At 40.8% G+C, this 259,150-nt stretch overlaps 1 protein-coding gene and 1 long non-coding RNA gene across 20 annotated transcripts; both read right to left on the bottom strand.

Moving 5' to 3' along the window:
- Window positions 1-100,654: 100,654 nt before the first annotated feature.
- Window positions 100,655-104,248, bottom strand: LOC309338302. The gene is made up of 2 exons (XR_014154854.1): window positions 104,087-104,248; window positions 100,655-104,004 (listed from the first exon to the last, which is right to left on the bottom strand). It is a non-coding gene; the product is annotated as an uncharacterized lncRNA (long non-coding RNA).
- Window positions 104,249-104,257: 9 nt separating this feature from the next.
- EYA4 (EYA transcriptional coactivator and phosphatase 4) lies at window positions 104,258-229,046 on the bottom strand. 19 transcript variants are annotated; one of them, XM_081855301.1, is made up of 20 exons: window positions 227,909-228,310; window positions 213,495-213,593; window positions 174,197-174,246; window positions 156,118-156,242; window positions 149,260-149,328; window positions 142,700-142,795; window positions 139,068-139,134; window positions 137,046-137,188; window positions 136,789-136,932; window positions 135,223-135,302; window positions 134,890-135,055; window positions 122,589-122,725; window positions 121,798-121,881; window positions 118,937-119,026; window positions 112,284-112,342; window positions 112,030-112,190; window positions 110,034-110,148; window positions 109,153-109,274; window positions 108,124-108,224; window positions 104,258-106,207 (listed from the first exon to the last, which is right to left on the bottom strand). In XM_081855301.1, the coding sequence occupies exons 2-20, from the start codon at window positions 213,525-213,527 to the stop codon at window positions 106,127-106,129; spliced, it is 1,923 nt and encodes a 640-aa protein (XP_081711427.1). In that variant the 5' UTR covers window positions 213,528-213,593; window positions 227,909-228,310; the 3' UTR covers window positions 104,258-106,126. The 19 variants fall into 19 exon arrangements, with proteins under 19 accessions (XP_081711427.1, XP_081711426.1, XP_081711425.1 ...); XM_081855300.1 differs by lacking the exon at window positions 108,124-108,224 and adding an exon at window positions 107,987-108,087; XM_081855299.1 differs by having other exon boundaries at window positions 134,872-135,055; window positions 227,909-228,308.
- Between the last annotated feature and the right edge of the window lie 30,104 nt (window positions 229,047-259,150).

Here is a 259,150-nt window from a genome sequence, read left to right as displayed (position 1 = left end):
TTAAAAAAATTGCATAAGGAGTTGCCTTTAAACCAAAGTGACATGTCAAGTAACAACTTCCTTCTTCCAATATCTATATACTGGATTTATGGTTATATTTATCTGGCTCTTTTATATGCCTGGAAAAGATGTGTATAAGATCCACTTCCTGGGGGATGGCATTTGAATAAACAAATAGGGCTCAATCCAGTTCACTGTGAGTGCAGCATGCACTCACACACAAAGGGATCCCCACAGGACAGGAATGTGGACTCTGTGGCCTTGCAGATGTTGCTGGATTACAGCTCCCATCATTCCTGACCACTGGCTATACTGGCTGGGGCTGATGGGACAGAAGTATAGTGTCCTGATCAAGGGAGGTAATAGTTCCACTCTATTCTGCCTTGGTCAGACCACACTTGGAGTCCTGTGTTCAATTCTGGGCAACACAATTTAAGAAGGATGTTGACAAGCTGGAACGTGTGCAGAGAAGATGATCAAGGGTCTGGAAACCAAGCCTGATGAGGAATGGTTGAGGGGGTTTGGTATGTCTAACCTGATAAAGAGGAGACTGAGAGGAGATATGAGAGACATATCAAATGTGGGGTAACAGAAGATGGAACAAGCTTGTTTTCTCCTGCTCCAGAGGTTAGGATCTGAACCAATGGGATCAAGTTGCAAAGGGAGAGTCTGGCTTAACATCAGGAAGAACTTTCTGATTGTAAGAACTGTTTGACAGTGGATCAGACTCTCTTGGGAGCCTGTGAACTCTCCTTCACTGGAAGTTTTTAAGCTGAGGTTGCTTGGCCATCTGTCATGTATGATCTAGTTGAGGAGGCTGGATCTGCTGCCCTTGTGCATCCTGCTGCCTGAGGCAGCCACCTCACCCTGCCACCCCTACCTTAGCACATCATCTCAGTCCTGTCTATTCCCTTCTCATGGCACCAGTGATAAAAGGCCATTGTGCAGAACAGGAGGCCATATTTTTAGGTTTATTTTGGCAGGGTACACCTAAAAGAATCTGCTATACCAGCCACATCCCCTTTTCTCTTTTGCTCTGCATCTGTGTCCTGTATCTGCAGAAGCTGAAGTTCTTGGATGTTATTTGGCCCTCAGCTTACGCTTTTCTGGTCACAAGATTGGATCCAGGGACTGAACCTTTTCACATGCTGTATTTGAATCTTGCCAATTGTACGACGTGGAACTGGATTCAGAGAATTAATCCCCCCCCCCCCCCGAAGAAAGATGTGATAATGATTAAGTGATAATAGAGAGTGCCCAAAGAACTCCCAAGAGGTGATGGTCTTCATCACACTTCATATAAACTAGATCCAGTGTTGTTTCTGAGGTTTGGTGAGCATACCAACAGAGGAGCCAGCTATACTTTGGCTGCTTCAGGAGACCCAGTTCAATGGAGACCTCAGCATTTTAAAGTATGCTAAAGGTTGTTGCATGATATTGATCCTCCTCCTTAATAATGAGCAACAAAACTGTCTTACCTCTTTATCTGCATGTGCTTCATTCAGCCATTGAAAACACCAAAGAGCCAAGAGTGAAACTGAACCCCTTGCCATTTCAGTGCAAGCTAACACCCTCCACGCTCCCCTTAGGCTCCAACCCTAGGCAGGCTTACCTGAGAGTAAGTCCTATTAAAATTAATGAGTCTTTCTTCTGAGTCAACACGTCTACAAGTGTTAGCTTCATGTGATGCAGTCTGTTTGTGTTTTCACTGTACTTTTAACTAAACAGACTGTCAGCATTTCGGGCTTAATTAATTATTAGGAATTGTTACTTTAGACCATCCCTTCTTCCAGCCGCCCCCCTTTAAATTACTAATCATCAGGTCTGAGATTTATGGTCTTTCTTATTTTACGTGCCTGATTGTTGTTTGTGCAGGTGGACCTCTAAATGGCCGTTTTCCTCAGCCAAGATTTATGATCCAAGTGATTGATACCAGGAACTTGTACGAGGAGCCTCCCTCAGTTTGAGGATGACCAAAATATCAGGTAGACAGTCGCTCATGTCATTGAACATGAGCAGGCTGAAGTGATGGCACACAAAATGAAAGTTTCTTACCCAGAACTCTAGTGGACAGTGCAGGGTTAAGAGACAATGGAGTTCCTGGATACTTTCATACATGGCTGTTTAAGCTGAGATAAAGGCTTACAAGAGTCTGGATTCAAAGTAAAAGTTAACAACAGAGGTTTCTACCACTGGGGGCCCATGCCCTAAATCCTTTTAAGTACCAGTAGCATGTAATGGAGGAGGATGTAGCGTTGAAAATTCAAAAGCAGAAAATATGGAATGTCTTGAGCTGTCTCAAAACATGAATTTAGCATTATTTCACAACAACCCAGATTCATTACTGGTCAATATTCTGAAAGAGTCTGCCTGGACAAATTGCTAACATTCAGTTTATGCATCTTGAATGACCTTTTAAAACAAAATAATAATACAGTGTTTTTTAACTCTATGATTGCTAGGTGTGTGTGTGTGTGTGTGTTTGTGGTTAAAAAAGGTACACATTTACTTTAAAATGTCCAGTTCAATGTGCACATGACTTGAATCCAAATGTGGTAGAAGTGCCACTGGTATAAGCTAAAGTTTTAAAATTGCAGTGAGAATGCCAGCATTTTGCCAGCACTAGAATATCCAAGCAGCCATGGATTCAGTGAGTTGGCAGGTCCAGTTCAGAACTGCATTAATTAGTGATTCCATAGCCTGACCTTTGCACACTACTGCAATCTTGCTAATGTCACATCTGAAATTGATTACAATATTACATACCATATAATACATCTGGTTTTACAGTTGGGCCACAACTAGGTTTCTCCACAACAAAGAATATGGCCTTATATCATGTGAAAGAATAGCCACACTGAGCTGTAGGCAATCTTAAAAATGCCCGGTGCAGATAAAAGGTTTGACATGCTTTCCACACAGAGTCACAGTGATGTAATCAGAGCACAGCAGAGGCTGCAAGTTTCTTAAGTGTAATGCTGAATCTGGCCTTAGTGATGAGAAATGCATCAGTATAGCTCCGTCGGTAGAGCATGAGACTCTTAATCTCAGGGTCGTGGGTTTGAACCCCATGTTGGGCAAAAGATGCCTGCATTGCAGGGGGTTAAGTGGCCCTTGTGGTCCTTTCCAACTCCACAATTCTATGAAATATTTATAAAATGTTTTACCACACTAAATGTTGCAATTCCTTCTTCCAAATATTCAGAAATGCCTTAGAGTGTGTTTGGGGCAGGGGGCGACTCCAGTGTTTCACGACAACTTATAACCCAAAGATTAAAAGTGTTTTGATTCCGAATCTCTCTTTACATGCTGTTTCTACGTTGGCTAATCCTTTACATTTTTGTGGTTTACGAGGATGATGAAACCCGTTGATAAGAAATCATTTGTTGGGTTTCCTTCCCAGCAATTAGACTTGGATATAGTTCTGAAAGATGATTTCAGTTTCTTAGAGACAAACCCGGGTTCTGTCACCAGCTAAGGCAGAATGCCTCCCCTTAAATCAGTTGAGGACTACTACTTGGGGCCTGGCTGGATTGCTACCAAGTACATTCGCAGGAGGCGCATAAGAACACAAGAGACCTCCTGGTTCAGCGCAAAGGCCTAAAGTCTAGCATCCTGTTTCCCACACTGACCAGACAGATGCTTCTGGAAACTCACAAGCAGGGTCTGAAGACAATAGCTCTTCCCAGCTGTTGCTCCCCAGTAACTGCTGTTCACACATGAAGCAGCCACCTTGCTGAAGCTAAGCAGAACTGGGCCTGGTCAGTATCCAGATGGGAGATTGCCTGGGAACCCTATGGATGCTGCCTTGAATCCCAAGAAAGGGAAAAATGCAAGAGATAGAAATGTAAAAAATGAACACATAACATGGCGGTTCCTTCCCTGTAAGTATCCTTATCAGCCATTGATGATACACCTAGCCTCCATGAATACGTTAATCCCCTTTTAAAACTATCTAAACTAGTAGCCATCAACACATCTTGTAGCTAGGAATCCCAGACATTAAGTATGTGTGTTGTGGGAAGAATGCTGCATTTGGTCCATTCTGAATCTACTCCCAAACAATTTACTGGGTGAACCTGCTACATTCTAGTATTAAGTAGAGGCGAGAGGATTTTACTTGTTCCATTATTTTTCAGTAGATCCACTTGGTCTTGTCTTCTGCTGCTTATGTATGAACTCGCTACGACCTGAGTTAATGAGAAATTAAATTTTATTCTTGATGAGGCTTGGGGGCCAGCACAGAATAGTAACTAACTCTTCCAGCCACGCCACACCTCTGAGTCTGGGAGCTGGCCTCCTGGGTCATAACTCTTCCTCATAAAGAGGCCACAAGCCAGGTATTTGGCTGATAATGCATACATTGCACACACTGCTTCAAGTCTCACTCATCATGAATTCTTGCTAGGCAAATCCGGTCTGGAATAAGAACACATGCAGTTTCCTGCAGGATTCATTTTCTTTGGCATATTTGCACACACACTGCCCTCAAACGTTACCAATGTTCATGTGTGCATTGATAAAACACAGCAACCTTTCCCCACCCCCCATATCAATGTGATTGTGTGAAGAACTTTCTGACAGTAAGAGCTGTCTGACAATGGAACGGACTCCCTCAGAAGTCATTGGAGGCTTTTAAGGAGGCATAGCAACCTGACATGGAGGGTTTAGTTGAGATTCCTGCATTGCAAGGGGGTTGGACTCCGTGACCCTGAGGGTCCTGTCCAACTTCCCTTCCAACTCTACAATTCTAGGCTCCTAATATATATTTTTTGGACACTGTTTGCAGTCTACCTAGTGCAGTGTTAGGATTTCACAATGGCCTACATCACAAGATGCCTGTTGGTCTCCCATAAGCAGGATATGTGTTCTGTTGCCTTCTCCTGCTCACGATCTCCAGTGACCGGTATTCAGAGGCATACAGGAGACAATATAGCTATCATAACTAGTAGCTATTTATAGCCTTTTTTTGTAGGATTGTATCAATTCACACAACTATACATCAGCAAAGCACTGCACGCAAAGAAGCTGGAGGCAGCGGTATGTGTGATCACATGATATTGTGTATGTGGTGGTTTTTATATTTGGAATATTTAGCAATATATACATGTACAATGTTTATGAGATGGGTATGCAAATAGAAATGAGCTAAAGGAAATGAGCTAAAGGAAATGGTAGCAAGCTGTGTGCACAGAGATTTCTGCACACTATTCAGATTCATAATTCAGGTGATGGATTCTTAATGGATTGGGATTATGTTGGAAACAAGACAGAAGACCCTTCTGATATGCAGATGAAAACAAGTGAGTCAGGGTACATCCCTCTACCTAAATTATTGCCTAGGTAAATTTGGAGGTCCAAAAACTGGGCAAACAACTGGATCAGGAGATTTTCAGAAGCATCCCTATGTGGATTTCCATAGGCTATCTAAACTTGCAAAAGTTCTTCATTCTATGCTTGAATCATAAGCCAGCATCATTCTGGCAACTTTCAAAATGCCAAAGCAATATAAATACCCTCAGGACGAAAAAAAGCCATTGTTAGTTAGAACCAGGTTAGTTAGAATACTAAGGAAGATTTAAGCTAAAAAGGCTTTAACTGAGGCAATGCAAAAAGAAAAGAAAAAAGCCAGGGCTGGTAACATTATAGCAGAAAATAGCAAATGACCTTAGTAAAGTACTCAGAAGTCCCTTGGCTCCCCAGGAAGGAAAATAAAGCACTATTTAAAAGTTTCCTGTAATCCTTCCGCTTGTGGATGACACTGGAGTCTCAAAGGAGATCTGTCATAGGTTAGACTAACCGTTAGAGTGTTTTCTTACACCTTGGTTATAGCTGGACCTCCCCTACAAAATGACTAATTCTGGTACTTTCTCCTGCATTTTAACAACTAATGCAATTCTACAGTACAATTCAGAGTTTGTGTACATGTTTCATTTTTAGTAGTAACTTATATGCTTATGTTTAAGTCTCCTCTACGCAATGGCTGCTCAACATGCTTCTTTAAAGTGAAGGTAAAGGAGAGTCAGTCAGTCTCCAGCATAGTGTGTTGGTAAAAACTGCAAGCTAAGATTAATTTAACCTTGAGAGAGTGATACTGAGATTGGTGATGGTACCTTGAGAGGTGGCTGAACCTTTGCCAGAAAGATGGGCAAAGTCATGCCAAAGTAATCTTTCAGTCCACCAATTTTATTCAAAAATTTTATTTAAAATGGTGGCTGGCATCCAAATGTTGACAAAAACTGCTTCCCCTCTCATGCCGAGTTTTGCAACAATATCTCGAGAGGTGTCTGAATTCACAGAGAATAGATGGGCAGACAGATCTACAAACCACTCTCCAAAATACATTGTTGTGAGTTTGCGAGGAGGCAGGCTGTATACCTGAATCCCTTCTAATTCCTGGATCCAACAAGTGCTGGGATAACCAGACAAGTTTCTTGGTAATGGCCCCCAAACTATGGGTGCTTAAGGGAAAAAAAGAAAGTGGCTTTGTGCCAGAAGAAAAATGAGTGCCCCATCTTCCCTCAACTGTCTGTTAGTTAGAAAGACAAAGATCAGAGCTGAGCTAGAAGCAGGAGGCTGCAGGCTGGGCAGCAAGGAAACAGCCAGGCCTGATCTCTTGTGGAATCCCAGTCTGTGGCCTTGAGAGAAGCAATACCCTCTTGGGCTTTTAATGCTGTAAACCTCTCCATCGTAGGCTCAGGTTGTATGTATAGGTAAATAAACCACATCTCATAAAAACCCCCACAATCTCTGCTGTCCCTCATCCTGAGGAAACCAAACCCTGGATAAGTACTTGAAACCCCTGGAATATCACATCACTTGAAGACTGGGGTGGTGTGCAACACTTTATTCATGGTAATTTGCTTGTGCAAAATTTATGTGGAAGTTATGTGATATCCAATTTTTGTTGAGCATTAGTTCTAATTTCTTTTGCGAGGAGATTTAATTCAGAGCGATAAACATTTATCCTGATTAGCTTGCATGGTAGTCATGGGCATAGCCACGATTTTTCTTAGGGGGGATTGACTTTGTTAGAAGGGGAGGACTTTTGTTGGGGGGGGGGGAATAACCGACATGATTAGTCAGTTAGTCAAGTATTTCTATTGTTTTAGTTGATCTAGCTGCTCCCCTGCCCCCTGCTCCCCTTGGCTATGCCCATGATGGTGGTTATATGTCTTCCTGTTCATCAGTCATTTATTCCACATCTTTCAGTGCATTTCCCCGATCACTTTACTAGCTGCAAATAGTCATTTACCATTAACCCCCCCCCCACAAAGCTTTACTCCACTGTGCAAACCTAAATTTCCTGGATGTGATTGTACCCTCCCACAAAATAGTGACAGTCTGGAGGTGATTCTGTTACATGGAGTTTTGAAGGGGGTTTCTTCTTTACTCCCTTCACTGGAGAAATCAGAAAAAGTCACAAGAAAAGAAAAGAAAAGAAAAGGAAAGGAAAGGAAAGGAAAGGAAAGGAAAGGAAAGGAAAGGAAAGGAAAGGAAAGGAAAGAAAAGAGAAAAGAAAAGACGATTCTCCTGAGAAGGAAGTAAAAGTTTGAACCTGGTGACTGTCTGGTTCTTTCAGTGGCACAGACAGAGGTTCCAACAGTTTGGATCTGATTAGAGCCTTTATAACGTTAGCTTTTGCTGTAAATTCTCTGCAAGTAAACATTTCAGAAAGGGAGTGTATTGGAACTTGTGGCAAGAAGTTTTTATTTCACGACCTGGGAATTCTTAGTTCATTGTGCTTAAAGGAAACAATTCAAAAGTCCATCGGGGAATTTTTAAAAATATTTTATAACTGTGGCATTCCCCACCCACATTTTTCAACAGTAAGCATTCTTTAAAAAGAGGTTTTATCCAGAAGCTGAAACTTTCTAAGCTGTCCTCCTGGTGTTCTTGAGGAACCAGCTATTGATAGAATGCTGTAGATATTATTTTCTGAGTAAACTTGATGGAGGTAAGTAGGATGGCACACAACGACTGCCCAGTGCTCCCCCCCAGGGGGTACTCAAGAGTAAGTAGTACTGGCGCCTCTTTTTTGTTGTTAAAAAGTGTGGAAGTTACTGTAAGAACTTCATGGTGAGTACCAACACCTATTTTTCTGGGGGGGGGGGGGAGCACTGCGCCTGTTTACTATGCACCTTTTGTAAACTTTTGAAAGAGCCTCTGTTATCATATATGGGGGTATCAATGGGTACAATCCCACTCTCTCTACTAACAGATATTCAGGCTGCTCCAACGTCACGTCTGCATGCATTCTTAAGGAATGCAATTTTTAAAATCTGTAGCCTTCACATGTCCTGTTACAATACTTAGTTTCTGTCATTGTTAAACGTGTTTTTACTCTGTGGTATCTACAAGTTTCCTCGCTGATTAATATAGTTTTAGTTCCATTTTACACGCGCTTAATGCTGGTTTCATATTTGTTGTTGACTCTTCATTGCTGAGCATGTTTTAATGGATCTCTCCCCGCCCCCATGTCTTGGTAGGATGTCCAGAGAGCAGTCGCTACCAAGCATCTAGTAAATAAAGACAACAAATAGATAAATGCTTGCTTTGCATGCCGTGCCTCTTCCATGTTAAAAAATCTACTGAGGATGCCCTGACCAAGGGTCACCACCAAATCATGGATTTGGCTGTTATGGCCACCAGCTATTGATAGACCTGTCCTCTATGAACCAAGCAGTTTTTAAGCAGAGGCTGGATGGACACCTGGAACAGATGTTCTCACAGTAGATTTCATGCATTGGCAGAAGGCTAGACTAGATGATCCTTGAAGTGCCTTTCAAGTCTTTGATCTTAACTGCTTGCATCTTAACTGCTTGCATAGGGTGCATGTGTCATGTTTACAACAGGGTAGGCAGTGACTGGATGCAGGATCCTGCTTACTTACATGAATAAATATCTCCACTGCTAGATCCAAGCAGATTAATTTTATTCCCGCCTTAAATCTACTTCTGCTGACTGTTCATTTATGACGTTTGTTAAAAAGCCCAATTTACCGAAACAAACAGAACAACCTTGAAAACTTGAACATAATACAGTGGTACCTCGGGTTACATATGCTTCAGGTTACAGACTCCGCTAACCCAGAAATAGTGCTTCAGGTTAAGAACTTTGCTTCAGGATACGAACAGAAATCGTGCTCTGGCAGCGAAGCAGCAGCAGGAGGCCCCATTAGCTAAAGTGGTGCTTCAGGTTAAGAACAGTTTCAGGTTAAGAACGGACCTCCGGAACGAATTAAGTACTTAACCCGAGGTACCACTGTAGCTGGAAGGAAATATAGTGCATGCAACATTCTATGATTTGGCACCTTGGTGTTTCACAGAGAAATAAAAGCCTCTAGAAGTTAACTATTGAGAAGAGCAGTTCCAAGGCCAAATTTGTACACAACATCAAAGGAGAATCACTCATTACAAACAATTGAACAACTGATGCACAGGGCCTCTGCGTGCAAGAAAATGATCAAAGTGTTACTCTACAAATGATGATTTAAGACTGATGTCCATCAGCACGTTTGACGATGCACTCTAGCCTTCTCACTTGTCTCAGGTTCTACACATCTCATTTCAAAACAATCTCACAACCACTGCTCACGTCCCTAAACCCTCAGCATGAAACTCGCTCCCCCTCTTGCCTATAAAGAAGCAAAACAGGTATTTCGATGGTGCCAAATTTAATGTAATGGTTTTGAACCTGGTTCAGCAGTGTCTGGGAATCAATTACATGGACATGCTTACTTTGGCTGTGCTGATTTAATGAAAGTTTCTGAGCTGATACAATGGAGTAGATAGGCACTTAGCTAGATATAAGCAAGAGTGAAATTGATATAAGCAACGTTGACTTTACAAGGGAAGAAAGAACTTCAGCTATTTGAAGACATGCCCATTTGGTTTCCTAAATTGGCTGCTTGCTTTATTGATTCATCAGGATTTTTAATCTGTCCCATCACCAAAGACTCAGTATAACTGTTTTTCTTAAATGTGGATGTAATGCAATTTTAATATTTAAAGCACTGTGTGCATTGGTGGTGGTGTATAAGAAGCAGTACGACTTATAGCAGCAGCAAATAATCATAATAATGATCATTTATCTAAAACATTTCTAAACTTGCAATTCAAAGTTTCCAAGGCGGTTTACAATAATTAATAAAAGGCAGTGCTAAAAGCATCACAGCAGGAACAAAAAACATATAAAGAGGTTAAAAGCCTTGGAGAATTTAAAAAGTCTGCTGGCTGACTAAAATTCATCATGATCATAATTATCATCATCATCATCATCTCAGCAATTTTTTTTACATGCTCCAGGATTTCAGACAGCTGACATTCATAGGATTACTGTTTCGAAGGTGGTCTTCCTAAAAAAAAGCTCAACAACTTTCAGGGAGTTCTGGCAACCCTATGGGGCCAGAATGGCAGAGTTGGAAGGGACCCGAGGATCATCTAATCGAACCCCCTGTAATGCAGGAATCTCAACTAAATCATCCATGTCAGATGGCCATCCAACCTTGGTTGATAAACCTCCAGGGAGAGTCCACCACCTCCCGAGGGAGACCATTCCACTGTTGAACAGCTTTTACTGTCAGAAAGTTCTGCATGGTGTTTAGTCAGAATCTCCTTTCTTGTAACTCGAATCCATTGGTTTGGGTCCTAACCTACAGAGCAGGAGAAAACAAGTTTGCTCCATCTTCCATGTTACCAGCTCTTTAGATATTTGAAGATGTCTCTTGTATCTCCTCTCAGTCTCCTCTTTGTCAGGCTTAACCATTCCTCATTAGGCTTGGTTTTCAGACCCTTAATCATCTTGGTTGCCCTCCTCTGCAGACGTTCTAGCTTGTCAATAGCCTTCTTAAATTGTGGTGCCCAGAACTGGAGACAGTATTCCAGGTGGGATTGAACCTGGGATCATCTGCATGAAAAGCAAATGCTCTACTCTTCCCCATATGATTCCCCTTTGTAAGGGGCAGAATTTTACAAGTGAAACAAGCTTGGGAACTCGTGTCAGCTTTTCTTGTTCTAAATTTTCAGTTGTGTCTTGCACTGGCTTTATTCTAATTAATCTCCCTTTCCCACTTGTTTTTAAGGTAGAGCTTAACAGTTCCCAATCCTATTACTTAAAAGTATGTCCCATTGCATTAAACAAGACTTACTCCCAGGTAAACGAGATAAAGATTACAGCCTAAATTGTTAAATCGCTTACTTCAAGTCTGCATTATTTAGGAAGATATGTTTAAAAATCTGTGTACCTTAATTTCTTTTTGAAAAAACCACACACCCATTTAACCAATACAATTTAAGGTCAATCTGTGTGCAGTTCTCTCACTGAATTCATTGCCAGTTTGAGTTCATCATGATCAGATTTTCAAAGAGGCCATTAATCAGAAATAGTTAGCTGCACCCATAATGGTCCAGCCACACGTATTTATTTGCACAAGAGTTTCCAGGCAAAGTATATGCAAACTCTATTTTGGTTAGATTTAAATATAGCTTTTACTTCCAGAGGTCCATTACTTTTGTTTTCAGAAAATCCCAAATGTTTTACAAAGCAGTGCCGTCCACATTACCTTTCAAGAAGAGCACAGTTCTCCACCACTGAAAAAGAAACAGTAAAAAATTACTTTGTTTGAGAGGGGGGAGGGAATACCTCCATTGTTTTTTCCTCTAGAATAAACACAATGTTTAAAAAGAAGCAGCAAAATGGCTCTGGGATGCATTATAGAAGTGTCAGGGGGGTGGGAGAGAAGTTCAATGATGGATGAGCCATCATTTGAGTGTTTTCTTTCTTTTCCTAACTCAATTACAGGGTACAGTTCAGTTTCCCCTTTATTTTAGGAATAGAGATAAGGTAGGAAGTTTCCCAAGGCAAAATGTTTAAAGATATCTAGTTGGTATAATAAAATGCTCACTGTGGAAACCACTCATTATAACTTTCACAGAAACGAGTTCAATTCATTGACTCTGATGCAACTGCTTATTCATTTGGAAAGGCACTGCATTGATTAAAAGCCTCCAGAGGATATTTATGGACAGTTTTCTGCCCTTTGCTCATTTTGAACAAGACATTTGAACACCCTTCAGACATTGTTGGACTCCAACTTCCATTAGCCCCAGTCAACATGGCCAACAGGGAGGGATGTTGGGCAGAGACTGATATGAGCGAGACAGGTCTTGTTGCAGCTGGGGCAGATGAAGGCGTCCAATTTTGCTGCTACAGAAGCACCATGGAATGTCTTCTTTCATCGCTTCTCCTAGTGATCAGCCCTCCTCTGGTCACTGCTGTGGATACATGACCTGACTGTGTCTCTAGGCACTGTGGTCATCTGCAAGGGATTCCCACATGGTGGGGCTAATGTCGCCAGCCTTCATGTTATGCTTGCAGAAATCTTTGCAGTGCAGAATTGGTCTGCCAATGGGCCTGGTGCTTGAACCTAGCTCCCCATAGAGCATGTCCTCGGGGATTCTGCCATCTTCCATTCTGTGGACGTTGCTGAGACAAGAATGTGAACATGGTGGGAATGCGGACTTGGGAGAATGCATTTTTCTTTGACCCTCTGTCCTGCCACGTCATGCCCAAAATCTTCCTGATGCAGCACATGTGGAAGGCATTGAGGCTTCGCTCCTGACAGTTGTAATGGGCATAGCTGTCAGCTTTTCTCTTTTCTTGTGAGGAATCCTGTTCGGAATAGGGGAATTTCCCTTTAAAAAAGGGAAATGTTGACAGCTATGGTAATGGGGATGAACACAGAATGTGCTGAAATCCTAATAATTCATTCTACACTACACTTTATATGGTGATTTAACCTCATTGCTGGTTCCCATGATTATGATTATGATTATCATTATTAATTGACTTTATATACCGCCCTATACCCTGAGGTCTCAGGGCAGTTCACAGAAAAGATCACAACATATATAATCAGAATAAAAACAACAACCCACTAACACGCCCCCCCCAAAAGAGACACATTTTAAAAGGGTACAGGATGTCAAACAGATCAACCAAAGGCCTGGTTAAAAAGGAACATTTTTGCCTAGCGTCTAAAGGTGTATAATGAAGGCACCAAGCAAACTTCCCTGGGGAGAGCATTCCACAGATGAGGAGCCACTGCAGAGAAGGCCCATTTATGTTGCCACCCTCTGGACCTCTCGAGAAGATGATTTCAGTGTCCGGGTAGGTTCATATGTAAAGAGGCGGTTCTTGAGGTATTGTGGTCCTTAGCCATTGCTCTGTCCCCACTGCATAGACAAACGTGGGTGAGCATTACTTAGTTGGCTTAGTTGGACTAGAGTGAGATAGTACGTATGTTTATTCTGGAACAATTTCCATTCTGTTCAATGAGGGCTATGCCCTAGAAAGCATACACAGTTGATGCAGTTTAACGTGGCTCCTGCTTCTCCTGCCATTGTTGACACGGACTCTTCAATTAATAATATCCTGAATCGGTTTCCTCTCACCTGCCCTTAACCTCACCATTTCCTTTAAACACACACACAATCTGCATCCATAAACTTTAATAAAACAGATCGATGATGACTTAAGTGCAATTGTGTGAATTTTTAACTTTTTAAAAAATGTAGCGATTGACTCTTTCATGATAAACTGGAGAATCCAGTTACAATAGTAAGCTCCTGTATGGAAGCCACCATAGATGGATACCATGTAAAAAGCAGGTGACCCAAGAACAGAAGGTGTACCACTGAGCTATGGCGTTTCCCATAGTGGAAGGTAGAGGGCCCAGTTCAGATGAGGGGAGATCCTCCCAGTCTTTGCCATTTGCTTGTGGCAATGAGCACACCCACACCAGTTATTTGCACGAGGGGGAAAGCTTCCATTGGTAACTATGGAACCACAGTAAGGGCCACAGGGTTAAATTTCCCATAACTGTAGCCCAGTCTGGATCTTGCCACCTGCCATCTAAACAAACAAACAAACAAACAAACAAACAAACAAACAAACAAACAAACACATAGTCACACAATTGCTAAAACTTGGCTCTAAGTGCTAGCTTACTGGAACCTATTTTTAAAAAAATAGTTGAAAGTGGGAGGAAGCCAGGTAAGTGAAATAGGGGTGTTGCACATGGTGGTAACTAATTTCTAGGAAGGGCTTTTTTTAGCTAGAACTCACCCAAACTCAGTTCCAGCACCTCTCAGGTGGGCTCCATTGCTATTATAAGAGAACAAGAGAGGTGTTCATGGTGAGTTTTTCCTAGAAAAATAGCACTGAGTGCAGGCTTTGTGGATGAGCTTTATTCTTTTTCTCTTGAGCAGGTAGAGAATACGTTTTTACCTGTTTATTATTTATTTATTTCATAAAATTTATGCACCGCTTGATTGTTAAAAACTCCTCAAAGTGGTTTTCTTCTCAAGTTGTACTATGTGGGATAACCCTTCCTGGGTTCTGTCCAGATCCTCAGGACCAATTAGTCAAGTATCCTATCAGATAAATAACTGTCTCCCAAAACCTTTATAGTGGCAAACCCAAATAAATCTGAGACACACTTTCGCTAAGCGCTTCAGCAGACAGCTGCCTAATGAATTGGCCTTCAGACCTCCAATGAAGTTATATCACATCAAGTCTACAGAGATGAAAGGCTGGCTAAAAAAACCACACATTTTATAGCGAAACCAATTTGATACCACCTGTTTACTGCTTGATAATGAAATGTGTACTATATTAAGTAATATATTCCAGTACTCCTGCCTACATCCAAATAGTATGTTTCAGTAGAATGGGAATGAATTTGCTCTCCAAACTTGTCCTCTGGAAATAAATGTTGATGAAGGATATTCAATTATTCTCGACATTTCCCCAATATTCAATGAATTTTTGCTATTGGTATTTGACATCAAATTATATTATATATATATATTTTCTTGGTATTTAATATTTGATATGATATTTGTCGACTGACGTTCAAGGGCATTTGTTATTTGACTGCACTGGGTTGCTGGGCTCCAATCTTATTGCCTACAGGATTTCCTATTTGACAGTGTCAAAATAAAAAACAACTCAGATGCCTAACTTTGCCATAACATTTCTAATTCAAAATTAAGATTTCATATTGAATTTCCATTTTGGGTCAGAGCAGCCCCTAACCTTCTGCTGCCATGGCTCTGCAAAGCCGCACAGCCACTGTTTCATCCACAGTCTGGCCCCTCATGTCAGCAACACCAGAAGGTGTTGTGGGCAGATGTGGGGTCAGTCCTTGAGCCAGCTCTAAGCTGGTGCCAGTTGAGAAAGCCCTGCGCTCTGAACTCCCCATTTCAGTGCTTCCCACTGGGCTCCACCGGTGGGGATACAGCTGGTGGCTCCCCTGCTTGCCTGTTTTGTGGGCAGAAGGGGGAGATGTGGACTGACAGAGTGCCACTTGCATAGTTGGCAGAAGTGACCCTAGGGATGTCTCTGTTCAATTCAAACCCCCACACCCTGGCAGAACTTGGGCTGGAATGCAGCCTAAATTTGCCAGAAAAATCTAAATTCTGTAACACCTTAAATTTTTGCAAGGCTGAAAAAAATAATTAATTTAATTAATTTAAAATTAATTTTCTTATAGCTCAGAATATTTATGTCACTGACCAATACATGGGCCCTTCAGTATTTTATTTGCATGAAGGGGAAAGCTTCCAAAACTGCAAAACTGGACACCTTCATCTTCCCCAGCTGCAACAAAACTTGTCTCTCTCATATCAATCTCTGTCCTTCATCCCTCCCTGTTGGCCATGCCGACTGCGGTTAATGGAAGTTGGAGTCCAGCAATGTCTGAAGGGTGTTCTACATGCCTTGCTCAAAATGAGCAAAGGGCAGAAAACTGTCCATAAATTCCTTTCGGAGGCTTTTAATCAATGCAGTGCCTTTCCAAATGAATAAGCAGTTGCTTCAGAGTCAATGAATTGAACTCGTTTTTGCGCAATCTATAATCTGTTTTAGAATGACATTTTAACAAAAAAGCTTGGGCTGTGGTGGGTTAGGGAAGCACTTTACGCTGGTGTATTTGTGGCTTTAATGTCCTGATCCCCACAGCCCCAAAATCCCATCTTAGTTTTACCCCCACTGGGATCCATCCAGATGCCTACTCAAATACCTGATGGCGCCAGAGGAAATTCTCTTGTAACAGATACCCTACAGTGTAAAACCAATATTTTGTTTCCAAGGTTATCTCCCTGTTTGCCCTGCCTCACCAACCTACTCCTTGGCCAAGCCAAAACATTCCCAGTTATTATCAATCCTAATAGGGGGATGTTTCAAAGAGCCGAGTTTAGTGAGTGCTATAACTCACATATTTCTCCATTTGTAATCCATTTCCCTAATATCCTATGTTCTAAACATAAATCAGAAAGGAAAATTGTGGTGAGACTTATATTGATATGTTATTTAAGGCTGAATTGAGACTGGACGCCTGTTCTCATTCGTTTCACAGAATGTGAGGAATAAAATTCCCATGGAGGCTGCTGCAAGCGTTCTCCATTTTATTTAGTCGTCATCAGGTAGCTGTGAGAACTTTCCATCAGTGTTCTATACATGTACTCTGTACATCTGTCTTCTGAGGGGAGCAAGTCATTCAGTAGGGTAAATGGCTTTAGCTGAGACATCTTAAAACTATGGGGTGAGTAAGTATAGGTACAAATGACTGGGTGGGGGGGGGGAGAGAAGGACAAGCATGATTACTAGTAACTGATCCCAGAGAGAAGCAGAGAGTCAAGTATTGGTGGGGAAAAGTAAAAAGTGGGCAAAGGCAGCAAAAATAAATGGCCATCACCCCTCTCTAGACATAAACCTGACAGACGCCAAGTCAGTCCTCACTTTTTCACATCATTAGCCAGTCTGCTTCCAAGACTCAGCACTTAAGAGTAAATCACACAATGGGGCCAAGGAGCTCAAAGAATTGTGCTTTGTGTTTTGTCATCTAACATCACCTGCCCTACGAGAGGGAATCTCAGAAGGCAGCTTCTGCTCCAGTGGAGCTGATGATTTTATTTTGAGTGTATGATTCTTGGTGTATCTGTTGTAATTTAGAAATGTTGTAAGCCACTTTGAGGGGACTAGTAGAAAACTGGGATATGCTTACAGTATAATCCTAACTGGGTCTACTCAGAAGTGAGTCCTATTAAATTCAGAGGGGCTTACTCCCAGCTAAGGGAGGTTAAGACTGCAACCTTATTTACAAGACAGGCAGAGATATTGTCCCTTGGACAAAACTGCAAGTAAATTAAAGGTCTTTGATTTAAGGTGCTTTGGGCTGAGGGCAAATATCCAGAGTGCCTGACACCCATTCGGCCATCAATTATATGTCTCTCATTCCACTAAATATACTTGTCAGCAGTGCTAAAAAAATGTTTAAGGATACTCTCATTTTCCTAATATTGAAATACTGCCCCTCAGTGAGGCCAAACTTAGATTCACAAAATGTTCAGGGTTATGCGTCCCCCTGTGTCCCCCCGGGGAAAAAGCACTGCTTGCCGGGCAGACACTCAAGTAGCAAGAGGCAAATTGGCCAGTTTGTTTTTCTTATTTTTTCCAATCTTAAATTCAGTTATCCACATTTCCATACAAGTAGGATTAAAAATAATAATAATCCTCAGCATTATAGTGTGAATTTCTCCTAATACCGTATTGGCCCGAATATAAGCTGCACCTGAATATAAGCCGCACCTGTAGGAGGAGAAAAAAGAAAAAGAAAAAAAAAAACCCGAATATAAACCACTCCATTCCTCGCTGCTCCTGCTCCATCCCTCTCCGGCCTTGGGGGAGAGGATGGGGGACTATGCACAGGGTGGGCACCACTTTGCTGCACTCCTGGCACTGTTTGCCCCATGTTCCTGGCTGCATACCGTAAAGTCGCGAATATAAGCCGCACTTTAACTTTTCATGGTCGGAATTTGGTAAAAAAAATGAGGCTTACTGTATATTCAGGGCAATATGGTATACACATTTTTGTATGCAATTGTCCTTAATATACTCAAGTTCTCAAAGCATTTTTGCCTAGTATAATGCATTTGTATTTGTTTTTCTGACTAATATCTGCATTTTTATGAAAACCTGGCCCTAAAATATGCATTTTTGTACAAGTTACTTGGCTGGAGAGCAGCACTGCAAAATTTGGAGAAGGGTAAATCAGGTCAGTTCACCTTTAAATGTGAACCAAACTAATTCCCCTCTACACTCCCATGATGTGGGAAGGTATACTTTATTGCAACGAGCTCCTCAAGAGGTACAGTTACATATACAAAGCAAAAACGAAAAAGCTTCACTGCTCTTAACAGAAAGCTAACAATTAAACACCTTATCTCTCCAGCCAGAGGATATTAAAAGTTTCCCTTAATTGCTTTAGCAACATAAAACATTATTCTCTCTCTGTAAGGACAAGACACACACACAGAGAAGGGGCTTGAAATTAAGCTTGGGCAATAATTAGCTCAGGAAATAAGAGCTGGGCATTGAGGTTGCAATTGTTCTATCATAGTCTTATTTTTTTGAAAGTGTAAGGGAGTTGTTTATAATAACCAGCTTAGATTTCCAAACTGGTGGTTTAGCCATTCATCAGAGGTTCACGTGAAAAGGGGAAGGGTAGGGTGATTCTCTATGATCCTTCCCCCACCCTGTCTGTGGACCGTTCTGGAGGGTGACAGAGCATAGCCGTGTGTTGGGTTTGACATTATTAGGTTATCCTGAGAATAAATCACTCTGAAGAGCCTTAAAGGGTAAATAATTGAACACAGATTAACGCTGACAAGTGAGGAGGAGGTATATTGTGACTGTAGCCCAGAGGCCACCAACATATAAAAGAGGCAAAAGTCTTCTCTCAACTTGTTCTCTGGCCAGTTAGCATCACAAGTGGATTTATATTTGTTGTTCTTAAACCTTAATTCAACCCAGAAAAGGACTCGGTTTATACTAATAAGGCACTCTTGTAATTGTAAACTCCACCGAAAAAGAGATACGGCTTCCTAAGGAAATTACTAAACAGTCAGTTTAGAATGGGTAGAAGCAACTCATCAATCCCATTCTCTCTCCTCAAGCATTTGGATAATTTGTTGAGCTCATTGTCACAGATAACCACTTTTTTAAAAAGTGTTGCCTTAATTTGTGACTATTAGCAATGTCTGCCACTGAGCAAATATAGATATTATGATAAAATTAACCCACCCCAATCAGATCTGTGCGATTGTACAGGAATAGTTTAGCTTCCCCCCAATCCTTCACGCGACATGTTTCTAAATTTCACAGTTTTGCTCTGGAATGATTCATCCACAATAGCTGTCAAACTTCTATTAGTATATGAGAGCTAAACTACCAACACATTTAAAAAAGTGTGGTTCTTTTTATCTTTGGTTTTCAATTTATTTTGCATGTCCCACTTTGAGAAGATCCCCCTCCCCTTGATTTAATGGTATAGAGAAGATGATTTTTTAATAAATAAATAAATAAATACAAGTGTTCATTGAATTCCATTGGCTTTGCTCCTAACATAGGGTGATTTGTACAACAACCAAATGCAACACCTAAACAGGGATCCAGGCCTGATTTCCCCTAGGGTGGTTTCATTTTGATGGCTTTAAAAAATACCGGTAACACCATTGCTCTTGACATTTTAAAGACAAATTGTTTCCAGAGAATGCACAAAAAGGATGGATGGTGTCCAGCGCTAGTCAGATTGAAATTAATGGACTTAAATGATTCCATTGCTTTTAATAGGTCTACTCTTAGTTGGATAGCACCCAAAGCATTTAATGGAAATCCAGACCTCATAGACCTCAATCTTATCAGTTTTTTACAATGGGCGTTTAGCCTTCCATTAGAAGGCTAACCTTAGCCTAACTTTAACATTAGATAATGGAAACTGAAAAAAGAAAATTTCGATCCATGTGTAAATGAAAACTATAAATTTATATCCGCGTAAGATCATCTTAAAGCTGGCCTTCTAATAGAAAGTATGCATATGCATTTATTCATTAAACAAGACCTCTGTAGTTATCAGGATTGCTAGCTGTTTGTTTTCTTTTGCTGCTGCCAAGTAGGTTCCGTTAAGACAAAACAGATCATTACCCACTGTGGTCACTGACACAGTGGCGTAGCGTGGGTTGTCAGCACCCGGGGCAAGGCAAGTAATTTGCGCCCCCTAACCCGTGGATTTGCCCTTACCCCAGATGTTGCGCCCGGTGCGGCCGGCCCCCCCTGCACCCCCCACGCTACGCCACTGCACTGACAAGATACAACGCAAAGAAGATGCCATGCCAGAGATGTACAAATGTTGCTTGAGAAACTTCACTCTAGGTTTTACTTAGTTAAATTAGGCCACCTTGGTCTTCATTCTCAATATTTCAAGTAAACCAAAGAGGGAGAAGATACTTGTTGTGTGCCCCAAACTAATGGGTTTAAGGTGTTGTCATTAAACAAAAAATCAGTCAAAACTTTAACCTCATACAAGTAACATAAGTATCATGAAGTATGCTTTCTGTTCCAAAACTTGCAGTAATAATAATAATAATAATAATAATAATAATAATAATAATATATTATTATTTATACCCTGCCTGGGCAGTTTTCAACAAAGGGTTAAAAATACATTAAAACATCAGTCATTAAAAGCTTCCCTAAACAGGGCTGCCTTCAGATGACTTCTAAACGTCAGATAGTTGTTTATTTTCTTGACATCTGATGGGAGGGCGTTCCACAGGGTGGGTGCCCTGTAACTTTGCTTCTCGCAATGAGGGAACTGCCAGAAGGCCCTCAGAACTGGACTTCAGGTTCCGGGTTGAACGATGGGGGTGGAGACGCTCCTTCAGGTATACTGGGCCGAGATCGTTTAGTTTTGCAAACCAAACTACTCTAGAACAAGCTTTTCTATTCTAGGATAGCTTGGTGATCTGCATAATCTCACCAAAGAATAAGGAGGATTTTACTACAATCAGGTGTGAATGTGTGGGAGACTGTGACAGAATAATAACCTGTATGAACTTTCCCAAGCAAGAGAATTAGATATGCCTCAGCCCCACTGAAATAAATGCTTCATGTGAATTGACCTATTAGGAAAGTGACCAACACCTTAATCCCATTACTTGGTTTCAACTGGGCATAAACACAACTAGATTTCAGAGTGACTGTATTCCCTTGCTGGTCTAGTCCCTCTTACTTGTCTGTTGAATGTGTTGCTCAAAGGCTTGCTTGCAGAGGACTAGTTGCCAACATCTGACCATTAATGATATCAGCAGCAACATCCCTTTGTATTATTTATTTATACTACAAAATTAAAAGTAATTGGATGGTTCTGCATTGCTATTATATTTGTGATTTCATTTCTAATTCTGCTGTGATTCGAAAGAAAGGTGCTAAGTAGCTTTTTGGCTTAGGAAGATACGTACGAGCTTCTGCTCCTGGATTTCTGTCAACGGCTATATTGCCATTTTTACACTGGTTGTGGGATGCTCTCTTTGAAAACTAATGCTCAGCACTGCATTTCCTTCTTATCCTCAGGGTTCATATAAAAACCTGCCTCATAGTTTAATTTAAAGCAGAGCAATGCACTATCACTCAAATGTTAAACTAGTTAAATGGACATTCTTTTATCTCTTTAGGACTCTCCCGCCACCCTACAAACTTATGTCTGCTCTTTGAACTTTTGAAAAGCTGCAGCAACCTGGGTCAAGTTGACTGGGTCAGTCTCGCTTTCCAACAGAGTAAACACTGGAGGAACATAAAAAAAAAAGAACATTGAATTGTTATTCCCAATGGGCCAACTTATAGACCCAACCAGCTCAAGATATACTATGTGTGATGGAGGAGTACACACGTGAACCCTTCCCACTGTGTGCAAGAGGTAATGTATGTTATGAGTCAGGCTTCCTCAACCTCGGCCCTCCAGATGTTTTGAGACTACAATTCCCTGACCACTGGTCCTGCTAGCTAGGGATCATGGGAGTTGTAGGCCAAAAACATCTGGAGGGCTGAGGTTGAAGAAGCCTAATATGAGTGCTACATTCCTTTGCAAAAAAAAAAAAAAGAATTCCTTTGGGAATTATAGGGACAGAACTACCTAAACTGTATAGAAACTTATTCATATATGCTACTACAGCGGCAAGAATGTTATTTGCCCCCAAATGGAAAGGAGCAGAAGTCCTAACAAAGGAAGGATGGATACAAAAACTTATGGAATATGAGCAAATGGCAAAACTTACTGGAAGAATAAGAAATCAAGATAGCAAACTTTTTATAAAAGAATGGAAATGGTTTATTGAATAGTTACAGATAAATTGTAAACAGATAAAAACACTGGCAGGATTCTTGTAATAACCTGCAGTTTCATAAGCGCATGTAATTAAAGAGGATTAATAAATGAGCAAATTAGGTTAATTTGGATATGCAGAAGATATTAAAAATAAATTTAAGGAACCGCAGAAAGAGGGGGAAAGAAATCAAGTTTTGAAATGTCAAAATGATGGTATAATTAGTGAAATGTATAAAATCAGTGAAATCTATAAACTTGGAAAGTACAAACTTGCAAAATTTGTGTGTACTATTGTGACATATGGCTGCTGCTTGATGATTCCACTAGCGCATACACATTTTTTATTGCAGCCCAAAGACCCGCAAAAACAATTTTGAAAGCAAAATACAGCAGAGATACAGGAAAATGGTACATATCCTGAAAGTCTGACTAGCTGATGATAGGAAGCAATCCAAACCCAAGATCTACCAGGATCGGGAAAGTTTCAAATAGTTTTTTCTCTGGTTGAGCCTGAGCTCAGTCAGGGCTTTGCAGGCTGAAGTCCCTCCTGGTTTAGCCAGAGATAGACCACTGTCATATGCAGAATGTGGCTGCCTATTTAATGTATGATATAGCAAGAGTAGATCATATCACCCCACCCTCTGGGCACCAGCTACCTGTGAGAACAAGTCAAGGTCTTAATACTAGTGTACAAAGCCCTAAAGGATTTAAATGACTTCAGACCCATGTACTAGAAAGATCACATTCTACAGTACAAGCCACCCTCAAATCTTCAGTCTGAGGGAGAGGCTTCTCATGGTTTCCCCAGCAGGAATAATACAAAGACATGGCATTCTCAGTGGTGGCATCTCAGTTATGGAACTCGATCCCAAGGGGAATCAAACAGTCCCCCTCCTTCCCTTCATTCAGAAAACATGTGAATAATAGTTTTTAAAAAATCCAAGCTTTTGCCTGATACTGTAGTTTTATGAAGCTTTTATACTGCTGATTTTAGACCAAATTTGGATTACTAGCAGCCTGGCGCCAAGAACCAAAAAGATAGAAATCTGCCCAAAAACCTGCTCCGACCATAACGCTGTAAAGATGGAGATGAAATTAACAACAACTGGATCCTTCAGATGGAGAATGAATGACACCCTATTTAAAGATGAAGAGATTTATAAAAAGGCCCAAAAAACATTGAAAGATTATTTTGAGATAAATTTGAGAACAGAAGTGGAGAAAAGAACAATCTAGGACGCTAGTAAAGCTGTCATGCGAGGTTTCCTAATTCAACAGAACTCTATAAAAAGGAAAAGACAAAATGAGAGGAAAGAAAAATTTTTAGGAAAAATGAGAGAAGGAGAAAAGAAATTGAGGTCCAAACCAAAGTCCCAAGAGATCTTGAGAGAGATAAAGTATTATCAGACGCAATACATGGAATTGATGAATCAAGAAATAGAATGGAAAATAAAGCAAATGAGACAAAAAACATTTGAATCTGCAGATAAATGTGGGAAACTTTTGTCATGGCAATTAAAAAAGAGGCAGAAACTGAATACAGTGACCAGCTTAGAGATGGAGGGAAAGACCATCTACAAACCCAATGAGATAAGTAATTGTTTTCAAAGCTTTTTTAGGAAATTATATGCACAAGGGCCAGTAAATGAACAGGAAATTGAAGAATTTCTTAGAAACTATGGATTACCAAAAATTTCAGAACAGAATAAAAGGATCTTGAATGAGAAAATAACAGAACAAGAGATAGAGGGTGCCATCCAGAATATGCAACTGGGAAAATCACCAGGACCAGACGGCTTGACCGCCAGTTACTACAAGAAGCTGAAGGATTGGTTAATACAACCTCTAAAGGAAGTTTGCAATGAAATTATGGAGGGGAAAAAGGCACCTGAATCGTGGAAAGAAGCTTTCATCTCACTTATACCGAAATCAGAGACTGAAAAAAACCAGGTTAAAAACTACCGCCCTATATCTTTACTCAATGTGGATTATAAAATTTTTGCAGACATTTTGGCAAAAAGACTGAAGCGAGTGTTACTAGGGGAGATTCATAAGGACCAAACTGGCTTTCTCCCAGGGAGACACATGTCAGACAATGTGAGGAACATTATTGATATTTTGGAGCTGTTAGAAGTTGACATTAATAGAAAGGCTGTTGTGATTTTTGTGGATGCGGAGAAAGCCTTTGACAACATTTGTTGGAGCTTTATGAAAAAGAATCTCCAAGGGATGGGGGTAGGCCAAGGTTTTGAAAACGGTATAGGTGCAATATATTCGGAACAAAAAGCAAAGTTAATTGTAAATAATGTGGTAATGGAAGAAATACCTATAGAAAAAGGTACACGACAGGGTTGCCCAATATCTCCTCTACTTTTTATATCAGTCCTGGAGGTTTTGCTAAATATGATTAGAAAGGACCAGTTGGTTAAAGGAGTTCAGGTCGGAGCCAGACATTATAAACTAAGAGCATTTGCAGATGACCTAGTTTTGACTTTACAACAGCCAGACATTAGTACCAAAAGAGTGTTGGAATTAATTGAAATATTTGGTCAAGTAGCAGGATTAAAATTGAATAAACAGAAAACAAAGGTTTTGGAGAAAAATTTAACAATGGAAGAAAGAGAGAGGTTTCAGAGTGAAACAGGTTTGGAAATAACGAAAAAAGTGAAATACCTGGGGGTAAATTTAACATCTAAGAATCTGAATTTATTTAAAGACAATTATGAAAAATGTTGGTCAGAAGTAAAGAAAGATTTAGAAACATGGTCAAGGTTGAAATTGTCCTTGTTAGGTCGAATTGCTACTATTAAGATGAATGTATTGCCTAGAATGCTTTTTTTGTTTCAGAACTTACAAATTCTGGACAAGATGGATTGTTTCAAGAGGTGGCAGAAATATATATCAAAATTTGTCTGGCAGGGCAAAAAGCCCAGAATTAAGTTTAAGATTTTAACTGATGCAAAGGATAGAGGGGGATTTGCCCTGCCGGACTTAAGATTATACTACGAAGCAGCAGCTTTCTGCTGGCTGAAAGACTGGCTACTTCTTGAGACCACAGACATCTTAGATTTGGAAGGATATGATAATTGTTTTGGTTGGCATGCATACTTATGGTATAACAAGGCAATGGTGTACAAAGGCTTTAAAAATCATACTGTTAGAAAAGCATTATATAATGTTTGGAGCAGATACAAAGATCTACTGGAAACTAAAACTCCCAGGTGGTTGTCACCAATGGAAGCCAAGGGGGTGAAAAAACTTAATATGGATTCTAAATGGCCAAAATATTGTGAAATCTTAGAATATGAAGGTGAAAGGGTAAAGCTTCAGAGTTACGAAAAACTAAAGTCCAAAGTTCGAGATTGGCTGCATTACTATCAGATAAATGAGACATTTAAAGAGGACAGGAAAATAGGATTTCAGAAGGAGAGGTCAAAGTTAGAAACGGAACTGTTAGAACCCAATACTAAGAATCTGTCAAGAATGTATAATTTGCTGCTTAAATGGAATACACAGGAGGAAACAGTGAAATCAGCTATGATTAAATGGGCACAGGATATCGGTCATGACATTATGTTTGCTGACTGGGAACAGTTGTGGACCACTGGTGTTAAGTTCACGGCATGTAATGCCTTAAAAGAAAATATAATGAAAATGATCTACAGGTGGTACATGACCCCAGTCAAGCTTGCAAAAATTTACCATTTGCCCAATAATAAATGTTGGAAATGTAATGAGAACGAAGGTACCTTTTATCACCTATGGTGGACCTGCCCGAGGGTGAAAGCATTCTGGGAAATGATCTATAATGAAATTAAGAAAGTCCTTAAATGGACATTTACTAAGAAACCAGAGGCTTTTCTCCTGGGCATGGTTGGCCAATTGGTGCCAAAGAAGGATAGGACTTTCTTTATGTATGCTACTACTGCAGCAAGAATTCTTCTGGCAAAGTATTGGAAGATGCAAGAACTACCTACTCTTGAAGAATGGCAGACAAAGGTGATTGACTTCATGGGACTGGCAGAGATGACCGGCAGAATTCGTGACCAGGGGAAAGAGGCAGTGGAAGAAGACTGGAAGAAATTTAAAATATATCTTAAAAACTGTTGTAAAATTGAGGAGTGTTAAGATGTCAAGGGGTAAGAAGCAGAGAATTACAGCTGTAATTAACAAATTTATGGGAATTTAATGAAGGGAACTAAATGGATAAATTGACTAAAGGGTTGCAAAAAAAATTTTAAAATAAGGATGCAGCGAAAGGGAGGTAAGGGGAAGTCGATTGAAAGAAGTTACAAGAAAATAAGATAATGAATTTATTTATGTTTGATTTGATTTGTTTATGTTTGTTTGTATGTTGTGATGTGTTTGTTTTTTAATTATGTGTTTTAAAAACTGAATAAAAATTATTATTAAAAAAAATATATACTGCTGATTTTAACTCTGGTCTGTAATAGATTGTAGCAGTGTTTTGAATGGTTTTATGTGCTTGATAAGCCTCCTTGAGCTCCCCTTGGTGAGGAAGGGTAGGCTATCGATCTGAAATAATAAATAAGTAATATTGCCACTGAGCCCATTTCACAGAAGGCAATTCCAATGTAACTTCTTTGAAGTCCATAAGTTGATATAAACTCACAGGTAAATGTTTTTCAAGAGTCTCTCGGGAGGTGGGAACGACCGTGCGGCTCTGCAGAGCCCTGCCATTTTGCAATAATAGGATAGTTTTGATTAAGATCAAGCCAAGGCACAGGTCACAGCAAGGGAACACTGGCCTTTGACAGAAGGGAGTTGACAAGTGATGAAGTCAGGAATGTGCTGATGTCCTTGAGCTGAAGCGAGGGGGCAAAGTGTGGGAAGCTGCAGAGCATCAAGATGAACTCTCTGGTGGGTTAATTAATTAGGGTGGGATGCCTGCACATTAAGAGGAGGAAAGGGGCTTGGATTGCCCTGAATCTAAATCTTGAGGAGCAGCTACAAAGGATTCTGGAGTGGCAGGAAGCATGGAAGTGTTGGGCACTGCTTAAACTGGCTGTGATCCAAAGGAGCGATGTCAAATATTAGTGAAAACAGGCTCCAGCTGCTGTGTGCAAGAGTGCTTCCCTTTGGAGCCTGCAGTTACCATTCTAATACTTCCTAGGTGAAATTTCACTCATGTACAAATTACATCATGGCATAACCACTGGTGGGCACCAAGGGGATGTATTTGAGCCAGGCAAGTGGGACTTCTTGGCTGGTTGAGGGAAGGACCGTAGCTCAGTGGTAGATCCTCGGCTTTGTATGCAGGAGGTGTCTGATTCAATCCTTGGCATCTGCAGGTAGGGCTGGAAATGCCTGCAAACAGAAACCCTGGGGAGCTATTGACAGTAGACAATACTGAGCTAGAATATGCTCAATATTGAGTGCTAAGTCTGAAGCACAATTGTGCCACCAGGACAGAATGTTGGGGCAGAAGAGAAGCCCTACACCAGCAGAAAAAGTAGGCTTCCCAAATGCAACAGTGTTGGCACACTTTGAAGTCAGTGGATGAATACACATCACCATCTAAAGAGGGCCTGCCCATGTAAGACCATTTAGTCCAGAGTCTGAAATTTCTTCAGTGCACCACTGCTGATGCAAGCAAGCTATCTGCACTGTGGCAAATTGGTATAGTTCAGCTGCACCTTGGTTACACACCAACCAAGCCAGAAGATCCTCTACACTGCAAACAAAAACAGCTACAGAATGAGTAAAATTCAGTACACACGCCACCACCCTGCTGCCCCAGGTTCAAATTCCAAACATTTGGGAAATGGGAAAAAATTATTCTCTTTAAATATTTTAAGGGAGTTGTACAAGCAGCATACTCAGGATGTACTTACTCATTAAAATCTTGCACTGTTTCCTGTAGCTTCCTGCCTTTTCTTCCTGGAAGGTTAGATAGGGTGAAAGGAGAAGAAAGCCAGGAATGACCGAAGGGGTAATAATTACAGCCATCATATCAGAAGAAAGCTCAGAGAAGTTCTGGTCTTCCTTGGATTTCCTAGGAATTTTATAGTATTTGTCAAAAATATCTCTGTAACTCTCATTCTTTTACAGGGCTTTCATCCTCCTAATTCTGCTGACTGTAGTGCTCCATCCTTTGCAATTGATACTTGGCTGCTCTGTTATGAAGCAGCAATTCTAGCAAGATTTAGGGTATTTAGGTCCTTAGTAAGACTTAGGTCCTGTTTATTAAACATTTGTTCAGATTTGGTTTGCAGGGAGATTAGGCAACATTGGCTTCCTAATAAGCATTTATTCTGAATTATTTGTGGGGAGGTTAGATGATGTTGTGTCAAATATCTCACACTTTCCAGTGTATTTTCCGGTCACTTTTCTTATTGCAAAAAGTCTGATCTTTTGAGGAGGTAGCTTTGTTGCACTAGACCTCCCAATCAACTCTAGTTGTGCAACCAGAATTGACTAGTATGAGATTAAATCCCACAAATTGTGATAGTCTGGAAGTGCCCGATAATATGCTGATTGCAGCAGTGTAGTGGCAAATTCAGGGTGCAGCCTCTCTATGTCCTCTCACAGCCACTGTCCCTTCTAAGATATAATAATGATAATAGATCCATTGTAATGATCAATGCTGATCTTCATGTGTTGCCTTACAGCTAGATCTACTACTTTCTGTACACATACATGGGCAAATGATTTGGAGTGTATGTGTGTCCAATATTTTCTTTCAGAGTGACTTAAGTTGTGTTTTTCTTGAAGTTCCATTATACGCAGCAGAACTTGCACACTTCTGTTTTCAGTGTTTCAAAATATTTACACTGGAGCATACAGAATCACAATTTCTCAGAGTTTTTGCTGCACACCTTCCCCAGAGTGACCCTAGTAGCCAATCCTCAGTGGCTGACCCACCTTCTTTCACTCTTATTGGCTCCAATCATCACAAAGGGTGAGAAGATGCCTTACTAGTGGCTAAAAAGTTTCCCTTCCATGCTGATTGGACAGCTCTAAGACACTGGAGACAGGGTCCCTGCTAGGAAACTGCTGCAGAAATAGTAATGGTTCTTCAAGCCAGTGCCAGATTTACGTATAAGCTAAACAACCTATAGCTTAGGGCCCCACTCTCTTGGGGGCCCCCCAAAAAAATCAAAGGGGAAAAAAACCTGGATGTACATTTCCAAAATATAAGAGAAAAAAACAAATAAAAGCTACATACAGCAACAGTCTTTTGTGTTGTGTAGGCTCCTATGATGTAAGTAATGGGCTCTGCCTGCTAGCCGGCTCTCTAAAATATCACTGGTTTGCTCATTTCTATATACAGGGTGCCTACATTCTGCGTATGCAAATGGCTTTAGATAATAGCTGTCAACGTTATCCTTTTTTAAAGGGAAATTCCCTTATTCCGAATAGGATTGCTTGCAAGAAAAGGGAAAAGTTGACAGCTATGCTTTAGATACCTATTAGGTCCATAAATTACAATATAGCATATATTCAACACTCAAAAACAGCGACAATTTGTTGTTGACAAAGGACACCTGGACATATGAAGGGTCCCATTACCTTCAGTAGCTTAGGGCCTCATCAAACCTAAATTCAGCCCTGCTTCAAGCTCCTGCAACCCTCTGGTTGACTGACTGTGCTATCCCAATTCATTACTGCAAAACTGGGGAAAGGGGATTGATTACATACCCATAATAGCTTGAAACAGTTATGCCAGGGTTTTAAGAACATGAAAAGAGCTCTGCTGGGGGCCAAAGACGTATCTCATTCCCACAGTGACCAACCAGATGCCTATGGGCAGCCCAGAAGCAGGACCCAACTGCAACTTTCCCCACTTGTACTCCCTGGCAAGTAGGATTCAGTATCATATACTGCTTCTGATGCTGGACGTAATATATAGCCATCACAAACTAGTAGCCATTGACAGCCTTCTTTTATTTTGACAAAGTTTTGTTCAAATGGAACCATTTGTGTAAGCTTATTTTTAGCTCTGGAATAGCACGTTACTGATACTGTATTTTATTTTCAGGGTTCTGAACTAGAGAAAGGCCATTCCCTGTCCTGCTTTTCAGGGTATGTGACCTATTCTTGAGCCAGACTTGCTTACTGAAAGAAAGATAACAGACTTGATGAAGTTCAGAAATACAAATGTGGCCAGCAGCATAAACAAGTTTATCATGTTTTCTGAGGAGGAGCAGAGAGAGTCTGTAAACAACTGCCATTCATATTTATTTGTCATTCCTTCCCATAAAATGTTAAGACGCAAAAATAGTTTTAAAAGATTCAACATCTTCTTTTGCTCGCTTGACTTCCACCCACCCCACCCCATTTACAACCATTTTTAATGCTTTCTAATCAGGAGCTGTCTGTCTGCTTATTAGCAAATATGGCACAATTCATCAAGGTTTGCTGGTTTATTTCAGAACTGCCAAAACCATGCAAGTATAACAAGCCTCAATTGCATGCAACTTCCTACATTTAATTCATCTTTTTAATGAAGATTTAGGACAATGTTTTTACATGTCCTTTGGGAGGTGAAGTTTATGCATGCAAAACCAATGCAAATTCAGTGCACTTTTTATATCTTTCTGGGGAAGTCATCAAAGCTTTACCATATACTGTGAGATTTGAGATATTTTCCTGTCTTTCTTTCTTTCTTTCTTTCTTTCTTTCTTTCTTTCTTTCTAAAACCCTCTTTTGTATCAAACAAACATAACAACTGTTTGCTCTGACATGGTTAAAACTTAAAAATGTCTCCCTTTTCATTTCTATCTGGCTTTAGCAATCTTCGTATGTCCACACAAATACTGCAAGAGAGGACTAACAGTCACTTCCAAGGCTTTAATGCAGTATGGCTTCCTCCAAAGAATTCTGGGAACTGTGGCTTGTTAAGAGTGTGAGAGTTGTTGCGAGACCTCTGTTCCCCTCACAGTGCTCAGAGTGGCTTAACAGCCGGTCCCTCTTCCCAGAGAACTCTATATTCTTAGGGAAGTACATTTTGACACTACAGCATACCGTCCAACATTTTTTCCACTGAAACCAGGACACTCCATTTTTGTTCCTGAGCTTTCACACATGTGCAAGAGCATGAAACCAAAAGATGCTTGTGCATATCAGCTCCCATGACAACATGGATAAAGGTGTGTGTAGGTGTAGAAACCATAAAAGACAAAATTTACATTGCTATTTCTGGTCTCACCCACCAGTGGCGCAAGGTTGTCTAAAAGAGAATGCAGCCTTTTGACTGGAAAAGGTTCCTGCCCTCTACATTAGGGCTTTTTTTCATGTGGCCGCAGTGTGATGCCTACAGTTCACCAGTATGACAGAGTTGGGCTTCAGTAACTCCTACCGTGTTCAGTGGGGGTATATTCCTAGGTACATGTGCATTGGATCACAGTTGTAGCCACTATATGGCATCGTATTTAAGGTACTACTCCCTTCCCCTTGATTACATCCGTTTGTCTGGGTTACGAAAACTGTACTATTTATTTGATTTCCGCTCCTGCCTACCGATGCCCCCTCTTTAAGCCCTTGAAGCTTCCAGCTTCTGAAGACAATTTTATTTCCATTTCCAGAAGTTACTGACCAGCAAAGGCAGCTAGAGGTCTCACTAGAACAAACCGAAGAGCAAACTGCTCTCGCTTTTTAAAAGCAGCCAGCAAGGATCCTGCCAAAACTGCAGTCGCAGCCTTCCTGTGCTTCAGTTCCTTGGACTTTCGAAAAGCTGCTCTCGGTTGAGCTCCAAGAAAAACATCGCAGAGATAACACCGACTGTAATGTTCAACATGCTGAAAGTTAAGTAATGCTCTCCCACTTACGTGTCTGATTTGCCCTGTCAAAAAGATCTGATTTGAACATGACCCAGTATTATGCATAACACACACTGAAGTTGTGTCTGTTTGCACGTGACTGAGGCAGGCCACAGCACTACAGTGGACGAGAGGCAACCTAGCAGTGTTACAACTCCCATCTCCCATCATCCCTAGCTAGCAGAACCAGTGGTCAGGGATGATGGGAGCTGTAGTCCAACAACAGCTGGGGAACCAAAGTTTGAGAAACACTGCTCAGATCCTGTGTGCTCTGAGACTATGCCAGAGGTCACCAGCCTTTTTGATCCAGAGAGCCAGAAAACTGTCATGGGCATCACACACACCGCAACCTATTCTATTGGCTGCAGCACAATGCTACTTCACACCTAATTTCAGCAGGGAGGCTGAAGAACCCTCTTGGAGCAGGCCAAAGGCTTGTCTAGTCCAGCATTTTGTTCTCACAGTGGTTCACGATTCCCCTAAGAAGCCTGCAAGCAAAATCTGTATGCAATAGCACTCTTCCCAACTAGTATTCAGAGGTAAACTGTCTCCAATATTCGAGGTAGAATAATAAATCCCTGTGTTCTGTATTTGTATTTCTCAGAAGCACTGCACTGATATTCTCTTGGGAAACAAAGAAACTCAGCCCCCTTCTACATTAGTCATTTTTCTCTGGAATTCACATCATTATAAAAATCCAGATGATATGACTGAGGCACCATTGCAGCTCAGTATTTTCCCTGCTGAGCTCCTCAATTTGGCTTTTGGCAATTTTTCAGACTTCCAATGCAACCGCAGTGCTTTCCTTGTGGACCAGCCAAGCGCTATTGATTCACCTAGCAAGAATTTGATATTGTTATTCTATTACAGCATTGCCATGATGGGCTTTGGAGATGCAATTTATTTGACAAGGTTAAGATTCACAAGAATTTCAAGAACCATATTGTAAGGAAAGCAGTGTTTAATGTCTGGATAAAATATAAAGACTTATTAGAAAACAAGACCCCAAGGTGGTTATCACCTATGGAAGCTAAGGCTGTGAAAAGACCCAATATGGAGGTCGAATGGGAAATATTAGAAAGAGATGGAGACAATTGGAGATTGCAGAGTTTGAAGAAACTAAAAGATAAAGTGCAAGATTGGTTACATTACGCTCAGATTAAAGAGGCTTTTAAATTGGATAAAAAGTTAGGATTCCAGGTGGAAAAATCAAAATTGGAAACAGAACTGTTAGAACCTAAGACTAAATTACTTTCAAGAATGTATAACTTGCTGCTAAGGTGGAATACACAGGATGAAACGGTTAAATCAGCTATGATAAAGTGGGCACAGGATATTGGGTATAATATCATGTTTGCTGACTGGGAAAAGTTATGGACCACAGGTATGAAGTTTACGGCATGTAATGCCTTGAAAGAAAACATTATGAAAATGATATATAGGTGGTACATGACCCCAGTCAAGCTAGCAAAAATATATCACCTGTCAGATAATAAGTGTTGGAAATGTAAGGAAACTGAAGGAACGTTCTTTCACCTCTGGTGGACTTGTCCCAGGGTTAAGGCCTTCTGGGAAATGATATATAATGAGCTGAAAAAGGTATTTAAGTATACCTTCCCTAAGAAACCAGAGGCCCTCCTTTTGGGCATTGTTGGCCAGAGGGTGTTAAAGAATGATCGAACATTATTTATGTATGCAACAACAGCAGCAAGGATACTTGTCGCCAAATATTGGAAAACTCAAGATTTGCCCACGCTGGAAGAATGGCAGATGCAACTGATGGACTACATGGAGCTAGCAGAAATGACCGGCAGAATCCGAGACCTGGGAGAGGAAGTAGTGGAAGAGGACTGGAATAAATTTAAGGACTACCTACAAAAACACTGTAAACTATATGAGTGCTAAGAAGGATGAGAGATTTGAAAATAACAGGGCACCATAAAGTTAGGTGAAAAGATTATGAGAATGAGTGAATTTTATGAGAAAAATAAATTTTGAATAAATATTATGTCAAAATTAGGTATTTAAGACCTAGATAAAAATATTCAAAGTTAGGGACAAAATACTGGAAATGTGTACAATAAGAATGGAAATAAGGTGATAAGTTGCTGACTAAAGTTTTATAAATTTGGAACGCAGGAGCGGGAGATGTGAGGAAGTCCAAAAATGAAGAAAAGATGGTTATTACAAGATGTTAAATTTTATGTTTGTTTCTTTTTTGTTTGTTTTCTGTTTATTCTGTTTTTTCTCTTCACTGTATTAATAAAACTCTTAATAATTAAAAAAAAGAGAGATGCAATTTATTTGTCAGCTTTGTGCAGCTGGCTTTTGGATATGTGAAAAAGAATAATGGAGCTCGTATGTCCACAAGGCTATCAGTCTAGAGGGCAACTTCACATGCAGGAAGGGATTGATGCTGTTGCCACAACCCAGAGAAGGAAGTCCACATGTGGAATCAAGTTTCTTGCTCAAGCAGCAGATGCAATGCAGAGAGGTGTGAAATTGCATCATGATGCTGAACTGGCTACTGTGTCAATGCGTCTTTCAGTGGGGGTGTCTATTCGTATCTGGCTTTCATACAAAAAATTGCACCCCCTTAGAGTTGGATCAAGAGTACTGAGATGCTCGGTTTGGGGAAAGGAGTGCAGAAGGTCTTTGCACAGGAGCTCAGACTCTACCTCAGAATCCTTTGTTTTCTTCTAAAGTATTGATGTCCACGGAATTACTGGAAATCCAAATGTGTGGTGTTTCAGGCTCAAATGAACCCACGAGTCTAGCCAATTTAGCCTGCATAAGTTCAACCTGGCAAACCTCATCTCTAAATACTCTTCTGTTCTTGCACTTTGGAACACAACTGGAACACACTGTCCTAAATTTATTTACTCCAAAGGAAGTGCCATTCATTTCAATGGAGCTTCCATGTCTGGATGCTTAGGGTTGCCCCCTAAGTCTTTCCCATGGCTTCTGTCTGGGTAGTAATATATTCCTAAAGCAAAATGTATAGAACACTCACATAATCTTTTCAGATCCCAAAGTAAATGTTTTCACATAGCTGTGGACTGAATCCAAGCCAACGTCTATAAGATGACATTTCTGGAAGCATTTGCATCTTTACATTATATTTAGTTTACACAATATGCTACACAACTGGAGGAAACAGCCCTGCAAGCCAGCCCAGCATTTGACCTCTTACAGAGCTGCCTTTGAGAAACAGCTATTCCATTCACCTCCCCCTGCACTAGCACCTTTTACATCAGACAATTTCAAAAACTGGGAACAACTTTGAAGTCTGTGACCGTTCTCATATAGTTTACTTAAAAACATCACAACGCAAGTGAAACACTTTATTCATGCACTGCTTCACCCCATCCCCCCCTCCTCTCCAGTTTTCAGCACTTGAGCACAGGCTTGGATGACTTGCCTTGCTATATATCCCCTCCCCTGTACCTTTATCAGAAACAAGACTGATTTATGGTACAATTTGCTTGGGAATCTAAGTGTCAGTTCAGCACATCAGAGTTCTGAACAGGTTTGAATCAGGTTAGCTTCATTGGGTTGAGAACTGAGGCATATGTTGTGTCCTCCTCACCACTTTCCTTGACAAGCATCAGGCTGTTGATTTTAGCACCATGTCTCTTTCAAGAATTTACCATGTATGGTGGACAAGCCCAGTGATTGAGGGCTTTTGGAAGAAGGCTTTTCATGAGCTCCAACTGATTACATGGCAGCCGGTGACCCCAGATCCATTTATGCACTATTGTCTAGTTTTAATGACGGAGGCAAAAAATACTTTACAAATTTATTGGTTTCCTTTTCTGTTGTGGCTACCCTATGGTGGTAGCCTCAATTGGAAATTAGTAGCAACCAATCTGATGGAAGAGTGGTATTCTCAGATTTGGTTGGTGGCCCTTATGGAAAAACTTACTTGCCAATTGTGGGAAAGGAACACCACAAAGAGAATGTATGTTTTATGTGAAATGTTTTTGTTTTATTAAGTATTTTTTGGTCAAAGAGCATGACTGGTTTCTTACATCGGCTCATGGAATGATATTACAGGCTGATTGTGTTAATTTCTTCTTCTCTTTATGCTTGGCTAGTTGATTACTTCTATGATGCTTGTCTGATTGTTTCATTTAAGTGTTTGTTTGTTTGTTTGTTTGTGTGTTATGGATTGTATATTTGTGGGAGATTTTCTGTTGTCTACTTGTTTTGCTCTTGTGTTTGCTGTAACCAAAAGGTGTACGTGCTCCTAGTTTTTATTGCTTCTATGCTTCTTTTTCTCTGACATGGAAAGACTTAATAAACTGTTGAAGAGGCAGCAGAAGAAGATCCAGCCAAAGTTATGTACATTGTTGAGCTTAACTGGTTTCTAGAAGAGACCACAGCCATTTTCAGATACCGTACTTGTTACCTGCAGTACATTGCCTATTTTGAAATGCATCTCTACATTTTCATTTGAGTTCCATCTTGCACATTTAACGAAGCCCAAATTTGATGTAGATGCAACAGCACATCCCAGTTGTGCACAGATAGGAAAGGACTGAATCTCAGTGGAAGGACACATGCATGGGGAAAATTCCAGGTTTAATCCTTGCTAAATCCAATTAAACCAACAAAAAAGGATTAGGCAGAAGGAAATGTGAAAGACCGATTCCTAAAGACGTTGGAGAGATGCCACAGGATAAGATGCACACAGAATAAGTTCGCTTCCTCCATTCTATGTTATATCCTTTGCTAATATTTCTCTGTGTGTGCTGCTTAACCTTCTCCCTGACTTTTCAGAAGCAAACTAACGGTAAAGCTAGCAGGCCATACAAGTTTATGCACCGTTTATTGTTCCTTGAGCAAAGTGGGAAATGAAAAGCTTCCCATCACAAAATGCTTCAGTGCAAGGAAATGCCTAACCAGAAGATAAAATAACTGACCTGTATGAAATGAAAACAAATAAAAAGCCAATTTGTCAAATAGCAGCATTTTAAATGCACACACCAAGTCTTGGGACTTGTATGGGAAACTGAGAATACAAAGCAGTTTGGATCAGCGTCAAAAAGATTCCAGGCAATACTCTCAAGGAATGACACATTTCAAGAGAATTTGTAACCAGAAGAACACTGTGATAAATTGTAATCACAGCAGGATCCAGCTTGGTGGGAGGTGCCCAATACACAGACATCATTTATAGGTTTCCAGTATGACCTACGTCTAAAAGACATTTTAATGATAACAAGGGAAAGTAGATGGATTGTCTGTGCAGAGTGTTGAAGGCCCTGCTTGTTGTCATCCTCAGCTCCTATAAAGACCAGAGATTTTCAGAGGTATTCATCCGTCTCGCTATCAGCCCACAATACCAAAAGGACGGAACTATCTCAGATAAAGCATGCCAGAGAGAGACATTCACGCCTCAGCATTTCCTGTGGGAGTCTGACCCAAATAAAGCCATATTAATAAATATAAATTCTGGACCATTATCGCCTCCAGAAATGACTGTGCAAGGAAGTTTTACCCTTCGGTTCATATATCCTCCAGAGGTTTTCTTCGGGAGTTCAAACATTCTTCACGGCAACTGGTCAGAGTGTCAGGCCTTCCCACGGGGACAATTGTGTTTAAATTACATTAAAGACTCAAAGGCTCAGATAGATATCTAAAGCAAGGAGTATAATTTGTTAAATATTTTAACTAATATGCAATCTGGGAGTCCCATGTACACAGAGACTTTGAAAATGCTTGACAAATAGAGGCAAGCTGGGAGTATTTGCTGTTGTGTCCCCATTTTCTTATTTAGTTTTGAAGTACTAAGGAATATGAGTAAAAAAATAACATAGCCTGATCAAAACATTTTTGGAGTAGAGGGTGCAATGGCTTTGGAATGGGATGTGCAGAACAACACAGAGTTCTTCTTCTTCGTCTTCTTCTTCTTCATTCAGGCCATTTGAATACACAAAGTTGTACTTTCTGATTTTTAAGAATGAACTAGGCAAGGTCTATTCATAAGAGAAGAAGACATGGACGAAGACACCTGTGTGCATGTTCTAATGAAAATATATTCTGATTTCTCTATTCTTGCGATCTGTGATAATCAAAAAGAGATGTGTCCTTTTCCTTAGGAAAAAAAGAGCAAACATACATGACCTTGAGCAAGAATATTTTCCATTAGCATGAATCCTATTGAAGGGAATGACCTTGATCCAAAGTTCAGAAAGTATACTACAGTACACACAAGCAGCTACTGGGATTTGTTTCTCCTTTAAGGTCGGCCTGGGTGGTTGTTTCTTACAACCACACTCCTATCATAATGTTTTTAATGCCAAGTGTATGTGCAGAATTGCAACGAAAATGTACTAGAGATGAGTTACCTTCTCAGCTTCTTGTGAAAAACTTGAAGATTCCTGTTCTTGATCTTCTTTTATTAAAAAAATAACTTTGGCATGACTATAACCTTATTCAGGTCACATTAGCCATTTCCCTTGGGGGCACCGTCTAATTGCTTCTCAACTGACCCTCCACTTTGTCCCAACAACTTTGCCCCAGAGGTCACTTTGCTAATCCATTATTTTTGTAGTAGAAAAAAGTGCTTCCTAAGAGTAAGCTTTTGTTCCTATTGGTGCTCAAGTGAGAGTTGATTAAAAGGGAAGGATCTGTAGACAACCTACTCCAGTCTTACTTAAGGAAACCCAACTTTTATAATATGTACAGACAGGATTTAGATATTGGAAAATAAATATAAAATAAAATGTGCATATGTCTTCACTGTCTTCTTTTGAAGAAGACAACGGTTGGAGAATCCAGGCCTATGTACCATCAGGCGTCCATGGCCCTCCTGCCCACCCCCCACTCCCGCATCTCCAGATCCCTATCAAGTGAGCATGCACTGTAGAGAGTTCAAACCCAATAGGACTAGCAGAAGGAAAGAGCACAACACTTTTTCTGCTGGTGCATCCACCCACTGACACTGCTTTGTAAAGCCATTTGTCTCCTCAGAGTGCTCTGTGACTCAGCAGAATCCTCGCTGAGAAAGAAACTGCAGGGCTTCATTTCTGCATCACACAAGTTGAAGAAGTGTGGAATTTGAAGGACAGCTGCATTTCAACTTGTGCAATGAAAATTGTTATGTACTAAGTTGAATAGGATCCAAAATGCAGCAGTCTGATTGGTCCTAGAACAATAGGATTCAGAATGCAGCAGTCTGATTGGGCCACAGGAACCACCCAATCCAACTCCGGGTGGAAGTGAATCTGCAACATGATTGACCTACAGGAGAATCCCAGAATTAGCCAATCACGTGGGGCCCATTGTGTAAATAATGTATATAAAGCAGACATTTCAGGGGAACTTCCATTCCTCACTACTCTGAGCTGAATAAAGAGCATGAAATCCACATTCGACTCCAAGTATATTTCAAAAATGCAAACCTTGCTGAATTACTTCCCCCTCTCAATCTGCAGTTTATCCAAGGAAGCATTCCGTCATTTCCTAATTTGTGTCCTAGCAATGTCAGGGTGTGGTTTTTTTGAGGGGGGGGGGCGGTTTGCAGGAGAGTTTCCCCTTCCATTTTCTCAGTCATTCCTATTCCTTCTATGAATGCCTTGTACACAACACATCTTCAGGGAAATGTTTGCAGCCTGACGTTCAGAATCATAGCATTAAATGCAGAAGGCCCCCTCAAAATCACAATAGTGCTTTGCCTGTCCCAGGTAAGTGCTGCCATTGTATTTCATTGCAATTTCTAAAAATAAAATAAAATAAAAATTCACCACAAGATGGTAACAAAGAAAATAGTGGTCTGCACTGATGTGACAAGCACTTTGCCTGAATTCTCCTGGAAATTCTCCATGGAAAAAGGGCTTTGCCTTTGGAGGTCAAGTCAAGCAGTTGGAAGGTTACAGCACCTGCCGTGGCTGTATAGACCAATATGGGAGAGATATGTTCTGTTGCAGCTGGGGCAGATGAAGGCGTCCGGTTGTGCTGCTGCAGATGCACCAGGGCATATTGTCTCCCTGTGCTTCTGCCAGTGCTCATTCCTCCTCTGTTCACTGCTATGGATACACAACCTGACCGTCTCCAGATCCCCATTGCTTCTTGAATGGATGTATACACTGTCTTCAGCTGAAGGCCTAAGAAAGCCACAGGGTGAAGAATATGCCAAAGAAAATTGGAGCAAGAATACAGCCCTGTTTCATACTGCTCTTTATAGGGAAGGCATCTGAGGATGAGCCGTCCTATTGGACAGTGCCACACATGTTCTTGTGGAAGGACACAATAATCTTGTGAAGCTTGTGGAGCAGTGAGAAGAGTCCTTTTCGGCCAATGAGGTCAAAGGTATTTGTCAGGTCTATGAGTGCAATGGGGAAATTAGGCAAGTACTTAATTCATCAATGGCATTTCAAAGTGCTTAATTTTATCTGGACTGGTCCTGTTTTAAAAAATGGAATGGCCCTGTTGTTGGAGGAAAGTTGTTTTGTTTTGTTTTGTTTGCAGGAAGTTGTATTGCTCATTGTCAAGTGATCACAGAGCACTTACTAATGGACAGGGGTGACATTTGCAAAACCACAATAGACAGGCTAGTTGGGGATGGTAAAATAACATTTTTCTATTTTTTTTTAAGATTTAAATTTCCCCAGTAGCAGCACATTGTGCTATGAATTCCAGGAAAATACAATGTTCTCATAACGGAAATGCAACCTGGAGGAAAGATACCTGAATTCTTCTTTGGATATAACAAATAAGCAATTATTGGGCATTTATTGTGCTAAAATGATGGTGTGGAAAAGTGCTGAGGTGGTAGAGGAAACGAGGGAGAAGCTCCAATTTCTTTGAGGGAGGAAGTCCCCACCCGCCTTCTTGTGAACAAGCAAAGAGGCAGGAGAATGCAGCTAAAGCAAACAACTAAACAGGGTCCTAGGTTGTACATGCTGACAAGAGGCTAGGCACTGGGATGAAAATGTTTCATCCCAAGTATCCAATATCTGTCCCAATGGACATCTAGTAGGAGGAAGGAGGAAGCATGAGGTTAAGAATTCAGAAAGATTGGACAGATAGTCAAAGAGCCCGGCTAGATTAGATAGGCTGCAATTCGTTTACCAAGAGCAAGTCCCTGGGGAGTTTCACAATCACAAACATCCTACAAGCATTAGAGAGTTTCAACTGTTTAGAAGCCAGTGATAATTGGTAGAACGATGTGTTATTTTATATGCATTTATAGTGATAGCAAACCAACCATTAGAATGCCTGTGTTTGGGCAAGACTTTGGTTCCTAGACTTTTGTACAGCACCTACAGCCTTTTAGACTTTGGTACCACGTTGCTGCTGCTTCTTCATCATTAACGCCAGTATTCAGATCCTTCCTGGATATTAAAACTGTCCTCACAAATGAACAATCTGAAACAGAGGTGAAGATAGGAGGCAATGAATATAAATATATTCCCGTGTACAAGGAGCCATTTGGGGTGTGGGGAGGATAAACGAGGTATTACGTCAAAGCAGATGGTGATGATTTCAATGTGCACATGGCTTTTTTGCATAAATGTGTTCCAGGAGCGGGCCATTTAAATGGCCAGGGTGTGGACCCAAGAAAGCCTTCCTGATCCATTGGCTCCACCCCCTAACCCAGCCCATGTCCAAGCCTGCAGCCCCATTTGCCAATTCTGGGTGCAGGCTAGCATCCTGTTCCTAGAATCATAGAATCATAGAATCATAGAGTTGGAAGAGACCACAAGGGCCATCGAGTCCAACCCCCTGCCAAGCAGGAAATACCATCAGAGCACTCCTGACATATGGTTGTCAAGCCTCTGCTTAAAGACCTCCAAAGAAGGAGACTCCACCACACTCCTTGGCAGCAAATTCCACTGTTGAACAGCTCTTACTGTCAGGAAGTTCTTCCTAATGTTTAGGTGGAATCTTCTTTCTTGTAGTTTGGATCCATTGCTCCGTGTCCGCTTCTCTGGAGCAGCAGAAAACAACCTTTCTCCCTCCTCTATGTGACATCCTTTTATATATTTGAACATGGCTATCATATCACCCCCTAACCTCCTCTTCTCCAGGCTAAACATGCCCAGCTCCCTTAGCCGTTCCTCATAAGGCATCGTTTCCAGGCCTTTGACCATTTTGAATGCCCTCCTCTGGACACGTTCCAGTTTGTCAGTGTCCTTCTTGAACTGTGGTGCCCAGAACTGGACACAGTACTCCAGGTGAGGTCTGACCAGAGCAGAATACAGTGGCACTATTACTTCCCTTGATCTAGATGCTATACTCCTATTGATGCAGCCCAGAATTGCATTGGCTTTTTTAGCTGCCGCGTCACACTGTTGGCTCATGTCAAGTTTGTGGTCAACCAAGACTCCTAGATCCTTTTCACATGTACTGCTCTCAAGCCAGGTGTCACCCATCTTGTATTTGTGCCTCTCATTTTTTTTGCCCAAGTGCAATACTTTACATTTCTCCCTGTTAAAATTCATCTTGTTTGTTTTGGCCCAGTTCTCTAATCTGTCAAGGTCGTTTTGAAGTGTGATCCTGTCCTCTGGGGTGTTTGCCACCCCTCCCAGTTTGGTGTCATCTGCAAATTTGATCAGGATGCCCTTGAGTCCATCATCCAAGTCATTGAAAAAGACCGGGCCCAAGACAGAACCCTGTGGCACCCCACTAGTCACTCTTCTCCAGGATGAAGAGGAACCATTGATGAGCACCCTTTGGGTTTGGTCAGTCAGCCAGTTACAAATCCACTGAGTGGTAGCATAGTCAAGACCGCATTTTACCAGCTTCTTTACAAGAATATCATGGGGCACCTTGTCAAATGCCTTGCTGAAATCAAGGTAGGCTACATCCACTGCATTCCCTTCATCTACCAGGGTTGTAATTCTGTCAAAAAACGAGATCAGGTTAGTCTGACATGACTTATTTTTCAGAAATCCATGCTGTCTATTGGTGATCACAGCATTCCTTTCTAGGTGCTCACAGACTGTTTGCTTAATGATCTGCTCCAGAATCTTCCCTGGTATTGATGTCAGACTGACTGGGCGATAATTATTTGGGTCCCTTTTGAAAATAGGGACAACATTTGCCCTCCTCCAGTCTGCCGGGACTTCGCCTGTTCTTCCACACCACCCATTATGCCCACACCACCTATCCGTAGAGGAAGCTGAACCCGGGATTCCCACGCCGGGGTCTGAGAGGGGTCTCCACCATCCTGCAATGCTGCAGGACCAAAAGGGGTGAGCAGACTTGCAATACAACAGCAAGAATACATGTCAATTCATCATTACAATAAACTGTCTGATTCCAGTTCATTTCAAAACATAATATGGTTGTCCAAAATAACTGCAAAATCAAAACAAAAAATCACTTTAATTTCAGAGCACTTTAAAATTTGTGGCAATAATCAACCGACCATATTATTATTATTATTATTATTATTATTATTATTATTATTATTTAAATTTGTCTATTGCCTTTCATCCAAAGATGCCAGGGCAGTTCACAACAGAAATCTCATATCTCAGTGGATGGATAAATGAAGTGATTCACAAGGACCAGGCAGGCTTTCTCCCAGGTAGACATTTGTTTGCAAACACAAGAAACATTATTGACATTTTGGAACTCCTGCAGACAAATATCAACACAAAAGCAGTTCTGATATTTATAGATGTGGAGAAGGCCTTTGATAACATTTCTTGGAAGTTTATGAAGAAAAATTTGGAAGGAATGGGAGTGGGGCGGGGGTTTCAGAATGGGATAGAGGCAATTTATTCGGAACAGAAGGCAAAATTGATAGTGAACAATGTGGTAACGGAAGAGTTTAATATTGAAAAAGGAACACGACAAGGTTGTCCTATCTCCCCTTTGCTATTTATATCGGTCCTGGAAGTGCTCTTAAATATGATTAGAGGTGACCGGTTGGTGGAGGGCATTCAGGTCGGAGCGAAACAGTATAAACTTAAAGCATTTGCAGATGACCTAGTATTGACGTTACAGGAGCCAGAGCCTAGTACCAAAAGGGCACTGCAACTGATCCAGGAGTTTGGTCGGGTGGCGGGATTCAAACTTAATAAGCAAAAAACTAAGGTTTTGGAAAAAAACTTGACCCCTTCAGAATCAGAAAGGTTTCAGAAAGAGACAGAATTAAATGTGGTTAAGAAAGTAAAATACCTAGGGGTAAACATAACAGCCAAGAACATGAACTTATTTAAAGATAATTATGAGAAATGTTGGTCTGAAATTAAAAGGGATCTAGAAATTTGGTCAAGATTGAAGCTTTCCTTGTCAGGACGCATTGCTGCTATTAAGATGAATGTATTGCCAAAAATGCTGTTTTTGTTTCAAACTCTACAGATTGTGGACAAAATGGGGTGTTTTGAGAGGTGGCAGAGAGATATTTCTAAATTTGTCTGGCAGGGCAAAAAGCCCAGAATTAAGTTTAAGATATTAACTGATGCTAAAGAAAGAGGGGGCTTTGACCTGCCAGACTTAAAGCTGTATTACGAATCAGCAGCTTTCTGCTGGTTGAAGGACTGGCTGCTTCTTGAAAACACGGATGTTTTAGATTTGGAAGGATTTAACAATGCTTTTGGATGGCATGCATATTTGTGGTACGACAAGGTTAAAATACATAAGGCCTTTAAGAATCATGTTGTCAGAAAAGCATTGTTCAATGTCTGGATAAAATATAAAGACTTATTGGAAAACAAGACCCCAAGGTGGCTATAACCAATGGAGGCTAAGGCCCCGAAAAGACTCAATATGGAGGCCAAATGGCCGAAATATTGGGAAATAATAGAAAAAGATGGAGATAATTGGAAGCTGCAGAGTATGGAGAAAATAAAAGATAAAGTGCGAGATTGGCTACATTATGCTCAGATTAAAGAAGTTTTTAAGTTGGATAAAAAGATAGGATTCCAGGTGGAAAAATCAAAGTTAGAAACAGAACTGTTAGAATCCAGCTCTAAGACACTTTCAAGAATGTATAACTTGCTGCTAAAATGGAATACACAGGATGAAACGGTTAAAACAGCTATGATAAAATGGGCACAGGACATAGGGCATAACATTACGTTTGCTGACTGGGAAAAGTTATGGACCACCGGTATGAAGGTTACGGCATGTAATGCCTTGAAAGAAAATATTATGAAAATGATATACAGGTGGTACATGACCCCAGTCAAGCTTGCAAAGATATACCATTTGTCTGATAACAAATGTTGGAAGTGTAAAGAAGCTGAAGGAACATTCTTTCACCTCTGGTGGTCCTGTCCTAGAGTGAAGACCTTCTAGGAAATGATATATAATGAGCTTAAAAAGGTATTTAAGTATACCTTCCCTAAGAAACCAGAGGCCTTCCTTTTGGGCATTGTCGGCCAGAGTGTGCAAAAGAAGGACCGAACTTTTTTTATGTATGCCACAACAGCAGCAAGGATACTCATCGCTAAAGGCTGGAAAACCCAAGATTTGCCCACACTGGAAGAATGGCAGATGCAACTGATGGACTATATGGAACTGGCAGAAATGACGGGCAGAATCCGTGACCTCGGAGAGGAACTGGTGGAGGAGGAGTGGAAGAAATTTAAGGACTATTTACAAAAATACTGTAAATTGTACGAATGTTAAGAAAGATGTAAGATTCGTAACAATATGGCTCCAATAAATTAGTAACAAGGAATATAAATTTAAATGTAATTGAAAGATAAGACAAATTTTGGATAAAAAATATCCTAGAATTAACTTTTAAAGAATAAGAGTTATTTAAACTCTAAAATTTGAGACTCAATATTGGACAATTATATAATATAAATTGAACTAAGTAAATAATTTGCTAGAAAAATTTATGTGTTTAGAGTGCAGGAACAAGAGATGTGAGGAAGTCCAAAGATGAGAATGCAATGTGGTTAATGAAAAAGAACATGTTTTTATGTATGTTGTTGTTTATTGTTTAAAAATTTAATAAAAATTATTATATATAAAAAAAGAAACACTCAGAGAAATGCCACAGCTGATGACCTCAAGGTGCTCCCTCAAAAAATTTCCCAAGTTCTGTTTTTTTTATGTATAATTTTTTATTAATTTTTCTGTTTTACAATTTCAAATACTCATTGTACATCCTTAAGATATCAATGACTTTCCTTCTTCTCTTTCCATGATTCATTTTACATATCATAATTCCCTGCATATTTTACAAAAACTATACCATTCAGTAGTACATTACTGCATCCATAAAAACTTATTTAATGTACACTGTTGAATTTATCTTAATGCTGCCAGCGTTTTCAGCTGTACACAATTATTTCCCATATATTCAATAAACATTTTCCAATCTTCTTTAAACATTATGTTCTTCTTGTTCTCTTATTCTATATGTTAAGTTTGCAAGTTGTGCATATTCTGTCAATTTAAGTTGCCATTCTTCTTTGGTTGGGACCTTGCTCGTTTTCCATTTTGGGGCTAACAAAACATGGGCTACAGTAGTAGCATACAAATCCCCCCCCCTTTTTTATACCTGGGAATTTCAGTCTGAATTATCCCCAACAGAAAGGACTCTGGTGGGGGGGGGAAGTACTTTTAAACATTTTTTTCCCAATTAATTATGGATCATTTCCCAATACTCTTTCACCCTTTTACAAGTCCACCACATATAAAATGTTCCCAAGTTCTGGCTCTGTCTCCTATAGTCCCTCAGCCATGCACCTTCTGACCAGTCAGGTTTCTTAGTCAGGTCTTTTGTCCTCATCTGCAATCACCATCTGGATGGTGCCTGCAATTGCTTGCAATTGCTTATGCTTACAATTTGCATTGTGGGATGAGGGAGGGATTCCTTTGCAACAAAATGGCATTGACCATACTTTCCTGCCTTGAGCACCATGGCACTGCAGCTGGTTTTTGTTTTATTTTTTTTAAAGAAAACACCCGGAAATTTTAGCACAGATCTTCTGAATGTTGTCTCCTTCAGCCCAACTGCACCTGGCTGCTTTCCTGCAGAGGAATTTACACCCACTTCAGAGCACAGACATGACCAGGATTCAACACAACTGTTCAACATATAGAATTATGTGCAATTAGACAAAAGAACTGCACACTTGAAGGCATGTTCAAAGATCTGTGAGATTATAATCTTGTACATGTCTTCTTTAAGTAAATTGAAAAGTCCCTTTAAACCTTGTGTCCTTAATTTTTCTTCTTCATGCATTAGCTGTTGAGTTGTCACATAGCTTTGTTCATAGAACTATGTCTGTTCAAGTTCTTCATGTAAAAAATACAAGATGTGAAACCTAGCACAAATATATACATGTAAAAGGCACATTAAGTAATCAGGGAAAAATGCAACTCTGCCCATGTATTCTTTCAAAAGAGATATAAATATTTACAAATGACAGAGTTAAATCCAACTTGTGGAAATGATATGTATGCAGGAACTGGAAGAGGAATTGCTGAATTCCAGACAGCATGAGAATGACATATCAGATTCTTTCTGATGGAAATCTTACACAGTTTTAAAACCGTAGGGCAGGGGCAGCAGATGAAATCTGGTTGATTGTCGACTAGCAAGAAGTTCTTGCTCTTAATGGCTTAACAACAATGACCAAAGGTCCTCCTTTTCCTTACAAATTAAGACACTGATATCAAGGATGCTTGAAAAAGCAAGTGTAGATTTTCCTTTTAAAGGAGATGTGTGGGAAGTCCAGTTCTGGTACTGAAAACAAATTCCCAGGCTCAACATATGCTCAAACCACCTCCTTCTGTGGGCTGCAGCTCAGGGGCAGAACATTGGCCTTGCATGCAGCATGTCCCAGGTTCAATTCCTGCCTGCTCCAGGTAAGGCTAGGATAGACCCATGCCTGAGACCTTGGAGAGTCACTGCCAGTCAGTGTAGACAATACTGAACTAGATAGGCCACTTCAGTACAAGGCAGCTTCCTTTCTTCTATGGCTGCTTTCCCAAGACCCTATTTTGTACCTGGCTCTGGTGGGTGGACCTCTGGGTCCTAGTGGAAAACAAAGCAGAACCTGCAGCTCAAAAGTCTGCTAGTGCCTGCAGAAGGAAGCCTAAATTATAATTTGCACAGTGGTTTTATATTCATGCTTTACGCGCAGGAGAAATTCTTCCTGGAAGTATAATAGTACTGCCTTTAAGGGCCCATCTGCAGCACAGGCAATAAAACTCAGCTATTAATTAATTATTAAGAGCTCAGGCGATCCAAAAATTTGGCTGTATTGTTAGTGCATGATTCACAGTTCATGATCCTTTGTTTCTACGTTCCAAAGAACTCAGTTGCTGCTCCTCCTTTCCAGCTTCTCTTCTTCCTGCACTCACATACTCCTGCGCCAAGAATAAAAAAAAGGTCATTCTTCACTTAAGGGTGGAACATGGCCAGTTCATAGTCAGCAGCACTGAGCAACCGCCAGGCCATTCTCTCTCTCTGCTGTTTTCAGTGGACTTGCGATGAGGCCAGACTAGTGTAGCTGGGCCAGGATTGGAGTGATATGCTCAAACCATCTTGACCCAGTGAGCAACCTGGCCGCTGAATTCTGCACCAGCTGAAGTTTCTGAACTGTCTTCAGAGGTAGCCCCTTGTATATGCAGCGATCTAACCTAGAGGTTACCAGAGCATAGACAACAGGAATTAGGCTATCCCTGTTCATATAGGGGTGCAGCTGGGCCACCACCAAAACTGATGGAAGGGACTCTGTGCCACTGAGGCCATCTGAGTCTCACGTGACAGCAATGGGTCCAGAAGTACCCCCAAGCTACGTACCTGCTTCTTCACAGGGAATTTAACCCCATCATGAGTAGGCCACCACCCATCCATCTGTTCTCATTCTAATCTGGATTGAGCTGCAGTTGAGCTTCAGTTTGATGGCTCTCTTAATAGCAGTTAACAGCAGGAAGCTATGGGACTAATTGGACATTAAGCAGGATGAGCTCTCCAAAACTTTTGTAGGCACAGTGATGAAAACAGGTTCCAGTGCCATCATGAGCACAATACCATCATGCTCCAATACCATCATGAACACAAATCAGAATGAACATGCAATAAAAAGGCTACCTGGAGGTAGCCCTCAAAATCAGCTGGTTGAGGCAACTGCTTCATTCTGCCAATGGTAGGCCAAGCCTGGAATCTGAAAATGTTCTTCTTAATCATCCCTATTACTGTACTCTTAGGGTTCAAGAAACTGTTCAGAATAACATAGGCAAATATGTCTTTGCCCTATTAAACTTACAGTCTGTTTCAACAGTGCAGAGACAGAAGCAAGAGTCCAGGGGAGATGAGATGGAAGAGAAGGACAACTTTCAGAGATTAGACACCCTGAAAGTTGTTGAGCCAGAAGTTGTCGAGCGATTTTTCGATTGACTTGCCTAAGATCCAGGACAAAGCACCACCTTTCATAATTCCCCCCCAGATGTCAATTCCACCTTTGAGATCCCAGCAATGTCCAGGAAAATCTGGATGCATGGCAGCCCTAGATTAAACATCTGGTTCTCAGAAGTGCTTCTTTTTTTTTTTGGGGAGGTTTGCTGGACAGTTAGGAAACTTCACATTATAGGTTTCACAAAAATTCTTCATTTAAAATAAAAACAAACCGATTAAAAGGCAAATACAAAACAAAGGCACAATAATCTAAGCAGGCCCATATCATACTTGAATGACACATCTTCCTTAACACACATGCACAACTATGTTTATGGTAGAACACACAAGAAGGTCTATCTGAAATTTAAAAAAATACCTGACTGCTCCAAGATTACTGACCTAAAGAAAAATGTTGTGGTTGGGCGGGTTGCACCTCTAACCTCCAACCCTTCAACAACAAATGGCCAACTTCTAAGTTAGAGCTTTGACATACTCCCCTTATGCATCTTTCCTAAAGATTTATTTCCTCTGAGGGACTTCATAAAAGACAAAATATTTCTCCTTTCTTTTTGTTTAGTGTTGTTTTATCAAATTTCCTGGCATTTCCTAGATATAATGGAAACCTCCTCCTAGGCTTGCAGTTGCTTTCTTCTTTTGTAGCCTCTTCCTGCAAAACATTCCTTTACCCCATGGGATGGTCACATACATGAACTCAGAGTCTGCATTTTGCTTTGCAGGTTCTCACATGAGCTTTCCGATACAACAAGGATGCATACAGGGCACTTCCAGCTGACTAGTTTTCTGAGCATCCATGTTGATTTGTTTACAGGGAGGTTAGACTAGGGCTGTGTCCACATTGCCAGCTTAAAATCCAGCTAAGTCATTATTTTTCTCAACTTCGATCGAAGTCGCTTTCGGCAAAAACATAGCAAATTGCTATATTTCATCCGAAATAACAGGATATATATACAGTGGTACCTCAGGTTACAGACGCTTCAGGTTACAGATGCTTCAGGTTACAGACGCTTCAGGTTACAGACTCCGCCAAACCAGAAATAGTACCTCAGGTTAAGAACTTTGCTTCAGGATGAGAACAGAAATTGTGCGGTGACAGCAGGAGCCCCATTAGCTAAAGTGGTACTTCAGGTTAAGAACAGTTTCAGGTTAAGAACTGACCTCCAGAACGAATTAAGTTCTTAACCTGAGGTACCACTGTACATGGCAGATATAGATTGGGGTTAACATCATGTGTACACCACTTCCAAAACCAGTGGTGGGAGCCCACTGGGTGTGGAGCAAATGGGAGTTGAAAATAGTAAGTCTGGAAGTGCCATGACAGTTATATATTGTATTCATTTTAAAAAAAGAAATCTCCTGTCTCAATTGTATTTTACACATATCCATCAAATCCCCATAAGGCAAACTGGGTAATCTTTGGTCAGTGACTCTCTCTACCTAATCTACCACACAGCGTTGTTGTGGCAATAAAATGGAGAAAAGGAGAGCTACATACAGTACCTTGACCTTCTTGGAGGAAAGCTGATATATAAAGTGTAGCAAGGCTGCAATCCTATACACATTTACCTGGAAGTCCCATTGGAATCAAGCCAAGCCTTATGAGGAACGGTTGAAGGAGCTAGGTATGTTTAGCCTGGAAAAGAGACTGAGAGGGGATAAGATAGCCATCTTCAAATACATAAAGGTCTGTCACATGGAAGATGGAGCAAGCTTGTTTTCTCCTGCTCTGGAAGGTAGCACTCAAACCAATGGCTTCAAGTTACAAGAAAGGAGATTCCGACTAAACACACGAAAAAACTTTCTGGCAGTAAGAGCTGTTTGACAGTGGAACAGTCTCCCTTGGGAGGTGGTGGACTCTCCTTCCTTGGAGGTTTTTAAGCAGAAGTTGGATGGTCATCTATCTTGGATGCTCTAGTTTAGATTCCTGCATTGCAGAGGGTTGGAGTAGTTGACCCTTGAGGTCCCTTCCAACTCTAAGAGTCTGCAATTCTATGAGCTAAATAAAGCATTCAGGTTTTCTTACTATTTAGAATCTTACCATTCTGTTGTTAAATCAAGATGACTTCTATCAGTCAGCAAAGTACTGCTGCACAATAAACCCCTTCATTAAAAATATGACGTAACAAACAAAACACCCCACAAAGAAATATAACCTTCAATTCCTGCAACAACAGTGATGTCAAATAATTTGGTGCAATTGGGAGATTGTTCTCAGTGGCCCTGAATCAGTGCTCCCCACCAACAGCTCCCCCCTCCCTGAGATGAAAGAGCATGCCACCAATTATATGATATACAGTGATATCCATGGCTGATGGATAAGGTTGGGAAATGGAAGCCTAATTCAGCACACATATCATCCCAAGCTGGATCAAGACAAAAGAAGCATCATTAGCTGTGGTGTTGACACACTGATTGCTTCTGCCCCATTGTCTCTGGCCAAACATATTGGTGTAAGGAACGCCAACTGAAAAAATTGCAATATATATTTGTCCAAGAGTAATGGGGGAACTGTGGGTGTATGTACCTTCAACTCTATGGATTTTTGTTTTTTTAAAAAAACGAGTCTGTGCCATTATTTCCATGCTGCTCAAATATTGTTTATGAATGCCAAGGCAATACTTTACAGGAGGAACATAGCACAGCTTGCTTAGCACTACATAGTGCAAGATGAAAAGAAAAAGATTGTTTTTCAGGGGTTTCATTTCTCAATTGCCAGTTGCTAATTCTTGAAGTTCCTTGCTGCTCTGAATGGATTTCAAAACAAATCAACAGACACATGAGAGACCCGGATTATTTTTGGCTAGTGTTGAATAAATGAATAGCCCCAAATGTTTCTGACATTGTGCCAAGTATCTATGTGCATGAAGCTTAAGAGCAGTGTTTTTCAAGAAACCTTGAAGTCTGGCTGAGATTTATGGTTCTGATACTGTCATCCATTACTGTATTCAAAGGAGCTGCCTGCATAAAGGTTGGTAGAGGGCAGTCAAACCTTTTGCACCGCTCAAAATTATATCATTAGGTGTCTGCCTATGGGCTGACTTGTTCTCAAGCCCTTAAAGCTAAACACAGCTGAGATCTAAATCCCATGACAAATGAAGGAAATGTGCAAGGATCATGAATAACACATGGCAAATGGAATTTCTAAACATCACTCTGCCATGCAGTATAGTACACCTGATAAATGACTGTCTGTTATAATGCTATTGAAAAGACACTGGAGGCAGGCCTCATGTACGACAGGAAAACCCTTAACATAAAAGTGTAATGCACATTTTAAAGCTGGCACTGATGCTCCACTGCCCTACTTCCCCCAGTCATGTAAGGATGGCATTCTTGAATACTGTATGTACATTATCATAAGGCTGGGAAAGTTTTGGGGAAAGTATACATAATACTAATAATAAAAAGGTCACCCAAATCAAATGTTGCATCAAAAACAATCAAATTTTCTATCTGAAAAAACTGTGCAAAATATGAGTTTATTTTGCACAGTTTAATTTGTTGTACTACCCACAGAATTGTGTAAGGCCCCCTCCTGGATCCCTGGTTTACTTGATGTCTTCTCAGAGGTTCAGAGACATCCAATAATAATAAAATGATGAGCCAAGAAAGCAAAATAAGGCACTCAAAAACTACTACCGGTGCCACATAATACTCATTCCACATTTCTCCCAAGTTGCAAAGGGCGGTTTGCCAAGCTCTTCGCATTGTGAGGTGATGCCAGCTACAAAATTGCCTGGATTTGCTAGACTCTTGCATGGAAGTTTGAACTCAGGAGCCCAGTGGACATACTTTAAGAGGTTGCAGAGTTGTCTATATATTTTATTTTTGGCTGGTTTCTGGTTTTGTCCACTCACCACAGCCCCTTAACAGGAAGTACCTATGTTAAACACATCTCTGTCGATTCCAAGATGAAAGAAACATTCAAGAATTACAAGAAAGCTCCTCTCCCTCTCCCCCTCTCTTCTCTTGCCATGGGTTTCTTGCCGAGGGTCCTCTCTTTGTTCGTTTTGTCTTTCAATGTGTATTTGCTATCAGGAAGATAAGGTCTTGGAAGCAGAATCTTCCCAGCTGTTGCAACCGGGCCTTATTGAAGAGCAGCAGCAGCAGCAGCAGCAGCAGCAGCAGGCTCCTGTCCGTAGACAGCAGAACGATCCAGAGCACCCGCAGGCATGGCAGGGTCAGGAGAGAGCATATGTTCTCTGTACACAGTAGCAGGAGTCCAATAGACAGCAATTAGCACCAGCCGAATGAAGATGAACGGTCATATACGTAACCTTCATAAAAATGTCACGGAAAGGGGAAAATCCTACACCATATGAATCCAAGTGATGTGTCCTCCTTGGTAGAAAGGAAAAGGCTGTGGCATGCCTTCTCCCTTGCTCGTTCTTGCTACCAGGAATGTCAAAGCAGCCTTTTTATTACAAAGCCCTTTCTTTCCCTAAGGATTTATAGTCATACGCAGGTTGCAACTCAAGTCATATGTAATGTCTGGGCAGCGCAGAGAGTGAGGTCGGCTCAACTTTTTTTAAAAAAAGCATTTTCATCCTTCCCTCACCCAAATTGGGTCTCAGAGCAGGAACAGATCAATAAAAACTAAGACCTTCCCCGCCCCTAGGATTACAACAAAAAAGACATGCAGCAAAATGAAAAAAAGGATGAGAGAGAGGAGGAAAAGAACAAACTTGGCATTTTGGGTTTAGTATGCCAATCAGTGGGATTGGTATCAGTCCTTGTTTCATTATTAAATCATGTCTAGGAAAACCATTTTCCAAAATATATGGAAAGATTCTCGCCAGGTAGCTCCTGAATTACAAGTGCTATGTGGACTGTGGTAGCATGATCCTGCATATCTAGTACTAGGACACAGAAAATAAAACCATCTCTGTCCCCTTTCTTCTCACTGCAATCCTCAATTGTGTCCCACCACCACAATCACTTCCCTTTTTTCTAAACAAAAAAAGCCTTTAATAGATAGGCACACCAAGTAAAAATAAATAAAACTAGGAACTTTCTATTTGTAGCAATTAAGTTTGTAGTAAAGTATTTGTAACAGCTATATTTTTTGAGAGCTTCTGATAAGGCAGGAGTGGCATACACTTGGCAGCTTTTGGGGAGATGGCTTTCCTAGACATAATTTAATAACGAAACAAAGACTGATACCAATCCCTTTGTTAGGATTACTTAGGATATGAGCTGGGCCAAATGGAGGCTGTTTGAGTAGAGAATTTACTTTATTTTTTTGTTAGATGCCAGGATGGTTGTTCTAAGGAAATTGAACTTTCCTGAGAAGTTAAATAAGTTTTTGTGGTATTGTTAAGCTAGAGGACAAATATAACAAGATACATTTTTAAAAAAATATAATACATTTATTAATTTGATTTATTATATTTCTATGCTGCTTTTCATTCACGTGAATTGCAAAGCAGCTTGCAAAAAATAAATAGCAATAATGAAATGGAATGTCACGAATACAATACAAATCATAGAGAATATTTTTTTTAAGAAACCGTATTTTTTATTAAAGATTTCTTGGTTTACAAAACTATGTGTAATGTCTCTTTTTTCAAGTTACATTTTCTACAGATCAGTTTCATTTGTTGAGACAGTGTTACATTAGGAAGAAAAGGGGGGAAGAGGTGGAGGGGGGCATGTGTCAGCTTCGCTTGTGTTCCTTTGGTGGTGAGAGAGGTTGGGGTTGGCCTAGGGTGTGGTTGTTTGTGATTGGCTGTGCTGAACTTTGTTTTCGTGTGTGAGTGGGGTGGGTGGGTGTTTTTGAATCAGGTTAGCCATATTGATTCGTATGCTGTTGGTGGATTTTTGTCATTATCTTGTTGGGCTGTGTATGTGATAAAGGGGAGCCATACCAGGGTGAAGATGTCTTCTTCCATTTGTCCCCATGTCACTTTCAGTTTATTGGTTAGTTTTTCTAATAAGGCTGTTTCCCCTACTATTTGATACCATTGGTCCATGCTTACTCCTGACAGGTCTTACAAGATACATTTTCAATTATGTGGCAAAAAGTATTTTGTATATATATGTTGAGAACCATGTTCAAATGCCTCCTGTGAAATATGCTACTATTTGGAATTATTAGAAACTTTTCAGTTTCAAGTGAAAATGTCATAAGGATCTTAGGGAGAACTTGATATTTATCAACATAGTAATATCAATAATAATAGTCTTTCCTAGGGTTTGTGAATGCAGCAACCAAAATTTGTTTTAGTGTGCATGTTTTTAATTTCAGTTTTCATGCAATGGTATTGTTTCCTATTCATTTTTTTTTTTTTTTTTTTGGTATGCTATTGAACTTTACGTTAGTGGTTAAATAAATAAAAAGATTTATAAATGAGCAGTCAGGAATAAGCATAGGAGCCCATAATATCCTCAGGCTAACAAAGCAAAAATTCAATTTTGTTGGGGGGAGGGGAGAGGAAACCCTCTCCTTAAGAAATTAAAACACTATTATCTTTTCAAAGACAGCTTATAGCTGCACAGACATATGCCTTGCAATGCCATCCTATCTTCCTGCTAACTTGCTAGGGTGCTGACAGCGTTCTGCCTGCAGAATGCATTTAACCCTGAAGGCCCTCTTAAAAGGGCATGGCGTATTTCTTCACAAAACTTCATGCTCCTAGAAAGCGAAGAGAAATATGTGACTGCAAAAATAGCATTTGAACATGTTACCTTTGCAGAGCAATGAATCGCCTTTGGACAGAGGGAAACTGACCCCCCTCTCCTCTCTTATCCATCTCCTCACCCCTACCTCCAAGAACATCTGGTTTTGAAATATTAACTCATAAGGACTATTGACTTAAGATGATTAAATGAGGCAACTGTTTTCCATCAATAGTCCTAAAATCCTTTTTATTATCTTCCCCATGTCAGACTTTGATAAGGAGCAAGAAAGATGAAGCTATTTATATTGCGGACGACTGCTACCAAAAGTATTTAAAACCAGCTACGCAGCTAAGTCAAGAGTGTGCGTCTAAATCAGCCAAAATGAAAGACTTCGCTTTCAAAGAAGTTATTAAAACTGACAAAACCAGTTTTGACCTTACAATCTTTTCAGCGTCAAAATCATTCTTCCTTTTATTATAAGGAGACACTCGAACCATTCTCTGTAAAGGTTGGTTGGAAATTTGCTTCAGAGCAAACATGCATTTTTTTGTCTTCATTTTGGATGAATGTAGGCAATTATTTAAGAGTAGCAGTTTAGCATGGAGTGAATAGAACCAACTTCTTGAATTGGTCAGCTGCCTGTGCAACTATCCCTCTAAGGCAATAAAGAGTGCTGCTTCTGCTGCAATGGATTAACATGGGGACCTTTCTGCATATCTTACCAAGAGCCTATCTACCATCCCCTTGCTTCCCCAGATTTCTAACTGAGCACAAGGACAGCGTAAGATTATTTTCGGCACTTTTCTAGAAAAGCAGCTGATACGATGGGAAAATAGTACCTGAGCTGCTTTCTTTAAAATCAGTTTTTATTAACGATTTTCTTTTGTTACAAAACAAACAAATAAACGGGGAGGTGTACATATAGCACCCCTACTTTCAAGCCAGTCTTTTGAGTTACTGGTGGAGGATTGCAGGAGCAACATTAGGAGGCAGAGTCACAGCAAGGGTCCTGCTTACTGGGAGGGAAAATAGCCTCTTCGATTGTGGGGAGCCAGGGGTGCCAACTTGAATAAAATATAGGGGATGGGGGTGGCAGGTAAGCCTTGTCCCACATAATAAATCACAAGACATAGCACACAAATGCCATTTGAATGGCAATTTGAATGGCCCACAAATATTTTATTGGGGGGTGCAGTGGCGTAGCTAGCTGCTCAGGTGCCTGGTACGGGGGCGTGTCCTGCAGCTGGGGGCCGGGCAATCGGTCCATTGGGGCCGGGCGATCCTCTCTGCTGCTTGGAGCCTCTTCGCCACTTCCCCCTCAGCTGTAGGGCAGCTGATGGAGAGGCAGTAGGCAGACACAAGTCCCACGCTGTCGTTTCAGACAGCATGGAACCTGCAGGCGCCTAAGCCACCATGTCACTCCTAAAAAGTTCTGCGAGCCCAATTTTTTTTTTAAATCATTTTTTCACCTCCTCTCAGTAATGACACCCGGGGTGGGCTACACCCCCTTCACCCCCTTCCTCTGCCACTGGGGGGTGGGTGGTTGAAGACCCCTTGGCCACTAGGAGTTGGCTCCTTTGCTGGGAGGAGAAAGCTTGAGCAGAGCCAGACAGGAACTTCTGCCAGTGCACCTGCACAGCCTCAGGGCAGATGTATGGTACACCCCCTAGGGATGAATGTCAATTTCAGCTCTCCATGTTTCTAAAAAAAAAATATAGTATTTTTTTAAAAAAATCCTCATGAGAATTCACCAGCATTTTACTGCACATTTCTCCAAGTAAACACATGTTTGTATGCATTTAGTGTGATCCATCAGGGCTGTTCTTTATGTTTTTATCCAAGCACAATGTTAATAACAGTGGGGATCACAGGTGAAATGTTGACCTCATTGGAGAGAGGAAAGAAGCAGGGAAATAGCCAGAAAGATGCAAAGCACCACTTGGTCCTATCTAGCCCTAGACACTTGCTGCCACTTCTGTATGGAGCAAACGACACTCCAACATTAAGTGCCTTATGGACAGTTTAGCAAACCAAGTTCTATAAGTAAAAGCCAACCGTAATATTAGAAATGGTGTTTATTTTATAGCCTAGAAACTGCATCTTAAATGTTAGTGCAGGTTTATATGACAGTTCTATTTAATATAAAATAGACCTATTACAGAGAAAACCCTTTTTGCCTGTTTTTATCTGTGTTTAAATGGCACAGCCAGCCCTGCAACTCTTCAAATAAGACATTTTAAAAACCTTATTTATATTACAGCCATAACAAACTCGCAACTAGAAAATTATAATGGGCACAAACAGCTAATAAAAATGAGATTGTTGAGAAATACTTCTTAATAGCAGCTTACGAGGGATCCTGATAAAGCAGAGCCGAGGCTCTCTCTGCTTGGAAAAGGGCCACTGCTTCCAAGCAGAGCCATTTGGCAGAAGGCACTGCTCTCTACCTTTCCAATCCCTGCGTGACCAACTTTCTCCAGGGCTGCTGAAGAACAGGTTTTGGGGGAAATGTCTTCCCTGCTGTTCTTTAAAGTGCCTTGCTGCCTCCAAGTCATTGCTGGGTTGGCGGACGTTTTCTTTTCCTAATATCAACAGGAACAACTTCAAAATGAAACCAACAGACAGTGGGAAACCATGAACCAATTGACCATGGGACATGGGTGGATGGGATAAAGGAGCTAGAAAATCTCAGGCAGCTGCAGGGATATAAGAAGCAGACAGGTACCTCTGTGGGACTGCTGGTCCATGCAATGCTCTTTCTGACAGGCTATAGTACTGCATTACAGTGGTACCTCGTGTTACAAACACTTTGGGTTACAGACTCCGCTAACCCAGAAGTAATACCTCGGGTTAAGAATTTTACCTCAGGATGAGAACAGAAATCTCATGGTGGCGGCGTGGCAGGCCCCATTAGCTAAAGTGGTGCCTTAGGTTAAGAACTGTTTCAGGTTAAGAACAGACCTCCGGAATAAATTAAGTTCATAACCAGAGGTACCACTGTATTGTGGGTTTGCCTGCGTAGCTCCTTCCAGCATTTTCTGTAAGGAGGTTGTATCTAGCATTTGAACCTGGGACCTTATGTGTTCTAGAACTGTGCTCCCTAAGTCCTGTCTGGGTCCCAATGGCATTACAAGCATTCAGTTACATCTCTTTCTTAGAGACATGAAGGTCCTGAAAAACAAAGAGAAAAGTTTGGAGGACGTGATTAGTTTTCTTGAATTTTTTTTTTTAAGTAACTGAAGAAAAGAGAACTGGGAGGGTCAGGCCTCATATCTCCAGACTTTCTTCTTGCTGTGGTTTGTGGTTAGCAAGCTGTGCTGCAGAATGGGTGTTACAGAGTCTAGCCTTTTTTCTTCCACCCACTTTGCACTCTGTCATAAACGTTGCTCACCAAGCTATGAACAGAACTTGAAACCCCCTTTGCGGTTCCTCATACAAGTGCTCTTTCTTGTGTAGATAACCAGAGGGGTGCTGGCCTTTCTTGGCTTCCTGTCGTGGGTCTCACTGTTTCTTGAGCACTTGGCCCACACCCTTAGAAAAAATGTTTGTATTCATGCTGTAAGGCAGGGGTCGGCAAGGCTTACCAGGCCAGATCACTCCCGTGGAGATCCTCCGTGGGCCGGACCGGCGCAGCGCGATGCCAGAAATTGCTTCTGCACATGCCCAGACACCGAAAATCACACCTGCACAGAAGCGATTTTCAGCGTCTGGGCATGTGCAGAAGCGATTTCCGGCATGGCAGACATGCATAGATGCAATTTCCGGAGCCACGGAAGAGTTTCTGTGCCACGCAGTGCTGGTTTATCATGGCGTGTGGGGACTCATCAAGCAGGCAGCTCAGTTTGGTTCGGGGGCGGCTCATGGGCCAGTTAAGCAACCCTCATGGACTGCTTTCAGCCCATGGACCTTAGGTTGCCGACCTCTGCTGTGAGGCGACTTGTGTAATGTGCAGGCTGGCAACATGGGGTCATTTTGCCATTGTCATACATGGCTTGGTTCTGAGTGGCTAATGAGGGGAAATCGCCTGTGCACAATGGCACGACTGGTGATCATGGCAGCGTTGCTATGGATGCTGTGAAACTGCTGTGTTGCATATGGACTTGCAGCTAACTGAGCTCCATTCTAATCTGCTTCTTTTGCCTGACCTTTCTTGACTCCTGTGTCTGGCCTAGTAATATTGGGGAAGCAGTGCAGAACAACTTAGAGGGACAAATGGCATGTGGATGCTCCAATCTAAGTCAATCACCAATGAATTATCATTGTGCCAATGACACCAGCAAAGAGACCACCACGCTGAAGGGGTCTTTCCTTTATTTTATCCACTCCCACCCCCAAAACAAGATGTATATAACTGGAACAGAAATCTGTTATGCTTCCAAATTTATCCCACAAACTTGGGTGTGTGCATGTGCGAGTGCAGGCATTGTTTTATAAAATTGTTTTATGTAAAGTCCTATTGTTAGTATAGTAAGCACTAAATAACTTTGAGCCAGACCTGAGGGGTTGCCTTTCTCCAGACATTTCTGTCCCTACCCATGGAGAGTGGCTGGAGTGGTGCTTTTCACTGTGCCTCATGCAATTCATCTGGCAGCTTCTATGAAAGTAGCATTTTGTGTGTGATTGCACCAGTTCTGTAGAATGCTTTGCCAGTGCATTCTGCCTCTGGGTTTGTATTCATAAAAATTTACTTTGCAACATTTACTTTCTATATGTGGGGTGGTGGGATAAGACAGGTGATTTATTGTCTGCACAAGGAATCATGTCTTGGGTTTGAATATGATGCATTATCATCCACTGCCCCCCCCTTTTTTTGCTTTTTGGCATCTGGCAAACTGAGAAAGAGAGCTATTAACAGGATATGCTGAACAATCCTATGTATGTCAACTCAGAGGAAAGTTCTGCTGAGTTAATTGGGACTTTCTCCTGTGTAATTATGCATAGAATTTCAGCCTGCACTCAGTTTCATAGGCAGATTGGTTACCTCTGTGCACCACCACTTTCCTTTCTGTGAAATGGGTTGTTCAAACTGATTTGTTACACTAGCAAACGCCATGGCTCTGTTTTACAGTGATCTGCTGCACGTTTCACTTCAACAGGCCAAATGGGCACCATACGCCATTGACAGTTGCTACATTCTTTCTTTATGGAACTAATAATCATAGCATTGCAGAGCTGGAAGGGACCATGAGGATCATCTAGTCCAACCCTTCAATCTCTTGCTCAACCTGGGACTTGAACCCATGATCCTGAGATTAAGAGTATCACACTGTGAATATGCTGTACAGTATAGTTTGTTGCTGAGGATGCATAGGATCTCAACTACTTTACCCAAACCCATTTTAGTGGCTGCTGCTGGACCCCCGAGGACTGCCCTGTTAGGTTTGCCCCAACTGACAGTGAATTTGACCATTTCCCATAAGCTGGAAATAGATTGGAGCTATTAACATGTTTTTTAAGCTATGCTAATGAGATTTGCCTTTAGTTGCATAGTTGCCCTTCTTAACATGAGTGCCTTAATAGAGTAAAATGTTTATCCTGGTAAGACATCAAAGGCAGTGATTTTAGAAATTGGATTTTATATAACGCAGGACCCCCTGAACTTTCTCCGAAGGTTCACTGCATCAGTTATCACTAATCATCTGAGAGTCTGGTGTTCTACCAACGAAAACATAACATGATGAATAATGGAATCCTCCACATTTGAAGTGAAATATGGATTAAAAGTCTGAAAGAAAAGTAAGGTAATGTGTTACAGGGGGCTAGCGTCTGAAATAGCAACAGTGTGTGTTAACCATGTTTGAACTTTAACTTTTTAAAATAAAATTAAAGGGAACAGTACTTAAACTACAGTAAGATCTGCAGATTCAGAAACACATTTAGCTACAATCCACACAGGAGTTTGTGATGCTTAATTAATTCCATTCAGAGCTCAGATGGGGAAACACAAGCAAAGAGTTAAAACGTCACTCTTTTTGAGTTTGCTACAGATCTTGTATTTGCTGACACAAATTAAGAGGTAAGTGGATCACAAGGAAACATTTTCTTCTCTTTGAAGTAAGGTAGAAGCAGGAAGAGGGTCAAGCTAAATTTCCCAGGAGGAAAATTAAGGGCCCCTCCCTGGCTCGCCAAGCCTATATACACCCACACATTCACTGAGCAGAGGTTTTAAAAAGCGAGAGGAAGAAGGTTTTGGAGAAAGAGTATGGGAATGGCCAGGCATACTAGGGGATGTGCACAGGGTAGTGGTGGAGTAGATGTTGTGCAGGCAACCGGTCTAAATATATTAATTCAAATGTGAGCTATAATATACATTGCAAAAGTAGATTCCTTGCCTAGGAATCCTGCAAGGTTGCACCAACAGGTTAAGTAAGTGGCATGATGAGAATAACTGTGCAGGATTGTTTGGTCCAAGTTTTATTCAAAAGTTGTAGCATCTAAACAAATACCTGCATAGGTGCAGCTCCCCCACCTACCCTGACATGTGTCCTCCGAGTACTTACAGCTGATTTGTAGAATCTTTCAAGGCACAAGGCCCATATCACACATTACTTTATAGCATGTGGGTTCTGCATACTCCTACTGTTCCAGAACATTTACTACTATGTGTAGAAGCCAGCAATGATTCCCAGGGTAAATTCTTGATTTGCTTGCTTTCTCCAGTTGTGGATAGTGATTTACTTACACGGCTCCCTTCCCCTCACTGGCAAAGGGGCATAGCTCAGTGGAAGAGAGCATGCTTGGCATGCAGAAGGTCCCAGATTTAATCCCAGGCATTTTGGCTTTAAAAAAAGAATAGTAGCAGGTGGATGAGCATTACCTCCCAACCTGAGAGTGTGAGAGCTGCTGCTGCTCTTCAGAGAGGACAATGCAAGGAAAACAAGACAAGTATGATGGATCAGGTCAATGACTTATCTAGTCCAGCATCCTTTTTTTCACAGTGGCCAACTAGACCCAAGCATAAGAGCACTCTCCCCTCCTGTGCTTTCCAGCAACTAGTATTTGGAAGCGTTTTGGCTTCCAGCTGTGAAGCAGAGCATAGCCACAGTGGCTAATAGCCACAATAGTCCTCTCCATGAATTTGTCTAATCCTCTTTCAAAGTCATCTAGGCTGGTGGCAATCCCTGCCTCCGGTGGACAGCTGCTTCCAGCCAGAGTAAACAATACTGGTCTAGATAGATACATAAGGGAGATGGTCCAATGACTTGATGGTATACAAGGCAGATTCATATGGTGATTGAGAACTCCATTTGTCAAGGTCCTGAGTGGTAATGGATGCCTTGAAAGGTGAGGTCTCTCCCACTGATAAAAGTGCCTCACCACAGCCCTCTCCAGCACTGAGAGGGATCAAAATGACTTGTTACTTCTTAAACTGGGGGAGCTAGTTTCTGCTCCCCAACCCTTATTTCAGTTCAAGGTTTCAGTGCCATTACTGCTGGTGACATCTTAAAAACGACAACAACACCAGGAGATATTTAATATTTAGGACAGGAGGTATTTAATATTTCGGACAGAACAATTTCAATTCAGCGAGCTGCTCATTAAGCCTACAAAATGCAAGAATCCATGGACAATCTCTGCGATGAATTCTTTCTATTTGCTACTATTCTGAGTTCAACCTCTACTGACCAAAAATACTTTCTATGAAAATCTACATGCCATTATCTTTCATTATCTGGCCAAGTTTTCCCTGGTGCCAAAACACCTCTTCCTGAACATTAGAACTGGGGGCATTTTCACTTTCCAGACCATTGTGAACTAGAAAGGGGAATAATGACCATGGGGAAGGGGAACTATAGCTCCCATCATCCCTGACCACTGATCATGCTTGCTAAGACTGATGGGAGATGGAGTCCAACAGGTCAGCAGAGAAAACCTACATTTGTTTCATCACATCCCAATGAACAAGAAAGAAAACATGCTCCTAATTTCAATAGAAAAACAAAAGCAAAGATGAATTTCTTCCATCTTCCTCTAGACATCCTGCCCCCCATCAACTGCAGTCCTTTAAAAATAGCCACTAGCCCTGATGGTCATTTAATAATTGTGAATGAACTATAGCTTTATTGTAGAGGGCTCACCTAGTGATGAATTTCTTTTTACCCCAGGGACGGAGTACAAAGTAGGGAAATTATCGCAGTGATACTTTTAATAACTTCCTGTGGGAATGCAAATGCCATCCGGAGCTGTCTCTGCCAAAGAGTTAAATCATGTAATTTCACAGATTAGACAACATAGGGTTACTAATGAGAAACTGTGTTTCAGTGATAAACTTTTTTTCCCTCTTCAAGAATATTTTGAGAGGCCTGTAACCTTTGGCTGACACCCAAGGAGGCTATTAGTTTAAGCATGGGATGCACCAGTAAATGTTCAACAGTCAGCAGAACCCCTCTCCTTTTCAGAGAGTGGCTTGTAACCTTCTCCGCAAAGGCTTTGAAAACCCAGGAGGAGTCGATAGGAGGGAGAAAACGCACAGAAAATAGGGGTCGGCATTATCAGCTTCCGATAGCTACGTCGCTTCGGCTTCCAATTTCTTTTCAACAACATTGGTTCACCATAGCAGCTCCAGATCCCATTTAAAATGTCATGCTGCCCTCTGTTCTATAAACATGTATCATCCATCACTAAATATTTAGATCTGAATTGTTGGAGCTGAGTTCTGTGCCAGGGGTAGGGGGATTAATTCTTTTCAAGGTCCTCACATGATGGATTTCTTGCTGAAGTAAACATCCGAGAAAGAGCATAGACCGTGGCCATAAAACACAGAAATGCAGTTGAAAGTTTAATGAAGACAACACTGTTTAAAGCGTTTTGTCATACTTTACAGCATACTTTTCATTTGTTAATTTGCATGACTAGTCATAAATAGGTTCCTCCCCCGTTAGACGAAAGTTGCTGTTGGGTTAAAGGCTTCAGGCTTGCTACAGAAAGGCATGTGCCCCCCCCAACACACACACCAGGCTTTGGGGGTTCCCAAACACAATGCATCATGGCCCTTTTGCTATCTCACATCTGCCTAATGAACTGAGATGTTTTACAGACACAGGAAAACCATGTCAGCGTTTACAGAAGAGGTGACACCGGGAAGTTCTTTGAGTGAGTTGCTGGGTTCTCCAGTTAGACCTTTTGAATTAAAAGTGCCTATTTGGAGCGCAGGAGTTCCTCCAAAGAACTCTGAGAACTGTATGTGATCTCTCACTGAACTACAATTCCCAGCACCCATAACAAACTACAGTTCTCATGATTCTTTGAAGAAAGCCATGCGCTATAATGTATGGCATAATCTCACAACCCCCTTTTCCTAATGCTTCTGGAGTGAGGAGGTAGGAGTGGGGAAGATACGTATTAGTCAGAGGGTATTTAATTTGGAAGTAACTTTAGATAACACAGCACAAAGAAATCCAAGACACAGGAAAATACAGATTTATCCATGTAGGGTATGCTTGAGTAGGCAGAGTCTGAAATGTGTGTAAATCACTAAACAATTCTTGTAAGCTATGTCAGAAAGAATTAGTGTGTAAAAGGGTTCTTCCACATTCATTATGTAACATAATGCTGATAAAGACTCTCCAAAATCTTTAACATTAGATAACAAGTTTTGCCTCTAGGTAGTTTTGAAATTTAATGAGACCTTAATCATCATGACAGCCTAAAAGCTAAGGGAGTCTCTAAGGTTACATGTTATTTCAAACATAATGCAATCAAATATTTTTGATAAGATACAAGGAGGCCCACCTAGGAGGAATGTTCTACCATTCCGACTCAAGGTGAAAGTGAAACTAACATAGAACCTTTTTCACATGAGCTTCCACCACACAGTAGAGAAGCCAGTGGAAAGGATGGTGCGCAATGGCTCTAAGTTGTACAGACATAATTTAAATTCCAGCACATATGTTTCCAAATATTGGAAGAATGGGGCGAAGTAAAAGTTGAGTCTTCACAGTGATGGGCAAATCTATTCAATCTGGTTTCTCAGTTTCTCATTTCCCCCCAATATTATGTTCAGCTCCGTGCATAAGTTTCTGATTTTATTTTATTTTTTTAAGTTGTCATGAAAATTAATCAGTGAATTTCTTCTAATAGACTGATGTTTCTTTGCAATTTTGCCTAATATAAACAGTTTTGCAAAGCAGTTTTGTCTAACACAATGCATTTTTTGTTGCTGGCAAGGTAAAAAATAAGTATAAAAGGAGAATTTTCTGGATGGCAAAATCCAGGTTTGGGGCAAGTACGCTTTGGTAAAGGAACCCCAGCAGAAATTTAAAATCACAAAATATGCAGCAAAATAAAGCATGAAAATAGACTGTTAAGCCTTTAAAATAAGCCCTAAGTTGCTTCCAAAGTTCCCCTCTTCCCCTTGCATAGAAAAAGACCACACATTTTTTCAAGTTAAAAATGGTTTACGACTCTCCAAAGGTCAGATTAATATGCTTTTCCATACAGCAGTCAGAAAACACACAGTAAAACTTGGCTTAGTTCCTAAATTATTGGTATAATTTAGGTTCAGACCTCTTTACACACTGAGCTTCTCGGGTAGACTGAGGTGAGCAAAAGGCTTGGCTTGATTACCTTCCTTACAAAGTGAAGCAGAGTGACCTAGCTAAGCCTGGAAGGACAGTTTATTCTGTAGCATTAACCCCTTCATGCATTTATGAGACTTGAGAATGTTAGTTATATGAGGCTGTTTATCCCATTTTAAATGTTAACAATTTTTAACTTGAAACATGCCCAACTGCTGTCTTGCTTGACAGTTAAATCGATGTGCTGTCTTTCATCCTCACAAACTGAGGATATTGGTGGCCTTTCCTGTGGCTAGGGACTCAGCTACACAGATGCAAATAAAACATTGTAAATGTGTTGTAAAGTGCAATATACAAATATGACACTAGATGGCAAAAGTGAGCTATGCAAAATTCAATGTATTTTTCAAACCATTGTTTTAAAAAAGGCATTTTCACAGCATTTATTTCATGTGTTTAGATTCCACCTAGATCAGACATTAGAGTTTTATGCTAAAGTTGTGGTCAGGAACATAGAAGGTATTTCTCTGTTGACCTGGTGTCAAGATTTGACAAGGCTAGAACCAGTAACCTTCTATTCTGCATGCAGCTGTCCCATGTGGCGAGCTATCAGAATTGCAGTTTGGAACATCTTACCGGTGAAGCATGTTGCATCCACATAATACACTCAATGCCATTTTCAACCACTTGAATAGCCATGCCTCCCCCCGTAAAGAATCCTGGGAACTCTAATTTCTTACGGGTGCTGAGACACCCCTCACAGAGAACTCCTCATAATGAACTACAGTTCCCAGGATTCTTGCAGAGAAGGGACACCATGGCTGTTAAAGTGGTATAATAGAGCTTTATACCACTGGTCCCATCACCTCCTGGCAAATAGAAGGGGGAGAAATGGAGGCAGTGAGAGATTTTACTTTCTTGGGCTCCATGATCACTGCAGATGGTGACAGCAGCCACAAAATTAAAAGACACCTGCTTCTTGGGAGAAAAGCAATGACAAACCTAGACAGCATCTTAAAAAGTAGAGACATCACCTTGCCAACAAAGGTCTGTATAGCAAAAGCCATGGTTTTCCCAGTAGTGAAGTATGGAAGTGAAAGCTGGACCATAAAGAAGGCTGATCGCTGAAGAATTGATGCTTTTGAATTATGGTGCTGGAGGAGACTCTTGAGAGTCCCATGGACTGCAAGAAGATCAAACCTATCCATTCTTAAGGAAATCAGCCTTGAGTGCTCACTGGAAGGGCAGATTGTGAAGCTGAGGCTCCAATACTTTGGCCACCTCATGAGAAGAGAAGACTCCCTGGAAAAGACCCTGATGTTGGGAAAGATGGAGGGCACAAGGAGAAGGGGACAACAGAGGACGAGATGGTTGGGCAGTGTTCTCGAAGCTACAAACATGAGTCTGACCAAACTGCGGGAGGCAGTGGAAGACAGAAGTGCCTGGCGTGCTCTGGTTCATGGGGTCACGAAGAGCCTGAAACGACTAAACGACTAAACAACAACAACAAAGAGCTTTAAATGTACGGTGTAGATGTGGCCATACTCTCTGGTTATACCGATTACATCTCTCCAAGCTTCCCATTGGTCTTGTGCTAAAACGTTTCTTGTTTGTGGGACTGGTATCTTAATTGAACAAGATCCATCTGGCTGTGGCTCCCTGGCTCATCTCTGACAGCTGCCATTGTGCTCGGGCAGGTGAACAGCATCAAGACGTCGTAACGTCTAATCCTGGTAGGATTTATAACACAGCCCTGTATGTCCCTAAGAAATCAGAAATAAGTTGTGCTGTGTTCAGTGGAGCTTACTCCCATGTAAGTGTGGCTAGGATTGCAGACTGGAGCATTGTAAAAGCTGGGAGCTTGTTCCACACTCATAAGCAACACATGTGCTAAGGGTGTGTGATTAGGATTCTAAATCATACAGAACAAGCTGCCCTCTTCAGACCTTCACTGCAAACACAGAAAGTGCAGCGGGGCCAGTCAACTGGGATGTGATGGAGGGGACACTTTCCTACCACCCCTTTACACAAGGAATTGTATACCTGAACAGGGCTTTGAACATTTACCATTCTGGCTATGAATGGAAGGTATTGGCTGAGATGATGCAAACGACAACTGTATCTAAAATGGCTACAAAGATGAACACTCATGCCGGGGTAGCTCAGTTGGTTAGAGCGTGGTGCTGATAATGCCAAGGTTGCAATTTACCTGCATTGCAGGGGGTTGGACTAGATGATCCTTAAGATCCCGTCCAACTCTACAGTTCTATGATTCCTATGATTTCCCGGTGCCTCTTGGCTCAGAGTCATAGAAATTGCCCTAGGCTGAATGTGTACGCTGCCGATTCTAGCCCATTGGTTTTGTATACAGCAGTATCTTCTGCACGTGGATTTCAGAGCAAATGTTTTCCCCTAATAGGATTACATGAGGAGGCAAGCCATTATTTTCCCTGTGTGAACAGCCCTAAGGACTTTAGATTATTTAGGTTTAGATAATGAGGGGCCTGCTTTTTATCTTCCTTTCTTTCCAAATATGATAAACAGCGACAGAAAGAAAGAGGGAGAGAGACCGTAACATTTTAAAAAGGATCTTTGATTCTGATTAAGAGTCATAACCATAAACAAAACTTGATAAGTGTTTTACCTAGTAATGGTTGGCTGTGGTACCACTGGTATAACTGCCAATCTTTGAAAGCTTAAAAGATGAAGGCTTAGCCCCCAGCCTCAACTTTTCAGTCCCCCTCCCCACTCCTCCAGCCTGACCCATCCTGAATTAAAACTAGTAAAACCTAGGTGAGGTGTTTTAACAGTTGCATCACATCAGATCATATTCCTGTTCCAGCGTTCCATATATCTGGGGTGCCTCGTATAAAAATGTTGAAGATGACTGTAAGAGTTTTACAAGACATTGCTGCTCATATTCCACAGTGACCAATAAATCCTCAAGGAGATCTTTAATATAAACATTAATAGTTTCCCACATCTTTGTTTAGAGAACAGGCCAAGGATTTCTAAACTTGAAGATCTAACTCTTTCCAGAGAAATGGTTCTACTTATAAGCACCTAATTCTTGACTTTCCTAAAATCTGGCTTATTAGAAAGCTCATCAGGAATTTGCAGGTTATTGCATTTCACTGTCTGGAATTTCTGATTCTCATATACTCCCCATTTACTAATCCCAATTGAATCAATCTAGGTAGAAAGTGCAGGAAACGTTTTATTTTTCTATGCTGTAGGATCTGAATGCCTTGCAGTGTCAAAATATTCACTTGGTCTGCTGTGGGTGTCCTTAACATGCACTAAAGAAACTCAAGAGAGATTATTTATTTTATTTTATTAATTACATTTCTATCCCATCATTCCTCCTAAAGGAGTCCAAAACAGAAAACAACAAAAGCTATGTTTACAGTCAAATATCCTCTCAACCATTAATTCCTCCTCAGTTACTAAAATGTGCAGAATCAAGAACTTCATGCTGCTCTGGCAGGTTATCAGTTCTTAATCATTTATGGGATGGGGATGATATTTGAAGAAGTATGAAGCAAATACATATTTATTTTGCTCTGGGATCAGGTGCTTAAAAAACAGTCTAGTCAAAATAGGGATGAGAGTGTGGTCATGCCACAATATCCAGCAATAACAGCAAAGGGCCATAAATGTAACTTTCTTTAGCAGGCAGCTTATCAAACACAAACCAAACTAAGAATAGAGAAGATAACTTCTGTAGATCTCTGAGGGTGCAGGGCCAAAAAGCAAGTGGGCAGGGGGAGAGGATGAAAGAAAGGAGTTATGGATCCCCTCTCATCTACATTTGAGGGCGGGGGGGGGGGGGGGAGGAATGACAGTTAGCATATAAATGAGCCCAAACGATAGGCAGGAGTCAACTAACAAATCCCATCAGTTTAAGTCCTGAGCAAGATCATCCACTTGCACATTGGGGCTTTTAACCCCTCTCTTCCTTCTGCACCACCCCAAAATTTGCTCTGGGGGTGTTGGGAGAACTTCTAGAACAGCACACAGGGGGAGCAGATGGGATTATTTGATTTGGCAAGCCATATACATTTGCCCTGATGGAACAACTGCCATAGTGTGATGTTTAATTCCTCCCTATCATTTTCTTTATCCTGATGTTGTACTGTCATTGTCCAGCTTTTGTTTTTACAGTGGTACCTCAGGTTACATACGCTTCAGGTTACATACGCTTCAGACTACAAACTCTGCTAACCCAGAAATAGTACCTTGGGTTAAGAACTTTGCTTCAGGATGAGAACAGAAATCGTGCTTCGGCGGCACAGCGGCAGCAGGAGGCCCCATAACTAAAGTGGTGCTTCAGGTTAAGAACAGACCTCCGGAATGAATTAAGTACTTAACCCGAGGTACCACTGTATTTTGATTGCAGCTATTCCTTACTGGTGCTTGGATTTGTTTGTTTGAACCATTAAGAGCTGAATTATGTGGTTCATCATCTGTCACCCACTGCCTTTGTGTGGCTGAGTGGCAGTCTATAAATGTAGGTAGCATAAGTAACTTGGAATCAGGTTACTTAAGAGAACATAATTTCCTATATAGCCTTACCTGTTCACTCAGATCATTAGAAGGGTGGTACATAAATAAACACAATAGACTTGAATACCAAGTGTATATAGACTTGACTACCAAGGTGCAAAGCCATTCAACTAGCTGTGTGACCTTGGGCAAGTCCTAATCTCTCTTCTTAACTTACTTCATGGTTGTCATGGTGGATAACATAAAATGGAATAACCACCCACCCCACACATTCTCCTAAGATTCCCCAATGCTGTAATCCTATACACTCTTTCTTCTGAGTAGACACATGTAGAAATCTTACTGTATGCTCTTTGAAATGACAGCATACAAATGTATACTTTTATTTTAGCCCACACATAGACGAATAAGAGCATTCATCCAATGAAAAAGGAAATACGAGCCCATCTGCACAGGAATTACTACATTGCCATTAGAGTTGCAAAATCACTTCCATGCTCTCACCTTGGACCAGAAGAGCTAGGACAGCAGTTGCCAACTTCAGAAGACATGAAGGTACTTGCTACCTTCAGTGGAGATGACATTAGAGAAAGGGAATTGAAGCCTAGAGATGAAAAGCTGGGAGGAAGGAGTGGGAAGTACTCAAACCATTTGTTTCCAGCCTTTGTAACTTATCCCAACAATATCAATATAAGCTTCAATAAACAAGAGGGGGGAGATTTGAGAGCAACAGAAGCAGACCTCAGAACACTCCAAGCAGCCTTTGGAAGGCACAGTCCACAGAATGAGTCCTGCTACTCCCCAGAGGAGGAGGAGACAAGTGGTGGTGATAGGTGATGCCCTACTGAGGGGAACAGAGGCAGTAGTGTGTGGAAGAAACAAGATGTCTTCCAGGTGCAAAGATTCACGATGTGATGGAGAAGTTGCCAAGTCTTATAAAGCTCACTGACCACTACCCCTTTTTTCTGATTCACATGGTTACCAATAATACTGCCACACATAGCCTGTAACATATAGCAAGGAACTATGAGACACTGGGCAAGGAGCTGAAGTGGCTTGGGGCACAGGTAGTCTTTTCACCACTCCTTCCTGTTAAAAGGAAGAAGAGAGGAAAATATTTGAGGTAAACTACTGGCTGTGCAGGTGGTGTTGTCCAGAAGGATTTGGCTTCTTTGAAGATGGCCTTCACTTCCTTGAGGTAGGACTTCTGGCAAGAGATGGGCTGCATCTCACAGCAGTTGGCAAGAATGTGTTTGCCAAGAGTCTTGAGAATCTGTTCAGGAGAGCTTTAACCTGGATCTTGAGGGGGAGGGAGAAAACAATACGAACGACAAAAGAGCACCTGGCACTGGAGATAATAGCTTCATTGATGCTCAGGAAACCGAGGTGGTGCTCCAGAAACCTGCTAAAGGGCAAGAAACTACTGGAACGTGTACAGAGGAAGGCAACCAAGATGATCAAAGGTCTGGAAACTAAGCCTTATGAGGAGTGCTTGAAGGAACTGGGTATGTTTAGCCTGGAAAAGAGGAGTCTGAGAGGAGATACGGAAAACATCTTTAAATATCTTAAGGGCTGTCACATGGAGGAGAGAGCATGCTTGTTTTCTCCTACTCTGCTGGATAGGATTTGAACCAATGGTTTCAAGATGCAAAAAAGGAGATTCCAAATAAACATTCAGAAAAACTTTATGGCAGTAAGAGCTGTTCAGCAGTGGAAGAGTCTTCCTTGGGAGGTGGTGGACTCTCCTTTCTTGGAGGTTCTGAAGCAGAGGTTGGATGTCCACCTGTCATGGATGCTTTAGCTGAGATTCCTGCATTGCAGGGGGTTGGACTAGATGACCCTTGGGGTCCCTTCCAGCTCTAAGATTCTATGATACTAACAATTCCAATGACTGAAACACAGAAGGTGACTGAAAGGGGGGCGGGGGGCAGCAATTACCAAGCTATCAGCAATGAGAATTAAGAAAAGTTATTCCTTGTGAACTAAATTTTGGTAGGTATTGTTGGCTCCTCAATTTTTAATTACAGTTATTTTATCTACTTTAAAAAGCCCTCCATTTATATTTATGGTTTGCCTCTAAAATAACATACATTTTAAAGGAGTACAGGATTTTTTTAGGGCCTGGAAACAAAAATTAAAATGAAAGACTAAAGAGCCTTTATCAGAGGTAAACTGGCAATCTCTAATGGGACATTTATAATTTAATTGTGTCATGGAGCAACTGTAAATTTCTTCCAGAGCTCATATCCATGTTGTTTTTATAATGAAGATAAAGTAGCACACATACCAACAATCACTTGAAATATGTAGGCTGCAGCTTCTTCCAAAAAGATAGCAAGGACCTATGTCCTGTTTATGGCATTTTCATTTTATTGCACAACCATGTTTGCAGCAGAATTGTGTGATGTGCTTAGCAGCTCATTCTGTAGGCATCCAATAATTCAACATTTACTTATTTATTTTTTGTAATCGGGGTCTAATCTTTTGGAACCAGATCAATAAAAATAAGGAGGGGGAAGAAACTCTACCAAGCTACACATGGATGCCTTATATAAACTTTATGAGGAGCCTGTGCAATGTTTGATGTTTTCCGCGGAGAAGGAAATGTTCTAACCTCCTGCAACAAAGCCACATGTGGGTGGAATTCGTAAAGCCTCTCAACGAATATGGATATCAGAATTAAAAACCTGATTCAACACAAAAACAAAGAAGGCAACATCTTCCTGACTTTCTTATAGCTGCTAAGATTGGGCATTGATTCTGTGGAATGTCTGCTTGCTTGAGCCTGATTCAGCAGAGCTAGGACTTAATAGATCTTTCACTTTAATGGCTAATACCAGGTGTGGAAAACATTAAGCTGCAATGATTAAGTAAAGTCTTGCCTTTCCAACTCTAGCAAATGTTTTCATGAAAATGTTAGAATATTTTTAGGATGTAATGAAGAAAGAAGGGACATAGTTCAATGCTAAAGCACATGCACACTCCCAGGTTCAACCTGCGGCTACTTGTGCTAGGATTGGGAAGGAAACCCCAGAGAGCCACTAACAGCCAATGTGGAACAGGAATGAGGATGGCTAGTGTTGGATTCCATCAGTCTCAGTCTTTGGAGGGCCACAGATTTTCCAGCCTTGGTGTAAACAATCCTGAACTACATGGACTGTGCTCCTTAAAAAGAAGATAGATGTGATATACTTGGACATTCAGAAATCTATTTGTGAAGAACCTCACTGTAGGTTTCTGCATAAATGTATCAAGTCACAGGTAAGAGGGTCTTGGGTAGGATTCATAAATGGTTAAAGAACAGAAGTAAGCAATAGGCTTCCTTGATCTGTACTGGGAGGACTGATGCTATTTAACATTTATAAATGATCCGGAGTCAAGGGTGAAAAGTGAAGCAGCCAAGTTCATAGATGACACCAAGTTACTGAGGATGGTAAACATAAGCAGACTGGGAAGAGCTCCAAAGGGGCCTCTCCAAAAAGGATGAATAGAATGGGAAACAAAATGTAAATGTGGTCCAGTGCAAGCAAGTCTAAAGGGATGCTCTTTGGAGGTTCCTTCCCACAACACATATATGCAATAGTAGGGCCTGAAAGGGGAGAGATGGACCAGGAAGGAGATCTTGGCATTGTGGAAGAGAGATCAAATTATACCATCTAGTTGGGAAAGGTATGTAAAATAACATGGCCAGTGTCATAATGCTTTGATATCTCAGTATCAAAAAGGGATATCATACCTTGGAGATGCCTTTTCCCAGCTTCAGCTGGATCACCAATCACAACCCTTCCATACAAGACTGACTTTGACCCTAGTGGCCATTTACAGATTGGACTACCGTCATGCACCATATCTGGACCTGTCCTTGAAAAGTGCCCAGAAACACCAAGTAGTACAAAAAGATGCTGCCACTTTATTGATGGATGACTGTTGCTTTTACTTCACTGAACTCATTCTGCATGGCCTGTACTGTCAATTTTGTTTCCAGGCTCAATTCAAAGTGCTGGTGTTAACCTTTGAAGCCTGGGGCTTGGGTACTTTGAGGATTCTTCCATATGCTGCTCTTTGTATGGTCTGATCATCATCTGAAGCCCAGTTCAAAGGCACTGCTGATGGCAACTGTGAGCAGGACATTCTCTGTGGCGGGATGCCTTGCCAAGGGAGATGCATCAGGCTCCATCACAAATGGGATGGGCCACTAAGTTTTATGACCTGGTGGCACATTTGCAAGCCTGAGATACTGTTGTGGGCTCCACACCACCGTACAACCAGGCACACATGCAACCTGGTCTGTTGGCAACACTAAAAATGCTTGATTCAAAATATCAAGAAGAGTCCCACCCCTCTCTTCTTCCTGTGAAATAAACATGTTCTCCCATGGCTATAAGAAGGCAAGTAGGCTAAAAATTGCATTTACAGCTCCACTTGGATGGAAATGTTTATACTTTGTTTCTGAAAATATACTGAGCACTTCAATAGTGTAGCACAAAGTTCAGACTCTTCAATGTGAAGAGGGTTGTGTGGGATGGAGGGAGACCCTGGGGTTAGCTCAGAGTGTCCTCCCTGGGAATGCTTGCTAAAATATTTGCTACAATTGGGTGCATCTCAAGGGAAATAAATGGTATTTATTATGAACTCCAGGTCCCCTCAGATAAAGAATGATCTGGCAGAGATGTGATAACATAGAGAGGGCAAACTGCATCAATATGTTCTACCAGAAACAGACTTTCCTATACAACAACCAGTTCATAAATCTATGGAGCATTGAAAAACCAAGATTAACAATAGCTTCAAATGGTATACCAACTGTGGAGGGAGAAAATGGTTTTCGTTCAATTTGATGTCTTTGGTACCCAAAAGAGGATATGTGATCAAGAAGGCAGGTATGCATTTCTGGAGCTCAAGGAAGAAAACCCAAGGACTAGTTAATGCATGGATAACTTCAACACTTGTTAGGTCTGGAGGCACATGAAACCACCACCACTTTGCTGAAGTGCACCTGGGCCTGGTCCATGCCTGGATGGATGGCCACTTAGGAACCAAACATGTGCTGCCTTGAAAATATAATACAAAAAAATTGAAAGTGATGACTTGCATTCATGAATGAAGCACCAGAGACAGAATTTTCACATTAACCACTGTATGCATATTGACATTTCTTTCTCCCTTTTCACTGGAGACCAGTTAAGACATTTGGTTGAGAGTCATCAGGCACTGAGTCATCAAGTGCTACATGATCAAGTGATGATACATTTTTGCCATCCCCAGCTCTAGTTGGGAATGAGGTGATGTAATTGGTATAGACTTCTCAGCCAATCTGTTGAATGGAGGTATAAGAACCCCACTCCTTTTTGCATAGTGTACATTTCTTCTGAATGTACTTCATCTCAATTGTGATGTGGATTTATCGGCAGCATAAAGTCATTTTCAGTGACTAGAAAGCATACGAAAGTTATCCCCACCCAAAACTATTTTCAACTGGCTTGCTAATCACTGGTAAGTCTAGTTTATATTCTCTTCAGAGATGACACACATACTGGATTAAAATTGGGCATTTTCTTTTAAATTTCCTTACTACTGGAATTTAAAAAATATATATTTTGCAACAGAAAATACTTCAGAATAACCTAATCAAGAGCATCAAAATAATACAAAATGACTCTATCATCTATCTTAAAATGAAAATATCTTTTAAAAAAGACCTCAAACCAATGTCATTTTTAGTGCTGTATCTGTACCGATTGATATGTGTATGGCAGAGAAGAGCAGGGAATTGCAGCCCAGGCGAGGGCTTCACAGGGCCGACCCAAAACATTTTGGCACCTGAGGCAAACTATAAAACGGTATTCCCCCACCAGGGAACAAGGAGGGAGTGAAGATCTACATTGGGAACAAGAGAAGGAATCCAAATAAACATTTGAAGTGGGAGTAACAGGCTGTGGTGGGTGGGGGTGGAGAGGTCTTCTCTGAATCATACTGGGTGGTTGCATAGCCCAGGAGAACCCCCCCCCCTTTTATTGAATTTATATACTTCCCTATACCTGGGGTCTCAGGGTGGTTCACAGAATAAAATCAAGATATAAAACCACAAAATACATAATAAAAACAACCCAGTAGCCCCTCCCCACAAAAAAGTACATTTTAAAAGGGCATAGGATGTAAATTGGATCAACCAAGGGCCTGGTTAAAAAGGAACGTTTTTGCCTGGCGCCTAAAGGTGTATAATGAAGGTGCCAGGAGAACTTCACTGGGGAGAGCATTCCACAGACAGGGAGCCACTGCAGAAAAGGCCCGTTCTCGTGTTGCCACCCTCCTGACCTCTCAAGGAGGCACACAAAGGAGGGCCTCAGAAGATGATCTCTGGGTCTGGGGAGGTTCATATGGAAAGAGGCGGTCTTGAGGTATTGTGGACAGCCCTCTCTATTTCCTTCCTAGTGATGGGAGACCAGCAGCGCCTTGTATTCGCTGAGAAGCTGCTGTAGAGGCAGCATGAAGGGACTGCCAGGAAATGGACTGCAGCCATTGCTGCCACTATGGCAGCAGCAAGCGATGCATTCCTTGGAGGCCAGATCTGCTGCCTCTGTGGGTCCTGCTGCCTGAGGTGCTCGTTTCACCTTGCCTCATGGGTCAGCCAGCACTGAAGCTTCATCTGTGGCAGCTCCTAAACTGTGACATTCCCTCTCCACAGAGCTGCACCTAGCATTGTTGTATAGCTTCGACTCTAGCCTAAAGGTGCACCTCTTTCCCCTGGCCTTTGCCCCTGGCATTGTCCTGTTGACTGCGCAGAGCATTCCTTGCTGTGGAAGTGGCTGGGGCAGCCCATGCAGTCATTCAGAGCTGTTCATGTAGACTTGAACAGCTGCATAGAAGTTGCAAAGCTCCAACCTTACGCTACTTCAATAAACATCCTTCTGAAGGGCCCGTAGGCCCCAACACTGCCTTCAAATGCTACAGAGCCACCAGGAGCTGCTGCGAAGGTTAACAATGAAGAGCTCGGCAGCTGCAAACTGTCGTATAACATCTCACTTAAAATGTCCTGCACGCTACTTGGTTGAAACTGTCACCCCTCCAGCAACCACAAACAATGCAAAGAAAGCAGATGTGTTTTCTATTTGGAATTAAACAGTTTATCTCAACCACTGTCATTGTTGCCGAGGGGAAATAAATAAATAGCCATGGTAATGTAAACTGCAATAGGTATGTCCTTGCCAAAATGGTGATTTTTAAGTCCAGAGTCCACTGAGAAACTACGTTTTGGCCACAAAGGTTTCTCTCCCCCCTCACTGCAAAAAAAGGGGGGGTGCTGGCAGCTCATCCTGTAGCAGAGTGGTCAGAAAGAATTTTTGGCTACTCTTGGTGTCCCATAACTCATGTCATTTGCACGTAATGGTCCAGAAAATTTAAGTAAACATCATAAATGTCTTTTGTTATTAAACTTTCCATTCAAGCATTTCGTTGAACTCTTAATGGATAGTAAAGAAGACAAAATGATACATGTGCTCATTTGCCTACATCTGTATGTGAGTCACCAGCCTTGAAATGGAAGGTTGAACCAAAACCTCACCCCAAGTCCTGTGCTGCAAAACTAAAACCAGTACCCAGTGTTAGCTCCTTGTGCACTCTGTGTAGACCAAGGCTCTTCCAAGCTGAGGTTGGTGTGGATGGTCCACGAGCTGGATTTTGCTCTTGTGAACTAGGAAATTTTAATTCTTGTTATTGTGATCCACTTTGAGCTCAACACGGTTGCAGCATCCAAGTATACTAGCAGCCTCAGGAATTCTAAGAACCCCCCCCCCCCATCAATGCAGCTTTGAAATTGGTGGTAAAAATCTGTTCAATTTTGAAAGGTTCAGCCCTTGATTCAAAACGACATCCTATTGTATCCAAACACACATGGAAACCTGCTCCTTGATCTCAGGAACCACCATGCAAATTTGGGTTAAGTATCTTACTGTCCAAATGCTTAGCAAACAGACAAAAAAACTTTCCACAATATGTGGTTGATTCAAAGTTCCAGCAATGCAGCTATTTTCAAGGTAGCTTTAGTGATATAGATGCAAACACTGAAGCCAGTTTTCCAAGTAGTTTCCTTTGATCAGAAAGATGCTATATTCTTATTTGCCAATCACCCCAAACTTTCAGTAATGCATCCTTTTCTGACAGCCAATACCAATATGCATCCCAACCTCCGCAAATCTGCAATGAACCTATGATGAATACATTAAAGAAATATATTGCTTCTAGATTAGAATGATACAGTGAAGGACTATAGTTCCAATGATGGAAACCCATAGCAGTGATGGTGGTATAGAAATCATATAGGTTTGCTGTGTAAATATAAGTAGTTCACGTTAAAGGAGTACCACTGTCATTTGCCACAGCTACAGCCTATTATAAACTTCACTGTCCTTTTCATTCACATCAGCGTAACCTCTCCCCTGCTTCAGCCATGCATCAATGCTAACCAAGTCAAGAATTTCAGAGTCTCCGTCATTTAGGAATCTCTTTTAGACACAACAACCAGATATCTACTGACATTCAGCTTCCATCTTGCCCTGGACTTGGAAGGCAGGCAATTTTTCAAAAGTATACTAAGTACTAACTAAGTCTGTTATTGTTTTAAAAGGAAAGCAAAAAATTATGCAGATGGTCAATCCTGGAAGGCCAGGTGGACTGCATCTGGCAGTGTTTATCAGTTTTAATATTTTGAAACCAGATGTTGGTGCAAAGAATGGCTGTTGGTTGCAGCCATAGGAAGCATTGTTGTAGAAAGTGACTTGCTAACCTTTGGTACGAAACTACACTGTTTTGATCCAGTTAAGATCAGCTATTAATATACAACTGGCTAACCACTGCTGCAAAATGTTTAAAAAATCAGAAACAGATGCTTGATAGTTTTTCTTCTATCAGCCAAAGCATTCCTGATCTTTACATAAAAATGTAAACTTCAAATATTTTATTTGTCTTGTAATGAACTGCTATGGAACAGCTTTAGTAGTCAAAACATTTCACAAGATTATGCACATGCAATTTGTCATCGGTTAATATAGTCCATCTTCCAACCATTCCTCTGGGAAAATGGGCACCAAGGTTCCCATTTGGAAGGATGACAAATGCAAGACCCCAGGATGTACTGAAGAAGCTGGCATGAATCCTCTGTGTTGTACCATCATCTGGGGGGTGAGGGTGGCATTCTGCTATTGCTCAGAGCACATGCTCTAGAGGTAGGGAACAGACTATTGGTGGGACATGCAGCTACTCTTGTCCACCTTAACATTAAGAAGAGCAGTGAGGGTTGTGAGAACACTCTGAGGTAAACAAAGAGCCAACTGTTTCATTATTCCACGGATGGTGGAATATTGTCTTGACTATGTGTGGTCCCTCTTGCTTCCTCTGATTACCCAAACCTCTGTATATCTGTAAAACTCAGTGAATCACTAGTAAACTGGACATGAAATCTTATCGCAAGGATGCTCCATGATACCAGTTCAGCATCAGGATGTTCTTAGTTGATTTTGGTGATGAGAGAGAAGCCAAGGAGACATCAAAGTCCTTATCCACGCCTAAGAAAATCCTGGATCACTTGAGTTGCTCCAACAGAAGCTCTTTTGCTGACATCTCAAAAGAAACATTCACAGACAAGATGGCTACTTTGCAAGTCTACCCAAACACAAATTTGGAAACACTCAAGTTTTGTGCAACAACCTTAATTAGAACCCGACCATCGTAGCAGTCCATAACACCTCCAAGAAGGCAGTTTCTGTTCACAACTGAATTGTTTAATCTTTTGCTCAAGAACATTCCCCCCCTCCTGGCACTGGACAACATATAATCTCTTCTGCTCATGTTCCAGTACATCTGGCATTGTCTCTGCTATTCATCTGGCAGCTGGAGCAAATTAGATTACATTAGTTCCCTTGATGCCGTTGCCCCACTTCTAGAGTATCCCGCCCCCTCCCCCCAAAAAATGCGTTTGTTCTGTACCCTTCTGTCTTCTGCCATTTGCCAATAGTCTATTCACTTTTCCATTGAGCAACCTATGTTTTTATAGGCAGGGCTAAAGAAAATAGATGAAATGACATCTCCATCAAAAGATGACAGATCACTGCAATGCTATTGGTTTATATAGTACACTCACTTGGTACTAATTCAGTTACAAGCACTGGGAAGGACTTAATCGTCAGACTCTTTCTCTGTGTCCAAAAGTGCAACATCCAAAGTTATTCATTCATTCATTCATTCATTCATTCAGCTAGCACAGGGTATATTTCAGAACTGATCACTGTATTTCCAAATATCCATACCCTGTACTGGATCTGGTTCAGGAAAAGTCGTGATTCCCCGTAGAAAAACTTCCATGTATATAGAAAACTAGCACATGATAGAGAAAGTTCCAGCCTGACCCTCTGCTTGATCCGCTGGTTTGCAGTATGCAAAGTGTTTTTGTAATAAAAAAATAAACAAGTTTTTCAACTGGAGTCAAAAACAGTTATAATCCAAGGAGGATTATGTCAGATGATTTTTCTAAATGTTTTCTCTCTATGCTGAGAGAACAGCTGATGCAGTGCACCCAAAAGTGGAATGCATGCAGCGTCAAGGCAAACCTCACCCAGTTCTTGTTCCATGGATAAGAAAGGAAAAAACAACTCAGGTGGTGAAAAGAAGGCCATTTCCCTTTATCATGTACCACACAGGAAGCAAAAATCACCACCCTCCTGCCCAATAATTTGCTATGGAAGTTAATTCATCTAGATTCTAGACAGAATCTCAGAATGAAACTGAAACCCATCAACTTCACCTTCACAAGACAAAGCCAGCTTCAACTTTTTAGTGCAAAGATTTGAAGCAATGGTTATTTATTTAGATTTCCTACCTTCGCCATAAAGTCCCAGGATAGATTACAGCAACAAAAACAGTACAATCAAAAACAAAATGAAACCAACCATACACAACACTCATGCTAATTACTTAAGTAGGTCATGAAAAAAACTTCTCAGCTGTCAAAGGCCAGGGTAAAGAGGTCCGTCTTCGGCCTATGATGAGAGCTGAATAATGATGGCAGTAAGTGCACACCTGTAGGGGGGCAATTCCATAATTTTGGGGACACCACAGAGAATACCCTGTCCTGGGTCATCACTCCTCAAAAGTCTGAGAGTAGTGGAACTACCAACAGGTGGTGGAACCCCCAACAGGGCTTCCTCTGCCAACCTTAATACCCAGTAAGGACTTGAGGGAAAGAGGTTGTCAGACACTTGGGACCCAAGCCATGTCAGGTATTGAACACCATGAAATCATTAACCTTCTCTATTCCACCGGGGCCAGACTAAACATGGCATTGTTCACACAATTCATGCCAGTGGGAACTTTAATTCGGTTTGGTTTCTTTTTAAGCACATGTGGAGGGCCCAGACCAGGTCAGGGCCACCACAGCAGGCCTGAGGGGTTGAGCCCCTCCCTCTCCTACCAGGGTCCTTTCTGAATCAGTGGCCCCACATCAGTAATTTTCACATTACATTTTTCACTTTGAAAAACATTCACAGTTTCTAGTTGCATTAATCATGTCATGTTTAGTTTGACTCTCAGAGAAAGTGGTGATGGGGTTGAGGGAAACCCAAATTTACATAGGGGGAGGTGCAGAGGGATAGCTCTCATGACATACCTTGTTGTCCATTGTAATCAGCTGTTTTGTGGGATAGGGGAGCACAAATTACATTGGGGGAAGGCTGTGTGACCTTCCTCCCGATCATAATTGCAAAATTTGATGTTGAGTGGGCAACAAAGATGACTTAACCATGGGCCATGCGTTGCTCATGCATGACTAAATACTAGGAAATTTCCAGTTAAAAAAAAAAACCAGTTTGGAGAGGTGTTGTTGTTGTTTAGTCGTTTAGTCGTGTCTGACTCTTCGTGACCCCATGGACCAGAGCACGCCAGGCACTCCTGTCTTCCACTGCCTCCTGCAGTTTGGTCAAACTCATGCTGGTAGCTTCGAGGACACTGTCTAATCATCTCGTCTTCTGAGGTGTCACAGGTAGGCAAATAGCTCATAGTACTGATCCCTGATCCTTTTATTTCACCAAAGTGCTGTTGAAAATCTGGGCTGGATTGGCTTGCAATTACCCACCGCCCCCACCCCAAAAAGAAGCAATAAACACAGACAAGGTCACTAATGAACACGGATGTATGAGAAATTTGGTTCATTTGGCATCAAAAGGCATTCAAATATGCACTTTCTGAAACACTATGAGAACCAAAACACAACCATTCTTCAAAATTCACATGTATCCAATTTTGTGATGCAGTTCTCCAACCAATCAGTAAAAAATGCATATATAAAAAGGAAAAGAGTGCATAAAAACCTGTATCTATATCTTTCTAAATAAACAAAAATAACATTCTATCTATCTATCTATCTATCTATCTATCTATCTATGGAAATTGCTTGCCCAAATGTGTATGGTAGTCAAAACTATAAGGTGTTTTGAAGAAAAATTTGCATAAATATGCTGATGAATCATCATGAGGATTTTTGAAATTACTATTGCAGATGGCTGCAGAAATATGGAGAACTGATTTTAAGAACCAAAATTGACAGGTGTCTCCAACCCTACTCAGAAACACGACAGATACCTCCAAACACCTCCACTCTAAGCAAGCTGCCTGTGGCATAAAGCAATGACCACTCCCCGCTTAAAACGGGGGGCGCCCTTTGCGTGGACGTGCGCAGCCCTGGATCTAGAGCGGCCCCATCAGCATAGGCTTGGCTTTGCCTTCCCTCAGGTGGGATACCTGGAGGTCTCCGCCTACCTCAGTCAGTTGTCCAATCCCACCTGGGGGAAGCGTTGCCAAGGAGACCAGGCCAGGTAGGGGAGGGATTACCTGCCCACACAATAGAGGGAGGATCTTACCTGGGAATCCTCACTTGGCTCCAGAGCTTCTCCCACCCTACCCACCCTCAGTTAATGTCTTATTTTGCAGGTTAACTTTTCTTCATAGGTTTTGCAGGTTAACTTTTCTTCACAGGTATGCGGGCGCTGCTACGTTAAGGTCGCTGTTAAAGGGCCGGAAAGGAATTTCCCTGCATTGGCAGGTTTCGCCTTTCCCGTAGCAAAACGTCACAACTTTGGCGGTATCAGGCCTTGGGCGGAATCCTTTAGTCCATCTTCCTCTTTGCGGCGTCAATACCAGGGTTCCCCGTTAAAGGGGTTTCTGAAGGGAGGCTTTGACCGTACGCCGAAAGGTCGTCATTGCTCTCCCCTGCAGCAGCGGCGTAACGGGGGCGGCTATCTCTGCTTGAACATATGTTCTCCAGAACCAGCCCATCCCCCCCACACACACTGGATAACCCTGAAGCTCCCTAGGTCCCCGGCTGGGGACTGGGGAGGGAGAACGCCCAATGCCTGAGCCAAGGTCTACCCACATTTGAAATTTAATAAAGTTGTGGCCAATTTAATCCCATAGCATGTTGTCTTGAGTTGTTATTCCACATGACGGGGGGGGGGGGACCGCGCGGGATCTGGGGACTCCGCCTGTCCACGCAACATAATTTGTAGCACTTTTGCTAACTTTACACATTGCAAAACAACCAGCTGTTCTGGGCTAGATTGATTTCATAGTCTTGGCTGACGAATAATACAACTGTAAATGTTGTGCGAAGATGGTTTTTTAATGTCATCATTTAGCACCCCACATTCATTCACAATTCACTCTCTTAGAAATAAAAAAAGGTCTTATTATTTGCCTTATACACTTTGAAGTGTTGGCACAGTAGAAAGTGAAAATTGGTGGTGGTGGTGAATTCATTCCTTTAGTACACCAAAAGGCAGCATAGAAAACACAGTTCCAAGATTACAATGCCCTCTTGTGTTAGACATAGGGCACTTGACAAATAATTTTTTTTTAAAAAAAGGAAAGAAGCCACATTTATATGGGACTATAAAACAAGCAAACAAAAAAGAGTAAAGTAAACTATCCATTATAAGCAAAACAAGCCTCAAAAGATGTAAGATCTGGTCCTCTAGTCCCCAATATATAGTACCCTAGGGTAGCTTAATATCCAAAATATAGTATCCGTTTGCTCTTTGTGGTTTCTTTCGTTGAATTTTGGTTATTGAAACATTAATATTTGCTCATTTAATATAGGCTCATTTCACGAGTTTTTGTTTACTTACTAGTTAAAATATATCCACCCTACCTTTTAATGCATGTTCTCAGTGTGGTTTACAGACAGCACCTCAAAATGCTAAAACGTTGCTAACAAAATTGCAACGGAAGTACATTTTAAGAATTGCCACCAGCTTCTGAGCAGGAAACAACAAGCACACCAGCGATTATAATTTCACATGAGAAATAAACTAAAAAAGCGCTACCTGTACTTTGTGCACCAGTTGTCCTGGGCAAATGATGTTTTAGGGCATGGATGGGGAATGCTAGATGTTTCTCTCTCTGGCCCACAGGACACTTGCCTCACCACACCCCCTCTCCAGCAGCACCCCTTCTCCCTAGGCCAGGCCCCTTAGCATTCCTTGAATTGCACCCTCAAGCAGTTGCACGTGGCTGGAATGTGCCCTAGACGATGATGCCTCTTGCTTGCCTGCATGGAGGATCGAGAGGCATATAGAAACCAGCCTACTGTACAAAGGTTCCATCTCCATTTGTTGCTGTGCCCATTTTTGCCTCTGGCCCAACCCAACCCTGGGATGTGACCCCTGGAAGGTTACCCAGGAGGGGATGGGGCCCTTGGACTGTAAAGGGTCTCCTATGTCTTTGGTGCTTTATTCCAGGAAGTGGCACCAAGCCCCTGGCCTCCCAGCAGCAGAGTCAGTGCCGCTTCCCTGCAGGGAGAGGGCGAAGAGAGAGGCAGCAGGGAAGTTGGTGCTGTGTGGCTGCCTTGGCAGAGGACTGGACTGATGCACCTGCACAGCATCGTTCTCCCCATTGCTTCACCCCCCTCCCAGTAAGCACCAATTCTGCTGCTGGGAGGCCAGGTGTGTTGGTGCCATCCTCACCAACTGCTTCTGTTTTAGTCTACAATACATACATAAATTGGTTTAGCAGTGATTTCCCCCTCTTCGGTGAATGCAGGGAACTATCATTTGGGGTGGAGTTCTTTAACAGAGCTTCTTGCCAAACTACAGTGTGGTGTTGTGGTTAAGAGCGGTGGACTCGTAATCTGGGGAACCGGGTTCGCTTCCCCGCACCTCCACATGCAGCTGCTGGGTGACCTTGGGCCAGTCACACTTCTCTGTAGTCTCTCAGCCTCACTCACCTCACAGAGTGTTTGTTGTGGGGGAGGAAGGGAAAGGAGAATGTCAGCCGCTTTGAGACTCCTCCTCCTCCTCCTCCTCCTCCTCCTCCTCTTCTCCTCCTCCTTCTTCTTCTACAGTTTCAAGGATTCCTTGGGGCAAGCCATATCAGTTAAACTGCTATTGTTTTAGTTATTATTTGCTTATTTTTGATTTTCCCCCTGTAACTTGACAACATAGCTCAAAGGATCTCCAGAAAGGTTTACAGCATATTTTCCTTTTTCTTCTTTTTTTTGAAAGAGCAGTGAACAGAAGGCACAGATATTACCAGAAGAGGGCAGCATGTCCCTACACAGATCGTTTCTTGCTAGGAAGGTGTTCAGATATTGGTAGCACAAACAAACAAACAAACAAACAAACAAACAAACAAACAAACAAACAAACAACCTCTCTGTACAGAAAGATTTAGAGCAGTCATTTTGCTTTCAAGAAATTTGACCCCACAATTGCAGCCAACTTTATATCAAGCTCTAGAAGGACAACAAGCAAACATGTCAGATAGTAGCACACATTTTTCGGCACCAGCTAAAACTATTTTTGTTTCTCTGAACATGTAAAAGCTGTTATGCGTTATCTGGTTTTAGCTTATTGTTGGTTTTAATTATTATTAATTTTTGAATTTTGAAAATCCTGATCCTATTTTATTGCTTTTATTCGCTTTGTCAACGCTTTGAGGTTTTATCACAATCCAGCAGTATATCAATGTTGTGAAATAAATGACTAAAACAAATTTAGCAAATAGTGGTGATAAGTCAGAAACAAAGTTTTACTTTTTAGTGTTTTCAAGTACCAAAACATCCTCTTTGTGGATGGTTGACCTATGGCCTCAGGCTCAGGCTAGATAAATCACCAGAGGTCTCGTTTGGCCATGCAGGAAATTGAGATTACTCAACCCCCTTCCTTGTGGAGAGATTCTTTTCAGATCTGGACCTTAATCATCAGGCCACTGGCCAGAGAACCTTTAAAAGATGGACATTCAAGAATGGAACACAATGAAATGATGGAGACTGTTTGGAACACCAAACAGGAATGAAATCAAGGCATCCTCCATTTGCTGTATTGACCACCTTTTATCAGAGAGATGTTCAATCACTCCGTGGCAGACTTGGGGCTCTCAAATTTCAGTGGCAGCCTGTGCAATGCTAAAACTCAACGCCCCCTCCACCTCTCTCACTCCATTCTACAACATTGTTATGATGTCTCCTGCAGTGCTGTGCCCAGTGCAGCCGTACTGGTCATGCTACCATAAAACCGCCTCTACAATCACTGCACCTTTAATGGTTACAGAACAGGCAGAATTCAAAATTTCCCCAAACATTGTGATGAAGCAATAGAAGCTTCATTGGTTGGTTTCTGTCTCTTGTGCAGCTGTTACAGTCTCTTTTGCAATGATGGAAATGCAGGAAGTGGCAGATCTTTATGTAAAATAGAAATCTTTGAAGGAACTCTGTGCTCATGGAATTTATTATTTGACAGATCTCGGTTGTTTTCTAGACAAAGACTTGGTGGGGCCACTATGATGCTGTGTAGAAAGAGGGGTAGAATGGCTGACACTATGTAGAATGGCTGACACTAAGGGTTGGGAGGTAAAATGCAAAATCCTGATTAGCAATGTCTCCTGCCAGGTGGTCTTGTGCAAATAATTATATCTGAACCTAATCAACACCACAGAATCCAAGTGCAAAGCAAAGGCCTAGAAAGCTTTATATTTTTTTTTACAAAACCATGCTGATAAAATGGGTTGCTGGGATAAAAAATGATGAGTCTCACCTGCCCAATGCATCACTGCACATTTCAAAGGCACACATCTTTTTTAAAAAAAGGTAAGGGGATTTATTTACAAAAGGATGGCCTTTTAATCTGCAGACTCCTTTATTGCTCCATACTTTTTTTTTTTAAAAAAGTCAGATTTTCTGTGATCTGAAAAAAAGATAGAATAAACATAGCAAAACCACAGAAGGACAATGATTTGATGACAGTATTATGTAGATTAGGCTCCATTAAAAGTGAATAAAGAAAATGTGCCATAGAATGGTACCTTGCATGTGGTCACACCACAACTACCCCATCATATCCAGTACTGTCAACACTAACTGACAGCACTTCCTTGTGTTTTACTGGACAGTACTTTGATTCATGTGGTGTAGTGGTCAAGAGCAGTGGACTCGTAATCTGGGGAACTGGGTTCGCGTCTCCACTCCTCCACATGCAGCTGCTGGGTGACCTTGGGCCAGTCACACTTCTCTGAAGTCTCTCAGCCTCACTCGCCTCACAGAGTGTTTGTTGTGGGGAAAGAAGGGAAAGGAGAATGTTAGCCGCTTTGAGACTCCTGAAGGGGGAGTGATAAAGCGAGATATCAAATCCAAACTCTTCTTCTTCTTCTTCTTCGTTCCCAGGCAAATGCTGCTGAGATGCTGTGGACTGGACTTTTTGTGGGATAACCAGCCCCATATAACCAACATGCTTAAGTCTAATTAATGAATTAAGGGGCTAAGCTGTCCTACCAGGCTTAGCTGAATCCACTTCTCCTCACCTTGGGAGTAACTAGAAACAAAGCCTTTATTCTCCCCTCACTCTACCTGATAAGCTCAACATGGGAAGAGGTTTGAGCTGGTTGCTCCAGCTCAAAATACATGGCTCTCATCAGCCGCTCTTGAGTTCCTCTACCAATAATTTAGGAACTTTCAACACTTTGTAATTAAGTTTTACTGCCTATACAACTTTTCTGAAGCACATGAATCTGCCCTTTGGAGAATTGGTAAGTACAGTGGTACCTCGAGTTACAAACGCTTCAGGTTACAAACTCAGCTAACCTGGAAGAGTTACCTCAAGTTGAGAACTTTGCCCCAGGATGAGAATGGAAATCATGTGCTGGTGGTGCAGCGGCAGCAAGAAGCCCCATTAGCGAAAGTACGTTAAGAACGGACCTCCAGAACGAATTAAGTTCGTAACTAGAGGTACCACTGTAAACCCTTTTTTAATTTACCAAACGTGTGGTCTTTTCCTATACTGGGGGAAGAAGGAAGAGGGAAACTTTGGAAAGAGAGAGAGACATTTAGGAACTCACTTGGAAGGGCACATTTTAAAGGTCCAACGGGCATATTTTGTGACTTTAAATTTCTGCTGGGGTTCTCTCACCAAAAGAGTACTTGCCCTAAACGTGGATCTTGGGGTGTGTGTGTGTGTGTGTGTGTGTGTGTGTATACTTTGCATATAAAAATGTTGGATATATATATATATATATATATATATATATATATATATATATATCCAACATTTTTATATGCAAAGTATGTGCCCTTCACTTATGCCACAGCCCTTTCCCACGTTACCCCAGACAATAAGTACCCCTGGTGTTGCTGTAGCATCACATATAGGGATTGACACTGATTTGCCATCAAAATAATGTGACATTTGAAAGCAGTCCAAGCAAGTGCAAGCTTGGCTCTAGAGAGCTGCTGATAAGTCTTTTTGTCTATGGGTGGCTTATATCCAGAGGCTGTGATCACTCTTGTACTACAGAGTATGGTTCTCACATCAAAAATGACATGGTTTAGAGCTGGAAAAGGTTTAGAAAAGGACAAGTGAAAATGATCAAGAGGCTGGAGTGGAGGAATTCCACTATGAGGAAAGGCACGATGTTGAGGACTTTGCTGGAGGAGGGGGGAGGTAAGGGAGAGATACAATAGAGGAGTATAAAAAGTATGTGAAGTGTGGAGGAAGTGGATAGGGTAAGTATTTCTTTTTCTCATAATGGGGTCATCCAGTGTAGGTGAATGTTGGAAGATTCAGGACAGAGGAAAGTAGGGGCTTCTTCACACAGCCCCTAGTGCAACTGGAAATCACTTCCCCAAGATGAAGTGATGCCCACCAACCTGAATGACTTTAAAGGAGGATTACAGGAGAACGCACAGATTTCTACTGGTCATGGTGTTCGCACAGCCTCTGAACCCTGGTTTCTGGCGATCACAAGCTCATAGAGTGCTATTGCACTCAAGTGCTGCCTGTGGACTTCCCAGAGGTTGGCCACTGTGAGAACAGGATGCTGCTGGACTCTATCCTTCCAGCAGGGCTGTCCTTTTTTTACGCCTTAATTTATATATTTATTTGGAGTCAGAGGAGTTTCTCTGACTACTATCTTCACAGTATACAAACATTTATTCGCTGGAATGTGAAAAGATTGCCACAATCTTGCTTGAGAATGTTTTCCTCCTCCTTTATAAAGGAAGCATTATGTCCGGTCCAATTCGTGGATGAATCATGGCTCCTGGCAAATGCATTGGGCTGGCTGAGACATTCTGAAACACTTCAAATTACTCCATGTTGCTGATCATTACCAGAGCCAATGTCTCCTTGCCAAAGTTTAGCACATTTGTTGTACAAATTTCCCCATGTTTTCTCAGCCGATTGCAAGACCACATACACTGTGCTGAGTTTCAACTTAAGTCACCTCAGATATTCTGGTCTGTAGCCAACAAACTTCTACTCGGAGAAGACCCATTGAAATTGATAGGCCCAAGTTAGTCAATGGGCTTACTCTGAGTAGGACTAACACTGGCCATGACCCTCTGTGCATTAGGCTCTGAGGCAGTCCATGAGAAGACTCCAGGCTCAGCTTTATCAAATAAAAGCAGTTCCTTTAAACTATGTTTTGGTAATATGATTCATCTGTCTCATCTCCTCCACAATAGACATTATCACTCCTTATCATCACTCAAATGAAAACACACCTTCACAACTCTTCCTCATTTCAACCCCTTAGTAGCAATGGGATGACTGAAACTTTGGGTGAATTCATTACATCCTTCATCCCAACTTTGTATATTTTCTTCTGTTTTGACTGTGTGGCCAAACATAATGGTCAAACATAATAATGGCCAAACATAATGGTCAAACATAATAATAACATAATAATAACAATAGTAATAGTAATAATACTGCTTTTTTTGTAAAAATATTAAACTGAAAAATGATAGGAAGATTAAAAATATGCTTCATATCCCTGCTTCAGACATGAACTCAAATCTCTTCTCAGCTATACATGCAAATGTGTGCCTGACTGAAGTTTAAAAATACTGACAGACCTGAAAATACTGAAGTATTCTGAGCTTGGGGTAGAGGAAGAGATACAAACCATTACCTGCTTTAGCTGTTGCTCCTACAAATCACACACCACTCATAGAATCATAGAATTGGAAGGGATCCCGAGGGTCATCTAGTCTTACTCCTTGCAATGCAAAAAATTCAGCAAACTCTACTGCAGATGGCTACCTAATCTCTGCTTAAAAAACCTCCAGTGAAGGAGAATCCACCACATTCTGAAGGAGTCCGTTCCACTGTTGAACTGCTCTGTCAGAAAGTTCATCCTGATGCTTATAGTCAGAATCTCCGTTTTTGTAACTTGAAGCCATTGGTTTGGGTCCTATTCTCCGGAGCAGAAAACAAGCTTCCTCCATCTTCCATGTGACAGCCCTTAAGATATTTGAAGATGGCTCTGTCTCCTCTTTTCCAGGCTCAATGAGAAGCTTGCTGCTAGAGGGGGTGCCCTTCCCCTAGGCAGTGCTCTGTTATCAACCCTCCCCTCCACAAAACAATGTTCAGACCAATAAAAGTGATATGCATCCGCATAATTTTATTTATTTATATTCCGCCCTATACTCGCAGGTCTCGGGGCGGTTTATATGCAGCATGGCCCTGAAAGAAGGTATTTGGAGTTCTTTGAATGTTCAAACTGTGCTATATAAATCATTAGGATCATTTTTACCATCCCACCTGCATATCTTCCCTTTTCCTTGTGACACCAAGTTATCAACAGTGATGTGGCTTCTGGAGATTTCTGCCAGATTCCGCCCTTCATGACATGCCACCCGACCAGTTTCTGAGGGAGCAGGGCAGACCCATCGCTCTTTCTCTGGGCAGACTAGGTCTGTGCCTTTCACAGACGCACAGCAGACTCCCCAAAGGTGAAGTGTTTCCCAGCACAGAAATGTGATGGGAAAAGCTGCACCTCTCCTCTTCCTGCCTGTTCTGCAGCTGTCAAGGCCACGGGAGCTTGGCTGTAAGAAGGTGGCAGCTGTTTTTTTTCTTGTGGGAACTGAACGTATCTGGACCAGGGGCAGAGCAGCAAAACCGAACACTCCCAACTAATTCCAGTTTAGGCCAAGTCCTTGGCTTTCCTTGCGTCTCTTTGCCCTTCCTGGCTTATAAAAACGGCCCAGCCTCTCTCTACATGAAAACATCAGTTAGGTTATGCGTGAGTTACCTCATGATGTAGAACAGGCATGTCCAACTTGAAGTTGACTGTGATCCACAATCCAATATAAAAACTGTAGTGATCTACCACCCAGGGATGGGTGAAAGGTGGGTGGGCACTGGCTACTTCCCCCAAGGGGGCAGGGATGGGTGCAGGGTGGATGGGCATGTGCCAACAGGGCAGGGGTGGGCGCAGGTGCAGTGTCAAAACAGTCACTCCCAATGTCTCCAGCAGAGGGCGGGTGGCGATTGACCAGAATTCATCGCATGATCTACCCGTCGATTGTGTTGGACGCATTGAACATGTCTGATGTAGAAGATTTTTACAACAGCAATTCAAAAACCGAATGTCTGATGTAGAAGATTAATTTTTACAATAGCAATTCAAAAACCGAATGTTAAGCTGGATTTCAGCCTATTATTTGGATGTTTCTTTGCATGCATGCAACTATGATTAGAATTGTCTTTGTATTTAGCGCTGCTCTTTTTCAATGAGTTTTCATTTGTAGTTTGATGCATGCTATTTTTTCAGCCTTTGGTAATATTCCTTTGGAAAGCTGAGGGATAAATACTATTACAGTGGAACCTCGACTTACGTACGGCTCTACTTACGTACAATTCCAATTACGACCTTCAGTAGGTGCTTCGACTGAACTTTCCTCTAGATACAAACAGAGGCCTTGCCAGCAGCCTGGGGCTCGCCTGGCCAGCTGTGGGGCAGTGCTGGGGCCTCCGCCGCCGGGGAGAGGCCTCCGGTTTGCTGGAGCTCACCCCGTCGGCTGCAGAGCACTTGTTTTTGTGACTGTGTGGCACCCAGTTCAGCTACTGGTTGTGTGACTGCATAAATGGATAAAAGCCCCCCCTCCCCCATCCAAACAATGGCTACTGTATCATCAGTGCACATAAGGGGGGGGGGAATGTTAATTTTTTTCACCTACAATACTGTCTTATTTATTTTATAGTACAGTACATTGATTATTGCATTTTATGGATCAATGTCTCATTAGACAGTAAAATCCGTGTTAAATTGCTGTTTTAGGGGGTATTTTTCATCATCTAGAATGGATCAATTCACTTTTCCATTACTTTCTATGGAAAAGTGTGCCTCTACCTGTGTACGTTTCTAGTTATGACTGGACCTCCGGAATGGATTATGGTTGTAAGCAGAGGTTCCATGTACTGACAAATTAATAAAAACAGAAAGTAGTATCATAGTGGTAGCTTGTGTTCCCTCAGGTCACACCATGCAGTCTGTCAACAGTTTCTTTTCAAATGCAAAACAACAACAACACACAGACACACACAAAAAATAAATAAATACACCAAGTAGCAGAAACAAAAAAGGCCCAAACCAGTCCTAGGTAAACTTCCACTTTTTCAATTATTGCTCACTTCTACACATGGGAATAGCGGGGGGGGGGGGGGGGGACGGGACAGGGCACAGGGAGGGGAAGCTGCCCCCCCCAATCAATGGAAATAAATAAAAATACATAGTAAACTGAGGTTCTCCCCCCCCCCAACAAAAGGCCTGCCACCCCAACAAAAATCTTGGCTTATGGCCATGCTTCCACACCTTATTTTTCTAATTCACGAGTCTGTGTTATTTGAAACCAACAACTTTTAACTCAAACTAAGCTGTTTTCCAAATGTTGAAAAAGACTGAAAATTTTCAGCACAGGCAATTTAGATTGCAAAGTAGCAAAGGGTAAAGCCAGCCTGCCAGCCCTGGATTCCAGAGATGGCATATTCTGCCACTAAGTCAGTTGGCTTTTACTGACAGGGCAAATGTCAACACATCCATTTTGTTTCTGACACTCAGTTCTGAGCATTCCCAGTGGGTGAGGACACAACCCTTTGTTTTATTTATAATATCAGCCTGAGTGTCACGATGCGAGCTTACCGCCTGGGTTAAAAATAAAAAAGCAATACTTGGAAAATAAATGACTAGAATGTCATGATAGCTAAGCAGAGTGATTGGGAAATATTTACTATGCCTGCCTTTAAGAATAGTCCTGGTTCAGGAACATTCTGTTAGGCCACAGAGCTGAAGGGGTGCTTATAGAACATCTATGTACAGTACTTCAACTCCCTGCTCATTGGTGCAGTTGCCAAACTGCTCTTATCATCAAGATTTTTCTCCTAAAAGTTCAACTGAAATCCACTCTCCTGTAATGTAAGCCCATTACATCTAGCCTTGGGCAGATTCAGGGCTGTGCAAGTGGTACACACGCAATGGGTGCTGAGCCATCTCAAAGCCCAGGTAAGCGAGGGTTTGGGGAAGGAGGCCTGAGACTCTGACAAGGTGCTAGAGTCCTCCTTCCTCCAGCCTAGTTAGCACTTTCCCAGCTTGAGGAAGGAGGCTGGGGGCTCTAGGACCCTGCCAGAGTCTCTTGCCTCCTTCCCAAAGCCCTGTGCTTCTCTTACCTGACTTTGGGGGGGGGGGTGGCACTGCGAGGACAGAAGTGTGTGTGTGTGACAATTGCTTTTTTTGTATGTACCAGTGTCGGCTAGATGCCAGTGGTGTACACTGCCAAACATTTACCATACACTGATCACACATTTGAATGCATACCATTATGGTGCTCAAGAGCACCCAGCATTCATTTGGTGGGTGCCTTGACTGAGACATGACCGTCTGCCACTGCTGGTGTATTCAGTGGGGCCTCCAGTTGTAGGTGGCTGCTGCCGAAGCAGCAGCAAGCAGGTGAAAATCCCCCCCCCCCCCAGTGGGCACCGCTTGGTGGCGGCAGAGGTAAGATAGAGCAGTAAACAGGGTACATAGCTGTTGAATTGTAGCCCATACCCATGCTGGGTGCTGTTATTTTTTTAATAACAGCGTACAGTGGTACCTCGCAAGACGAATGCCTCGCAAGACGAAAGAGTTTTCCGTTTTTTGAGTCGTTCCGCAAGACGAATTTCCCTATGGGCTTGCTTCGCAAGACGAAACGTCTTGCGAGTTCTTGCAAGTTTGTTTGCTTTTTCTTAAAGCCGCTAAGCCGTTAATAGCCGTGCTTCGCAAGACAAAAAAACCGCAAGACGAAGAGACTCGCGGAACGGATTAATTTCGTCTTGCGAGGCACCACTGTACCTGCACAAGGCTGCTTTAATTGATCCTGACTCACTGCTGCTTGCTAATAAAAGATTTTGTCTGCCCAGGCCTTGAGTTCCGGATAGCTGTCAATAAAAGCAGCAGAGTTGTGAATTGCATTCTGCTATGAATTGCTAGCTCGTGTGTGTACAAGGAAGGCTGTTTTTCTTTTCTTTTTTGGAGGGGGTGGCTTTTCCTAAACCTATGGCACTGCCTGCTTACCACCAGTGTTTTAACTTCCTGAAATTAGTACCATCTGAACATGCCTTGAGAGGAAATACTGTGTGATGGTCTTACCCCATCTTAGTAAGCTTTCTGGTGGGCACATCTTTAGCTCAACTGGGGGGAAAAGGCCTAGTCAGTCCACTCATCACATCTACTCCCCATTCTTCTTAGAACCAACACTGCTGGAGCACACAGATAGGTGATGTTAGCAGCAAGTATTTGGGTGGCAGGTTCAGTGATGTGAGAGTAGAAGCATGTTATTGTTGGCTCAGGTTAAAGGTCAATCTAGTGCAGCAGTCTTGCTTTCAGCAGCCATCAGGAAGACACATTTGGGAATAACCAGAGTGGTAGTAGCCCTACCCTGTTGCTTGCTCTCAGCACCCAGAACTCAGAATACTGCCTATGAACACAGAAGGGGTTTATTTGACCATTGTGGTCAACAGCCATTGATGGACCTATCCTAGGGGGGAGAGACCCCACAGGGGGTTTTCTTTCTAGATTTGTGCTTAGCCTTTCCAGTTGGGATCCCAAGCCAATCTCTTCTCTTAGAACCACACAAAACCTCAGGGGAAACTGTAACCATCTGGATGGCTTTTTCCCAAGTCATGGTCCATGGGTAGAATTGCTCATCTCAATTTTCCTATTTAGCAGGTATGAGGTTAGAACTTTTCCAAGCATGTAGTTGCGCTCTAGGGAGCAGGAATCCCCTTTGTCCTTCGATTCTGCTAAGTGTCCTACTGTGAGGAAGCCCCTCTCATATAAGCCTGCTGGGCTTATAGCCACTGAACGCAGGACAGTGCCTCTCTGTGACTTTATACCTAAAATTAGATTTAAGCCAGTGTTCTGTTGTAAGAGCAACAAAAATAGACCAACTCTTTCAAATACATTCACTCCTTCTAGAAAGAAAGAAAGAAAGAAAGAAAGAAAGAAAGAAAGGAAGGAAGGAAGGAAGGAAGGAAGGAAGGACACAGACAGGAAACTAGGGTCTTTCCCACATAATCATGGAAGTTATGCCAGAAGGGCATTTTCAACAACAACAGTGTGCAATTCTGTCTTCAAGTAACATTGGAATAAATATTTGGAGAAAGCATTACACACACCCCAACTCAGTGCGATAATGCTGCATTTTGAGTTGTGGAGTTCACTTGTAAAATTCTCTCTCCCAAAAGGGTCATCTGGCATCTATGCTTATGTAAAAGGCTTATAATCTCTGGTGTTATTTCTCTCCTGCTATTATTATTTTTTAGCACTACCTTCCATTGCTTATGTGCATGTGCTCTTATTAGTTACTGTAAAGCATTCTGCAGTTTAAATTGAAGGGCAGTATAGGACTGTTTTAAAGATTAATGAAACCCACAACTTTTTTTGGGGGGGGGGGGACACTCACACGCCAGAGTGCCAGTTTTTAACTGTGTTTGTATGTGTGTGAATGTAAAGGAGAAAAAAGAAAAAGAAAGCACCAGGAACAGAGATCTGAAAATCTCCTCCTATATGGCTCCCAGTTCACCCTAGCCATTGTCATTCCCTGTTCCCCATCTCAAAAGCAGTTAGGGGTTATGAAGAGCAGGGCTTTCATGGTGGTGGCACATCAGCTGTGAAATTATTTGCCAAAATTCTTTTTTAAAAAATAATACATTTTTATTGAATATCTTTGTCTCAACAAGTTGTAATTGCATATATCCAAAATTTTGCATTTTACAATGCCCACCCTCCCCTCATCTTCCCTTTCTGGTTTATTCAGTACATGTTGTCTTCTGCATGTTAAACAAATATATTATTTGCCAAAATTCTTGATTGTCCACCTCATTGCTGAAGTTCAAATGGCAACCAATGTAATTTCTGGAGACGTGTTTAATAAGGCATTGCGCTTAACCTTTCTTTTCTTTTTATTGCTACTCCTGTTGTGATCAGTAATGACCTAAAATATGAAATGCCCTCTCCACTAGGAACTTATGCAGATTCAGGTGAGGGGGGGGGAGGGTGTTGGTTGTGGATATGGGTATATTGCAGGGTGCCCTGTGGAACTTGCATGAAGTATAGCCCCTTCCACAAATACCTTAAAATTGAGAATAATCTGGTTATGCACTCTTATCCAGCTAACGCGAGATTTGGGCTCAAGAGGATTTGTGTATATTTCACTGTAAAACAAGTAACACAGTGCAAGTATAGTTTTCTCACATTTTTATTTTTCAGTAGCGGCACCTCTCATGCAAATTCTCTCTCAGGAAAATTGTAAAAAAAAAATGTTTGTGTCTACTTAAGACTCAAAAATATGAACATACCAAGAACCTGCCTCAGGGTGAGACTCTCATAGAAATTATTGTGGTGTTACTGTTTTAATAATAAAAGCACTGTGAAGAAGCACTTGGTTGACTTAAATGGATAGAAAAGAGGCAGGGGTGAACCAACAAACCTGCCTCATTTATTAATATTAGACCATGTGCCCCTCTTTCTATATCTGCCAACACCCAAGGGTCAATTGGGCTGCCTTATTTATGGGTTATTCTGAATTATTGCTTAGGGTTCCAGTGCTTAGTTTTGAAAAGCATATTGTGAAGAGGTATTGCAAATGATGAATAGACTGCAAGAAGCCAAGTAAACAATATTATTGTAACACTACATAAATATGGTCCCTCCCCCAAATTAAACATTAAAATGCCTGATTTCCTTTAACATTGTTAAACATGCAACTTTATTATGTACTACCAATATGATGAATTTAAACTCATTTTGGGGAAATAAATGGTACACCTATCACACTTTATTTTAAAATGGAAAAGGGGGGAGGGGAAACAACCCAGAAAGCAAAGCAAAGAAGAACGAAGAGGTGAAAAGGGGCACTAAAAGAGTGCACTATCCTTACCCTTCAGTTTGAATAGAATGTGACAGGACAAGAGCCACCCAAGAGTTTTCAATTTTGTCTTGTTGGAATCTAGTGTAATACAGATGGCAACACAGGATACAATCTCCCAGAGATGTATTTGGCAAAGTCTCAGTATTTTGAAGCTAATAAATCCAGCTTTCAAGAGGAAATTCTAATAAGTTGCATTTACCAGCTTTTTTGGGGGTGGGAATACTGAATACATTAATTATGTACACTTTTACCATCTGCTAAAACGAGGTATTTTCTGGTCATGCCATGGCAATTTATCTGTGCACCAAAAGTTTTTAAACAAGCAATTTCACCCATAAAATAGCTGTTCTACTTAAGAAGATATAGCTATCTAAGCAAACGGCTTATTAATGTCAAGCTAATGATTTGTTGGTTCATTATTGGAGCAAACGTAACATTAAAAGTTGAAAGGTCAGTCTTTTCACAGGTATACAACTGCTTGGTTCAGGATTGTACCCGATGACCACAAAACCACAGTGAGTCAGGCAGTTCGCAGACGGGTGTAACTGAGGGCAGGGAGAGGAGTTTGAATGTTTGCAAAAAACCAATTTTAAATATAAAAGGCTAAAGGCCTCGTTGCAAAACTGCCTGTGTTACATTACAGCCCAAGGGGTCATTTTCAAAAAATACACACAATCACCAAAGCTGATGTTTGTGGATGTAAGCAAATACTTAAAGCAGCATTGATACAGAGAAAAGCTTTGTGTGGGGGTTCTTCCAAATTACTTAGGCTCAAACTACACACAATGCTTAGCTGCATTATTTCAGGTTTTGTTTAGTTTTTTGAAAACTGCAAGAAAATATATTTGAAGTCAATATATGAGCATTCTTTTACTGATGCCCCAAAGCTTTCCAACTTTTGTGAGCATTTCAAACAAACAGCCACATGGCTTGTCAAAAAGCACTTACCTCCACCACACCTCCCTTCTCCAAAGCCCAGAAACTAGTATTTGGGCAAGGAAAGGGGACAGCAGGTGATCAAGGTCACAGGTGGCACATTTTTTCCTGCTTAGGACTAGGATTAAAAGTGCCTGCACCCCCAGGACAGTGGTAGCAATGGTACCACTCTCAGGTGGTACCATGCTCAAAAAGCAAGCACTCCTTTCTAACTCAGCATGGTACAGTGGAAGAAGTATTGGACTAAGTCTGGGGAGACCCAGGTTCAAATTTTCACTCAGCCATGAAGTTCACTGGGTGACCAGTCACTCTTCAGTTGTGAGGATAAAATGGTGATGGTAGAAGAGGCTATATATATGCTGCCATGAACATCTTGGAGGAAAAGCAGGATTAAAAATTTAATGTTCCCACACCTGAGACGCTGGTGGTGCTGTGGGTTAAACCACAAAGCCTAGGACTTGTTGATCAGAAGGTCGGCGGTTTGAATCCCCACTACGGGGTGAGCTCCCGTTGCTCGGTCCCTGCTTCTGCCAACCTAGCATTTCGAAAGCATGTCAAAGTGCAAGTAGATAATAGGTACCGCTCTGGCGGGAAGGTAAACTGTGTTTCCGTGCGCTGCTCTGGTTCGCCAGAAGCGGCTTAGTCATGCTGGCCACATGACCCGGAAGCTGTACGCTGGCTCCCTCGGCCAATAAAGCGAGATGAGCCCCGCAATCCCAGAGTCGGTCACGACTGGACCTAATGGTCAGGGGTCCCTTTACCTTTACCTTACCTGAGACTAGCCAGGAATGCAAGCCTTTCCAAAAAGATTAAAGTTCCTGCAACCAGTTATTTGGGAGTGTGAGCAGGAGCTGGATTCAGTCCTCCTGATTTCACCTTTCTGGGATTTTAATCTTTAACACCCCCCCCCCCAAAAAAAAGTGTTCTCCTGTGGATCTGGGCAAATATCAACTGTATGAAAAGCACAATTTCATTCAGAAAATGATAGTGTAGCATGGGGATGGTGCAGAAAATGACAACATTTCCACGTGTATTTATTGAGAAATAGTAAAGATATACACATTTTTTACAAGCTTTCAGTATTAATTTACATTTTCTTAAATAATGTTATCCCCAAATAAATCACAACTTACATTACATAGACCCTTGGCTTCAACAGTTCCACAAGGCTGCAATTGCTGGGAGTTCAAATGCAATATTGGCTCATGTCAGTTAAGTTCCCTTCTAAAGACACTAAATATCACATTTATTCAAGCATCTAGACATGGCTCCAAAACACCCCACCCTACCCCAATAAATCTGAAATGAAAATCACATCTAAAACTGCAGTGGGCATAGCTTATATGCCCTCAACATGTGAAAAGATTTAGATTAAGTTCTGATCTATTATTTCAGGAGCATTTAGTTCAAAGTTTGGAGTTTAAACACACAGACATACTGCAGACATACTGCTTAGTTCTTTACAGCATGCTCAAGTTGTTGCTCTTACTTGAGATTTAAAGAAACCCAGTTAAATCCAGCAGTACAGTAAAAACAATTCCTCCAACACAACAGCAGAGCATGGGTAGCTTGTGTGTGTGGTTCTTATCAGTTGTGGGCTACATATGGGCCTCCCAAAACAGGTAATGACTGATATACTACACTATGTGTATTTTTTAGCCAAGGGCCTGTGGGAGGGAGGGAGGCTCTATTGAGCACTGTGGGGATAAATTGTGCTCTATATTTTTGTGCACAATCTGCATATATTGCTTTTTAAAAAAACTTTTCAGTTTAGTGGTTTACTGAATTGAGTCCACCTTTCCCTTATTTCTTTGTATTTACATGCATTCAAATTGTGCTCTATTTCTGTATCTTAAGCACAATATTCAAAGTGCTTAATATTTATGTGCTGTTTCCATTTATATTGGTACAGCAACTGCAAAGGCACACTGTTCACTATTTTAATTGCACAACCTTTTAAAACATGGGATATTTGTGTTCTCTGTGGTAGGGTAAGAGTTAAGAGGACAAGTTTTTTGATTGCATATATATAATGATATAAAACACAACTCACGATGCAAATGACCAAATTTCAATTTGCACAAAACCATGCTTTGGTTGGAATATTCTGGCACGCCTTAAATTCTAGCTTCCCTAGAGATGGGTGAAGCTCCCTCCATTCTCCTCTGAGAAAGTTCACTGATCTTACTGCAGTTCTTTCCCCTTTTATCGAAATTCCTACAGATGTTTTACCTAAATGAGGACATTCAAAATTGCTTCAAATTTCACCTAAGGCAAAATTCAGTGGCAACATTCCATTTTTTTTCATGCAGAGTTTTATCACACAGCAGCTCAGTATTTGACACAGTTTGTTTCTGTATCCAGAATTTTGGCAATTTTGATTCCTTAGTATTCTGCCAGGGCTGAGGAAGAGTCAGTGTTGAAGCCTTCTGCTCCACCCCCCCCCTTTTTGCATTTTGAAGAGTGTTCGTTTGTTCTTTCTCTTTTAAAATAATTGTTATTAAGATTTCCTCCTGTTGACTACTGCCAGCTAGGTCAGAGAATAGGAAAAGGGTGTTTTTCACCAGTTTTTATTGTGACAGTTTCAAGGCTGGTATAGCTGAGGATCAGACCCCTCAGGGAATCTGAAGAACTTTGAATTTCTGTGTGCCCCACCACAAAGTGACCATTTTGGGACAACACTGGAGGCTGGTTACCCAAAACTTGGGCTGTCACTGCAGTGGAGGCCTACAGACCTCACTTCTCTCCAGACACAGAGGCTGGTGTAGAAGGGCCTGCATTGCAAACCTAGCCCCCTCTCCCTCCAGCATCAGCATCATTTATATGAGTTTTTGTGAATCAGAATATTAATGGAAATATTGGGGGCGGGGGGGGGGCCTCAATGAATACAGACCACATCAGCACTGTGTATCTGTTGTCACCACATCATATTGTCAACTACACACTATTTCTGAATGAACAAAATATGCATTAATGGTATTCTATAGTTTTGTCAACATAAGCTGGTTTTCATTCTATGTGTGTCATTGGAATATATCTCTTTAAAAAATGGTTGAAGAAAAAAACTCTGCAAGAAATCTACATTTATAAGATGAATCTAGCTTGATGACAAATTCTGGGAACTCAAAATTCTCCTATTTAGTGACATTTTGGTTGGTCCTAAAAAACACATTCAAACTGCAGATTTTGGAGTTTTCCCTTATGGACCAACATGGCTGCCTTTTTAAAAAAGTATATACGCCAAGTACTTTTCCTTTAAACAAAAAACAAAAAACCTTGAATCAATAGCCTGTAAGTAGTTGCACCAAAGAGACATCTCACTCAGATTTATGCATCTGAGTGCATCAATGCAGAGCAAGGAACTTCATTATCTGATATGATGATGTAAGTATTCCTTTTTGGTATGTCCACAGGGGCAAAATCCAGCACAGATTAGGGCAGGGTGAGCCCACATGGAGCCTTCCAGATATTTTTGACTATATATCCCATCCTTCCTGGCTGTTGTTGCATCAGTGAAAAACACTTTTACACATTAGCCTAAGAAGTCGCAACACTGACCCTCTGTCTGGCTGGTTATGAATATTGTTAATGTAGGACACAGCATAGCAGAGAATCTGAATCTGCAATTCTGTGCACACTTTCCTAGAAATAAGCCACACTCAACACAGTTGGATGTACTCCTGCGTAACCATGCGTGGGATTGTGCTGCATATGTCAATTTCAGGTAGTACAGGTTTTACATTCACATTATAATCTGATTCACTTAACTTAATGCCTGTTCCTCTGCCCTCTTTTTCTGTGCCCTAGGGAGCTAAAATACTGATTTCTGTGCACATCAGTTATTGTAAAGGTTGTGCGTTTACTAAAGAACCTTACAAATGGGAAAACAGGAATGGGGTACATTTCACACGATGATCTGAACTGATTATTTTTATGACATAACTGCATATGTGCCTTTTTATCTTTGAAGCTACAAAACTTGAAGTTTTTTCATCCTCCCAAATAACAGTATATATGTACCCACTGAATAGTGGGATGGCATATGGCTCATCATACACTATTTTAAGGATCTTTTGCACCAAAAGTCGATACTGGAGAACTTGTTATTTGAGATTAATTAAAACACTGGCACTGCAAAGTAGAGAACAAGAGTGTAGGGACAAGTATATATAATTCTCTTTCCTTGAACATTACTAGAAAGAAAACCAGAAACCGAATTATCACACTGAATTATTCTACACCAGTGCTGTTGTTAAAGATAAACTTTTTCAGAAATAAAATGACATAAATTTACTCCAATAATTAGAATCTCAATATAAAAAAAATAGAAAATTAATGTACTTAATTTTCTATTTTTTTTATATTGAGATTCTAATTATTGGAGTAAATTTATGTCATTTTATTTCTGAAAAAGTTTATCTTTAACAACACCCTACACAAATGCAGTTGTGTCTGTAAGAGGGCATCTGAAAACAGTTCCATGGAGCACTGTCTGTATCCAGCTGGCCCTTTGCCATGTATGCATACCATAGTGCAGCAGGCATTAATAAGGGGCTGATCTATAGCTGCCCCAGTATTACCTCTCTCCTTCCCCAGTATTACCTCTCTCCTTCCCAAGCATCCATTCCACAAGCTACATGTCAACAAAAGGTGTAACTGGTAGGCAGAGAGCTAGAAAGCAGAGCATATAATGGCTGGGTAGGTATATGGAAAGCACATCCTGTCCCACCATTGTGAGCAATGGCATGCACACACACACAGTGGCAACACATGCACAGAGTAACTTGCAAGCTGGAGCCATGGAGATGGTAAGAATATAGGACACACACACTGATCTACTGTTGAAAGTAATGGCTAGCATGCGTGATATGTGTGGTAAAGGGCTGACCACAGAGGGGAAAAAGGAAAGAGTTCCATTGAGTGCTATGCTGATCTTTTTCTCCAAGCTTAAAATTAGTTAGAAAATGTTTTAATAAACAACATGCCGGTGGAAATTCCTGGACTGTTGGCTACAACATACCGTGAACAACCTACAGTTGGACTAGTGAACATAGTGTCCCGTCCCCCCAATGTTGCTGCACTATAAGTCTTATTAGCCTCAGCCAACATGGCCAATGGGGAGTCACTTTTGAATTGTACTGTGGCTACCAAGGGCCAGATAACTGATCCCACTACCAGAAGCCCACACAAGGATTTCCACTTGCTCAAAGAGAGTTCCGCACTCTTCTTCCCCTGTACACACTTCCCAAATTGGCTTGGGTGGGTTGGGAGAATCCCCCAGAACAGCACACAAGGAAGGAGAGGGCACATTGTATATTTTTTTGAAGGAATCAACCATATTTTCATGTAACCTATTGGCTAACAATTTGAGACTTGGTAAATGGGAAATAACTTGCTGCTCCTTATATGTACTTCATCAAATCAAGCTCCTTGCAGTGCAAGTACTTGTTTTTTTCCTTTAAAGATGAAAATGGAGAAATGGTTCTCAAGTAATCAGCCATTTTAATTATTAATCCCACAGTGCCCAATATCACTTCAGCCTCTTGACATTCTCTTAAGTTACTTGCCTCCTGCAATCTGTGGAATTATTAAGAAACTAAATAAAAGCACCAGCTGTCAGTTATTATACTTCTCTCACCCCTTACTGCAACAAACTTTTAAGTGCTTTCGATACACACCCTTGTCTTTTGATTATTTGAATTTGAAATTTGGTCATGTCAAAAATTATCACAAAGGTTTATTTCTTTTATCTACATTATTTTAAACCAATGTTACATTGTAACACACAAACAAGATCTTGTCTTTTAAGGCACAACACATCATTATGCACATTCTGTTTGCCAAGCTTATAAAAGAGACAATAATAATTATTATATACCCCCATCCCACACACCTCCAAAACAAAAGAAATTGCATCCACTTCCAAAGTCAGCTGCTAATAAAAGTCACAGTAAATTATTTTCATCAATAATTTACACATATTACAGATCTAGACAGGATTGTCAATGCACAGTTTGAGTACATTCCAATTCAGATTTTTTGGGTTAGGTAGACTAAAGTTTGATTCAAACCTCAGTGCTGAGAATATATCCCATAGTGAGGAATGTTGTTGAATACCACCCTTGTCGATCAGAAAACGCGTGTCATTGCTTTCCCAGTCTGAGTCCATTGCAAAAGCTGTTCACTCTGGCTAGGGCTCATTGGTGTGTACCAGCAACCTTCTTCTATAGTTCTTTAATCGTCAAAAATGTTGTGTGTATAAGACCATGTAGAACATCCTTGTGTAGAATTAAAACTTGTAACTCCACCAATCAGTGATCTCAATTCTTCACAATGGAATTTTCATTCCAAATATTGCTTTTCCTTCTTAAGACCATACATATGTGTAAAAGCCAGAGGCACTGGATCACACATAAAAAATATCAGTGTACTTTGAAATATAAAAAGTATTTGTCAACTATGTGACAGCAGTTACAAATACTCTAATTCCAGCGCTTGGTGTAGAGCCAGGAGGTCCGAGTGACTAGATATTCTCCAGAAAGGCATGTTGTGCTGTGTTAGTTAAGAGGGGGAAAGGTGAGGAGAAATGAACAATATATTTGACAAATCACCCCCCCAAAACCACCATTATTTATATTTGCTTTCATAGAGTTTAAATGAACACCAGAGAATTATCTTGATTTTTCTTAGTAAGACAGCGAAGAAAAAGTCAGACCCAAATAGATATGAACTTACAGTAAGGACCATAGGGTAAACTCAATTTTCTTTCTATTGAGAGTGAAAGAGAAATAACGCTTATCAATTATGAATAGTTAAGAGGTGACAATTTCCAATGGAAAATTATGTATTTCTCCCCTGCAAGGAGATGCACAAAGTTTATGTACAACCGGAAGCTGTACTTTCCATACGTAAAGCTTATGCACTTGTTATTATGTATGCAAGCACACCTTCAGAAGCTACCTGTGGAAAAGCTAGTGATCCAGTTTTTCAGCTGTGGACATTACATGGGAGATGTTTTTTGCCCCACAAGTGAAAGATTTAGTTTTACATTATTATTGTGGACCTACTCGTAGTGACCCCTGTCCAGGGAGCAAAGCCTGGTAGCTCAAGAAGGTGAACAAACTGGGTAAGACAATGTTCTAGGATTTGAAATTGGCCACAACTTTACTGATTCCATAGGCAGGTAGGATTTGGCTTAGGCATTGGTTGGATATCCTTCTCAGCGTCCTGGTGGAGGGCTGAGGCATGACAGGGTCGGTCCTAGGATTAATGGGTCCAGTGCAAGAGTTGTGAAATCAAATCTCGGTAAATAAAACATTGCAAAAATGTTGTGGATACATAATTTGGACTTTAAGGACCTTACTTTCATTATGTTCAGATCTATTTGTGAAGAATTTGCATTCATTTATTCTTCCACAACTGTTCATGCAAGCAACGGGTACAGTTAGAGGAAAGCATGCCAACCATAAAGTAAAGAAACCAATCACCTGGTTTTCTGGAAAAAAAACTACAAGACAATCCCAGCACCTGTACTGCATCTATATGAAGCAACCATTTGGAACCAGCATGTATAAGTTAATAAAACCACTATAGCTAAAGAGCAAAACCCACAGATGCTATCTGATATCAGAATATGTCTCCTTAGATTCCCCAAGTCTAGGATAGTGTGGGCTATTTCTGGTTAGAGCCCAAAATGTATTTAATAAAGTTTATGCCTACATTGCTGTCAATTATTCTGAAATGTGACGAATATTGAAACCTCCAGCTAGGTTGTTTTTTTAAAAGTGCACTTATTATTGAGTTGTCAAATGTTCATATTGCAATTACTTCGCATATAGCAGAGTAAGTTCTTGGTGGTGCTTTTGTCTTCTATAGAACTTCTATGAGTGAAGCTGCCCCTCTATGGAAGGAAGCTAATTACCTTTTATTCATGCTTTTCAGATACATTTTACTTTGTGACAGCTGAATTTGGCATTCCTTCTATTGGTTTTCCACATCTGCCAGATAACCTTTTGCATGCCTTCATCAAATTTCAAAAGCACCCATTTTATTATAAATTACTTGTATCTTATGTACGCTTATTATATCTTAAGCCACTTAGTTCTTTTAAGATCTATAATCAATATCCATTTTGATTTATCTCCAAATCATGCAAGTCATCATAAAGAATATGCTTGAATCCAAATGGTTTAATTTGTAGGTCTTATGTTTCGGGCTTTTGGCATCTAACAACTTCAATTACTTGCCAATGTGCCACACTAACAGAAATGCAAACAGAGAAGCTTGCATCAATATCTACGTATCACACCGACATTTCATGAGACAGGTTACCTTTTTTGCTGCCTGTTCTTCTTCTACACCATCCCCAATTACAACATATACTACTTTTCTGCCAAACCTTTGCATTATTCGTTCAAAGCAACTTTCTTTTCCTGGAAGATAAATGAGATACAGTTGAGAGATATTACCTGGTTAGCTGCATGCTCCTCATCTCGGCCATCTCCAATCACAACATAAGTTATGTTAGTGCCAAACCTGGACACTATACGCTCAAAACAGCTTTCTTTTCCTGAAAAACAATGCACTACTTATTTGAGCTATCAAAAACAGGCATCACAAAGATCTACAAAAGATAGGAGAGTCCTGTAAAAAGCTAGGAGTGTCTAAAACCCACATTTTCACACCAATTTGGGCTTGTGGCCGTTTCTCAGATAAAGCTAAAGGTGTGCGGGGTGGGGGAAATTACTTTGCTTTATCTAATGATAAAGTTTGCTACTGCAAGAAACATTACAGATGAAGGTCACTTTCCTATGGAAAGAACACCATGACTTTGGTTGGAGTGCTGTGGGTGGTGGAAGGAGATGTTGATTGTGTGAGGCTATGGTGTTCAGTACAGTGCTGGGGAAGCACCTGTACAGAATCCATCTTTCTTTTACTAAGCCAGTTGGAGCAATACTCAAGTGGTCCTCAATTGCGGGGCTTTTCTCAGTCTTTGTTTCATAGTAGCTTTCACTTTATTTGTTTATTTATATCTACCTGCTGCTACCATTTGATATGGGACTCCCAAGAAATCTGATATGGCTTTCAAGCATGGACTCTGCTGGAGCCTGACTACCCACACAAATGCAGGAAATTGTCTGGGGACTGAAGATCAAAGCCTTCCATCTCCAGACACAAAAATGAAGATTGCCTACCCATCCCAAGAGGATGGGGATCTCCCAAAATTTAGCTGCCCTCCTCCTGTCAAGGAGCTTTAAACTTCAAAGCCCACAACTCCAATGTTTTCAAGCATAAGTGGATCATTTTCACAATGTTCATGAAACTGATATGCAATTCTGTGCATTACCTGTAACTAAGTATGCCAACTAATGTTGGTCCTCATCAGAATTGAACAAATTGCTTAGTCCAACCAAAAGAGACAAAGTATTGGCAGTAGTAGGGGAAAATTGAGACCCATCCACAAAACAAGGAAAGACTGGGAAGACTAATTTTCTTACCTATTTTAGTTGCACTGTAAATATTTTCAATAGGAAATGCACCTCCTAAACTATACAGCAGGACTTTTGCAAGGGCTGGTATAAGTTGAGTTGTTGTTACCAAAACATTTACACAGTTACTCCTATGAGAAAAGACACAGCATAAATCCATATAATGATAAAAAGTTTCTCTAAAACAAGTTGGTTACATGCCTTATTACTGCAAAACTGTTTCTTTCCGTTATCAGCAAAAGCCTTGCAACCAAAGCTTATTTAGATACTGAAACAACTCTGATAATACTATGATGAAAAATTATTAGTCCCTTTGTCCTATATCTTCACTATCACTTAATTCCCTTCTGTAGAATAGTTTGCAGATCAGAAGAGGGGTGGGGGAATTAGCATACGCTGATGTCATTTTTGTGGCTCATTTGGAAAACTACTGCAACCTTTTGATGGCCCAGCATAGCATACTGGCATCTGTAGGAGTTTTCTCTGCTAAGTCTAACTTCATGTTGATATTTTCATTGAGAAAATATTTTCATTGAGAAAATCTCTGCTCTCCACATGCAGCAGTGTCAATAAAAATAACCCTGTAATTATAACTTGTAATTAATGTAATTGCAAGTGATACAATTAGTGTCGCATATAGTTAGACCTTCAGTGGGAGAACATATGTGCTGCACAGAAAAGGACTAAGGGTTAATCCTCGGCAGCTTCGGATACGGATGGGGGAAAAGTCTTATATAAAAACCTGGAGCAACCCAATATAGACAATTTTTAAGTGAGATAGCTGCCTTCCTAACAGTTCTACTAAAATATCAGCTTGTCTAAAAAATTACTTTTGCCTTGCTTCAGAAAGCTATTTTGCAACTGGCATTTAAAATTAAACACATACTCACCTTGTGCTAATAATTGATAGTGATTTAAGTGCATTTGTTAGCCAGGAGTCAGTGAGAGCTTCAATCTCTGCTCTTAACTGCAGCCATGCATCTCTTTTTGCAGGGCCAAGAAGTCCTGATATACAAAAGAAAATGTACACATTTTAAAAATGTTACTTTATTTTACTCTGGAATGGACCTACCTCCATATAACTATAACTGATACAGGATGGTCTATAACTGTAACATCATAATAAATAAATAGATAAATAAAATTAAATATCCCACCTATGCCATATCTTTCTCTGACTGTAGTCACTGGTATCAGGGCTTTTCTATGGACGCCTCTACACCAAACCAGACAAAAATCACCACCTAAAGTTCTACTCCACCCTCACAACATCAAATCTCAACATCCATTTAAAAACACACAAAATCACCCTACTAACTTAAGACCAGTCAATCCCACACACCTCTCCACCACTACCAACTCATAACCATCCCAAGTAAATCTATACAATCTGAAACCCACCAAGGTAACTATACCTTGAACCTCTTCACAGAGCACTCCTCAGTTTTTCTAACAACCATGTATACCCTGAGGTGCTCATCATATATACAATAAAGAATAGATAGCTACCAACTCCGGCTAGCTTCTCAACCCAGCTGAAGGTCCCCACTATCTGGCATTCACCTGAGCATAGGTGCAGTTCCCTGCTCTTATCCAGGAGTCCCTCCCATATACACCACAAGCAACCGCTAAACTAAAAAGGGTGTTGCCTTCGCAACTTATGTATCCAGACATGAATATCCAAGAAGGTGGGGTGGTCTGCTTGCCTGTGGCAGCAGGCTATTCATATTTAAATGGGGCAGGAAGTTCCCAAACAGTTCAGCATAATTTCCTCCGCTTGGTGGTTCCCTGGTAGATGTTGCTACTCAGCAGATGGTCTCAAGCAACAAAGCAAGTGTTGAGGGTTATCAGAAGCCAGGATGGTCAGGTTATTAAGGGATTAATCTCCACCTGTTTCCATTCTCCTCATTGGCAATAAAATCCAGTGTGCCAAGTCCAGCATCCTTCCTGAAAGCAGCTATTCACATGTAGATCTTCACTGTCACTTAATCCCCTTCTGCAGAATTGTCTGCCGTTTGAAATTATTTGCAGGCAAAGTGTGTAGTGTTGCAGCAATAAGACTCAGCAGAGTAGAGCTAAAGGGGCAAGCCCAGTCTCCTGCACATATATGCATGAGAGAGGCATGTATAGGGCTACATAGTAGAGCCTCAGGTGGTGTATACCACTTTAGACAGCAGGTGTGAAATAAAGGGCTGTAGCTCAGTGGTAGAGTATCTCCCTCACAAATAGAAGGTCCCAAATTCAATCCCCAGAATCTCCAGGTAGGGCTGGGAGAGACTCTTGCCTGAAATACTGGAGAGCTGCTGCCCATCAGTGTAGGCAATACTAAGTCAGATGAACCAACAGTCAGACTTAGTACAAGGCAGCTTCCTATGTTCCTAAAAGATGTGGATGTTCCCCCAACAAACATCTCATGTAAATAGCTCACTCCCTGTACAAATAAGATAAAAAAGCACATTAGAAAAAGGCTAAGAGATGTATGGTGCGGGAAATGCTACAGGAGTTGATAGTTCAGAATGTGTAGTTCAGTTCCAAACTGCAGTAATAAATGCCTTAATGTTATATAGAATTACAGAGTTGGAGGGAGAGCCTTATAAGTCATCTCAGTGCAACTGCCTGCTCAGTACAGGAAATTCAGGATTGGAGCATCCCCAACAGACGGTTGTTCAGTCTTCTGCTTGGAGACTTCCAGTGAAGGACCAACTTCCTTCTCTTTCCTTATTTGTCCAATTTTCTTGTATAAATACAAACCAGCAGATAGCTCAGATTTTTTTCCAACCCCCCCCCCCCCGCCCAACAGTAAGATGAATGGGAGATTATAATTCTCTTTCAGAAGAATTTTAGAGTATAGATGTTACGGACATTTCTAAATAATTAAACTCTTACCTCCTACATTGTTCTTGTAAGTATTATATAATTCTTTTACTCTTCTGTAACGGAATGCCAGCTTCCTCATCCAGTCAACTCCTCCTCTTACACCTGTTGGCAGACAAAGGTTTGCACTACTTGCAGCTGCATGGAAGCCATCAGTTGCAAAACTGTAGGTACTGCAAACACCCAAAATATGCAAAAGTGAATACTTTTTACTTCCTATAAAAATGTGCTTATGTAATTCTTTTTTTAAAAAAGGCATTGCTTACCTTAGGTCTTGTCCATTGTCATCTGACGAAACGTCATCTATATGTACTTGATCACATTCCTGTTGAAAAAGTATTTCTTTAAAAATAACATTTGATACCTTGTTTGCAATATTTACATAATGTGGCAGAGTTCTAAGACATTAAAAGATCTTAATACTGAGTAGTACTTGTACTGCCAGAAGATGGCAGAATATGCACATTTAAGTTCTCACAAGCAAGGCTACTATTCTTTTCACAGAATCCGCCCCAACAATTCCTTCCAAAGTGGGGTGTTCCTGAATTAATTGCTGTACTTGGAATTCTAGACTGCTCTGGTAGCCAACAGCACTTTCAACCCTTCCATATAGTGAAAAGGCTACAACCTTTCTCATTACATCAAGATTTAATGCTCTTTCAGCAATTGCTTCAAAACATGCTTACTGTAATGACAGCTGAAAAAAACTTGTTTTTTTTAAAGGCTGGTGAGGCTACCAGGTTTATTGTACCAGAGACTTGGGGGGGGGGTGTAGAAGTGACTGGTGATACATTTTCAGGGTTTTTTCCTCATTTTCTTTTTTTAATGTTCCATAGGTTTATTAATTCTGAAGGTCACTTATATTAACCCTTTGAGAGAAATAGCCATGTTTCCCATAAATAAAATTCCACAATCTCAAAAGTAGACCAGTTCAGAACAGATTAGGCCTAGTTATACTCAACTGTGTCTGAAATTCTTGTTTATGTATTTTTCAAGCAAATGTTAAAATTTGAATTAAAATATGACTTTTGCAGGGGAGGGGACAGTGAAAATGCTTTGAATCTGCAAAGGGGGAAATTTATGGGGAAGATCGGTAGTACAGAGTTATGGCAGATTTTGTAGAGTTTAGCAATAAAGGTCTCATATTTATGGGTTATATTAAAAATTAACACTTCCTATCAGGAGGGCTGGTGTTCCTAAGATACTCTTTTTCTTCCTACTACAGATTCAGCTCTTCTGGAACTTAAAACAATATGCCCACCAAATGTAGGTATAGGCATGGGAACATCACCATGAAGATGGGTTCTAACTAAGTGAGGAGAAAAGGATCAGCCCCAGCTTGCTTTGTCACTCTTTGGCACCAACTTTATCTGTTTAGTTTGCTGCTGCTAGATTACTGATGGGGCCAGCATGTAACTCCAGTGCTTAAAAGCTTCTACTGGCTGTCCATTTGATCCCAAGACAGGTGTCTGAAATGCCAGTGATTAAGTGGTATAAAGGTAAAGGTAAAGGTAAAGGGACCCCTGACCATTAGGTCCAGTCGTGGCCGACTCTGGGGTTGCGGCGCTCATCTTGCTTTATTGGCCGAGGGAGCCGGTGTACAGCTTCCGGGTCATGTGGCCAGCATGACTAAGCCGCTTCTGGCGAACCAGAGCAGTGCACAGAAACGCCATTTACCTTCCCGCTGGAGCAGTACCTATTTATCTACTTGCACTTTGACATGCTTTCAAACTGCTAGGTTGGCAGGAGCTGGGACCGAGCAACGGGAGCTCACTCCATCACGGGGATTCGAACCACCAACCTTCTGATCGGCAAGTCCTAGGCTCTGTGGTTTAACCCACAGCGCCACCCGCGTACCAGCACCACCCGTATACCATTAAGTGGTATATAAATGCTTTAATTAACGTCCTTTTTCCATTGTGGGAATGTTTGTTTCAGGGATAGGGTCTCTCTGAGAACTGCATAACTGACTTTCTCTTATATTGAATCCTGTAGATTGCTATATCAAGTTTTGATTTGGCAATATGGTCCAGCACCCTCTTGGAAGTTTATATGAAACACAAAAAGGGAATGTATCAATGAAGGCCTCTAACAACATAGAAGACATTTACCACTGATTTGCCCTACTGTTCTTCCCAGGGTTAGGGCGCTCTTTAGAAGGCTCTCTCCCCAACTGAATAGTCTGGCTGTTATGTATTGGTGTAAAGTGTTGAAATGGTTATTAAGATTCATCAGATTTTTCTTCTTCCATCCAAGTCCCAGTTTCCTACCAAACTAGTCCTGCCCTGTTTCTCTTCCCTTAGCATCTGCTTCCTCTATCACCTTTCCTATGTCATCTTTTCTCCTTTTCTCTTTCCCTTGGGCCCTCTTGCCTCTCGCTGTCTAGTTCCATCCCACCCTTCTTTCTCTCTCCATGGACATGGCCCATTACACTAGAAGCTGTACGGAAACCTGTCCTAAGAACAGGTGAATCCTTGTGCAATTAGCATTTTTATGGGTTTCCCCACCCTTCATCTGGCAAAACCCCCACTTTCTCACATCCTTCACTATCACTCAGTTGTGTGTATATAGTACGGTCGGAACTTGGTTTTCGAACAGCCTAGTTCTCAAACATTTTGGCTCCTGAATGCCACAAACCCAGAAGTAACTGTTCCGGTTTGCAAACTATTTTTGGAAGCCGAACTTCTGATGGGGCTTCCGCTTGGCTGCAGAAGCTTCCTGCCAGAAGTCGTACTTTGGTTTCCAAACGTTTTGGAAGTCGGACCGACTTCCGGAATGGATTCCGTTCGACTTCCAAGGTACGGCTGTAGTTATATAAGCTTTTATTCATATCTAAGTGCTCGTAGTCATTTCTAATATTGTTCAGTATCTAATATGTTTGACAAACATTGTTTTGGGGGGTCTTTTTATCTCATTTCCTTCCTGACCTTGTTTTTCTTTTAGTTGAATGGCTTCCCCAAGCACTGCAAAAAAAGCATAATTTGGGTAGGTGAGTGAGCTGCCAATGGTAAACTCACAGGAAAGTTAGCACAATAGTCTTGATGTTTCCCCCACAATACCCTCTTCCCATTAGAGGTATCCTCAATACCTCTTCCCATTAGCATGTGTACACAGGCTCTGCTGGTTGCTGGTGGTTCCTGCTCCTTCCTCTTCAGTCACTCATTCTCATACTCCCATACAATCTGCAGCATCCTTTATCATTTGCAGGGCTAGGAAACTCCAGTGAGGTAGTCAAGATTACAGCACCCACAACTCCTACTTCTCTTAGTTCTAGGAAGGGAGCTAACCTCTGCCTTAACCCTTAACTTACTATCTTTTCTCCAAACCTACATCAGCTCGTTAGGACTGTTTCTGTTGCGGAATCACATAGTTCCTCCACGTTGGTAGCTCCTGCAATATCCCACCCTAGCATTCTCTTTGCTTAATGAGAAGCAGTCATGAGAAGAGTGGTGGAACTGACTTTTTGGCTAGTAATGTCACAAAGGCACCGAAAGCTTTGAGGTGCTTCCCCCTATCTGGTTCTTTGGGATTAAGGCTTTAGAGCAGCTCTGTCCCATGCAAAAGGTTGCAGGATGGTGTTCAATGCTAGTCCTCATCAGAGGATACCTACTGGAAATTAAAAGACATAAATAACTTAGGTTCATTAATTTAAATGGGTCTATTCTGAGTAAGACTGAGCTGAATACAATCCATTGATTCTCCGCATATGGCCTATTATCATTCTATCCCTCTTAGTTTTTCCGGGGTACCTCTCTCACCAACACTAGTGAGGACAGGAGGACATGCAGGCATATGGAACATCAGTATGAAAAATTATTATGTAAGACAGAAGTTGTATAATATATAGTCTTGCTGCTAGAGTACAGTAGTGGAACACTCACTGTTAAAATCCCAGTGATAAATGTGTGACAATTTAATTTTAAAAATAGCAATGAAGGAGTTATTTCTCTGCTCATATGCTTCTTTTTTTCTTGTGTTCTGAAAACCGCTTGAATATCTTGAATATCTTGAAAATCTTGAATATATGATGTGGATCAAAAGTACCAGGGAAATTATTTTCTCTCTCTTTTGCCTTGTTTTTTGTTTGTTTGTTTCTGGAGGAATGCTCTATATCATAGGAGCCAACTCCTAGGGGCTGTGGAGGATTTGGCCCCCACAACAAAATATTTGAGGGGGCTGGGCCCCCACGAAGTTTATGGGCATTCCCATTAAAATGGTGCATGTGCACTGCATCATGTGATCAATTATGTGGGCCAGGGGCTGGGCTTACCTGTGCCCCCACAATATTTTATTCAAGTTGGCACCCCTGCTCTATAGGATTATCACAGGATAAAAAAAGTGGGTTGCCTATTTTTTCACCTTCTGTGGTGCTACGGCTCAACCTTTTAATACATTACTTTGTTACCTACTTCCTGTTATGCATGGCTGAACATTAACAGGAATGTGTTAGATAATAGTTGTTGTGCTCCATGCACATGCTTCCCCCAGACTTATTCTCAACTCAATTATTACCATTTTTGCAAGGTAACAAGAGAAAAATCTACAAAATAAATAAATAAATGCAGTAGTTTGCATCAAGTCCCAGATGAGCCGTCTAGAATTTAGGCTAAATTCCTAAATGTACTTGGACCTGCAGAATTCTACTGAAGTTAGCACTGTACATAGGTCATTCAGTATGTAATCCAAGTGCTTTTAGGACATCAGCCTAAATTAATTCCCTCCCATTCCCAGTGGAAATGAACAGGCTGCTAGCATAACATCAGGGTATTGTTGTTTGATTGTAATAGAGATGGGATAAAAATGGTAAAAAAGCTCTCTGTTAATTTTAATTTTAAGGTAAAATACCTTTCAAAACAGCTACAGAACTGGCTATACTCAAGTCACAGTGGACCACTGGCTGTGCAAGTTCAAAACTAAGAAAGATAAAATATATTTTCCATTACTGTGTGTTTACAAATTCATGTACAATAACTGATTTTGAATGCAGTAACATTAACTTAATTCATGTCTCAGTGCAACAAGTTCCTTGCAGGAATGTTCAGAACTTGACATTTTTACTAAGGAGTGCAAAACCTACGGATGACCCACAAAAATGATCCTTTTGGAATTGTCAGTAATTTAATTATCCAATAAAAACAATGACTCACTGCAGTAAAAACAAAAATCCTATTATGTAGCAGATCTGAGAAGTTACAGTCTTGAGGGTGAACAACAACTCCCATTCACCATTATCTGCTGGAATCAAGAGTAAAATTGGTATGGATTATCTTCCAAGCATACGAGAAATGTCTTCCCTGATAGTAAAAAATGCAGTGTAGGTTGACTATTTTCATGATTTACAATGAGACATATACGAAACTTACTTGCACTTATCAGTACAACTTCTAAATATAACCTATACAAGCAGTTACTTTAAAATATTTTCATACAGCTCATCATAAAACTGCCACAAGCAACAGAATCTTTTAACACTAAAGAAAAGATTTTTTTATTTTGCCTAAAAGGGATTCATATTCTGTAATGTAATCTCTTTGAATAGGTCACTTCTGGCATTTTCCAAGTACTGCATCAACTACATCTTCAAATTATCTTACTAGCAAAGTAACATTTAATGAAATGACAAAAGTTTAAAAAGTGGGCTAACATGGAGTAGGACTTTCATTAATCAGGAGTGACCATTTATATCTCTGAAGAGTCACTCACTATGGGAGGACCCATGTGTTGATAGGTGTCATAAGAATATTCATTCAAAACACAGGTAAATAAAATGATAGTGATACTAATTTATTTTTAAAAATGTCTTCAGTGTGTCACATGACAAGTATCTTCACTTTTTATTTTCAGAGCTTGCCACCTCCTGTTCAGGAAGAATACTGAATTGACTGGTTCACACAACACACTAAACCATACTTTAGTGAGATGTGTGAGCAAGAAGGAGCCGCTGTGACCCTTGGACTCACTTGCTCACCCCTTGCCTTCCTGTATGCATGGGAGAAATCCAAGCAGCATTTTTCCCCGTTTGCCTGAATATCAGCTTGTCCTGCTACCCAGACCAAGGACTGTGGTATAAAACAAACTCTGATCAGTTCCAAAACAAACCAACACAGAAATTCTGTTTAGCTGAACAAGCCAAGTGAAGGTAAAAACTGCCAGAGTTCTTATCCTGGCCATATGGGAGGAAGGGAACATGCAATCCAGAGATTAGCAGCAACAACTTCCTGCTCATGCACATCTCACTAAACCATGGCTTAGTCTAAGATGGAAATTTAGCTATCATACTGCTGTAGAAGACAATTATACTGAAATGTAAGAAATCTGTCCCTGAAACAAGAGATCCATAATAAAGTATAATATTGTCACTTAAAAACTGTAAATTCTTACTAAATCCAGAAGCCACAGCACTGAATAATTGAGAAAGGTATTTCCCTTGAAAAAGTAGTTTGGTAGAAGTTTTCAGAAGAGATAGGGAAGAGAAAAAACAACCACCAAGGATTTAAACACAAACAAAATACTAAGGGGTCCCCTTCACCTTTTTTTTCTTTTTTAAAAGTAGGGTTATTTTTAAATTCACTTAGATAAGCATATTGGGGCCAGTGGAATAATCCAGTTTTTAACTGAGATCTTGAGACACTTAAACCCTCCATTATAGATTGTAAACCTGAAAGTTGCGGTTTTAATTTCTGTATACAGTAGTACCTAATTGTAGTAGGTACTTGGCAATTAATAAATACCACTGTCAGCTATCATTCACTTTCAAACACTTCTGCCAGGCTAACAACAGAAGAAACCCCTGACAAGGGGATATACGCTACAAACCTACTTCTGTAACATTTGATTTCTAGCTACTGATAACTTGCAGTAAACAAGGGGTTAGATGCTAGGATATAGGTAGGCTAATATACATTCTTTAGATACATACCTCTAAGTCATTGAAAAATAAATGTGTATCTGCAAGATTAAAAATCATTTCTTCCATTCGAAGTCCAAGAGTCACTGCCACAGGTGGATCCTTGGGGAGGAAAATGGAAAGAATATGGATTTCCTTAACATGTTATGAGTAGATTAAACTGAACTCTTTAAAGTGGTAATTCTGTCCATTATGTATGTAGAAGCCCTGTAGACTGAAATAGATTTATTTGCATGTAATTATGGCCAGAAATGGTATAATTTACTTTTAGATGCAAATATAAATAAATACACAACAGAAAAAGTCTGCTGTTAATGTATGTTAAGCAGCTCGGAAGCTAATGTCACATGAATTATAAATGCAAACAATCTAGTTAATTAAAATACAATAATTGTACTATAACTATAGATCTTTTATTTTATGTGAAAATGCTGCAAAGAAAAGAAATTAAAGAACCATTAATTTGAGATCTCAATGGTGAAGTAGTGACAGCACTGTCTGGTTTGAAAACATATCTAATTTCTTTTGTAAGACTAAAAACAATTATCAAACAAATTAAATTGCTAACAGAGTGTTCCTATCTAGGGGAAGGATGGGATTGCTTCCAACCTCCCTTGCAGTACTGAAGCACACCACAACTGGAAAAATGCATTAGTATAGCAACAGCTTTGCACTGTTGAGAGCCCACTGCTAGTATAAGGCTGGGGGAGAGGAGGTAGGGAAATGGAAGGGACATGGTAGAATCCTACTCTCACTCAGAGGTCAGAACCCCTATGATGACATGTTATATGTGCAAAAGAGGAGTCAATACAAAGTCACATGTTCTGTTTCAACAAATGGCAACCCAGCACTGCAGGGGTTCTGACCAAGGTAAGAGTTCAGGTTTTGAGGTTCGCCACTGTGAAAGTAAGGGTTAATCATTCCCTCTCCAGCTGCTAGGGTAGAGATGATGCCTCACAAATAGGATTCTTGTCTACAATTCCAAGAAAAGAGATGAGTATATGCAGATAACTCAATCTCTTCTGATCCTGAAGAGTATCTCAAACTCCCTACTATTTGAGGATTTACTGGCCTCTTACCACATGGGAGTTAGCAGGTCCAGTATTTCCTCTCACATGTGGGAAAACAGCTGGCAGAGGAAATGAAATTTTATTAAAGATGGAGAAGAACTGAGTTCTAAACACTGATATTGAGATGTTCCTGATGACTCAAATTTTGCCTTTATTGGAACTCCTGTTACAGCAAGTGCCTGCTTATGTCCAAACCACTTGTGCATTGATGGATTGGTTCTTTTTTTTTAAAAAAAAGTCCAAATTATACACACAAAATGTATAAGTATGGTGCATATGAGAGTCCCATGCTTTACTATATTTCTGCATCACACACACACACCTCTCTAAATATTTTTTTGTGAAATTATATGCATTGTTTTATGCATCTGTATATAACAGTTATTTATTTTATTAATGTATTACATTAGTATCACAACTTTCTTCCACGGAGCACAAGGTGGTAACAATAGGCAACAACGTGCTGAGGGGCAGTGGCTGGCCCAAAGTCATCCAGTGAGCTTTATTACCTGTATACAATAATGTTTATAATAACTGCTATAACAATGCCTGTATATACAAAACAATGTATTGCTTGTATATTTAGTGGGATTGGGGATGGAGAAACGTGGTTATTGTTGATGCCAAAGAGTAAGGTAGGAATTGGGGGAGGGGGGAATCCTAAGAATAACAGTCAATGCTTTATTTTGGGGATCAGATAGAATTTTTCTTGTGGTCATTTAAACATTTATTAAATCAGTTTATTTTGTGCTGAATAATACATGGGGCTGATGTAGGAGCAGATCACTTCAGTGGAAAATTGCAGAAGCTTTTATTTCAAGGTGAGTGCCAATCACACATGAAGCAAATTTCACATGGTTGCAGCTATATGATAAATATGATGCATGAAATGACCCTCAGTTTAAAATAAAGTATGAAAGCAAGTTAGGAAGAAGCCGAGAAACAAGTGTTTTAATTATATTCAGTAGTGAAATTACTGCAAGAGAGGTTGATGCTGCAATTCTGAATGCACTTAGTAAGGAGTTGAGCACAGGGGGACTCTGAGAAAATATGGTTAGAATTGCACTGGAAATCCGAAGCATGGTTCTGCATTATTACCCTCCCCATCCCTGTAAGCCATTTAACCCCCACCCCCCGATGTATTGTTGATTAAAAAAACCAAACAAAACACTTCTTAGTTCATTGGTTCTTGAGAACATGGCACTTAGCCAGAGATTGCCAGCATTGCAAGAGAAGCTAGATCAACTATAACACTTCCCTATATCGAAATACAAATGCCTTCGGTTATGTTAGCAGTGGGCATAAATTGGAGCCAGACAGTCTGTCTGTGGACTTCTGTGCTAGATTGGGCCATCTACTAGTGAATGCCTCTTAGGAGACAAAGTAAAAATATCTCAGGAGAACCAACATACTTAGAATATGTATTTTATCCCTGTGCTGAAACTGTCCTCAAACATTTAATAATATTGAAAGAATTTATCCCTGGCCAATGAGCCACAAAAAACCCAGGTAGCCTTGGCAATAATGGAATCTTGAGTTTCTGGGTGCACAGGCCTGGGGGTGGGGTGGGGAGCGGAAGCAAAATGGATCTGCCGGAAGTCACAGAGAGGAGAAATACCCTATGAAGATACAAGAAGCACCAATACAAGAATATGAAAATGCCACCAAATTCTGTGAGGTTGTTGCAAGGTTCAAAAATCATGATTCACAAGTGGATTAACAGTGGCAATATACAAAAATTGTATCACAACAAAAGCAACTTGTAGGATTAGTGTTTTGAATTTGAATTTATGAGTCACATACCTTTCCATATTTTTGTGCATAAGATCCTGTAAGAAGTGAATGGAAGACAATGATAGTTTCATCCAAATCCCAAACAAATACGCGCTGAAACAGAGGCATTGACAAACATCAGTGGACATAAAACAGTAGGGAAACCAAAGACAAGTTATAATCCCCCAGCAGATAGCACGGAACAGAAATAACTGTAAGAAACCACCAATAAACAGTGGTACCTCGGGTTACATACGCTTCAGGTTACAGACGATTCAGGTTACAGACTCCGCTAACCCAGAAATATTACCTCGGGTTAAGAACTTTGCTTCAGGATGAGAACAGAAATCGTGCTCTGGCGGTGCGGCAGCAGCAGGAGGCCCCATTAGGTAAAGTGATGCTTCAGGTTAAGAACAGTTTCAGGTTAAGAACGGACCTCCGGGACGAATTAAGTACTTAACCCGAGGCACCACTGTATACTGGTTGGAACAAAGAATGGGAAATCTAGACTATGCTGAACTGATCTGTCTGGGTGTAGCAATTTGCACGGATGGGACAAACAGCACCTTCTTAACAGTAAAAAGGAAGTCCTAGAAGATACAGGCTGAAATGTTAACTATTTTATTTTGAAATAAAATAAACACAAGTAAAATAAATATTCTAAATTAGGTAACTTAGTAGGGTATCAGGAAATTTACTGATGCATCTAGGTAGAGCAGGAAAGTGTAGTGTAGCCAGTACAGAGAATGCAGAGCTACATTTAATACAACCATGTCTTAATGTAATTGTTGTTGCTGTTACTGCATTTCTCATGCACATACCTCCAAGTCACTGTCAGGAGGGGGTGATGGGTTATTTTTCCGCCCTCTGCCCCTTGATTTTGACCCAGAACTCCTACACGTCCTTTCATCCAGATCTTTGATTGGTGTTGAAGGGCTCTGTACAGTGTCAAACTCTCCTGCAAACAAAACAATTAATGAAAAGACAATGTTATTTTTAACATCATATAAAAGACTCCTATATGCTTTTTATATTTACCACTGTTCCCCTCCCCAAATTTTTAAAGTGCCTCCAAAGTTCTGAAAATGGGAATTTTGTTTTACCTGTAAATTACTTGTTCTTCCTAGTGAAGACAGGCCCTTCTCAGTGGTAGCTCCTAACTTATGGAACTCCTCCCTAGGGACATGTGATTGGCACCAATGAGTACCAGTATTAAAAAAAAAAGCCTTTAAATCCCACTTCTTCCAATTGGATTTTAGTTATGTTATTTTGGTAGTTGCTGTTTTAAGATTAGTTCTAATCCACTTATTAAAAAAAATCTTTGATTATTTTATGTTAGGGGTAGGGTGATGACTGCCTTACTTTCACTAGAAAGAACAGGAAAGTTATAAACAAGTTAAAAATGAGTCTACTAATGGTGGTAGGGCAGTATATTCATTCAGATGTACAAGAACAGTTCCATTCTATGGTGGTACACATTCTTTCTATGCTCTTCAAAAAATCACCCTCATAGAACATTTTGCGCTACCTGCCTTCTGAAGTTGGCCTCTGTAGAAGGCCAAGTACTTTGTAGAACAAGCCCAAATAACCATTCAAAAAGAGAATTCTCTTTTCTGAGACTTTATGAATAGATGTCAAGGTGAGTTTCTTTAAAGGCATGTGTGGAAGAGGTTCAAGGCAAGCTGCTATGAACACAGAAATCTGTACTGTCAGTGGCGGAGCTTCATGCTCTGGCACGGGGGGGGGGCTGGAGAGCAGGAGGGGCGGGGCTGGTGTGTGTCCCAGGGGTGTGGTGCACCGCCCGCCGGGGCGTGATGCGGGTCCTGGGGGAGTGGCGTGGTGCCCAGCGTAGGTAGGGGGCAGCCATGATGGCACCCCACCGGGATCGCGCTGCTGGGGGCGGTGTGCTCCCCCCCACTCCTCTTCCTCCGCAAGTGTGTACTGTACAGCTGATGAAGTTCCCAGAACCCTATCCTTTTGTGGGTGACTTGAAATTATCATTTTTTAGCTTATAAATCTGAAAGAACGGCAAACCATTAATGAAAGGCCTTTTTGAATCCCAGATTGCATAAATAATAATCCTTCCATGGTAGAAACTGTAGAGAAAACTCTTCCATATTACTAGCACTAGAAAATAAAGATTCAACAGGGTTTATTAACTGTTTATTGAAATTACTGTATCATTCCTTTCTGTGTCCAAAATAAGACAACCACCCCTTTATATCAGTTATAAAATCTGAAAGTTCTCCTGGAAGCCAACAGACACAACAGTGTTGAAATATCAGAACAACTATTTGTGAGCAGTTAAATAGAACATTTCTGGGTGCATTAATGTCCCAGTTGCGCACAGTGACATAGTAAACATGGCAAAGGGTAGAAAGAAAGAAAGCTGAAGATGTTGACTTTGATTGTTTTTTTCCTCTAGTGGCAGAAACAACTAACAGGAATGGACAGGATTTAATCAACATGTTTCAAAGGATGGGGCAGATTAAACAACTTTGGGGTTCATGCTGGTTCTCAGTGCTGCAACTCATGAGCTTAACATACTGAGTAATGTGTAGTGCAACAATGCATGCATGTTTCTGAAAGCCTAGGGTTAGGTTACTTGATAAAAGAGTTCATTATCAGAGCAGAGTGTGGAAACAAACTTGCACACAGATTCCTCTTATCCTGAGGCCTGAAAACGCGAGATAGACACTTGAAATTGGAGAATGGAAACCTGTGCTGATGACAAGTGATGCCATCTCCAAATCCTGCAGAGATGTTTTACAGATGCATGAAAGGATGTGCAACACTTCAGCGCAAGTGTAAAGACAGCAAGAAGACATGTTCCATGTAATGTAAAAGTAAATTGTACATACGATAGATATACAGTGGTGCCCCGCAAGACGAATGCCTCGCAAGACGGAAAACCCGCTAGACGAAAGGGTTTTCCGTTTTGGAGGTGCTTCGCAAAACGAATTTCCTATGGGCTTGCTTCGCAAGACAAAAATGTCTTGCGAGTTCCTGTGGTTTTTTTCCCTCCCCCCCTTTTTCTAAGCCGCTAAGCCGCTTATCTGCTTATCCGCTAAGCCGCTAAAAGCGCTAATAGCGCTAATCCGTCAATGGGCTTGCTTCGCAAGACGAAAAAACCGCTAGACAAAGAGACTCGCGGAACGGGTTAATTTCGTCTTGCGAGGCACCACTGTATCCGTGGGCTGAATGTCAGCTTCACAGCTCAATAGTTTACTGATCTAGGGCTGTATTTAATGTAGAGACTCCACTGGCACAAGGAACTTCCACGTGAACATCAGAACTTACTCTTCTGTCCCTTCCAGGCTACACCCTGCATGCACCCTCAAAACCAGTTCAAGAGGATTTGGGGGACTATCCAGAGCAGATTGGTGGAGCATCCAGGGGGGCGGGGAGAAGTGGAAACAGAAATCCCATTATGTTTTTAAAATTCTGACAAAATTGAAAACTGCCATCATTTTTGCCTAAGTTTTAGAGGAAACATGGGACACGGACACACACACACACACACACACACACACACACACACACAATGGCTTTTTGGTCACAGAAGGTGCTGGAGATCTAACTACAGAAAGACAATTTCTTTCTCATTCCAGGACTATATAAAAATGATCAAAACTGTCTTTGCAAATATAACTTTAAAAATAATTTTTAAAATGCCAAGTTGGATCCAAAGTAAGCTGCAGTGCAATCCTAACCATATATACAGGGATCCCCCCCCCCACACTTATGCAACAGAATGTATCTTTTTACAGTCAGCAGCACACACATTGTGCCTTTCAACACAATCAGTCAGTTCTGATGATCAGCTAACATAAGAACATTAGAACTAGGAAAGGAGCAGATGAGGTGAGGGGAGATGTAGTAATTGAGTGGTGCTTTTGCACCAGAAGGGCGGGGTATAAAAATTGAGATTTTACAGTGCTGCAGCATATAAGCTACACTGCACCATACACTAAACCAGGGATCGGCAAGGCTTATGGGGCATGGGCCAGATCACTCCCGCGGAGATCCTCCATGGGCTATACTGTCTCAGTGTGATGCCAGAAATCGCGTCTGCGCATATCTGTGGTGCCAGAAATCGTTTCTGCACATGCCCAGATGCCGAAAATTGCACCTGCACAGTAGCGATTTTCGGCGCTGTGGACATACGCAGACACTATTTCCAGAACAGCGGAAGAGAGTCCCTTCCCTGCACTGGTTTAGCACAGCATGCAGGGACTCACCAAGCGGGTGGCTCAGTTCGGGGGCGGCTCATGGCCCAGTTAAGCGACACTCATGGGCCGCTTCTGGCCCATGGGCCTTAGGTTGCCGAACTTTGCACTAAACAGTTCAAGAACCTGCCTCTATATGGTGAGGAAAGGGCAGAGTGAGACTCTGAGGCTCAGTTTCATTGGGCAACTAAAGTTTTGGTTGTTACACATGAACCGCATGATTGTGTGACTTGCTCTTTCTTTGCATATTCGAATATACATAAGTAGTCAATCAATAAGATAACTGTTAAAACAATCAAAGTTGTACTTTTCAGTCTTTGCTAAAACATCACACTAGTTGATATGCAAGGAGCAACTTGGTTAAACATGAGTTTGGCAGACATTTCTGATGACTAGACACCAATAACTTATATTTATAGCTACAAAACCTATGATGTCTGCAGTAGCTTTCTATAATTGGTAAACTTTATGGAAAAGCAGTCAGCCATGGCATAAATATTATCAATATGTTATTTAAAGTACTGAAAGGATGGAACTTTCCACATAAGAAAAAAGCTATGGACAGACCAAATACCACAGTCCCAGTTTGTCTACAGGGCAATCACAACTTCTTGCACTATACTATTTAACTAGGCACTATGTCAAACTTCCCCAGGTCGAAACAGCAATAATAATACACACTTGACTTTCCAAATGAAACAAAGCATACCAGAAGGAGGTTATGAGGTAGTCTGTGAACTTTTTCAATGACCCAGAGATATAGTTTTGTGGTTAGAGGCATAATATAAGGCTCTGAAAATCTGTGTGGCTATGATTATGTGGCAGAATCCTGAGAATCTCAACTTTCTTGTTTAGCTCATGCAACTGTGGATGAAAAAACTTCGAAACGAGATGGCAGCTTTTGCTAAACTGAAAACAAATATGCATATGGATTCCGTAGACCAGACGTAGGATTTGATTGTACAGTACCTCTTTATAGGGCTCAGTTCCTATCTTTCTCCACATACTTTCTACTTTCCCCCTAGCCTAACACCTTCTCCAAAGTTTCAAATTCTGCAAAAAACAAACGTCTAATGCAAACAAATGCACAACTATACAATTTCAACGCACAAATCAAAGTGAGCATGAAATATGTCCAATAGGAGTAATTATCAAATGCAGAATTTAGATTTTCTGAATGCAGAATTGCAGATTATACTGCTCCATAAATAGGGCAAGGACTGCAATAATAATAATAATAAACCATTTCCAAAAAGAAATAATAATTTAAGCCACTTGAATGGTATTTAGGGATATAACTTATACAACTTTTCAACTTATGTCACCATTATAAAGGTTTTAAGAAGTAAACATAAACATTTCTAAATAAGATTGCAGCCCACTAATATAAATTTTAATTAATTAACCATATGAGTTTTAGTCAATTTGTAGATTCATCTATAAATTAAATTAGCAAATTGGTAAAATCAATATTTATTGAGCATGAAACATGTTTTCTCCATTTTTAGATGATGCATATATGCTGTAACTTAGAAGAGATGTTCTTCCTGTGTATGAGAAACAGGAAAATGCCTCTTTTAAGATTGTACGTCCTAGACATAGTTTTTATAAAAACAATTAGTTTGACATTTTTTAAAAATCAAATCTGCTTTCTGATTATCAGTTGCAACAGTATGTTGATTAAAGGTTTTTAATTAATCTGACTGATTTAGTAACCAGGTCTGTAAAATGCATCTAGCTTCTTTTGACTAGTAAATATGTACAAGTAGCATTATCCAGCTTGTATGTAGTCAGACTGCCCCAGGAAACGAAATACTTCCATGCATGAATTCAGCATTATAAGTAGTTCTCTGGTTGCTTCATTTATCAGCCCAAACGTATTTAAATATGTAGTTTGTTTAGATATAAATCTCCTTTATTTTCTTATCTATTTATTTATTTAGACACTCTCATGCCACTCTTCAGTTAAAAAAAAAAAAAATCAGAGCAGATGGGATCCAAAGGACCCCAAGGGCTCCTAGTCCTCTGTAACAAAAAACCAGGGAGAAATGTAAGCATGGCAGAGTACAGAGTTGAACATGAGTCTGTGTGGTCTAGGTCCAATATTCCAGCCACTACACTACAGTGGCTTACCATATTGACATATGCGAGTTTATCTATTCATCTATTTGTACAATAACTTCCATTTGCCATGAAAACATAATAATAAGGCAGAAATATATATATTCTATGCTTTTCAAAACAGGGGCTTCTCAAATAGCCCTTGCACCTGAAATATAAGCTTGCCCACTCACTTCCTATTCTCTGTAGTGTTGAAGTGATCAGGCAACACTTGTCACAGTGACACACCCACTCTGAAAATACACCACATGCCTCTATCCTTCTGTACCACTTTAAAAATACACTCATCTAAATGGAATGCAATGTTTTGAATGTGCAAACCATGAACCTTTAGTACAGTTCTCTATCGTGCAATGCAGAACACTGTGAAAACTTTCACACCAGCTTGTTCATTCTTAGTTTCAAAGAATCTGATATAAGAATACAAGTTTTGTCATTAAAATATGTGCTAGAATGTATTTTGTTACAACTAATTCTATCACATACACAGTGAACATAGTTCCTTCTTCTAATATGTCTACTAGGGAGTTTCTATATGTAAGACAAGAAATAAAAAAGAATGGTAATCATTAGTAGCCAAAATTGCAGCTGCTGCGTGTAGTGTTTGTTTATTTCACCTATAAAGAACTATTATGCTCAGAAGAGTGTGCACTATATTATATTTGTGTGAACATGCATGGTCAGTGATCACTATATGCTCATGTAGAAAAAAAAAGACCATTGGTACTTACAGTGAATGGGATTTCTTAGGCCTATTGGAGCTGATGTCAAGGATGGGTCTGTGTTTGTTTTTCAGTTTTTCAAACAAGACTGAGCAAAGCAAGAACGAGGACACAGAGAGTCACAGACTGACTCCTTTTTGGTGCAGGCAAAATAGAAAAATAGACACAAACCCATCCTTTACATCAGCTACAACAGGCCTAAGAGAATACCGTATTTCAAGGTATATTTCAAACAATGAACCTGATGTCTGCTAAATGCTCAGAAACAAGACCTTCTTGGATGCTGGGAAATAAGAGAGGTTCTGGTAGAAAAGTCGTCTCTAGACAGGATAAGTGTGGGTTAAATATTGTGCCAGTTAATTCATACTTTATGTACCCTCCACAACTCCACATTTCTATGTTACCTCTCATTTTATCTTCTCTAGTCTATAAACTGTCCTGCCATTTCTCTCATTCTACTTCTGTTCTTGCCTGGTCTCCACTGACAATTTGCATTCTACTCTCTGAAATAGCCTCTTGGTTTGTCTCAGTTGCTTTTTCACCTTCTTGCTGTCTCTTCTTCTTCCTTTGCATCATCTGATCTAGCTTCATTTATCTTGTGTCTCTTTGTTCACATCTTTCCCCAACCTCCACTGGTTCCTCATCCAACTTCCTTCTGCCATTATCCTAAGCCTGGAGTTTGTGAAATGGCTTTTAGAAGCCTGACACCAACTTTTTTATGGCAAAAGAATTGCAGAGGCAATCATCCATGTACAGTAGTGTTTTAGCCTTTGGAGGGGGCGTTCCTCCCTCAGGCTCCTTTTCACCAGTTTTTTTTGTACTGCTGCAAACCTCAGGACTTTATCAAGCCTGCTGGTATCTCCCTCTTGTGCCTGGCTGGTGCTAATTTTGCTACATAAGCACTTATACCTGAACATCCCAGGACATCCTGTTCCATATGGAAGCCCCATAAGGAAGGCAGCGCTGAGGAATCTCCGTGCATAAATAAGATTGCAGTGTTGGAACAAAGCGTTTCCTTTTCTTAGGCACTGGAGAACGTTTTCAAACAAGCAGAACTTGTACAAAAGAGACTGATTCCATTGAATCTGCAACCAAAACTGGAAGCAGAATATCGTCATTGAACTTCAAGAAATTTGTGAAGAGTTTTTAAATGATTTCTGAGTCAAAGCTGATAGGAGCTTGGGAATATCTGATTTGGGGTGGTTACTGCCTTAGGGAAGATAATGTAAATGTTTCAGATCATTGAAGAAGAGATCAGACATAACTTAGCAATGAGCCTATAGAAAAAAAGGACAGACATTTAAAGAAAACAAAATTTCTTATGAGAAATTACAAATAATAATAATAATAATAATAATAATAATAATAATAATTATTTATATATATATCCCGCCCTCCCCAGCCGAAGCCGGGCTCAGGGCGGCTAACAACACTAAAACAGTGCAACATTATAAAAACATTATAAGAATTAATTAAAATCAAAATTGATGGCAACCATAAACTAAAGTTTTGTAAAGATTGGCAGAGGAGAGAGTCAGGCTGTGCCCTGACCAAAGGCCTGGTGGAACAGCTCTGTCTTGCAGGCCCTGCAGAAAGATGTCAAGTCCTGCAGGGACCTTGTCTCTTGTGACAGAGCGTTCCACCAGGTTGGAGCCGCAGCCGAAAAAGCCCTGGCTCTAGTTGAGGCCAGCCTAACCTCTCTGTGGCCTGGGACCTTCAAGATGTTTTTATTTGAAGACTGTAAGTTCCTCTGTGGGGCATACCAGGAGAGGCGGTCCTGTAGGTACGAGGGTCCTAGGCCGTATAGGGCTTTGAAGGTTAAAACCAGCACCTTAAACCTGATCCTGTACTCCACCGGGAGCCAGTGCAGCTGGTATAGATAGATAGATAGATAGATAGATAGATAGATTCTTTATTGTCATTACACAAGTGCAACATTGCACAAGTGCAACGAAATTGGATGCCATCCCTTAAAAACAACAAAAGCAAAACAACAACAACAACCAAACAAACCACATTCCAGCCACACCCACACCCACACCCATCAAACTCCCAGGTCACACTATCGAGTTACTGCATTTAAGAAGGCCACAGCTCTTGGATAGAAACTATTTTTCAGTCTATTTGTCCTTGACTTGATGTTTCTGTATCTCCTGCCAGAAGGCAGTAGTACAAACAGACTGTGTCCCGGGTGAGATGCATCCTGCAGGATATTGTTTGCTTTCCTAAGACAACGGGAACCGTACAGTTCTTCCAAAGATGGGAGGGGATGACCAATAATCCTCTGGGCTGTGGTTATGACCTTCTGGAGCACCTTCCTCTTCCTAGCTGTACAGCTGGAGAACCAGGCACAAATACAGTATGTGAGAATGCTCTCTATGGAGCCTCGGTAGAAGGACACCAGCAGTCTCTCACTCAGATTGTTCTTCTTTAAAAGTCTGAGGAAATAAATTCTCTGCTGGGCCTTCTTCACCAGAGCAGTGGTATTTGCGCTCCAAGTCATGCCCTGATCGATAGTCACTCCCAAAAACCTGAATTCCGCCACCCTCTCCACCCGTTCCCCGTTGATATACAAGGGCTGAATGTCCGCCTTTTTTTTCCTGTAATCCACCACCAATTCCTTGGTCTTAGCCGTATTAAGAGCCAGATTGTATAGCACCAGATGAATGTGATCTCGCAGCGAAGACCCCGTAAGGAGTCTCGCTGCGGCATTCTGCACCCGCTGGAGTTTCTGGGTCAGTCTCAAGGGCAGCCCCACGTAGAGCGAGTTACAATAATCCAGTCTGGAGGTGACCGTCGCGTGGATCACAGTGGCTAGGTCAGGGCAAGAGAGGTAAGGAGCCAACTGCTTAGCTTGGCAGAGATGAAAAAATGCTGCCTTTGTTATAACTGCAATCTGCGCCTCCATGGAGAGGGAGGTATCGAAGATTACACCCAAACTCTTAACGGACGGTGCTGGCACTAATTGCAACCCCGCAAGAGATGGGAGTTGCCCCCTCAATCCCATATCGTCCCGTCCCAGCCAGAGGACCTCTGTCTTCGAAGGATTTAACTTCAACCATCTCCCACGTAACCATTCAGCCACAGCTTCCAAGCATCTGATCAGTGTGTCTGGGGCCGAGTCAGGATGGCCATCCATCAACAGATAGAGTTGGGTGTCATCAGCATACTGATGGCAGCCCAGCCCAAAACTCCGGACAAGCTGGGCGATATGGTTGCTATATATAGGTTTTACATAGCAATACAGAAGTTTCCAAACTAAGGTAGAGTGCTGTTCAAAGGTAATACTGAAAAAGTGGACATGTCAGTCCAAGGATATAAAATCTACAGAAAGAACTAGGAAAGGTGTATTGAGTATGTGTTGTTCTATACATAAAGGGCAAGAGTCCAACATACTAGGAAAGTTCCAAGGGATATACTTATTTACAGAAACAATGTGGGTTGAAATGCCAAACCCAAAATGCAATTTAGTACTGGGAACATATCATCATCTTTCACCAAAACTCTGAGGATGATTTTGAGATGAAGAAAGAAATCAAGGAGGTAGCCAAGCGAGAAAATGTTGAAATAATGAGCAACTGGAAATATAACAGGAATGGAATGTAGCAGGAAAGACACAAATCCAAGAAGGAGCAAGCATATTTGACAAAAGCCTACAAAAGGCAATAAGCATTTTAAAAGTGAAAGTGTTGTCTAAATCAGAACTAAACTCTAGCAAAAAAAAAACCCCAATAATTGATTTTAAGTCTACTTAGGAGCTTTCGGTGAAAGGCTATGTATGCTTATTTGAGAAAAAGTTCCACTGCATTCAGTGGGTCTCACTGACAGTTAAGTACGCATGGAATTGCAGCCCAAGTATATACATGCTGTTGGATCATCCCCAATCTATATACTGTATTTGTTGACATCTCTATATACCGTATTTGTTGACATCCTCAAAGAAAAGAGAAGGCTTTCCAGTTCAGAAGCCATGGTGATTCTTAATCATCAATGCTTGTTCTTCTATATATTTTACAACTAATATTAAAAGTGCTTTCAACTAATTTAGAGATTATGGGTTAATTCAGAGCTTTGCAGACTTTTCATGTTGGTGGCACACGTTTTAGACATGCATCATTTCGTGACACAGTAATTCAGTTTTACTAGCAAACCGGAGGTTAAACTAACCCCTTTCCAGCCCCAGGAGGAGTTTGAGAAGCATTTGCGCAACCCACCTACACACTGCAACACACAGTTTGGAAAGCTCTGGGTTAATGGTTCTTTGATTTCCTTTCCGGATCCATTATGAAAAACTGGGGTAACACTGACATCTTCTACTGCTTCAGTGAGGCAACTAGACAGGATTAAAATGTTATGTAATCCAAAACCTGACACTTTATAGCTTTACAGTGGTGCCCTGCAAGACGAATGCCTCGCAAGACGAAAAGCCCGCTAGACGAAAGGGTTTTCCGTTTTGGAGGCGCTTCGCAAAACGAATTTCCCCATGGGCTTGCTTTGCAAGACGAAATGTCTTGCGAGTTTTTCCGACTTTTTTCCCCTTCCCCCCCCCTTTTTCTAAGCCGCTAAGCCGCTTATCTGCTTATCCGCTAAGCTGATAAGCCGCTAAAAGCCGCTAAGCCGCTAATAGCGCTAATCCGCTAAGCCGTCAATGGGCTTGCTTCGCAAGACGAAAAAACCGCAAGACGAAGAGACTCGCGGAACGGATTCTTTTCGTCTTGCGAGGCACCACTGTATACTGATAGCAATAAAATTGATCAGCTTTAAGATTAAGAACTCTGTTTCCCCACTGTAATGTTGCTTTCTTAGCTAGCATGGGAACAATGAGGGTGATTTTTAAAGAAAACATTAAAAATATAGGGCTGGGTCTAACTAAGTAGTTCTGCTAGCACCAGGACTTCCATCTGCACAATGGAGCTTCCCCTCCCTCACCTTGCATGTCCACCTCAAATTTCTGGTTATTCCTTCCCTTGCTGGGGAGGATGAGAAGATTAGCAACTAGCCTCTGTGTGACCTACTCTGGAAGCTCACTGCTGAAATTACTGTCTACCTAGGTGGGGCATGTTTTAGTAAGGAAAATGTTTTCTTTTGTAACTGTCCTAATGATCCAGTTCCTCTGAACCCCAATAAAGCTACCCTTAAGGCATAGTTTTTGTATATGTTTTTCTATAACTTTTCACCCCACATGTTTTTAGACTGTTATCCAGTTTAAGGTTTCAGGGAATTAACTGCTGGTGGGAAACAGCACAAAGAACCCACAGCTAGGATCATGTAACACAGTGCTAGTTAAGCCCAATACCAAAATATCAAGTCCCCCCCCCCCCGCCACCTTTCTGAGATTATAAATAAATAAATGAAGGGAGATGGTGACAGTCCTTTAAAATAATTTTCATGTAGGCTGGAAATGACTACTGGGAAAAAGTCTAAGGACCTTTCTTAGACTACTTCCTGCATCATCACCATTTTCCCACTAAAGAGGATATTGCAGCTGTTCATACACTGCAGCAACTCTAACAATGCAAGGAGTTTCGGCAAGTGTGAGGACTCAAGGTCCAAGAGACAATCTGTTTGGGAGGTTAGTCACACATTTGTAAAGTATGCTTAACTTGGCCACTTTTATTTTGGAAAAATTTTCCTCTCTCCTGGGTACCTTTTGACCCTGAAAGTGCTCTTTCCTGAAGTCAGCACCTTCAGGACAAACAGCAGTCAGGTGAAGATTATTTTCAGCCCAAAAAATGGCATGAGGCTTCAATGAAGACCAGGAACACATTCTGCATTAGACTCCCATTGCTAGTCCCCAGAATAAATGCTGCAGTTACATCACGTGTAATGTGGCTCTCAAATGCTAGTTCTCTAAGCTCTTGTGATTATTTCCTTTTCTTTCCAGTAAGGATTTTTATATCAATACTTTCAAATTTCTATACTTACTTTTCTAAACTCTTAATGGCTAACTACTAACGGTTTCTAAGTAAAATTTACCTATGTCATATTTGAAATTCTGAACAACACTGGATGAAACAAAAAAAACCATTCACCTGGATGAAGATCTGTACCTGGTTGACTAGTGAGCCCAGGGAGAGATTCCTGGAGCTGGTACGTTGATGATGAAGAAGAGGTACCATCTGTGGTGTTGTTTGAGGTCATATATGTTCCATATGTTGATGTTGAATAATACTGTGGATATTGGTTTTGGCCAAAAGCTGTATATGATGGATAATCCTAGAATGATAGAAACAATGTTTTAAATTCTAGCAAGACTTTCTAAGCATTCCCATCTAAAATACAGCAATGTGAAATAAATTCTTGTCCAGTCCATTCAAAATACTTAAAATTGCTAAGTCAAACAAAATATAGTTTGATGTTTATAGAAATAGTCATAATCATACCTGTTGTGAACTACTGAAGTTTGTAGAATTTGAGACTGAATTGTTTGCATAAATAGTAGAGGATGGTGTAAAACTAGAACCTAGAGTTAAAAGAATAATTCTGTATAAGAGATAAGTAATACATTATGCACAATGAAGACAAATCAAAAGTAAAAAATCTGAAGGTTTCATATATAAATATAAAGAATATGTAAGTGAAATATGCAAATATTAACTACTCTGATATTTCATTGAAGAGATCATTATTTATAACTATAAACCATAAGCAATGCCATCTTCTGCTTTAAGAATCTAGTTGCCAAAGCTTTAATTCTATGCTATGATTTCCATATAGAACAATCCAGCTTCACAGAAGCACTAATGAAGAAATCTATGCACTCAAATTTCACTCTGTAGATCAGTGAGTCCTTGTTCTCTTTCAACAGCTTCTTTTCTTCTTTTTCCTGTCACTTTTCCTCCTGGAATCCAGTTCCAATGACACACTAATGAAATATGGTGGATGGCTTGGAAAAGAAGGTTGGGGGGAGCAGGGATAAGGACACTAATCTTGAATATAGAACTTGATTCAGACTTGTTCTTACTTAGACAGCAACAGAACTTGAGCTAGTTATCACTGAAGTCAGGGTGATGTCAGTGGATCCACTCCAAGCATAATTAAGAATGGATCAAACTTATAGTTCATAGGACTAAAAGGTCTATGAAGTGATAAAAATCTAAGAAAACATACAATTAATACACACTTACCCAATAACTGTCAACTTTGGTAGCAGCAGGTTCCCGGTCCCCTTACTTGATTTTTATTTTTATTGCAATTGTAAGAGGCTGCAGCTGGCAACCCATGCACTTTACTAATGTGCTAAAACAGAAAAGAGGGTACAGAAAGTCCTTCTGTATCCCTTCATTTTGTTAGGTATTTTAGGGGCAGAACAGATTTTTTAGAATTCCTGCACCCTAGGTATCACCGTTTTCCTTTATCAACATAACTAGGAACAAACAAGATGGGAAGAAGGGCCACAAGATTGTTCCAAATGTAGAATCCAACACAATCTAAATGCTTAGAACATGTATATGCTCAATAATTTAATGTCCTCTCAGAGATCTCCCAATTTCAGAACTGAATGCCAAATACAATAGACAACAGGATATGCTGGCATCTAGAGATATGCCCAAAGGATCATTTCAAATGCAGCTGGCTTAGTTAGGATTGTTGTCTATATCATTCTCAAGAAGGTATTTTCAGTTTAAAAGTAAAGCACCAGTGTATTAAATGTTGTCATCAGATAATTTACGAGTAACTTTGTTAACATGGTACATGAGGCTGTTATTCACAAATATTAAAAGTGAGTTATGATAAAGAATTTGAAAATAATCAACAAAATTATCTTGGCAGAATTTCAGATTATCATTCATTTAAACAACAGACAGCTATTGTAACTGTAATGAAAGAGTTTATCAGGTGACATGAAGTTTCACTCAAGATACTTATCACATAAATAAGAAATACATAGATTCTGAATTGGTTCAAAGGTAACACTAAAGAGCAAAGAAGGACAATAGGTGACTGACCTGGCATTTGGTATGAATATGGTGTCTGGCCTGGCTGTGGTGTGGAGAACCCTGGGCTGTAACTAAGGCACCCGGACTGCAAGGGTGATTGCGTTTGTGAAAGTCCACTTTCTGTCTTGATGCCTGGCAACATTACACCCAAATCTGCATAAGAAATTAATTTTCATCTGATTCTTATAGATGGGGGGAAAGCACAGCAGTTCCATGATGTCAAAAATATTTGGAATAAGAATAAAGTACAACTTGAGGTCAAATACCGTAAGTGGGTAAACTGTAAGGTTGCCCAGTCTGTGAATAGGCTGTATACACTGCTGGCTGCTGCATTCCTGAATACTGGGTCTGACTGGCATAGGCAGACATTGTCTGTGCTGCTGGAGTAGAAAGAATATGTGGATAGGGCCTAGAAAACAGGGGGGGGGGAATATCATCACAAATGACAATATATACATATCAAGTTTATTCAAGCAAATAGACAATCCCAAATATTCTCATTCCTCCTCCTCACAATTATTCATGAAGGCAAACTGGAAGAAAGTCTGAACCAGCAGAATCAATATGAACCTTGAAAGGCACACAGAGCTGAGAGAGAAAGTAGGAAAGACTGTCATTCTTTAAACTTTCCTCTTCAAGTCTATGTACATTTCAGGGAAGCCCAAACCATGAATAAAAGTGAAAATCTGAACCATGTGATTCTATGTCTATTAGAATGTGGGATTTCTATGTGACCACAAATATTAAATTTCCTTTTTTCTTAAAAGTCTCTTTTTAAAAAACACACCACTGGATCTAGTCTGAGCATTTATTTTATGCACAGTGAATGAGGGGACAGTGAAGATAGCAGAAATGATGCTCATAAACCCAAAGTCCACTCCCAATCTCAACATATATCTAGATAAGAGGTACAGTATAAGCTGAATAGGTACAATAGCTTATACTGTAGCTTATACTTATCAGTCTACCACATATGAGCATGTAATAAAAGAATGACCTCAATTTCAAGTCATCACAGAGTGGGACTATACAAAGCATCACTGAAAATACTTGAAGCATTTAACTAATAATGCACATCACACAAAACCACCCACTTTTTTTTTCTTAAAAGGAATTACAAACATATTTCAAAATGCACACTTTATACTGAATGGTTAAAAATTAAAATGAAATTTAATTAACATGAATACACAGAAAAGCTGATTTAAATGAAACATACCCTTTAAAATCCATGGCTAAATATGTTATTAATTTCATTTATTTTTCATTTCAGCTTTCTTTTTTAAACTACTTTCACATTGTTGGCACACGTTTTTCCTACATAAAATGCAACATATTACACTTTAAGTAATAGACTATTAAAATAAAGCTAAACTGTAATGACTTTATATGTCATATCATATCATACCATATCATAGTTAAATTGTTCTTTTCCACACTAAAGCCAACACTGCAAATAAAAAATTAACTATCATTATTAATTTAAGCTACTATGGGTTGCACACGATAGTGTCCTTCACACAGACACAACTTTTTGATCCAGCAGAGGCTTCTGCCAGTGGAACAGAGAGGAAGGCAATTTTCACCAATTCTCCTCCTTAAGTTCCTGGTCTGCTCCAATGAGTCTGCTAACCTTCTCAAGTAGATTTTACGGAATGTGAGAGCTGCAGGAAGGAGGGGAAATCAGAGAATATTGCCTACCTATTCTATTAATAGAAGCCTCTGCCATATCAAAAAGTCTTCTGTCAGAGCAAGAGACACTACTGATACAGCCCTATAAAGCCACATTGACTGTTACAAAATTATTCTGGGCTAAAATAATTGTGGCTTATAGGTTGAAACCTACTTTACAGCTATACTTTATGAAGCAAGCAATAGTTATTCATTGCAGAGATACATTGAAAATATGTTTAAAGCCGGCATGTTCAAAGTCCGTTTCGGGGGCTTAATCGAGCCCACTGGTCATCCTAAAAAAAGCTCAACATCTTCAATCTTCAAAAAAGGTTAACAACTTTGGTCGGCCTCACGGCCCTTCACTTCATCAAATCTGGCCCTCTTTGAAAAAAGTTTGGACACCACTAGTTTAGAGGAATCTTATATATTGATTCCCGTTGCTAAAGAAGTTACAAACAAGTAAATTCCTTTGGTATCCATTGAACTGAATGACCACTCAGATTACATAAAATGCATTTTATATAAAACAAAACAGTTACATTTAATACTCTTTAAATAAATGACCTAAAATAAATGATATGCAGTAATATGTAAGAAGGTGCATGCTCACTAACTTGGAAGAATATAGCTGGGGCGAATACTGATGTGATGATCTTGGACTGTAGCCACTACTTGTTATTACTGCAAAAAACCAAGAGTACAGAATGTTCAATGTATGAGAATATTTGGAGCCAACAAAGTACCATATTTTTCTGCCCACGCCAGAACCCAAATCCAAGCCAATCACGGCAGAGGCTGAGCCCAAACCCGTGAATTCTCTAACCATGTATAAGAGAACCCCCAATTTTTGGCCAATTTTTTTATAGCAAAAAAAAAAATGTCTTATACACAGAAAAATACAGTATTTTATAAACAGTATAAAAACTGTTGAATCAAAGTATGACTGCTCTGATCAAAGTTGCTATGAACCAGACAACATTTAAACAGCTATGTTCTATATTTTTAGCTAGAAACCTAACACGAATAAAAGCCACTGAGTATGATGAACAATATTCTGCTTGATTCAGGATACATACCCATTGTCTGCACCAAAGCCTACTTACACCTGTAAGCAATAAAGTTGTGGCCTATTTGAACCCAAAACTTTGTCCTGTCTCTCTATTCATCTCCCTATTCTGAGCCCCAACCAGCCACAAGCTCCCTGTGCCTAGGCACACAATTTGCAATATTGGGAAATACTTCATGAAACTAGCATTTTCTAATAAAAATATAAATCCTTATACAAAACTGTAGGAACAATAGAAGTCTATTGTCCATGCTATTCTGACAAACTCTGGAGATGTCTGGGGTTAGGTTCGGCTTCATGTCTTACTACATTACCATGTGAACTTAAACCATACCACACCTACACATAAAGCATGGTTTTGTACACTTGGCACAGCAGAACCAGAGGCAATAATTTATTTTCCTTCATGGACTGAGTTGCGATTGTTTACCATACTGGGCCAGTCATTCTAGTGTAGAGACTCCATGCCCATAGTAGATTCTGTGCTTCCAAGGGATTCAATAAAGAGAGGATGGGAAGCCATGTTATGCATGCAGTGCTAAATGATGAATGGAACTGCCATCTCCACCACAGTGAATGAGGAAACTTGCTTACATGGGAAGGAAGTCTGTGTGAACAGGGATGCCAGCACAGTTCTAGATGCAAAGCAATAACTTTGGGGCAACTGTTCATATGAAAGGAGTTTTGATTTGATTTAAAAAAAAGGGGGGGGGAGGCTAGATAAATAGGGTCATAATACAAAGCTTGCACAAGAGATTTTTATTAATGAAGCAGAATTTTTTAACAGCTGAGTCCCAGGCCACGTATCATGATCTACTTCTCAAACTTAGCTGATTTTCAAAAGCTATGCAGGACAAAGCAGAGGACTGTAGTCCAAAGTAAAGTCAGTTTAGAACAAACAAAAAAAGAAAACCATTAGGTTCAACTGATTTCACATTTCTTTGGAACCTGGGCTTATGTTGATACTATTGCACGATGAATACATCTGATTATCTCCATTTATAAAAGCGTAATGTTACAAACATAGGAGGGCTGCCACCAGGACTTGCTTTATTTCCACACACCCCATAGATGTAGCACATCTATTTAATTTTACACAGAAACAATCAAGTGGTCTAGTACAGTAGCCATCAACTAACTACGTGCCTATACAAAGAGCAGCTGTATATTTCTAGGCAAGTTTAAATTATGACAATCATATCCTATTAAAAATCTTTCAAGAGTACTGCCTAGCCTGGACTGAATCCAAACATTTTGAAGTTTCTTTCCTCTAACCATCTGTCTTGACTAAGACAGATGTGTTCCAAATATATGTATTCTAAAATTTTGAACCAGTGCCTTCACAGCAAATCCATACTAGGCAAATATACAGAGTGTCTTTATTAGGCCATCTGCTGTTCATTCACTTTTGAAAAAGATTAAAGCAGTACATGAAGTAGCTCTGGAATTTCTTTCGTCTAATCGATCATAATTGTACTTCAAAGTTTACCCTTCTTCAATATGTAATAATGGTACTAGCAAACAGCCTTCAGAATTGCACAAACATGGAATAGCTCCTCACTATTTTGTGAAACAGACTATGGGCAGGATCCAAAGAACTGGACAACTATTTCTAGGTGCCTAAGGGAGCTTTGGGCTTCAGATTCTTGAAGAGCATGGACCCATTATTTCACAAGACAGCATGGGACCCTGTTGATCAAAGCAAAAATAAATAAATAAAATAAAATCCCAATAGCACATGAAGGGCTCTGAGCTCCCTAATGCACTTCTTTGGAAACCTGGCTACATCAACAAGCTCATTAGCTGAATTAAAAATTTCCATCTCAATATAATGGAACCTGGAAATTGCTCCTTACCATGAATTTCTGTTTGAAGAGAGGACTGGAGGACATTTCACAAATAGAATGACTCCTCCCACTGGACCAGATAGGAAGGACCTTTCAAGTCTTTTGCTTCCTCTTCCAGGGGGAGGATCCATTCCACCCTCAAGATCTAACTGGTAGATCTAATAATGGATCCTCTGCCTCACAATGTAAGCATAGCCATAGTGACCATGCCCTGTACAAATAACAACAACAACAACAGACACAACAGACACAGACAGCATTTGGAAATTATGTAATACCACACTTACTAGCTAGGACAACAAAAACATATGAATCCATACTCCGTAAGACTAAGAGAATGTAGAACAGAAAAACTATGCGTTTACTGAATGAGGAATTGGTATGGAAACAGTGCTCACTGTAGAGGCCTGGTCTGGAACCTAACCCATGGTGTTACTTGGATGGTAGATACCATCACCTGCAGTATCTTGGCTAGGCCATCAGGTCTTCTGAGGAATTTGTTACTAGATGAATCACTGATTTTGACCATTCTCTCTTGAGACAGGGACAGCGTTTCATTTTGTGTGTGTCCATTTTTGTGCTGAGAAGTTGCTGTGAGAGCTGCAGCTAACTCACTGTTTTTTATTTACTAGAAAACTGAGTGAAAGGAGCTCTTTCTTGATGCTGTTGTACTACATTTTGCCAGAGATGGCAACAACAGAGACTGATGAGTTATGGATCATTAGTAGCATTTGCTGGGCCTCATGCAGTGCAGCTATTTAGACAGAAGGGAAAGCAGAGGAAGGCAAAGTCAGTGGGGAACTTATCGCCTTAGTCTGCCTTGAGAGCCAGAAGGGGCAGCAGGCCTATTTGAAACCACATTATTTGCATCGGGTGGAGACTCTTGGAACCCCAGGAATTCTCTCTCCCACAGAAGCAGAGTTAAAAATGGTCTTTGGTTTTGAGGCTGGCCTGGATCACTCCACCTTTCCAGATAGCTCCTTGTCTTGTCTGACATTCAGATGTCTCAGTTGCTCTCTGTTGTCATGGGCATGTTGCTGCTGCTGCAAACAGTCTCCCCTCTTTGCTCACTAGGGTACATAAGGGATCCTCAAGGAATCATTGCCCTCCTGCTACCAACACAGCACCATTCAATATTAGCACCCTGAACTCTGCTACCTAAGTTTTAACCAAAGATTGGTTATTCCACGAACCATGACTTTTAACTACTTTATCAGGATAGTTAAAAGATAACTTAATTGTTATTAAGGAATTTTGATTATGCATCCTTATTTTGATAAGAGTAACTGACAAAAACTGACTTTACAAGACAATGAGTGTATTATGCCTTTACCTGACCCAGTAAACGTGTCAAGAGATCCATCTCCACTTGTTGTTGCTGTTGATTCACTACTGTTCATAGGTTCTGTTTTGACTGCAAGAAGAGACACTACATAGAAAAATAAGCAAACATGAGATTTTACTTCAAAAATTTACACACAAGTTACCATGCAAACTATAGCAAAAATCTGCATGAGTGGATCAAAAAATATATACAAATGTGGAAACTGTTTAATATGATTCTGAGAATAATCTACTACAACACAACTGTAGCTTTAAAAAACCATGCACTTGCTCTCTTTTTCAAAAAGAAAAAGAAGGAAAAGCCAATATTTATCCATATATGCTTTAATATAAATCCAGTCTAGATTCCACCCATGAAGGACCATGGATTAAAAGCAAACACAAATATTTTGGGCAAGTAAAACAATATTATTGCATTCTTATTATTTTTTTATATTATTTATTGAATTTATATTCCATCCTATACCCGCAGGCCCCAGCTCTTTATTTAGTGTCTTTTCAAATTTCTCTGAATAAATACACTGGCACATCAGCAGATCTATTCTTACCAAGAGGAAGATTATTCTAACTAATATAATGAGATAGGATCTTTTCAAACTATGTTTTGTGCAATGAATACATGATCATTATCCATTTGTTGTGCAAAATCCAAATGCTTTCTCTCAACATGCATATTTCTGTGGGAGGCAAATCAATTTTTCAAATGAAATATTTTGCCACTGAAAAAATAGACTTCTTTCTACTAGCTGCTCTTGTCAACTGTGATTGCTGCTTGCCTATCAAATCATCATGGAAACCTACTGGATGATGCCTGTGACATTTTGATGTAGTTTAACAATGTGTTTCCAGCTGTATTGCTTTATATTACTTATAGTTTCATGGTATGCTTCATTATCTCTCTGTACAGCAGTTTTGATCTTTTAAGAGTATACATTTAATTTTTTAAAAATATGCTTTCTAAAGCAAATAAATGATCTGCTTTATTTTTAACTATTCAGGCTGCAATCCTATATGCTGTTACTTGGGAGTAAGTCAATAGGCTTCCTTATTATCAGACATGTGTAAAATTGTGCTGTTATTGAGACTCAGAGGATGACATCCAATGTTGTGTGAAAAGATTTCTGCTTGAGTGATGGGACTTCTTTCCCTGTTTCTTATTGCATCCAACCTCACCCCACAATCTGCTGTGAAAGGTCTCTCAACCTTCCAGAACAGATTTTGGGCAGCATGGCAGGCAGCAGCAGGAAATCTATCCTGCCAACAGAGCCGTCCCACTAGTGGACAGACACCATTGAATTAAACCCAACTGATTGATTTTATGATGAGAGCTGCCCAAATGCAGAATGAGGCAAGGTGTAAATGTATGACATCAATCTCTGTGCCTTTGGTAAGTGGTGGCCTTCTACACTGCCATGACATTTTGAAACGTTTTAGTTTTTTAAAGTATTTTCTTTAGAGGTTAAGTGACTTAGCAAAGTTTTACACTAGCATGAGGGCACATACACCTATAAAAAAGACCCACAGGGCTATCCCCAACTCCCTGCCAAATGCAACACTTATTTGTGGACCTTCTCTTATTTAGTTATTTGAACACTTTGCATTCTTCCTCTCCAGATCATGGGAACCTATTGCTCTGATATATACGGTATATTTAAAGCAATAGGAATAAATTGTTATTTCTCCATATCCCCTGTAAGACTTATCCCACCCCCTCAGCCCATTTCTATTATATAGGAGCATGCAGTTGCAATACTGTTGCTGGATTTATGTTAGCACAAGTGAAGTGCACTAAGAAAAACATATCGTTTTTGAAAACTCTCAAAAGGCCCATGGTTGGTTTATATCGCTCAGTTTTTATTGCAGGCTGTGAAACAGAGGAAAAGTAATACTATGATCGAAGTTAGTGTATTTATAAAAAAATAAGCAAGGGAGACCATTAGAAAGATAGAACATTAGTTACAAGGCTCTGTCTCACAGCCAGCAGGCAGCCATGAAAGGAGAATAAATTGCTTCCTACAATCGCCAGATTCTTCACACTGTGAAGTGTCAAGTTTCCTTCCTATAAAAAGGGGATTGGGAAGATAAATCCAGGTATTATGTTTTGCAACTCAAAGATCAGGGTACGGATTCAACAAAGCAAGCATGCCATGCATAGATAAACAGGCTATTGCAATGGTTGGGGTTGGAGATGGAAGACTAGGCTCAAATCTATGTTCAACCAATGGAGATCAGAGGATGATATAGGGCAAGTCGCTGTCTCTCAAGGCTATTAAATCCAGACAATCACATCTGGATACTTTTTCGTCTGTTCTTTACCGCAGGGTTGTTAGTTAAATCTACTTCAAAATAGCAGCATGTGAGATAAGGGTACATTAGTTATCCAACTCACATGGAAATAAATCTATTAATTCACAATATATGAACTTTACCTTTTGAACTGGATTGGTCCTCACATGATCTGTGTATTTTATAAACCTTATGCAAGTATACATTATTTAAATAAGTTTACAATGGTCAGCTAGTACTTCTTCCAATCTTCAATTCCATTTACCTGATTTCTGTATGTGTTTGGGGTTTAATTTTTTAAAAGTCTGCATGTTTTAAAAGTCATACATATTTATCCTAAGCATGCATGTTTGTATGTATTTTAAAATCTAAACTACTCATTTCATTACTTCAAACAATTGCAATTGACTCCCTCTTATGCAATGTGCAGATTTTGGTACACATTTTTTGGTGAAAGATTGCATCACAAAGTCATGAGATTTTTGAAGGCTAGCTATGTTTCAGTTTGTACATTGGTTGCAAAAGTGAATTACATAGGTTTGCACTGAAATGCTAACCAAACTGTTTTTTCCTATTCCTAAAGTTTGCGTCTGAGAATTCACCTGCTTCACATCTACAACAAAAACATTCATCAGTAAAATTTGTTTGAACTTAAGCATGAGAAGTTAAGCATGAGAAGTAACAAAAAGGGAATGCTGTGGATGTAGTGTACAGTGGTACCTTGGTTTAAGAACAGTCCAGCTTAAGAAGGATTTGGTTTACTGAGGAGATTTCACCCCTCCCATACCCAAGAATCTCCTGATGATCTCCTGAGGTCTCTGCTGACTCTACAGAGAGGAGGAGCAATGTACTGCTCTCTACTTAATTAGTCAAGTCAGTCTCTGTGTGTGTGAGAGAGAGTCAGTCAGTGTGTCGGAGAGAGAGTGAGTGCAAGAGATCGTGTTTAGAGATAAGGTTGCTGCTAAGAGCAGCTGCAGGCACTCAGAGTATAGCATTGATTTATGCTCAGAATATTTAGCTCTGTATATAGTTTTGTATTATAGCTGTAGTTATAGAATAAAAGGAAGATATTCTACAGAGCTGCTCTCCGAGTGGTTTATACTCTGCAAGACTCTGCAAAATGCTGCTGCGCAACGACTGTATTATTGAGACAGTGAATCCGGTGCTCTCAGCTCCAAGCTGTGAGTCCACAGCACTGTGACCTGTTCCTGTGGGAAAGAAGGTCTCTGGCAGTGCTACCCAGCTCGCCTAGCCCAGTCGGGGCTGTAGTGCATGAGCCCAGTTGGTACACTGGCTAAAGGGCGATGCTGACATTTACATCTCCACAAAACCAGAAACAGTGTCTTGGTTTGAGAACTTTACCTTGGTCTAAAAACGGAATCCGAATGGTGGAAGGGCACTGGTGATGGGAGGCCTCATTAGGGAAAGCGCGCCTTGGTTTAAGAATGGACTTCCGGAATGGTTTAAGTTCATAAACCGAGGTACCACTGTATCTTGATTTCAGTAAGGCTTTTGACCAAGTCCCGTGATATTCTGGCAGAGAAGTTGGTAAAATGTGGGCTAGACGTGGTAACTATTAGGTGGATTTGTAGCTAGTTGGCTGACCAAACCTAAAGAATGCTCATGGTTCCTTGTCATCCTGGGTAAAAGGGGCCAAGTGGGCTGCTGCAGGAGTCTGTCTTGGGCCTGGTGTTGTTCAACATCTTTATAAAAGACTTGGCTGAAGGTATTGCGGGGATGCTTATCAAATTTTCAGCTTACACCAAACTGGGAGGGGTAGCCAATGCCACTGAAGACAGAATCAGGATTCAAGATGATCTTAACAGGTTGAAGAATTTAGCCAAAACTAACAAAATGAATTTCAATGGGGATAAATGTAAGATTCTCTACTTAGGCAGGAAGAACCAGCTGCGAAAATATAAGATGGGGTACACCTAGCTTGCCAGTAGTATATGGAAAAGGGAACTAGGGGTCTTAGTAAAACACAAGATTAACATGAGACAACTGTGTGATGCAACAGCAAAAAAAAAAAAAAAAGCTAATGGTATTTTAGGCTGCATCAACAGAAGTATAGTGTCCAGATCAAAGGAAGTAATATTGCTCTATTCTGCCCTGGTCAGACCACACCTAGAGTACTGTGTCCATTTCTGGGCACCACTATTTAAGAAGGATATAGACAAGCTGGAACATGTGAAGAGGAGGGCAACTAATGGTTGAGGGAGTTGGATAAGTTAGCCTGGAAAAAAGGAGAGTGAGAGGAGATATGAGAGACATCTTCAAATATCTAAAGAGCTGTCACATGTAAGATAGAGCAAGCTTGTTTTCTCCTGCTCTGGAGGCTAGGACTCAAACCAATGGATTCAAGTTACATGAAAGGAGATTCAGACAAAACATCAGGGTGAACTTTCTGACACGAAGACCTGTTCCACAGTGAAACTCTCCTTCCTTGGACGTTTTAAACATATGTTGGATGGACATCTGTCATGGAGGCTTTAAGTGCGATTCCTGCATCTCAGGGGGTTGGACTAGACGACCCTCAGAGTCCCTTCCAATTCTATGATTCTAGGAAAGTTATACATGGACACATTCAAATGCAGCGCCTAAACCATGTTTTAGTGTTGCATGCATGAACCCTGGTTTCATCAGCTTCTCCCTCCCTTCTACATCTTCATCACAGCCAAGAGGAAGAGATTGTAAGCTTCTGCTTCTATTTTTAACTAATAGCAACATATTTTTATATTCTAACCTGGACGAATTGTTACTCTTAACTATGGTTTAGGGAAACAATCCAATTCCAATTGTGCTTTATAATCTTGGTCGGTTTCCCTATATCATAGTTAAGATTAACTACATGTTCAGGTTCAGACATAACAATAAATTCCAATTATTTGAAAACAGAAACAATCTCCTCCTCATAGTCATACCAAAAGAAAGAGAAAAGCAGGGAGAACACACGAACTCAAAACTTGTGCAAGCTGCACTAAATCATAGTCTGTGTCAGATATGAGTAGACGGCCAATTCTACTTCTCTGTCTACAAAATTTATGTTCCACATTTTGAGAGCTGAACATTAGCTAAATAAAATTCGAATCTTAATGAAATACATCAGAAAAAGGCAGGAAGAGAAAGGGAGGAAGAGCCTAAATACTTTAATTACATCTTGGTTTATCCACCCTAAAAATTCCTCAAACACTTTAAATACTTGTAATTTGGAAAACATTTTGTGCAGATTAAACAACAAAAACAAGGGGAACAACTTTTCTTATATTGCTACAATGGCAGTATTTTGAAAACTGCATCAATAGTTTGAGAAACTGCACAGAAACCTAATGAGGAGTGAGGTGTTGTAATAATCTTGCTGTCAAGGGAAATCCTGTTTGCTTTTTAAAAAGAAACATGAGATGCTCACTACAAACTTGAAAGTGGGGAGTATATACAACAAAAAATGATTACCCAACTATCCTGCTGAAAGGCAAAATAAGCCAACCCACCAGTCCCCAAAGTTCAACCTATCACAGTGCGCCACAACAGCTTGCAAAACAATGAGGTTCAGAAGATGCAGAAACCGATTCATTGCTACAAGAGAAAGTCAGTGTATGTAGGGATCCCTCGTGGTGGGAAAGGAGAGGTGCAACCAGAAGAGAATAGAAGGGGTAAGCAAGGAATGTTGGGAATGTTATGTGAATTCCGCAGAAAAATATAATTTTCCCTCAACGTAGCTGGTCAGAGGATCCTGGGAGATTATAACATGTTGGAACACAGCTCTTTGTATGGCAGTGGAAAATTAGCAATATAACTAGGAACTACAAGCAATCTATTCCCCTTGCTGCCAAGAGAAATATCTGCTGCAGGATTTCTCCCTCTGCTGCAGAAATATCTGAACTTTGCTACAAATATAAACTTGAAAAAGCCAGAAAACAGTTTATAGATTCTTTCTAAGAATATATGGCACATTCACAATGATTTAGTAAATATCAATGTTTATAAGAAACCAAGTGATCTGATATTTATATGGGCACACTGACTTGATTTTTCTATGGGCACATAGATAGACAGACAAATAGATAGACAGATATAGAATACATTATAAATACTTTGTTATTATAAAAGATTACAATCTCTGTGTTTCTCTCAATATTTAAAGGGTTCTGACGAGAAAGCTGTGCAATGTCAAATCAAAAAGTATAAAGCAAAATATCACAGATTCAACACAGCAATCAAGAAGCCAGTCACACACATGCAATATACCAGGATTACTCATACTTGTTGCAGAAGAGGGAGTGCTGCAACTCAGTAACCAGTCTGCAGTGTTTAAAACAGTCATGTTGTCTCCTGAGAATTGGAATGGTATATAGTGGTTCATTTTCTGAATATCTGCTTAACATACAGCAACAATTTTCAAAATAAGAAAAAAATAGGAAAGAAAATTCTCCAGACCATTTTTAAGGAGGACTACTGGGGTGAATTATCATATATAGTACTTGTTTGTGTGGTGCTTCTGTCACAAAGACACATAGAATAAATATCCCCGTTTTCAGTAACATGTCTCTGGATACCAAATCAGAAAAAGCCTCACACATACATCAGATTCCATTATAATACTATCAGGACACAGCACCCCAGGTGTAAGTGTATTATCCCATTTGGACACACATTTGTATGATAGGGAGCATTATACATATAAAAATGTACTGATTGAATCCAGATTTTGTCATGCTTGAAGTGGTCTATTCACTAAGTGTCATTTATTTTAGTTGGCCAACTAAGCATGACAAAGTCTGCATCCAAACAAACCCATGTGAATACTCACCCTTAGTCCACTTGATACTGAATCATAGAATCTTCAAAAAATCTGTCTCTATTTCTCTCTCTCTCACTCATACACATGCACAAGCAAACCACTAGCTCTTTCAATTTTAGTGCCTCTTGATAATGGCTCATGCCATACACTCACAAATGGTGTTTTTTTTTTTTTCTTAAGCTATACAACCTGACAAAGGCATGAAATTCACTGTTGTATAAGGCAAATATTGAGGAGATTTCACCCCTCCCATACCCAAGAATCTCCTGATGATCTCCTGAGGTCTCTGCTGACTCTACAGAGAGGAGGAACAATGTACTGCTCTCTACTTAATTAGTCAAGTGAGTGAGTCAGTCTCTGTGTGAGAGAGAGTCAGTCAGTGTGTCGGAGAGAGAGTGAGTGCAAGAGATCGTGTTTAGAGATAAGGTTGCTGCTAAGAGCAGCTGCAGGCACTCAGAGTATAGCATTGATGTATGCTCAGAATATTTAGCTCTGTATATAGTTTTGTATTATAGCTGTAGTTATAGAATAAAAGGAAGATACTCTACAGAGCTGCTCTCCGAGTGGTTTATACTCTGCAAGACTCTGCAAAACGCTGCTGCGCAACGACTGTATTATTGAGACAGTGAATCCGGTGCTCTCAGCTCCAAGCTGTGAGTCCACAGCACTGTGACCTGTTCCTGTGGGAAAGGAGGTCTCTGGCAGTGCTACCCAGCTCGCCTAGCCCAGTCGGGGCTGTAGTGCATGAGTCCAGTTGGTACACTGGCTCAAGGGCGATGCTGACATCGGTTATGGGCCCAGTCGTCTGACCAGTCGTTGTTCCAGTCATCCCAGTCGTCAGAGGTGTCTGTTGCTGATTGCTGGACGGTGGAACGGAGGCTGCATGCTGGACTGATTTGTGGTGCCTAGAAGCAGAGCTGTGTTGGAGCAGAGTGTTCAAGCTGCCGCTGTTGCTGTTGCTTGAGGTATGTTGCTGACTGCCAAAGAAAGAAGACAGCATCCCTGTTTGCCTGTTAATTGCGCTCTGAGTGGGAGAGAGAGTGGCTGAAGAAGTCCAAGGCTTTATCTGTGTTTGCACGAGGGAAGTGTCTTGCTCTAAGTAATAGCAGACATGGCCTGTGCACATTCTAGCCAGATGGCTCTATCTTTTCCCCTCCTCACGCCTGAAAACTATGCAGTTTGGCAAGTTAAGATGAAAGCGCTTTTACAGAGGGAAAAGCTATTTCACACGATAGAAGATGACCCTCCAGATAAAGATGATGATGATTGGGCTGAGTGGCATGCTGCAGATATGAAAGCCCGAGGGACAATTGTTTTGAGTGTTTCAGACCACTTGCTGGTGAACTTAGAGGGTCAAGAGAATGCACAAGCTGTTTGGCATAAGTTGAGAGATATGCATCTGAGACAAAATGCTGGTTCCAGTGTGATTTTCTTCAAGAAGCTGTGCAGGTTGCAGTTGCAGAAAGGTGGTGATTTGCCTAGCCATCTATCTCAGTTAAAGCATCTCAGACAGGACCTTGTTCAGCGAGACCTGGCTATTTCAGAGGCTGTGTTTGCAATGCTGATGATAAATAGCCTAGATGATTCTTACGATGGAGTAGCTGCCCAGATTTCTACACTGCCTTCTGACCGGCTAACAGAAGATTATGTGTCTAGCATGCTCTTGAATGAGTGGGATCGCAGACAGGCTGTTAAAGAAAGCCGGGACTGTGCTGCTAAAAATGTGCTTGAAAATGTGCCTGAGTTTTCAGCAGGGGAAGGTGAAAGTGAAACTGCTGCTGTTAAAGCACTAAAGTTGAAGCGGTGCTTTTCGTGTGGAGCACAAGGCCATTTGAGTTTTCAGTGCTGCAAGAGATCTTCAAAGAAGAAGGGAAACTTCAGAGGCAGAGGGGGAGGAGGACGAAATCCCCAAGCACCTGCTACTTCAAAGGCCTTGATCTCTCGCTGTTCCAATCAACGTGGGCGGAGTTTCTTTGTGATCGACTCTGGCTGTTCCAACCACGTAGCCAAAGATAAGGATCTCTTTGTTCAGCTTGAGAAGCAAGAGAAAGAAATTCATCAAGCAGATGGGACAGTTCTCACGAGTGAGGCTAAGGGAACTGTGTTCTTAAAGAGCCTGAATGCAACTATTAAGAATGTCATGTATGCGCCTGATATTCAGGACAATTTGTTGAGTGTTTCCCAGCTTGATCATCAGGGTTTTAAGGTGGTGTTTGCTAAATCTCGCTGTGAAATTCGTCGAGATGGCAAGCTCATTCTATATGCAAAATGTGTAAATGGTCTGTATAAATTGCCTTTTGTTTCAGGTACAGGTACTGCAGAAGCAACTGAGAAAGAGTGTTGCAATTTATTTGTTGATAAGAATGAGAAGATGCATGACCAATGTATTCATTATTACCACCGTGTTTATGGTCATTTGAATTTCCAGGCTGTGGCAAAAATGCCTGATATGGTTCAGGGTATGAAGCTGAAAGAATGTCCCTACCACATGAAATGTGTTTCTTGTGCTGAGAGTAAGGCAAAGCAAGCTCCCAAAGGTACAGAGTCTGGGAGAGAGGCCAAGAAACCATACGAAGTCATTCATGCAGACTTAGTGGGGCCTCTAGCGCTCTCTAGAGGCAATTCAAGGTTTTTCATGGTTTTGATAGACTCCTACTCTAAATATGTTTGAGTCTATATGCTGCAGAAAAAGTCTGAAGCCTTTACTAAGTTTCGTCAGTTTTGTAAATGGCTCAGGAATGTACATAATGAGAATGTACATTGTTTTTTCACTGACAGGGGTGGAGAGTTTTGTTCAGAAGAGTTTGAGGCTTTTCTTTCTGAACAGGGCATTGAGCATAGGACTGCCACGCCCAGATCACTTTGGCAGAATGGTTTATGTGAGAGAATAAACCAGACCCTGCAGCAAGGAATCAGAACACTGTTACATGATTCGGGGCTGCCCAATCCTTTTTGGGCCGAAGCTCTTCCGTTTTTCTGTTACGTGTATAACAGGAGGTACCAGTCTAGTGTAAATTGCACCCCATATGAGATGCTTCACGGAAGGAAGCCATATGTGAAGCACTTTAAAATTTTTGGTTCAGAGGTTTGGGTGCACACCTTGCAGGGTGACAAACTGAGTAAGCGTGGAGAACATGGTGTTTTCCTAGGATATGAGAAAGGGTCTTATCATGTCCTGATCACAGACACGAAAACCATAAGGCTGACCAGGAGCATTGACGACAATCCACAACGGGACAGAGTTGGCGTTTTTCAGTGCCATTCCATTTGTGATGATGGTGCAAAAGGGGCAAAGAAAGTTAAGAGGGAGGCAAGTTCTGATATGATTGATAATCCTGATGCCAATGTAGTTCCAGATGATGGCACAGATTATCAGAGCCCAAAAGCCTCAGGTGAGTCTGACGCTGACTCAGACTTAGCAGCTTCATATACTTTAGCTCCCCATTCTCCCAAAGAGGAGGAAGCACCAGAACAAGAGGATCAAAGAGTTTTGCGCAGATCTGAGAGAACAACCAAGGGTGTACCACCGAAAAGGTTTTCTGAAGAGTTTGCAAGGGCTGCGGTCACATGCAACTCTGGTGGGGTTTTTAAACCTAGCATGAAGTGTGCTGAAAGTAATAGCACAAAACGCTGCATTTATTTCCTTACCTGACATTTGAAGGATCAGGATTGAAGGAGCAAGCATGTGTTTAAAGTGGTTTGTTCAAATCTGCCTAATTAGAAATGTCAATTTGTATCTGAAAGAAAGAAATGTATGTGAAGATTTTTCCAGAAGCTGCTTATTCATTGGTGTATTCACAATGTGTATTTTGTGTAAACTACAGGTTGAGATTTATGTTTTAACTCTTTCCTAATAGACACAGAGTGGTTGTAGTAACTGTTTAATGATGTGATAAAGTGTCTTAGATAAGGGGGAGAGAGATACCTGCAAATATGTTACCAAGGTTGTAAGCAGAGAACAACTTTTGGAGTGTGTGCAAATTGCAGTTATGTTAAAGATTCTTGAAATGGTCGGATGAAATGGGGGAGGATGAGGAGATTTCACCCCTCCCATACCCAAGAATCTCCTGATGATCTCCTGAGGTCTCTGCTGACTCTACAGAGAGGAGGAGCAATGTACTGCTCTCTACTTAATTAGTCAAGTGAGTGAGTCAGTCTCTGTGTGAGAGAGAGAGTCAGTCAGTGTGTCGGAGAGAGAGTGAGTGCAAGAGATCGTGTTTAGAGATAAGGTTGCTGCTAAGAGCAGCTGCAGGCACTCAGAGTATAGCATTGATGTATGCTCAGAATATTTAGCTCTGTATATAGTTTTGTATTATAGCTGTAGTTATAGAATAAAAGGAAGATACTCTACAGAGCTGCTCTCCGAGTGGTTTATACTCTGCAAGACTCTGCAAAACGCTGCTGCGCAACGACTGTATTATTGAGACAGTGAATCCGGTGCTCTCAGCTCCAAGCTGTGAGTCCACAGCACTGTGACCTGTTCCTGTGGGAAAGGAGGTCTCTGGCAGTGCTACCCAGCTCGCCTAGCCCAGTCGGGGCTGTAGTGCATGAGTCCAGTTGGTACACTGGCTCAAGGGCGATGCTGACAAATATAGTATTACATCGTTTACAACTAATTTTGTTTTTAAATTCCAAAACCAAGCAAGTCTGACCAGCTAAAAAAATGTTCTGATAAAGTCCTATATGCCCTGGTTCTTTTACTCATTGATATACGTCCAACAAGGGAGAGCCCAAATCTCAGTAGTACTTCACATGCTTTGCCTGCAGAAAGTCTGAGAAAGACCTCCACCGTGGAGGAACCTGGAGCGTCATTGTGTTACTCTCGAACACTGGGCTAGAAAAATCTAAAGCATGAGTTAGTAAAAAAGCAACTTGCTTCATTTAAAATGCACCCTGGAGCACTGATACAACAGGTGACTCGCTTGTGTCAAATAGGATGAAGTGAACACTAAGCTCAGTACTTTATATATTTTCTCCTTCGGTTTAATTTTCCTTTTAATAAAAGTAAATGGAAACGAATGCACAAAATGTAAAGGTATCGCTCAGATATCTGGCTGAGCTGTGCTTTGATAATCTGCGAGTTAAAATACTGTAGCAAATATGTGGACTTGCAGGCTAGCACAAATATTTTATGAGCCAACTAAAATTAAACAAATTTAAGAACATTTTTGTTAAGCAAAACACACACACAAACACACACACACTGAAAAAAGCCTCTGCCTTACTCTTACCCTTCCTGTAATGTGTGATGCCTTTGCTTATATGAGTCTTCTGCTTGCCATGCAGAATTTATGCCATTGTGAACCACTGCCAAGTTACTGAACAAGCTACAACAGCATAAAAATCCCCATGGCAGTTAGAAGTATCATAAGGACACTAGCAAGATATGTTACAACTACTAAGTGGATAAGACACCACACTGAGGCTGCTGCAACAAGCAGCAGTATAACATGTGGGTCAGGCTATAGTCTGTCAGTGAGACCACAAAAAGTGCTGTGACACCTTAGAAACTCACTAGTTGACTTTGGCATACAACATAAAATCCTTAAAAGAAAAATAAACTTTGATTAAACATATTGATGTTGGGTTTAATCCAGAATTAGTCATGCTGCTTTTGACCCATCACTGATTTCAATTGGTCTACGCTAAACATGATTAAGTCTGGTTTCAACCTCCTGTACACATCTTTTTTCTGAAAGGTAATTTACTTTTAGAAATATGAAAATGATCCAAAGTCGCTCTTTCCACGCCCTAGAAGTATAATGAACTTTTAAAATTTACTCAAACGCTGCAGAATCTCACTAAAATTGTCTTATGAATGTCAGCACCTGATCGAAAGGATCACTCACGTCTTGTTTGGATGAACAGAATAGGCTCGGCAATTTTTAAATAAGAAGATTAAAAGCAAATACCAGGCTGGGTGTTTGGATAATGAGATGCAGGACAATGCTGGTACAAATAGCCTCAGCGAGCTTAAAGTGCAGGCCAAATTGCAATGCAAGAAAAATAGTTGGAAGGTGGAAGGATGACTAACATTAAGACAGGTAGAGATTAATGGAGATATACTGGAGACAGAAGAGGCATGGCTGGTAGGAAACAACATAAGTATGGGAAAGAATAAGGCATTAATTATAAATTTTTATATTAGAGGATTGTACCTAATACACAACTGATTACCTTATGCTATCATCCATGGTATATATCTATCTTTCTTTCAACTTCTTCATTAATGTGATGTATTGCCACCATAAACCAGATTGTCTCTAAAGATGTCAGAGCACTTTTTGTTTTTAAACTGAAAGAGGTAGGTGTTCACTCACCGCCTGTTCCATTTGTTGTAACAGATGTGCTGCTAAGATTAGATTTGTCCAGTTTAGAACTACCAGGTGTTTCACTGCTTCCCACAAGATTATGAGGGCTTGCTAGATCCTGCATTTCCATAGATCTATTAGAGAGAGAAAAGTAATACTATTACTATACTATTTACATAATGGAAGTGTGCAGAGAGGCCCTTTTGAGGCCATAGTAACTACATACACACTGAAAATAAACACTTTCCCTGATAATTAAATGCTGGAAAAAGAGCAAGCAGTATCTTAAAATCAGCCTCATACCCAACACTGTTTTGGAGAGAAATCAGTGGAGAACTGGCAGGCCAAGGAGCAAGGAGGAGGAAAACAGGAGCACTCAACCCAAATCATGCTCTCCTGTTGGCAATGGCCACTGTGGGCAATTCAAAATATATTACCCAGCATCCCCTGAAACTCCACAAGGCCTGCTGAGTCATACTCTGTAACTAATAACGCATGCAATCTAAAGGTGGAACCCTATGATCCACTGAGGATCTACAAGGAGTGCTGAGGTGCACTTGTTGATACCCTGTTTAAAAAGTACATTCACTGGATATGGATGTGGCTTGGCATAAAGTATCTAAAATTAGTACTAAAGTGTGTAAATTAACAGTAAGGTGCATATTCAGGATTCGCATATATCGTTTTTTAATGGCCCGGCTGCTGGTGTTTTGCACTGAAGCAGACAACTTTTCCTAGCTGCCTCAGTTATCATGGCTGCAACCTTTTCTCTCTGAGATCAATCTGGTCCCTGTCACCCATTCACTAGTACTCCAATGTGCCCTATGTAGATAACCCAAAGACTGCAGCTAGTGCAGTTCTCTACAGCTTAGGAGAGGATATAGAGGTCATATTACATCTATTTTAGGTCAACTGTACTGGCTGCCAATGCATTTCTCAGCCCAAATTAAAGTGTTTAAAGTCCTAAATGTACTGTGTCTGGTGTACTGAAGGAGCACCTTCTCTAATATAGAACTCCATCATTTACCTACATGAAAATTGATACAGGTGGACCTTTTCTGCTTTGTCACCCACACTATGGAAATCACCCAAAGGTAACACTTGCTTGGCAACCTTCCTGATCAATTTGCACAGGCAACTAAACTTTTCATAATAAGGCTGGAATGATCCCCCCTGAACTGTTCCTTCATCTGAGAGCAGGGTGTTTTGGGGGGCTCTAAGCAATTTGGATTATTTCTGGAGTGGGGGAAGGAGACACTTAAGATTGCTCTTGTGGCAGTGACAGCAAACAAACATTTGGAAACTTGTTTGCCAAGATAGGTACAATTTGGCTCCAATTCCAAATGCAGGCCTTTTTGGAGCAGAGGAACACTAAATGAAAAAGACTTGTTTCCTACCTGCCTGTGATGAGATATGGGGCTACTTGTGTGTGAGCGCTTACACTCTCAGAGTCTTGTAATCAGTTTCAAAACTGTCCCTCTCCGCGCAGCCCTCGGTGCATGGCTGCCTTAATCGCTGGCAGAATCTGTCAGTGGGCGTTTCCGGAATTTCTTCCAACATAAGAGTTCTTTGACAGAAACTCTACGCCTTGATTCTCTACCTGACAGCTTCCTGCGCAAAGTAGGCGTCCCAAGGGGAGGTCCTGAGCTTTCCCCGCTGTTCTCACTGGAAGCGTCTCGGAGCCGTTCCTCCGACTCTGTTTCCGCTGAAACTCTCCCTCTCCCCCTGCTGGTTCCCTCCTCAGCATCCGAGGGTCTCCTAGCATCCTGGAGCCCCTCCACCACTTGGAGCTCCGATGGCAGTTCCCTGACATCCACCTCCCCTCCAGGACCCCCCTCACCCCCCTTCTCTGGGTGGTGAAGCTGGGAACCCCCGGAAAGAATCTCCCCCATCTTCGGATGACTCGAAAACTGCTCTCCACCTACTACTATCCCTTCTTCCCGAATAATCTTCCCCATCTGATTCTTCTTCCTCTTCCTGTCCTGATTCCGGAAACCCCTCAAACTCCTCTTCCTCGTCGGTGGTGCCGAATTGCTCCTCCCAGAACCTAGCTACGGGCTGGGGCCTCCTTGGGAACCTGCGGTGAAACTCTCCTACAATAACCTCATCCTGGACGGTTTCTGCGGGTAGCCAAGCATTGTCGGACTCCGGTTCCCCTTCCCATGCCACTAAGTACTCCACCTGTCTACCCTTCCACCGAGAGTCGAGTATTTCTGCTACATGACTGCTTCGCTCCCTCTCTTCTACTTGTGGTGCCGCGGGAACTTCACATTCTTTTCCCTGAATTTCCCGCCCTTCCCTGTGTGGTGACACTAATGACCTATGAAATACTGGATGTAGTTTCATGTTGTCTGGCAGCCTGAGCCTGAAGGCCACCGGATTGACCTGTTGTGTAACTTCGAAGGGTCCCAGTCGCCTTGGCCTTAATTTCTTGCAACCTCCCTTGAATGGTAACCCTTGTGTTGACAACCACATCCGGTCCCCCACCCTTATAGTCTCTCCTTCCCTTCTGCTCCTATCTGCCTGCCTCTTGTATTCTTCCTTAGCCCTATCTAAATTCAATTTCAGCTGTTGATGTATTGCTTCCATTTCTTCCACAAAATGTTCCGCCGCCGGTACGCTCCATCTGTCCTCCCCTTCCCTTGGAAAGGCCCTAGGGTGACACCCATAATTGGCCATGAATGGACTCATGCCCGTGGACACATTTTCTGCGTTATTGTAGGCGAACTCGGCCAGGGCTAATTTCTCTACCCAGTCATTCTCTCGGTCATTTACATAACACCTCAGATATTGTTGCAAAATACTGTTTGCCCTTTCCGCCTGCCCATTGGTTTCTGGGTGTCTGGCGGTCGAGAAATTGACCTCCACGTGCAGTAGGCTCATGAGCTTCCTCCAGAACCGGGACGTAAATTGTTTTCCTCTGTCAGAGACTACCCTCAAGGGGGCGCCATGCAACCTAAAAATGTGTTTTACAAACAACCTGGCGGTTTCTTCCGCCGTTACCGCATGTGAGCAAGCTATAAAGTGGCACATCTTGGTTAACAAGTCCACTACTACCATGACCGCCGTTTTCCCCTTGGATTTGGGCAAATCCATCATAAAATCGATGGACACTACCTGCCATGGCCGTTCTGGTGTGGGTAATGGTTCCAGCAACCCCGCCGGTGCCGCCCTCTCCCCTTTGGCTCTCTGGCAGCAGTCGCACCCCCTTATATATTCTCGTACCTCTTCCCTCACCTTTGGCCACCAGAACTGCCTGGTGACTAACAACATCGTCTTGTGTTGCCCAAAGTGCCCAGCGGTGGGGCTGTCGTGCAGTTGTTTGAGTACCCTACTCCTCAATTCCCCCTCTGGTATGTACAAAGCCCCCTTGTAGTACAGTGCCCCGTTTCTTTCCTCAACCCCCCCGGGGTTCTCCCCTGCTCTCCGGAGCTCTCTGAGCTTATTTTGGGCGTATTCATCGCTCTCAGTCCCCTCTACCAGTTCTCGTTGTCCCACCAGTGCTGCCCCACACCCAGTGGTCCTCGGGTATCATATGTCTTTCTTCCGGCGCTCCCTCCCCCTCCATATATTCTGGTTTCCGGGAGAGAGCGTCCGCCCTTACGTTTTCTTCCCCCGGTACGTAGCGAATCTCAAAATGGAACTTGGAAAACTCCTGCGCCCATCGCACTTGTCTCTGATTCAATACCCTGGCCGTTCTCCATTACTCCAGGTTCTTGTGGTCAGTGCACACCTGGACCTTGTGTTGCGCTCCTATTAGTAGATGCCGCCAGCGTCAAAATGCTTCATAAATGGCCAGCAGTTCCCTGTCGTATACCGTGTAATTCCTTTCGGACTTATTCAACTTCCGCGAGAAGAAGGCACACGGCCTCCAGTCTGAGGGATCCTTTCCCGGCTGGAGCAGCACCGCCCCTACCGCTCGGTCTAAGGCATCGGTCTCCACCCTCATTGGTTTCTGCAGATCCACGTGCAAGAGCTGTTCTTTCGAAGAGAACGCCTTCTTTAGACAGTCAAACGCTTGCTGCGCCTCTTCCGTCCACACAAATTTCTTCTTACTGCTGAGGCAATCGGTGATGGGTGCCGTTAAATGGGCAAAGTTTTTGATGAACTTCCGATAGAAATTTCCAAACCCCAGGAATCTCTGCACATCCTTCCTGGTTCGAGGTGTCTTCCATTCCAGTACCGCCTGTACTTTGCTCGGATCCATTGATAATCCCTGGTCTGACAAACGGTACCCCAGGAATTCCACCTCTCTTGTATGGAACTGGCACTTCTCCAGTTTGACCCATAGCTGGTTTGCTTGTAACCGGTGTAGTACTTCCCGGACATCTCTGACATGCTGCTCCTCGTCCTCTGAGTAGACCAGCACATCGTCTAAGAAGGCTACACAGTTCTTGTACAGCAAGGGTCCTAGAACGTGGTGCATGAAGGATTGAAAGCATGCTGAGCCCCCTTGTAATCCAAAGGGCATAACGAGATACTCGAAGGCCCCCAGTGGGGTGAACATGGTGGTTTTCCATTCATCCCCTTCCCTCATGCGTATCAGGTTGTACGCCCCCCTTAGGTCCAGCTTGGTAAAAATCTTTCCCTTCCTAACCCTGGTCAAAATGTCGTCAATTCTGGGCATGGGAAAGGCTACTGGTTCCGACACTGAGTTGACGGCCCTAAAGTCCACTACAAGCCTGGGATTATTAGTGGTTTTTTTGTCCACAAAAAACACTAGACTGCCCCCCACCGCTCTTGACTCCCTTATGAAACCTCTCTTTAGGTTTTTGTCTATGAATTCCCTTAACTCCTGCAGCTCTCTGTCCGACATGGCGTACAGTTTGCCCACTGGTAGCTGGGCTCCCGGGAGTAGGTTGATTTGACAGTCAAAGGGTCTATGAGGGGGTAATCTATCTGCTTCCTTCTCACTGAAGACGTCACTCAGGTCGGCGTATTGCCGTGGTATTTCTCCCTTTTCCCCCACCTCCATCCCTGCCAAACTTGCCATGTCCAACCCAGGGTTTCCTCTTCCCTTGCAGTGCTCCAAGCAATGAGCTGACCCGAAAGAGACCGTCCGCTGGTGCCATCCCACTAGCGGGTCATGTAGCGCCAGCCAGCTCATTCCCAATATGATGGGAGGTCCCGCTAGTGTGGCTACATGAAATGCAATGACTTCCACGTGCCTTGCCACCCTCATTGTCATAGGCACCGTCTGTTGGGTTACTTCTCCTCCCAGAAGTTCCCTCCCATCAATCGTAGTGACCTGCAAAGGACGACTTAAGGGCAGCGTCTGTATCTGGTGCTCTGATGCAAATTCCTTACTCATGAAATTGCATGAGCTGCCTGAGTCTAACAAGGCTTTGATCGTGAGTGGATGTCCGTTGGGTAGCTCTAGCAGCACCTCTATGGCGAGGGATGCTCGGGGGGTTCAGGCTTGGGCACATTCACTGCTCCTTGGCCTGGCTGCTGTGCCCTGTCGCTGGCAGCCAGGCGTTGGCTTTTACCTGCTCCTTCGCCCCCTCCTCCTCACTCCCAACAGCCCCCACCATTCCTTGCCATGCCTTCCTTTGAGGGCAGACCCTGGCAAAATGTCCTGGCTGTTGGCAGAGGAAGCACTTTTTGGCGCCCTTCCCCTCCTTCTTCCGCCCTTTGTTGAAATTTGAAGTTCCCCTCGCGCGCGTGCCTCCAATTTCCATCGGTTCCACTGGCTGAGAAAGTTGCTCTGGCATCTCAGGAATGCGGAAATCATTCCAACGCTCTCCTCTCCCTTCCCGCTTCTCCAGAGCCCTCGCCTCTTGACGCGCACCAATCGTAAGCGCCGCCTTGGTCAGCTGATCCATGGACTCCGGACGGGGCGCGCGGGATAGTTCATCTTTCACCGCTGGGGCTAGGCCTTCTTCAAACAACATTTGTATCGGGTCCCAACCCAGTTTGTGTATGAGCATGGTAAATTGCGCCCAATACTCTCGGACTGATTGATTTCCCTGTTTGCACGCCATCAACTGCCTGCGTACCACGCCCTGTTCAATCTGGCTGGAAAACATCAAGTCCATCGCGATAAAGAATTTCCTCAAGTCTTTCAAGGCGTCATTATTTGATGCCATCAGGGGTCTAACCCAGTCTCTAGCCCCTCCCTCGAGGTGTCCAATCACAAAAGCCACTCTCGACTCCTCATCGGCAAAGTCATCATACCTCAGGTTCAGGGCATACTGCATCTCTATCTTAAAGGCTTGGTAGTTCCTTGGGTCACCCCCAAATTTCTGCACCAACCCCGGTACCTTCCTTGCAATGGGGGTGGGTTTCCCCTGTGCATCCTGAGCTCTCCTTTCATCAAGCCGCGCCGTTAGCAGAGCCAGCTGGCGTTCCAAATCTCTGTTTCTCTCCTCCAGAGTTGGTCCTCCTCCAGCTCCTCCCGCTCCTCTGGCTCCGGTTGGGTTGCTCATGATGCCTTCCTTTGCACAAGTAGCGTCAGGGACTGACGGATTGCTGTGATGAGATATGGGGCTACTTGTGTGTGAGCGCTTACACTCTCAGAGTCTTGTAATCAGTTTCAAAACTGTCCCTCTCCGCGCAGCCCTCGGTGCATGGCTGCCTTAATCGCTGGCAGAATCCGTCAGTGGGCGTTTCCAGAATTTCTTCCAACATAAGAGTTCTTTGACAGAAACTCTACGCCTTGATTCTCTACCTGACAGCTTCCTGCGCAAAGTAGGCGTCCCAAGGGGAGGTCCTGAGCTCTCCCCGCTGTTCTCACTGGAAGCGTCTCGGAGCCGTTCCTCCGACTCTGTTTCCGCTGAAACTCTCCCTCTCCCCCTGCTGGTTCCCTCCTCAGCATCCGAGGGTCTCCTAGCATCCTGGAGCCCCTCCACCACTTGGAGCTCCGATGGCAGTTCCCTGACACTGCCCAATACTTATGCCAACTCTTCTGTATATTGATCCAAAGATTCTATAAGTATTGTATTATTTTCTACTTTTTCCGGAGGTATACAATACATTGTTTCACACTCCCCAAATCAGAGAAGCTACTGGAAATTCTAGGAGTAGCTATCACAGGGTCAGTTTTATTGTGAGGAGATACTACTGCAGATTTATGTTTTCATAATAGATTATGTTTATAAATTTAGCTGAGTGAAGCAGGCACATTCACAGGAAGTACTAATTCTTAAAACTGCTTCAGTCCCAAAAAGGGTTTTCATTGCCAGCTAGCTCCCAAAAAATCAAACTTACTTTCCTTCCTCTTGTCAAAACCAGAACTGCCTCTTTTTTTGCCTGGCTGCCCTCCTCCCCAGCAAGAACTTGTATTTCTACCTGTCTGTCTTTTAAGTGATGATTAATCAGCGTTCATGATTAAGTGGGCAAGCCACTAAGTGTATAACTAAGAAGACTAATATAGCTCCTAAATATGTGGAATACATGGTATAAAACTTTGGCAAACGTCAGCTGGGAAGCCAAGTGTCCACTGCCAATCCTCACTGCCAGCTGCTCCTGGATTCGAGAAATTATAAAGCAGCTTACTAAAGAAACAGAGGATAGCAGATAATTGGGGTACAGGTTATATAAATACAAGCACACTACTCAACTTCCCTACAATTAGACATCAAGGTATAAGCACACAAGGCAACAAATTAATGTATGTGTAATTGAGAAACTAAATTTATAAACATGACCATATGCAACAGGAAAGCTCATAGAAGCAACCACTATTTTTGGATTTATAATCAATATTATTTTAGTGAAACACATTCTTCTGAATCAGAGAATCTTTCAATCCCTCATCAGAGAGGATTCTCCATTCTCTGAATCTCTCTCCCCCAAAAGATTTTTTCCTTACACTATTAGCACAAGACCAACTATATCAACAGAACTATATCAACTGTATCTGAAGAAGTGTGCATGAACACGAAAGCTCATACCAATAACAAACTTAGTTGGTCTCTAAGGTGCTACTGGAAGGATTTTTTTTCCTATCAACAGCCTATTTCTAGTCATCCTGAATAATGCAACTAAGGTGTATTATGTGTAGCCCAATGCAGTGTTTTTCTGGCTTTCTACAATATGTGGTAAGAGCATGAATGGAACATACCACACAAAAGCCCACACACAACCACCTCTCAAATTTCTTTTCATTCCGCCCTCCTGCTGCTGCACCCTGTGCCACATCTCATTCCATTGCAGTAGGCAGCTAAGGATGCCCCTTATAGGATGGATCGGACAAAGTGAGTTCCACACTTTTTGGAGCCAAGCCATTTTTGCCCATTACATACATGTACACTCATATCATTATTTTGTTCACAGTTCATGAAGGCTTTAGTCATACGTCTAAAACTTGCAAAGCCTATTTGACCAGAGATGACAATGGGGCAAAAACAAAAACAAAAAAAGTATAGTGTGTGTACTCTGAATAATGGTGAGTTTATTATACCATCCTTTTAAATCCTTAAAACTATTATTTGTTGCTAGACTAGCGTGGAAGGTAGCAGACGTTCAAATGAGTCCCTTTTAACTACTATGCAGGTGCTTTTCAGCTCTATATTCTTGTTTTCTACCTATCATCTGTGTGTTTCATCTAAGGAGTGAGAAAGAATTGAGCTGTGTTCCCAGAGATGGGGACTCTGCGTTATGCATTTCTCCTTCCCTGTGAGAGCAGCTGGTGAGAGGTGATGTCACACACATGGCCTCCCAGCAGTGAAGTTGTTTTCACTTACCAAGAGAAGGGGCAAGGGGCAAGGCAGCGGGGAGGTCAGTGCTGTTTGGGCACATCAACAGAGCTAGTCTGGTGCTTCTGCCAGACTTCCGGGTTGGCGCCTCCGGCAATGGCGGAGTTCCACCGATCGGGAGGAATTTGCTCCGTGGAGATCAGGGTCTGACCGCCACGGCGAAGGCGGAGACCCACTAAAATCACAGACGGGAGAAGCTTGTGAACTTGGGATTCGGCTGGCACCCTTTGCGTCTCCCCTGCTCGCGGGGAAACCCAGTTTTGGGGATCCGGAGCGACGTGGGGTGAGTGGCGCGGTGCTTCGAACTGACTGCTTTTTTCACGGAGTGAAGCCGCATTGCTGTTGCCGGAGAGCGCTGACTTTTTCCTGTGGACAATTTGACTTTAAACAACTACCCGTAAGTAGAACGGAAAATTGGATTTACAAAAATCTTAATTTGGTACCGAAATGGGAAGGTTTCAAACAGGAAGTCTGTCTTCCCCTTTTGTAAATAGATTGAAGCAAAGAAGCTGCAAGCTAAGGTCTTGGAAAGCCTTATGTAAAGGATTAAACTTCCATCGATTAAAATCATTAAACCCCCCTTGGAAGCAGGAGACGAAGGGGAAAATTTTGGATCGTGTAAGCCTGCACGAGAGAGTGATAAAAATTAAATTACCACTGCTCTGAACCTGGAAACGGGCTGCCAGTAGATTGAAGTTTTGGAAGAGTTCATTGACTGTGAATAAAACATGTTGACAGTTAGTTAAATAAGAGAAATATATTGTTTCCATTGTCCTCTTCTGCGTTTAAAGAGGAAAAGTAATTGAAAATTGAAACTAACTTTACTTTTTGAACTGTGCTTGAAAGGATTGATACAAGTGGAGACTGTTTCCCTCTAGAGGGAGCTTTGGAAACTGTTACAAGAGTGGAGCTGGGGAATCTCCAGCTGCAGGATAAGAAATGTGAGAATCAGGGATTGACCTTGGACCATTTAAGAATGTCGACAGGAGAAGCCTTAGTGAATGCATTTTGTAAGATAAGCTATTTGTTGGAACAGCTTCATAAGAAGACCGATGTTATGACCACTAAAATTGATAACTTGGGACAAAAAGCGATTAATCTGGGACAAAAAGTGAGCACCAATACAGAAATTATTCAGGAATTGGTACAGGAATTTACTTTAGCAGAACAAATTGTGGAGAAGGAGAAGGAGAAAGTTGTTGTTGTCGAACCTAAAGTAATACAAGTGGGAGCCTCAGCCTTACAAAGGCAAATTGAGGACTATAAGTTGAGTCCTTTTATGATTGAACCTAGAAAAAGTCAGATTTTGAGGATCGGAGCCCGGCCTGGACTGGAGAAGGAAAGCTGGAAAGATCCCTCCATGCAGGGATTAACTGACTTTTGGGACATGGACTTGGGTCAGGAGGAGACTGGAGTTCTGGGGGCCTTTGGATTTGGAGGAATCTTGAAACATGTCCTGAAATACTTTATGAATCTTTAACTATGGAAATCTGGCTGACCTGTCGAGAAGGAATAAAAATATTGTTAGGCCGGAGTTTCCCCGAGATCTGCTCTATAGCATCAAAGAATATGAAGAAGACCTGCAGAAGGGACTTGGAAAAGATTTAAGAGCCTCAGACATAAGATCTCCAGGTTGATGGACTGTATGGAGTTGACGGAAGTGACTGGCAGAGTCCGAGACCGGGGAGAGGAGATGGTGGAAGAGGATTGGAAAAATTAAAGTCTGTATATAGAAATACTGTAAAATTAATGAGTGATAGAAAAATGTTGGAATGAAATTTTATGGCCTTAGTAGAAATGTTATAAGGAGTTAAGCTTAAATATGTATATTAGTTTTAATGGAAATAAGATTAAAAATATGTTAAGACATTTATATGAGAGAAAATAGAGAAAGATGGAAAGGAATTGCTGAAACAATTAATAGAAGTGGAATACAAAAAGGGAGGTGAGAGGAGGTCGATGAAACAAGGGAATGAAAGATAAGAGTATGGAAAAGGTATGATGTATGCTTTTAAATTGTTTTTGTTTTGTTTTGTTTTGTTTATTGTGTTTAGTTTAATGTGTTAAGGTTGTGCTTTGCATTGTTTAGATATTGTATTGTATTGTTTTTTCTCTTTCTTGTTTTCTTTCTCCTGTCTTTTTTTTTCTTTCTTTTTTGTAAGCTTTAAAAGTAATAAATATTATCTTTAAAAAATATATAGTCTGGTGCTTCTGCCAACTAATCCACACAGCACCTCTCTGCTCCTGCCCAGCTTGGCAAGTGGCAGCAGGCCAGGTGCACAACGCTCCCCTCCTTATTAACCACTCCTACTTCCCAGGATGCCAAAGTGCCAATGGTCAGACAGAATGGGAATTGTAGTCCAACAACACCTGGTGGCCCAGAGGTTCCCTAAAGGTAAAAGTAAAGGACCCTTGACAGTTAAGTCCAGTCGCAGACGACTCTGGGGTTGCAGCACTCATCTCGCTTTACAGGCTGAGGGAGCTGGCGTTTGTCTGCAGACAGTTTTTCCGGGTCATATAGCCAGCATGACTAAGCCGCTTCTGGCGCAACGGAACACCGAAACCACAGCAGCCCACGGAAACACCGTTTACCCTCCTGCCGGAGCGGTACCTATTTATCTACTTGCTTTTTTGGCGTGCTTTCGAACTGCTAGGTTGGCAGGAGCTGGGACCGAGCAACGGGAGCTCCCCCTGTCGCGGGGATTTGAACCACCGACTTTCTGATTGGCAAGCCCAAGAGGCTCAGTGGTTTAGACCACAGTGTCACCCACATCCCTAGAGGTTCCCTACCCTTATTTAAAAGAATTTTAGGCAGGCCTTCACTAAAACTATCAGGATAATGCAGTAGAAGATAGTAGCACAATATAAAATAAAATTAATATTGCTGTTTATTCAATGTTATGTTTCAAAAAAGTGCAATATACCTTTTAGGAAAAGAAAGATTTTTCTAGTACTTAATCATCTTAAAGAATTTAATATGTATATTCAGAACTTAAAATATTATTCACAATCTGCTTCAAATAATTAATAAAGGGACAAAAAGGGCTAGATTTGAAATCCCAGAAATGTGTTAAACATGATAATTTGTTTTTCTTATCAACTTGTCTTAAGAGTTAAATCTACAACTGTATGGCAAACAAACCCAACAATGAACTGCAAAGCATACAGGCAAAAGAATAAGTGGCTCCAACATTTAATTGTCAGTAAAAATAAAACTCAGAATTCATACTTTTGGCTCACTGCCTTTTTCAGTGTTCTGAACGTGAAAGCATTCAGCTGAAAAACATGTCTACAGAGATTCCTAAACTGCTGTGCACACTTTTCTAACATAACTCTACAATATACCTTAAATCATGACCTGCAACAACCTTGCAATTCCAGTTCTGGGCCTCTTCTGAACAGCAGACAAGAAACCCCTAAGGACTAGGCTGAGACCACCATACTCATTTTCACTTATAACCAAATCCAGATTTGAACTTTGAAAGCCTAAGGTGGAGAACTGATTGCGGAAAGGCAAATCCATTTTACGCTTAAAAGAGTAGGTAAACTTACCCTACTTTGGGAATTAACCTTATATTTGGTCACTTTCAAAGAAACAATACAGACACAAACACACTGAAAATCAACAGTTAGATTGTTAAATGTAATTCACAACAGCAATACGAATTCTGGGTGCACGAGTGGATATATGGGAGCCTTCTGGATAGCTTATATGTAGTGTCATAATACAGAGAACTTATGAGACTCATAAAAAATCTTATCTTTTGGAGAAAGAATGTGTGAGTCAAAGAATCAGTGGAGATTTTCTTTCCCAGTGAAGGCTTTTTTATTGGGGGGTGGGGAGGAGAGAAAGGGAAACTTGCAGGATAACCAGGTTGTATAAACAGCCCATCTGCGATGCAACCACATAAAAGGCCCATGGGCAAATCCAAACGCATTAGGAGAAGTGCTTGAGGAATCTGCCAAGCAACCAGATGCTCATGATTGCAGAATTATTTCTATAGCTGTCATCTGTATCTTCCAACTACTATTCAAAATGTGGACAATGAAAACGGTGACCTAATAATATGCTGAGTACTACTTATACTGTAATCTGAATTATCTGTATATGTTAAATTATATGAAGATTTAATAAATTGGTAAAGTAAAAAACAGTAAAATCTGTTCTAGTTAGTATTATCTTAAATCACTTTCTTTAGATTGAAAGGGTTCCCCCCCTCCTGTTACATGTTCTATTTACATGTGTAAGCCCCTATTACTTTCTTGCCTCCTTTCTTTGGCTTTCAGTTCCAGCAACTGCCTTCCCTTGTTCTGTATCACAGATCCCTATTTCCATGCTTCCTTCAGTCCTACTCATATCTTTTTATTTCACATTACAAATATAAGCAGATTCTACTGGTTCCTTGCCATCTTTCTGTGATTCCCCAAATGTAATCCATTTCAACCATAGCTACTTGTTGTTATCTTATACGGATACAGTGGTACCTTGGGTTAAGAACTTAATTCGTTCTGGAGGTCCGTTCTTAACCTGAAACTGTTCTTAACCTGAAGCACCACTTTAGCTAATGGGGCCTCCTGCTGCTGCTGCGCCGCAGAGCACAGTTTCTGTTCTCATCCTGAGGCAAAGTTCTTAACCTGAGGTACTATTTCTGGGTTAGTGGAGTCTGTAACCTGAAGAGTATGTGACCTGAAGTGTATGTAACCTGAGGTACCACTGTACAGTGTCTGGGATGAACTGGCATTTTCATGTGAAAAACCAAGTAATTTTAGCCTGAAATGCAAAAACCAGAATTTCTGTGGAGTGCAACTTGGTCAGAAATCCACTGGCAGCCATGCACACCTGTGACATGCTTGCATGGGGTTACTGACAACCAACCCTGGCTAATTTGTACCTTTAAAGCAACAAAATACACAACAAAGCAACCTCTCCGCCTGCATGGAGCCCGGACAGCCCCATGGTTTTCTATGGATCCGAGGACAATGAAACAATCGCTGAGACTGCTAGAGCGCCAGTGGCAGAGAACTCATTCTGAATCTGACTGGACACAGGTTAGAGCTCAATGTTGAGCCCACCAAGTTGTGACAGTGACGGCAAAGATTGCATCTGCAGAAAACAGCAGTAGGAGACTCTTTCAGGTGGTGCGCAATTTAGTTAAGTCCAATGCAGCAAAGCTAAGTAGAACCTTCTTTCTTTTGGCTTCTATGTACAAATGGTTCCTGTTGTAGCTGGTGTATTACAGATGATTTGTCTTTTCAGTAGCTACTAATTTTCTCCCAATTGGTAATATCCAACTAAGTCATACTGACAGCAGACCCACAGAATTCCATGGGCTTATGTTACTTCATGTCCATTGATTTTAATGTGTTTACTCCAAGTAAATAATTCTTTATTTTTTGTATTTTTTTTAAATGGCAAAGCAGCACTATTTTTCAATTTTTTTAAAAAAATAAAAATTAATTAGATGACCCTCAGGGTCCCTTTCAACTCTACAATTCTATTCTATGAATTCTACACTAACAGGCTGATTCTCTAACAAGCTAGTCTATCTTTATGTGCATTTCCTACCTATAACTTCCCAAAGGGCATACATTGATTTTACAGAATGACAACCGTGTGCTCAAATTATCAAACTTTTGTTTAAAATTATTACTTCTGTGGTAAATTTCCACCTTGAAGTTAAAGTGCTATAGAAACAAAATAAAATGCATAACTGTTTTACAGTAAGAGCCTAACACCAGAAATTATTATTGCATGTTCTTTCTTTACTTCTCTTCCCTTCATTCCTTTTTCATTCTAGGTACACCTAGAATCATTCTTTTCGCCAATATATTTTCCTGCATTAGTGAATTCTCTTTACATAACTGAGACACAAATATAACTTGAAAGTTTCTTTCTAGAAAAGAAAAGCCAAGTAAGACAAAGAATTTGCTGATACACACATGCCACTCCAAGAATTCTCCTGACGAAGTTCCCACACCCAACTTAATTACTTCCCTACTATAAAAACATATTCCATCTGCATTTATTCTAATACTTCCAAGTCCAAAACCAACACACAATAAAGCTAGCTAAATAAATGAAAGACTTTAGCCCCAAGTAACAGGCCAGGAGCTATTCTGCAAGTGAAAGCACCTCCAGCATCCATTTTTGTGCTGACATTTCACTTTACACACAATGTTTTCACAAGACTTGTTTTAAGAAGAATGTTCATCATGCCCAATGCCTGTATGCTATGCTATAACCGTGCTCTCTAGTGCCACTAAGGCTAAAAGTTCACTGATTATTTTAAATAGTGTACATTGCATTTCTAACTTTTCTGTTTGGTCAATGATTTTGTTAAGTTCAATCTTATGCATACAAATACTAATGAAAAATTTAAAAATCAAGCAATCTCTATTTTTTTAAAAAATATATACACTGAAAAACCATTTCCCAAATGGCCTAAATATTCAGTATTGCAAGGTCACTGTTTATTCTATGAGGAAATGTGCATTATGATGGAAAGGCTCCAGGTAACTTGTGTACTTGTTCTGGTCAACCCATAGACTTATAAGTATACATAACTGCGGCAAATGAAAATTTGGCCCCTGTGTGGATGTAATGCTTTGGTTAGCCTCAGATTCATATGCTCCTTTGTCCCTTCTCTTCTTCCTCCATTCAGTATGAATAAACAGCTTGCTTCCTGCACACAGAGCTGTAGCTCATGATAAACTGTGTCTAGAATAATAGCGAGGAGACCATTAATTGTAATGTAATTGTACCAATTAATGTAAAATGTAAAAATGTGAACATTCATTCATTATTCATTCAGATACACCAGTCAGAGAGCTAGGATCTGCTATAGTACCCTGTTGCTTTTGTCATTACAGTGGTACCTCGGGTTAAGTACTTAATTCATTCCAGAGGTCTGTTCTTAACCTGAAACTGTTCTTAACCTGAAGCACCACTTTAGCTAATGGGGCCTCCTGCTGATGCTGCTGCTGCTGCTGCGCTGCCGCTGCACAATTTCTGTTCTCATCCTGAAGCAAAGTTCTTAACCCGAGGTACTATTTCTGGGTTAGCGGAGTCTGTAACCTGAAGTGTATGTAACCTGAAGCGTATGTAACCCGAGGTACCACTGTATTATATTGAAGCTTTTCAAACTAGAAGTCCCCCCAAACAGATTCAGAAAAATGGCAAAGAAAACACCTAATTGAGAGTATAAAAATTCTATACTAAAGTCACATATAAATTAGAGATTTTAAAAATCTAAAAACAACAGAGTAACATTAAAATTAGAGCAGCATTTAAAACAAACATAAAAAACTTTAATAGCCTGCCTAACATCATAAATTTCCAAGAGTTTGCCCATTTCCCACTGCCTCCCAGTTGCATATACATATGGTGGCTAACTTGGATTTGCCTCTATGTCGGGGTGGGGAATCGAGGGTTCACAGATGTAATTAGGCACTGTTTATCAATTTGGCCTATGAGGCCATTTTAGCCATTCCACATATGCCTACTTGCTCAAGTGCGGAGTAAGTAAAGATGTGGCTGAGCCAAAGGTGGTTTGCAGCTGACTGCTGTGGACTGCAAATTGCCATTTGTGGAGCTATGCAAACCCCAAGGATCAGTTGATTGTTAGGGCTTGCCTAGCTCTATGTACGTCACCTTGCAACCCTCAACAATCAGTTGATTATCCATGAGGGAAAAATAGATAACCTGATGTCACTGTGAAATCAGGTGATCTACAAGTGGCTTCCTTCATGTACCTGTCCAGCTTGTCTTGTGGGGTGGGGCAAGATAAGGATTTGACGCACCAGATGGGATATAATTCCCCATCCCTGATACATACTATAAGTGAAACGGCCTTAAGATTGGGTGAAGTTATATAGTATAATCCTATATACTTCTTCTCAAAGTACATTCTATTGAGATCAATGGGCCTAACTCCCAGGTAAATGTGTTTAGGACTGCAGCCTTAGAATGCTTTCAGCACTCTGGTGTAAGAGGATAGATTTGAGCTAGGGAGAGACCCTTATTCAAACCACCACTCAGTCATGAAGTTCTCAAACCAATCACTATAATTTAGGCTAACATACCAAACAGGATTGTTGTGAGGGGTTGCAGCAATCGTATATCCTTACCTTGAGTGCTTCAGATGAAAAGCTACATAAAAATCTAACAAACAGTGATACCCAAAATGATAAAAAAGTACTGTACAGATTTTATATTTTGCTTAAACTAGACTTTACCTCAGATAGTAATAAACATAGTTGGCACTACAATGCCTTAAGACTAGCCCCTTCTCTTGAAAAGCAATTGAATTCATATTTTAGAATGGCTAAAAACTATACACTCACTTAACTGGGTTTCTTAATTCAATTGAAAATATCTATATGCAGCAGTTACAGATATTTAAAAACTCTAGCATTTAATAAGAACAGGAAGGAAAGATGGAATCTCATAAAACAGCATGGAAAAGGAACATTGTTACCATTGATCTTAATAGCAAAATTCTCATTGATCTTGGTAGAAGGACCACACTTCAAACTACACTCAGTTACATTTGGACAATGTTCATCCTAGAAAATGTATTATCCACTGCAATAAAGAAACAGAATGAAAAATTCTAAGGATTTTTCAGTCATCCAGTAGATCTTTTAGGAAGCTTTTAAGAGGTGTTTGGTTCTCAATTTAAAAGACACAACATGGTGACTTAAAAGGTTATTTTCAGGATGGGTCCTGAAACTCATTCTTAATAGAAAATGTTTTGTGTTTCTGTTAGCTGCTAGTGATAGTCAATTTTTATCAAGATAATGTGATTGTTTAAAACTTGTAATATTTAGACCTATTTGAAAACAGAAGCAATGGATGAAACAACTCAGAAAAGGCCTAAATTGCTTCATATTACAAATTTCACACAAAACAGATGTAACAGAACATAAATACTGGGTGGCATGTTTACAGTCATTCTTACTTACTTTATTGTCCAAAATAGAGACAAAAGTGTCATAAAAGTAATATATGTAAAACAAATAGTAAAACATGTCGAACAGTGTACTGTTTTCCAAACAGTAGCATTTTTACTCTACATAAAAAACTAGAAACATTAAAGCTGAAAATAAGTAACAGTACATAGACAACAATAAAACAGAGAAACCAGACTTTTTTATACAGTAATGTCAAAATTACTTGGTCATACATATGATTCTGCATGCCAGCATTTAGCTCTTAATCCAGCCAAAATATAACCTCTAAAGTGAAATATATTCAGAAGAATACAAAAGGAGCTATTTTCAGTCTATGAAAGCAAATGATCTTCCATGATATTTACATTTATCTTTACCTTTCATAATTATTCTTATAAATAGCATCACTGCTTCAAAGCACTGTTTAGTTGCTTTACCTGGAATTCTGAGGTTCTGAAACATCTGAATCTGTGCACGTTTTCTTCACCTGCAACAGAGTATGATTGCCAGTTACTTTCCCATGAAAAAACGAAACAGAAAAGTTTCCTCACCTACAGTTCATGCACTTACATCACACAAAATGGACAGAGCCCTGCTCACCATGGTCTCTATAAAATACTTCTCACATTTTACAGTGCGGATATGCAATACTAAACAGTGTGCTTCATTATTATCCCACGAACAGCTGCCAACTTAACTTCCCCTGACTCCGCTAGTATGTAAAACGTTCAGCTAAAATAGTTTGGGAGTAGTCTGACTTGGAACAAAGAAACCAAAGAACCAGGTTCCCTGCTTAGAAACGAGAAAGCCAAACTGTTCTCAATTTTGTAAAGAAATGTTTTCCCAACTGATACGGCTTCTGTTTCCTGCTAAAGCTCACAATAATAAACACCAGATTCTGTGGCAAAAGTGCAGTGTTAGCTAAATAATTCATACATTAATTTTCATCTTCTAAATCCGGTATACTTAATGTGTGTTGCTCCAGTTCAAATATTTTGCAAGTATTATCCATATGTATCTATAATCTAGTATGTACTTTGTCTTTTCAATCTGCGCAATAACTCAATGTTTATCATGGAATGAGCAAATATAAAATATTAAATTTGATTTTCCACATTTTGCATAGTGTTTGTGTCTTCTGAATCTCATATGCAGTAAGACCTCCTATTAGTTGCTTACAGCGTTTTAATTGAAACTGGATCAATTGTTATCAGTATGTCCTTTAAATTCCTAAATAAATTATAGCTGTGTTTTATACAGAACATTTGGTATAAAATACTTTATAATCTTAATTACTTAAAATTTAAAAAACCCAACATAATTCCTTCATTTTTGCAATATGTGGCAATGTTACAGGAGGGATAACAGAGGACGAGGCATAGTGATCTGCCAAGAGTGGTCCAGTACAAAAAAACGGGAACTTCACCTAGTTCCAGGCTCATATCCAATATCTATTGGCTGGGTTCCACTTAACAAGAAACCACAGGTTCCTACTATTAGAATGTGTGGTAAACCTTGGGTTTCAATGCTCCCTGTTCCGTCTTCTCCTCTTTCACATCCACATGGAGGAGACTGAATGTTGAAGTTTTTAAACATGCTACCATCTACTATGACCAAACTCATTGTACATGATGAAATCATTGAACCTTTCCAGCCAGTCTGCTGTTCATAGTCTTTTTCCAGCAGATCATGGCTCTCCTCCCACTCCAGCCAGCTCTGAGTGCGAGGTGGTGGTTCTGTCAGAGTGTGCTGAGGCAGCAGTTTTTGAAGGCTTCCCTTCCCTTTGACTTTCCAAGGGGAAAATGAATGCAGAACTAGTGGGAAGGCTGTCAGGGTCCCAGACCTTCCAGAATAAGAATCTTAGCAATTCCTGGCTGGAAAGGTCCAAGGAGTTCATAAGTAGATCACTTGATCAAGGACTGGAAGGATGAGAGACAAGGGAAGCCAATTCCACATGTCTGTGTATGAGATGTAGTGAGTGTATGCCTGCCCCTTCTGCAGCATCTTTCTTTTCTACTGCTCAGCTGTTTCTAAGTCATCTGAGCAACAGCAGAGGGAGGCTGTATAAGTGCCTGTGTGTGAATCTGTTACAGGGAGTGGGAGAGCAAGAGCACTTTGTCAGCTCAGGCCATCCACTTTGGTTTGGGGCTCACCTACTGCTGGCATGTGGCTCCCAGAAAGTTAGCACAGGGGAATGTAGCCCTCCTCTGTGACCCCATCACATGGGAAGTATCTTCCATTTCTTCCTCTACAGATCAATCTGACTTGCAGAGCTTCCATTCAAAGGTGATTTTGATAAAAGCACATTTAACTCTTCATAAGCTGGAGTAGCATAGGCTCTGGTGCCTTTAGCAGAGGCTTTCTCCTCTTGTATGTCTTGGCAACAGAGTGTAGTGAGTATTTGCATCAGACTATTTTACTCTCCTTTACTATGACAAACTACAGCCTCTGCAAAACATGGCTCCCCTTTAATATCCCCTAAATCTTTCTACTTACAGCAGTATAAGTGGACATCAAGATGTATGTTTAGAAATAGTTATTCTAGGATACACACAAGTTAGGAACCCTCTACTATTTAAAAGAGTTGAAACTAGTATTTTATACATTCTGTTGATTAAAAAGGCAATTTAATTTACCAGATCTGTAAACAGAAGCCACTGAAGAGTCAGGTTTCTCCATCCTACTCCCTTCATTTGCATATGCAAGAAGATCAGCAGCTTTTGCTTTTGCTTTTAAACCAGAAGTGGAGAATGTCTAGCCCACTGCCCCACTTTGACCCACCAGGCCATTCCTGGAAACCCACACCAACCTGCCCCATACCTAATGTCATATGTGATGTTGGGGTAGAGCGAATACCATCGTGGCCTTAAAGGAACAATTAGGAGCTTAAAATAAGCTCCAAATTATTGCTGAATAAAGGTACACTCCCCACTCCAATAGTTGATAGGTGGCTGGAACATACCTTGCTCCAAAATCATGGTTTGCATTGAAATGACTGTTAAAATGGAGCAAAAATCCTGTTTTAACAGGGGTTTTAATGCAAACCCCTTTGTGAATGTGGAGCAAGCTTTTTTTGAAGGGACACTAGGAGTGACCCCTCAAAGAGCCTTGCCACTTGATACCATTGTGATGTCAGGTGATTGACAGGTGAGTGGCCTCACTCACCTGTCAAATTTAGCTTGTAAAGGATAGGGCAGATATAGATCTGGCATGCTGCGAGAAAGGTCCTCTACTACTGTTTTAAACAAACCACAGTTCCCCATATTTGAACTGAAGGATTTGAGGCTTGTTTAAACTATGGCTTAAGATCAAGCCAGGATTTGAAAACACTGTTTGATTCTGCATTTTTCTCATTCATCATAGTTTGAACAAATGACAGTTAAACTGGCTTTCGTGATTACCAGGAACTGTGGTGTATTTAAAAGGAGATCTGCTAGTAGACATGGAACAGGAAACAATTGTTACGTCTGAACTGGGCCTAAATCTTAAATCTATGGGCAAAGACACTGAACTAAAGGAGCTAGGAAGATAAAGGATACGTTATCTGAACTTCTTATTACCAGATCTGCATATTTACTGAAAGTGCTAATTTGGGGAATTGATAATACTACTTGGGAGTTGCAATAGTCATATGCACCTTGCCAAACAGAGCAATTTAGCAGTGATCAATGAAAACCATTATTACAGTGTGCTTGGTCCTATGAACTAGCAATAACTGCATCAGGGTTGCCATTCTACTATTTATTTGTAAAACAATAAAATAATCATATCAACTAAATATCATGCCAAAGAGCAAAATCTTATTTTATTAAGAATGACCTTGCCATTCTTGAAAATGGGCAAGCTTGGCTTTCTTCAGGAAATGCAAAAAGAGCACTTGATTTAATAAGGGTATAGGATGTGTTTGCCAGCGGGCATTCATAGGATCAGGCCTAGCATGAACCTTAGGGGCTTTCCCTATCTAGCACAATGACAACACACATTGCTCAGAATAAAGCCAATTCATACACATAGTTCTGGGACACATATGAGGTTTCAGCTGAACTGAGCTACTCAATAACAATATTTCACTCGGCTCACAAGTCAGACACCTTTTGAATAGTATTGGTACACTACATTGATTCTCAGAATTGTGTTCAAGGTCCAATGGTGAGAACAGATGGCAACATGCAGAAGTTTGTGTGCATTCTCAGGTGCATTATGTGCACTTGGCACAAGATGCAATGATGGAACAGCTGGCAACATGCATTATGACAGGTGTACAGACAGCTTGAAAGGATGCCACATAATGCCACCTTCCTGTCATAAGATCAGGTAAACACTGGCTCAGGGAAGTAGAGGGATTGTCTTACCAAACACACCTAAGGTGATCCATACAAATCTTTCAGCCTGTTTCCTATTGCAGGATTACGGCTAGAACACTAGACCAAGAGGTTAAGAGAAACAGCCTGCCACCACTTTCTGCTACAGCAACAGAGGCTGCAAGAGAAGGGGTGGTCTAGAATCTCAAATCATGCTTTATTTGACAGTCTGCTTCCAGTAGCATTTTGTGGGCTCAGACAATCTGGATAAATGCAGCCTGCAACATAAATGTTTTTTAGCAATTGGAAGTGGCTCAGTAAGAAGCACAATGAGTTTATAAACTAATCTGTAACTCATATTCCTTTTTCAATTCATAGTAATGGAAACTGATGTGAACATTCAGAAGATGGCCTACTGATCAAATACTCCAACTAGAATCCCACATTTGGCAGAGGAGGAGAATAGGAATGATGCAACACGTAACAGAAAGGACAAAATATAATAACAAAAGTTTATCCCCCCCCCCTTTCAAGCTCAACACAGCTTATATAAATTCTCTACTGACCACCACCACCTATATCCCACTTTATTCTCATAACACTTATGAGACACGTTAGGCTGACAGATAGTTCATTCACAGTTTTCCTTTCCCCTGCGCCAATTCAGAGGTAAACAGTGGGTTTCCCTGGAAGAAAGCAGTGGGACAAGTGGAAGTGTACTTGAACCCAGAGGGTTACCTCTCTACTCCTTCATTGCCTCATCTGGTCCTCCATTTCCACCCAGCATTCTGGTACCAAACTCATTTTTCATATCTTGTAACTATGATCATATGAAACCCTTTCTTAAATCCCTTCACTGGCTTTCTACTTACTTCCACATTCAGCATAAGATCCTTGTTCTTACCTTTACAGGCTTCTATGGTCATACCCTGCTCGAACATCTCTCTAGGTCAGTGGTTCCCAGTTAGGGGTCCATGGCCCCATCCTCTGTCTTCCCTCTCCAACTATTTTTTTTGGTCATTTTTGCATGGTAATGTATCAAATTTTATGGTCTATTTTAGCGCTGTCTGGTTTTTCTATATACAGTGGTACCTTGGGTTAAGTACTTAATTTGTTCTGGAGATCCGTTCTTAACCTGAAACTGTTCTTAACCTGAGGTACCACTTTAGCTAGTGGGGCCTCCCGCTGCTGCACCACTGCAGCGTGATATCTGTTTTCATCCTGAAGCAAAGTTCTTAATGTGAGGTACTATTTCTGGGTTAGCGGAGTCTGTAACCTGAAGCGTCTGTAACCTAAAGTGTCTATAACCAGAGGTACCACTGTATTGGCCAAAACTGGTTTTGAAATCACACCGCGTTAACAATTTTGACCCAGTAATACACAGTAATATAACACTCCACACATGAGGGAGAACAGGGTAACCGACATCAAGGCACCGCCAATATCGCATGATCTCAGCTGATCACACTGCTGAAGTGAGTTGCCTGCCCCTCACGCTGGTAGAGAACAGGGCAGCTGATCACTTTCAGTTTAAGGCACTATGGTACTACCTTCCCCTGGCACTGAGAAAGAGCAGCTTTTCTTGGTCAGCAGGAAAGCAGCAGCAGCCACAGCGGATGTGTATCTTCTCTGGCTGCCACCACTGCCTGTGGCTTGATGCACCCTCCCATCTTCATCCCCTCTACCATGCAGCAGAGGTGTCTCTGCTTCCTCTCCTCTCCCCCATTCAATCTCCGCAGCTGCTCCTTCCCTCATCCCACCTGATCTGCACACAACCTACCCGCCTGACCTCCATGACTACAACTCCTTCAATCCCTACATCTGATCTGTATGCATCCCACCCACCCAAATCTCTGTGACTGCTCCTTTCCTCATCCCCACGCTTGATGTCCAGTTTCAAACACTGTGATATATCAGAATATCCTGATGTTTAGCTGCTGATATATCACGATGAGCCAGGTATCACTCAACCCTAGTCTGTTTTTTAGTATGCCTAAAATAATTTGCTTATTTGGGGCTACCCAAATTTTGTTCAAAAAATTGCTTTGCAGAGGTAATTAGAGTTATCAAAATTTTCAAAAGTAGGGGGTGTGTGGCTTGGATTTTGAAAAATAGGGGATCCTCAGTAATGACCTAATAATGAACCACTGTTCTAGGTAGTTGTGCCAAAATTTCATAGAAAATGTGGGTTTTGTTTAGGTATTTGAATGAAGTAAGAGATGTCATCACACTGATGATTGTCTGGAAGGTAGCTCTGGAAGAAGGGGGAGACCTTCAGACAGTGGATGAACTGAAATGTCACCGATTATAAATGTGTATATAACAACCCCTTTTTAATTATATTTTAGTTTTTTATTTCTATTGTTGCTTATCTGAAAGGGGTACTCAACTAATAGCACAATCCTAGCCATGTTTCTAAAGTAAGTCCAGTTGAGTTCAATTAAACTTACTTTCAGTAGTTATGTATAGGACTATAGCTATAGGCTGCAATCTTATACACCTGTACCTTGAAGTAAGTTCCACTTTACTCAGTGGGACTTACATCTGAGTAGGCATTCCTAGAATTTCACTGTTAATGTATAACTGTCTGGAGCATACAAAATGCTACATGTCACACTTCTGCACAAGTTGTTGTTGTTTAAGGCTTCTTTATTTGTTACAATTAATGTTTCCTGCTTCTCTTTGTATTAGTTGTCTGTGCAAAAATCCACACATATTGTCTTTTTTCCTCCTTTAATATTTACTGCCAGGCATATGGGGGGGGGGGAATCCCTAGCCACACCTATCTTCAATAGTTAGGTGCTCTCTTAATAGATACCTATTTCTAAAATTACAATTTTGATCAGTTATAAATAGGTTTACAAGATTTGCATCTGCGTATTTATTAAAATAATAACTATGTTCTAACCCATCCAAGCCCATCCAAGCAAGGATGTCAATTTCACTGCTGTGTTCTAACTATTAGTGCCTTACAACTAATATTAATGTAGTCCCTTTTTGTTTAACAAGTATCTTTTCACTATTGAGTACTTTTAGAAATAAGCATATAGGATCTATTTTTCTTTTGTTTTAAATCATATCATTGCTGGCCCAGAGTTATAAGATAAAATGTAAATATGTCTACATTTACATAAATAAATTTATTTACATCTTCATATTAATGAAATACAGGATTTATTTTTTTAAAAACCTGACAGTATTGCTTTGCTAAAAATTATATGCATGCCTACTCAGAAGTAAATCCCACTTAGTTCAACTATATTGTACTTTAAGACTGAAATCCTATACACACATGTACTTGACAGTTACTCCCATTGATATCAGTGGCGCTTCTGAGTGTGTAGCCTCTCCTTCAAGTGGACATACATAGGATTTTCTTGTGAATCTTTAAAAGTCAATTAGCTAGAGAAAAACTTAGAACCTTTCTACAGTATATGCAGTTTGTTCTAAATTTTTTTCCTATTTGCTTATAATCAATGTTTCTATTTACTTCATTGGACTTATATACAGGGCAAATTTCTTGTTGGTTTCCCATAACCAAGCATTTCACAAATAGAAGTACTGGTGCACATTTAAATCACAAGAAAATATTTTTAGACATCTCTGTCAGACTGCTCCAAATGTTAAAAATAGGTTTTTAACCAATGTTATTTAATTCTAACCTAGATATAACACACATTATATTTGTTCATCATCTCACATTACACACTGGTAAGCAAACAATACCCGTTATCATTCAACATACATTTAATAAGTTGTTTGACATTTGTCTTTCTTTAACAGCTGTCTTGCGTTTTCTAAACATACACTCATCATTTTTACAACATTAAATTTGAGAGGACTTTCCGGATGCACTTTTATGTTCCAATTTCTGGAATTCATTAAACTATTTTATAAAACCACAGTGTAATTATAAATAAAGCCTAACAAAAATATTTTTGAAAAGGGGGTTGTTTAATCTAAACATTTTAAAATGTACTAGTAGGAGTTGTTCATAGGTAAAATTTTAGTGTTCTAAAAGCTGTTAGTTTAGAAGCCAAACCCTGTCTGATTAAAAAAAAATGGTTCAGCTGAACTGAAATATGAAAATACTAAGCAATCTAAGAAAAGAAACATGTAATTGGATACTGCTGCTTGCTGTTCACTAGACCTTACGAACCAAGTTGAGGAGCATATTGGCTGTAATAATTTATCATACTTTTCTGCAAAACAGTGTCCCTTAACAATACAACTCCCTGCAGCTCTAAATCTATTTTCACAAGTGGACAGTTCAAGCATTTAAATTTTTTCTCCAAAACTTTACTTCCTTTTCTAAGGTAATAAAATACTCCTGAAGCAAAAGACTCTCCCAAGTTCTCTTGAATGAAAGAGACATTTAAGAAGCAGTAGTTGTTAACGCCAATTCACATTACGAATCCTGAAGTGCAATATAGCACTTAACTCTATGGTCTGTTGTTCTCCTTACAAGGTAGAAAAAACATTTATGTATACATAGCTATAGCATTCCTTAACTACTATTGTTTTACAGCCAAATACATTACTTGCATCACTATAAACTATATCAAAATTTTATGAATTCTTTTTAAACCCAGATAAACTGCTACAAAAAGCAAGCTCAACATTTTAGCTCTGGAATGTCAGATTAAAACATCCAACAACGAAAGAAATACTATAAATGATGTGTTGTTTTCTATTCCAAACAGCCATTAGTCTATGAAACATTACAAAAAAAGTATTTAAAAGGTATTCCGTGACACACAAAGAGGCTAAAATTTCAAAACACACTTGTCCTGGAGTAAGCCCCACAGAACACAGTAGGGGTAACTTCTGAGTAAAAATATACAGTATAGTGCTATTATTTTTTTGAACGAAAACGTATTTCTGCCAAATGTCTGATGATCTTACGTCTCTCCCGAAACATAATTAAATATTTCATATATTAGTAAAAAAGCAGGATGCTTACTGTGAAATGTATATATATTATGAATGCATATTTAAATAACTATCATTTATGAATGATGGTTGAAGCTAGAGCAGTTAATAACTTCCACACATATGAGATGTGATCAATTAAAAAAAACCTATAAAAACATGCATAAAAAAAACCTATAAAAACATGATCAATTAAAAAAACCCTATAAAAACATGCAAAGTAAACTAAGGAATATTATCCCTAAATAGGAAAAAATCTCATTAATGATTTGATTAAATAAACAGACACTATTTAGTCTCAACTGCTTTCTGAACATGCTAATCATTGTCACATACGGAAATAAATTACAGGCTTACCTCATTTCCCTCTCAAGATATTTAAAAGAATTCCCCAGACACTTTGACTCGAATTTGGGAGGGGGGAGCATATATTAAGTTCTGCACCAACAAAATTCCTCTACCCAACACTGGAAATGTGTAGCCAGTTACAGGATCAGATAATTCTGTAGACAGCACGATTGTCTCAAATTCAGGTAGAACGAAAGACACTTTGTTCTTCCTTAAGCAGTCACCGCAGGCTCAGTGGGCTTACTTAAGTTAACTAAAGTGAGATCTGGATAGTAAACAAGCTTGGCTCAGACCAATGGCTTTCCACACCCTTCTGTTTATAGTAAGATGACTTGCATTCAGAGGTCACCCTCATCAACAGCTTCTGTCTTTCAGTGGGTATCTTATGTGGTGCATTTATCCCAAGGCTCTTTTAATGAAGCCAGCTTCCCAGCCCCTACTTGCCTGCTGTCACTGTGACACATCTGCTTCTTATTGTATGAAATCCCTTTAAAATTTAAATGCACAGAGCTATGCCTATATATACACATACACTATATCAATGATTCATTCTAGATGAAGTGTAAACATACTAACACTAAAGCGTTTTTATTTTATTTTTAAAAAATGTGTTTTCTAAATGAAGCAGCAGCAGTAGTGGTAAGAATAAATAACATATCTCTCCCAGCACTAGCATGTAAGAATTAAGTAGATGTTTCTGGTAACATACCAGACACGAAAGAGAACTGCCAAATAAAAGTGGACACTACTTTAATATCCACAGAAAATCTGTTCTCTCTCCTCCATAGGCAGAATCAACTCAACAAAAAACAAACAATGCTGATAAGACTTTTTTATTCATTCACGTTACCACCATTTTTACCATAGTATATTTTTGTTGCAGTAGTACAAATATGTGCTTTCAATAGTACTTTGAATGTTAAGGTAGGAAATAAATATTCTGAGTATTCTCTAATGTTATTGCTATTATTATTGCAACTATTATTATACTAGCTGCCTTTAGCATATTTTAAGGCATATGTTGCAACAGTTGTGTAAAACAATATTTAATAGTTTTAAAAATAACAATTCAGTTTACTGATGGTCACGTATCGTATTGAGAATTCTGCTTCCCACCCTTTCCTTTAGAATAGGAAGTATAATTTTACACTTTACAAAGATGCAAAATTCAGAAGCTCGGTGGAGAGTTAAAACTGAAGATGGCACTCTCTCCCAACATGAGCACAATCTAGCTTGCTGTGCAGACTTAGCATTTGAGTGAAAGTTACACCTGCAGAACATTGTCGGCACATTGTCCTAGTGCAACATTTAAATGACAGCAGCTTGACTCTGTTAAAGCTAATAAAACATGATTGATGACTCGGATTAAAAAGCTATCTAAGTAGATTAGGATATTTGTGCCATCATTTGACAGCTCCAACACTTTATTATTAGAAAGGATTGCCAGGACCATGAGGGTCATTAATAATGCTTACATTTAGGACCATCTTCCACATTACTTTTTAAAAGACACATGAGTATGCTCTACCCCATGTCCTCAGTGTATTAAAGGAGAGGTAAAGGTAAAGTATATATAATGAAATACAAGCTGTATTTGTGAAAGGAGAAAAAAAATCCTTATCATATAAATAGCCCTTTATAGACATTATCTCAGCAACTCTGGCAACAACCCTGTAAGGCAGGCTGATACTATGATTCTAATATTACAGAGAACAGAGGTCGAGGTGAAAACAGTAATAGCTTGCCTAAGATAACTAGAGAGTTAATTGTTGGGATGCTGTTTAACTGAGGACTTCCCATTCACAGTCTATTCTGCACTAGAAATATATACAGCACATTCTAGATTTTGAATTTGATGGACATTCTCATGTATCTAAGATCTGGTTGTAACTCAGAAATGCATAACTTTTATTTTAAAAAGTTACATAGCAAATGTATTATGCACATGATTTTTAAAAATCTGCTCCCAAGCTCTCATAGTTATTCTTGGGAATATTATTTACAACTGCCTCTCTCCCACCCCCAAATAATAAAGAGCATTTGCACTTCCTTAAACAGGTGCCCCTCAGCTGTAATTATCCGAAGCATTAACATCTCAAGTAATACTCACTTTGTTGCATTAACCAGCATAAACCAGGCCAGACTCTATTACAATAAAAGCCCACTGAAGCATGTTTAAATTCTGAAGGAAGCATATTGTTATAGCCTTGTTTTTTACTGCTACAACAGTCAAAGGGAAACCGAGTAAAAGGTGCAATGCAGTAACAGCAACTAAATCTGTATAAAATAAAACCTACGCAAACAACATGTTTGTTCATATGGTACTGCAATGCTTTTCTTTTATAAATTTAACATAGTTTATAATCTGAACATTTATGAAAAATACAAAAAATTAACACCAAAAAGCTCAATGCACCCAATGCATATAAAACAAAAATAAAATATTAGCTTACAGATGGAGATTAAATGTCTTTCAAAATAAAAATGCCCTTGCTCATCTTCTGATGGTATCTCCATGCCAATAAACTGATTTTGCTGGTGAATCCTCTTTTCAGAGAATCCTCGAAACAGAAGTTCTGCAATTGAGAACTCAAGATCACTAGCAAAGAATACTCATATCATTCAAACTAGTTTCTAAGACTCTGTATGGGAAAACAAAGATAGCTGAAGTGGTTTAAAACTACTGCTGAGGTTAAAAAAAATAACAAACAGACCTTCGCTTCAAATTTGCTATCTACAACTATGGCAGAGAATGGGAGGCAATTTTGTTCAACACTGAGGAGAAAGCTAATGGTGATATTCAACAGAGTCATACTCAGAGTAGGCCCATTGAAATCAATAAACAAGGGGCCTACTCTGAAGCTTAGTGAAATCAATGAGGCTACTCTATGACTTAGTTTGATGCAACCCAGTGTAGATAAGGTCCAAAGCTCATGCATGTACAACAGGGGTCATCAATATTTTTTGGACTTGTGGGCACATTTTGAGTGGCTGCACACAAGCAGGACCTGTGTGACAACATTCTCCCCTTCTGTGGTTACCAGCAAATTGGTATTTAGAAGCATACTGCCTCTGAAAGTGGAAGTAGAACATAGTCATCAGGGTTAGTTGTCAAACTGCCTATTATGGGAACAAATTTAACTATGTGCTGCATGAAGTAGTACTTTATTTTGTATGTCCTGAATCTTCCAACATTTAGCTTCATTAGTTGTCCACAAGTTCTAGTGTTATGAGAAAACAGTAATTATTTTTCTCTGCCCAGTTCCTTTACAGCATGCATCATTTTATACATTTCTACCATGTTGCCTTCTACAAGCCTATTCTCTGAACTACAAAAACAGAAATATTGTAACCTGATCTATTGCTTTAATTATTTTGGTTACTCTTTCCTGAACCTTTTCCAACTCTACAATATCATTTTTGAGGACGACGACCAGAACTGTACACATTATTCAAAATGTGGTTGCACCATATATTTATATAGCAGCGTTATAATACCAGAGTTTGCCATCATATCCAAAACAATATATTTACAAATGAATGTTGATCTGTAACAGTATACTAATTTTTACTACTTCAAATGTCAAATTCATATTTTATAGCACCTTCAGATCTGAATGTTCAAATAATTCACAGCTTATTTTAGTAATTGAAGCACAGTATATATGGAAGAAGCCAGGTTTCAGGGGGAAAGTTTGTGGCTCTGAAGGTGATTTTTAAAGTCACAGTATTCTATAAGAGTTCCTGTTCAGCAAAACAGAAAATAGAGAGATACAAGGTGAGGGTGGGGGGTGAGGAGTGGTTTATCAGCACACAGCTAAAAATTACTAGTGAAGTGGCCACATTTCCTCATACACAGTAAGCCACGATTTATGGTATACCATGATGTGTGAATGATGCCACTGAGAGAAAAAGAAGGGTTACAGATCAACTTCTGAGAAAATATAGCAGGCAAGTGATATAAGACAAAGATTAAGTAATCTGTGTGGAAGAATGAAAAACATTACATAAATAGAGACAAAGAAAGAGCAAAATTATAAGATGAAAACATTGGCTAAGATTCAATGGCACTTCCACTCATGCAAGGGGAAGGGTTTCAGATTGCTGCCAAATTCCCCCACAACTGTAGACCCTATTCCACTTGCTTTGGAGAGAACATGGAGTTACAGACAGAAAGGAGGAGGCAGAAAGTACAGTTCATGAAATGGAACTCCACACTCAGCTCTTTGGATCCAAGCCACTGTACATCAAAGAAAAGAGGGAAGAAAATAAAGCACTAGAAATTAGATAACTGCAGAGATGTCCACATTTCAAAAGGAATAACTAAATAAAATTAGCAAAGAAATGGTAGGAACTTGTGTAGTGTTCTCTTATGCCAGCCTTTTTTAATTGCCTTTAAAATGAGATCCTTTGTCATAACTATCTGAAATGTGCCAAATTTCCTGACGTCAAGATTACTAGGAAGCCTACAAATTTCATACCACTAGATAGGAAACGATACTATGCTACAAGTAGCAGAAAATTGGCCGAGTTTCCCCTTAATGAAAAACAAAAAGGGGATGAGTTTGAAAAATCAAAAAATGAAAACTAAATGAATGCAATTTGAATGGCTGGAGGAATGAAACTACTTTTTGTTTGCATACCCTAAAACATAAGGCTATGTGAATGTGCAAGAAGGACAGAAATGTAGGGGATAGGACTCACAAATGTTTCAAAAATAGAGGTATATTTGAAAGTACACTTTCAAAGAAAGTAAATAGAAATACTAATATAATATATATTATCCTTTTAAAAGAAAAAAAATAGCAAAGGAAGTGATAAAATAAAATATTAAAGTCTGCTTCAAGTTAAGATTCAGGTACAGTGGTACCTCAGGATGCAAACAGGATCCGTTCCAAAGCCCCGTTCGCATCCTGAATAGAATGTAAGACGTGACAGCGCGTCTGCGCGGGTCGCGTTCCGCCACTTCCGCGCATGCCGTCATTTTGACTGTCTGCGCATGCGCAACGAAACCTGGAAGTAACACACTCCGTTACTTCTGGGTCGCCGCAGAGCGCAACCCAAAAGCGTTCAACCTGAAGCGTATTTATCCTGAGGTATGACTGTACTTGTAGATGCCCAAGATGGGAAACAAAAATAGGGAGAGAACAATCCCTGTGTGCATGTGTGTGCACATAAAGTTTCTTAAACGAGCTTAAAGGGGGGGGGGGAGAAAATGCATTAATTGCACTTAGTTCCCACTGAAATCAACCAAACTTTAGTCATGACTTACCTGTCCCATTTATTTCAATGGGTTCTAAGCAAGCCCAGATAATTATGAAAAGTATCTGTGCAATTGTACAAGATATTGAAGGTAAATAAGAGTGTTAGAGCAGCTTATAGCCTAAAAGCAGAACTTATTTAAAGTATTTATAAGCTCTCCTCTCAAGGCAGCTTCTAATTCACAATAAATATTCTTTCATCAATTTAAAACTATAAAACTCTTTAACAATAGAGTTGATAGAGAACAAGAACTTGCAACATTTATCACAAACTGTATTCAGTCCAGTAAGAACAGGAAAAAGCAGGAACACGGCAAAAGTAATTAACCAAAGCATGTGTGCCCAAAGCATATGTGTAAACACAGAACGGGAGAAGCACTGCAGCCTGAATACAATATGTCCTTACATGTCGAAAACAACAAGAGACCTTCAGAATGAAATTTTGATACTGGCAATTTGAGGTAGGGCCGTGTGTGAATACTATATTTGAGGTGGAATTGATATCATCAGTACATTACATGCTATCACAATGGAAAAGTCACTGTTCTCTTAATAGGGAGTGCCTACAGCTGATATCTAACATAAGTCAGGCTCCCTGAAATCAATGGATGCAAGTGCAATCCTGTCAATGATTTGACTTTAAATATGGCAAATGTTGGATATGAAATGTTGTTTTTACTGGTGAGAATTCTTTCCCAGCATTTCCTGGAGAATATGCACCAGTGTGATAGTTTGCGTATCTGTGGGAGTTAGTTTAAAAAGTTCCACCTTGATATGGAGTAAAATGAGGATTTTGCCAGTTTAAATGCTTTAAAATATTACGTTTAAATGTATCATTTCAAATAAAGGAATTATACAAACACGCATCCCTCAAAGAATGGGGGAAAACTAACAAGCAGTTAGGTTTTTATTGCACATCCCTAGTTATATGTTCAGAACATTGAGAATTTGCACTGAGAACAGAGTTCATACCCTGGCAATAGGAAAACATGATGGTTGGAGCAAAAGCTCCTTCCATTTTTGCAATGGAACCTTTGGATCCAACCCATTTCTTCTAACATTATCCATTTACAGACATTTCCAGCTTTCCTATACTCCAAGGGGAGGCAGAGGTATGTCAAATCTTATTACCTTAAGAGCATGGGAAAGTTGGAAATGCCTGAAAACATCTAAAGTTTAGAAAACAGTTCAATATGGAGAATTTAAAAACTGGATCCATTAAGGGATAGGGTCTTTCTACTCTGAAGATTTATCCTCAGAAAATGAGTTCCTTCCATTCATGAAACCAAACTTTTAGATCCTGAAGCTTTAACGTTATTTTATACATATCTGAAGGAGTATTAAAAATTACCGGTACATTTCTAAAAATATGAGTTTCACTAAAATTTATTTCCAATTTCTGCTTCAAATGTACACACGCAATGCATATCTTTACCACAAAGAGAAAATATTATCATTTATATTCCCATCAGAAATAGGATCTGTGAGCATATCTTATGACGGTCCCACAATCCACTGGACTCTGGATTTTGTCACAATGCAGTTAAAGTCAGAAAAAAAAACACTTCAGCATATCCTTAACAGTAGCAGGACTCAGTCAGGTATGAAACAGGCAACCTGCCCAGGCTGGGGGGGGGGGCACACTAAATTCCTGTCAAGTTTATTCACCCAGCTCCTAAATATATAGCATCAGAAAAAAAATATAAAACTCTAAAGCTATATGTCAGGGAACTGCCATCGGAGAGACAGGTGGTGGACAGGCTCCAGGAGAATAGGAGAGAATCTGCAGCAGAAGAGGGAACCAGCAGGGGGAGTGCAGGAGTCACAGCGGAGGGGAGGCTCTGGGATGCTTCCAGTGAGAGTAGTGGAGAGGTAACGGGACCCCCTTTGGGAACTCCCACCCTTCGCCGGAAACTGTCACGCAGAGAGTCACGAAAGCGCATGTCTGTCAAACAGCTTTTATGTTGGCGTAAATTCCGTAGACGCCCACTGTCAGATTCTACCAGCGATTGACGGAGTCATGCTTTGGGGGCTCCGTTAGTGCATCGGTTTGGATGACCAGCCAAACCCCAGAGGGATCAAGCTTTTACGCACAAGCAGCTCATTATCCCATCACAGCAATCTGACAGTCTTTGAAAGCAGCTTGTGCAAGCAGAAGGCATCATGAGCGAACTAGGCGGAACCGGAGGAGCAGGAGCTGGAGCTGGAGCAGGTCCAAGCCTGGAACAAAGGTACAGGGCGTTGGAGGTCCAGCTGGCACTGCAAACGGCGAGGCTCGAGGAGAGGAGGGCTCAAGATGCAGATAAGGGGAAGACCACCCCACTTGCCAGATGGGTGCCTGGACTGGTGCAGAAATTTGGGGGGGATCCCCGGAACTATCAAGCCTTTAGGACAGAGATGCAATATGCTCTCAATCTACTGTTTGATGACTTCCCCGACGAGAACTCTAGAGTGGCGTACGTGATTGGCCATCTAGAGGGAGGGGCGAGGGACTGGGTTCGGCCCCTGATGGCAGCCAATAATGAAATCTTAAAGGACACAATGAAGTTTTTCCGCGCCATGGACTTGATGTTTTCCAGCGAGATCGAGCAGGGAGTGGTGCGCAGGCAGTTAATGGCGTGTAAACAGGGGAGCCGATCTGTACGTGAGTACTGGACTGAGTTCACCATGCTGATTCATAGACTTGGGTGGGACCTTGCTAGTCAACCTATTCAAATGCTGTTTGAAGAAGGTCTCTCTCCGGCAGTGAAAGATGAACTTTCCCGGGCGCCTAGGGCGGAGTCTATGGATCAGCTGACTAAATCAGCGCTGTCCATTGGGGCACGCCAGGAAGCTAGAGCTATGGAAAAGCGGGAAGGAAAGGGGGAACGTTGGAAGGACTTCCGCATTCCAGAGATTCCGGAGCAGCCTTTCCCGCCAGCAGAGCCGATGGAACTCGGAACAGCGTGCGCAGTTTCAAACACCAGTGAAGGGCGGAAGAAGGAGGGAAGGAGCGGCAAGAGATGCTATCTCTGCCAACAGCCAGGTCACTTTGCCAGAGACTGTCCGCAAAGGAAGGAATGGCAAGGGATGGCGGGAACTGTTGGGGGGAAGGAGGAAGAAGAAATCACGGAGCAAGTAAAAGCCAACGCCTGGTTGCCAACATCAGGGCACAGCAGCCAGGCCAGGGAGTAATGAATGTGCCCACGCCGGAACCTCCAAGACCAGCGCTTGTGATAGAGGTGTTGCTGGAACTGGCAAACGGACACCCACTGAAGATAAAAGCGCTATTGGATTCAGGTAGCTCATGTAATTTCATGAGCAAAGAGTTTGCAGCTGCACACCAGATACAGACTATCCCATTGAGTAAGCCTTTGCAGGTTACCACGATTGATGGGAGGGAGCTGTTGGGAGGAGAAGTGAGCCAACAGACTGTACCAATGATAATGAGGGTGGCACGACACACCGAACTGATAGCGTTTAACGTAGCCACCTTGGGAGGAGCTCCTATTATCTTGGGTATGAGCTGGCTGGCGCTACACGATCCGCTAGTAGGCTGGCATCAGAGAGTGGTTTCCTTTGGATCAGCACATTGCCTAGAACACTGCAAGGAGGGAGAGGCTCAGGCAGGCGCCAGGGCCACTCTAGCAGGGATGGAAGTGATGGACAAGGGGAGGGTGCCACCACAATACGCTGACTTGATTGACGTGTTCAGCGAAAAAGAAGCAGATAAACTGCCCCCGCACAGACCCTTTGATTGTCAAATTACCTTACTCCCAGGAGCACAATTGCCAGTGGGCAAGCTGTATGCAATGTCAGACAGTGAGATGCAGGAGTTAAGGGAGTTCATTGACAAGAATCTCAAGCGAGGTTTCATCAGAGAGTCACGAGCGGTGGGGGGCAGCCCAGTGTTCTTTGTGGACAAAAAAAACACGGGCAAGCCCAGGCTTGTATGTGATTTCAGGGCCCTAAATGCAGTGTCAGAACCAGTGACTTTCCCTATGCCCAGAATTGATGACATTCTAACACGGGTGAGAAAAGGGAAAATTTTTACCAAGCTGGACCTTAGGGGGGCATATAACTTGATACGTGTGAGAAAGGGGGATGAGTGGAAGACCACTATGTTCACCCCCTTGGGGGCCTTTGAGTACACCGTTATGCCTTTCGGATTACAAGCGGGCTCCGCCTGTTTTCAATCATTCATGAATCACGTCCTGGGGCCACTGCTCTACAAGAACTGCGTAGCGTTCTTAGATGACGTCCTGGTGTACTCAGACAATGAGGAGCAGCATGTGCGAGATGTAAGAGAGGTACTGAGCAAGCTGCGAGAAAACCGGCTGTGGGTGAAACTGGAGAAGTGTCAGTTTCATACCAAGGAGGTGGAATTCCTGGGGTACCGGTTGTCTGACAAGGGATTGGCCATGGATCCCAGCAAGGTTCAAGCGGTACTGGAATGGAAAACACCAAAGACCAAGAAGGACGTGCAAAGGTTCCTGGGCTTCGGAAACTTCTATAGGAAGTTCATCAAAAACTTTGCCCATTTAACAGCGCCCATCACGGATTGTCTTAGTAGCAAAAAGAAATTTGTTTGGACGGGAGAAGCGCAGCAAGCGTTCGAACGCTTAAAGCAGGCGTTTGCGTCGGAAGAGCAACTTTTGCACGTGGATCTACAACAACCAATGAGAGTGGAGACTGACGCGTCAGACCGAGCGGTGGGGGCCGTTCTTCTCCAGCCGGGAAAAGATACGTCTGAATGGAGACCGTGTGCATTCTTCTCGCGGAAGTTGAACAAATCAGAGAGGAACTACACAGTGTACGACCGAGAACTGCTCGCCATTCATGAAGCATTCCGGAAATGGCGGCACTTGCTGATTGGGGCGCAGCACAAGGTTCAAGTCCGAACTGACCACAAAAATCTGGAATACTGGAGAACAGCCCGAGTGCTGAACCAGAGACAAGTGAGATGGGCCCAGGAGTTCTCCAAATTCCACTTTGAGATTCGTTACGTGCCCGGCTCCGAGAACGTGAGGGCGGACGCTCTTTCCAGGAAACCTGAGTACTTAGAGGGGGAGGGAGCGCCTGAGGCAAGGCATGTAATCCCTGAAGACCGCTGGGTGTGTGGGGCGGCATTGGTGGGGCAGAGGGAACTGATAGAGGGTACGGAGAACGATGAATACGCCCAAGAGAAACTCAGAGAGCTCCGGAGGACAGAGGAGAACACAGGGGGGTTTGAAGAAAAGAACGGGGCGTTGTATTACAAAGGGGCACTGTACATACCCGACGGGGAACTGAGGGGCAGAGTACTCAAGCAGTTGCATGACAGCCCCACAGCGGGACATTTTGGACAGCACAAAACCATGTGGTTGGTTACCAGGGAGTTTTGGTGGCCCAAGGTGAGGGAGGACGTACGGGAATATGTCAGGGGTTGCGACAGGTGCCAGCGAGCGAAAGGAGAGAGGGTGGCGCCAGCGGGGCTATTACAACCCTTACCCACGCCCGAAAGGCCATGGGAGGCAGTATCCATAGATTTTATGACGGACCTGCCAAAATCCAAAGGCAAAACAGCTGTCATGGTGGTGGTAGATCAATTAACCAAGATGTGTCATTTTATAGCTTGTTCACATGCAGTCACAGCGGAGGAAACCGCCAAGTTGTTTGTAGAACATATTTTCAAGTTGCATGGCGCCCCCTTGAGGGTTTTGAGCGACAGAGGGAAACAATTTACTTCCAGGTTCTGGAGGAAACTTATGAGCTTACTGCACGTAGAACTCAATTTCTCAACTGCCCGGCACCCAGAAACCAATGGGCAAGCGGAAAGGGCAAATGGGGTTTTACAACAATACCTGAGGTGTTATGTAAAAGACAGAGAAAATGGGTGGATAAGTTACCTCTAGCAGAATTTGCCTACAACAACGCGGAGAACGTGTCCACAGGGATGAGTCCCTTCCTGGCAAATTATGGGTGTCACCCCCGGGCATTCCCAGGAGAGGGAGGGGAGAGGTGGAGCGTGCCGGCGGCGGAATATTTTTTTGAAGAGATGGAGGCGATCCACCGTCAGCTTCAACTTAACTTAGAGAAAGCCAAGGAAGAATATAAGAAGCAAGCAGACAGAAATAGGAGGGAAGGTGAAACTATAAGGGTGGGGGACCGGGTGTGGTTGTCCACCCAAGGGCTACCGTTCAAGGGCGGGAGCAAGAAATTGAGGCCCAAAAGATTGGGACCCTTTGAGGTCATACAGCAGGTCAACCCAGTGGCATTCAAACTCAGGCTGCCCAGTTACATGAAATTACACCCAGTATTTCACAGGTCATTACTGTCGCCGTACCGAGAGGGACGTGAGTGGGGGGAGCGTGAGAGAGAGGCCACCCAAACGCCCGTGATAGAAGAGAGAGAGCGCGACATGAACGTGGCAGGAATCATTGATTCCAGGTGGAAGGGGAATCAGGTGGAATATCTGGTAGAATGGGAGGGGGAAGCAGAGTCGGAAAACACTTGGGTACCAGCAGAGGTAGTCAATGACGAGGTTTTAATAGAAACATTTCATCAGCGTTTCCCAAGAAAACCGCAACCCGTGGATCGATTTAGAAGGGAACACTTTGGGACCACCGATGAGGAAGGAGAGTTTGAAGGGTTCCCAGAGTCAGGGGTGGGTGAAGAAGCCGACTCCGACGAAGAAGAGGAAGACGGGGAGAGAGACGGTACGCCGTGGCTGGAAGTGTTAGAATCCTCGGACGACGAGGAGAGTTCCTTCAGGGGCTTTCCGCCCTCACCGCCAGTGGGAGAGGAGGCGGGAGGGGGTGAAGGGGGCCCTGGGGGGGAGGTGGATGTCAGGGAACTGCCATCGGAGAGACAGGTGGTGGACAGGCTCCAGGAGAATAGGAGAGAATCTGCAGCAGAAGAGGGAACCAGCAGGGGGAGTGCAGGAGTCACAGCGGAGGGGAGGCTCTGGGATGCTTCCAGTGAGAGTAGTGGAGAGGTAACGGGACCCCCTTTGGGAACTCCCACCCTTCGCCGGAAACTGTCACGCAGAGAGTCACGAAAGCGCATGTCTGTCAAACAGCTTTTATGTTGGCGTAAATTCCGTAGACGCCCACTGTCAGATTCTACCAGCGATTGACGGAGTCATGCTTTGGGGGCTCCGTTAGTGCATTGGTTTGGATGACCAGCCAAACCCCAGAGGGATCAAGCTTTTACGCACAAGCAGCTCATTATCCCATCACACTATACAAAATAGTATGCTTATGTCTTCAATCTTTTGGGCATCCTAGTTTATTATAGTTTAGGCCCTATTTAGACATCTCTGCAAATGGGCAATTCATTTATTAAAAATAATAAATGGAGGAAATCAGTGTTCTGGAGTAATAAACCTCTTGTAAAGACACACCATCTTATTACTTCAAAGTCCTAGTAATAAAAACCAGGCTGGACTTTTGAACTCAGGAGAATTTTTTTTGCAAAATGGCGATTCCAAAGCATGGTGTAAAAATAGTGGAGTTCATATCCGCCTACAAATGATGGGAAATGTGGTCTTTCTAGAAGTTCAACAGCAGTTAGGCTAATGGTCTGGGAATTGTCTTGACTTCATGCCAGTACAATTAAGGATCCACACAAAGTTAGAGCCTGTCAGTATAAAGTGAACATGTTTTTCAGAAGTGTGTTTGCATAGCTAGATTTGCTCAAGCGACCTATATTTAATTTGGCACAATACTAAAGATTTGGGACCGAACTATTATATATTTGTAGAGAGAATGGGAGAGTCTATTGAATTGTAGACTAACTGCTGGAACTCCTGTATCTGTCATTTAAAGAGCCAAATGTAAAACCTTTAAAAACAATTCATCTTTCTTTACACCGTTCCAAAAGAGAAACTGAAATCAACCAAATCAATTACCTTCCTTTTTAAAAGAAAATTCCTTTTATCTCTCAGGTAAATACATCATGCCAAAAAAAAATTCTTGAGTTTGAGTCATAAGGAGAAGCGTATTTTTTTGCTTGCTTTACTGTTAGGGGAAAATATTTTGTACAGCCTCCAGCTAAGCAAATGCTTTAAACATACCACAGTAAATTAAATTAATATTCTTTAAAACATTTTCAGCCTAAATTCAAACACAATGGGTGAAATCCCATGCTGCTGTTCTGCTTGTAGAACAATTTTTGATACAGTGAAAGCATCTGCTTATGTAAAAGAGAGTAAGTAATTTTCTCAAATGGCTTGTTCACCCTGACGCCTCCTGTGCCAGGTTCCAGTCGTGCTCCCCAACCTGTGAGATGTGAAGACTGTGCAGATGGATCACAAGCTTTATAAGTAAATCCAAAAGACTTATAGCTCTTAATTCTCAACCTCTTCCAACTTTTAGTTTTGTTGGCATATTGTAATGCTGTGTTGACACTTGCAACTGAAAGCTGGAACAATACCAGTCTTACATTTTAACCATTCAAAACCACTAGTTGGCGGCTGGTCCAGTGATGGTCCACCACATGGTACTCATAGAAGGAATTGTTTTGACTGTTACAGCATGCCTCTGATATGCAGGTGCTTAAGGCAGCCCCTGGACACCATTAGTAAGCTGTAATAGCCACTCAAAACAACTCCCCATGCAAGCACTATGCGGTAAATCATCACAAGACCTGCTAACTAACAGGGTTAGTTAATGGTTGTCAAGGGTGATTTGAAGTTTGTTTGGTCAAAATTTGTCCACTACTTCTCTGCTGAAGAAACAGAGAGGTTTGTGTGGTGTCATTCTGATGTCACAAAGTTGAGTGGTGTCACTCTAATGTCACAAAGTTGGGGCACAGGAAACTGCAGCAGCAAAGGAGAATCTGATTAAATTGCCTTCCCATCTCTTACATTGCTTTTTTGCCAAGTAAAAAGTTAGGTAAAGACTATTTTGGGTACTACTAGATTAAAGAAATAATCCTTAGAGGAAAAGGGCTTCAGCCTGCAGTTACAGAGCACTTATTTACTATGTTAATTACTTCAAGTCATCTTTTCAATATGCATTGTTGGCAGTACTATAATTTCTGAACTAAGAGGCACAGTCAACTATGTGTAGTAAGTGGAATAAGTATGAAATGTTTGGACAAAACCCCTTAAATTCTACTAAACACACACGAAATAAAACAACTTCTGAACACAAGAACAGAACAGAGATAAATACAACTGAAAAGTGTAATGCAACCAAACACTTGAAAGAATGAGCCATGGTATTAGTGTAACACATAAAAGGTTATTACAACATGCCATGCAGGGGCACAGAAAGGCAAGATATGAAAAAAGTGAATTTGGAAAATTCTAACTTTAATATGGATTGACTAAGATTACTAAATCCCTAGATTTGCCTATAAGTGGAAATATTCCACTGGTCACATAACACGTTCTTCTTTCACCTTCAGTGTATATACACAGACTGAAAGTAAGTTTTGGCAAAATGTAACAGGAAAAAAAAACCCTTTATAAAAGGATTTAAAAGCAAAGAGCATTTGGAAGATGGTTAATTGACTCCTCTTACTGGCTGTATTCACATGTTACAATAAATGAGAGTTGACTTACTTCTTGTGGTTTATTGTGAATAAGTGGCCTGCTCAAGCACACTGGCCAACCTTTCCACAGTCACAGACAGAAACAAAATCAGAAGACTGCAATTGAGCTTGGTTTTCTGTGACATTTGAACCCAGGATCTTGGTTTGTTGCTCCCTAACAGGCCAGGATTGCTAGTCATAGTTTATTGTTAGTTTATGGATCTTGCTTGTTAGAGACCAGCAAACCAGGATTATGAACTCAGAGGTCACAGAAAGCCAAACTTAATTGAGGCTTTCTGATTTTCTTCTCCTACTTGTGCCAGGGGAGAAGTGAGGAAGAAGTGATTGGGCACTATGAACCAGAATAATACTCATTCCCATTAACCACAGTGAGTCAGCAATTCTGGATTATTGTGATTCAAATACAGCCATTGGCTCTTGCTGATTAGTCTAGGAATACTCACTCCTGCTTACTTTTAGGATTTGGGATAGGCGTAGAATGTAATAGGAAAACAGTTCTCTAGCATCCTAAGGGAAAGTACCAAAAGGATAAGAAGCATTTAACTGGTGATCCACCAGAAAGCCATTTCATCACAGACAACTAGAAAAACTTGTAGCAAGAAAGAAGGCCTACTCTAAATTTAATCTGCAAAATTAGAAATCTTTCCTTCATGAAATGGCTATTTAAACTATTTACAGAAAAGATTATTTGGTAATTCTCAGGCAACAAATCAGAGTTTTATTTGACAACCTTTAATTATTACCACTAGGCAAATACTGAACATTTATAATCTACAGATAATACAGACTATTCACCATAGACCTTATCTCTGAATTGCTCAACCTAACTGGGTTTTAGATTAGAACCTCTTCAACCACACTCTTTCCTCTAAATACCTTTGGTCTGACAGATACCCAAGAACCCACCATATCCTCCATTTGCCATTTTCAACTCAAGGGTATTTTCACATGTAAGGTTTAAAATAAGGGTTGACTGTAAAGAACTTTATTAGTGTCCCTAGGCAGGAGCCTTACAGTCTGAGCTTTCTTTCTTTCTTTCTTTTTAAAAAAGTAAGTCTCTGGCCCTCCTAGAATCATAGAATTGTAGAATTGGAAGGGACCCAAAGGGCCATCTAGTCCAGCCCACTGCAATGAAATAAAAATATTAAACAAAGTGTGTGGGTATCCTTCTAAGAGATTCTAGGACAGAGCTTTCCAAACTTTTCATGTTTGTGGCACACTTTTTAGACATGTCTTGTTTCACAACTTAGTAATTCAGTTTTACTAGCAAATGGGACATTAAACTAAGCCCTTTCCAGCCCCGGGAAGAGCTCAGGGAGCGTTCGCGCAATACACCTACACACTGCAGCCGACATACTAATATGTCACAAAACTGTTTGGAAAGCTCTGTTCTAGGAAATGAGCCCATTCAGCTGGCCCTGCCTGTGAATGTTATTAGCCAATTAGTGAAATTGTGATTGATAAGTGAGATGTTTGGACACCAGGCAAATGAAATCACAGGGGTCCTAAGGACCTACTGTTTCCCCGCTTTAGTGCACTTTTCCTGCTTCTGTCTTGTTTTTTTAATAGCCTTGGGAATCTCCATAGTTCTCCCTCTTTCTTGTGGTGGGTTCATCTGAGATAAAGGACTCCCTAGAGAGGAAGTTCCTTTGTGGGTAGAGGTTAAAGAAACACCTCCCCAAATGACAAATGCAAAATGTGAAAAATTTGCAAAGAGGCTCAGGTATGGCTCCTGCTGTGGTAAATGGTATTGCAAACCTGCAGTGATGTACACAAGCCTAGATTTGTCCATCTGTCCCTCCCCTTGATCCTCTTAAATGTCCTCATAAACGGCTTTGGAAACAATTCTGTACCTAGTTAAGCAGTTGAAAGTGCCATTGTGGGCAAGACATCACTATTTTATTTTACAATATAAACCCAAATATTTAGTTTTCCAGTAAATTTACACCACTCTTTCAAACTTACTATAAACACTAACTAGTATGCTACACCAACAGTGACAGTGAAATTTATTAACAAATAATTGAGTATAGGATCATAGTCTAAATAAGATATATTATGGCACTGCAGAAAGGCCAATAACACTTCATAAAAAGTATTACTGCAGTGAAGTAGGTCCTCAATTAGAAACAGCAGACACAGCCTTCATTTATTATTTATGCTGCTTTGTGCCTATGTCAGCTCCTGATTAATAATTAATTTTAATCTCATTATGGCAGATTTTATTACAGGCTAATTTAATTAAATGGTGAATTGGCTCCCAGATGTCACCATTTGTGCAATCTTTTAAATAAAGCTGACGATGACACAGATTTCAGGGGGGTGGGGGGTGTCCCAAATTAAAAAAATGCAGAACTCAACCAATTCCAACATTTTACCAGTGGGATATGTAATGGAACCTCCCACATATCCAAATAAAGATACAGACACAAATGTTCCAAGTGTCAAATTTTTAATTCACACGGTCAGTAATACATGATATAGGACTAACCTATGCTCACAATGCTGCGTTGCACACTCAATTAGTTAGCAGTTTGCCATTTATTAAGATCTGAGATAAAGAAGCTATGGAAGGGAGTCCCTTTTAAGTTAAAATATGAATAGTTGCTTGTCTCCAGCACTGATTAAAACACACATATCTACAGTGGTACCTCTGGTTACGAACTTAATTCGTTCTGGAGGTCCGTTCTTAAGCTGAAACCATTCTTAACCTGAAGTACCACTTTAGCTAATGGGGCCTCCCGCTGCCGCTGTGCAATTTCTGTTCTCATCCTGTGGTTAGGTTCTTTACCTGAGGTACTACTTCCGGGTTAGTGGAGTCTGTAACCCGAAGTGTTTACAGTGGTGCCTCGCAAGACGAAAAGAATCCGTTCCGCGATTCTCTTCGTCTAGCGGTTTTTTCGTCTTGCGAAGCAAGCCCATTGATGGCTTAGCGGATTACCGCTATTAGCGGCTTTTAGCGGCTTAGCGGATCAGCTGATAAGCGGCTTAGCGGCTTAGAAAAAGGGGAGGAAAAGGGGGGGAAAGTCGGAAAAACTCGCAAGACATTTTCGTCTTGCGAAGCAAGCCCATAGGAAATTCGTTTTGCGAAGCGCCTCCAAAACGGAAAACCCTTTCGTCTAGCGGGTTTTCCGTCTTGCGAGGCGTTCGTCTTGCGGGGCACCACTGTATAACCCAAGGTACCACTGTATTTCTAGGCAAAACAGAACGCAATGTGTTTTAATATTAATTTAAGCTTCACTAACACTAAACTCAAATATTTTATATGCTGTAGACATAACTAATACAGAAAACTAAGCAAATTTTACTTTTCTGAATCACTAATATCTCAGGTGATTGAACACCTACTTGAATGTATTAAAATGCTTAAACAATTAGAGACATTTTTTTTTTTAAAGAAGTCCAGAAATTATGCATATTAAGAATTATAGAAGCAGAGTATCATACTGGAGAAGGGGCAAATGTCTCATCTACAAAATCCACCTTGCTTCAAAGCACTGCATTATTATCCACACCACTATGTAAGCATAGCACTTAGGGTATAAGTGCAGGATTCACATAATTTAAAAAAGAGTGCCACATCTTTTGGTTTCCTCTATTACCATGTTTCACAAATCCACCAACTATTTTTGCAATCCTGAACTAGGATTGTAAAATAAAGTCAGGGAGCTCTAAATTAACAGTAGGATTCAGATATCTAGAAAAACTATTCAAGCTTTTCTGTTTGACTGCTGTCAACACAAGCCATCGATGGAGTTGAAACCTTAGAATCCACCATTGTTGCTCTCCCTTGTAGACGGCAAACATTGTTACAGGCTGAGTAGCAATCACTTACTGGTGATACAATTGGTTGTCAATTCAAGCGCTAGGTAACTCTATAGGATAATTACTAGTCTTTTTTTTAAAAAAAAAAATTATTACCTTTTCCAACAAATTAAACACTACAAAAAATAAAAACCATACAATACAATACAAAAAAACAACAAAAAACTATACATTACACTAACAAAACACTAACATTAAACTAACAAAACAAAACAAACACAATTTGAAACACACAAATAATTTCAATATCTTATCTTTCATTCCCTTATTTCCGCGACCTCACACCTCCCTTTTTGTATTCCACTTCTATTAATTTTTTCAGCAATTCCTTTCCATCTTCCTCTATTTTTAATCCTATAATTATCTTAACACATTCTAACCTTATTTTCCCTTTAATACTCTATTAATCTATTTATCCTTAATTCCTTATAACATTTCTACTAAAGCCATATAACTCCATTCCAGCATTTTCCTAACATTCATTAATTTTACAGTATTTCCGTAAATAGTCTTTAAACATTTTCCAGTCTTCTTCCACCAACTCTTCTCCCTGGTCTCGGATTCTGCCAGTCATTTCCGCTAATTCCATGTAGTCCATCAACTTCATCTGCCATTCTTCCCGGGTGGGTAAATCTTGTGTCTTCCAATATTTTGCAATGAGTATTCTTGCTGCTGTTGTTGCATACATAAAAAATGTTCTATCCTTCTTTGGCACCAGTTGGCCGACCATGCCCAGGAGAAAGGCCTCTGGTTTCTTCAGGAAGGTATATTTGAATACCTTTTTCATTTCATTATAAATCATCTCCCAGAATGTCTTAATCCTTGGGCATGTCCACCAAAGGTGAAAGAATGTACCTTCAATCTCATTACATTTCCAACATTTATTATCGGGCAAATGGTAAATTTTTGCAAGCTTGACTGGTGTCATGTACAGGATAATTACTAGTCTTACCCAAGTTGCTACCCGCTAGAAAGTTACCAGGAAACCTGTGAAGTTTGACTTGTTAGCCATCAACATAATAGTTATGCACTAGTTACAAAAGCAAATTAATTTGGTTATACAGAGGCAACCACTAATGTAATCATCTTTCTTTAAACAAGAATTACAAATCTTTCTATTGCTTCTCTCTTCCACAGATAGGGGGGGACTATGAGCTTAAGAGGAAACTGCACCATTAGGTTTAGCAATTATTCAACCATTCATTATGTGTTTTGCGCACATTTTCCATCATGACAATAAACTTCATATTAAAAAATTAAAACACATTGTGATCCTCAGAGGCAAAGAGAAACTGTTCAGAAGCTGATGAAAGGTATAAAGGGAGTTCTGATGAGCTGTTCATATTAGGCAGGACTGAATCTGAGGCTTTTATCCAAGTGGCCCTGTCTAATTAGATACAGCAGGTAATACAAGATAAAGGGCCTTTTTAGTTGTGGTTCCCCAGTTATAGAATGCCCCCTTCAGAGTCTTGTATTTCATGTTGTGTTCACTGTGGTGTTTACCCTAATTAATGGGGATAAGGCAATCAATGACTATAAGCCATAATGACTAAATGGCACCTATAGGATCAGAGGTGGTAGGACTCACAACACCAGTTGCTGGGAGACAACAGCAGACAAGATCTATTGCTTGTATTCTGCTTGTGGGCTTCCCATAAGCATCTGCTTTGCCTGTGGGAAACAGGATGCTAGAATTCTCAAAACAATGTGATGAAAAATATTGTATTTTTACTAATAACTTGGAGTTATTAAAAGAATCGACATTTCTGTTGATAGCAGTTATAACTACTGCTGATCCACCTTAGTTTGTTTTCATCATCACTATTGCTTCTTGCATCTTCACAATGTACATTACTCTCCTCAATTGTATTCCCATCCCATTTCAAATACAGTATTATATAAATTCAGTATAAAACAAAACAAGATAAAAATCAACAAGCATAACCAAACAAAATGCAGTGCAGTTTAAAACAGCAGCAAAATACAGAATTAAATCAAGATTTCAGATGATGGTGGGACCTGAAACAGAGCCTGTAAAGTTAAATGCAGGCTCCAGGCAAGCTCATGGAGGGTGGACAGGGGATATGGTTCCCAAGTTATTGTGGCTGCTGCTTTTTGAGAGGAGCAGAAGAAAGGCAGTGGGGCACTCAGCAGGTATGTGCACAGTGGATGTCAATCCAACCCTCCTGCCATCACACCCACGACTGGGAAGCTCTCTGTTGCTTTTAACTTTCCCTCCCAAAAAATGACAGCAACACAAGGTGATGGAAAGCCAGGAGAGCAATGCAGCCCCACCAGTGCTAGCCACTCTTGCTTTCATAAGGTAAAGGTAAAAAAGGTAAAGGACTCCTGGACGGTTAAGTCCAGTCAAAGGCGACTATGGGGTTGCGATGCTCATCTCGCTTTCAGGCCAAGGGAGCCAGCATTTGTCCACAGGCAGCTTTTGGGGTCAAGCGGCCAGCATGACTAAACTGCTTCTGGCGCAACGGAACACTGTGACGGAAACCAGAGCGCACGGAAACGCTGTTTACCTTCCCGCCGCAGTGGTACCTATTTATCTACTTGCACTGGCATGCTTTTGAACTGCTAGGTTGGCAGGAGCTGGGACAGAGCAACAGGAGTTCTTTCATAACACAGCAAGGGGGGGGGAGTTAATGCATGGCTTACCCCATCCTTAGTCTCATAAAAGGATTATTCATGGCAGCACTAAAAAAAAACAACACCTCTAGAACTAACACAATTCTATATGGATCCCCAGCCTGCTAAAATTAATGCACAGCTGATTTAATAATCTTTGAATGATTCTAAGAATAGATCTTTGGTGGTCTAAGAAAGAAAAGGAAACCTTAAGGTTACACTGCAGTCTGTGTTTCTCTGTCTCTCTCAGACCCACAGTGCCAACTGCAGAGCAATAGTTATGGCATAGGGAGTTTTCATAATTTAATCCAAGATGTGTTAATTTAACAGCTCACCACATTCATGCTAGACACAAATAAGAGTAATAATCCAATCCTATGTTCAAATCTATGACTATTTTGGAAGCCCCTGACACAAATATCCAGATTCAAATAAAGGCAGATTTTAATATAACCTCTCTCTCTTTCTCAGTCTCATGCCCACCCACTCCTCCTTTCTCTCATACATTGTATGTACTTATTTAACAATTTTATAAGTTACAATCTTTTCCCATAAACCATGAACAATAAAATGTTACATTAAAAATATTAAAACATTCAAGGATTAAAATTTGTCAACAAACAGATAACTAGTAATACAAAGGTGGCCACAACTGAGAGAAAGCTTGGTTAAGCAGCAGCTTACAAGCCCCCTGCCACAAGTCAATACCATCCAAATGTTATATCCAGCAAAGGAAGAAACGTATGTGCACTGCAGATAAGTAAAAAAGATAGTCAAGCGACACATGATGTGCTTTTTATTATTAAGGAACGAAGCATGAAAAATACATTCCAGAAAACACCCGCCCATTTTAGAGATGGGAACATAAAACTTAAACTGGAGAGATGAACAATATCAGAAAGGGTTTCTTTAAACATGATATATGACAAATTTTAAAACTTGATATATTATGAAAAATCCTTCTCTTTTTCTGAATGTGAGATAGTGGTGACATATAACAGGGGACTACTATTGTCCTTATGTTCTTCTGCACTTGTCAACTTCCTGAATATATTTTATTTATTACATTTCAGAACAGGGCTCCCAGTTTTCCTGGTTTGTCCTTCTCACAACAACCCCATGCAAAGGACTGATTGGCTCATGGTTACCCTCAGTAAGCTTTCAGTATACCCAGTTGCTCTATGAGCAAAGAAAAAAGAAAAAAAGTGGGTTTTCATACATTTTAAAATTTGATTCAGTCCGTATCTTACCTAATTCACACTTTTCAAAACAATATGCAATTAAAACACAGCTATTTCATAAAATTTACATTTTCCCAAATTTTGCAATGCAGTTTTCCAACCACGCAACGTGCACAAAAAGGCCTACACTATGGTATGCATAAACTGCATGTATTAGTGAAAATGACACAAATGCATTATTTTAAGGGAAACTGCTTTGCAAAAATTTGGCAAAATTCCGTAGAAGAATGTGTATCTTGTGAGAAATTCAAACTAAAATGCTGATGAATTTTCATGAGAGCTTTTAAAAAAGAAAATTGATGTGGAAATGTGGAGAACTGAAGACGGAAAAAATATTTAAAAACTGAGCAAATCCAAAACTAACAGATTTGTCCATCCCACTGGAAACTGACAATGAGGACAGTTACAAATTGTAGCCTATATCACAACTAACTGCTGCCACATCAGTTGCTGATGCACCAGAGATTGGGAATGTAAGGTCAGAGCAGTCCACAGGTTGTCCTTTCCTCCTCTTGTCTGAACTGAAGATGCAACATGATCTGCCATTCCAATTAGAAAACTGGCCAGCAGCACAAACTAGCAACCGTTAAGTCCAGGGGTGGCCAACTTGGTGCCCTTTAGATGCCGTGTGGCTACAACTCCCATCAGGTTGATGGGAACTGCAGTCCAAGAACATTTGAAGGGGACCACATTGGCCATCCCTGCCTTAGAGACAACGCAAGAGCTCACGCTTGCCAACACCATTTTTACTACCATAAGAGAAACTCCTTTTAAGAAATATGAACACAGTCATCTCTCCTTTTAACAGAGTGTGAACATCTAACTTTAACAGTTTGCAGCAAGATGTCTGAGGTAGGAGTAAGCTGCACTATTTCCATTCTCAGGCACCCAGCTACCAGGGATTTTGTTCCTCAACCAGGAAAGGGCAATGAGTCACAGTAGTAATCAGGCCAGTTAGTAGATGAGAAGTGTTATGTAAAAAAAACCCCAAAACAAAACAAAACAAAACAAAACACACTTTTCATTCAGTAATATGCTAGAACCAATAATTAACTTTTAAAAAGGAAGGAAGGAAGGGAACCAACTACATCCACAGCACTGAGATCTCCCTTTATTACACATGGTTTCATCCTAAAGCTTCTCTTGCACTGGACTAAAGCTCTAGTCATCTGTTTCTGTAAATTAAGCCAAGAAAGAGTGTTCTCTATAAGATGTAAGTATATATATATAAATTTCTGTAGTAAGTTTGATTTTATGTACAGCGGTATCTCGGGATGCGAATGGGATCCGTTCTGGAGCCCCATTCGCATCCTGAATGGAACGTAAGACGCGACAGCACGTCTACGCAGGTCGCGTTTTGCCGCTTCCGTGCATGACATCATTTTGAGCGTCTGCACATGCGCGAGCAGCAAAACCCAGAAGTAACGCGCTCTGTTACTTCCGGGTTGCCATGGAGCGCAACCCGAAAGTACTCAACCTGAAGCACATTCAACCCGAGTATGTATTTTTGATTTAATCGATCATTTAGAAGTGCATTAAGCCATTTCTAATAAGATTTGGTTTGAATTATTATTAGTGAATATCAATATATGTATCAAGACCTTGAGATTAGACCACTGAAGAAGCCCGGAAAACTATCTTGGGAGTGTGCTACCTGCAAGCCCCAGTAAAAGGGCCCCATTGGGGGCAAATAGTGGCTTCTTGCTTACTTGGACTGCCAGGGCGAAACAGGTGCAAAACGCCAGCACCCCGTCATCTACAACTTCATTAACGTCTATCTACAACTTCACTAGCATCTCTCGGCATTGTGAATAACACCAAACTTACCTTTTGTTGGTATCTTCATGAACTTATCTAAAACACTGAATTAAGCATTTGAAAATCTATTGAAACCAGACATTATAAGTTCATCTTAGGTTGGGTAGTTCGCAAGGCTCTGTGGCTTTGTTTAATGTTTTGTATTTTTCTCAGAAGGTTGATAAAGAATGTATAATTTATTATTCTGTGTATATTAATCGCCAACGTGTTGCATGAGCTGCACTACTTCTATCAGCAGCACAGGTTGCATTTTTCTAGTAAATTTAATTATAGCTTTTGTATGGAATCAGGGATAGCCAATGAGGTGCCCTTCAGATGAACTAAAACTCATCCTTGACCATTGGCCATACTGGCTGGGCTAATGGTAGTTGGCTGAAACAATAGTTGGCTACCTGTTATTAAACAATAAACTTCCTTTATTTATTTTAAATATTTCTTATCCACACTTCATTGCAATGTAATTCCAGAGGTTACATTTAAAATACTAGCCCATATCACAATGAGAAAAACTGTAAAATGGCATCAGTCCAGGCACAAATATCCACCAAAGGCTTGAGTGAATAGATAGGTTTTTATCTAGTGAAGGAAACAAAGAGGATGCCACCAACAACAAAGTGCTCATAGTATCTCTGAGGGGAGGAAGTTCCAAAGGTGGGGGGATACCATCCCAATAAAACTTTGTGACAATGCAAATTTGTTCACAGTTACATGACATTTTATTTAAAAACATTTCTAAACTTACTCTAGTGTTTTATTAATATTACTCAAATCTAGAGTAAACTGCACATAAAGTTTACTCTTCCATATTTCTCTTCACCTTGAAATATGGACAACATGTGTTCATTATCAGGGACTGGTCTGAAGTTACTTTAATTCTTAATGTCTTAATCACTCACACTTATTAAATTATTTAAAGGAGTTTGAACAGAGATTAGATGGTTCCCTATAGCCAATGACATTAAAAATTCTGTGTTCCCAGAAGCCTGAAAAAGGGGCAGCAGAAAAAGTGCCTGTGAGAGAGCATTCTTTCATGTGCTTTGCCTAGTTTCTCAGCATTCTCAAAGTAGGGAATTGGAAGAAATGCTACAAGGAGTGACTTTGCATTTTGTTTTCAGAAATATTACACTGGGGAAAGCTTTTGCAGTTCCTGGTTCTATTCATTAGTCTGCTTCTTGGTAATCTTTAGCCAGCTATTCTACCATTTCAGGCTGAACACATGTGTTACAAAGAGGTATACATCTAAAACTTGAATGCAAGCCAGTTTTAGGATGTGTACATACTTCCTTTCCCAAAGAGGTATTTCTGCCATACAAGATGGAACAGTATATAAACCACAGACCTTTAGGTCTTGCATTGTGGCTTCTATTATAAGAGCTTATGGGAATCTGGAAAAAGAACCTTTTTTCATGATGCCTTAAGGCAAGGGTAGCCAACATGGTGCCCTCTAGATGTTTTTAGAGTCCAGCTCCTGTCAGCCCCAGCCAGCCATCAATGGTCAGAGATTATGAACGTAGGATTTCATCAACATCTGGAGGTCACTATATTGGCTCCCCCTTCTCTAGGGTAATATTTGTTGAAGTGAACTAGATATAAAGAAGGCATGCGAAGACTAGGACCCAACATGTGAGAAGAATTTTAGTAAAACTTTAAAAAATATGGCCATACTGGCATGGGCCAACAAAGGAAGAACTTTGTTAGTTACATGGTAGTATCAAAGTTCACTGCAAATATGACTATAGCTGGATAATTAACTCCCCCAAGCCCACACACTATCATCCTCTCTCCTGATTGGCAAAAGGTGCTTTTTAGAAGTAAAGGTTTTCAAGAATTCAGATGTGATATCTGTTACATATATCATCCAGAGTCAATCTGACTGTCCAGCAACTGACTGCTATAGGCATTACATTCTCAAGAAGAAATGTCTACTTGCACTTACAGGCTGAGTTTAAACACTTCACCTGCCTGCTTCAAACGTTCTGGGCCATGCTCTTTTTGTGGTCATACAAGTTCCATAGGGTTTAACAGAATTTAACTACCAACTTCTGTTTCCATTCTGCTCCCTTGACTTCAGCACGGTGGCTCATTCAAAGCTAGCTCTTTCAACCAGGCATTTCACTACCCTCCAATATGGCTGAAATATTGCCCAAGGAAACACTAATAGTATTATTAAAATATATAAGAACACCCTGGAAAAAAATGGCTATTGAAAGAAAGAAAGAAAGAAAGAAAGAAAGAAAGAAAGAAAGAAAATCAGCAATGTTATCCTATTTAAATTAACTATTATATTTGAAGTAGAAGTTGGTTTTTTGCAAGTTTCAATTTTTGTGTTAAAAAGTGAGAACTTTTCATCTAAAAGGCCTGTCAAGTTATGTGAAAATCAAAACTGTTTTCCTGCCTTGGATACATTGCTCTCAGGGAACTGTGCAGAAATTCCCAACTGAGCATTTATTTTTATTTTTCAAGGCTCCAGAAAATGGTGTTAGGTCATAAGGTGAGACCTGTTATCATGGGGACTACATAATCTCTAAGAGCTTTTTTTAAAATACAATAACCCTTCCCCACCCCCTGAACTTGGCTTAAAGGGTTTCCACAAAATGTTCTGCAAAATGTTCTGTTATGTTTTGTTTTGTTAAAGGAACAGTTTCAAAGTAAATTTGTGTACTGGGGCAGCTATAAGGGGCTGGAACCCAAATCCTTGAAGAGGTGCTGCTAGTCAGACAGTAAAAAAAAAAATCATTTAGTTCTTGAGCACCTAAAACGTCAAGGTACCAGTTAAAATGAGTGAGCTGTTGCTATGTTAGAATTTCTTTTTATCCAGGTGTAGACAAGTGGCAAATATACCGGTATATTAGATATAGTGTGGTAATAACAAGTTCTCAGAATTCTGTCTTTATTATTTGCTAAGCTATCATGGTCACAGCATGTCAATGAAACATTAGTCAAGCAATCTAAAGGCAAAACAGCATGTCAAACTTTGGGAGTACTGGATAGATGGACAAATCCATGTGTGAGTACATGCTCAAAGCAAACATAGAACTTAAAAAAATTAGATTCATGAAATGTCATGCATCTTTTGCTAATAGCACTTTCAAACACATTTTCTTTACCCGTCCCCACCCCCAAAGTCTGACTCCACAAACTGCCCAAATTCAGTTTCCTTGAAATGCTCTGAGACCAATAGATTATGAGCTCACCCAGAAAGAGGTGATTCCTATCCAACAACTGCCAATCCATTTCCAGACCGAATTTTAATCTTGGCTGCAAATGTGTAACCTGGCTGCAAGGCAAGCAGTTACTATGGTTCTGCAGGGTTGGTTTGCAGAAGGAAGTAGTGGCAAGGCTAGTATGGCAAAATATTGAACCAATCTGATACCACTTTTGTCTTTTCCAGGAGCAACACAGTCCCAAACAAAGATGGATATCTTCTAACATTTAACGAGTAGTGCTTTAATATCAAAGGAAATTGTATTGTTGGGAAAGGAGGATAAGGATTAGCAGCAAGGCCAAGAAAAGCAAGACATGGGCTATATACCCTTTCACCTACTGCTATGGAAGTAAAGCAAATTTGCATGCATCATTTTAATGTCCTGTTCTTAACATGTCACCAAATTAAACCAAGCTTAACTACATATAACTGTGAACTTCTTATTTTACAGTAGTTGAATCTATTGTTTAAGTTAAAAATCAACTAACCCAAATATGCAACCTTATATGAAAGCTTCAGGATGAAATTACATGAGTTTCTAATAAAGCCTCTTTTGAAATAATATACTAGGAAGTTAGCCACTAGATTATTTTTCTTTTTAAAAAGTTGACTGAATGGTAAACAACATTTTAGAAGTAAAACAAAATAAAGAGTTAACATCTCTATCACAGGCATATGGTTTGCTTACTACAGTCATACCTCTGGTTGAAGTAGCTTCAGGATAAGTATTTTTGGGTTGCACGCTGAGGCGACCCGGAAGTAACAGAGCGCGTTACTTCCAGGTTTCACCGCTCACGCATGCACAGTCAAAATGATGTCACACACATGCGCAGAAGCGGCGAATTGCGACCTGTGCAGATGCGCGAACGCGAGTTGCGTTCACTTCTGGATGCGAACAGGGCTCCGGAATAGATCCCATTTGCATCCAGAGGTAACACTGTATTCCAAAATGTGAAGTGCTACAAAGGTTATGTGTTCATGCCATTAAGTGTCTTGTAGGGAAATGCAACATAATATAATCTTTTTAAGTAACTAAACATATGAAAAAGATCCTTAGATCCTTTAAGTTTTCAAAAAAGCGTAATTGATTTAAGGGCAAGAGAGCAAAGTTAAGCATAAGTGGTCATCATGGAAGGCTTTCATCCATTCAAGAGTCAGACTGGAGAACAACCATACAAAATTAATACAGTCATACCTTGGTTCTCAAACGTAATCCATTCCGGAAGTCCGTTCGACTTCTGAAAAACGTTTGAAAACCAGGAAGCAGCTTAAGATTGGCTGCAGGAGCTTCCTGCACTGAAGCGGAAGCCGCGTCGGACATTCAGCTTCCGGAAAACATCTGAAAACCGTAACACTTACTTCTGGGTGTTTGGGAGCTGAAATGTACGAGTACCAAGGTGTTCGAGAACCAAGGTACAACTGTAATTATGAATAAATCCTGTTCCTTTTACAGTACCAGAGCAATTTACTTCAGAATAAAAATGTTTCATACTTCCAGTTAAGACAAGAACCCAGTTCATATAAAGTATAAGTACAGTGGACGCTCGGGTTGCGAACATGATCCATGCGGGATGCACGTTCACAACCCACAGTGGCGCACCTGCGCACATTGCGATTCGGCGCTTCTGCGCATGCGCAACCCCCGAAACCTGGAAGTAACCCGTTACGGTACTTCCGGGTTTCGGCGGATCCATAACCAAAAAAAACACAACCTGAAGCATCTGTAACCTGAGGTATGACTGTACAAGATATTTCACTATTCACATTAGATCACCTCTAAAGATATAGGGCCACATTCAACAAATCCTGTGTCCTAGTGGAAGCCAGCCACTCCTGGTCACTACCCAGGCACCAATTTATCTAGGCACAAATGGCACAGTTCCCAAGGTTGAAAAAAAGGGAAGGCTTGTCTTTTGAATGTTGGTAGGTTCCATGTCATTTAGAAACAGGAAATCACTTCAGAGGCCACTATATCAACCAACATCATCCACACCCACACTTTGGGGAAAATGTCCCATTTCCTAAGGGGAGGTACATCAGGTTGCTGAGTGTGATGCAATGTGCTTCCCTCTGTTTTTGGACCAGCCAGCTCTTTTCCCTACCCCATAAGATATGCACTGCCTGCACAAGTAGCATAGTATGCATTGCTTCTCGTTGGCTGAAGGAAGCCCCTCCCACTGTGAAATGGGGGTGACTCCAGGCAACTTTTCAATAGTATCTGAACAGTCACACAAGTCAAACATTAGAGCTTTCTACACATATATCAGTGTTTCTTACACACTGACCTTCAAGTTCTACCCTACTTTATAACACGCAGCTACATACCAATTCTAACAACATACTGCAAAATGAAATAAAAAAATTCCTTCCAGTAGCACCTTAAAGACCAACTGAGTTAGTTCTAGGTATGAGCTTTCGTGTGCATGCACACTTCTTCAGATACCTGAAGAAGTGTGCATGCACACGAAAGCTCATACCTAGAACTAACTCAGTTGGTCTTTAAGGTGCTACTGGAAGGAATTTTTTTATTTTGTTTTGACCATGGCAGACCAACGCGGCTACCTATCTGTAACTGCAAAATGAAAAATATTTTTGAACACAGCACATAGGAAAAATTAATGAGTTTATTTAAACATTTTTTTACTTACTGACTGTTCATTTAAATCCTGAGTGTCTTCCATGGAGGTAACTCAGTTTTCTTTTCCTCCAAAGAGAAGTAACTTCCCTTTTAATTGTAACTGGATGTCCTAATATTAAAAAGAGTAAGCAAAGTGTTATTTTGGTTTTACATTCACAAACAAAACACTTCATTATAACATGCACAACTTGTTAGAAACCAGCTCCTTTGGGAAGTCACTGATATGCACACATAGCAATTCTTTCACATCAAGAATAAGTATCATTTTAAATACAGCAGCTAAAAAGATTTGAAAATGTCTAAGGGCAGAATTAGATGTTAAGCTGAATACTGGACCGTCACTGATAACAAGTCCCACATTTTACTCCCCCTCCCTTTCCATAACTTTAAGGTTGAAATACGTATATGGGAGTAAGTCCTATTGAAGTTTGTTTCTGAGTTGCACTGTTGAACTGGATATTCTGGGTAATATCTAACTAAGTCAAACTCAGCACACACCGCAAACTGAGGTTACATTTATTTCAATGGGTCTACTCAAGAGTATGACCAACATTAGACATCATCCAATTTACTCATACTGTAACATGATAATGCTGTACAGTTCCTGGTTCTACATCTAAATTATTGTTTATTGCTTGTGGGAAAATGTAGGTAAGTGACACAGATGTCTAAATGTCATGGGCAAGGGGAGGAATTGAGACTGGCCTGCCAGCCATTCTCAGTGGTAAGCCCATGGCAAGTGTAAAATAGAGTTCCACCTTAAATGCATTTATTTTTTTTTTAATGTAAATGCTAGCCCTTGGCATGAACCTTTTGCAGATACCATTCTGGAATGAACCAGTAAAAATATGAGGCAGACATCAAAACTGCAAGGATAGTCAGCTTTATTACACTCCCCTGCCAAGAAATATAATCTAGGATTTTGTGCTAACTCGCTGACTTTTTAAAGGGATCACATTAACACATATAGAAAATATTGTGTGGGTACTGTAATATTTTTCAGATGGATTCATGAAGAGGATTCTAGATTCCTGCATTCATTTGTTCACTTCCTAAAAAATATGTTATACAGTTTCCTATTTTCCAAATGTTAATAGGCAACAAATCACTTTAAAAAGCCAACCTGTGAAAGCAGAGGGGAAGGATATATGCACTGCTGCAATTTTAATAAGTCTAATTTCACACTTCTTTTTAAATGATAGAATCTCTCTTTTGTATTCACAGTTTGCCCCAAACGGTAACTGTTAATTTTTCACAATGGCAACACTTTTAGACAAATAACAATTCTTTATGTGAAAGGAAGTTGCTGAGTCCCCACTCAAGAATTTTACTCTTACGGAGTTTAACATATGACTCATAGTGTAACAAGTGAAATGGAGAGGTAATAAGTACTATTGGTTACTGTATTGTGATGTCTGCTGCTTACATGAAAGTGAAAGATGCTTATTTATATATATATTTTAAAAAAACAACACCTAGATACCTCCTTCTTGCAAAATGTCAGGCGGTGTACATCAATGTAACAACCTTTAAAAGCAATACAGAATAAGCATAAAAATGACTGGCAACTCAAGATAAAAAAAAATATGCCACTCCATAGGTCTGTCAGCATAAAAAGTTTCCAAGAAATATCTGAAAGTCAAAAGCAAGGATGCCTGCCGAACGACTGCTGGAACAGTGTTCCACAGCATGGGACTGGCGACACTAAATGCCTGACTGAAGACTTGCATATCCATTACATAACCTGAATACATTTCTTCCCTTCTTCCGTCTCAACTATTCTACAGGAAAAACTGGGCAAAGCATGTAAATTGTGGAAAAGTGGAAATAATACTTATTAAACCTACCTGCTCTGTAACTCAGAAATTATATGCTGGGAGTTGGTCATGTCTATTTTACAAAACCACACACGTTCTGAACAGCAAGCCAAGCATTGTACATGGAAGCGTTTAACTATGAATGCTGCAATGGGTAATAGCCGCTCTGGGCCCGGCCTTGGCTGGGGAGGGCGGGGTGTGTGTATATATATATAGAGAGAGAGAGAGAGAGAGAGAGAGACAGACAGACAGACTTGGTATTTGATTAGAAAAGCAAGGTAACCAATAAAATGTCAGCACACCCTACTTTGCCCATTGGCATTGCCTATCAACTTCCCTTACCGTTGCATCTTTGCCTCTAACCCACAGACTGACTCACTTCATACAAAATTGCAAACCATGACATATAAGGACTTCCCATTTCCTCCTCCCCTTGTGAAAACTAAGGTTCCCAATTCTGGTTTGCAGTCATTTGTGCAAACCTTTTGTTGTTGTTGTTCAGCTCAATCAGAGAAAAAATATTTTTGTAAACAACAAAGTGAAGAAAATTGCTGGAGAGCACAGGGGAAGGAGGGGGAAATGTGTGAGCCTTCAGCTCAGGCCCCAATGGTCAGCCAAGCTGTAGCTAGCAATTATATCAGGTCACAGAGAAGCAAAAGGTAGAAACTGATGTCATCTGCAGCCTCCACATTTCTATAAAACTTTTACAAAAGAGAAAGCAGTGCCCTCTGCCTTTCAATTTTCTAATTGCTCTACTGTTTGTCTCCTACTAAGTTCTGCCTCGCTGATTCAAAAGCATAGATTATTTCCATTGTCAATGTTCATGTTGCTTCAAACTTTAAAGTTACCAGTAATCAAAATTATAAATGTTTAGAATCTTTCTCTATAATACTGATATCATGTAGAACCCAAGTGTGCAGCACTTTGATGGCCTCAGGGAAGGAGCTGGTTAATAAATAAATAAATATTTTTTTTACAAATCAGAATAAAACTAATTATTGAATGCTATTACAAATGCAGAATTAAATAACAGCACTCATGCAGATTGCCTTCTTTTTTTTAGCATAGTTTCTCTAATTTGTAAAATATTACAGAACTCAATTAATCTAATAAGGGTAGAATTCTCCTTTTACATAATATATAAAATTAAGGGATAATAGTAAGCTCATTGAGTTTATGAGGCCATAACCTAGTTGCCAAATCAACCTTCATGCTTTACTCCATTGATAGAATCAGATTAAAAACAGAGGGCGGGAACTGCTGTATTACGATTATGCAGTGAGTGTTTTTAACAACTTTTAAAATGATTGTAAAACATTTTAAACTTGCAGACAAGTTAGTGTGAAGAGAGGCATCTGTTTCTGCAGATGTGGATTTAAGGTTGATGAAGTGTTTTATGTCCCAAGATTTTATTTTTTAAACAATTGATGAAGAGGGCTTCTAACTTCCTGATCAACAAATGCATTTAATAATATTTTCCTTAAACCTTGCTGTGGAACATATTTCTTCCATTTGAATACCAGCTATCAACATATCAAACTACACAGTCCAATTCAAAAGCTAAGAAAGTAAAAATAATAGAGAAAGGCAATGATCAGTGAGTTTAATGATATTCCTTCTGTACAAATAATGTCATCTTCATTTTTCCCAGCTCTCACATTTCAGGAAAGACCAGTTCCTGCCTGTGCTGGGACCAGGACAAAAGAGACCATCTAACAGGCCAACAGAGAGTGGTGCTCACCCTAGATTCATGAATCCAGCACAAGCTTAATCATTCAGTTTAGGCACAAAGGCCCCACCACTCCAGTCAGGAGCAGGATGGTAGAGGTGGAGGTGGGGGACAGACTACAGTGGAAACTTTTTCACCCTAGTGTGCTGCTCTTCATTCACCAACAGTGCAATAAAGCTAGTACTCCTTTATATTCCCACAAGATTCAGTATGCCACCATAGCCACTACCATGAGCTTTTGTGTATTCCTCTTTTGAGAAATGTAGAAGGGGAAAATAGGACCAAAGCTGACAAATCATCAACAATATGGAAAATGGCAATGGCCCAACTGAGAAGTACAGCAGCACAAGCTGGGAACACAGCACTCTGAGGCAGAAGCCAGAAGGAGATATGTATGGACACATCAAACGTTATGCAGAAAGAGCTCCAATAATATTAATAATAATAATAATAAATTTTATTTATATCCCGCCCTCCCCAGCCGAAGCTGGGCTCAGGGCGGCTAACAACAATCAAAATAATCCAACGATTCTAAAAACATTTCATTATAAAAATTAATTAAAATCAAATTTATGGCAACCAATAAGCAAAATTCTGTGCAGATTGCCAGAGGAGGGGGGTCAGGCTGCGCCCTGACCAAAGGCCTGGTGGAACAGCTCTGTTTTGCAGGCCCTGCGGAAAGATGTCAAGTCCCGCAGGGCCCTGGTCTCTTGTGACAGAGCGTTCCACCAGATTGGAGCCGCGGCCGAAAAGGCCCTGGCTCTAGTTGAGGCCAGCCTAACCTCTCTGTGGCCTGGGATCTTCAAGATGTTTTTATTTGCAGACCGTAAGTTCCTTTGTGGGACATACCAGGAGAGGCGGTCTCGTAGACTATGCTATAATTTCTTGAGCAGATTATTGAAAAGTTGTGCCCAATTTGTGCACAAAAAACCAGCATAAATTGCCAAGAAGGCTATCAAGGCATTGAATATTACCAGACTGTGCCCGTAGAAGGAATTTACTATGGGTATCCCAATTCCCCACAGAGAGCATTGACACTAATATCAACAGTTGAAAATTAGCAGCAGGGATTCAAACCTGAAAACACAAAAACATGGTTCTGCCTCTTTCCATCTTTCCCTACTTGTGAATTTCCTCAGATGGAATCATCTCCCAGTTACAAAATACTGTACAAGCCAATTTGCAAATTGCAAAATGCAACATTATTTTCAATCTAGCTGTACACATCAAAATGACTCACTTCATCCGAACAACAAATCATGAAGAAACGTAGACATGCGCACACTAAATATAAACAGTATGAATTTTGTTTTTGTTTTAGAAGTTCATTTGTTGTTAATTAGTAAAATAACAATTGTTTAAAACAGTTAAGCTAAAAAAGCAAACAAAAACAGTTTGACCATTCAAGTAAAAATACTACAAAATAAATATCCACAAATAGGTAGTTGTTATTCCTTAGACAGTGTCTGTATCGTTAACAGTATGCTGCTGTATTTGCCTGCCAAATAGGCAGAAATTTGTGGAAGCAAACAGTGTATATTCCATCCAAACTAACTTTTTGCCATTTTCTACAGATGTTAATTGTGAGGAAGGGGGGTTACACTCCCACAAGCAGAAGTCCTTGTGAAGTGTTTTTGCTGACAGACTCATTAGGTGAATTGTGGCCCCCTTCCCTGAAAAAAACAGCAATGAGCTTTCAATATCATTCACAAAATGAAGAGTGTTCTGCTTCAATATTATCACTGAATAATATGCCCAACAAAACATAACAACTTGGTGCCTCACTGTGATCTTCTTTCATCCTGGTCTGTATACAGAACTCCTGTCCACAGTACCTCTTCCACATCAGCCCCCCTCATTATTCTCACATTAGCATTGTGTTCATAAATTGCTACAATAGAGCATAAAATCTATTATGTGTTTTGTTTACATTTAACAACATGCAAATCTGCATACCTTATATTCCTTCTACATCTGAACACAGTTGTGTAACTAACAATAGGCAGGTATACTACTGGGAAGATTTTACAACCAGATTTAGAGTATTTCAGCTAATTTATTCCTTTTCTTTCAACTTGTATTTGCAATTGTAGAACGATGTAGAAAGCTGTGCTACAAGTTGCCATTCCTAAAAAAAAATGACTTAGAAATACCTATGGACAGTATTGTTTAATCACTACTGCCACTTCTACATATCACACTCACATTCTTGTTTTTTATTCATCTATATTCAATTATTACCTAGGATGTGGCCATGAAATGTCAGTTACAAAAATTATATATTTATATATTTAGTCTTTGAATATCATGACAAATCTGCAATTAATCTAATGCACAACTACTGATCTCCCCAACAGAGCCATGCCGGAGACAAAGGGAGGAGCAAGCATGCCTGATAGCTGACACTAAGACATTATTTTGCATCATGTCCAAATGCAAACACTATTTTGCCTCTAAACTACCGAACCAATACAGTCTATCCTGCAGACCATCGTAGAACAAATACTTCCAATAAAAAAACCTTAACAATAAAGAAGACAACCATCAAAGATATATACCAAGCTTATACAAGAAGATTATTTGTAAACTTCCCAACTGACCATAAAAGTTATTTTACATGTTTTGGATTTGTAATTTTGGAGATAAACATGTAAACTTGTATTCATAATAAATACAAATAACCTGTTTTTTGTGTTTCCCTTTTTATTTTTCAATAACAAAGCACAAGACTAGTATCATCATTTCTTTGTACAAACATAAATCATAAAACATGATAAGACTGGAACAAAATAGCTCACTGGGGGGTAAATGCAAAACATTATTTTACAGTACATAAAAATGAGGTGATTACAATAAACCAGTTCAATGGATTCTTCAATAACCTGCTGTTCTAATATCTGCCATTCTAATAACTGGATATTTTACAGTCATTCCATTTGGAGAATTAGTATTTTGCCTTATGAAACTAGGAAACAGTATGCAGACACCACTCCCAGCAGTTTTAAATTGAATTTTGTTCTAAGCCCCAGCCCAATTTTACCTGTAAAACGGAAGTGCAGCCTTGGAAAAAAAAGTAAAGCAAGATGAGCAAGACTGTTTCTCAGTCTTGCATCTGAGTACATTTAGCATACAGCCACTGCTTCAACCTGACTTGGCAGGCAGCCTACTAGAATTTTAGGCGGTAGTCAGTCAGAGGCTATGTATAGACAATAGCTTTTCAAACTTAAAGATTGTAGGAGAAATATTTTTCTTGTACTTCAAGGACATATTTTAGCTATTAAACCCAGGCATTACAGGGGGCAGCTATTTTACAAAGCAGCAAACCCAAATTTGCCTCCAAATGTATCCTTGACAATAAATTGCATAACACCTAATCCCAGCTCTCTGTCAAGTCTTCTTCGATGGTAAGAATATCCTGACATATTTGCATGCTACATTTTAAGGTGTGCACTTCAATTATTTTGGGTGTCCACCAGAAGGTACTGAGTTGTAACTAATGGAGGATGAGCACAAAGTCATTTGTGTAAAGGGAATTCTCTGCCCCCTCCTCATTGCGGCACCCAGAGCTTCCAAGAAAAGGCTCTTATGACATGCTAAAGGTAAAGGGACCCCTGACCATTAGATCCAATCACAGACGACTCTGGGGCTGCGGCGCTCATCTCGCTTTACTGGCCGAGGGAGCCGGCATACAGTTTCTGGGTCATGTGACTAGCATGACTAAGCCGCTTCTGGCGAACCAGAGCAGCACACGGAAATGCCGTTTACCTTCCTGCCAGAGCTGTACCTATTTATCTACTTGCACTTTGACGTGCTTTCGAACTGCTAGGTTGGCAGGAGCAGGGACCGAGCATTGCGGGGGTTCGAACCGCCAACCTACTGATCGGCAGGCCCTAGGCTCTGTGGTTTAGACCACAGCACCACCCGCGTCCCCGTGACATGCTAGAGACCCTTTAACAGAGCTGCATAGGACATTGAAAGTGAAACGGAAATTTGGTTAGAGGTAGTTTATATGGCCCATAATACGTACAATGATCCTCACTGTGTGTACCTGTGGGGAAAAATAGTTTAAGTTGCTGAAAAATAGAGTCTGTAGACTCATCATAACCTACAAGGCTGGTCTGTAAAATAATTTATCACATTCCTGAGCACCTATAGCATTATTCTTTAAAAAACAAACAAACAACAGTTTATCATAAATCTTCAAAGAAATATGGTGCTGGGCAATGATGTTCAATATAAATATTATTCTTTATATACAACTAAATCCAATGGCATAATCCAACACCGAGAGTGTGATTTCCACTTGTGCGACAGGACTTTACTTTCCTCTCTCCCAACACCCCAGAGTAGATTTTAAGGGTACATCTAGGACTGCAGGAAGGGGAGGAAAGTGAAGTCTCATTGTGTGAGAAGTAGTCACATAGATAGCATTGGCTAGAACCCCAAGAGTTTAAAACTTCATAGAGGGTCAGCAGAAAGGAACCAAAACCAAATTAAGACCTCATATTTTAACTAAAATGACTTTTTGAGGTCCATACTGTACTATCACAGCCTTGTATAGCTATAGACAATTTTGCCCCACAATTCAGGAACCCCATGAAGCTTCCATGTATTCATTAAGATGCTACGCATGCCAACATCATTATTAGAGAAGATGTGTATGTACAGTCACTCACTATTCACATACAGTTTCCTCTCCTATTGTTTTGAGTACAGAATGCTTTAAAGGCAGAGGAACTCTGGTGCACACAGAGCCAATTCACCCACTGCAGATGGCTGGTGTGGAAAAGTAGTTTTCTGGTGCCATGGCAGTTTGATATGCTAAGTATACTTTATACTAAGTGACATATACAAATACTATATTTAAAAGAAGTATGCCCATTTACTATTTTTCCAAATTACACACATCTAATTAACCAATCCAGGTTATATCCAGTTGGCTGCCTACACCAATATCAATGCTTCTGCCTTCCTTCACTAGGACCTGGATTAACAATGTCATTACTTATTGAGGTAGGTATTTCTGGTTTTAATTATGGCAAAGATTTGAAGAACTACTTTATAGAAACATTCAAAGATTCAGGGACATGCAATGGGATTTTTTTTACTTCACTACACCTTCATCAGAAACTACTTTTAAAAGTCTCCTTAATTTTAAAATGTAGTATGCATGAGGAACGCTCCCACGGGTGAGTAGAACTTTGTGTGCTGTGCTTTGTAACATAACCTATAGATTTATTAATATATTTGCTTTTTTTGTTTTCACTTAAACATTAAGGGCATAACACTTTACACTACTGGGAACATAAATTTAAACCTAACAATATAGGTTCCAACTGATGCAACACATTAGTCAAGTTAATTATGAACAACTATAGGTATCAAAAAGTCTAGTCCACTATTCTAAACTTGACTAAAAATATAAAATATAGATCTTTCATTGTAATGAAATGTCCTATTATAGCTTCATATGGAGTTAATGTAATATGCTAGTTACTATCCACTAAAAAAAAGAGAGAGAGAGAGATACAGGTCAGAAACATCTTTAGTATATGTGCAGCAATTCAGAGATGGTTACCTAGTAGGAAAACCAAATCAATTTTCCTACTTTTTCTGATGAGTTGTAAAACAGTAAGAAAAAAAATATATCAGTCACAACTAACATAGCAGAGCACTCACAAAGCAACTGGATGAGTTTCCAAAAATACCCAACCCAGCTGTAATTATGTTGTCAGATTATGCAAAAAAACATTTATATACAAAGAACACCAATCTAACAACCTGGATTGAAAGTGAGAAAAAAATCAAATAGTACTTAGACAAAACATGGATAATTTGCACAATAAGAGGTCTAAACTTTTAAAGCAACAAATAAAAATAACCTTCAATACTTTATATTACAGCCCTATATAGAAAGTGTTGCAAATGTATTTTTATAAATATATTTACTTATATAAGGCTATAAATCAAAGTAACTGGCTGAATTTGGAGATCACAATGGACCATGGTTTATTCTGGCATGGTCATGAGACATTCAGATGTTTTCACTTCCATTTCATTAACTGCAGTTTGGCATTATGACTAAACCCAACGTGTGGCTAATCTTAACTATGGTTTGTTTGAAACAAGCCAATTAAAAACCATTGGCAATGAAGCTTGCTTGGTTCAACAAACCGTAATTAAGATTAATCACACTTTAGGATTTGGACATAAAGCTAATCTGTGGTTAATCTAAAATGGAAGCGGACATTGTTTTCTCCACGTGGTTGCAGCAAAGGAAAAGAAAGCAGGGCACAAGAATAAGACTCACTTTTGGTCATTCCTGTCATGATAAATATGGCCTATTCTTCTTTCATGACAGATAAAACCATCAATAGAATGATGGCTGTATTTCTTAAACGGCAAAGTAGTTAGTATGTAAAGCACTTCAAACTGTCTTAAGAACAGATTTGGACACAAATGGTTTGCCAAAACACAGTCTCTGCTAAACAAGGCTTGTATCCAACTAGCTCATTCTTAGTCGATTTTAGTGAGTCTACCCCAGTTATGATTGAAAGTGAATCCTAAGCATGCCTACTAAGAAATGTCCTCCTGAACTCAATAGGGTTTACTCCTAAGCAAGTGACGATAGGATTGGCATACAATTCCCAAATTTTAACTTGAACACCTTCTGTTGGATTGTGTTCATACACTGTAATCTTTACTCACTACAAAATATTAATACCTTTTTGATCTCTTAAAAAGTTAATTTGTTAAAATATAAAGTTCATCTTTAATAACAATTTTTATTTTATAAGACATTAACAACACAATTCTTTACTCAGAAATAAGTCCCCTTGATTTAAATGAGAATCTCAGGCATAGAATTGTATACAACTGGTATAGAATTGCAGCCTAATAGTTCCATGCAGAATACTGGTATGAAATCTGAAGAACAATTAAAAAGGACAGAAAGGCTGAAAGTATCAAGCATCAATCTAAACTATTATGTCAAAACTTGCATATTCAATTAGCACTTTTCATTGACAGGGAAAGGTTAGAGTTGAGCTATCATTTATACAATACTCTTTTTTAAAAAGACAAAAATGATGTGCTCTTAGTAAAACTGCTTTGTTTACATTCAAATCATTGATTGAACTGTAAAATAGTCCCAAAGTATCAATCTATTTGTGCTATAAATTTTTAACAAAGCACTATTAACAATTTGCTTTCCAATTGTAACTAACATTTATTTATTTTAAATACTTACCATATTTTTCCATCTATAAGATGTCCCCCATGTATAAGACGCCCCCTATTTTTGGAGACTCAGATTTAAGAAAATGGGGGAAATGGCCCAAAGTATAAAACGCCCTCTAATTTTTGACATTATTTTTAAGGGGGAAAACTTAGTCTTATACACGGAAAATTGCATCTTTCTATTAATTGCATACACAGAATATTGCATCTTTCTATTAATTATGTCCAAGACAGCAATGAGAGCAGGGCTGAAGCTACAAAGCACATTCAAGCCTGTGGCATTGTATGGGCCTATGGCCGTAAATAAAATTACTTACTTACTTACTTACCTGTGGCATTGGTGTAAGACACTACACTGGGCTTGATGTTGTTATCAAATCCGATGTATCGAGGATTTATATATATTTTTAAATGCTTGAAACTACATTGTGTTGTAACATAGAGTATTACTCACAACATTTATCTTTAATTATTTAACCTTCAGTTAACAGAAATGAACTAAACAAAATCAGTATCTAGCTATCTGAAGCTATTTTGTAAAATTCCAAGTTCATCACTAGTTTAAAATGTGAGAAAAGTTAATACTTTGGGGGAACATGTTAAACTTTGATCACACAAAGCAGATAAATGTGCAATCTTCTGTTCTACAACAAGGTTTTAGGGAAAAAGAAGTAGGGGTGCAATTGGTGCTCGCTGTTGCAACTGAATGAAGTGTCAATATCCCATGTTTTCAACAACCACAGAGAAATCATTCTAAGATTTCTCAATAGTGAGTCACTTACAAAGGAGCACTAAAAACATATTATATGGAAGTAAATTGTCCCAGTTATTTATAATAATAATATTGTTATTTTTAATATTAAAATCCTACTTGCTTTTTGTTCAGCAATGGATTTTAGAGAACCACTTCTCCATTTATTTCTTCAAGCAACGATTTGAAATATTTACTACCAGACAGTACCTAATTTTGGGTTTTAAGTGCTTTAACAGCTCTATGAAATATGATCAGCAGCTGCTATATAAAACTATGCCAAATAAACTCACCATATAAAAAAGAAAACCTGCTTTTTAAGAAAGGGTTCATAAGTCTTCATTTTCAAAAGTTAAAATAAAAACCTTTACAAAAAATAATACTCAGATATAAGTGATTGAGCAATCAACCCAACCCCCAAACCAACTTTCCTTTTCAGGAGGCAAAAATCATTACCTGAATATAAGAAGCTCTACAGAAGTCAATATAAGATTCATCACTAACATATTACATATTCTGTTGTCCTCTTTCAAGAATATGATAATATTTGAGGACATGACAAATGATATTTTACCGGGTAACATGGTATCAACCCATCAGAAGCAACAAGATGGCACATTTGATATGTGACCATTTAACTGCAACTACAACAAAATACTGTAGTTATGCATGTTTGCATCTCAAATTTGCATGGCCTAAAAAGATGTTGTGATCCCCAATCCTGAAAAACGTTTATTTGAAAATAAGTTTCACCAATATCAGGAGAACTACCAAGATTATGTGCTTAGGAATGCAGATTTAAATATGCATCTCTAATGAATTTATGTAATAAATCATTGTGAGCTATACTACTGAGAAACTGAAGAATAGTATGGCAGCATGACCTAGAATTCTGTCCATGAGCTCTCTGTCAATTACTGTCAAAACAGGTTCCTATTGCACAGGAACAAAGGGTTCCAAAAACATTGTGCCAGATGAAATAAGCATACACTGAATATATGCTAGTATACTTCAAAGCAATAGGGAAAAAGTATTACATTACTAATTGCACCCATAACACATCTGTAAATATGTGGCTTTTATTTAGTGGCAAGACTTAAAGTTCCATTGCAATATAAACAGAATAGAAGTGCTAGAGATTATTTTATATATGAGCTTCTTCTTTCAAAGATAGATAATAAAGCACTGAATAAAATTATGTCAAAATAAGTGAGAAAGTTTGTATTCTCGGGGTAATGCAGCAAGAATGAAGTATGCTGCTGATATACAAAGCCTATGTGCCTTTACTACAGCTTTACTGAGGGAAAGTAAAGCAGTGCTCGTAAACCAAAGAAAAGTTGGCTTAGAACGCCACAATTTCTTTCTTTAAAAATCTGATCAGAGAGAAAGGAGTATATAGGACACATCAAATTTGAATCAACTTATGATGTACTTTCTTACTCTAATTAACCATATTAACAAGTAAATGTATCAAAAATGTATTTTGATCAAAACACTATCTTTCAAAGTAAATTTAATTCCATATTAAAGATATGTGAACTACTAATGGTAATGGGATATTCTCTGCAAACTTCTATTCATGGCGATTGTGGAATAAAAGCAATATACATTTGGTTTTAAAAACTTTGACCACAGGGTAAAATATCAAACAAATGACAATTATGTAAGATTTCAATACCAGTAATTTTCTCACAGGTAGACAAAACCCCATTGTCAATCCCTGAATCTTCACTGGAAAAGCAGCACTTCATACGCCAATGGTTTTTCAATGCATGACAATGAAATGGATGCAAAGGTAAGTCAGATTTAAAAAAGCAGACAAAGTAGTTTGCATGTAGACACATTTTACCAATTCACATTTCCCCACCAATGATTCAACGGCCTCAAGGTAAGAGAAAAAGAACGTTAAAACAACATACCATGCAACCATAAAGCCAAAAGCTACCCTTCAGCTCTTTTATAGCAGATTTTGGGAGTGTCTAATGACAGGCAGAAAGTCAAACTAATGGCCAAAAGCCCACTGGGACGAACACTGAGAATTCTATTACTTCAAGTATGTACATACACACCAGACCTCTCCACGTGGAAGTCGTTTCAGAGCAAAACATAAGCCCCGTTATAGTGATTATTACACCTAAGTGAAGATCACGATACTCCCTGAGATCAGTAAAGTTCCTTCCCCCCCCACCCCCACCACATAAACAAAGCAGTAGCTGCTTTGTGTACTTTTAAGCCTACATGCACACACTCGGTTTTTCTGAAAGAGAGCGAAACAAACAAAAAGCTGCTTGAGCTTTGTACCTTTCTACTAGTCTAGAAATCTATCTGTATTTTACGTTTGCACCAGCCTGAACAGCAACTATATCCTTTAAAACAAAAAAACCAACTGCGATGTTGCTTTAAAAAAAAGAACGTAAGACGCAGGCTGGGAAGTCCCAGGCTCTTCAACGGAGCAGAGTAATATATATTCCAGATCCAAGCTTTACAATCCAAGTCCAGGGGAAAGAAAAACAGTTTATGGTCGTTTCCAAAAAGTTGGCATCAATTCCCACCGTTCGCAGAGCGACTTTCTTAATTCTACGACCTCCATGCGTGCAATTTCCATTTGCTGGCAAGTTGCACAACACCAGCCCTCGCACCGAAACTTTCAAGAGACTTTTTTGCGGTCAAGAAAGGGAAGGGGGGGGGGAGAACCCTACCCTACCCCGCACCCAGACCGTGCCCCTCTCTCCCTCCCCGGAGCTGAAACACCACACCGCCCTGGCTCGGGTCGAGCAGCTCGCCCAGGGGGGACCCGGAGCGAAGGCGAACCTTTGAAACAGAAACCCGGAAAGCGACGGCAACGAGCAGCGCAGCGAGATCAAAAGAGGCCGCCTGATTTCTCTTACCGGTATGTCACGTTTGTTATAATGGCATAAGAAGCCGAGGAAGGAAACCCGAGACAGAATCGCCCCGGCGAAGTGGGGATTCAGGAGAGAGAACGAGGCAAAAAGTTTTGCGGTTGTTTTCCCCTGGACGCCCCTCGATTTCCTCTCGCCCCCCGTTACGGGGCAAATAACGAGGCGAGGTCACCTGGAGGGAGGCAAGAGATTTGAGGCGGGGGGCACCCAGTCCCTGCCCAGTCCAACCACCGTCGCCCTCGTCCCCCTCTCGGCAAAATGTCGCGTGTTTCTGCGGTGCACACAAACACCCGCCCGCCCGCCCTCTCTGCGCCTGGACCTCGTCCCGTGACGCGAAGGGCAAAATGGGTTTCGGTAGCTCCGCGGACGCGCATCGGACCTTCCCCCCCCCCCCGCCCCGCGCCAGACAAGGCGCCGTCGGGCCTCCTCGTCAGCAGCTGAGCTGGGGGCTCCTGGGCATGTTTGCCTCCGGAGGAGGAGGAGACGCTCGCTTGTGGGGGCTGTTTAAGAGGAAAGCGGCGTTAGATAAGGGGCGGCGGTGTTTGGGGGGGGAGAAGAGGGATGGCCCCCACATACACCAGGGAAGACCCCCTCTAGGGAAGCAAGTGGGAGAAACTGAGGGAGGAGGGGGAGGGAAAGAAAAGAGGCGCACTCACCTTCTCCTGCCACTGCTTATATTCCCGCGGTCGCCGCTCCGCCTTTATTGATTTATTCTCTTCCCTGTTCCAAGTCGAGGCAAAAAAAGCAAAAAAGGGGGTGGGGGCACCCCTTCCAAAGTTGTGCTTCCTCCCACCACCAACCACCACTGTCTTTCTTCAAGTAGTTAAGGAAGAAAGAAGGAAAAGTACAACTGTGAGGAAAACAAAAGAGAGCAGCTTTCCGTGAGGAGAATTGGAAAAACTAAAACACGCACCCAGGCGCGCGCGTGAGGGGAGTCGGGAGGAGGCGCGGGGGGGGGGGAGGAAGCGCGCCACGTTGCCCAACTTTCTGGATGCTTTCTTGTTTTTGCCCTTGTGGAGGGAGCCGTGGCAAGTTTTGTGGTGGCGCGCTCGGCCGCGGGATACCGTCGGCGCGTGCGTTTATTTATGTGTGCGTGTGTGAAGGAGGAAAGGGAGAAGCATGTTTACAGCAGCGGCTGCTCCCTCTCGCTATTGGTTGTTTTCTCGCGCGGGCATTGGCTGGTGGCGCTACGTTGGCGGGAAGAGGCACGTGCACTTCGGGCCGTTGGCCTAGCCCCTCCCACGCCGCCGACCCTGCTGCGCGCGCAAGTTTCCTGCTGCCCCGCCCCTTCTTCAGTTTCCCGCTGGTTCCGAGTAGAAGGGAAGGTGCGCTCAGCCTCCCTTGGGGATAGAGCCATTTTGCCCGAGAGGAAGGCGCTCGCCCAATAATGGGGAGAAGGTTTCCTAGCCTCCGCTTGCAGTGATTTGAAAGCAAACAAGCATGGCCTTCGTATTCTGCTTGGATCCCTCCCAGCCCACCCACCTCAACTTCAGACTGGGCAGCCCACAGCCCTGAATCCCTGAAGCTGGGGTTAAAATAGATGGTGCATTGAGTGATGGTGAGGGACACTGGCGAATTTCTGTCAGGCAACAAAACGGGAGTGGGCAGACTTCAGGCTTGTGGGATCTACTCTAGATTTTTTTTACTAAAGCTCCAGTATTTGCCAACTAGAGCCTTGCGCAAAAGGCATACATATAGAATTGAATAATTGTTTCCAGTAGCACCAGATGGGTTTTACAGCCCTTCCACACACAGCAATCTGCGCCTCCCTTCCCCCAAAGCTTTCTTCATTTCAGTAGTATTATTTAGGGCAGCAAGGGGTTCATTTTGTTGATGCTATTGTTAAACAACTAGGAGTCAGAAATCTACTTGCCCGTCTAATGTGTGATGCCCAGTAGATCCAGAGCTACCTTCCGCAGTGGATGTCTCGGTCTTCTCTCATGCACTGCTTTTGCATTGCTTCAGCTGGAGATCAGGAGGCAGGACAACACTGGGGGCGTGTGGTTTCTCCCCCACTGCCATTTTAGAATTATCAGTCATAGGAGTTGAATGGGGAAAGTGTGCTTGGATCCTAAGATGGCTAGACTATGATCTGTTTATCTGTTCTTCAACTTGGGGTGCCATAACTCCCATCATTTCCTGCCAGCTTATCCAGTGATCAGGGATGATGGGAGTTGTAGTTGAACAACAACTGAGGACCCAGTGTTCAAAGAAATGGATGTAATTTGATGAAGGCAGGTTTAAAAGTGCAACAGATAAATAATACAGACAAATCCAATGAGGAAAAATATAGCAAGGACTATTAGCTATAATAGCTGCAAATGAAACCTCCATGTTGATTACAAACTGGGGACAAATGACAGGAATGGCTATCATCATATCTTGCATATCAGTCTCACAGAGGGAACTAATTAACCTGTGAGGGAAACCAGAAAAGTCTGAAAGTTTCCCCTCCCTTAGGCATCTGGTTTTGTGTGGGATTCTACTTGTACAGGTGCACTTCTGTACCAGGGTTCACACCACCAAGATAAGGCAGCTCACCTCAGGTGGTGGATTTTAGGGTACTATTGAATACTTTCAAATGATTATTTACCATGTGTGTTTAATCATAAACTCAACCTCTTCAGTGGTGCTTAATCCCAGATAAGTATACATAGCATTGCAGCCGAAATTTCCTATTACAGTTTTGCAACTTGGGAGAACGCAGGAACTATTTGAATTTTCTACCTTAGGAACCAATATATCTTGGACTTCGAACTTTGTCTTTGCTTTACACAACTATTTATAAAGTTAATGGATGGTTGTTTCTCTGTTGGGTTGTTGTTTTTTGTGTTGTTGTTTTTTGTGTTGTGTAGTATTACTTTGAAGAGATGTTGGTTTTAAGTGTGTTACCAGAATATGCACATCATGCTTGTTTTTCTGTGCTTGGTGTGAAACACCACTCATTCCCAAGACTATAAACTTCAGTCTGTTGTAACTTTCCTTGCCTTACACATACAACCAAATACCACCTGTATCACTGATCTGAGTGTTTGCTCACACATCAATCACAGTTAATACTACACTATTAAACCCATCACTGGTGTGCCCAAGGCCAGCATGACTCCCCTGGCAATCAAAGTTGTTACTTCTTTGCCCAGTAATATTTTTAGAGTGCCAGTGAAGCAGAATGTGATCACAGTTGTGCAAACAAGATTCCTTATACCGTTGCAAGAAGATGCTGCAGAACAACGCTTGGCTCACTCTGTTTTTCATTATTTGTGTCCCAGGACCCTCCGAGTCTGTGACTGTGATTATAAAATGTAGCCATTTCTAATGGCTCTAAGTATACTAACCTTTTTGTTAATAGAACAGTTTTAGCTTAGTGTCATCTAACTGCTTATTCATATTACTTCTAATGAAGAACCAAAAACACAAAAGGTAATATATTGATCCAAATGGGAAACAGAGGATAAGTGGTGGTGGTTCTTGCTGTTTCTCTTTTTCTTTTTGTTGCCTTTCAGGTCAGGCTTTTCAGAGTTTTATAGTGCTACAAACCTCCAATGCCTGTTTAATCAGAGATAATAACAGACCCAGAATGTGGCTGCTAAGGTTTTGGCAAGGCCAGGAAAGTAAGGTGTTCCATTTATTTTGATCCTTCACTAACTTCCCTGGTCTTCACTAACTTCCCTGGTTGCCAATTAGTTTCTGGGCTCAGTTCAAGGTGCTGGTTTTGACTTTCAGAGCCCTAAGCAGCCTGGGACTAGGATATAGCCTTTTCCTCTACAAACCTGACAGAGGAGTCCATTTCATCCCAAAGACCCTCCTCCATGTTCGCTTGCCAGCAAGTTGGCATGGGGAGGTGTGCTTTCTCAGTTATGGCTGAGATTTGGAACACCAATTCCAGAGAGGTACACCTGGCCTTCATCACTGCCTGCCTTTTTGTGGACAGTGAATACCAAATTATTCCAGCATGGTTCTAATGTGAGGTCAATTTAATAGAAGAATGGAGAAAAAGCGGGTGGAGAAAGCAAAAGAACCACCAAATTCAGAGCCTTGCCAGTCTTGCATGAGTCAGAGCAGCTGGACAGAAAACAAGTATGCCAGTTTCAGTGTTGGTCAGCAAACCCAAAGCTAGCAGCAGAGGAGCAACAACGATGGAGGATCCTGGGGCTGAAAATAGTGGCCTCTGCAAGGTTGACTACCAATGTAGAATAAATTATAGTACCCTATGATCATGGGATTGCACCCTAAATATTGCTATTTAAATTATTCAGTGTTTGTTTTATTAGTAGCTATGTTTATATTAAAATTGTGAGCTGACTTGCATATAGGTTCTGTAGAAAATCAGAATTGGGGGGGGGGTTGTAATAAAATATAAAAATAATAAATGAGTACAGGCAATGTTAGGTGCTTCATAACACCTTCAACTCACTCCTTAAAAAAAATTGTCTGTCTCCAGCTTCAGCAAACTTTTAGAAGCCTTACAGGAAAAGGGCCTCAGATGATATAACACTAGCAAAAAGGACAATTTGCACAGATGCTATACAAAATTGATATGCACACACATATTGCAAGGAGACTGCATAGCTGTCAACTTACAGATTTGAAAATAAGGGACCAGCAGCCTTGAAAATAAGGGACTAGCAGCCAAAATAAGGGACCTGCAGCCTCACCTGTTCCAGGCACTCCAGTCTTCCTGTCCTCCTGCAGTCTGGTCAAACTCATGCTGGTAGCTTCGAGAACACTGTCCAACCAACTTTGTAACCAGAGGTTCAGCTGAATAGAATCTGAATCACATGCACCACAAGGCCTATGCAGCCTCAGCTTAAGATGGCTCCCCGGCCTGGCTTTGCACTGCAAAGTTTGCAGCAGCACGTGCAACAAAATGGCGTCCAGCATTCAAAAACCTCCTCAGCTTGCATTAACTAGCCGCACACAAGGCATGCAAGCTCCACCCCCCAGTCGTTCTTAGACTTCTTATTGGGTGAGCAACACAGCCAAGCAACACAGTTGGAGCCTCCCTCCTCCCTGGCCAGAAGGGAGGGAGGGAGAGGAGCTGCTTCCTTTGAAATTTAAGGGACATCATTTAAGGGACATTTAAGGGATATCCATCAATAAGGGACAGCAGCGGGACATGGCGCTGGAATAAGGGACTGTCCCTTCAAATAAGGGACACTTGACAGCTATGAGACTGTGTGTGTTCAAGTGTAACATATGGACAAAGAAACCACATGGTGGGACCATTTACATATCCTGCCACTGCCTGAGTATTTATGCCTATGTGATTCTTGCATGGAAGTGTTACTGGAGCCAGAGGATAGCTGCTATCATGCTGTTGTGGTAATGTATGAATTAGCTCCAAGTCTGCTTCTCAGTTGAATCAAAGGATAGAATGGCAACATGCCTGACCCCATTCCATCCAGATACAAGAAGCTTTGTACTTCCCACCTACCCACCTTGCATTATTTACCTAAGAACTTGAAATCCATTGTGAAAGAGTTTCTTTTTGACACAAAGTTTTTGCTTCCCTTGGGTTCCTGTCTCCATGATCCTAAATACACTGTGTGGCCCAGGGCAGTCCCAATCCATTCCTTTTCTTTCGACAAGATTCTTTGTAGGTCAAGAACAAGAGCATGTGCTGCGAGGCACACAATTACTTTATTTTGCCTTATTTTATACTTTTAACAGGCTTTCTTTCATCTGAAAGCAAGTTCATGAATCTGTAGTAGATGATATACAGGGGATCTTGCCAGTGCTTCAGAGCCTCAGATTCTTACAAAGTAAAAATGAATGGGGTTATTTTTACCATGGTTCTCAGATTTCAAGTTTTAAAAAGAGAGAGAGAAAGATATCTACCCTCTTCAATAACTCAACATGTATAAGAGTTCAGCTGTGGATTCAGTGATAAGTTACCACAGACTAATGATTGTAAACTATGCCTACAGATTTATTAAATAACACATATTTTATTTTTTGATTAGAAGGTATTTAATTCACAGTTAAATATATTTTAAAATTTTAATGCCTAAGCAAGGATGGAAAATATGATATTCTTAATCATGAATCTTCACAGTTTTAAATGTTTACATAAATAGCAAGCTTTTTCCAAAGCAATGTAAATTTTTGAAGAAATTGTTTAATTTAAGCAGGGTTTTGTGTGTGTGTTAGATTTACCGTAATACCAATTTCCATAGCTAGCTAATATCCCAATGTCGTCCCCAAATTCCACTCTTCTGGCTTCTGGCACCTAAGAAAATAGGCTGGGGATGAAGCAAATGGAAAGTGCCACAAGTTCAAGGTTTGAAACACTATAGTGCCGTTTAAAGAGGAAGAGCCAAATGTCAGTGGTAGAGCACCTGTTTTGCATGCAGAAAATCCCAGGTTCAATATTTGGGATCACCCAGTGGGGCTGGAAAAGACTTGTCTGAAGAGAACCACTGCCAATCAGTGCAAACCATACTGGGCTAGATAGACCAGTGGTAACAAACAGCCCTCCTGTGTTGCAAGATGAAACCAGCCACTTAGGACAACAGAATTTAAGGGATACATGGAGGCTGAAATTGATATCTGAATGTTGCAGCGGTATTTTTTTGTAAACGGTGGCCCTAGTATAATAGTATACTATATTATAATATACCATACTATAATAGTTTAAGGTGCAAATACATGCCAAATTGTCCATTGTTATTGTTTCTTATGGATAGAAACATTTATTGATACTCTTAATCAATCAGTGCTTCTGATTTTACTGTTGCCGCAAATGTCATTTGTGGCATTTTGCCAATAGCAATCAGCACCTTAATCCCGGTTATAAAGAGTTGATTTTATCAGGAAAGTAGTCAGATATGTTCCCTGTGAAATGGTATTCACCGCTAATTATGTTTTGTAAACAATATGTTTAGCTTCTAGCTTAATCCTATTGCTAAATCTATACACTGCATGCTCAGGTCTCATTAAAATAGATGAATTTAATGTGTACATAATTGCATATTTGTCAATTTCATTTATTTTCAAACAGTTCAGTCTGCTGCTTCCTTCCACATGTGAAATCTGTGATGTGAATCTACAGCTCCCACATATACAGTGGTGCCTCGCAAGACGAAATTAATCCGTTCCGCGAGGCTCTTCGTATAGCGGTTTGTTCGTCTTGCGAAGCAAGCCCATTGACGGCTTAGCGGATTAGCACTATTAGCGGTTTAGCGGCTTTTAGCGGATCAGCTGATAAGCGGCTTATCAGCAGATCAGCTGATAAGCGGCTTAGGGCTTAGGAAAAGGGGGGGGGAGGGAAAAAACCCCGCAGGAACTCGCAAGATATTTTCGTCTTGCGAAGCAAGCCCATAGGGAAATTCGTTTTGCGAAGCGCCTCCAAAACGGAAAACCCTTTCGTCTAGCGGGTTTTCCGTCTTGCGAGGCGTTCGTCTTGCAGGGCACCACTGTACAAGCATTTTTCCATGAGCTTCAATGTTAGGAGACATGCAAAAAAATAATGAGGGAAGTGCCCCCATTTTTTTTTAGTGCCTTCTAAATATTTGCTTATTCTGAATGAGTACATGAGATGCAGGCATAATATTCTTTTCCCAAGATGTTCGGGGCTCTCCATCATTCTTTCCACTTTCTTGGCTTCCCTGCCTCCTCAGCTCCTCTGCTTCACAAGCTACCTGTTACTCTGGCAGCATTTCAGAGCACTATTACCTCCTATGCCTAGGCCCCTGTGAAGGAAAATACTGTTTTCTATTACCTAGAAATAAAAATGTGCATATAGATTCATTTGGGTACTTAGGGGTTAACTTATTAAGCCTGACCTTTTCCAAAGATCAGGCTTTGGTAGGTGGGGAAATCATTGAAGATGTGAAGGTTGAAGGGTCACAGGTGGCCTGTGTGGAGTTGGGAATTAAACCTGTGAATTGGGCAATCAGGTACTCAGATGCTATATTTGGGAGCATCTTCCTTTGAGAGTTTAGATCATGATGGATCTCCGCATGATAAGGAGGAAAGTAAGATGTCCTAAGAAGAAAAAGGGAAGAGCTGCGACTCTTAACGAGGTTTTGTAACTGGTAACTCCTTTTTTGTATATATAGAAAGAATATTGCCGTGAGGGACCATTTAGTTTTCAGGGAAAGTGGATGGTCTTTTAGCCCTGCATTTACAGGGAAGAATACATTTGCCGCATGCTCATTTGAACACTCTGAATACTTGTTTATTTTTATCATTATCACCCCCAAAAATCAAGCTTTTAAAAATATCATTGTTATATCTAGCTCTTAAAAAAAATACATTGGAGGAATTAATGTACATGAGTGCGTGCGTGTGCATCTGTGCTAAATTTAACTTGCAAGAGGATTTGTGATTTTCCAAGAAGGGTATAACTATTTGGTGGCAATCAAGTGCATGATGGCATTCTTCCTCTTGATCCAATACAGGAAAGCACTTAAGTACTTCCTCAAATCCAGGAGACTACATTAGTACCGCGATTCCTACTGCTAGGCCCCATTTTACATTCCCCAGTAATCAGGACTTGGAAACAGTGGAAGGATATGGGAATACGGCACCTCATGTCATTCAGCTATTCGTCTGGATGACTAAAACCCTCTGGATAACTAAAAGCTCCCAAAGGCCTGCTTCCAAGCCAGTATTTATCAATTGGGAAGATGGTTTCAGTAATATAACTGCTAACAATCGGATCTGAAACAGCAGGGAGAAAAATGAGGTAGCTCTTTAGAGACCCCATTTGAGACACGGAGGATCCTCTTGAGAGAAGTAAGTGAATGTTAAATGTGGCGCAGCTGCTGACTTAACTTTCAGAGCGAACAGCGTGCCCTGGGGATTTTCTCATAAATATCAAATGATGCAGGACAACCCAGCAATGAATGAAGGACATAAATTGTTATTGGAAAATGTATATGAAAATGTATACCTATTTTATTTTCATTATTTATTTGCAGCACGTTATTGCCCAGCCGAAACGGTGGTTGGCACAAATAACGACTCAGTGATAACAATGACCGCTTCATGAAAGATTTTTCAATATATTAATATAAACAATGTGAAGGATGCACACCAGATAAATTTATTGAAAGGAGTTCATTTGAAAACTCTTGGTATACCATATACCAAGGCAACACACAACTGTACATATTCTTTTCACTTACATAATTAGTATATGACATGGCTGATAAGATGCTTCCCCCCTCCCTGATTATTACTAGAATTACTTTCACTTTCTGCTTGAGATGATGTTTAAAGTTTCAGTCCTAGCTACATGGGAGTAAGCCTGATTGAATTCGGCTGGACTTGTTCCTGAGTAGATATTGTTAGATTTGTCCTGTCAGTTACTTAGGGTGGTCCCCCCCCATGTGCTTTTGATGTAGTTCCTTCTGTTGCATTTTAATTTCCATGTTGTTTGTATTTCAGCTATTATTTTATTCTGTTTGTATACTGCCCACCTAACTTAGTTCTCTAGATACTCTACAGAAACATTAAAAATGAACAAATGCAGTTCAGACTTTTACAAAGTAAAAACAGTGGCTGATATTTGGTTAAGCTTCTTAGCACTGTGGCACTAGCTGAGAAATATGCTCACGAAAGAGGAGGGAAGGCGGTTTTTGGTAATTCCCTCTCTCCTCAGCAGCCTCCCAGGAAATCTGTCCTGGAGGATTGTGGGTCCTTCTGGATTAGAACAGGTTTTCAGGGGGGCCTATCTGCCACCCAAGATATGCTTATTCTGAATGAATACATGAGATGTAGGCATCATCTGTGGGTGCTCACACAGCTTCTCTTTTTCCAAGATATCCGGGGTTCTCCATCATTCTGTCCATCTTCTTGGTTTCCCTGCCTCCTCAGCTCCCCTGCTTCACAAGCTACCTGTTGTCCTGGAAGCATTTCAGAGCACCATCACCTCCTATGCCTAGGCCCTTGTGAAGGAAAATACTGCTTTGTATTACCTAGAAATATAAATCTGGTGCATGTAAATTTATTTGCGTACTTTGGAGAAGGTCAGGCTTAATAAGTTAACCCCTAAGATCAAATTGGTAGGTGGGGAAAATATTGAAGATGTGAGACTTGAGGGACAATCAAAATAATGCATATTCAAGGTAATAATTAAACCATAAATTTAATTTCCCATCCTTTAATGGCACCCAAAATTTGTAGGTGACTAGCTCACTTCCCTTAATGCCATCCATATATGTAATCAGTCTAAGAAATAATTATCAACTCTCCAAGATTATGTAACCTCTCAAAAACTGGTATTAACACAAAAGTGAACGTCAGCATAACTATTTCCTTCCCTTCTTTCAATTATATCCAAGTTATTCTGTGCAGTTATATTCTGTTTACAAGGGTTATTTCTATCCTTTCTCAAAGCACAACTCTGATCCATCTCGTTGGATCTTGTTTTCCCAAGAAGTGAGATCTTTTAAAAAGTACTATTGGATTGTATTAGAAGTCCTTGAAAGTATACAGTGGTTAGATTCATCTAATTTTTGATGATAACCAGTCTCATGATACAGTACTTCCCAGCCTCAATGAATGCATTTACTTTTCTCTGAGAAGGATAGCAGAGATGGCTTTAAACCAAAAACTCAAGAGGTGAAACTACAACTAAAGCTATTCAACCTATCGTTTCCTTTCAGAGAGATCATTTCCTCTTGGCACCAAGCTCTTTGCTTTTGTCGTTCAACAAAAATGTTGTTTAACCACTGTGCACAGACTCAAACATAATGGATTATGGATTTTATGAAGCTTTCTGCCTCTGCTAAAAAGTTTTCCTTCTTTTATACATGAAGTATTTTAACATTCATAGATTTGCCACACAGAGACAGATGCACAAAAAATGGTAAAGTCAAAATGAATTGTTAGAACCATGCAAGTGATGTGCATCTGGCTTTTTTGGAGGGAGGGGAGGGGGAACCAACTTCAGTTTATCCATCAAATACTATGCCCTAACTCAGCTGAAGGGTATATGCATGTGGAAGCAAGCTTCTTTACATATACTCCAAATGGATGGAGAACTTCATGCACAAATGAAAGCTGCACAGACAATTCCTTACTTGCTCAACTGAGACATTATTCTAAGCATATGAGAAAAGTTTGTCCATCTAACATTTCATGTGACTGGTATCCCACTGAAAAACTGCTCTGTATGCAGCATGAGCTTACCAGATGGGCAGGGTATAAATTATTATTATTATTATTATTATTATTATTATTATTATTATGCACAGATACGTTAATGATCCGTCTCATCTTAATTCTGCACATGTAGCACTCATCCAAATCAGCTCTTCTGCCAATCATCCTTACTTGCACCCAAAGGCACTAGAATGGCAATTTCTCCCCACAAAATAGCTGATGCGTTTCGCCCCCACTATTCAGAAAGTACTGTGGTGTTCACCCACAGCTGGATTGGGGCCAGACAATATTGTGACAACAACTTCACTAATGCATGTCACAACTTTTCATCATTCTTCTGTAAACTGTGGCAAAGCTTATCTACCGTGATATACAGACGTAATGCAAGTGTATAGCATTTTGTACAACTATATCAACTAATTATGCAACTGAATAATGAAATATCATCATATAAAAATGAGTACAGTTTCTCATTTGTATACAGACTATTTTTCCCCATTAGATTTCTGCACCCATGCCCTTTCTATCTAACATTCCTGATCCTAGCTACATTTACTTGGGGGAAGGGGAGCTAATTTAATAGCCAAGAGGGCTTAATTCCAAGAAAATGCTTTAATTCTGAATCTGTGCGTGTCATCTGAGAAGCAAGTTTCACCGAGTTAAATGTGGCTTATGCCCAGATAAGTATGTGTGAGACCACAACCTTGGTATTAAAGGGTGTGTGCAGGAATACAGAGGAGAGATTACCATAAAATTCTATAGTCTTCCATTTGAGAACCTATGTGGCATAGAGGCCAGATGTGGTAAGACACATTCAATTCCACAATGAGCCACAAAGCAGAAATTGGCCCAGTCACTGTCTCTCACCTTAACCTACCTCACAGGGTTGTTGTGCACATGAAATGGATTGGTGGGTGAGGGGACCATGTGTACTACCCAGAGGTACTTGGAGGAAGGGTGGGATGAAAATAGAATTCATTTTAAAAATTATAAATTCACTATGTCAGAAATAATGAAAGGGCCATACCAGTACAGTACTGCTGATCCTGTAATTGTCCAACGGGAAAATATACAGTGGAACCTTGGTTCTCGAACTTAATCCATTCCGGAAGTCCATTTGATTCCCGAAACCGTTTGAAAACCAAGGCATGGTTTCTGATTGGCTGCAGGAGCTTCCTGCACTCAAGCAGAAGCCGCGTTGGATGTTCAGCTTCCGAAAAATGTTTGAAAACCAGAACACTTAATTCCGGGTTTTTGGTGTTCAGGAGCCGATTTGTTCGTCAGCTAAGCCGTTCGAGAACCAAGGTACCACTGTATATATACCAGTTTAGAATAAATTTGTTGAGTGAAACAAGTCATTTGAAGTTCTGCTGAAATATAAATATCCAGATGGATAATTTTTGTTTTGTTTTTAAAAGTATGTGAACAGAAATCGCTTGCTGAAGGCTCTATTGTAGTTTAAACACTAGCATTATATATCGAGAACAGTCTGTCTAATAGGAAAACCTGTTAAAATATTTTCCCACCACACGACTCTCCAGCCAGGAACAATTTTGAACAATGGCTTCACTTTTTTAGTAATGACACTCTGAGCAGCTCCATTGTTCAAAACTTGTCCCACAGATATCTAATTTTTAGTAGGATCAAACGTGCCATTAGCCCATATTAAGGTTTTTATCCAGAAAATTTCTCTCGTACTTTACAGACTTAAGGAAACTATGTCACCATATGTGGAGCCTGATGACACTTTCTAACTCCTGTATTATGGAAATGTATAAATGTTGTCACAGCAGCCTGATCCGTGACAGATTTGAACTGCCGCAGGGTGTTTATGGAGCATGAAGTTAAGGAGTCTGTTTTAACTCATCAGAAAGTGAGCTTAATGAATAGGCTTAAAGCCTCATCTCTTTGCTGCTGTTTTATTGTTTGTTAAATTGACTGAACTCATTCATGGTACTCAGCATAACATTGCTATTCTCACATCTACACTAGTAGCGAAAATTGTGGAAACCTTTAGGAAAAGTTGTATTTCTAAGGTTTGATGGCTCATAACATCCGTCTTTTTAAGAAGAATGGCATAAAATGATACCTTGAAATTATATATCATTAGAAAGATAATTTAATGCCAAATATAAAGCAGCAAACTGTGTTGAATTATCTTTATTTTACCAAAAGTTATAGCCAAATAACCAGAAAAAGAAAGCACACCTACTTACAGGTATGTAACAAGAAGTGGATTTCCTTAAGTCCAAACTGAACAAGGACAAACAGTGAAAAGAGGTGACTGGTCACTAGAAAGTGATGTAGTAGCCCTGACCTGAATTCAATTGAAAAGTTATGAAATAAGCTTTATCGTGGTTTTCTGTGCACTTGTGTTATGGATTTGTTTGGGTCTTTTGCCTTATTTATATGCTATTGTGTTTTTGATATACCCAGAATAGAAATATTAAATCAAACCAAACCAAACCAGGACACATTCAGTGTTACTACCTTCCAGTGGCAGTGCTAAAAAAAACATTTAAGAGGCACAGGAAAGACAAAGGGAATTTCAGGAGGAGGGTTAGAGTTCCACGTTAGAGTTCTGAAAGTAAAAGTATATTTCACTGTAATGCTCCCATCTTAAAACATATTTTCTCTGAAGCTAGTGCTAATTATTTTGATGGAGTTACCATTCAAGTACGCATACTTGGGACTGTGGCCTTATTTCAACTTAGTTTATAATTTCTATAATTTGTGAAGTATCCTTCCTGTAGATAATAACCACAGGTGTTTGGCTATTGGCAAACTGCTTGAGGAAGATTAGGACCTTATTAGCCTCCGTTCTATCACCTCCATCCCACCAAAATAGGAAACATTCATTCTATTATTTGATAAAGCAAAAAACATTTCCCTCTAGAGACTTCTGATTTTACTGAGTGAAGCCAGCCATTGCAGACAAAGCAGCATCGTTTAGCTGTCTGGAAGCAGGGGAAACAACCTATATGTACTGCAGGAGTCGGAAGCACAGAAGAAGTACATCCATTACCATAAGTGCTGGTGCAGAAATAATGCCGGCTCCCTGCAAACTGTGGTTTGCAAATCAGGATCCAGTCTCAGGAACAGATGCTCCTTGTCATATATGTTCCTCCCTCCCTCTGTTTGTTTCCACAGTTTAGCACAGCATCTGCAGCAACACTAAACAGGTTCCCTCGTAACCAAGGTTTGCAAGTCTACTGCAAAATCTGGCTTTAAATCCCGGCGGAGTCGGGAATCAAGTTCATAGTCATAATGTGTTGATAAAACTGAATTAAAGCTGATGGAGAATCAAAGGAGAATTTGCAGTGACTGGGAGGTGACAGGAAAAGGGGGAAGGGAGCATGCTTTCACATGACTCAGTTCCAGTTTGCAAGCCACCACTTTCACAGAGCCATTGCCCTATCTCCAGGGAACTTTGTGTTGCTGTTTGCACAACTTTGGGCACTAGTCCTAAGAGAGAACCACATGGATATGCCCAGCGATAAGGATGCTTTGCACTCTAACCCTTTGATCCGAAGACTCCTTGCAGAGTTGTATTCTGGAAGTGAAAATCCAAGGTAGGATCCTCTTCAAGGGAAATATTCTTAAGGCAGCCCTATCAGAAACAAGTGCAACTGTAATTATGATTGTCAGGACCATTGCAATTAATTACATCTGCAAGGAGTGACAGAGCCCAAAATAGCCCAAGCTGCTGGTGACCCAAAAAACCGCTCACAGCATGTCCAAGCGAGTATTTGGCAGGGAGCGCCTGCAGCTTAAAAAAAGAACCTAACCCTTTAGGCCCATGCAAGCCATTAAACATTTTGTGGAAATGTCAGGCCAGAAGTAGGAAAAGACCTTTCAATTGTTTACAGAGTGTTTTCCTCCAATTAGGGAGAACAGATTTTAATGTTTACCTGCTTCCTCCCCCCTCCCCTCAAAAAAGAGACAGATAGGCTTAAGATTTAAAAGGCAGCTGTTCAATTAAAAAATAACAATAATTCTTGCCAAGGCAGACCCCATGATTCTTATAGGGTGGGGTGAGCAAATGCCAATCAGCTTAGCAGTATTTAAAGATACGTAAGGAACTTAGCCTGGGAGCTCTGCTGACGAAGTAAAACTAGGAGACATTTCCAGAAGTGTCTGTCAAACAAAGTATAAAAATAATCAGAGGTTGGTGACTGAGACTTTTGCTAGTGGGCAGGACAGCACAACTGGACAGGGCTGTACTAGACTTCTCACGCCGTTGTTGCTGTTTTGCCGGCGTGTAAGCTAAAAACGAGGAATGGATCTATCAGAAATGTGCATTGCAAGTTTACACAATTGATTCAGAGAGAGAGAATAATTTTGAAAGACTTAAATCACCCAAACTGAAGGAAGGGAACACAAGACTTTTCTCATAGAGCAACTTTTTGAGTATGTCCATTCTACCATAGAATTAATGGTCTAAAGGTTATTTTTAAAAGTAACATTTATTTAAAGTGTTTGCATACCACCCTTCATGAAAATACATTCCAGGGCATTTAAGAGTAGGAAATTGCTTTATAAAATACAATTGTGTAGTTATCATGCTCTAAAAATACACACGTGCAGAGTTAAAACAAAGGTGATTTCCACATTCATCACACCTTCAAAACCTATTCGGACAGCCAAATGGGTGGCACAGTTGCAGGGTTTGCAAAACAGCCTCTTTTTCCATTGTATCTTACAAATATTTTCCTTTAAAATGCCCAAGAAAATAAAAAAGCCTTAACTTGGTGTCTCAAAGTCAACAAGACAGGTGCCAGGCAAGCTTCCCTGGTGAGAGAATTCTATAACCAGGGATGCCATCGTTGAAAAAGCCCTCTCTGTTGTTGCCACCTGCTTGATTTCTCTCATCACACAGTGGCAGCCAGTGGCTGTGTAGGAGAGGAGAAAGTGTGGCTGTCAGAGACCTTTAGTTGGCTGACACTTGCTCAAACAATTTGCCTTTAATACAGAGTAAATCCACGCAGGTGCCATTAAATCAGCTAAGATTACATAATTCTCCATAAGAATTAAAATTGTTATCTAGAAAGTTGGTTTTGTGTTCCTCTGACATCAGATGTTGATTAGAAAGACATGACATTCATAAACATCACTAATAGTGCATGTTGTCTCAGAAGTTGCCATCCCCTTTGGTGTAAAACTACCTTCAGCCAGGGCAGTTTTCCTCCTCAGTCCATCAACTGAACTAAAATTTCCGTTAGCCAGAGAATGGGAGGAGAAGGATGTCTCATGACTCCACACATTTAAAGGAGGATGAGATTCCTGTATCACATTCACCTTTAAAAAAAGGACTAGTAAACAGTCTACCAGCTTCCCCAACCTGGTGCCCTCCAGATGATTTTGACTAAAATTCTTATTGTTCCTGACCATTTGCCATGCTGGCTGAGGATCATGGGAACTGTAGTCCATAACATGGACCATAACATCTGGCGGGCAACAATTTAGGGCCAGCTGATTTACACTGTGGGATGCCCTGCAAATCAGAACATTCTGGGGCCTTGCGAATATTCAGTTAATGTTTTATATTCGGCATCAAAGTTTGCCACCCTCAGTTTTTTTCCAGTGGCAGTCAACATTTGACAGCATCTGACAGGTGGCATTCGACAGCAGTCGAAATTTAACTGTATCTGACATGTAGCAGTCAGTATTTGACAAGATTTGGCAGGTGACACGCAGTAGCAGTCAACACAAGACAATATTAGGGATGGCACTGAATTTTAGAATGGGCAGTTCAGAAAGAGAAGACATAATTTGTAAAATGCATGCCAAATATGAGATAAACCAACCCTGCTCTTGAAGTTTAGCTCAGCTCATAATTACATCACCTTAGAGCCAACCATCCCGTGACTTCCTGGCCTCCTCATCTCCTTTTCCAAACATATATCATGAGAGGGAAAGGCAGGAAATGAGTGGACACTCCTTCTGTAAATTTTCAGTGTGCTCAGTGAGATCAGGGGGGCTTCCAAGCCATTGGTCCTGGGGACACCTAAGATCTGTACTTCCAGTCTACTTACCCCAGAGGAATCACTCTGCTCTTAGCTGTGATTGACATCCTTGAGGGTGACTAAAAGTAGTGGGATTGCCACTACCTGCCTGCTTCAGAACAGGAACTGCCAATGCTCAACAGATATGATCTAAATGTCATTTCCCCGAGGAGTTCTCTCATATAGCTCAGAATGTAAAACAAGATCTGTTCATGTGTAGAATGTGCTTTTAGTCTCTTTCTCTTTGGTCCATGTTCTGCATACTAACCAGAGGCAGGACAATAGGAAAGGCAATATGGAAAGCTGCAGCAAACATTACATACCAGTCAGCTCCTGCCAACCTAGCGATTGGAAAGCATATCAGCATGAGTAGATAAATAGGTACCACTGGAGCAGGAAAGTGAATGGCATTTCCATGTGCTCTGGCACTCATCAAGGTGTTCTGTTGCTCCAGAAGCCTTTTAGTCCTGCTGGCCACATGACCAGGAAAGCTGTCTGCAGACAAACACCGGCTCCCTCAGCCTGAAAGCAGAGATGAGCACCGCAGGCCATAGTCAAATATGACGACTTACTTGCCCAGGGTCCTTTACTTTTTAATTTCTTTTTTTTAACCTTTTACCAATTTATAAATCTACATAAAGGATATAGAGAGATATGTGTGTGCATGAAATATATATATTTAAATACTGACCCAATTTCAAATTGAGCTGAGAGGAGTCCTTTGAAGTTTCTACCATGTAATAGGGAATACTGATACCTTGAGGATCAGTTCCCCATCATTCCCATCCATTAGGTAGGAGAAGAGACACCATGTGGAAGCAAGTCTACCTACAATCTTCCACTGCACTCTGAGAGTTGCCTGGACTGGGTCCTTAGTCAAGAGGTAAATAGAGCTGAGAATTCATGGCACAATATGAAACTCCTCAACTAAGATGCAAATTGGAATATAATTATCCTCCACAATTTGCCCTTCTCTGAATTTTGCTAGAAATGTAAGCCCACAACTGACATGGGGATTACATTCTGGGAATCGCACCTAAAGCCCAAACCAAAATTGTGTATAGTCAACACAAATTGGGTTCAATGGTGGATGGGATTGCCAAAGTCCTTTTTCCTGGAACCCCCCTTTCCAATTTTTTTTTTTTGCCACATGCATAAAGCCCACAAGTTAAATGTGTATAAGTTGTGGGCTTACTGTACAGTTATTGGCTCCAAAAAAAACCACATGTACCCAAATGTATTATAATAAGATGCTTACTTTAGGCCAAAAGGTGTTTACAGATGTGTACGCTGAAATAAAATATGTATCAAAATAGTATTTTGTGATAAAGTATGCATTTATCAACACATTCTTAAATACAATCTTTTGTACAGTGTTTTTTTTTTTTTTTAAAGAATCCACAGATTCACATGAAAATGGAGCAGGATGTGGTACAGTGGTACCTCGGGTTATAGATGCTTCAGGTTACAGACGCTTCAGGTTACAGACTCCGCTAACCCAGAAATAGTACCTCGGGTGAACTTTGCTTCAGGATGAGAACAGAAATCACGCAGTGGCGGTGCGGCAGCAGCGGAAGGCCCCATTAGCTAAAGTGGTACCTCAGGTTAAGCACAGTTTCTGGTTAAGAACGGACCTCCGGAACCAATTAAGTTCTTAACCCGAGGTACCACTGTACACATGTAAATTGGCATGGACCAGAAGTATAGATGTCTGTCCATTCCTAGTTCCTGCATCCTTTGCTTATCATTCCATCCTGATGTCTGGCTTGCTCTTTGCTGCTGCCTTATCTTTTTGGACCTCACTTGCTCTTCCATCCTATCTCCTGGCTGCTCCTAGGGCTCCTTGGTTTTCAGGCTCCAGGCTCATCTCTGAATACTACCCAGCCCTAGCACCCATGGGTGGGATTAATGTTAGTGCAGTTAGATTTTACTCTTACCATACACAATCTAGAAAACAACCTTTTCAGATGTAAGAATGAAAATGTGCCTCCAATTCTTGCTTTTTTTTTTTTTTTTAAAAAGTGCAAGCTTCCAGAAGCTTCTGGCTTGCTCTGAATCATAGAATCATAGAGTTGGAAGAGACCACAAGGGCCATCGAGTCCAACCCCCTGCCAAGCAGGAAACACCATCAGAGCACTCCTGACATATGGTTGTCAAGCCTCTGCTTAAAGACCTCCAAAGAAGGAGACTCCACCACACTCCTTGGCAGCAAATTCCACTGTCAAACAGCTCTTACTGTCAGGAAGTTCTTCCTAATGTTTAGGTGGAATCTTCTTTCTTGTAGTTTGGATCCATTGCTCCGTGTCCGCTTCTCTGGGGCAGCAGAAAACAACCTTTCTCCCTCCTCTATGTGACATCCTTTTATATATTTGAACATGGCTATCATATCACCCCTTAACCTCCTCTTCTCCAGGCTAAACATGCCCAGCTCCCTTAGCCGTTCCTCATAAGGCATCGTTTCCAGGCCTTTGACCATTTTGGTTGCCCTCTTCTGGACACGTTCCAGTTTGTCAGTGTCCCTCTTGAACTGTGGTGCCCAGAACTGGACACAGTACTCCAGGTGAGGTCTGACCAGAGCAGAATACAGTGGCACTATTACTTCCCTTGATCTAGATGCTATACTCCTATTGATGCAGCCCAGAATTGCATTGGCTTTTTTAGCTGCCGCATCACACTGTTGGCTCATGTCAAGTTTGTGGTCAACCAAGACTCCTAGATCCTTTTCACATGTACTGCTCTCAAACCAGGTGTCACCTATCTTGTATTTGTGCCTCTCATTTTTTTTGCCCAAGTGCAATACTTTACATTTCTCTCTGTTAAAATTCATCTTGTTTGTTTTGGCCCAGTTCTCTAATCTGTCAAGGTCGTTTTGAAGTGTGATCCTGTCCTCTGGGGTGTTAGCCACCCCTCCCAGTTTGGTGTCATCTGCAAATTTGATCAGGATGCCCTTGAGTCCATCATCCAAGTCGTTGATAAAGATGTTGAATAAGACCGGGCCCAAGATAGAACCCTGTGGCACCCCACTAGTCACTCTTCTCCAGGATGAAGAGGAACCATTGATGAGCACCCTTTGGGTTCGGTCAGTCAGCCAGTTACAAATCCACTGAGTGGTAGCATAGTCAAGACCGCATTTTACCAGCTTCTGCCGATCAGAAGGTCAGCGGTTCGAATCCACATGATGGGGTGAGCTCCCATCTCTCTGTCCCAGCTCCTGCTAACCTAGCAGTTTGAAAGCATGCCAGTGCAAGTAGATAAATAGGTACTGCAGTGGTGGGAAGGTAAACAGCATTTCTGTGCGCTCTGGTTTCTGTCATGGTATCCCGTTGTGCCAGAAACGGTTTAGTCATGCTGGTCACATGACCTGGAAAGCTGTCTGTGGACAAACGCCAGCTCCCTCGCCCTGAAAGCGAGATGGGCGCTGCAACCCCATAGTCACCTTTCACTGGACTTAACCATCCAGAGGTCCTTTACCTACCCTGGTTCCAGTGCACTCCCACCACTGATGTTTGAAGCCCTGTGCACATCATGTTACAGCCACAACCCATATCTATCCTGTAGTTTTTGGATAAATATTCCTGTTTGGTGCCCTTTCCCTCAAGGGATTTGAAAATGTAAGCCACATTCACGTTGCAGATAAGCTGAGGGGTACACATTTAGACAGCCATTGCGCATGTGCAGAGACAATGCATGCACAGTGGATCGTTTCCTGGGTAGGCATTTGAGGGGTTTCAATTGTGGGGAAGCCTAACAGGTCATGCGCCCTTGGATGAAGACACCCCCTCCACACACACATTCTGATGGGTGCAGCAATATGCAAATATGACTTGAAATGCAGTGTGTGTGGGGGGGTGGAATCACCTCCCTGCATTTCAAGCTGCTAATGGGTACATGGCCTTAGAAAGCTGGACTAGATGGAGCCAGATTGGTCTGCTCCAGCAAGCCAGTTCTTATCTTTCATTTCAAGGCTAGCTGTGATGGGCCACTGCTACTGCTACAGCTGTAGGTTACAAAGGCCAAGGAGAAAATGAAGCGGGGCATAATGAAGAGTTAATTTTTTAAAAAATAAAATAAAATGCTGCAATATTAAAATCCCAAGTTATTCTTGCTGAGGCTTTCAACAGTAATCACCAGGGCTGTAGAAAACAGCTACAGTTTACATGTGCAGCCAGTTGCTTTTCTAATTGCTACAGCAGGCTACCACTGGGAAGAACAAAGGAAATATTTAGCACATCGTAAATTCTTCTGCAGCCCTGCCAAGTGGCTGGAGTTCAGATTACAAGTTTATAACCAACATTTGAGAGCAATTTTGACTGCACTTTGAGAAAGTAGGTGGGGAAGCTGCTCCTCGTTTCTTCTAATGCTGCAGTAAATGTCTGTGTGAATAAGCTTGGGTTCAAAATGCCACACTCAGCTTGCCTTTAGACTTTAAAACAAGGGAGATGCTACAGGAAGACAAATCTGGGAAGCATTTTTTTAAAAAATAACATCAGTTTCATTCATGCAATAAGTTGGTTTAAACTGTTTTTAATGTTGTTTTTGAATTTTGTAACCTGCCCTGCAAGGGACGCGGGTGGCGCTGTGGTCTAAACAGAGCCTAGGGCTTGCCGATCGGAAGGTCGGTGGTTCGAATCCCCGCGACAGGATGAGCTTCCGTTGCTCAGTCCCTGCTCCTGCCAACCTAGCAGTTCGAAAGCACAAAGTGCAAGTAGATAAATAGGTACCGCTCCGGCGGGAAGGTAAACGGCGTTTCCGTGTGCTGCTCTGGTTCGCCAGAAGCTGCTTAGTCATGCTGGCCACATGACCCGGAAGCTGTCTGCGGACAAACGCCAGCTCCCTCAGTCTATAGAGCTGCCAAGGAGTGTGGTGGAGTCTCCTTCTTTGGAGGTCTTTAAGCAGAGGCTTGACAACCATATGTCAGGAGTGCTCTGATGGTGTTTCCTGCTTGGCAGGGGGTTGGACTCGATGGCCCTTGTGGTCTCTTCCAACTCTATGATTCTATGATTCTATGATTCTAGAGCGAGATGAGCACCACAACCCCAGAGTCATCCATGACTGGACCTAAAGGTCAGGGGTACGTTTACCTTTACCTTTAACCTGCCCTGCAACCTTAGGGTAAATAATGATGATGATGCAAAGATCTCTCCTCCATTGAAATCAAACATAGGGACTTTCCAAATACCTTAACTTGGGCTGGATTGGGTAGTGCTGTGACCTCGAGCTTTCTCTTCTGCACTGCAAAGACAGACACAACAAATACTTTGAAGATGACAAAAGTTATGTTTTTTAGCAAGTAGGTAGGGCTACTTCCTCCTCCTACATAGTTCTCTCTCCAAGAAACCTGGTAATTTTCAGGCTAGGAAAACAATATTTTTGCTCATCTAAATGGCTGTTCTATATTCTGTTTGGTGCTGTAACGTTGTTTTCAAGATTACAAATCTTTCAGTATTCCTCTTCTAATAACTGATTATTTTTCTTAGACTTGAAGATAATCCTTCTGCTCAGGAGGATTTGTACAGTAGTAACCACTAGGAGTGTGCACCGACTCTGTGTGTACCCCGATATGGGGCAAAGTGTGGTGATTCAGAAAGGTTCCTGGTTGGATTGAGCTGTTAGCAAAGGATCTAGAGTCAGATCAAGGCATGTGTAAGCATCTGAGTGGCTCAGTGCAATAAATGCATGAGTAACATGACAGTTTCCCCCCAAGAAATGAAACCAAGCTGGTTTGGGAATGCCCAGAACTTGAGAGGAGAGGTGGAAGAACTCTCAGTTTGATGGACAGCTCCAACTTTTAATTCCAGTGTATTATTTCTCCAGGGCACTCCAACCACAATGATTTGGAGAAGGGAATAAAAACGATTCTTATTTTTCAGGGGGATCTATGCCTTCCCTTATGCAAGTTGATGGAGATCTTTCTCTTTCCCAAGGAGAAGATGCTATATCCTTAAAAGTCCATTGTGGGACAGCAGCCCAGCTCTCCACCAATGTCCATTGGGGTAACAGAATCCGTGCTGGGGTGTGTGGGATTGATATTTTCTCCACCTTGTGTCTCTCCTAGGCATCCATGGTCTTTCACCCACCAACCCACCACCTGTGATTCCTGTTGTACCCACCCCAAAATGGTAAAGTCTACCTTTGCAGGAAAACCACTGTAGCTATCTGAAACTTGGCAGGCTTCATCCACTCATAAGGCATGACCATACATGAATTTTACATCCAATTCTGCTAGAAATTGAAAAGTTACAGACTTTTCCTTTGTATAAAATAGAAACTTTAAGGATGTCCCTATGAAAACCCTGATGTATCTTCTTCCAAGTTTGCAGACATATCCCACTCTGGAGGGGCTGCTATGCTTGCAAATTTCACTTACTTTTGCAAAAAGGAAAAAAAAAAGGTACAGTGGTACCTCAAGTTACAGACGCTTCAGGTTACATACGCTTCAGGTTATAGACTCCGCTGACCCAGAAATAGTACCTCAGGTTAAGAACTTTGCTTCAGGATAAGAACAGAAATCGCACGGTGGCAGCGGGAGGCCCCATTAGCTAAATTGGTACCTCAGGTTAAGAACAGTTTCAGGTTAAGAACGGACCTCCAGAACGAATTAAGTTCTTAACCCAAGGTACCACTGTATATGTGTTTGGATTATCCATGATAGTGAATGGGGAAGGAAAGCTCCTCTTTTTAACAGATCTGTTCAGTCCAATTGGAAAGACCAATAGTAACTCCAAAACAGGCCAGACTGTTTCCCAAACCTACAGTTGAAAGGCAAATATTGTGGCCAGTACATACCTAGTAACACCACATGCTGGATCTTATTTTATTATTCCATACCTATCTGACCGTATGCCTGCTCACATCTATAGAAACACAGAAGGAAGCCTGTATAATAAAGTAAAAACAAATATGCAAGGCCAAACACATTATCAACGTCACTTTTAGTTTGGCTCTTTAAATCAGCCTATTTCTGCTGAAATGAACACAGGCAAATCATTATTTGAACGTCTCAGATATTCCCTTAATGACACTAAGAGGAGATTCTAAATAGAAAATGACTGGGAACTTTGCTTTAAAACATACGTAAGGAGGGATGGAGCAGACCCTCATTTATTATAGTGCTAAACAAGACAGATTCTGTTCTCAGTTCCCGCTCAAGAGAATAAGTCCTGATCTTGACTAATGTGAGCAATGAGTTTAAACCAAATGTGGATAAACGATAAATCAAGGAAAGCTTTATAGTGTCAGGATTAATATCGGAGATGAGATTCCCGACTCTTATTCCAGCCGCTTTAATATTTGTAAAAGATCCCCAACTACAATGTAGAACTCCTCAAGTCTTAAATAAACAGTGATGGTTTTCATAGTACGAACAAGTACTTGTTTAGTGCAAATGTGAGCCTTGCATATGAAGCGGCCTCATGCTATGTCAGACCACTGGTACCATCTCTTATACAGAGATATTTGCCAGCTGATCTGATATACAGGAAATAGCTGAGGGGTTCTCTATGATTTTTTTTTAAAGACAGTAACATAAATGGGAGAAAAAGAGGGTATGATGTAAAAGTTTTGACCATTTAAGATTGGAAATAGCTTTTACATCTTTTCTGTTACTGATATATACTGTACTATAAAACACATTCTTAAAAAAAAGAAAAAGAATATTTCACCCATGAATAATGCTTAACATTCTTCTCTGCAAAATTCATTCACACCTAGTCTATTCAAAAACATCCAGTCTCCTGCTCATTAAAGGAACTTAATAAGCACATTTCACAGGTGATCTAGCCCTAAATTAGGTGCAATGATTTCTTCTAATATCTGGCGGGTTTTTTCCTTTTTTAAAAAAACACAAAATGATCTGTATCATTTTTACTTCACTTGTATGCTGCTACATCTTCTGCCGTGGCACAAATATTTTTACAGCCTTAAAGTAATCTAAAAGCCACATTGCAAATATGTCTACATTTGCCAGTATGATGCAGCACCAGGCTGTCTGTGCTTTAAGATCTCCTGTTCATTCCAGGTTACTTCTTTTACCATCTTCCTCTATGCTCAGGCACCAGGGGAAAACCTTTACTTTTCACCTGGGTGTTTTGCCCTTAATTTGACAGGTGGCATTGTGGGCTTTTTTAGTGGGGTTTGAATTGAAACTCCTGTCTATTATTGGTATAGCTGTGTTTTTATATTTTTATTGGATGTTAATTAGTTTTAATATAAGTCGCTTTGGGTAACTGCGAGAAAAGGAACTAACAAGCATAATATAGCAGTAAAGGTCTTCTCTGCGGTGGTATCCTTATTAGGGAAGGCCATCCACCAAATACATTTAGCTGGTGCCTAGATTGAAATATCTTCAGCAATAACATTTATTGGGCAGAGTACGGCTCTCTTTGTGGGAGAGACAGAGATGCAGGGAGTGGGCAGCCAGAGGTGAAAAAATGGGATGGGAACTGTTGCCAAGACCATTGATTAGTTAATCTGTTTGAATGGGGTGCGGGTGTGGGTTGTTCATTGGGTAGTATAAAAATGCCATAAATAAATAATAATACAGTGGTACCTCAGGTTAAGAACTTAATTTGTTCTGGAGGTCTGTTCTTAACCTGAAACTGTTCTTAACCTGAAGCACCACTTTAGCTAATGGGGCCTCCCACTGCTGCTGTGCCGCTGCTGTGTGATTTCTGTTCTCATCCTGAAGCAAAGTTCTTAACCCAAGGTAATATTTCTGGGTTAGTGGAGTCTGTAACCTGAAGCGTATGTAACCCGAGGTACCGCTGCAAATAATAAACATTACATCTCTCCTCACACCCTCTAGAGCAGCGGTTCTCAACCTGTGTGCCCCCAGGTTTGACTACAACTCCAATCATCCCTAGCTAGCAAGGCAAGAGCTCAGGGATGATGGGAGTTGTAGTCCAACAACATCTGGGGACCCACAGGTTGAGAACCACTGCTCTAGAGAAATGTGGTTGTCATGTTTTAAGATTTAATATGTTAAAGTTTTGTATGCACTTCCTTTGGATGGATATGTTTTTGAATATTTGTTATTTGTCTCTGGGCTTCCATAATAATTTGAAAACTGATAAAAAATAAATTAAAAAACAACAACAACTAGTTCATCCCTCTTGACTTATGTGTCCTTGGCTAGCAGTGTTCTCTCTTCACTGGCAGAGTCGTAGGGCACTTCCAAATGTACTGTTTGTTGAGCATTCATCCTGATTTGCTTGCAGGGAAATTAATGACATTGGCTATTTAGTGATTTGTTGGCAGGGAGGTTAGATGGCATTGCATAAAACAAGCATTATCCCACACTTTCCATTGCATTTTCCCATCGAGTTCCTTATCGCAAGAAGTCTGATTTTGGGGGATGTGGGTTTGTTGTGCAGGACCTCTCAACCCGCTATAACTGTGCAACTTGAGTTTGCCAGTATGTAACTGAATCCCACCCAAACATAGTGACGATTTGGAAGTGCCTGTATTTCTACTGTTTCCTACAGCCACTCAGCCTGCTTTAAGTTAGGGGCAATATTTCTCCGTCTGTCACCCTTAAGTCCATCTAGCCATCTATGGTGTGTACTTTCAAACTTAAAAAATCAAGATTAATCACCCACCCACACATATATATCTCCCAGCCCCCTCATCATAGATCACTCACACTGTGGTAAGAATTCACACAAATCAGAGATATTACTAAATTCTCCCTTCATCTTCATCATCATCCACCCTCAAACACACTGTAGTAATCTGATGACTATGGGGTTAAATTTAGAACCTCATGATCATGAGGTGCAGCAGAGTTCCACCTTTAATCTTTCTCTTCCAGTTTCTGTTTCTGCCCAGTGTATCCAAGCAATAAAGAATTTTTCTTATAGTGTGAGCATATATGGGTCTACCCAGAAATAAGTCCCAGTTGAGTTCAGTGGGGCTTACTCTCAGGTAAATATGTGCATCAGTCTGCATGAGATATATGAAAAGCTGCACCTATCGAACCAAAGCCAAACTCAGGTGAATATTTGAACAATCTGCAAGTAACAAAATATTTCAAAGTCTGAAAACCATGGAGTAAAAGAAGGAATGGAAACCTGTTCCTTAAAAGACCACTCTAGCCATGAGACTCTATAGTTCTAGGGAATATCTTTTCTATGTGAGGCCAGGTGCCATAGATTACTAATACTCAGAGCAACCCTAAATGAGGCTGGAGAGGAGCAGAATGGTGGGTCCACTACCACATCTGAAGCCCTGCTGGCTCATACCAGCCTGGACAAAAAGGGTCCGTGTCCCAGTTTTCAACTGTAAAAGAGGGCACCATCTGGCCCCCTGAGGGGATCAGCAGGACTTTTGGATCCCATGGATCAAAAGCTACCAATGCCCCAGCCTCACAGTGCCCTGTTTCAGGACTTTTCATTGGCTACCCACCTTGTCACCCACCTGGCTAGAGCACGGACTTCCACCCCTGCCTAGTCTTCTCCCATTGATGGCCATCCACCTGTCTGGGCTTCACAGGGGCTGGGTCTCCATTGTTGCAGGTCTCCACCTGCACCTCTATCCAGCAGTAGGAGCTGGCAAAGGACCCCTACTGTACTATCCTAACCCTGACCAGCCATTGACATTGGTGTGTGTGTTTGTTAGGATGGTGCTTGTTGTTGTTGTTGTTTAGTCGTGTCCGACTCTCCGTGACCCCATGGACCAGAGCACACTAGGCACTTCTGTCTTCCACTGCCTCCCGCAGTTTGGTCAAACTCATGCTGGTAGCTTCGAGAACACTGTCCAACCATCTCGTCCTCTGTCATCCCCTTCTCCTTGTGCCATCCATCTGCTTACGGATGACTAACTCACCAAATGGTTAATGGGAGGAAGCCTTGATAAGGCCCCTAGCCTTCAACACACACCAGAATGTGTGGCGAGGAGGGGGAAAACACACTACACCAAACCAAGTACATAAATCTGTGATGGAAAACGGTTCCCCATGGTAAGTCAGTCGTCGGGTTTGAGCCTTAATTGAATTGAAATGTGCTTGTTTTAGGAAAGCACATTCCGAATCAAGAAATAGAAATCTTGCCCATCACTACTGATAAAGCTTCATATTCCACTACCAACCGCTTGTTAAGAAAAGAAAAACATACATCTTTCAAATAGCTGTTCTCATACTCATGACTACTACCATAGCTCAATAATGTTCTCACAGCAGCTCTGCACTTCAGTGTTTCTAACAGTTGATTGATTGTCCCAACATTCCTACATAGTTTTAATTGATTAACCACATATATTTTTGCCAATGAGTCTGGCTACCTTCTTAGAGTTAGTGCATTTCTGGCTGAATTACAAAAACAGATTTCCCCCCTTTTAAATGATTGGAATCAGATTTGACAGTAAAGGGTTCAGTTCTAAATTAATAGGTGTCCTTAAATTTTCATTTGACATAAAAGAAAACTTCTTGCTGGAAAATGCATGTCTGCATTCTATTTAAAGTGACATTCTTACCAGCAAATATCCACCTCCCCCCAAAAAACCCTCTTCTGAGGACAAAGCCCATTTTAAATTAGTTATCTGATATATTCCTTGTTCACCTGAGATTTATCTTTTTAAAAAAATCAAAATGATGTATTTTCAAAACTCATTTGCTTTGTACATTGTACAGTGGCTTTTTCATTCATTATCTTATTTTAGTATCTTGGACTTTTGAAGATACAGAAATAATTTACATCAACTTTCACCAACCTGGTGCCCACCAGATGTTTTGGACTACTATTCCCATCGGCTGCAGCCAGCATGGCCACAGCTGTGGATGATGGGAATTGTAGTCCAATTTTCCTGGAGGGCACCAGGTTGACAGAGGTTGGCTTATGCAGTTCACTAAGAAGGTGGTTCTGCACATATTCCCATGCATGCTTATTCAGAGGTAAGTGCCACTGTTACTCAGGATTGTGGCCTGACCTAACGCAATACAGTTTGCTTTAGAGTAGACACCCTAAGGATTGCACTATATGTTCTGCTGATGCCAATGGGAATTAAGCCATCTCACTGTGCACAAGATCACAGGCTAACAGAGCAACCCTTAGCAGGGGAAGCCTCCACAAATTACACCTTTTTCCAAACTCCCTTCAGGAAGTCGACTACTGCTAGCTTGCCTAAGCCTGGCAGAGGGGAAACAAGGCTTTAAAACAGAGTTTGATGTACACCACTCTTTTCACTGGCCTAAGTTCTTTTGGATTGCTAGGTCATGCATCTGAGCTGAACAATGTTAAAATCCAGCGTAAGTCCTCCCTGCTTGCCCCACCACTCCTCTGCTACTCTTCAGAACATTCATTTTTCAGGGTTTATGCTGGCATAAGACCTGCCAGTCTAGGCCCAGCTGTCTGAGCCCAGCAAAGGCGAAGGACTTATGCCAGCATATCACTGGCTTAACTGGGATGTGGGGCCAGTGGCGGAACTTCAAGCTCCAGTGGAGGGGGGGAGAGCAGGCTGGGGCAGGGCATGTGTTCTGGGGGTGTGGCACGCCACCTGCGGGGGTGTGGTGCCCAGCGCGGGGGGCAGGGCAGCCGCGATGGCACTCCACTGGGAACATGCTGTTGGAGGCGGTGCGCTATCCCCACACCCCTGTTCCTCTGCCAGTATGTGGGGCTTATGTTGGTGCAGCCCAGCTGGACCAGGAGCCAGTTGGCTGATCTGGAGATCTGCTGGATCCTAACTCACACATCCTGGCAGATCTTGGATTTGGATTGTCCCCTAAGGCTACAATTCTATTCACACTCACTTTGCACTAAGTTCTGTTAATCTTGGTAGGCCTTAGTTCCAGGTGAACATCTTACTGCATGCAAGCTTTGCCCTATTTATATTATAAATTAATTTTCTATATTTTATGAGGCAGTTATGTTTAATGGGAAACATAGGAACAGTTATTTATTGGTTACTATGAACCTCCAGATAATTTGGACATAAATTGCAGTGGGTAATAAAAACTCAATTCATAAGTAAACCACAATTTGTTTTTCTAAAATGAAAATGGCAGCTGTAACTATAATGTATTTGATGTGCAGTGTAAAAAAAAAACAAAAAAAAAACACCCTATACGCAACTTGCATTTGAGTAACAAATAATTAATAGCCCCCTGCTAACCCCTGGCACACAGCAAACTAAAAACAACAACATTAAGAGTTGAAGGCATCCGTCTCTTTCCAGATACCAGGAGAAAATACTTTTCACAAGCAAAATGTTTTCAGAACCTCTGACTTAAGGTTGTAAACTATATACTACAAACGTACAAGACACAATGAAGGAAAGAAACACCAAAGACCTGAAACGTATAATTGAACAACAATAGTTTAAATCCATATATCAGATTGCATCTCATAGATAAGGCTTGTTCACTGGAGCACAAACTCCAGCAAATGCATTTTTAGTTTTTAATCTCTCTAAACCTTTCTTTGTTTCACAACCCACATAGTTGTAACCTCTTATGGGTGTGGGTTGAGTAGAAGTGCCAGCGTAATAAAAGAAAAAACCAACAAAAGGGAAAGAATGCTGAAGTTTGTGTGCACATACATCTTTCCAACAGATTTTTTTAAAAATGAATTATTCCAAGTTCATCCTCTCTTTGATTTCCCATTTTTACAGTGAAAGTTGCCATTTCAGGAAATGCAGTTTTTTGCCCCCTCAACCCCTCACCCTCTATTTTTTTGCACATTTTTTCATTGCTGTTTACAATGCCTGTACCCTCAGATGACTTCCATTTTATGCAGGGTTGGAAGTGTCTCCCTGTTGCCCGGGGTGGCGAACCTGTGGCCCTCCAAATATTGCATCTCTCAACTCTAATCATCCCTGACAGAGGCTGATGTGAGATGGAGCAACATCTGGAGGGTCCAGATCTCCCATCCCTGAATTCACCCAACACTCATTTGCACTGGATCTGCACCCAAATCCATATGCCACTGAAACTAATGCAGCGCAGAAAAATGATGTGCACATCTGAACATACAAATGAGCACAGGACTGATTCACACAAGGCATGCCAGGAAGTGAGTTGAAGCAATCTGCTATTTTTCGATGATGCGGTGGTTGCCTGAAGTGTCTCCTTGCACTAATGTAAAAGCATCATCAAATGAAAAGTCATTCGTGTAGCTACTTCAGC

This window comes from Podarcis erhardii (assembly GCF_964252035.2).
Source record: "Podarcis erhardii genome assembly, chromosome: 3".
In the NCBI taxonomy this organism is placed as follows: domain Eukaryota; kingdom Metazoa; phylum Chordata; class Lepidosauria; order Squamata; family Lacertidae; genus Podarcis; species Podarcis erhardii.
The sequence above is the reverse complement of the archived record's forward strand: the minus strand, read 5'-3'. Positions and strand labels throughout refer to the sequence as shown.

Excerpts from the sequence above, each read along its gene's own strand:
- EYA4 (XM_081855309.1), bottom strand. The coding sequence starts at position 213,527 with ATGGAAGACACTCAGGATTTAAATGAACAGTCA. Across the intron at positions 149,329-156,117 it reads TACAACAAATGGAACAGGCG|GAGACAACATGACTGTTTTA; the intron begins GTGAGTGAACAC and ends TCCAATTCTCAG. Across the intron at positions 121,882-122,588 it reads CTCCTGACAGTGACTTGGAG|CGCGTATTTGTTTGGGATTT; the intron begins GTATGTGCATGA and ends CCTCTGTTTCAG.